This window comes from Eublepharis macularius, chromosome 16, assembly GCF_028583425.1.
Source record: "Eublepharis macularius isolate TG4126 chromosome 16, MPM_Emac_v1.0, whole genome shotgun sequence".
Classification (NCBI taxonomy): Eukaryota; Metazoa; Chordata; class Lepidosauria; order Squamata; family Eublepharidae; genus Eublepharis; species Eublepharis macularius.
The window spans coordinates 47,336,126-47,580,958 of record NC_072805.1 but is presented as its reverse complement, the minus strand read 5'-3'; the positions used below and the strand labels follow the sequence as shown (position 1 = coordinate 47,580,958).

Sequence of the window (244,833 nt, the reverse complement as noted above, 5' to 3'; positions counted from 1 at the left end):
ACCCAAATCTTACTCTTCTATTACACGGCTACCTTAAGGTTGTCAGCCTTAGGGTTGCCAGCCTCCAGGTAGCGGCTGGAGATCTCCTGGAATTACAACCAGTCTCCAGGCCACAGAGATCAGTTCACCTGGAGAAAAGGGCTACTTTGGGGGGTGGACTCTATGGAATTATGCCATGCCAAGGTCCTTTCCCTCCCCAAACCCCACTTTCTCCAGGTTTCTCCAGGTTTCACTCCCCAGATCTCCAGGAATTTCCCAACTTGGAGCTGGCAACCCTAGTCAGCCTCCAGGTGGTAGCTGGAGATCTCCCGGAATTACAATGATCTCCAGGCCACAGAGATCGGTTCCCCTGGAGAAAATGGCTGCTTTGAAGGGAGAACTCCCTGGCATTATACCCCACTGAGGCCCCTCCCCAAACCCCACCCTTTCCAGGCTCCGCACCCCAAATCTCCAGGAATGTCCCAACCTGGGCCTGGCAAGCCTAAAGAAACTGATTACAAGGTCATAAGCAGGGTCACCAAAATATCCTGGAATTACAACCAATCTCCAGACAATTGAGACCAGTTCCTCTGAAGGAAATGGCCACTTTGAATGGTGGCTTCTATGGCATTATATCTCGCTGAGATCCCTCCCCAAACACAGCTGTCTCCAGGCTCTACCCTGGAATCTCCAATGATTTCCCAACCCATCGCTGGCAGCCATAACTGAGAAGTGCTTTGGGCACGGCAAGCCTCCCAATACAATTGCTGCATGTTGTTTATTGAATATTTAAACTTTACAGGCTGTTCCTCTGGAGAGGCGAACTTCACTGAAAGTGAAATGTATATAATAAAGAGAAGGGGAAAAATGAGAAGAACAGCAGCAGCATAAAAAGTTGCTAACTCGTTACCTTGAAACATCTCCAAGCCAGCAGAACCAAAAGCCTTCCGCTGGATTTAGTACAAAAAGACACTTTGAAGTAATAGCTGGATTTGAGTCCAGTGATACCTGAGACACCAACAAGATTTCCGGGGTATGAGCTTTCAAGAGTCGGAGCTGCCTTCTTCAGACATGCGTGGGAATGGAGATTCCTGAACATTTATAACCCAGCCAAAAGGTGAGTGGGGTATTTCAAGGGAGGACATTAGGATGTAAGAGTACAATGTGAAATAATAGCCGGATTTGAGTCCAGGGTCAACTTAGAGACGAACAAGATTTTCAGGGCATAACCTTTTGGAGCTCCGTTCTTCAAAAACTAAAGATAGATACCAGATACAAAATGTATCTGAAAAGTAGGGTTGCCAGCCTCCAGGTAGTGGCTGGAGATCTCCTGGAATTACACCTTGTCTCCAGGGCACAGAGATCAGTTTACCTGGGCTACTTTTGGGGGTGGACTCTATGGAATTTTGCCATGCCAAGGTCCTTTCCCTCCCCAAACCGCACTTCCTCCAGGTTTCTCCAGGTTTCACCCCCCAGATCTCCAGGAATTTCCCAACTTGGAGCTGGCAACCCTACTGAAAAGGTACTCTTGAAAGCTCATACCCTGAAAATCTTGTTTGTCTCTAAGGTGCCACTGGACTTAAATCCTGCTGTTCTCCTGCAAACCAACATGGCAACCGATTTGAAATAGAATCGTAGAATCAAAGGGTTGGAAGGGACTTCTAGGGTCATCTAGTTCAACCCCTTGCACAATGCAAGAAATTCTCAAATACCTCCTCCCCCAATACTGCCTTTTGCAATGTGTGTAGGAGCCACCAATAATATTGATTTGCTGCAAAACCCGTGACACCCTCCGCCAAGCTCCCATTAGTCACACTAGGGTGATCTTGCCCCCACCTGACAGCTCTCCTTCTCCACCTTACAGGGCAACCAAATTCTGCAAACTTTGCTAACATGCATTCACTCATAACATTCCAACATTAACATTTCCAGAGTGTGATGATGTGGGATAAAACTTGTAGCATCGTCAAAACGTTTTAAATGGGATTTTTGAGCTGCAGGTTAAACTGAATACTTTTAAATTGCTTTGGACTGAGCAGTGTGAGACAGGCGTTCGTTTTTGCTCACTATCTCACTATGATCCCTTCACGAACCTAATTTCCTTTGTCAAAAACTGATGGGTACAGATTTACGATGCATCAACTACGGTCCAAGCTCTGCAGAAATATACGTTTTAAGGAAGAGGCAAATAAATTAAAGAGACATCGGTCCAGTGTCTGTTTATCCATTTATCCGGAAGATTTTTTAAAATGCTCACGGTATTTTTACAGCACATAAGAAGCGTCAAGGAGAGGACAGTCTGCTCTTTTGCATGTCCTTTGCTTGATTTATATTCTCTGAGAATCTCCCAACCCCACCTTAAAATCTGACTGTTTTTATATTCCAGCGTTCATTTCAGCAAAGTCTGTGTCAGCCCGCCGAGAACAGCTTGCAAACCTGACCGGAGGAGAGGCAGACCCTAAAGGCTCAGAAACGAAAATGCCAATTAAGCAACCCCCAAGAGCGCTGTGGGATAAAGGTCTTGTAATCTTTAAGTCAATGTCATGATTTTTTTTCCCCTGGAAGTGTGATGTATAATTGATCACCCCGTGGGACTGCCAAATCCTTCTTGTCCCTTCACACATCTGTGCAACACAATAGTACTTGTTACAGGGACTTAATGTCTGGCTTGGTCTACGCAGGCAGCAAGAATGCAGGGGTGGGAGATGGGAAACTGCTGCCCCGCTTCACCTTGCAAGCAGAGATCAATTATTTGTAGCTTCCTGCAAATGAACAAACAATGATAAAACAGGGAAAGGATCTTTTTCTTTTCTATCTTTCTTTTTACAGGGAGGATTTTGTTGGAACTGTGAACTAGTTTCCTAGACCCAGGGCTAAAGCATGTGTAGAGTGCATTTTTCTTAACCAGAACTGTCACTCACTTAATGGGAACAGACTAAAAATGTTCAGTGCTAGAGACCATGCGATGTCACAGTGCTAGAGACCATGCGATGTTGCACAAAACTCGCGCGAGAAAATGCTATCTTCCGCATTTTTTTGCAACGTTCCACGGCGTTCCGACGGAAGGTGAGTAGTATGGAAATGGCCCATAAGCAAACCTGAACTCCATTCATTACCAGGCTTACAGGCTGCTGTATTATTTATAAGCTAAATTTCTTCAGGATGGAGGTTTTTAATTTTTCTTATGTAAATATCTCTATCCAACCTTTCTATCCGTACAAAACCCCTAAGGGACTAAACAATAATAAAATAATTAAAAAGAAAGCTTCAAAACTGAAATAATAATGCAACAGCTAATCCAAGAGGCAGAACTACAGATCAAATACAATTAAATGGACCTAAGATCAGACGACAGGTCATTAATCAATACATGTCAAAGGAGCTGCGGGACCGCAGGACCCTAAAAACCAGCTTGGACCTTTTGGGCCATAGAGCTGGCAACCAGCTTTCTTTATAGCTGGCCAGAGACTGGAAGGGGAGCTTGCCACATCCGAGTTCAGTCTTAGAGCCACAAGTTCTTGCTCATGTTCTCCTTCAGAGGAGTAACTTTGGAGATTCATTTCATTTTACTTGATTTTTTGTCTGCTCTCCCCATGGCAGGTTCAGAGCAGAGTATCAAGCAGGTTAAAACACATTAAAACATACATAAAACACATAAAATCATACAATGTTCATACAATAAAGTTCATACAATAAAGCTCAAGATGGCAGTCCCCAAAATATGCCCTGCCCCATTAACATTCAAGGGGCGGGAGGTGGAGAGAGCAGCCAGGCTGATGGAAAGCTTGGAGGGGGGTCACAATATCTGCCCCCCTGGACAGGAGGCTAATGGGGAGGCACACCTACATCCAGCCTCAACCATGTGCCTGGCGGAACAACTCTGTCTTACAGGACCGATGAAAGGATAATATTTATTTATTTATTTATTTTATCGTATTTGTATTCCACTCTCCCCACAAGCAGGCTCAGGGCGGATAACGGCATTAAAACATTTAAAACATTCCGTATAAAACATTTTAAAGCATCTGGTTGGCCCTGAGTTTCCACAGACAGAGTGTTCCACCAGGTCAGTGCCAGGTCCGAAAAGACCCTTGCTCTGGTCGAGGCCACGGAGCCTCCCGGGAACGGGGATCACCAGCAGATTTTTTCCAGCTGACTGAAGCACCCTCCGGGGCATATATGGTGAGATGTGTGTGTGTGAGTATAATGTGTGTGTGTGTGGCTAGAAAGCTGCCCTGTAGAAAGTCAAACTGCTGGTCCCTCAAGTTCAATCTTGTCCCATCCAACTGGCAGCAGTGGAAGTTTTTTTCCCCAACCCTTACAGCCTGAAATCCTTGGATTCAACCCTTGTGAATGTAAAGCAAGGACTCCACCCCCTAGCCACGGCTCCTCCCCAAATTATACTTCAAAGAGCTGTTTCTCTGGCCCTGTGTCAAGTATTCATCCATCACCAATGAGTAAAGAAAAAGATTTGCCCTATTAGATCCGGTTGTGCCTCATCTAGTTCAGCAAGCAATGGATATGCCGTTCTTCTGATGGATCTCCTAGCCTCTGTTATGCGGAGATAGACACCTGCAGTATACAGAGGTTGCAGTATGTAGGCTAACGAAACTGCAGCCAGCCTCCCCATGCCAGGACCCCCAAGTCAGAGGGCAAGATAGAAGGGAAATTCAAGCCCTTACCCCCTACTGCCTTCCTGCCACTGAGTACATTGATTTGACGATGTGGGCTCTATGAGGGAATTCCTGTCACGCCAGAGCATGTGTTGCGTGGCAGATGTGAGCGGACTTGGCACAGCCCAGTGCATTTGAGACCCAGGCTCTGTTTTCACACACATGGCACGTTAGTTGCATCTGCCAGCCCCAAAAGCAGCTGCCAGGGGGCTGCCTCTTTGCCTCCACGCCACACTCCAGTTGGGATGCTAGGCACCGCAGCTTTGTCAACTACCTGTGGCTATGGCCACAGCGCCTGGCAGCTGGAGACCGGGTTTGTTTCCAAATATGACAGGTGCTTCAGAGCACGTCTTTCCATTTATTTAATTTATTTACTTGTTTGTGTTTCGGTCCCACTTTCCTGATGACGAATACCAGAGCAGATTCTGGTAAATAATTCAGCTGTGCTTCTCAAAGGCCTCCAGCCTGTTTATAGGGACGTGCCTGCTGGGCCACATGAGTGATGGAGGAAGGTCCTTATTCCCGCCGCCCCCCCCCCCCAGATCACCGTGCCCCTTGCTTTCCTATCTGGTAACTTCTTATCTGTTTTACCCATCAGGCTGGGCTGTGTTGGGAGTATTTCTTGCTAGGAAAAGGAGGATACAGTGGCAAATCATTGTTTCTCACGCAAAATTCTCCACATTATGAATGGATTCTGATGGTTTAGTTCAGGGCTTTTTTTCTGGGAAACGAGGTGATGGAACTCAGTGGGTTGCCCTCGGAGAAAATGGTCACATGGCTGGTGGCCTCGCCCCCTGATCTCCAGGCAGAGGGGAGTTGAGATTGCCCTCCGCGCCGCTTGGCCAAGCGGCGTGGAGGGCAATCTAAACTCTCCTCTGTCTGGAGATCAGGGGGCGGGGCCACCAGCCATGTGACCATTTTCAAGAGGTTCCAGAACTCCGTTCCCCCGCATTCCCCCTGAAAAAAAGCCCTGGTTTAGTTAGGTTTGGGTTAAATAAGATGCCAGCCCCTGAGATAAACAAAAATTAAGTTCTTAGGCAAAACAAGCAGGCAGAGCTTGCTGGGCTTTAGAAGGGGGGCAGAAACACCTTGTTGCGTTCGTCTTCTGTTGCCTGCATTGGAGTCGTGTCCTGCTCCCCAGATCCACATACACACCATAAGCTGTACCCATGTGACTCCACGCAAGGGTCACTGCTTGGCTGTGGAGCAGATGGTTGGCACTAGTGTAGGGAACCAGAAGGCAGAATAAGAAGAGGCCAGACAGAAGAGGTTTTGGGAACATTGGCTTAGGCAAGGCCAGAAAAATAAAGCTTGCTTTTGGGCTCCCCCAATTGTTTGTCAGGCAGAGGCTGCTCTTGTCGAAATAACAAGGAGTCTTGCGGTATGTTAGAAGAATGCATTCTTGTGCCATCTGGTTTTGTGAGCATGTCACAATCAATTCCGTGGCCTTTAAAGAACCACAAGACTTTGCTATATTTTGGCTGCAGCAGACAGACACGGCAGCTCCTCTTCTGGAATACTACTTTCCAAACTTCCAAAAGGGAAGAAGGCAATTTGACTTTGGGGTTGCCAACCTCCAGGTGCTGGGTGGAGATTTCCCAGAATTACAAGTGATATCCAGGCCACAAGGAGAAAATTGGCTGCTCTGGAGGGTGAACTCTGTGGCATATGATTGCCATCCTCCAGGTGAATGGAAACTGACAAAGGACGATGTCCACAGAAACGTTGGCACTCACTGTGCTCAAAGCAACTTTACATAATTAAACAATTTTTACAAAGTGCAAATGCCTCTTATTTCTACAATAAATACATAATGCCTCCAAGTACAAATACATGAATAACAGCAGCGCAGTGCAGCAATGGTAACTGCAATACAACTCGGTTCAGGTAAAGTTCTTTTGCTAGTTCAATTAATTTTCCTTCCAGTCATTCCCCAGGTGACATGGACTCTTCCACGTACGTGGAAGAGAATATGCGATTTACTAACCAGGTGGAAAGAGAGATGTGATGGTGATAGTTTTCCGTGGGATGCCAGGTTGTGTTAACTACAGATGGCACGCTCCTGATGAAGGTGGCACGAAATCTGCGTCCGTAGCCGGCCCCAGATTGAGCATGGCGGTTCCCACTCCCCATCCCGGAGTCCATATCACCTGGGGAATGACTGGAAGGAAAATTAATTGAATGAGCAAAAGAACTTTACCTGAACCGAGTTGTATTGCAGTTACCATTGCTGCACTGCGCTGCTGTTATTCATGTATTTGTACTTGGAGGCATTATGTATTTATTGTAGAAATAAGAGGCATTTGCACTTTGTAAAAATTGTTTAATTATGTAAAGTTGCTTTGAGCACAGTGAGTGCCAACGTTTCTGTGGACATCGTCCTTTGTCAGTTTCCATTGTGCAGCAGAAACAGCCATCCGTTTTTATCCTCCAGGTGAAGCCTGGAGATCTCCTGGAATTACAAGGTCTCCAGGCCACAGAGATCAGTTCCACAGGAGAAAGTGGCTGCTTTGGAGGGTGGACTGCATGACATTATACCCCGCTGAGGAACCTCCCCTCCCTTCGCCCTCTTGAGGCTCCGTCCCCCCAAATCTCCAGGAATTTCCCAACCTGCAGCTGGCAATTCTGCTTTGGCTGGAGGCAGGGAGGAGCTGGCCTAGGGAAGAAGAGAAGGGTGCTGTTTAAAGACGCAACAAAGGAAACCCCTTCGAATAAGGGGCAGCGTCCACTGCCACCCTACCTGTCTGCCTGAAGCAGTTCAAATGTCAAAGGAGAACTTGGCCATCCAGCAGAGGGCAATAGAGCTCAGCAACAACGCTGGCAGGGCCTGTCCAGTGGGCCCCCTCTGTGGGCCAGCTCTGTGAGTTTGCCTGTCTAAGGACTGCCTTCCTCTCTGCCACTACGTCTGGCGGCCTCTGTTGTTTCCGTCTGAGCTTGCTGGCTTCTGTCTAGCCAGTTTCCACCAAAGTCCTATGAAATGTTTCACTCCAGTCGAAGACTTTATCCATTTGTGATATGGCAGAACTTTAGAGCTCTCTAAACTACCACAAAGCCACCCCATCTGACGAAGAGAGCTGTGATTCTCGAAAGCTTATGCTACGGTAAAGTTGGTTAGTCTTAAAGGTGCTCCTGGACTCTCTTCGATTTTGCTACTACAGACTAACATGGCTAACTCCTCTGGCTCTAAACTACAACATAGACCCTGCCCTGCAAATCCATCTTGAGATTTATTTGCTTTAAAAACTGATGCCCTGGACCTTCTCTGAGCCTGACAAAGTGCATGTAAAATACACACTCCTTAATGACCATCCACACAAAGCAATAAAAAAGTAAACGGTCATCAAACATAAAAAGCCCAGCAGAGAATTTTTTTTTAAAAAAAAAATCCCCTCTGCAAAGGGCCTACTGGGATAAACATTTGACAGGGCCTTCAGAAAGCAAGCAAGCAAGCAAGCATGTAAGCAAGCAAGCAAGCAAGCAAGCAAGTATGTAAGTAAGCAAGCAAGCAAGTATGTAAGTAAGCAAGTAAGCAAGCAAGCAAGCAAGCAAACCACAGCCTGAAAGGGAAGAAAGTGGCCTGGAAAGAGTCTTTGAGATGGCCAAAACGGTTTTCAGGCCTTCTCAAAAGTGACCGAAGAAGGAAAATGGAATTTATGAAGCGGGTTTGCATAACAGCTTCTTGGAGTCTTGATCGTGAGCATCTGAAGACACTGGAGGAGCAGGCCATTTTTCTCCTACACAGAGATCTGTGGGTACTCTTGTGAAATGAAACTACCCCCCCCCACACACACACCTGCATTTCCCAACAAGAGCAATTCAGGGGAAGGCTAAACATCCCTGAATGTGGTTCAGTTGGACAATGAATGCACATCTGGTCACATTCAAATCCTCTGTCCAGGCCCACTCACAAAGAAAGCTGCAGGCAAGACCTCAGCTTCTGTGTAGGCATGCTGCGTTCGGCCAAAAGCAAGCATTTCACTCCTGGGCAAGCTCTGAGGATGGCCCCCGAGAGTCACACCTATGCCACTCACCCGCAGTTCTGAGCAAGGCGCTGGCTTCGGGGATCAAACTAGAAGTGATGCTGGAAGATCTTTGAAACGGAGAGAGAGCAACTTTGCAGGGCGCTGATTTGGGCTGGGGCTGTGACGGTCACAGCATCACAGGACGCTGAGCCCTTGCTTCCCAGGGAGTTCATGGGTCTCCCGACATCGTGTGAGTAGATGGCTTGTTTCCATTCGGGCACTAGCTCTCTTCCATTCAACTGGAATGATATTCTCAGGATTATTCTCAAGGCCACCCCCCCCCCCGCAAAATTTCACAGAGGGAGGGAGCACCTCCCCATCTGACAAGCAGAGGAGGCATCGGAAGGCATTTGGTGGCAAGGTGTGCCAACATAAGATATGCTATCAATGAAATGCCCTCTGCTGAGCCTCCTGCTTATTTGAAGTGTGGAGCGATCTGTGTGCCAAGCAGGCAAGAATGAGTTCAGGCGAGGGAGGGCACACCTTTCAGAGCCATCATTTGCCCCCTCTGCCTGCTCTGTGAGATCAACGCGTGAGTTATTCCTCCTTCCCCTAAGGGAAGTACTCAATTCCATGATCTTAACCAGAGTGTTTATATTTTTTACTGAATGCAGCCCCTTCTACAGAGCTGTGCGCGCGCTCAGTCTTAGGGCATGCACATGACTGAGAGAGAACCGCTGATCTTGCTTGGCATGGAGGGGCATAGCATTCGTTTTTATCTCCCTGGGGGAGTACAAGTCAAAAGCCTGCCCATGTCTGACCCCTCCATCTACACTGCCAGGGCAAGTATAGCAGTTGCCAGTATTTCCTCTGCCTCCCCCCCCCCCAATGTGCATGCCGGGGTTTGCAACCAAAACATTTTCCTCTGTGCAGAGCACCAGAGAACAAAATAACTCATGCAATCAGACACCACTGCTTATCTAGAATCAAATCAAATCCCTCCTCAGACAGTGGCCAGCAATATTAATGGGAAAGAAAGAGCTATCAGCAGAATCCTGTTCAGTGGCAAGATCTACACAGTTGCTCTGATGGGTAAACCTTCCTGTCAGTTACTTATCTGATGAGTTCCTTTCTCCTTCTCTCATTGACCTTTGCAAACTCTAAGTTAGACAGCGAGGTCTGGGAATAGTCATCACATCTGAAGAGTACCAGATATTATGATTGCAGGTGATCTTCCAGTCCGTCATAGTTGTAATAATAAAGTTGGTTAGTCTTAAAGGTGCTACTGGACTCTTTTTGATAGTTGTAATAATAGCTAGGAATTTGGAAGTTTGAGATTTGGTTGCTTAATTTCTGAATTTCAACCCCCAGCAGGAACCTCTTAAGTTTGTGACGTGATGCCCCACCCATGCGAGGTCACCGCCTTGCCTTGGATCTGTGTGCTTTCACACACATTTATGCTACTGTTGCCAAGTAGGCCCCCTCCCCTGCTTTGAAGCCTGCTATGAACTGTGTTAAAGTTTCCTGCATTACTGTTTCACTGCTGCACAAAGACTGCTTTGCACGTGTGTGTTCTGACACACGTGTCAGTTTCCTGCCTGCGTGTCAATTACCTTGCTGCTGCAATAGACTGTGTAGTTTACTGACCCCATGTTTGGTTAACTGCACAAAGGACTCTTTTCCTGGGCAACCCTGCCCAGACCTGTATCTGGATTTCCCAGTGTGTGTTTGGACTTGCTTACAAGTATGCCCCGTGCCTGCATCGCCATCTGCCACGGACCGTGCCTGTTCCCTGCCTTGGACTGTGTTTTAAAGTGTTGTTTCCCCTGCCTCCATGGAAGCCTGCCTCATATGGGCCCAAGCCGCTGCTAGCAGCCGGGCGCCTGCCGGGGAAACCTCCAGCGAGCCTGGCTAGGCGCTCCCTGGTCAGTTCCCGCCTGGAGCCTCCCGCGGGCCGGTCGCCACGCTTGCCCTCGCTACCGGGCAGCCTGCTATCCAGCCCCAGCTATGCCCAGCCGGCATCCATGTTCTCAGGCACCCAGAAGACCCAGAGGAAGAGACTGCTTTGAGAAGCCATTTCGGCGAAGCGGGCACACCACGTCCGCAGCGAGAGCCCCTCGCCCCGCTCTACATATCTTAGGAGCCGCCCCGGAGACGAACTAAGTGCCGACCATCCCAAGCACTTAGAGAATGCATCTCAAAGAAACCTCCGCATTCCAGAACTGATGACATCAGGACAAGCCCTGTCCGCTGGAACATCCTTTCAGCCCACTTGGATTTCCCCCTCCCTCTTTTGTCCCCTCTTCCTGAGGTGTCACTTATCACGATCTGATTACCAAAGTGGCCCATCCAAGCCATTCAGTAGCCCATTAGACCCTTTGTTTTAATCTGTGAGAACCACCAAGTACAGCACCAGCCCCAGGGTACGTTTTGGGGTATTTAAGCTGGTCTCCCAGACCACTCGGGGCCTCGGCCATTCCCTATCCAGACCTCCTTGCTGTCCGTCTGTGGTCCCAGTGCTGGCATTGGGCCACCCTCGCTGCCGTGTCTCTGCTTCGCTCCAGGATTGTGAGTATTTCCCTTATCATCGTTGGGAACCCGCTAATGCGAACGTCTCTGTATTTCCTACTCTATATTTCTTAGACCCTGTATGTTCTTTGTATGATTGTGCAAGCTAGGCTTACGCCACACTCAATACACGTGTTTGGAACTTATTCATTGTCTGCCTCTTTGTCACTAGAGTGTCTGGGATCGGGACCTCCGTATACATAGGTTATGATCCTCGCTTAATATTAAAGTTACAGACTGCTATAGCTAATTCCCCATTATAATAAAGAGCAGTTCTGGTAACACTACAAAGGTAAAATTATCCCAGAGGCCTTGAAAAGGAAGAAACCCATGAATGGGCAATAATGCATTTGTCAAGCAGGAGACAAAACATTTCAATCAGCAGCCGCCGATGTCAGTAGGAGATGCCGAGATGCCAGGCGGCACTTCTGCATGGCTGGATGTGGAATATTAACACACAGTGCCTCATGCTGTGCTATGGCTCATCTTCCAGGCCACAGAGAGAGAGAGAGAGAGAGAGAGCTCCCTCACAAAATCAGGAATTCTCTTCTGTACAAACTGTGCAATAGGGGACGAGGCAGAGGCTCCATTGGGGAAGGGAGGCTCCAGGCAGGAAAAGGACTGGCAGGGACTCTCGCCTTCTTTGCCTGGCTCCAAACCTGCTGGCTGTGTGAATCAGGGCTAAACTTGAACCCAGACCCACAGCAGAACCAGGATTCCACTGCAAGACTCTGCACATTTCTCCGAGCATGCACAGCCAGTGTCTTTCCTTTAACGTAAGTCACTGCAACCTGACCTGACAGACTCGGATTAGACTGGCCAGATTACTGGGCCCAACGTGACAATTGCCAGGCAGATTTGAGCCTCCGAAGCCTTCCTGACCTCAAAGTGGCAATTGGCATTACCCTGGGCGTATAAGAAAGGGCCACAAGAGCCTCCCACAGGCTCATCCCCTTCTGTCCTCCCTCCGTTCCTGTCTTCATCCCTGGTGTGGCAGGCATATGGTTGGATTCTCAGATCTCTTGCGCTAGTGGAGGTCCTTCTTGCCAGCAGAAGGAGTTCTCCTCTGACCGCTTGCACGAGTCTCTGAAGCTCAGGGAGTCTTTCTTTCTGAGCATGCCCAGTCTTGGATTTACTACCTTGTAGCTTCAATACAAAGGGAACGTTGCCTGGAAGGATCTTCCTCCCCCCTCCCACTTCTACATCCTGCCATCCGCTCCCCCAGAGACATGAAATTCTCTCTCTCTCTCTGTCTGTCCATCTGCCAAGGGTCCTAATCTCTAATCCCATCCTAGTCTGTCCCACCGAAGGGACTCCCCTCCAGCTGATATCTGGCACCCAAAGAGGCACCTTTTCCCCCTTTCTCAGCCCAGGCACAAAGCACTAATTTAATCTGAATAGATTGAAGGGCAGGCATTGAGGAAAGGCGGGAGCCGGGCAGGCTGTCCATATGGCGTGAGTCGGGAAAAACCCAGCTCCTTTGCCATTGCGAGGCCATCCACGGGTGGCCTTCATTGACCTTCAGAACTTGAGCAAGGGGGATTCCGCCCTTTGAGTTCTGCCAGAGCCCTGCACTACCTGCCCCTGGAAGGAAGGAAGGGGAGAGAGAGAGAGGCAGCAACTAGCATTATGAGCTCTTGGAGATGGAGCAGTGGCTGGGGGAGCACTTAAAAGAGGGGATGCTGCAATGAAGGGGTTCTTTTGAGTTGGTTCATTCACTCCCTCGTCCATATGTTAGCTACCTTGGCCTTTTCTTTTGTAGAAGGAATACCAATATGAAACGTAGGATTTATTTAGCAATAGCCCGAGGCATTTGCAGAAAGTCCCAGAGAAGTCCCCACCTGCTCCTGAAGTATATCTCCTTTGACCACTGCGATGTAGAAGGGTGATATCAGGAGGCCCTGCTTAGAAATTGTTGGAAGCAACATCATGTCCTGGTTGGGCTGGCCCTGCCCATGAAGCTGCACGGAGCAGGGGTCACTACGGGTTTGTGGTTTGTGTGGGGGCGGAGGTAGTTGTGAAATTTCTGCATTGCGCAGGGGGTTGGACTCGATGACCCCGGGGGTCCTTTCCAACCCTCTGATTCTATGATTCTTGGTGGGGAGGCAGACTCCAGTCCCATAGAATGCAGTATTGTCTGGGACTAGCAGCTGTTTCTCTCCTGGGCCTCTGGCGGAGACAGGTCTTTCCCAAAACCTGGAGATGCCAGAACCTGGGCCCTTCTTCATGAAAGCAGGGGCTTTCATACCCAGCCATAGCCTCTCCCCAGTGCAGCCTCTGGGGTCTGGCTAGCTGTCAACTAGGCCTGAAACCATTCCCCCCAATCTTGTGCCTGGAGGTGTGCTTCTCCCTGCTTGTCATCGTCTTCTGCCACAAAAATGCCTCCTGCAGGGATGCTCTGGGCCTACTGGGCTTTCCTTAGGGATGTTGCCTTATGTACTATCTGTAGCCCTAGAATGGCTTCTGTTCTGTTTCAGCATCTCTTCAACTCTGTATTGGATCCTTGCTAATGCTGTATCTTTGTAAAACTGTGTTTATTTACCGTGTGGCATTGCTTATGAAATTGTCCTTAATACTGACTGTACTAATCTCACGCTGTGTAATCCGCCTTGAGTCTCAGTGAGAAAGGCGGACTCTAAATGGCATAAATAAAAAATAAATACATACATAAAAGGATGAGAGTGACTATGCTCAAAGAATGGGATTTCTGCACACACACACCTGGTGTATGCTAGAGGAGCCAAGTTTGTCACCCCTCTACCTCAAACGCGGCTCCTTTTTCAACCTGGCAATGCAGGACTACAGCAATTCCAACAGCGGACAGCAGCAAGGCCCCAAGCCAGAAGTCAGGGGTGCATGAGAGGACAGGACCGCTCTCTCTGCCTGGTTTTGACCCACTGATGGGCAGTTAGCCCAGATGCACTCTGAACTTTGTCTTTTTCTCCTCTGCCTACAACAACAATTTTACGCAAAGGAATAAGCGGCAGCTGGGAGAGGTGGGAGATGGCAGGGGCCTGGGCACTTAGCCCCCCTCCCCTCATCCATTTAGGGCCTTTGAGGCTGGTGTTTGGGTTTGAGGAAAGTGGCCGTCCTACTTCATGCATCACTCTCCTACAGCGAGCCGGTAAAGGCCAATCCAGTGTTAAACAAAGAGTTCTTCTTTGTGTAAGTGATGGCTTACCCGCCTCCCCCCACACACCTATATCCCTAGAGAGACCACAGGAGATTCTTTGCTCAGTGTCAGTTTGATCTTCTTTTGCCTTAGAAAAATGCACCCCCCTCCCCCGCAAGGATTCCTCTGGGCTCAGGAAACTTTCAGTAGTTGCTTCCTGGGGGCTTTGAATCTCTGCGTCATTTTGTCTCATCGGTAGGATGAGCCTGGCCAGAGATGCTGACTTTCTAAGGAAAAGGCAGGCTAGTTCCATACCGAATCATAATTTTTGCCCTGCTTCCCAAACAGCTTTTGCAGCCATTTCTCAACCCTGTCACAACAAGGTGTGCTGAATTCATGCGGAGGAGGTTGTGGCGATGACATTTTTAGTCAGGTTGGTGCCAGTCCAGAAATCTGTGTTTTTAATCATTCCACTGAAGCGGGATTGAAATTAGAACCGGGGCTTCGTTTTGGTCTCAGTCCACAACCAGCCAAAGGCATAACAGAGAGCCCCCGGGCATGTGCAAAGAGCCTCCCTCTCTGCATTGTTTATAAGTTGGTATGCAGTTTACTGGACTCAGAGCACTGCTTGCTATGAGGCGTAGGGAAAGGCAAGAAGCAGGAGGGCGGTGGGGGGGTGCTGAGCAGGCTTCAGAGCGAAGCAGCCTTTGAGGTAGAAGAGTTTGTTCAAAAAACGGTCGCAAGTTTCTCCTGGAGGCACTCGTGGCCCCAGGAAGGCTCCACCAGATCCCAGAGAGCAAACAGCTTCCAGGTCTGAACAATGGTAAAGACGAGGTTCTATTGGACCCAAAAGTTGGAATCTCTCATTTTAGCAATGAATAACACTGGGGTGGAATGAGATCATAGGAGGCAAAGGCAAGGAAACAGCACCTTTGCCCTCCTGCCCAACCCAGCCACTTTATCAAAGATATTACTGGGGAGGAAAAGCAAGAAGGTACCAAGAAATAAACTGCCGAGCTAGGGGTGAAGACTAGAAAATGGAGAATTGCTCACTGTTGCCCATGGAAAGGAAGAGCCAAATACGCTCAGATCAGAGGTGGCCAAGTCAGCCCTTCCGGTGACTCAGGGCTTGTAGGACTCAGAAGGAAGCTGACCTCAGGCAAGGAAGAGACGCCTGGAGGGGTCATGGGTTTTTTGTCTGGGAATATCGTGTGGGGAAACTGGGCTTCCCAAGTTGGAAAAATCAGAGATAACAGAGTCCAACGGGGTGTGTTTAAATGAGTTCCATTTGAATGCTGTGCAGCTCCCCGGCATCGCTCAAGTTCATCTCTAATTATCCGCTGAAGCAAGAACAATGCAGTTGCTACCAAGGCAGGCACAAAGGCCCAGGGCTCCTGCTTTGAAGTCCATGCCTGGTAAACAGGCCCCCAGCCAGCTTCCTGGAGAAGCTCAGCACGTTGCAGTTGGCAAGCCCTCCCTTGGCTAGTGGGGCAGGCGCTGGGTGGGTGGCGGGTGCCAGCCTAGAGCGGTTGGGGCAGGCGGCCACAGGCAGTGCAGAGCTGGTGTGGAGGCAGCCTCTCGCCAGAGGTGAGCCATGCAAATTGCTTTTCCTCTTTCTACGAATGTGTGACAGCCGTGCTGCGTAGTGCCGTGATAACGGTAGGAAGGTCTCTCTGCCATCCTTAAAACTTGATCAAACTCTTTCTCTGCTGGCCCCCCTTTTCTTGCTCTGCATCTTCTTCTCCTTGCTGCACACCTCTCTTCTTTCAGCACCTCCAGAGGCTCTTTTGCACCCTTCTTCCAGCCTCCTTCCCCATACCGACACCCACGGCCTGCTACTCTCTGCACTGCCACAGCTCTGCACCCCCGTCTCAAACACCCCGACGTTCAGGTGTCTCTGCAGACTCGTTCCTCTGCTCCCTGTCTCATGTGGCTCCCTGTGGTTTTCCGAAGGAGCAGTCTCTTGCGGTTCTCAGAGGTGGCTCACGTTGGGGTGGGGGTGGGGCCTCTTTCAGTGCCTGGAGACTGAGAGACGGAGCTGTCAGCACAGATCCCAGCAATCCAGAACTCCTTCAGTGTAAAGTGCTTTTCTCAAGTGGCTGCCACATCACTTGGGGAGGGGAAATAAGTGCAAAACAGCCCAGTTATCATAATTGTATCAAATGGGGATTGATAGAGATTTGCTGCTTCTTCAGGGAAATAAAAATGAAAGCATCCAGTGAGGCTCAGCTCTCAGGAACATCCGGGGGCACCACAGGCAAGGGGCCTGGGAAGAGAAAGAAGCCGGCTTTTTGGGGGGGGGGAAGCACCATGTCTGGTGGCAACCCATCATCTTTTCTGCCAGGTGGCCCCAGAAGGCTCACGTCCTTGGGCAGGAGGGGGAGGTTGGCCCTTCACCTGAGCAAAATTCCTGATGGGCCACTGCTGGGCAGCGGGGAGGGGGCTGCTTTCAGTCAGGAGCATGAAGAGACACATCCCAAAGGCTATAGATCCAGAGGAGTTAGCCATGCTAGTCTGTAGTTGCAAAACAGTAGAGTCCAGTAGCACTTTCAAGACTAACCGACTTTATTGTAGCATAAGCTTTCGAGAGCCACAGCTCTCTTCACCAGATGCATGGAGGATATGAAGAAAATGGCCAGAGATATATAGGTGGTGAGGGGAGGGGGGAGTAGATGCAAAAGAGTTGCAAAAATCATGAAAGAGGTGGAGGGCTGCACAATTCAGGCTGGGTGTAGGAGAACACTTCAATCTACCAGAGGAGTTAGCCGTGTTAGTCTGTAGTAGCAAAATAGAAAAGAGTCCAGTAGCACCTTTAAGACTAACCAACTTTACTGTAGCATAAGCTTTCAAGAACCACAGCTCTCTTTGTCAGATGCATGGAGGGTATGAAGAAACTGGTCAGATATATATAGGTGGTAAGGGGAGGGGGGAGTAGATGCAATCAGTAGCTTCTGATAATGGGATCAGTTACTTCTGATAATGAGATAACCATTCAATCCAAGTCTGACTGAGTCAAATTTGCATATAAATTCCAATTCAGCAGCTTCCCGTTGGATTCTGTTTTTTAAAGGTTTCTGTTGAACTATGGTGACCTTTAAATCCTTGATAGAATGTCCTGGTAGATTGAAGTGTTCTCCCACTGGTTTCTGGATGTTGCCATGTTTAATGTCAGATTTGTGTCCATTTATTCTTTTGTGCAGAGGTTGGCTGGTTTGTCCAATATACAGAGCAGATGGCCTTTGTTGGCACATGAGGGCATACATCACGTTGGAGGATGAGCAGCTGTAAGAGCCAGAGATAGTGTAGTTGACACCATTGGGTCCTGTAATCATATTTCCTGGGTAGATATGAGGACAGAATTGGCATCTGGGTCTGTTGCAGGGTCTGGTACCTGTGCTGGCGGATTACATAGTGTGAGGTTAGTACAATCAGTAGCAAGGACAAGGGCAGGCATTTCCATACAGCGTCAAGGACATTTCCATAAACAATGTCATAGGGTAAATGAATACCAGTTTACAAAGACACAGCATTAGCAAGGATCCAATACGGGGTTGAAGAATTGCTGAAACAGAACATAATCAGTTCTAGGACTGACATTAGACAACATGAAAGCACAGGCAGTATATAGGAGTACATATTTAAAGCAACAGATAATATGTAAGGTAACATAATGGTGAAGTCTACGGTCCCTAACTTATTAGCAAAGCATCTGAGACCCCCTCCCTACAATACCGCCCTCCTGTTTGGGTAAAAAGCCTTTTTGAATAATTCGGTTTTGCATTGTTTGTGCTGTTATGTCAGCTTCACAAAAAACAGTGCAGAAGATTCAAAGCACTGATCTTCCTGCAGTCCAGTTGGGCCATCAGACACTCAGTCTCGCACAGGTCAAAGCCAGCCACCTTCACTCATGCTCAGAGGTCACTCGTACCCGCTGAAGACGCCAAAGGCATGATGCCCCAGCAGACCTTAACTCTGAGTCACCTTTAGTAGAGCTTGGCGGAACCGTCGTGTGACGTTCAGGTACATTTCATGAGTCCTGCTCACACTCGACAATCACGTACCTGCCTTTCTGCAGACCCATTCCTTTGTTAGCTGCCTAATGTGGTTCCCTTTCCGGGCCGTGTTTCTCCCAAGGAGCAGTCGCTCGTGGTTCTCAGAGGTGGCTCTCTTTGGGTGGGGGATTCCCTCAGTGCCAGTACCTTCCTGGAAAGCGGCATTTTAAAAGCCCTTTTCAATCGCTGTCGGTGCCTTGTACACGTACGTGGTGAATGTTGCATTCTAGGACTTCCAGCCTCTCCCCTCCTTCCCATTCCAGTGAAGTCTGCCCCCGTCCATGACCTTAGTGCTCAGAAATGCCAGTGCCTAGAAACACCCCCTGCCCCCAGTAACCTGCCATGAGAACAAAGAAGGAGCACCCCTGGTTCAGACCGAGGGGCCTGTGGTTTTACCCCAGTGCTCCCACAAGGCAATCCCCGGGCACAGCTGGTGAGGCCAGTGAGATAACATCTTGCAGGGCAGTTACGTTTCTCTAACATTGCTGTAGTCAATGAAAGCAAGTGCGCTCTTTAATCGGTGGCACGAAAAACCTTCTGTTTTGGGTCTCATTCTGAGGGCGCTCAGGGCACAATCCTGAGCACTGCAAGATGTGTTCGGGGAATACAAGAGTCAGTTTTCTAACCCAGCCAAATCTGGGTTAGTGGAAGAATTTCCTTAGATGAAAAAGCAGAGAGTGGTCTATGAATGAATATTAACCCCATGCAATGAAAGGGCAAACTGACACATTACTTTTGATGAGGTGATGGGAGCCACCCATTCCCCTGCTTACTTGGGGAGGGCATAAGCCATGAGCTCAGGCCTGAGTTCACAGCATTTCAGCGGAAGGCAGTGAAACCCTGCCGTGAGGTCCACATCTGGGGACAAAATATAGAGAGTCAGAGCACAAAAATTGAGTGGGCTTTTTTTTCCAAAATGCAAAAATGGTAGTCGGCTTGGCTGCCTTTCTGGGGTGCTGGTAGCACTGCTCCTTCTACAATAGAGGGCCACCCTATTGCTGTGGCAACAGCAGTTTCCCTCCTTCTCTGAACACCGACGTTCGCCACGCTAGTCGATACAGTGCAAAAATGGGAACGTTTCTCAGCAACATCCTCATACACCAGCCTTTCTGAAATCCCCAGAGATGTCAGAGCAGGGAGTAAAAGATACCTGGGTTGGGAAAGCAGGCTTGGTCAGCAGTGCAAAAGCTCCTTGCAAGGAGTCTAGGTTGGAAGGCCATTAGAACAGCTTGGGAGGTATGGAGCAGAGCTCTGGTCTTTGGCTCTCTTTAGGACAAATACGCCCCTTCGTTTCCTACCATCTGGCCTTTGGCCAGTTGTGTGAACAGATGCACAACTGTGCTTTCATACATGAATTCTGGATACGTGGACTGAATTGTGTGAAATGCTCTGGATTCAAGCAAGGAGAATTTAGTAGGTAGGCGAATCCTTTGAAGAGGCCCCAACATCTTGGGTGCTTTCGTGTGCTGCTGCCTGAGTTTCCTTCCCTTACCAAGCCCAGGGAAGACCACAGCCTGAAGTCCTGATCTGGGTGGAAGTGGATGGCAAGTCAGCAGCACCGGCAGTCTTGGGGCAGATGGGCTGTGGCTGGTAACTTCATCAAAGCTGGCTGGAGGACCCTCTTGACGCATCCTCAGCAAACAGGAGCCATCCTTCATGGCTCTCTAGATGGCAAGGTTTGTCCCTGTAGTAAAGGAATGGGCTTTCAGCACATGAGAATAAGCGGTGCCCACCTGCCAGGGGCATTCCGAAACAGTAGACCCACAGGGGCTGGCTGACGGTGGAGCGAAAAGAACAGCTGGTCCCAGTAGGCTGTTCCCAGTCTTGTTGGAAGCCCTTCCAAGGCCCAGCCTCAGGATGGAATGGCTGGCTCTCTTGCCACCCATCCCAAGCCTTCAGTATACAGTCTCTCCTCTGTGTGTCCTTCCTCCATTTCCCAAAATCTCTGCAAACCTGAGGAAAAGAGGATGATGGGTAAGGGGTGTGCCTTGAAGAGTTCCTGTTGCCATGCATCCAGACCGAGGTTTGTTGGTGGAAGTAGGCAAGAATCAGGCTGCTGTTCCGGGAGCAATTTCCCCCCTTTTTTCCACAAGTGAAGGGAGGGATGGAAATTCAAGAGGAAAGCACTTGGAGAGATGCCCTGGAGAGGTGGCAGGGCTCTGGCGACCTCCATGTGCCCAGAAAGACAAGAGAGATGGAGTCCCTGCATCCAGAGGAGGACGGACAGTGGTCCTTCCCGTGAAAAACCTGGGATGCAAAATTTATCAACCGTCTTTTCCCCTTCATTTTTGACATGAGGAAGAAAATGCGGAGCAGGTTTCCCTCTTCCTGGAACACGGCTGCCAAACCCACCACAGCTCCCGATGCCCCCCCAGCCCTGGCACTTGCTCCAAGCAGACGGGCTGTTTGTGTGTTCGGGCTCTCTTTTCTCCCTCCTCCAAAAATATGTGGCTACAATCAGTTGCTGAGAGGAGCTCAGTCCTCTGGTTTATTCCCTGCCAATTTCTCTAAGAGCGAGAGCTGGCACTGCAGGCGGCTCCGGTGGCAACCAGAAGAAGAAGCCGGGGAGGCTGGATCGCAACGGAGGAAACATGGACCCATGCCATCGACAGAGCAGAGTGTTTGCCAGGCTGCCAGAAGGCAGCATGGGGCCAAAAGGAACATACGAGGCTGAGAAGCTGGCAGCCCACTGCGAAGCAGGTGGCAGCTGAGTTGGCAGAGGTGCCATGGAGGATGGGCGGGCGAGACGCGGCAGCCCAGGCAAAAGAGAGAGAAAGAAAGAGGCAGGGAAGCCGGGAAAGCATGGCAGGTAGCGGACGGCGGAGCTGGAGGAAGGAAAAGGTATTTGCCTTCATTTTTCAAGACAAAAAAACATTTGTGTGTCAGTGTTTGTGTGTCCATCTGTGTGCAACATGCATGGCTGTTTGCCTGTCTGCAGTGTGCAAGCATGCATTTATGCATGGTCCTACTTCTCAAACTGATCCAAATCCGGCTGGGCGTGTGCTGGTCCCCCGGAAGGCGGAACACACAGCTTCTCTTCCTGGGTTTTTTTGCCCCTCTGCTTGTGCCCAGGGACGCTGTGAGGTCTCCAGGCATGTGCTTAACGCCCACCCTTGGCAAGCCTTGGAAGGCTTCAGCTAAATCTGGGCAGAGAGAGAGCCGGATCCCACAGCCCCCCTTCCACAGAGGGCCTGGCTGATGGCGCGGTCCCAGATCTAGAGTCTGCTTCTGCTCTTGTCCCAGACAGGAGCCGAGAGCCTGAGCCGTACATTTTATTTTCTGGCTGTGCAAGCCCCAGACTGGCTTGGCCTCCTGGGCAGAGGTAAAGGATGAGCTAGGATGGGGTTGGCTGGCATTGTCAGGGGCAGAGGAGAGGAGGCAGATGCAGCCCGCGGCACCCCAGCGGCACCCAGGAGGTGTCTATCTGGTCCCTGCCTGGAACGAAAAGCACACCTTTGCGCACAAGAGTGAAGCCGGGGGATATTCCAGAATTCAAAAACGATTTTTTAAAAAATAAAAATAAAATCAAAATCCAGTTTTGATAGATGCTTTTCAAAATAAATCTCTAACCTTAACCCTTTGCTGGTGTATTGTGAGGCAATCTTATTAAATGTCAGTTTGCCAAATCCACTGATGGTTTTATCTCAAATTCTTAAATCCCACTATGAAGGCTAAAAAGACAGATTTCATCAGGAAAACAGAAATGTGGATTCTGCAAGCTCATGTGCGTTACAAGAATTTCCTTGAGAATACCTCTCCTCCTCACATTCATTTTAGCTCTCTTCTTGTGCAAGTCCCCCCAAATGTTTTTGGGGCACCTCAGAGCAGTTTGACTTTGGACAAGTGTCAGAGGAAACCTGCTTGCCCTTGGACGAGAGACCGTCCCACTGAGGCAGCCAGAGAGGGCCAAAGCCAGGAAAGAGAGATGGCAGCTTCAGTGGTGCTCCAAGAGACACTGGAATTTAGGGACAGCAGCTCCCCTGAGAACCAGCCCATGTGAACGGCCTGGAAAATTAATAGGCCTGGTCTGGCACAGGTCCAAGGTCGCCTCCTCCTCTTTGGGGCCATTGCAGTTGGAAACGGTTGCATATGTTTGTATTTTGTAATCCGCCTTGCGACTCAGAGAGAAATACAGACTATAAATACAGTAAAGAAAATATATAGAAGTGTCCAAAGGATATTGGCATTACACCTGAGTTTGAGAACAAAATGTCCTTTTTGGCTCTTCGGAAGCCCTGAAAAGAACTGAACCCATCCAACTGGTGCATTACAAGAGGGGGTGTGTCCAATTCCTCTACGCTCTCAGGTCGCTGCCCACCAGATGCTGGGCCAGAGAAGAATTCCTGCTATACTGGATCTGGGCAAGGACTGGGTGTAGCACCATAGCTCTGGGTGTGTCCAAGGATTTCCAGTTGCTCCATGACTGATATTCCAGGAGGTGGGAACCAATGCCTGACAGTACTGCTTAGCCCTGTGTTTGGACCTCTAACATTCCCCAGGATTTTGCACAAGGCAGAGTGGGAAAACCTCAGCATTTGAGCTAGAACCCAGCCTCAAAAGGCATTCCTAGCTAATCCCTGCCCCCAGCACCAGCCAAACTCTGGATAAAGGGCTGCCTGCAACAATTCAGCACATCTTGCTGCTCCATAACTTTGCCTTTCCATTCATGTTAGCTCCCATTTTCTTTATAAGAATTCTGATGTGTTTCCCATATAGATGTTCTTTTATATGAGCATCCACGTTTTTTTTTTTTTAAAGTAATGCAAGATTTGGGCAATTTCAGCTGCCCCCTTTTCCACCATAGAGTGGTGATGCAGCCAACAAGACAGGTGGAGCAGCCTGAGATAAGGTCAGAAACAGCCCCCGCCCCACAAATTAGTAGCAGAAATTCGCTACACTACCTAGTAGGGAACGAGTAGGCTGATGCAAAGATGGCATAAAACCTGTATGAAGGACTGAGGAAAAAGAGAACAAACAAGACAGGAACAGGGCAATCCTAAGGAGAGCTACTCCGATGGGCTTAGACTGGATTTCAGTGGGCTTAGACTGGAGTAACTGTTTTGAGGATGGCACTGGAAATTGGGGCTAGCCTCTCCTGCTGATACGGGATCTTGTCACCTTCTGAGAAGTTACAGAGGTCTATAAGATAGAAATGGATAGGTGTGGGTTGCAGCAGGTGTACTTCAGAATAAAGGACTTGGGCTAATATTTTCACTCTAGATTTATATTGGCCGTGCACTGATTCTTGGGCCCTGAGAAATATAGCGTTGAGGAGAGGAGTGGGGGTGGAAGGTTTAGGGCTGCTTTTAAAGTTCTCTACACCTTCTTCCAATGAACCACAGTTCCCAGGACAGTTGTGGAGAAGCCATGATAGTAATACCAATATACAGCCGGGTGCATGTATGTGTGTGCGCGCATGGGAACTCTGTAAAGTGGGCCTCACTGCACAGGCAAAGCGATCTGTCAGGGTGTGACGCGTGCACCTTCATCATTGAAGAGAGGTGCTTTTTCGGCTATGCAAATTCCTGACTTCTGGGGCATCAAGCTGAGTTGTGCACACTGGCCAGCAGCCCTCTTTCCAGACCCAGTGGCATTCTGAACATGAGCACAGGTGAGGGTGGCTGGGCTGTGAGGATTCCCTGGCTTTGGCCGTTACAGACGTGAGCCAGGCCAGGCGGTCTAACCTTGGAGGCAGCCCTGCAGAACCCGGCCTTGTCTTGGCCCCCCCTGCCCCATTTGTTTTCACCTCCCCCCTCCCAGCGACGCTCTCCCTTCCCTTTCCATATTTCACAGTTCCTGCTTCCTGCATAAAGCTGGATCTCTCCAGAGACCCCGGCCAGATGTTCTCTGCAGCGCAGCACATTGCTTCGCCTCATGAAATATTCATAGAGCTGGCTGCCTTTCGACATGAAAGCCTCCTGCAGCTTCCCCAGCCACGGAAGCCAGCCCTGGGCCTGCTGCATTCCAATAAAGGGACCTGCCTTCAGAGCCGGGCCCCTGGGAGCAGCCTCTTCCCGGTGCCGCGGCATTGAGAGCTCTTGCCCCTCCTTTCGCCCTTTCCCCTCCTTGGCTCACCTGGCAGGCAGGCTGAGCAAGAGCTAGGAGGCAGCTCTCCTGGCATGTCGGCACATACAGCCAGGCTCTGCCTCTTTGGGGCCCAGGTGGCTCCGTGCTTTGTGCTTAGCATCCAGGGGCTTTATTCCAATCTGAGCTGCTGTGATTGTTCCACGGAAGACGGAGCAGGCCAGGCGTTTGTCAGTGCAGCTTCAGGACTTTGGAATGTCCTCGGTTTGGAGGGAGAAGGACATGCTAATAGGGACTTTTCTAATGCTGCCTCTGACCCGGCACAGCGGTGGGCTCTTCTCTGCTCTCAGGCAATGTCAGGAATCCCCCCTGTTGTTTGGGCAGCATCTCTTTTTCACTCTCTGTTTTGCCCTCTTAGATGGCCCAAAGTCTTGCCAGCACGGTCTGTTGGTAACCTGACTAAGTGATTTTGGAGATCCGCAACTGAAATCAGCTGCTGCAGGCTCTAACTCTGAATGGAGCAGCAGCACTAGGTTGTGTACTTGTGTGTGTGTGTGAACCTCCCCCACCCTGCTAATTTCTCAGCCTGATTCACCCACCGCCTCCAAGTGCTGCTAGGCACTCTGGTGGAAAAGTCAGTATTTTTGCCACTAATATCATTAGGAAGGAGGACAATTCAGACTGGGAAGGGGGCATCCCCACTCCCCTGAGACGCTGTTTCAGTCATGGTTGCCCCCCTTCCATGGCTGTTTTTCATTAAAAATGAAAATCTCTGGAGACTCTCCCAGCATCATCCCTATTGCATGCAGTGAGACTCCCAAATCCTCCACTTTTCAGTTACACTAAACTTACATCCACCTTTTCATTCAAAGAATGATCAAAGTGGCCTACAGTGAACCAGAGTACAGCAGGAATGGGGGCGGGGGGGGATTGCCCCAGAGCCCAACAGGATGGAAGCCCCCCAACATATTGGTTAATCTCACCCAAGGATGCCTCCATTTCACCTTTCACCTCTGACCTTCCCGGAAATCGTTCAAAGAGTCCAATAGGAAACTTGTTTGCCTATCTAATGAATCCGTGTTCATGGTTAGGAATGAGTTTATCATCATTAAATACTGCATACTAAACTGTCTAATGCACGTATGATGTCAATATTCCATGCATTTAAATGAACGATGTTATCTACTGACAGCGGAGTAGGGGGGAGTGCAGAGGGAGAGCCCCATGGCTACGTTTTGCCCAGGAGCCAGGTCCCCCCTTGGCAGCCCTTGTAATTAAACACATCAATAAGATCAGAGGAAAAGTACAAATTTGAAATGTAGGTTAAAAAAAGAAGAAGATGCTTTCAACCTATCAAATGCATCCCATAATAAACAGGAAGTCCACTGGCATATTCTGGAGGCATTGCCTGCCCCTCTGGGGGTTTTTACCTAGTGCTCCTTCTGCCTCCTGCTTTCTTTCCCCCTTGCCATGTGCTGCCCGGAGCCCCCTCTGCCCAAGGGAGCAGCCGACCCTGTGGCCAGCATCAATGGCAGCACAAGCCCCCCCCCCAAGCTGCGTTCCTGCAGTAGGCCAGCCGACCTTGCTCTCCCACCTCGGCCTCCGGAGACCCACCGTCTGTCTCATCAACCATGGTGATTTTGAATGCACAAAGGAATTTTTTAAAAATGGAGCCAGACCTGGGGGAATTGGCCAGCTCTGTGGAACGGCTGGCTAATCAAAACATATGCCACAGAGCTGGGAGGGGCTCCTCAACCCATCGGTGGTGTGACCAGGAAATTAGCATAGCGGCAAGCCTGTGAGCCCGCAGGCAGGCAACCGGGCAAGGATGGAGGCAGTCGACTGGCTGCTTTCCCCTCTAGGCTGGAGGCGGCTTCCAGGGCTCTGCTCCATGAAACATGCCAGGCTGGGGGCACTCAAGGTCAAGTCAGGGTTGCCAGCTTCAGGTTGGGAAATTCCTTGAGATTTGGGGGGAGGGTGGAGCTTAAGGAGGGCAGGGTTTGGGAGGGAAGGGACCTCAGTAGGGTTACAGTGCCATAAACTCTGTCCTCCAAAGAACCCTTCTCTCCAGAAGAATTGATCTCTGTTGCCTGGAGATCAAGAGTAATTCTGGGAGAGCTCCTGAAGGTTGGCAGCCCTAGGTTAAGTGAATGCAAAGCCTGCAAGCTGATCACCTCCAAAATATAAAGTTGTGTGCATGATTGGGGTGGTTTGGGAAGAAGACGTTCTGCACCATCTGTGGCAGAAGCACTGTGGACGCACTTTAACCTTGGGTTTGACTGAAACAATCCCAAGGGGAGCCAGAGATGAGGAAGAGTGTGGACGAAATCCATTGCAAGACTGATGCAAACACATTTGACTGAGAGATTGACTGCTGCATTCTTAAAACCAAACCTTCCTTTCTGAGTCAAGCAGTATCGTTTGCTGTTTCTGGGGGATGGAAATCACAGTTCCACGGGAGGAGAGCTTTGCGCATCATTGGAAGAGTAGTTCAAGGAGCTGTTCTTGACCTTTGATGCCTAGATCAGCTTTGGTGCTGCCTTCTGAAGGGCATATCTGCTCCCTTCTGTGTGTGCCTGTACCCTCAGAGGATGATGCGAAGCTGGGCCTTTGCAGCAGTGGCCCCATAGCTGTGGAAATCAGTGTCCTGAACAGGAATGGTTTGGGTAACTTTCTAGAGAATGGTCAAAACGTTCTAAGTGGGACAGCAGAATCTGAATCCAGTGCGACCTCAGAGACCAAGAAGATTTTCAGGGTGTAAGTTTTTGAGAGTCAGAGCTCCCTTCTTCTGAACCTGGAAAGTGCACGCCCTGAAAACCGTGTTGATCTACCAGGTGCCACTGGACTGTTCTCCTGCAGACCCACGTGGCTACCCACTCAAAATGTCTAAGTGAGAACATCCGTTTGCCCCAACTGAACTCAGGAGAGCAGCTTGTGCAGGCAGGCAGGCTTACACGCACCGACCACTTGCTAGATTGGCAGCCACAGGCATAAATGGGATGTGCCACCAGAGGCCTATCCGAAGACACATCCCAATAAAGAGGCAGCTTATTTGCCCTGCATTGTTTCTGATGAGATTTGCAAGCCAGCCCATTTCTCATGCAGCTAGTGGCAAATTAGCAGCTTGCTTGTGTGTCCAGCGGTTTGGGGTCAGATCTCAGGATCCTGCAAGACTTTGTGCTAGTTACAATATCTCAGGATAAGCACCTGGAAACAGCAGAGTGGGCATACTGTCAGCGTGCCACCTTCTCTCTCATTCTCTCTCTTTCCCCCTCCCAAGCCCTCCTTTTGCATCTGTAAAGGCCAGGATCACGGGAGCGCCTCAGCACGGAGGGAAGAGGACTGTGGCCCTGATTGGCAGAAGGGCTGCCCCACACGGAGGCTGTGGCGTCCTTTCCCACACTGGACAAAGCCAGGAGTGGGTGGCAGGCAGCCTTTGGCTGGGTGCCCCCGTGGGCTGGCTCCCCAAGTCATCCGGATGGTAATAAGCTATGCATGTCGTGTAGAAATATAAACATGTTCTGGAGAACAAATGATGTTAATTTGCTGAGAGGCTCCGAAGCCGCGTATTAGCAAGATGCCTTGAGGGAGGCAGCAGCAGCTGTGCTGGAATTAATGGCAGAGCGCCAAATTAGCTGCGCCATGCATCATAGTCAGAGGGAGAAATACCAGCTGAAAGAGGGAGGGGAAGAGGGGACGGAGGGCACAATCCACCAGGACATTTTCCAAAGCAAGCCCCGTTGGAATGAAGAGGGGTGTGTGGTTTTCACAGAGATGTCGGAGTAGTGAACTTGTGGAACATGCGAGCTCAGCTTGGAATCATCATTGTTCTGGGCCCTGGAGGCGGGAGAGCCTCTCTGTCCAGGCATGTTACGGCTGCTTTGCACACGCACATTCATTACTTGCTTGCTGAATGCTCAAGCTGTCGCTGAATGTGCAAGTGTGTTCCATTGAAAGTCATTGTGTCTGATAGAGTCTGAAAGGAAGGTTCTATTCTGAAGTGCTTTGTTCACACATGCAAGCTCTTCTGTGGCATTACAGCCAACACAGTGATGAGCAGGCTTGTGAGAACCATTCTGAAAACTATAATGCACCAATCTAAACGACGTGTGTTTGATCTGTCCCGCAGGTGCCGGATCATAGAAGCCCTTTATCCATCATGGGACCGTTCCTCCAAGCCACCGGACTCAGGAATATCAAAAGTTTGCTTGTGCTGAATTAAGCCCGTCTAGCTCAATTTCCTCCTGCTAGAAAACCTCCACCAGTTCCCTCTGGAAGCTCGTGAGCTCACGAAGGGGGTGGGCATCTCTGAACACGTGGGCCCTTGATCTTTCCCACCCAAGAAGCCGGCATGCACTTCAAAAGGAGATTCTTAACAAGTCTCTGCAAATCTGACTGTGTAGCCTTCACAGTCTTGACCCACTTCAGTTTCATCTGGTACCAGGATCTCAGAAGTATTGCTGGACCCCTCCAGGGGCATATGGGGAAAAACAGACAAAGGGGATGACTATAGAAGCAGCCAATACAAGCAAGGTCAGCGTTTGGGCCGTTCTTCCAAGACAACGTTGGGATCCGCAGTTCTTGGTTGGAACTCATAAAGGCCTTCAAAGGGGCAGAAGGAATGCTCCTTATAAGGAGCTAGAATTTCTTTTGGGTGGAGAAAACTAGCAGCTGCTTGATGCTGCAGAGGGTGTTTTTCAAACAAGGAAATTCTACATCGCTTGCAAGGGGAGAAGGGCAACAGGAAAGAAATTGTGAGAATTTTACAAAATATTACAGAGCTTCATAACAAAAATCAGCATCCTGAAGTGACATTCATGGAATTAACTCCCAGACATACACATGCCCGCACTCTCATCCTGTACCAGGTTGGCTATAAACTTACCTCAAGGGTAAATCATACCTTTTAGCATTCTGTTTACCATGGGCCAAATACTTGATATACCACATTGTCCATCTCCTCTTAGAAAGCCTGAACAAATGTGTGGATTTGGGCGATGACTCAGGTAGTACTGGGCCATGGTTTGCTACCATGTAGGTTAGGCTGGAAGCCTGTCCTTTGAACCTGGGCCATTTCATGAAGGTCTGAAATGTTCTGAGGAAGTAAAAGTGCTGAAAAGAGACATAAACCACGACAACCAGAGGCTTTCGCCCCTGTACCGTGAGCATAAACTAGAGCCATGCAGACATTATGCTGGGCTGATGCGTCGATATTTTAATGGCTGTCGCAACTGGGAACCTAGATGACATGTTTCTCCAATGGGAGTCAAGCAGGCTGACCTCTTCGGCCACTGGATCTTGCAGAGGAAACTTTACTAAGGGGAGACAAAGGCCTCACGACAATCTTTGGTTCATTAGACATCTCTGGGATCTTACTCCCTAGAAGCAGATAAACCCTTCTAGAGCTGGAGGTGTGTTGTCAGAGCATGAAGAAATCAATGTGTGATGTGCTTCCTCTCTCTCCTCTCCACTCTTCCTCTCTCTGTCTTGGTGTTGCTGTGTCCTTCCAGGAGGTCCCTGAACAGCAAAGATGTATCTTGCGGTGATGGAGGGGCCACCACACCCCTGAGGGATGGTTCTGCAACAGCAGTGTAGCTAGCATCTCTCAAAGCCCCCTCTGGTGGTTTGGGGGCTTCCAACGAAGGCTTAAAGCCAATGCCTCTTACTCAGAGGCAGCTGTTTTCCAGTTTGTGCTATGCTCCTTTAGCCCAGCACTAACACAAATGGATGGCGATTCACAGGATGCCATACCGGCACCACGGTTGCCCTGTCTCCACCCCACATTATGAAGGTGTCTCTCTTGAACTGCACATAACATTTGCTGTCATTTTTAGTGGAGCAAAACCAAATTTGAATGGAAGGTGGAGAGGAGGGGTGGGTTAAGTTCTTAACCATTTTGCGGTACCCAAAGCCTGGATGGCTTCCTTCCATAGCGACAGATTTGCTGAGTGCGATATACTTCCCCCTGCCACTACCAAATAAATGAAAATAAAATAAAGCTGTTGCCCCCAGGCATGCACTCAGTCTCAGCCAATGCCCTTCCGGCAGGAGATCAAACACCCTCTGATGTCTGCGTCCATTCATTTTCGCACAAACTTGAGCAGGAGAATCTTCTGGTGGACTGTGCTCGAAATGTAGGTTTGGAGCCTTTTGTTTGTTTATGAAGGGGTGGGTTAGTCATACATGGGTGTTGCAATTGAGTATGCTGAGCAGGGGGCAGGGGAGATTGTACTTTTGATGGCTTCTAGAAGGTGCCATGGGCCAGGGGCGTTGGTGCTTTGCTGGGCTTCTTTCTGGCGGTCCCTGGCTGGTGCCATGTGCAGGGGCATGCAAGAGCGATTCCAGATGCATGGTGGGAGGAGGGCTCCATGCTTGAATTTCAATTTCATCGTCTCACAATCAGCTTCAGCCTCCTCTTAGTGCCACATTAACGAAGCCTGCTCGTTTGAGTGCATAATTAGCCTGAGCCTTCTACCTCGCTAATTTTGAAGCAGGAGAAGAGAGTGGAAGCAGGAGGGGGGAATGGGCCTCGGAATTTGCATATTAATTTAGCAGAGAGAGGAAAAAATTGTTTACCACTTGCTCCTCAGTGTTGATCACAGAGGACTTAACTCTTTCACGGTGCCATCTGGAGCCATAGCACCAAATGCTGCAAAACACCCCTGGCAGCAGACCCAGGGATACCGGGATATCACATGCAAGCCCAGCCAAGAACCTCGGGACTCTCCAGCCCATAATGGGAGGGCTGCCGCATGACCCACAGCACAAGACCCTGAAAGCTCCTCAAGAGCCATCCCAACAAAGGAGCTCTTGGCTCCAGTGGGCAGGCTTCCTCCCTCAGGCCTCCATTCCTCCCCAACGCACATTCTCAGGTCAAAGAGGGCATTCCATCAAAAGCTGCAAGGTCTCCATCTACGCAGGGAAAACGCCATGGAAGATGAGGAAGGAAACTGAGGATGGGGCAGAGTGGAGGGGTATCAGGTATCCCAGTGGCTGGAGGGAAGCCAAATCAGGGACAAGTCATGCTGCAGAGAAAGTCAGTGGTCACAGACTATGCAGCACCCCAAAACTCAGGACATGACCTGCTCCCACTTCGGGGTTCAAGGCAATTGAAGGAAGGGGGGTGAATGAGGCCTTCTTGGGGGCCCAGCACCCCACTCCTTCTAAAGCTCCAATCCTGACTGATACAGGGGCGGCACTTTTATCTGGACAAGGGGACAGGTGAGAAGGTGGGAGAGGAAAACTTTTTTGGGGGGAAACCAGGAAGGAACAGGTGGGAGTAAAGTCCTGATTATGCACGAAGGTGCTCCCCCTATTACGTTCCAGGCAGCGAGTGTATTATTTGGATAGAACCCTTCCCCGGCCACCTGTCTCAGGACGCCAGGAAATTTGGGCCAAGGCAAGTTAAACAGCCAGTGGCAAAGAACTGGGATTATCCTTTTGGTGTGAGAAGAAGGCTTTTTACACCCAGCTCAATAGCTGTGCTGAACTTGCACGTAACGGAGCTTTCGGGGTCTTTTCATGCTGCTGTACATTTGAAAATGAAATAGGAGAAGCTACAGCCAATTCAGCATCCAGCTGAACCCCACTGCAAGATCGGTTTGTCTGGATAGACACTTCTTGAACCTCTGCAGGAATAGATCGTGTTGAGAAGAGCCCTGAAAACCCAAGATCTAGTACGTTGTCCAAGGTCCTGAACCTCCCAAGCTGCCTTTATTGCAATAGCACTTTCTGCACAGAGGTGGGTGTGTCCATTTTGGGAGGCCCTTTCCTTTCCTTTGAGATAGTAACAGGCTTGATGTAAATGTGATGTTGGTGTGGCAGACGCTCTCCCCTTGGGACTTTACATTCACGTCGCATTTCATACAAACTGGTCTGTTACCCACGCAAAGCAGCTATACCACCCAGAGCCAGAAGAAAGGTGGCCATCCATCTCTGTGCCTCGTTGCACAACATCTTGATTCCGAAGACAGGAAAGAGTTGTCTGGTACCCTTTCATGACTGCCCCACCCCACACGTTCCCAATGACTCCACCAAATGTGCATGGGAAGGCCACCCGGGTGCCAGCAGGAGACCCACAGTTCTGGGTGCTCCATCTTTCAACAAAGCCTTTTATTTCTACCAAAGCTTCAGGCAGTCTTGCTAATTGGTCAGAGCAATAAGCGATGGCTGCCCTGGGCTCTTTTTCCTTCCTTCCCTTATTTGACAGGAGTTGGGTCTGGCAAACGGGCCCAGGAAAAACCAATTAAAGGGATCAAGGGACTGGCACATGTTCCATACCAGAAGAAGATTAAAAGGCTGAGATTCAGTTATTTAAGAAAAATATTCAGGAAGGGAGGGATATAACAGAGGCTGGGAATATTCTGAAAAGTATGGAAAGAGGGGATGGAGAGAACATTCTCATGGTATTTACATTCCGCATTTATTTCATCAAGGAACTCAAGGGGGCACGCGTAGGATTCCTAGGAAGTCTCCTTGCTGCCAGAATTTAAGGAGAAGAGGGAGACAGTCACAAGAATGGAAAGCAAAATAAATGTACAGCAGAGACAGCGGCGACTCTCAGAGGAGAAGTGGCTTCAGGGAGATGACCTAATGGCGGAGGGACACAGCTAGGCCAGGGAGAGGAAAGGGCATCTCTTGGCACACTGTCACAGAGCCTCTTGTGACTGGGACCCACAAAACATCCTGTCTGGTTCGTAACCACTCTGGGTCCTTTTAGCCAGGCCACTTCTATGAAGGGAGAGGTCAGAGATGACCCACCCAGTGTGCATTGCCTCAGAGCAGCCTCCGTTCACGATTTGGGGCCGTCTCTGGCAGACTGTGCCAGGGAGGACGAGGGCAGAGTTGGCGGCACAGCGTGAAGCTTGTTTGAGGGAGCAGTAGGCAGAGAGGGAGTGGAGCAGCTTGCCTCCCAGGCCCCCCGCTGTCTCTTGCTCATCCAAGTGAGCCGAGATGGCTCCCTTTGTTTGGAATCTGTGGGCGTCTCGAACTAGGCTTGGCAATAATTTGTCTGTCTCCTGCAGCTGGCTGTCATTTCACATCTGTGAACCGGTTTCATTTGCACCGTCATTAAAAAAAAAAGTCCAAGGTTTGACAGGTAGTAAAAAGGAAGCTGCAGCCACCCCCACACCCTCTTCTCCTCCCCAGCAAAGCCGAGAGCTGTAAGAGAGCTCAGGCAGGGAGGGAAAGGGGAGGAGGTTTGCAGTGCTGTCGTGGAGGCAGAGCACAGAGGCCCAGAAGGGGCTCAGGGGCTGTTCAGGGGGTTGCTGGAAGGTCGCGCGGTCGAGGCCAAAGTGAGAAGGGCAAGTTGGAGGGGGGGGGGCAGGAGCTGCCACTAGAGGGGGACAGAGAGCCACAACCTCTGCAGAGGATGCTGTCACAGGCTGCCACCCTAGGCACACTTACCCTGGAATAAGTCCTGTTGGGCTCAGGGGGCATTGTTTAATTGTGTGGCCCTGTTGGCTGCCTGCCTCTTCAGAGTTCGCGGTAGGTGACATGCTAGTCCCCCAAGTCCCCAGAAGGACTGAGGCCTGTGGCTGGTTTGCAGAAGGCTCCAAGCTGAAGCCCGGGCCACAGCCCCATGCCAAGAGACCCTGCCCTACCAGAGACACCCTGGAGAGCCACTGCCCGTTAGAGCAGGCCGGACAGGCCTTGATAGGACGATTCAGTAGGAGGCACCTCTGTGGGTTCGTGGGCCCAGGGGCTTCTCCGTATGGCCCCTCTCACAAAGGCATTCAGTTCCTTCTTCGCTTTTAGGAAGAAGGCAAAAGACCCACATTTTAAACAAGACTTTCACTCCCTCACTCACACACATGCACACACATGGCTTTTAGAACCGGGTGATCTTTTAATTTTATCATGTTGTCTTGTGCTATTTTAGCATAAGCCAGTGTTTTTGTTGTGAAATAGGTTTTATATTTATAATACATCTGTTTGTTATGATAGTAAGCCCCCTTTTAGGAGCCATGTTAACTACATAAGAAGAGACACGGCCGATTGGACCCCAAGTCCATCCATTCCAGCTCCCTGTTTCCAGGCCAGAGTAGAGAAAGCCAGCAAGGGGGCATGAAGGAAACAGCCTCCCCAGCAATTGGGATTGAGTGGTAAACTGCCTCTGCACATGGAAGTTCTTCCTGGCCATCACAGCTAAGAGCCATTGGCAGACGCCTCCTCTTCCCTGAATGCATAATCCTCTTTTAAGGCCAGTGGCCCCCAGTGTGTCTTGTGGCTGCGTAGCAGGAAAAGGGCAGGAAAATAAACATTTTAAACAAACAGGGCAATCCCATTCAATGGGAAGCAAATTTTCCATTGAGCAGTTGTGTAGAAGGCGTTTCCGTTGCTGCCGCTTCTCTCCTCCCAACAGCCCTCGAGCATGACAAGCTGCACCTGCCCCAACTCTCTTTTTCCACTGAATTGCAAAGCAGCTGGTATGTGGAGCGGTTTGGGAGCAAGACTAGGGTTCAGGAGGCCTGCGTTCAAACCCCTCCTTTGCCAGGAATCTCTCTGGGTGGCCTTGGACCAGACATTTTCTCTCCGTCTGACCTACCTCACAGGGCTGTTGTGAGGATAAAACCACCTGAACTCCTTGGAGGAAGGGCCAGTTTAAAATGGACCAGAGAGACAGGGAGGGGCAGGGGCAGGGCCCTGCCCTCTCTAGCACCCCTTGTGGCGGGTCCATCCACAGCAGCCTGGCACTGTCTCTTGCTGTATCGTCTCATCATCACCTGCAAAGCTTCTGCTGTGGCTTTGAAATTGGCTCAGAGCGAGAGCGCCGCACTGTGCGGAGGGGCCCGGCCCGCCAAGGGTTAACCAGTGATTACTGCCTTTGTCTCTGCATCAGTGTACATAATGCACTGCTCATTTGCATACTGCAGTGTGCGCTCAATTAAAATGAACTTTTAATTTCTTCTAAGTAAATTACTTCTTCCCAGTACGTGACGCACACAAATGTCAGAATAATGGGGGAGGCTCGATGAGCTGAGAAGACGAGCGGAATGGGACAGAAGCTGCTCTGAGGGAGTCGAGGGAGGGGAAAATCTACACACACACACACACACACACACACACACACACACACACACACACACACACACACACACACACACACACACACAGACTGCCTATGCTGCAGTGTAAAGTTGGGAACCCAAAGGTATGAGCAGCTGAGTCGTGGGGGTGGGCGGGAGCTGAGCCTGTGCAGCCCCCCACCCCCAGGAATGGGCTTCTCTGGCATTCTGCTCTAGCTGAGATTTACAGGGAAATTCTACAGGGTGGTAGAAGCAAGACGTGTTATTGCATGAACATATGTGCCTGCCTCCTGCAGGAATTTCACCCCAAACTCGGGGAATAATTTCAGCATACATTTCTCTGCTCCCCCACAGAAAAAGATCCCTGCCAATCTGAAGGAGCAGCTCTGGGGAGGGAGGGGAGGAGCAGAGAAGGAGAAGAAAGGCAGCGATTACACATTTGTACTGCAGCCTCCTTTGGGGATCAATGAAACCGGGAACATTCCTCTTTCGGGGTGGGGTTCTCCTGCACAAGGAGAATAGGGAAGGCGCTGAAAATGACCAGCTTGGTAGGTAGGAATGCACATGGAAGTTGGAAGGAGGGAATCCAGGCTAGGCCACAGGATTTGCCTCTCCCAAGCAGAACTCAGACCAGAGGCCATGGCCTCTAAGGAACCTGCGAAGTTCGATGCCCTGCCTTTAAGGAGCTGCTGTGGGAGGGGCAGGCCTGGGCTCACCCAATGTCCTGTGGCATGGGGTGGGGCTCTATGGGGCCTGGCCAATTGAGGAGGCCATGCCTTGCCCTTCCCCACTGCCTCAAAAGCCTCCTCCTCAGCTTGCCTGAGCCCGAGAAGGGCAGGAACGAGGCCAGCCTCAACTGCAGGGTCGCCAGCAAGTGTGACTCAGCCAGGGGGGCCTGCTTCCCTACTGAGTTGTATGGTGGGAACAGCCGGCTTGGAGAATGTTCCAGGCACACCTCCCTGGGCTATGGCTCGCCTGGCTCTGCTTTCGTGCGGGGTCTGGGCCCCAAAGGCGCTGGGCCTACCTCAGCCATCAGTGGAGCCTGTACTGTCCCCTTCTGCCTTGGGGTGTTCGGAGGCGAGGCCCCCGGCCCCAGACAGTCTGGTGGCATTTTTCAAATCTGCTCCAGTTGAGCCCCCTGCTGGCATCCAGAACCCTGGCCCCTGTCAGTCATGCTGTGGTGACTTTTGGAGGAGTTCATGGCAGTGCCCAGATGTAGAGCTTCCTTTGAAGGTCGTCCAGCCGCTACAGTTTGTGTGGAATGCTGATGGCCAGCTGTTAACAGGCATGAGAGAATGTGCACCTCTTGCACCTCCTTGGAGATTACCTGCACAGGTATCTGGGCTCAGCTCTAAACGGTCTTGAGGATCTCAGAGAATGTTTCTTCCTGTAAAGCATTTCCTCTCCCCCACAGGACTGAAGATCTTCTAGGGATTCCTGCTGAGAATACCGTCTTATGGGGAGTTCAGGTTATGCAGGGCCTTTTCACTCACAGCCCCAGTACTTGGGAATGTTTTTTCATGGGAGGCCGGCATGGCTCCATCTCTGTTACCCTTCTGAAGACCTGGAAGCTGAGTCTGTTTAGACTCTCTTTTTCCTTCTGCACTGCTGTTTATTGATTTTGCTTCTATTGTATTTTTAATTGTTTTATGATTTGATTGATGTAGTTTTAGCTTGTTCATCATCTTGGAAATTTATATTGAAAGGTGACATATAACCAGGTGAATAAATTCATTCATAAATTAATCAGGGAGCAGCAGTTGCCAGGGACCAGTGACTTGGGAGTGGGATAGTTTCATGAACTGGGCACTGATTTCATTTCAAAGCCCCGTCAGAGTTCCCAGCCTCAGCCATTTCTCATGACATGAAGAAGAGCAGGAGTCAGACGGGTGGCACACACATGAAGGTGCCTTACTCTGAATCAGTCCATCAAGGCCAGAATTGTCTGCTCAGTTGGGCAGTGGCTCTCCAAGGTCTTCTGTGAAGGTTTGTCACATCTCCTACAACCACATCCTTTTAACTGGAGATGCTACTGGAGATGGAACCAGAGAGCCAGTTTGGTGTCGTGGTTAAGAGCGCGGGACTCTAATCTGGAGAGCCGGGTTTGATTCCCCACTCCTCCACTTGAAGCCAGCTGGGTGACCTTGGGTCAGTCACAGCTCCCTCGGAGCTCTCTCAGTCCCACCCACCTCACAAGGTGTTTTGTCGTGGGGATAATAATGGCATACTTTGTAAACCGCTCTGAGCTGGCATTAAATTGTCCTGAAGGGCGGTATGTAAATCAAATGTTGTTGTTGTTGTTGTTATTAGCCTGGGATCTTCCACATGCCAAACAGAGGTTCTTCCACGGAGCCACAGCCACCGCCTTTGCATTAGAACAAGGAGTCCTGAGACTTGCCAGATCACGACATGGAATCAGCAGCAATGCACTAAAACTCTGCCTGTCCACACACCTTTCAAAACAATGTGCAAAGCAGCCTTGTACCTTCCTGAGTTAAAGACCGTCCTCATGGAAGTTACTGAGGAGGGGGCCAAACTTTCCTTGCAAATGATATCTTGCATGCAGAAATTCCCACGTTCAGTCCCTCCATTTCCAGGCAGCAGGTCTGGACTTTTCTCTGCCTGAGATCCTGGAAAACCAGAAAATATTGCATGAGTCAGGCCAGCAAACTCCCTCAGTACAAGGGAGCTACTCCACCCTACAAAGTCGCCCAGGGGCACCCTGGCTATGGATGCCCCCTCTTCTCAGACTCGAACCCTTTCTTCTCCCTGTCCCAAAAGCTCCCTGGAGCCTTACCCTCATTGAGCTAAACCAGAGAGTGAGTTAGTACTTTCCTCCCTCCCCTCACCCAAGCACCACTTTGCCCCTTTCACCCTGACCGGGAGGCAACGTGAGCAGCATGCATGCATGTCTACATGTGATCACGCACGCCAGTGTGTGTGCGCCTTTGTCTACGCAAGTGTGCCCCAGAGTGCTGCAGACATGAAACCAGATGGTGGGCGAGATTACTGGAATTTGATTTCCAGATGAATCGCAAGGCAGGGTGAGCAAAGGGTACTCCAGTTGCATTAGCCATAATCCTCCGGAAGGGAACCTTTCCAAACAGCGATGGCTCTTCAGCCAGCTGGGCGATGCTGTCCTGCGGCGAAAGGAGCCCTTCCGCAGCCAGGGAGGCATTTTTGTGAAGCTGCTCAGCTGGATCCGACAGAACACTAGTGACCCCTCGGACATACGTTTGGCTATAAAATATGGGCCCTGGTGCAGGGAGGAGGTCCACACGGAAGCCTCATTCCTAGATGAACTGGGACAACGAGAAGATAACGGAGTGGCTGTTGTACACGGTGAGTCCACTTGGAGAGACTCCATAAGCGGGAAGAGAGTTGGATGTTTATTGGGGAGTCCTGGGTTCAAATCCCAAGCAAGGTGCCTCTATGCATTAAAGCTGCAAGATGCCTTCCCTTTGGGCCATGGCACCATTTCTTCTGCTGAAGCCACAGCACAGGAGAGTGGCCACTTAAATCCCACCTGCCAGAGACGCGTTTGCAACAGATGGTGCCCTTCTCGAGCAAGGAAGGATCCGTTTGTCAAATGTGGAAGTAACAAATTAAGAACTGACCCATTTTGAGTTAGGGAGGAGGCAGCTCCTGCAGCAGTTTGTGGGAAGTCCCCAAACAGAATGGCTCTGTGATTTCAGACCCACGCACAGCAGCTGCGCAACACCTGACACATTCTGACAAATTTGCTTCATGTGTTGGTTTCCGTTCAAGTTTGGCAGCCTGAGCAGTGACTAGGAGGAGGTCACACAGAGGGTATGGGAGGCCTGCAGGGCAGCAGATAGAACAGTTTTGATGATTAAGATCATAGTGCTGTTAAATACTGACGATGTTGATCCATCAAGTAATAAAACTCTATCTCCTCACATTCAGTTTATTAATCAGGAAGTGAAAATTGTTCTGGATAGTTGCAAGCAAACGAAGGGAATCTTGCTGAGGGAAAGGGTAATTTAAAGTTTGGCATCTGCAGTCAATTCCCAAGGGTGCCACTGGGGAGATTTTCCACCTTCTGGAATTTGCAACACAGCCACGCCATCCCATGCAAACACCCAGCTTCTCTATTTTTTACAATAATCTTATTCTGGTGTCTAGATCTAAGCCCCTAGTTAGCAAATAGAGAAGGGACAAAAGAAGAAAAAAGTTAAAATATGTCATTGTGTATCACAGGCAAAGAGCAAATTTAATCAAAAGATACAAGCAGTCACCATGGACACCAAAGACCCCATTAATGTAGATCTCGGCTTCAGGTCTTGAAGAAGCCGCAGGGGAATTTGGAACTGAAAGAAGAAAGTCTACGCCTCTTGAGCATCGGAAGAAAGGGAAGGAATTGGCAAGAGAAAGCAAAGAGAAGAGGGGAACTGGGAGTCAACCCTGTCCCCCAAAGGCTTGAACTATCAAAAGGGCCCTTGAAAGGGCAGCAAAGAAAGGCAAACGGGATCAGAGGCACTCAAGTGAGGAGGGGATCTTTTAATGCTGCCTTTTTTGTTTGGAAATGCAGGCCTGGCTCAGTGCAAGCAGGAAGAAAACCTGCTGGCTAATGATGGCCACAAAGAAAGAATTCCTTGTCATCTTTAACAAAGCAATACTGGGTAGGGCTCGAAGAGGGTCACGCACACCCTTCCATTCTCTCCAGCAGGCCGCTCCACCCCCTGCTCCGCTAACTGTTCGCTAAAAAGTTACTTTGAGAAGGCCATCTTGTGATGAGCTCTGGACCAAAAGGGAACCCGGCAAGGCCTAGTGGCACAGGATCAGGAAACGGGGCTCCAGACTTAGCAGGGGGACTTTGATGAGTCCTTGCGCAGGTTGAAGAGAACCCAGTTGACACTCGGTACTGGACGGAGGGGGTGCCTCATTTCATTAGGTCTGGGGCTCCAGTCTCCTCTGAGCTCTTCTGCCCTCAACGGGTTCAAAAATAAAGGCAGGGGATCAGCTTGCACCCTGGTCTGATGGACAGGCAAGCCTGCAGTTGACCCAAGGCTCCTGCCTATCTGGGACTGATGCCCAAACAAGTATAGTGGGTAAAAATGGCAGCTTGCGCTGGGCTTCTACTCAGGTGATACCACTGAAAATGCAGTGCCTGCAAACTTCTTCTGAGACTAAACTGCAGCCTATACTGCTGAGCTGAGAGTTCTAAGCTCTCCAGCGTCTGAGGACTGGCCCCAAACCATCCTTTCTTTGGGGTGGGGCCACGGCTCCTTGGTAGAGCATCCATTTTGCATGCAGAAGGTCCCAGATTCAACTCTCAGCATCTCCTGTTAGAAGTCGGGATGCTCAAACACGTCCGGATCACTGCTTGTGAACAGGGAGTGGATTTTTCAATCACTGGTTCAAAGCAGTTGTATTTCTTCCTAACTTTGCAGTACAACGCAAACTATTTTTTGTGCATGCAGACTGATAAAGAGTTCCACTCCCCACCCCTGTCCTTGCTGCATGACTGCCCCACTTGGAAGGCAATTGTTTATTTAAATCAGTCACAAATCATATAAATCAGTCACAAATAAATGCTACATTTTAAGAAAATCCTGCCCTTCAGTGTCCTTCTAAGCATTTTAACTGATCGACACCTTTGAACGTGGTGACTGATGCGCAGATAGCAGGCAACATGAACAAACTCCACGAGAGACCCTGAATGGCTGCTGCCAATCGGGAGACAAGCCTGACTTTGACAGACCCAGTCTAAGGCACTTCATATGGTCACATCTCTTGGTCAGCTTCTGCTTCCCAGGTTGTCTTGGACACTCTATCAATAGTTATTACTAGCCATGTTAGATCAAGATGGGTAGCCATGTTAGTCTGTAGCAGCAGAAAAGAGCAAGAGTCCAGTAGCACCTCTAAGACTAACAAAATTTGCGGTAGGGTATGAGCTTTTGTGTGTCACAGCTCACTTCTTCAGACACAGCTAGAAACTGTTATCTGTAGCTGTATCTGAAGAAGTGAGTTGTGACTCACGAAAGCTCATACCCTACCGCAAATTTTGTTAGTCTTAGAGGTGCTACTGGACTCTTGCTCTTTTCTGCTGCTACAGACAGGCTCAGCTATCCATCATGATCTATCTAGCAGGAGGACTCAGCAGAGACTGCTCTTCCAGGAGAGGGACCCAATCAGGCAGCCAGGGGGGGCAATGCTTGGGGGCAGAGGGAGTCTTAGCGGTCAAGGCCTCCTGAATCATAATAATAATAACATAATAACATTCAATTTATATACTGCCCTTCAGGACAACTTAATGCCCACTCAGAGCAGTTTACAAAGTATGTTCTTATTACTCCACAACAATCACCCTGTGAGGTGGGTGAGGCTGAGAGAGCTCCAGAGAACTGTGACTAACCCAAGGTCATCCAGTTGGCTTCAAGTGGAGGAGTGGGGAATCAAACCCGGCTCTCCAGATTAGAGTCCCGTGCTCTTAACCACTACACCAAACTGGCTCTCATGTGGTGTTCCCCTGAGCATGGGTACCCATCTGCCATGGAGGCATCTGCAAGGCAAGGGGTCCACACACTGCCCCAATGCCCTCCCTGGAGCTAAGCCACCCCCAGCTGGGGGAAGCAGGACTAGTGCACATTTACACCCCATACTCTTGATACCCTTCCTCCTCCAGCTGGCCTTTGTATTGGACCTGGGTGGACTGTTAGTCTTATAGGTGCTACTGGACTCTAGCAGTATGCCTCTGAATACCAGGTGCTAAGGGTGAAGAAAGGAATGACTATCATCACATCTTGTTTGTCTGTTTCCAGGGGCTGATATGTGCTTGAACATAGAGGTATCTGGGAAGACTGAGCATTCTTCCTGCCTGAACTTTACACCAGCAGTTTTCTCCAAAACCCAGATGCAGAAATGGGGCAGAACCTTCCTCATTCTTAAAAACAAAGACAGCAGCATTCTCAGGAATGTCAGTTTTGTGCCAAGCACTTTTGCAGTGTAAAATTATAGAAGAAGTATGGCTCCAAGTAATCCCCAGATGTAGGCAGATCCACCAGGTGTGACTTAGGCATGGTAGGAGCTCCGCCAAGGTATGTCTGAAACACACAGACAAGATCCACAATTATGCAAGCTCTCCTAAAAATATCTAAATCTAAAAATGCCATTAACAATCCATAAGGGCTGGGAACCAAGCCAATTGCTTCATCGTCCCCAACCCTGATCAGACTTATGGTACCTCTAAACAGTTCTGATAACAGACCACCACGCCCGTGAACACTCTTCTCCATAGACTTCAGCACCACTGCTGTATGGACAGCTCCTCATCGGGCAGGCTTTTCTCCGGGGACTTGCTCGGTTTTGTGTGTGACAGCGGCCATGGACTCCTCTCGTGCTATTAGAGCCACGTGGTGAACATGCAGTAGAAAGTGGAGAGAAAAGACACACAACATTACCACCCTTGTAGGGCCTAGTTACGAAGTCCAGAGCATTTTAAAACATAACCCCGTTTCAGTCTCCCATGTGGCCCCTCACTCCATTTTCATGGTCAAGTACACATTTGGCGGATGAAATAGGCTCAGGAGACCAATCAACCCCAGTGGAGAGGGAAAATATATTGGATCTGGATTCATTCATGTGGAATGGCTGAGTAGTAGAATATCTGCTTGGCATGCAGAGAGTCCCAGGTTCAATCTGTGGCATCTCCTTTTAAAAGGACGGGATAGTAGGTGATCGAAAAGACCTCCACTAGAGCCCCAGAAATACTGCAGCCAGCCAGAGAAGACAATGCTGACCTTGATAGACTCCGTGTTCCACAGCTTCATGGATTCATGTGAGCCTGAAGTTCATCCCTCATCCCAAGCCATGAAGATGGTCGGCACCTGTTGAGGGACAACTTTGTACACCTCAGCAGGGCCAAAAGCTACAGCAATATGGGCCCCTAGTTCTCTAAACTCCTATCAATGTTGTTCTCCGGTGATTGAGGGAAGTCAGTGAAGGAGCTGGCAAGGGGCCTTTTCACACTCCCTGCTTTCTGACTTCATCTGGGCTATGTGATGTCGAGCTCCTGGGGCTGCTTGGCCTGGGCAGCCCTTTCACCGCTGCTTCTACCTTGAGCGTTTTCCTGCTGCAGCAAACAAATTCCTGTATGCCCCAAATGCACACACATTTTTTCTGAAATTCCTCCCTCTTATCCTTCTGCTGTGCCCAATTTAGGGAACCATTGACACCTTTTCAGAATGTTTTCCTTGTCTTGAAAATCCAGCCATATGCTGAAAAGAGTGCTTGCCCCTTTAAGAGGATGAATTATTTCTCCCATTTCCTCTCCTCTCCTTGTTTTTCATGCCAGTCTCTCCCCCTGGATACCTTCTGACAATTACCACTTCCCCGGCAGCTGGTGTGTGCTGTTTTGTGTGTGTGTATGTGAGTGTGGGCACATGCTGCTATCTATGCGCAAGAGGTGATTGGAGCCACGCTTTTCCCCCCATTGCTGAAATTTACATTGAACCACAAATTAATTTCATAATTTTTTCCTCTCTAATTATGCCAACATCTGCTGCAAAGACAAGCTGTGCACATGCATTTTAATAGCTTGCTTTCCCTGGGTTCCTTCCCTCTCTCTCTCTCTCTCTCTCTCTCTCTGCTCTGAACTTTCCAATAATTATCACCAAGAGAAGAGCTTTGTCTTTCAGACACAGAAAGAGATAAACCCAAATGAACAAACCTCTGTGTGTGTGTGTGGTGTGAGTGAGTCTGTGTGAGAGAGAGAAAGAGAGAGGGAGTGCACAAGAGTGTCGGAGATGCTCCAAAGGGCCGTGGCCTCCTTCCCCATCCATGGATTCCAAGGAGCATGGGGGGTGGGGCTGATCGTCTGTTATGGAAGGACGATCTCTCTCCTTCCCAGAGTCTCTAGATGGAAGGGGCAGTGGTTCTATGGAGCTCTGGACACTGAATGCAACGGGCTCAGTCAGCAGTGAAAGGAACTTAGCAGCTGGCGTTGCAAAGTCCTGCAACCTATCAATGCATTAAATAAACAGAGGACTAAAGACCTTTCCTTCCCCAAAATTGCCCCCCTGAGACCTGCAGCCTATCAGGGTGGGCAATACTGAGTAGGTGGGATCGAGGAGCTCACTTGATATAAGGCAGCTTCATGGCTTTGTCATTCATTGGCAGTGCCAATGAACGACAAAGCTGTTCATGCTCTGGCTCTGGCTTCATTCTTGCTGGGCCATTTTTTTGTGAAGAAGAAGAAGAAGAAGAAGAAGAAGAAGAAGAAGAAGAAGAAGAAGAAGAAGAAGAGGAACAGCAGCAGCAACAAGGAAAGAAGCGACACCAGCACAACAGCAATGAAACAATGCTGGTGGATCTATCCCTAAGATTCTATAAAAAATCTCCAAATATCTAAAAATAAGCCCATGCATAATTGTCTTTTATATTCAAGACGTTCAAATGCTGATAAGTTTGTAACGTCTTCAATCCCATGAGTTATGGGAAGTGGAATTTTATCTTTCTAATGCTGTAATGCAAGACTTTTAGCAACTGAAAGGGCACGAAGGGTCCATTTCTGTTGACCATAAGTTAGGTTCCATGAGACAGGCAAATAATTTTGAAAGTAAATAAACATCCTCAAAAATAAATAAATACAAAATGAATATGAGTCATGATTTCCTCTCTAAAGGACTGAATAACTGGACAGTTCCAAAACACATGCTTATGAGACACGTTGGGCCAAATTAGACTTGACCTAGTAGAGCCGTCATTAGAATCTCCGGCAGTTTTCCCTCCAAAGGCTAAAGGGACTGGGGAGGTGCCCAGTTTGGACTGGGGCTGTTGCACTGGGAAATCAGGAGTGGACCCCCGCCCATTTTCTCAGCGCAAAAGCCTGCCGCTGCCACCGCCCCCTCCACAAATTACTATTTGTCCCATAGATGAAAGCAGGCAGGTAAAAGCATCCAAGAAAAACGAGTGGCCAGGGACTGCTGGTGTTGCTGCTTGCTTCTACTCTCTCAAGTCCTTTCTTAGGGCCGGATCTTAAGGCTGCATCTCAATTCCGTAGCTGCAGAGAAAAGCACAGCCCTGCACTTCTTTCCCTCTGCTTCAGACCACAGCAGATGTGCCTGCCACCACCACATGCTCTGGACTGACTCCACCAGCCAAAGATCTTTCTTTCATACAGCCCAAAGGGATGGTGTGTCTGAGAAAGGCCTAGTGGGCTCTGGGCTCTGGTCTACCTTTCATCCAGATCTCTTCCAGATCTGTTCTGTGGGTGCTCTGTAGAGTCCTTAAGCAAGCAGGGAAAGCAAAGATCTGGCTGGGCACAGAGGGAAAGGGACTCTGTTCGACGGTAGGTTTGTAGAGGCTGCAGCCAGCCCCAGCCTCAGTCCAGGAGAAGCCTAAGAAGAAAATCTCTGTTCCGTGGGGCAGAAGCTGTCTTTCCACTTGATGGCTTCTGGCAGTAAAGCAATAACCAGTAAAATCAGTAAATAATTGTTTTCAAAGGCTGAGCAAGTCACAGATGAGTGGATAAAAAAAATAAGGTTATAAGCCTCGGAGAAGAGAAATGTCTTCATCTGGAGCCCAAAAGCTAATGGTGGGGGCAGGTGGCAGTCTAGAGGGAGGGCACTCCACAGCCAGGGAGCCACCACCAAGAAAGCCCTGCCGTTTGTCACCACTCCCTTCACTTCTGCAGTCAAGGTGCTTCACATATTTCTTTTATCCCACCCTTTCCCTTTTAAATGGAATTTTACCTTGGGGTGTCTTACAAAGAGAATAAAATAACAACATCAAAAATAACAATTCATTCAATAATAACAAACAGAATGAAAATAGAGTGACACAGACAAACCCACCCACCAGCCTGTCCAGAATTAGCCTGGGAACTGTTAAAAACAGCGACAATAAAATGGACCTCAGAAGCCCCAGTGGCATCTAAACACAGGGTACGAGTTTGGGATCCAATTGCTGCAACCCACCAGGTGGAAAAAGTAGGATGTGTATAAATGCTCCAAGAAGTAGAGAAAAGGCCTTCTGCTCCATGCCCTCCTGCGTTGAGGCCTGGTCCCTGCCTTCTTCCCTCCCCATCCTTCAGCTGGTCTGCCCTTCAGCCAACCCATGCCAAATCTCTCACCTCCCTTACACCAAATTCTTCTAGGCTGGCACTTTTGCAAAGCTGTTGCCCTGTCATTTGGCCAGATCTCCACTAGGGACTACGCTGAGACCATCAAATTTGCTCTCGGCTGTCCCCGAGGCTGGCTCTTGGATTGCTAGCCACACTCTTCCCTCCTGGGGCCCTGCCCGGCGTTGTAGAAGAGCTTGGCCCTGGCACCTCATAGGCTGAATCCATGCCCATTATTAAGAGCCGTGACACCGCCATCCTGCTGCAAAGAAGCATTTACGCTCCCCAGGCTGAGCCTGCTGTTTTACTGTTGCTGTTTCCTTACCAGGTGGAACTACACACAGTAGGATTTAATTAAGATCAGCCAGCTGTTGCCAGAGTTTTCTGATGCCATGCACAGGGGCACGGGCCCTGCTGTTTGTGGGGAGGCATGGACTGCCTCAGAGCATCCATGAGCACTAAGGCCTCGCATGAGAGGGTGCCTGCAATTGCATTATGGGAATGCAATTCATGGGGCGATAGCTAGGCACCCCCGCCCCCCAGTAAGTGATGGTGTGACCTGCACGATTCTGCAAGGTGCATTTGACAAGACTGGCCTTACGCGTCCCTGTGGATCTGTGCAAAAGGCCCTGCCTCAGTTCCACAGTAGTGTAGAGGAAGGCTCGCTCAGTCGTGGCACCACCCCGTGGAGGTCACTCTGTGGGACCGCCTCTTCCCCATATGTGCCCCAGAGGACGCTTCAATCTGGAGAAAAACAGCTATCAATGGTCCCTAGCCCCAGGGAGGCCTGCCTAGCATCGACTAGAGGCAGGGCCTTCTCGGTCCTGGCTCAGTGGTGGGGAAAGGGAGGGTCTTTGGTTTGTGTGGGTTGCCTCTGGCAACTGGTATAGGCTGTGTTTGCAAGATACAGTACTTGATGGCAAGTTCTCATGGGGAAGCATTTCATGACCTCCTTCCAAAAGACACCAGAGTCCTGGTGAGCTAATTCAACCCCCAGTAATTACTTCTCTCCACTCTGCTGCACTCTGTCCTGATGGAATCCAAAGACCGGAATGTCTGTTCAGCAGTTCTTGGAAGCCGGTTGTGGAAAAGGCAGGTCAAGAGCAGGGATCCCGGCAGCCTTGTGCATCCACAGGACGCACAACACACTCACATGCATGACCGCATGTCGAATCGGTGCAATGAGAGGCCTTCTGATGTAGCTGCACCAGACCAGTTCCAGGGGCCAGTCATGCCAGGGGCTGCTTATTTATTCAGAGGACATCTCTGCTGCCTCTCCAGAGACCTGCTTAATAACAACTACAACAACATTCAATTTATATACCGCCCTTCAGGACAACTTAACGCCCACTCTGAGCGGCTTATAAAGCATGTTATTATTATCCCCACAACAATCACCCTGTGAAGTGGGTGGGGCTGAGAGAGCTCCGGAAGAGCTGTGCCTCTTAACCACTACACCCAACTGGCTCTCTGGCTGGTGGCACACCGGCATTAAAAACTGTACAATGAAGTTGTAAGGCAAACAGCATACAGAGAAGCTGGGAAAAGGCTGGCCTGCCCTTTATCTTCCTTCTTTCTTAGCTGCGTTTCAAGTCACAAAGGCAAAGAGAGTTGTCTTTGTATTGTCGAAGGCTTTCATGGCCGGAGAACGCTGGTTGTTGTGGGTTTTCCGGGCTGTATTGCCGTGGTCTTGGCATTGTAGTTCCTGTGACACTGTGACACTGAGAGATCTCTGTCTTTTGGTGCTACACCTCTGAAGATGCCAGCCACAGCTGCTGGCGAAACGTCAGGAACTACAATGCCAAGACCACGGCAATACAGCCTGGAAAACCCACAACAACCAGAGTTGTCTTTGCTTGCAGAGAGCACCCTGTGAGAGAAGAGCTGTGGCCCAACAGCTGCCATCCCGGCCGGGCACCATCTCCCAAAGGCCACAGAGCTGGAGCCCCCCCCATCTCCTCCCCTCCCTTCCCTGCTCTGGAATGCTCCCTAGTAGACCAGAGCCCTTCCCCGTCAGGGCAGCCACGTGAGCTCAGGTGTGCTAGCAGGAGTGGGTTGCTGGCAGCCTTGATATACCGCTGACGGTGCCTGCCTGACTTTGCAGTGAGGAGCAGATGGCAAGCGACAGAAGCTGGTGATGAATAATACACTTCTAATGAGAACAGCTCATTCAGATGCCCAGCTTCCCCGCTCACTCTCCCCTCTTCTCCTCTGTCCATCTGCGCCCTCCTTCCCTCACTCCTTGGGCTTCCCCAAAGAAGCAGCCAGGCCTGGTTGTCAAGAACCCCCCCTCAGCACATCCCCTTCCCCACTCTGTGCTCTGTGCTCACAAGGTCAGAGCCAGAGCACCCCCCCTCCAATCTCAGCCTGTTCCCTTTTTCTTGCTTTCTCCCTTAGGATCTGGCTGGGGGTGGGGGGATCTCTCTGAGAGCCAAAAGGGGCACGCGTCTCATCCCTGCTTGTTGCTTTACTGCTGCCAGTGTGGCACCAGGTGGCACTTGGGAGCTTTTGCAGTGGCTTTCCAGTCTCCAGAGCAGACCTCAGCCAGCTCGGCAGGGCTTTGAGCTGAATGGTCACTGAGAGAGAAGCAGAGACAGACTTTCTTAACCTGCATGAAGTCAGACTTGGTTGGAGGGAGCCCTCGGCCGCAGTCAGCCCCTGGGCTAACCAAAGGGCCTCTCTGCAAGGGGGCTTCCCCATCCCCATCACAGCCCCTGTCAGGAGGAACGGGACTTCCAGGCATGCCTCCTCCTCCTTGGACCGCTCCATTAAGAAATGAAGCGATGCCCCACAGCGTAGTGCTTTGCTGCTGCCTGATGGCTGGCTGGGCCTCAGGGTCGGAGAACTGCACTGCACAGTGGCTGCTGGGACTGCTGCTCTGGCCCTTAAGGGCACCTGCACAAAATGTATGGTTCATTTCTAGGATGGGGTGAGGGCCACAGGCAGCTTTGTAAAGGGCAGAGGAGAGGCCTGTCAGTGGCCGTGAGCCAGGGCAATAACTAGACACAACCTCCACCACCGTTAGGAGACAAAAAGGCTGGGTGCTGCCACGTGTGCCTTGCTTGTGAGCTTCTCAGAAGTATCTGAGAAAAGTCAGGAGCAAGATGCTGGCCCAGTGGGCCTTTGGTTTGATTTGGCACATTCTGGCTGTTGTCCTCTTAAATCAGAATGGCCCTTGATCTTGCAGATGCGGGGAGCGACTGCTACCAATTCCAAGTGATGTAAAAGGGACCAGCTATCTCGCCTCCCAGCCAGGCTACGGAGGGCACGGCAGCCCACTGCAGCAGCGGTGCATACGAGTGTAAGTGCGCTCCCCTTTGGGGCAAGCATGGCACCTCCAGCCTGCCTGCCTTCAGATGTGCAAGTGCAGCTTCCTTGGGGAACATCACAAGCAGCAGGCGAGAGAATTGGGCAATCATCAGGCCTTGGCCCGGCTGGCTCATTAATAGTTGATTCTGCTAAGAGCTTGTCTTAATGACTGTATGTCTTTCTTATAAAGTAAAGCCTGGATGGGAGAGATACATCAAAGGGGGCAATTAAAGACGCTATTTAAGCAGCTCAGCTTAGTAGAGGAAAATCATTTGGGTTGTTAATGGCTGGTGGGAGAAGCGGCAGAGGCCCGAGGGAGGGGTGCTCTCCCAAACACCACTCGCCTTTGGAATCGTGGGGTGGGGACCGGTGGGGACCTCCAGAAGGTGGGGAAACGCCCACATGGATCCTCCATATCAAGGAGTTTGCAGGTGGGAGGGGCCTAGCTGTATGCACGCCCGGGGTCCCACCCTTCATATTGAAGCCGCATGTGATTTTTGCTGGGGAGCCCCCACGTTCCCAGACTTTGCACACTTGTGAGCAATACATCCTGTGCATGATGTGCACTTACCGTGGGTTCTAGCCCCTTAAACAGGGGCCAAATGGATGTGTCGTGGCTGATAACAGGCCTGCCGTTATTGCAAAAGTGTCGTTTTAAAAAGGAGATACTGGCTATTGGGGGCTGAAGACGCCAGGCTTCTGTTTCCTGCCCAAACAGTCAAGGCTCCTCCCCACGTGGCTCTGACGTGCCGGCAGGGGTACCTCTCCACCAACTGGCCTTCTCGTCTGGAAGATCTCAGAGAGGAGATGCTGGGAAAGGCCTTTCCCAATGGATTCCCTGGTAACTGAGGGTGGTGTGAGCCTGTAATCCCAGTGGCCGGGGAGGCCGAGGAGCTCAGATGGCTCGCGTTCAGGAGTTCTGGGCTGCAGTGGGCTATGCCGATTGGGTGTCGACATCAATATGGTGAGCTGCTGGCTGCCCTGGAAGCCAAGGAGGAGTGAACCCACTAGGCGACGGAGCAGGTCAAAGCTCCCGTGCCGATCAGGAGAGGCCTAACTCAGGATAAGGTCGCTGCCAATGTTCGTATATACGTTCGACTCTGGAAAGGAAATTAATTCTGCAAAGCTATAACCTGGACCATGGATTTGGGCAGGCCAATCAAGGGGCATTGCCAGCTCTTAACATCTTCCTTGAGCTTTCTCTTTCTTTCTTAACCTTTGTTACACAAAGCAGTAGGTCACTATTATTCCCATTTCACAGGTGCAAAGCTGAGGCCCAGCCATAGCACTTTGCCCAAGGTTGTTTGCAGCCAATGTACTCTCTGGGCTGCTCATAGCTCCAATTCTCAGCAGGCCAGGGGAGCTTGATTCCCCAAAGGGAGACCAGATAGAAGCCACTTGGAGCTATTTGGACAAAGAAGAAGAGAACAGTGTGAGAATAGCCTCCAGCAGCCCCTGTGGCAGGACGGTGCATCCGGAGACGCCCATGATTCCTCAGGTGGCCCCTGGGCCTGTCCTTCCAAGCCGCGGAAGCCCTGGCTGCATCTGACGTAGGTTCCAACAGCCCCCCCTTGCTTTCGGGCACCCACCTGCCTTCCCCTCAGCCCCTGAAGGATCTCTGTCCCCCCATCCTTCTCCGAAAGTTCTCTTCAAAGAGAAAAGAAGGGTCACCTGGGACTCAGAAACAATAGCAGGGCGGGGGAGAGAGAGAAGGAAACGTGATGAATTGCAGAGCTATTCAGGCACTGAGTAGTAAACTCCATATTTTTAACGCCATTTAAATGCCTGCAAGCAGATTAATAAGGTCTAGGTAATAGCAGAACCAGCCTTATTTATTCTATCTTAAATGCCAGTTTGTCAGGCTGTATTAACATTGATGGTACGGCTTGGATTGAGGACAGCAAGAGCCGGGACGGGCTTTATCTCACACAAACAGGCAGCCAAAGCCCCTTTATCAGGCCTGGTGCTCCTGCCGCAGCTGCCTCTTCAAGGGCTGGAACGCAGCCCCCTCCCCCGCTCTTTTTAATCAGAGGAGGAGAAGTTCCTCGCTTGATCGTTCCATTTTTATCTCTTTTATTTACTCCATTTTAATGTCTTTCAGTGCATATTTTACTCCCATCAAGGCAGCACCATTGATAGCTGACGTTGGACCCCTGCCCCTGCCCCCCCCCGCTCCAAGCTTTTCCTACATTGCAGGCAAAAAGAAAAGGATGAGAAGGAATTAAATTGGGAGGGGTGGGGGGAGAAGAATTTTCTTGTCAACTGCTTTCCCTGCTCAGTTGCTTAGATCTGAAGGCTGGGCCTGTTCTCACCCCCCCACCTTCTCTGATATCTGGAAACTTTCTTCCCAGGAGCAGAGATTCCAGGGGTCTTTGCAAACACCCCTTTGACTGGCAAGCCCCAGGGCCCTTCAGCCGCTTCAAGGCAGAATCAGTGCTGTTCCCCCTGCCCTGCTCAGAACACACCAAGCTGCATCTTCAGAGCCTCCACTTCCAGATCACAATCGAACCAATGCACAGCACCCTTCCTTCCCACCCTGGCCCTTACCCTTCCAGCCTCACCCTCTTCCCCCAGATATGACCTAGGAGTTTGGGGAGGCATTCCAGCCACATACGTTGCTGCACCTCGATGCCCAACCAAGTTCAGCTCATCTCATGGGCGAAACTGCCCAACAGCTAGAAACGCAGTTGGGTGGCTTCCCCTGCACATGGATGCCTCCATCACTGGAGGGGGGGGCAAGGCATGGGTGCAGGAAAGAGTCCTCTCTCAGTACTTACTGGATGGCAACTTGGGGGGGGGGAGCTGGCGGGCCACCTCTTCCCGAGGCTACCCACCAGCCTCTGGGTTCTTACTTTTGAAGTTCTCCAAGCACCTGATTCTTCCTGTCCCCTGGTTTAGGCCAACCTGCACTACGGATTGTTGGTGGAGAGTGCCCTGAAGTCATAGCTGGCGTATGGTGACCCCTGGTGGTGTTTTCATGGCAAGAGATTAACAGAGGTGGTTTGCTATTGCCTGCCTCTGCAACCCTGGTCTTCATTGGAGGTCTCCCATTCAATCACTAACCAAGGCTGACCCTGCTTAGCTTCTGAGATCTGATGAGATCAGGCTCACCTAGGCTATCCAGCTCAGGGTGCTCTCTGGATTTAGTAGCAAAAGTGGATGGGGTTTGTTATCATCCAGGCCCCTTCTGTGAGAGAAGAGAGCTGGCTTTACACGGCCTGCTAAAACCAGCCTTTCAGATGCTGCCCATGGAGATTCCAGGGCCGCTCCCGGCAGTTCTTCCCAATTCTCATCGGAGGCAGGAAGCCTCATCCAGCGTCGCCGCTAGCTTCGCCCATTGCTTCCTGTCCTAAGCTAACGGACGGTGGCTGCCCTTTATCTTCCTGAAACTTCAAGATGGATTTGGGGTGCAGATGATTCTCAGATCTGCCTCTTCTTCCAAGCCTAAGGAGGCTGCCTGGAGCTGCTGACAGGCTCCATGAGAGTGAGCAAGCAGAAGTTTAATCCTAACCAAGACGGAGGTGCCGCTCTCCCACTGTCCAGTTCCACATATTAAAACATCTATTAAAGGGACAGGAGACTTTATTTATGTATGTATGTATTTATATTTATGGCCTGCCTCTCTTCCCAACGGGAACTCAACGCAGTTTACTTCATTCTCCTTTCTTCTGCTTTATGTTCACAATAACCCTGTGAGGTGGGTTTGGCTGAGAGAATGGGACTGGCCCAAGTTCCCCCGGTGAGTTTCCCTGGCAGAGTGGGGATTCGAACCTGGCTCTCCCAGATCCTAACCTGACACTCTAACCACTGCCCCACACTAGCTCTTCCTCCACCCCTGGTCAGCAGGCAGCTTTAGTCCGTTGAGCATTTGGATGATTTGGGAAGTCGTGTCAGCTTGAACTCTTTTGCAACTGCGTGGAAAAGGGAATTATGGAAGGTGTGTGGCACGCCCTCCTCCGTAGGGAGTGGGTCACAAAAGCCTTTTGGGTCACAAAAGCACTTCCCTTTTGCCAGCTGAAGCCAAGCCCAAGCGTGTGCTTGTCTTCACATTAATGTCATCAGGTTGCAGAATTTCCCACAGATTTGGATTCCATGAAATAATCCCGTTTCAGGCACTTTCTGGCCCAAGCTACGTAGTCTACAGCCTCGCGTGTGCCTTTCTTTTTCATACTGCAGCCGTGGGACAGCTCCTTCTCATTCTCCTCCTCCGTCGTCTGCATCCATCTCATTCACCTTCTGACCAGCCTGATGGAGTCCACTTTATGGGAAAGGTCAGGAGCCAGGATTGGTCTCCTCCTGGGCTCGGCAGTGACTCAAGAATTCTCAGAGCAGCAATCAATGTCCCTTCAGGGCATAATTCCTTGCCCCTGTTCTCTCACACAGCCCCTGCAAGGACGGGGAACCTTTTCAGCAGAATAATGATTTTAATGGAGCAGTTACTATACATTTACTTAATGCACAAGAGTGCCGGCAGCAAACACGAAGGGGAGGGGGGCCCTTCACCACCGGGCAGGTCAGAGATGCTAAAAAGCTAAAATCATTTCATTATACAAAATCAATTCCTTGCTCAGGCCTCGGTGCCTGCTATCCCCAAGCCTAAGCAGCTCTCTTCCTAGGTCTTAACCAGGGGTGGGGGTGAGGGAAGAAACCAAAGCATTTTAATTCAGCAGCCATTCGCCTTCCAAACATCAAAGGGCAGAAAAATGGAAATCCTCATTAGCTAATAAAAAGCCTATTGCTTGCTCTCTCTCTTTAATATAATTAGCAGCAGCCAGCGCTTCAATTAAAGCTTTTTCAAACTTCACTCTCTCCACACTTATAAACCAGGCAGCCGCAGAACTGTTTCTGTAACCTTCAGTATTGTGCAAGCCAGCTGGGTAAGACCAGAGACCTGGCTTCTGGTCTCTGTTTTGCCACTGGAGGACCTCGGGATGTTTCCTCTCTCACCTACTGGCCTACTCCACAGGGCTGTTGTGAGAGGGTAGGGCCCACTTTGTATACTGCCCTGAGTTCCTTTCAGAAAAACTGGGATAGAACTTGTAAGAGGATGAAAGCTAGCTGCATATGCAGTGAGAGACACAACCTCTAAGTGCAAAACACGTCAGCATACATGAGCCGTGCTTCTTGCTTACAGGTGATCCCAAAAGACAGCAATCTTGCACAGGTACTGGCTATATTTGATTTTTTATGGCCTAAGGGCCAGGTTGGTTTTGAGACTCAGCGCTGTACAAAGCATAAAAGATGGGGGGCGGGGGGCGGGAGTTCTGTAGCCAGATTGCTAAAGTTACCAACTTTTAGATCAGTCCCTCTAGCTATCCCTTTAATATCTGATTGATCTGCAGAAATTATCAGATGATGCCATGAAAAGCGCAGCTGCCGGTTTCTGCGTATGAAATCTCTGCCTAAAAAGAAGGGCTTTTGCCCCTTGGCCAGTGGACAGCTTTCACCATAGCACCAGAGTGGAAAGAAAAGGGGGCATTCCTAGGGTTGCCAGCTCCACGTTAATGATGATGATGATGATCGATTTATAGACCCCTGTGGCGAAACGGGGCCTCTCCCTTCTTTTTCTTTTCAACTGGTAGACCCCGCTCTGCCTACCCCTCCCTTTTCGCCTCTGGCCAGGCACCTGGAGGGGCTGTCTCCCTTTCCTGTCTCCCGGTAGTTGCTGCCACCACTGTCCCTGTAGGGGGTCCTGGTTAGGCGGGACAGCCTCCTAACCCCCCTTCTCTGCTAGTGGGCCCAAGCGGTTGGGGGACTGTGTGGAACAGAAGAGCTTTCTTCCTTCATAAATTGCAAAACTCATTTATTTAACTTCTAACTATACACAGGCAAATATACAGTGAATGGAAGGAATAATACAACATAAACAGAGACCCCTGCTCTCTCTCCCTCCTGCCCTAATTAGATGTTGTGTAGGGCAGGCCCAATACTGGGTTACCTGGGGTGACATTAGATCTCCCTCTCCCCTCCGAGCCATCCCCCTCCCTCAACTGTCAACCTCCTCCCCAACTGACTCTCTCCCTCTCCAGTCCCATTCTGCTCTGGATCTGGCCCCTCCCCTCTGCAGCCCATTGAAAGTTAACTCCACAAACAAAAGCGTGTTTCTCCACAACCCCCCTTCAGGACAACTTAACACCCACTCAGAGCGGTTTACAAAGTGTGTTGTTATCCTCACAACAATCACCCTGTGAAGTGGGTGGGGCTGAGAGAGCTCCGAGAGAGCTGTGACTGACCGACTCAAGGCCACCCAGGAATCAAACCCGGTTCTCCAGATTAGAGTCCCGTTGCTCTTAAGCACTACACCAAACTGGCTCTCCAGTTTGGGAAATTCCTGGAGCTATAGGAGGCAAAACCTGGGGAAGGCAGTGTTTGGAGAGGGGAGTGACCTCAGCTGGCTATAATGCCATAGAGTCCACACTCCCAAGCAGCCATTTTCTCCAGGGGAAATCTCTGTTATTCTTGAGATCTGGAGGTTGGCAGCCCTAAGTATTCCACAGTCACTGGCCCTGCAGTGGTGGGAAACAAGGGAGAGGTTCCTCCTTGGCTGCCTCATTCCATGCCAAGGCCTGAAAGAGCGCTGGGTGCTGATTTCTCCCAGGGAAACGGCATGAGAATGGAAAGAGTTGCCCCAGCTCCAATGCAAGCCCAGCTCCCCCACCCCCCACCCCCCCACCCCCCGTGGCTGCTTTTGGAAATAGACTGAAGAGCTTGGCAGACCCCATTAGGAATTGCCCGTGCCCACGTGGTCACAACAGAAGCCAGTCACTGTGTGAAAGTGCAACTCGATTGCTGGGCAGCCTCCCTCCTCTCCCGCTGTTAAACGGGGACTGTCACAGTTCCCTCCACAACTGGCATTTCGCTCTGTTGTGCCCAAAGCAGAACTTTCAGTTGCCAGAGTCACAAGCCACAATTCTGCCTTGCAGTTCAGTTGATGCCTTTAGCACAAGAAAGTTACTGAGCTCACTTTTTCATTCGCTGAAACAGGAATTTTGTGGCACCACCAGGACCAGAAAAGTTTTATTCTAGCATAAACTTTTGTGGACTCGAGCCTACTTCTTTTGAGGCATTTATCATTGTGATAATCCTTAAAAGACAAGTTTACTCTAGCATAAAATTTTGGCAGTCTTTAGGGTACCACAAGACTCCTGTACATTTTTGCTGCAACAGACTAAAACTCTGGAATTATTTTCATTAGTTAACTCTGCATTTGTTGCAAAAGAGGGGTTGATATCTGGGGAACATGGTTCATTGGAGGAATCAGGTTGCAACGTGTATTATCAAAGCGACCTCCCGAGGAACAACTGGAGAGTGTAAGCCGAAAGGCACAGGAGGCTGAGAGAGTGAAGAGGCCCACTTTTGGAGCAGTCCTGCTGCCTGTCCCTTTATGATAGGATTGTAGCAGGCCAACCTCCAGGTAGAGGCTAGTGATCTCCTGGAATTACAATTGATCTCCAAATGACAGAGAACAGTTTTCCTGGAGAAAATGGCTGTTTTGGAAGGTGAACCGTATGGCATTATAACGCACTCAGTTCTCCAAATTCCACCCTCCCCAGGCTCTACCCCCCCCCCCCCAAATCTTCAGGAATTGTCCAGCCCTCATCTGGCAACACTACTTGATGAGCAGGTTGGGGTGTGTATGTGCCGTCAAGTTGCAATCGACTTATGGCAACCCCAGCAAGGGGTTTTGAGGCAAGTGAGACGCAGAGGGGGTTTGCCAGTGCCTTCCTCTGCGGAGTCTTCCTTGGTGGTCGCCCATCCAAGTGCTGACCCTGCTTAGCTTCCGAGATCTGACGAATTTGAGCTATAGCATGCCGTCTTACTTCTCATGAGCACATTTGATCCCCAACAATTTCTCCAGGCCATGAAATGCTGGGCTCCTATTAAAGAGCAGGTAGGCAAAGGTCTGTCACGTCGGCCTGTGTCTTTCAGGTCACCGTTTTCTAGGCCTGCTGCAAACTTGTAATGCCCCCTCCCGCCCCCCACCATCTTATGAGTCATGACATTTCTTTTTTATTTCTGGAATGATGTGAGTAGCCCATACTCTGGTCCAGGGCTTCAAGGCTTCTAACCTGCTCCCTGGTGAAAATATACCTCCTCCTGGGCTCTGCTAGTAGTTGAAAAAATATCAATCTATAGTTTGCTAGGATTGCTTTTTTAAATGCAAATTTTCCATGTTTATTTTTAAAATATAATTTAGAAGCCACTTTGAGCTCCATGGGGAAAGCTGAATGTAAATGAAAACATCGTATCAAATTAAGGAGAATCAAAATACCTGAAGGTTTATTTTAAGCATAAATCTTGGGAATTTTTTATTATTATTTTTGGCACGCAGTGGATGTGCCTCCAGGAACAGAACTGAGAGTGAAGAGTGGATGGTTGTGTTGAATTGGGGGGGGGGGGCTGCCTGTGGCACACTGTTCTGGAATGCCAGGCACCAGGGTAGGGTTGCCAGCTCTGGGCTGGGAAATTCCTGGAGATTTTGGGAGTGGAGCCTGTGAGGGCAGAGTTTGGAGAGGGGAGAGACCTCAGTGGTGTACAATGCCACAGAGTCCTCCTTCCCAAACAGTCATTTTCTCCAGGAAAACTGGTCTCTATGGCCTGGAGATCAGCCGTCATTCTGGGAGATCTCCAGCCACCCTTTGGAGGTTGGCAACCCTACACCAAGGGCCTTTGGCCCTCTGTCCCACCTCTCTGCAAGAGCTTTCTCCTCTGCTTAACACCGAGCAAGGAGCACCTTCTGACTGCCCAGTGAAATGCAAGTGCCGGAGACACACATCCCAAATAGGAAATGTTTGCTTAATCTGCTTCCTTGGCAAGGGGGTGGCATGTAAAGATTCCATGGTGCTGATGCAAACCTGGAGACATTCTGAAGGAGGGGAGAGAGCTGGAGAGCATGGGAACAGAGAGGCCCTCCGCAGCTTTTTTTGGGGGGGTCAGCTTTGGTCCCATCCGCAACATGCTGAAGCGCGAGTTGTGCTGGGCATCTGGGCAGGAGGAAGGCTAGGCTGCCAAGGTTAAAGCCGGGCACGGGGGTGTCTCTTTGCTGCTCCAGATTCTATCTTGCCTCAAAAACACCCTGAAGATCACCCAGCCACAATCGTTAGGGTGAGCAGCGTAGCATTGGGATCTGGTCCTGCCGTAAGTTTAGACGCATTCGTGAAATCTATCTGATAAATGGCAGGCAGCTCTTCTGCTGGGACCCCTCGGTCAGCTGCCCATTTACTGGGATCTTTTCCTGTCTCTAAAATGGTGCTTTATTGGGAAATGCGTGCAAATCCATGACAGTGTTGCTTCGCAAATGAAAGCAAATGAGACAGGATGCAAAAGGCAATTTGCCACCCCTGGCCGGGAGGGGAGACGAAGCTTTATTTCACAGTTGTGCACGCTGCAACTTTTCAAAGAAACTGAACTTGCAAGTACGGGGTTCAGGCTGTAGCTGTGTCAGTTGCCAACAACTGTTCTTTATTGAGTGGGGAAGCACATTTAATCAGTAGCGTGGGCTCTTCGCTGCTTCTGAGTCAGAATGAAACCCACCCACCCCACCCCGCTCTTGCTCTCTCTCTCTGTTTCGGTTATGTGAGCCGTAGAGCAACATGTATCCAAGATAACACTTACGCTACAGCAGCCAGTGACACTTTCTCTCGACTGCATCGTTGTGCAAAAGACCTCACAAAGCACCTTGCGTAAACTATTGCAATCCCCAAGTCCCATCTAGTTCAGCATTCTGTATCCCACAGCAGCTAAACAAATGCCTCCAGGAAGTCCACACAGGCCAAAGTCTTTCCATGTTGCCTCCCAGCATCCGGCATTCAAAGGTAAACTGCCTCTGAACATGGAAGTTCCACTAGCTTTCATCCCACTGGGAGCCCTAGAAGACTTTGAGCCCCCTAATCATTAAATGCTTCCCATTTCTAACCTAAATGCGTAGGATCCTTCTCATGATAAAGATGACTTCTTTGCATTATGTATATGGTACCAAAATATGTCCGTTCAGTTCTTTTCCATGTTTCTTTGGGGTTTTCCCCCTTTTCTCCCTTCCCTCTTTTTATCTCAGTTATATACTGTATTTCACAAAAGAATAAAATAAGCACCTCCCTGCTCCAGAGCAGCGCTGGGTGTCAAAATGTGTAAGGAGGGTCCTGAAAGGGGAGGGGGAACCCTCTCCGTGACAGCCGGGGTGGGGGGGGCTGTGATTGCTCCTTTCTATGCCGGGCAGGTTGCCAATTTCACATCCACCCATCCCTTGGGCAGAAACAGTGCTGGGTATTTGTAGCAGTTTCAGGCCACTGCAATCCCAAGTTTCCCCCCTTCAGGTAACTGCAAAAACAACAGACCCCTCCTCTTCAAGATGCTGGCAGTCTAGGGATTAACCCTGACTGCACCAGTAGGGCTGCATGGTTAAACGTGCTTTACTGTGTTCCACTGCAGACAAACATGCTTGGGTCTCATGTGCCATGTCCGGCAGAAGAGGAGGACTGGAAAAAAGCACCGGCTTTGCATGCGTAAGGTCCCAGGTGCTGCTCCTCCTGACACCTTCCGTTAAAAGGTCTTGAGTGATGCGAAAGATCTGGGGTGGAGACCTTGGCGAGCCACTGCCGGCCACAGTCGACGAGACTGACCTCGAGAGAACCAGTGCAGTGGCTGCAGAAGGGGTGTAACACGCCTTGCTGCACAGCTGCTCAAGACGCCGACTGCATCACCTGGAGATTTGGATACAGCAGTAGAGAGCAGAGTGTCACCTGCATATTGATGACGCCCAATGCCAAAACTATGAATGATTTCTCCTAAGGCAGGGGCACCCAGTGTGGTGCCTTGGCACCTGCCAACACCTTTCCTGGGGCTCACCAAGTGTTTTTAGAAAGTGGGTGGGGCTGCTGCCCAGCTGGGCTTCTGATTGGCCACTGGAGCTCTGTTTGGCCATGCAGAAAAAATCACGTTGTTTCGGTTGGTTTTACGCTCTCTCGCTCTCCCCCTGCATTGTATTTTTAAAAAATTATTCTTCTTGCACCCTGCAAGAGCGCTTCCTGTGTGTGCGTGTGTGATTCTGCCTCCTGCAGTGGCCGTTTTGTGGTTGCACCCATCATACTGCCTCAGAATTCCAAAGGTGCCCACAGGGCCAGAAAGGTTGGGGATGCATAGCCAGGGGGATAGGACTGCAGCCCGTGAAACCCCGCAGGACAAATCCCAGACTGGGGATGAGTAGTCTCTGTCAGCAACCCTTTGAGTCCAGTCCGTAAGGAACTATGTAAAGCAGTCCAAAGCACCTCCCCTAACACCTACTTCTGCCTCCAAAGGCTTCAGCAAGATGTCATGGTCCACTGTATCAAAGGTTGCTGAGAAGTCCAACCGGAGCGCCAAAGAGGCATGGCCTTCCTCTACGTTCAGATGGAGGACATCAGCTAAAGCCACCAGCACTGTCTTCGTTCCGTAGTCCAGCCAGAAACCAGGGTGAAAAAGGTCCGGCGCAGATGAGTTATCCCAAAAGGGTTGGAGCTGGTTGCCACTGCGCTCTTCATCGCCTCGACCAGAAAGGGCGAATGAGTGACTGGATATAGTTCATTTTAATTGTGCACGGCTTTGGACAGTTTTGTCATTGAGAAAGCAGGAAATTAATCCACACCCATTCATTAACGATGCCCACTTTTGCTCAGCTGCTTGCCCCTTGGCCAGCTGTGCTACCTGATCCTCCCACTGTGCCGGTATCCGAAAGGCTTTGCTTGACAAACGCCACGAAGCCTTGGTGGTCTGCTCAAGCATGGTCCTGTGGCCCTTGCCAAATGTAGCCCCTTGGACCTCCCACCATGGAAATGGGGCCTGCGACCAACAGCCTCCATCCCACTGGCCCCTCCTTCTTTCTCCTTTTTTACATTTTTATTTTATTTTATTCAATTCATATTCCACTCTCACTGCAAGTGGGATCAGAGCAGATCACAGATGGTAATAAGTAGAATAAAAACAAGGTAGCATCAGTTAAAACATATCAGTCAGCTCAATAAAATCTATATGAGACAGCCGTGCCCACATTGCACATCCACCAAACATTAACACAGATCTGTGGGGCAGGGTGACCAGCTACCAGATGAAAACAGTCTGGGGGGGGCAGCACTTCCCCTCTTGGTAGGAGGCCAGTTTTGGTGGCCCGCCTGCCTCAACCCCCATTAAGGTTGCCAGGCACCCCCTCCCTGGTGGGAGGTGGGATGCCCAGCACTTACCTTCTGGCTTCCCCCTTTGCGCGTGCAGAAAACATGCATGAGATCCCAGCCCGTGCGATGACATCACTTCTGGGAAGTACGTAATCATGCGGGTCACGTGCTGCCCTAGGAGCACTCCCGGGCTCTGCAGCAGCCCAATTTGGGTCAAATCTGGCCCGAATCCGGTCAAATTGGGCCCAAATTGGGCTGCTGCAGCACACAGAAGTGTGCTGCAATGCCTGGGAGTGCACCACACTGCCTGGGAGCACGCACCGGGAGGCATGTTCCCCCCACTAGCCAGGTAAATGGGGGTGGGGGGGTGAAGGGTGGGAGCCGGGGATCCCCTGCCCCTGGCGGGTTACTGGCATCCCTAACCCCCATATGCCTGGCAGAACATCACTGTCTTGCAGGCCCGGCAAAAAGATAATAAATCTGGCTAGGCCCGGATTTCCATGGGCAGAAAGTTCCACCAGGTTGGGGCCAGGACTGAAAAGGCCCAGGCCCTGGTCGAGGCAAGGCGAACCTCCCTAGGGCCAGGGGCCACCAGGAGATGTTTATCTGCCAAACGGAACAGCCTCCGGGAACGTATGGCGACGAGAGGCGGTCCCACAGGTAAGCTGGTCCCCTTGATCTGCCTGGGCCAGTGTTTCCCTGACCATGACCCAGGGAAACGGGAGCCACATCCTCGTCCTGTGGAAAGAAGCCGGCAGCCACTTCCTTCTTGGGCGGGCAGGCCATGCTCTCCCTTCCCCTCCCCGCCTGCCTGTCCAGCCTATTGTTCCCGGGCAGGGAATCTGGCCCGCTGCCTGGGCGCTCTCTCCCGAGTCCCTGCACCTGGAGGCAGATTCTGGGCAGCCAGCCCTGGCCTCGCTTGCCAGGCCCTGCGAACGTTGTCACGGAGTGCGGTAGCACAGCAGAGCTGTCAGGCCAGGAGCAGCAGTGTGGGATCTGCTGAGAGGCACCGCAGGCCGTTTTGGCGCCCATCTGCTGCCTCTCTTCACCCAGCTCCAGCCTTGGCCGTTAGGGGAGCGAGGAAGGCAGCCTCGGAGGAAAGGGCTCACTTGGGTTGGGCACAAGAGGCGAGTCAGAAGCTCAACGCATGGCCCTTCCCCACATGCTTGCCCTCCAGGCTGTGCGCTTCAGGAGCCCGGGTGTCAGTGGCTAAGTTACGAAGGGCCAGGGCCAAACTTGGGACATCGCAAGGACGTAGGCCTTTGTCGGCTAACGGTCCTGCTGCTGACTGCGCTCCTTTTTTAAAGAAAGCAACCTTTTTGTTCTATTATCAGAAAACAAAACTTAGCATTTTATTTATTTACTTATCGTCTGCCTTTCTCCCTGAGATCCAAGACCGATTGCGCAGTACAAGTGAAAATGCAATATAATCGACAGCCAGGACATTCCCTGAGCACAGCGTTGCATAGTGTGCAGAAAGCCAGGAGGGCTGGAGCTTCCCTGACCTCCTCATACCACTCCATAAGGTGCCGGCCACCATGGAGAAAGCACGTGTGTGGGCAGGAGAGGCAGTTTGGTGTCATGGGTAAGGGCGCGGGACTCTAATCTGGAGATCCGGGTTTGATTCCTCACTCCTCCCCTTGAAGCCAGCTGGGTGAACACCCTGCCCCAGACAGTCCTCCTGGCAAGGCTCCTCGCCAGCAGATCCACACTGCAGGGCTGTTGGAACAGAGACCCTGCCGCCGTTCTACCCGGCACCGCTTCGATGCTCCTAATCCCCCTCCCCAGTGAGGGCTGAGTTTAAAAGGGGATTGTTGGCATTTATGCACTTGTGGAATTGTTACAGGGTCACCATCTGAGCTGAGGAAAGAATAACGTGCATCCTCTTGCTTTGGCTGCCCATGGACAGTTTGGACACTTGCACTGCCACAGAGAGCTACTGAGTCCACCCCAGGGCCCTGCCCTCTTCCAGCTGCAGCTGTGTGGCCTGTCCTTGGCATTCAGTCGGAGCAGCTGAGCCGTCTCCCAGCATACACGTCTAACACAATGTTCTGCTTCGGCATGCAAGGTCCAGTGTGGTTAGTGCTTCAAGTCAGGAGTTCCCAAACTTGTTGAGCCTGGTTATTCATAAGACTCTTTTGCTTTGTTTTAACTGACCTTTTGAGATGTGAAACCGGCTTCCGGTCCCAGATACGCCTCAGCATATCTGCATGATTGTCTTTCTGCATAATGTTATAATCCTCTGAGAATATGGAAAGAGTACATAGTTGCTGCTTGGCTGTTAGCTGCTTATCTTGCAGGTGTTTTGCTTTCGATTCCCTGCCCGGCTTGAGAACGTGGCCTTGGAGTTCCAGTCGGAGCCATATCACCCTCCCTGAGAACTGGGATGAGCTCATCCCCCCCCCTTCGCCCTCCTCTCCCAGATCCTGGACCCTTCACACCAAAACCCTAACGGACTCTCTTTCCCAGGGGCGGGAACGTCCCCCTATAATTAACCTCACTGCCCACCTTGCGTCACTTCTGCCAATGCTCCTGTCCGACTATCTTGATACTGGTATATCTCATCAATAAAGTATCTTTAACTCATACCCTGAGGTGGTGCAGTGAAGTGCTCGGGGATTTACTTGACGAGTTGCCACGGGCCAGAGCAGGAATGTGTTTGGCTTTGAGGTTCTTAGTTGTTTCCCCCCCTGTCAGTTCTGTCCAGGGGCATCTGGCCATCGCTTAGGTTGCACAGGGAACTGATGCTATTGTACAAAGAGTGACGCCTCTCTTTCAAAGGAGGGGTCAGAGGGAATTGGTCAGTTTTGTGGATTTTTACTGAGGAGAAGCTCTCCGGGGGTCTGTGCCCATTTTGATCCTGGGGTTTAAAAGGTGCATTGCTGTTCCTGGGAGAAAGACGGAATGATCTTTCTAAGCTCTCCCACTCACAGATTGCTAGTTGATAGGCCTGTTTGGATGCTCTCCCTTTGCCTCTCTAGCTACCCAGAAACTCCAGTATTGCAAAGCCATTGGTTACTGAGCAATTCCCATACCCAACAGCTGTCTGTCTGATGGGCGGAGCTGGGAGATTGGATTGCTGGCACATATTCCATTCCTCTTTGCCCCAACATTATTTTAATATCCACACATTCATGTTTATACAATGGGCTGTCAACAGCATCAGTACGTCCGAGGGGGAATTACCAGATCTGTTTGCGATAGACGCTTCTCCCAAGGAAACCTGGGGAAGCGAGGAGGTGGGATGGGTGGGGTGAAGATTTCCCCCCTTTCTTTGCAAGAGGGGAGGGGTCAGAGAACGAGGGGATTAAATCAAAAAGGGGAACTGCAGTGTAGCAGGTGCAACTTCTGACAGTTTTTGAATAGTTGCCAGCCAGCCTCTGAAATCCTCGGTGCATCTGCTCTCATCAGTTGGACAACAGATGGGCCCCTCTTTTAATATTTTTGGATTCGGTTAGATTTAGGAGCTGATGTGAACTGATTGCAGAGCGCAGGTGTGGACGAGGCAACCGGCTTCCAGGCAGGAAGTGTGTGGGGGGGGGGTCACATCGCGGCAAGGCAAGCAGAGGCCTCGTCTGGGTCTGGGAAAGTGGCAGCAGCAGGGGTGCCAGAGATGGATGGAGGGGGGCGGGCGGGCGGGCGGGCAGGAGGAAACCCAGCGGCTTTGGGGGTTTTCACACGCTGCTTGGGTTTCAGGTTATTTTTAGTGAGTTGTTTTTGTCTGCAAAGCCAGGAGTTTTACTGGTTGGGAGCCAGGCCTGGTCGGCTGGGTTTCGAGGGAACCCAGCTGCAAACCAGGTGCCAAAAAAACTTGAGGTTAAGAAGATGGACTGAGAAAAGCTCTGTGGGCTGTAAGGGACAGCTTGAAGAGAGACAGATGGGCAGATGGAGAGCATTTCTAACTAACAGCAAAATGTGCTCTCGCACATTTTGTGCACACAGAGAGGGAAAGAGAGAGAGAGAGAGACACACACACACACACAAATAGCAAAATTCAGTTGCTGTTATTGGTTGAGATAACCTGCAAACGGAACTGTGAGACTTTGTGTGTGTGTGTGTGTGTGTGTGTGTAAGCTTTGTCATGGAACATTCTAGTGTGGGTCTTGCTGAGAACCAGTCGTGGGATCTTATCCCTGTCTTCTGCCATGCTGGCCAATTTGCCACTGCACAGCCTCATGTATGTTTGTGGTGCGTGTAAGAGTGACAGGCTCCCAGGGCTGCAAACTTAGAAAGCAGAGACTTGCAAGAAAAGGGGAAAGCAGAAGAGGAGGAGGGGGAGAGCACATGTGGCCAATCGGGCCCAGCGCGTCTTTCTCTGCTGCTAGGGAGCGGGTGCAACCTCGCAGTAGCCAAGGGCTTCCAGCAGTACGTCCTTCCCTGGACTCCACAGTCCCTGATATCCAGGAATGAACCTCCTTCCTATTGCTCCCCATTCCAGGGACCTCATGGTTTTTTCTTTTCTTTCCAGCTGCAGGTGGAGGGTCACATAACCTCATTGATGGCTCCACCTGCATAACATAACATCTGGACCTGAAAAGGGAACGTAAACAACAATCTTGCTGATCACTCTCAGGTTCTGCAAGATGTAAGGGGAGGGCAGCTTGACAATGACCAAATCCACCATGGCTTGCTTAGCTCAGTAGCAGAGCCAGTGGGGAGAGGGCAGAGAGTTCCTTCAGGGGGCAGCAAACCGGCTCTCTGCCTTCCTGTGGCCACTGGCCAGATTTGGCCTGGGAGCATGGGTTCCTCTTGGGAGTGCTGGGATGGAGCACAGTTTGGCATAGCAGAAGTCATGAGTTCAGAAGTCCTGGCCAGAGACTGGCACGAACCGAATTATGAACCAAAGTTTGTCACGAACTGCACCGGTTCATGGTTTGCAAAACAGAAGTTTAGGGGAGCTTGCTTCTCACGAACCGTGATGAATTTTAGCCCAGTTCATTTGGATCGTGTTTAGGTTCATCACTGCAGACAGCCTGGCAGTGATCAATCAGTTTCCTAGGCAATTGGGGGGGGGGATGGGATCTCTGCAGACCTTCTGCTGACCCAGAAGTGACATTTTCATTAACTGAATGAACTGGTTCGTGAACCGGGGCAAGTTCATGAAAGTTTGTGGTTTGTGAAACGCAGCGACGCACGGACTGCCATTTTCCCAGTTCGTGCCCATCTCTAGTCCTGGCCTTTCCTGCTGAAGGCTCTCAGGTCTGGGAAGAGATCCCCTGGCATTAGAGTGTCCACTGCTAGGGCAAGATGGACCTGTGGACTGGCACTGCAGAAGACAGCTTCATATGTAGCCTGCAGAAGAAGAAAGCCTACCTCTGGTTCTACACTCATTTACTACAAGCCCCAGGCAGCAGTCAAAACAGTTAATACGGAAGAATAGTGTTTACAGATAGCAAAGATAGCCCTCTATACACTTGTTCTGAAAAGGAGCTCGATTGCGGAGTACCCTTGACCATGCACAAGGGAAAGGAAGAGCCACAAGGGTAACAGGTGAAGGGGACATGGGCTCTCCCCCGCCCCCCGCCCTGTGATAGTCTAGCAAAAGGGTAAAAGGCTTAGCAGCTCCCTCACAAGACCCCTGCCCTGATATCAGCCACTAAGCTCTCCTGGCGGTGAGAAAGCAGGCTGGGGTCAGAGCCGTGCTTAGCGGTTTATTACTCCTGCATGGCTGGCCTAGAGAGGATGGAGTAATCTAGGGGGCAGGCGGGGGCTTCAGGCTCTCTGAGCAATAGGATTAAAGGCAGGCCGAGGCAGCAGCGCTCCAAGATAATGTAAACCCCACAGCCAACATATATGTCTCTCTTTCAGGGGGTCTGAGAGCTTCAGAGACTGGACCTCCGTGTTCCGTTCTCATCCCCCTCCCTGTCTGTGACCTCTGGCCCAACAGAACATAAATCCAGCAGAGGCCTGATGTTAAGAAGAGGACCTGTGCAGAAAGAGGAGAATCCTGGATGGCAGGAAGAGAGGAGAGCTCTTTTGCTCTCCCTGGTCGCCTTCCTCTGGCCATATTCCCAGTCATCCCAGTGCAGGCGTTCTCATGCAGGGTTCGCATGGGTGAAGCTGGAGCAGAGCCATAAGGGTGCCAACATGCTCAGATGGGCACTGAGCAGCACCACCAGGTAAATCTGCTTTGTGCTGCAGGAAGAGAGCCCACCCATGTTTGCTTCATAAATACACACGCACATACATTGATTTGTGTGTCACAGAAGAACTTTTGTATTAGCTGAAACACACAACACTCTTCCGTCAAGTCTGTCCACACATTCAGTTCCTGTCAAGCGGAGTACGTGTAAGTGCAAAGAAAGGGAAGTAATCAAAATGCATCTAATCCCATTCCAGCCCCAAGGCAAGACGCCCCGCCAGCCTTCCTAACCAGGCTTCTTAACCCCCAAATCTTCGTCTATGGAGTTCCCCCAGGAAGCAATGCACGGCATTCCAACCCAAACTTCTTCGGGGGGAGGGGGCGGCTGCTAACTTTTCCTTTGAGCTTTGCAGTCTCCACTCTTGTTCTCTGTGAATTTGGTCTTCAGGCTTTCCTCCAAATGTAACCACCCCTGGACTGATGTAGACCAGTTCAATGGGAGCCATTTAAAATGGACTTGGTTTCAAATTAGCCTGCCAGGGTTGGGCTTTGGGAGCAACTTGAAATTTTAAATGCAGTTTGTCTGGCAGGCTACATTGAAGCAGAAAAGGACAGCGGGGTCTGGAGAAATCTTTTGCCAGTATCCCGTCTCCAGTCAACCAGATGCCTCTAGAAACTCCTCAGAAGTGTCTCTCCAAAAGCTTCCTGTGTTCTTGGCCTAGCACTCTCCCTTGGAATGAGGGAAGTCGTACTGCCCGTGCAGAGGCTGCAGTGTCCTATGTCTGCTACATGGACGAGACAGAAACCGTTACTGGCTGTGAACTGGGTGTTGTGTGGCTTGCAAGAATCGGGGTCACTTCATGTGAATATGCCCCAAGATGAGGAGTGGCACAATTCCTGATGGCCCAGCTCCAACATACCTCAAGATCCCAGGCAGACCCTGGACAGCAACGGCGCCAGTCTGCAGAACGTGTCATGCACCATGATTGCGCACGTTAATGAGCAGCTAATGCATAACTTTGCCCAAAGCACTGTGCAATGCACAAGGATCCATGGCTCATCAGTGGGCAAGGTTACACCAATGTACAGAATGGAAGCTGTCTCAGCCCGGGTGCCCCTGACAATTCTCTGATCTGGTGCAGAAAGCGAGAGCGCTTCAAAAGCGCCCCACTTGTGGAAGGACGCCAGGGCCACAAAGGGCAGGAATCCCACGCTGGAATTTAACCGAAGACTCCGTTTGGTCTGCTGCTTCCTTCCTTCCCCCACCACACTTCTCTCTCTTTCTCTCTCTCTCTCTCTCTCTCTGAAAATTGATAATTAACCTTTTGTCCACGTGGCTGTTGTGTTTATTCGGTTCGAGCGGCTGCAGGGCGCTGATATGGAAATTGCCGTGTGCAGCCAACACCTCATCCCCAACACAATCTGTAGCCGCTCACAGCCGTTGGGCAGAGATAAGCAGGTGCTTATTCACCAGCTTCACAGCAGCCGCCAGGGCCGCAGTACCTGATCACTCCGATCTGGGTGAAAAACTACTCGCAGTTGGGCCAGGCGATAGAGAGGGGTGATAGGCGGGGAGGGGGCGCATCTTAACCCCCGCCAACTGGCTGGCTCTCCTCCTGCGGCTTTTATTTCCTTCCCTCTCTCCTCATCTCATTCTTCTTCTCCTCTTCTGCTCTTACCCCTTCTGTCTTTTTGCTTATCTCCCACTCCATACCTCCCTTTGATTGCGCTTTAAAAAAAAGAAGGGGGGGGGAATAATTTAGTTGGGCGTCTTGTGTCCCTTTTCAGTCTGTTTCTTTCCAGCTTCCTCCCCTCCCCTCCTGCATAAGTCTTGTCTTCAAGAGTGACTTTGAACCACTCAGTTTCCAATGCAAAGCATACTGAGGTGGCCAAGACTTTTGGGAGACGAACTTTGGTCCCTAACATCCAAAGCAGCCTTTCAGTGCTGTGACCCTGAGGAGGGCTGATGGTCCGAGAGGAGGCACGGGGATGGAGAATGCACTCGACTCCTGGGGTGGCTCGCCTCTCCCCACGCTGATCCAGATGCCACTGGCAAGGTCTCAGACAGAGAAGGCACCTGGCCCAATGCCATGCCAGGCAGGCGCTCCATTACTGAGCCGTGGCACCTTGATGGGCAGGGAGTGGATATGTCCCTGCTGGTGGCTCCTATGCTCTATCACAGCAAGAAGGTGGAGCAGGAGGAAGGAAGCATATCTGGGGTCCCAGTTGAATTCAACGGCAATATTTTAATTTATGATGCTGCTTTTACAAGTCCAGAGGAGTTAGTAATGTTAGTCTGTAGTAGCAAAATAGTAAAGAGTACAGTAGCACCTGTAAGACTAACCAACTTTATTGTAGCATAAGCTTTCGAGAGCCACAGCTCTCTTCGTCAGATGCATCGTCAGAAAGCTGTGGTTCTCAAAAGCTGTCGATGCATCTGTCAAAGAGAGCTGTGGGTTCTCGAAAATTGTCAATGTATCTGATGAAGAGAGCTGTGGCTCTCAAAAGCTGTCGATGCATCTGACAAAGAGAGCTGTGGCTCTCAAAAGCTGTCGATGCATCTGACAAAGAGAGCTGTGGCTCTCAAAAGCAGTCGATGCATCTGACAAAGAGAGCTGTGGTTCTCGAAAGTTTATGCTACAATAAAGTTGGTTAGTCTTAAAGGTGCTACTGAACTCTTTACTATTTTGCTTTTACAAGAGTGACATTATACAGACACCACGGCCAACCCTGGGCAGTGTAGGACCACGGGATGCTAATGAAAGCCAGCCAGGCTCCCCACGCTCTCTCCCCCAATGCTACTTCTGACCCTCATACTGGTAGGTTTGCACCGGAGTTACAGTTCCACTGGCATTATCAGGACCTAGCAGGCTTGTGACGCCAGCATCTCCCCAGGCTGCGCCAGCACAAGGGGTCTTGCAGGCCAATCTCAGTCACGTTGGCTCTGAAGTAAGTGTTCAGTGAGGTTGGCTGCATCAGATTGCAGTCTTCGCCGTTATCTGCGTCCTTCACCAGTCAGTGGAGGATGGGACAGCATTTTCCTGTTAGTTTGAACAGCAGTGACAAAATATGCCCGGGGTAAAGATTTCACCCTTCCAGGTACTTAAATACATCTGAGTTTTTTCCCCACTTTAATTAAATGAAAACAGAAAGTAGAACATGTCAACACACAGCATAGCTAAATAATTTGTTTTTGGACTCAGATAATGCAGATCTTTGCATTGTTTTGCAGGCAAACCCATAAGAAGAAAGAAGAAGTATCCTTACAATGTTTTGGGACTTCGTATCCCAAAACACGAAACTTTGGAAACGTCGTGCCCCAAAACCGCTCTGAGTGGGGCACTAATCTGCCTAGAAAAGTGATACATAAGCACTATTATTATTATTTATTATTATTATTATTAATGGAATTAAGGAGTAACAATAGATTTGGATGTTCAAGTAAACTTTATAGGTAAGTAGGTAGGTAGAAATTGTATTGTGTACGGCCAGTCGCCTTTACAAATTAAAACATACTTGGTGGTGGAGAGTGCCCTCAAGTCATAGCTGACTTATGACAACCCCTGGTGGGATTTTCGTGGCAAGAGACTAACAGAGGTGGTTTGCCATTGCCTGCCTCTGTGACCCTGGTCTTCACTGGAGGTCTCCCATCCAATTACTAACCAAGGCTGACCCTGCTTAGCTTCTGAGATCTGATGAGATCAGGTTCACCTGGGCTAGCCAGGTCAAGGCAAAACATACTTACAAGCACAAATTTAAAATTCTGGTATTACATACATCTTTAAAATTTCTCAATTCACAATCAAATCCAAAATTTAGCATTCCGTTCTATTAGATACTTCCTTGGAAACCACACTTGCTCTAATTTTCCTGCTTGGAAGAGCAGTATATAAGCACTATTATTATTGTTGTGGTGGTTGTCGTCATCATCATCATCATTATTAATGGAATTAAGGAGTAACAATAGATTTGAATGTTCAGGTGAACTTTATAGTAACACTAAACTCTCCTTCTTCGTGACCATACAAGCTCCCTAGTCCTGGTAACCGTGGACAAAATTACTACCCCTAGATTCTTTCCCGTGATTTACATCCTGTCCCAGCCCTAATAGGATTATCTTCTTCATTGTCAGGCATCTTCTCGGGAAGGCCCCCCCCCCCATCTCTTCAGTCTTTGGACCTGAATTGTGGAAGAGGATGTGAGAAGTTGTGCAGCTTCTTTGAATCAGCTTGGGGGTTTTCCGTGGTTCTGTTCAGAGCAACGAAAAGTTCTCCTCTTGCTCATAGTGAAACTGGAGAGGCGCGAGGGGGGATCCCCACCCCAAAATAGCCGTCTGGGCATGTGGTGCGGAGAGCTGCGCAATACGGGGAGAGAGTGCCCAGCGTCTCTTGCTGTTGTGCCACTGGTGCATACCAAATGGGCGTCTGCGGGGGGGGGGGGGGAGGTGCCCAGACAGGTGCAGGATTTGCTCACTCGGAAATTCATGTTGAACAAAGGTTTTGCAAGCTGCTGCAGGTGGTGACCCAAACCAGCAGCACAGTGACCCAGCTGCCCAGGTCTGGGGCTGACGGAAAAGTCTCTACAGGCCGGGTGGCACTAGAGAATGGCCACAGGGCAGGCCTTGTGGAGGCATTGTAGAGTAAATGGCTTTGAGGAAGGTCTGGAGACATGCCTAGACGAGGGGCCAGCAATTGCTGCAAGCCATGACAGTCAGAAGTGGGCCTTCCACGCTCTCACGGTATCATGGTTTGAGAGCTAGTCTAGGATCAGAGGGGGCCAGGTTCGAATCCCCACTTGGCCATGGAAGCTTGGGCCAGTCACACACTCTCAGCCTAACTTTCCCTTCCAGGATTGTTACAAGGATAAGATGGAGAACGGTGTAAGCTGCTTTGGGTCCTTTTATGGAGGAAAGAAAATAGTAGAGAGTCCAGTAGCACCTTCAAGACTAACCAACTTGATTGTAGCATAAGCTTTTGAGAGCCGCAGCTCTCTTCGTCAGATGCATGTTGGTTAGTCTTAAAGGTGCAAATGGACTCTTTACTATTTTGCTATTACAGACTCACACAGCTAACTCCTCTGGATCTATGGAGAAAGGTGGGGTATAAATGAAGGAAACAAACACCACTGACTCCAGCGTTAATAATTCCAGAGGAGTTGCTATGTTAGTCTGTCACAACAAAAACAAACCACAGTCTAGCGACAAATTGAAAGGCTAACCAGATTTTATTCCAGCAAAGTTTGTGCCGGAGGGAGAGCAGGATGCAGAGTAGGGCCTTGGCTGATGGTTCAAAGGCAAAAGGAAATGAATGTCAGTTTGGGGCTGGCCATGGGAGATAGGCTGCTGCAGTCCTCCCTCGTGTACCTTCGTCTCTACAAGGACACACAAACTGGCACCAACACGGAGGTGCTTCCAAGGGGGTTTGGTGTTTTGACCTGGGCTTGTGGCAAGACCCTCAGCCCCTAATGGTGCAAACAACTCTGGGCCAAACGAAAGTTCTTTATCCATTGGTCATTTTTCTGTGCCACTTTGTCTTCTGGAGGTCATGATCAAAGCTCCTGCTTAGCTAACCCTCAGCATTTGGATCTGGAAGTGCTAGGCATGGGGAGGGGGGGGAGCTCCTGGCCCCGTTCCTTCATTCTGTGGCAACACTCTCGCCGTGGAGGAGAAAACGGGCTTTTTAGGGGTGCCAGCGAAGCAATCATGAGGAGAAGTTTTATTGTATACAGTTGTTTTAATTTTACTGTAATGTTTTATCTGTTTTAAATTGTATTTTATGTAAACTGGAATGTTGTACTCTGCCCTGAGCCCACCTGGTGGGGAGGGCGGACTAAAAATCTAATCAATAAATAAATCCTAACAAGCGCAACCAAGCACAGTACCCAGCATTGCAAAGGATGCCGGGGTGGGGAATCTCAGGTTGCAACACAACTTCCCTGAATGTTCCAGGCGATCCTTCGGGTGTCGGTGAGGAAGGGGCTCAGGCTGGCCTTTTCCCTTCCAGGCATCCTGCCCACTTCCTCCCCATTCCACCACCCAAGAGCAGGGCTGCATGGGAGCCAGGGTTCATCCTTGGAAAGGAAGAGTGCAAAGGGCCTTCCCACCAGCAGCAAGCAACTACAGTCCACTTCTCCAGTCGTACCTGTCCTGCATTGATTCACGATGACAAAGCAGTCTTCCTCGGGCATCTTCCCCTTTCCAGACTCTAGAAGAGAAGGATGGTGTCCACCCACCCCCCATCCCGGAGGTGCAGAGAGGCTGGAGTTCAACGCCTGATCAGAAACATGGCCCTCCCTTGCCCTCCAGTTGCCAACGTGTGGGGCAACCAGCGCTTGAGCTGCAGTGTCAGTGTGTGGCCGGAGGACAGGAATTCTGCATTTTTCTCCAACTTTGTGTTCCAGGGGTCTTACAGGAAGGCATTCTAGGGACTCTTCTTTCAAACAACCCTCAGGCAATCCTCTCCCCTTCTTCCTCCCCTCTTTAATGGACATCAAAGGCCCTACTCTGCATCTCCTTGCCATTTCAGGTGTGGGATGTGCGGCAGGGCCTCTTTGGTGGTGATCCCACCAAGTACGTGGAATGCCCTCTGTGGAGAAATGTGTTCATTGTCATCAGTGCTGACCTTCAGATGAACAGTAAAGAGGGCTTCAGAACTTTCTTGGGTATTTCTGTGGGCCGACTGGTTTGGGTTTATTTCTCCCTGTGATTTTAACAAATTTGATAGCTGAGGTTTTAATTTGTTAACCATTTCCGTTTCTGTTTTTTTTTTAACAATAACAATAATATGCTGCTTGCTGCTTCTGCAATTTTTTAAAAAAATAGAAAAATGGGATTAAAATATTTGGGGGCAAATTAAAATTGGTGCCTGACGGTGCTCCAGCAGAGTGCTCCTTTAAAATCAGATCTTAACAGGGCAGTGATTCCTGCAGAGGCTCGCCTTCGCCCAGCCTAGACGGAAACGCCCTGAAGCTGAGCCCCGCACAGTCCCTCCCCTCCAGGAGCCCTCGATCGGCACTGCATGCAAGGAGCTGCCATGTCTGTTTGCTTCCATGTTTGGGGAAGTACAAAGGGGAAGTTGTTGGGAAATCAGGCCGGAATGGCTGATAGGGCAGGCGGAGCTGGGCTTGGCCGCGAACACAGATGGTTCCTGTCGGGGGAAGGAGAAGGGTGCAGCTGCCTCCCCGCCTATGCCGCTTGCATTATCACCGCCACGCAGCTGTTTCGCCTTCCCCTCTTGCTATAGGGCACGACCCTCCTTCCATCTCTCACACACGCAGCCCACGCCCTGTGCAAGGGCCGGCATGGGAATTCTGGAGGAGCAAGGCCTACCAACACAGGGCCTCAAACTGCTGCCCAAAATCCAATGGGTGACGTTTGTCTTTCGTGGCACAGAACATGCTCAGCTGCCTTTCTGTTTGTCATGACTTTGAACTCAGAAAACCCAGCAAGTGCCAGAACGTAGTCGACCCTTTCCTGGGGGCGCCAGAAGCAGACAAGGACAGGGTAGAGCCTGCCCCCCTCCATAGGATCCCCCTGCACGATTCCGTCAGAAGAGTCCCAAATGTCATTTGGAGCCTTTTCGCAGCTTTTATGCCTCAGACTTTGGCAGGGCAGCCAGACCGATGCAGACCCGTGCTTGAGGCTCTGGCCCCAGGCTGCAGCAGAGGGCTGGGAAAGGCCAGCACAGAGCACTTAACCCACCACCTCTTTCCCCTGGAAGTTTCAGCCAGCGGCTCTGTTGACACACGCAGGGCTGAGCTGTTGACTCATCCCAAATATCAAACATAATCTCTGGCCAAGGGAAGGGTCTTCCCCAAGGCAGACAGGTGTTAGCCGAAAGGGAGTGGGCCCTGCAAATACCGCACACGGCAGGACTCAAGTGGCATATCCTAGCAGAGCAGGTGGGAGAGGCACCTATTGTCCCAAGGCGGGGGTCCGGTGTGGCTGGTCCAGAGATCAGTGGGAGGCTCCGTTGGCCACATGGACCCTGCCTCAGAGGGGAAACAAGCTAGAAGGAGAGAGAAGGAGGCAAGGAAACACCTGCCACAGGGGGGGGGGAGGAGGTAATACGGGGGCCCGTACATTTCCCCCGGGAGGAGTGTCAGGTATCTAGGGAATAGCTTTTTCCAGCAAGAAAGTGGCAGGAAGAGGAAGAGTTAAAGCTCCCTCCTTTTCCTCCTCGAAGAAGCAATCTTGGCAGCTAAATTTGCAAAAGGAGACAAAGTAATCTGCAACAAACCTGCAACTGGGCTCAGCAGCATGGTATGTGATTCTGGGGGGTCCTTGGAGCTTCCCGGGTTTTTTCTCTCCTTAAAAACCACATGCAAAGGGACCCGACTCTGTTTGGGATCACACTTCGAAGCCAAGGCTTCCCCTACTCTATTTTCACGATCTGAAGTGGCTCCGGGGCACTGCGATTTGCCTGCTTGGGCAAACCTGCAGGTACTGAACGTGAGCGGTCTTACGGGTCTGCTGAATTCACCTGTCTAGATCATCGAGCCTCTGAGTCTGTCTGGCCACTGGATGCTCTAGCCAGAAACTCTCCCCTCTGACGGGCTGCTGCTCTCAGCGCTGGTTCCCAGAAGAGGCCTTGTGCACGTGTGCCCTCTGACTCCCCTTCCACTGAAGCACACTGAAGTGTTGTGTGGATAAAAAGCAAACAACTCTTGTTGTTTTCATACAGAGCTCAACACACACACAGAGGCAATGGCAGGGTGGCTCATTTGCAAGCATTTGTGGCAATGACTGCCAAAGTGCACACGCCGGGGAAGTGAGATGCCGTTTGGAAGCTGGCAAGAGAAGTGTTTGTTTTATTGGCCAAGCAGCTCGGTAAAACTCCTGATTCCCTTGCGGCCCTCAGCCGAGTGATGGTTCCATCCTGGCCCACCCCTGGCGCTGGCGCTGGCACAGAAATCCTGTTATCTCCAAGAGCACCAGTGCAGGCTGGATTGGGCTGGGGAAAGGGAAGTGGATTTGAACAGGGAGGGCAGCCCCTGTGCCACTGATAACAATGCCCTGTTTTTAGCCTGGGAATGTGGAAATGGCTCAGGCAGCCAAGGCCAGGCCACGACCACTGGCTCACTTCCCACTGCACATCTATTCCATTCCATTCCATTCAGAGAAGCCAGTGACCAGCAATGGACAAGGGCTGGGAGTATGTGGAAGGGTCTGACCTGCTGCATTGGATGAAGAGAGCTGTGGTTCTCGAAAGCTGATGCTACAATAAAATGGGTTTATCTTAAAGGTGCTACCGGACTCTCTATTTTGCAACTACAGACTAACACGGCTAACTCCTCTGAACATATAACAAAAGAGGCTTTTCCTTAGACAAGACGTGACAATCACAGCAGATAAAGGTGGCTGCCAGTCCTGGCTTCTTTCCCTTCCTCCGTGGGCCCCAGAACCACTTGTCCACAACCACCGTTCACAGAAAGCTTTGATTCAGGCTTCGAGTCAGTGGCATTCTTGCTTCCTAGATGTACCACCATCAACACAGACGAGAGTCTTTCGAGTAGTTTCCACGAAGAACTTTCCCTGGGTTATGGCCTTTGTGGTTTTCAGGCTGTTCTTTTCCATATCCATGTTGTAATCTTTTTGCTCTGAGTGCATTACTTCTTACCAGGGCTTTTTTCTGGGAAAAGAGGTGGTGGAACTCAGTGGGTTGCCCTTGGAGAAAATGGTCACATGGCTGGCGGCATGGCCCCCATCTCCAGACAGAGGGGAGCTTAGATTGCCCTCCACGCCGCTCAGCAGCGCAGAGGGCAATCTCAACTCCCCTCTGCCTGGAGATCAGGGGGCGGGGCCACCAGCCATGTGACCATTTTCAAGAGGTTCCAGAACTCCGTTCCAACCCGTTCCAGCTGAAAAAAAGCCCTGCTTCTTACAAAACAGCCTAATAGAGGCACACACCTAAATATCGTGTATCCTCTGTGTTTTCAGTACCTGTACCATTTGCTGGGGTGTTCTATTTTGTGGGGCAAAGGGTGTGTGCCCCCCCCCCATTTCCATCTGGCATGCCTCTTCTTTCCTACTCTCTGACGGTGCCTCCTTTCCTTTGGCTCTGCCAGCAGTAGAGTTCATGACTTACGGGCCGGCAAGGCTGATAAAGCAGTCTTCGAGACTGTGCTGTGTCACACACAGCTTTGCCTAGTGAGGCAGGACTGACTGCTATTAATTCATCTTGATTTGTTGCACAGCGACAAGAGGTATTGGAAGCACAATGCCAGCGAATGAAACCCCCATCGTTGAATGGCCTTCTGCAGCCAGTGCCACCCCTGGAATTGCAGAGTCCTGGCAAACTGTCTGCCACTTGGCCAAGCAGGAGGGCAGGAGGGCTGGGGCTGGGGTGGGGGGAGTGGGGGCTCTGCTGCTTATTCCAGTGCCCAACATGCCCCCAGCCTGGCCTGTCAGGCAAGGAGGGGAAGGGACCCACCTTCTCTAGTTAAAAACTGGCAGGAGGCAGTGGGAGGCAGGGACTGGCTCATGCCTTCTCCAATCAAATCAGAGCAGAGACCGTTTAGGATGGGCAAAGACAGAAAACGGTCAGCTGAGCAGGAGAAAGATGGACAGCCGGCCAGTGTGATCTGAAGCTGAGTTTGGCCCTCAGTCCAAATCCCTGCCTGCCCAAGAAGTTACCTGGATCTAGTCCCTCTTTCCCTCTACCTAGCCTACCTCACAGGGTTGTTGTGGGGGTGGAATGCTACTCTCAGACCCTTGGAGAAAGACTGGAATAAAAATGCAATAAATAAAAGTTCAGGGCTTCCAGGAAAGACAGCAGGCAAAGAAGGCTTGTGCGGGGGGGGGGGGTTGATGTTTGGAGAGGGATCAGGCAAAAAAGACTACATAGTTAGTCAGGGGGAAGGGGTGCTGGGACCAACGTGGAAGGAAGCAGATCATACATCACGCAGGCTACAAGAGCACTCGATGCTATCCCATCCCATGCAGAGGGGCTGTGGCTCAGTGGCAAAACATCTGTGTTGCAAGCAGAAGGTCCCATGTTCAATCCCTGGCATATCCGCTTAAAAGAACCAAGCAGGAGCTGCTGTGCAAGACCCCTGCCTGAGACCCTGGAGAGCCACTGCCCGTCTGGGTAGACCAATGGTCTGATTCAGTGTAAAACAGCATCATGTGTTCATGTATAAAAGAATCAACTCCCATGTGCTGCCTCTTGGCTTTTGGCCACCGCAGTTCCTGAAGACATGGAGTCGGCCTCTGCCAAAGAGTCCATGACAAAGCCATCTCCCACCCATCCTTACCCCGACTGGGCTTTTTTTTCTGGGAAGAGAGGTGGTGGAACTCAGTGGGTTGCCAGCACAGGGGGAAACTCTTGGCGGGAGGTGGTGCCCCTGGTACCACATGTGCGCGCGCAAAGGGCACGCATGCTCCCAGGGCCAATGATGTCACTTTGGGTCAGCTGGAACAAGGGGGGAGTTTTTAAAAGTTTAAATCACCCTTGGCAAAAATGGTCACATGGCTGGTGGCCCCGCCCCCTGATCTCCAGACAGAGGGGAGTTTAGATTGCCCTCTGTCTGGAGATCAGGGGGCGGAGCCACCAGCCATGTGTCCATTTTCAAAAGGTTCCTCCACCGCGTCCCAGCTGAAAAAAAGCCCGGCTTACCCCCAATTGGGCTGTACAGCCACCCCCACTGGGGAACTGCAAGAAGAGGGTGGGGGCAGTAACAGGAGGCCTGCTGGGCAAAAAACTTGAGGTGGCTCATGCCACCTGGCCAAGCTGCATACCTACTGCTGGCCAAAGGAAAAGGAGCCAGCGGAGAGCTCCCCTTCCTTCAAGGCAGCCCTCCCTACCTGAGATGCCCCCCCACCATTGACTCTGAACCAGGGCGGGCGCTGAACTTCCTCGTAAAGACCTAAACGGCTCTCCTCTGTGAGACAAACCGCTGTCTCTGGAATTTGGCGGGGGGGGGGATATGGAAAATCAGACGCCTCATCTCCCCCAGCAAACATTCACGCGCACGCACACACCCCGGCTCATTTTTAAATCTGGCCACTTTGTGACTCAGAAGAAAGAGGAAGACAGTCCTGAAAATCCCTGGCAGCAAGCGAACAAGAGAAGCGAGCGGGACAGGCACAGCGAAACAAGAGTCCCTCCGCCCGCCGTGCGCGCGCACTCTCGGGCGCGCTCTTCCCAAGCGCCGGCGAGAGGCGCTTCCCGCCCCGCGGCTGTCACCCAGGCGGATGCAGCTGTGAGCGGCGATAAGTGCGGCGCAAGAGGGAGCGCTCTGGCCCAGCCCGCCGGCTCTTTCCAAGGCCCTTATCTCCCCGGCACATTCCGCCCTGAATTAAAAAGCCGGGCGAGGAGAGCGCTTCTGTTTCCAATGAAATTAAAAGGCAACAACCTGCCCTCTGCTGCCTGGCTCCTGGGATTAGCTGCCAGCAGGATTTAGACGCTGAGATTAGGACAAACACATCCAAGCAAGGGGGAGGGGGCGGCACCCCCTGCATACAAATCGCACATGGGGGCAGCCGGGGAGGGGGGCAACCCAACTGCATTCCTGCAGTTCAGTTGCGCATGCACACCAGTGCGCTGCCCGTTAGCTGTTGTGGTGTAGTGGTTAGAACCAGGCCTGCAGAGGCCCGGGTGTGCGTCCCTCTGCGCCACAACACTTGCTGGGTGACCTTGGCCTGGCCTCTCAACCTGGCTTCCCTCACAGGGTTGTGAGAAAAATTGCAGGAGGAGTCAGCCACGTAGGCTGCCCTGGAGGAAGGGTCGGGCGGAAAGGTGATATCTAAACCAACTCAGCACCTGAGCTGAGGGTCCCCTCACCTCTGGGATGTGTTTTCCTTAGGAGGGCTTAGTCTAGTGTCTTTCTACATGAGACACCTGGGTGTGTGTTTGTCAAGTGTGAGGAGACACAATGTTATCTGGGAAGGATAGTTCAAAAAGACAGAGCCGGGGGAGATCGCTCCTCAGACGATTCGTTAATTTCACCTTTGCCACCCAGAAGGCTCTGTCAATTTCCCCTCTCCAGTCTAAAACTGTGTGGGGTGGCAACCAGGGGGCAGTGAGGAATGGAAATGGGCTGGCGCTGCCTTCCAGAGCTGGGCTTGGACCGGGAGAGGTTCTAATGGGCTGAAGTTTCCTTTTTGGCATTTCACAGCCCCTTCGCACAGCTCCAGCGCAGAGAGTCCTGGACATGGGCACGGGCAAGCGAGTGAATCAGAGACAGTGGCCAGCCCGGAGTATGGAGGCCAGGCTGCTGGTGTGACTTCTGAGAATACTCGAGTGCAAAATGAAAGCACAGAAAATGGAGGCAACCGTGGGGCTGTTGTTTTTGTTATTCACATGAATGTGATGCCAATAAAGGTTGTTGCTGCTGCTCTTTGCACTATTTTCACTCTGGGAGCTTATGGCCAATGTGCTCAACCACTCTTGGGTCCATGCCCATCTACAAGGGCCGCACATGTTTTCTTGTTGCTTCTCTGGCTGGCTGGCATGGCTGGAAATGGGTCATATGGCTGGTTTAAGACCAAGCAGCAATAAGGTTGCCAACTTCCAAGTTCTCCCAAAATTACAGCTGATCTCCAGACTATAGAAAGCAGTTCCTCTGGAAGAAAGGGCAGCTTTGGAGGGCAGACTTTATGACATGCCATCTCGGCTGTGCTTCCTCCGCACACTTTGCATTGAATCCACATTCCTACCCTCCCCCTCAAAAAGTTCTCCTCTGCTACATTCAGCATAAATTCAGTTCCGAAGGCCTACCTTTCAGCAGCTCTCTGTCTCTGCTCACCCTGCCCAAAGAGCATGGAAATGCTTTCCTTTGTGCTAAAATGTGGATGTGTGGGGAGAACGCACACTGGACCCCCCCCCCCCCGGAAGCAGAAGGGATACAAACATCAGAACCGGGTGATGTGGGAGCCCTGGGTGATTTTGACCGTTTTCTGACAGCTGCTTAAATTTCACAACCTCCACCCAGGCCTTAAGAGAGGAAATGGCTTACAGTTCCATTCCCCCACCCAGGGTGGGCTAGATTCATGGCTGACTCCGACCTCAGGCCCCTCTGCAGCGGAGCCCCTGCCACAGATGGTGATAGGGGAAGACACGGAGAGAGTTGCAAAGGGTGATAAATGAAGGCCACTCTCTCTCGATCTCTTTTTAAGACTTACACTTATGAGCCACGGATGCTGCCCGCATGCCCATCAGCTCTTCATTGCGTACTCAGAACTTTCTGATCTCAGCAGACAATTTGGAGCGGGAGTCCTCAAGGGAGGAAGAAACCTTAGCAGGCAATAAAGACTGAGAGGAAAGCAAAAAGAGAAGGAGAGGCCTTGGGGTGGCCCGATCAAGAAGGGCAGCCGCATCCAGCAAGGGCAGGAGCCTCCAGCGGGGCCAGTCCTGAGCGCACGCCTGCCTTCGTGCCCCACCAACACCACGCCCGAGGCCAGCTTCCTCTCTGCAAATGGTCACTGTGCCAGGCAGGCAAGCATTTCCCAAAGCAGAAGAACCTGGACTCCTGCAAGGCGTTCTCTGGCTGAGCCTCGCTAATGACCTGAGAAAGGAAAGGGGGATCCCGATTCTTTACCCCCCTCCCATTGCTTTGGGGCATCTTTTCTAGGGCTACCAAAGTGCAAAGCTGCCGATTTTCCAAGCAGCCGTGGAAGCCACGAAAGGCAGCAACCGGACCACGGTCGCTCTACATGTCGGGTAAACCTTCATCTGCTGATTTCTACGGATTGAGATCTTGTTAAAGGCACAAAAGCAGGCCAGATCAATTGGGGTGAGGGTGGGGGATAAGTTAGCAGCCCTCTACCAATGAATGCCTCTGCACTCTAAGGGGCGAGTCACTGAATCCTCTTCCAGCGGGATTTGAGTCCAGGGGCACCTTAGAAACCAACAAGGATTTTCAGGGCATAGGATTTCGGGAGTCAGAGCGCCCTTCTTCAAATAAAGCTCACTTCTTAAGATATTAATTCTATGTCTGAAGATATAAAATTCTAAAGCTCATATCCTGAAAATCTTGTTGGTCTCTAAAGTGCCTGAAATCCTGCGCTCTACAGCTGACCGACACGGCTACCCACCTGAACCTCTTCCACCCCCACCCCCAAAGTTGCCGAGGAGCATCTCTCTGACTGTGTGGGGCTGCTCTTGGGGAGGGACAATGGCTGGATCCTCCCCTCCCCTCATCTTCAGCCTTCTGCACTGAATATCAGACATCCCATAGAGACAAGGCCCACACCAATATTGTCCCCCTGTTGAATGCAGAAAGTAGGTCACGGCCTCATTGCAGAGTGAAGCGGGGGGGGGGCATTAGCGCCCATGTCAGAGTCTTTGTCAGGCCCCTGTCCGGGCGTGGCTACGCTTGGTGCCCTGCTGCCTGTCGAGGGCTTCAGGTAAGTGGACTCACCCCGCCTTGACTGGGGCATAGCTGCACTTGGTCCCTTGGCATCTTGCTGAGGCTTCAGGTAAGCAGCCTTGCTCTGCCCCAGCTGGGGCGCTGCCACCCAGGGCCCTCTGGCAGCTGGCGGGTGCTTCGGGGAGGCTGCCCTGAGGGTTATTGCTAGCATTAGGTTCCAGGCCAGGGGGGGCATACATCACCCATGCACCCTCTCATCCACTCCATCGCCTTGACTGCCAGCTGCCTCCTCTTCCACTCCCTTCCATATGCAGCCCCCTTGTTGTCGTCATTGCGCGCCACCACACACTCACTTCTCTCTGTATCCACTCCTCAACTCCCTCCCCTTGGCTCCCTACTGAGCCTGCTTATGCGGGGCTTCCTGCTCTGCTCTGCTCTCCACCCTTCCTCTCCTGGGCTGCTTGTTCCTGATCTGGGCCAGCTGGGGAGGCTCCCAGGGGTCTCTCCCCAGCTCCAGCCTCGCCCTTTCCCCTTATTCCCTACTTGGAGGATGAGGCTGGCAGGGCCTTTCCAGGCAAGGTGGCCTGGTAGCCGCCTCTTCAGGGGCATCTGTGCGGCTAGACAGGTCCCCTGGGCAGGTGGCATTTCTGCGTGCCTGATGCCCGGCTTGGAGGCTTCACCCAATGTGTGCCTGGGTGGGGGGGATTTCCTGCCTGTCTACTTGGTTGTTCGGGTGTGTGTTTTGCCCTTTGGTGCCTTGCGCCCGGGGAGAGGTCTGGGGCTTGTCTGGGGCTGTTCCTGGGCCTCCTGGCATCCGCAGGCTGCCTTCTTGCCTGTCAGTGGCTCCCCCAGGCACCGGCGTCCCACTGCTCTCAGCCTGCTGTGGTGGTGGTATGCCTTTCACAGGTGCCGGATGCCGTGGCTGTGGTAAGTCGGGGGGGGGGGGGAGTGGACAGCTCATCCCTGGTCAGTCTTTTAGGAGGTGAAGATGGAATGCCAGCACAGCCAGCGAGCAGGGGCGGGCTCTTAGCAGAGAGGGGCCTCTTAAAACCAGCCCCTTGTCCGCCCAGGCAGGAAGGCGGGGCAACAAGGCTGGCGAAGGAGCAGCACCCACCGAGCAAGTTGCTTGTTTGCTCTGCAGCACTGCTGGCAAAGAGCGTGCGCCTACACACATGACAGCACCCTGTCCCCAATTATGGAGGACCCTCCTGACACACTTCAGAGACCGACAGATGAGTAGGTCTAGGGATCTACTTAGTATTAAAGAGATCCGCATACTGCCAGCAGCGCCTTCAAAAGCCCCAAAGCTCTGCTGAGAGACACCATATGTTTGGCAATCCCACAGGGGAGGGAAAATGAGGCCATCTTCTGCCCCTTTAGGTGTTAGACCTGAGTCAGAAGGCAGCCAGCTAACCCCACACCCCATACTGGGCATAAAAACTGCAGGGAAACTCCTTGCTTGGCAGGAACTGAAATTATTATTATTTTTTCTTAGAAAAGACAGAAGTTTTGTTTAATAACAAAGGGGAAGACCCCCCTCTCCAAAGCTCCCTTCTGTGTGAGGATGATTTGCATATAAGGGGTTAATTTTAATGCATGTGTCGCTGGAGAGATTGGGGAAGAGAGGCTTTCTCTTTAAAAATATCAAAGTGCTCAGGAGAGTGGAGAAGTTGACAGTACATGGACCCGTAATCCCCAGGGCTCAATTCTTGCACACGGAGCTATCAATCATGTGTCTGGGTGACTGACAGAAACTCATTAGATCCTGTTTCCCCCCCACTCTGTCTGCCCACTCACTGCCCTGGAACTTCAGCCCCTCGATGTTGGAGGAATTGGAAGAGAAGGGTGAGGAGGAAGTTGGTTCTCTGCTCCCAGTTTCTTAATATTCCCCCCATCCAAACGCAAATATTGATGGGGCTTAAAAAGCTTTGCATTCCCAAATAAGCCCCAGTTCAGAAAGCCACATGTTCGGGGGACTGCAAGGCAACCTGTGCCATTCCCAGGCCCAAAGCCTGTTTTTAGCACAAAATGAGCCGAAGGGGGTGCCCGCAGGAGAAATGAAGATTAAGAAGGTGGGAGTCGTTGCACTTCAAAAGAAGCCCTGCATCATACCCCTCCACTTTGCTTTCCAAGGTCCAGTCCAGTCTAGTTTCTGGGCCAAGGGCAGGGCCCAGTCAGACCCAGGAAAACCTCAGCCAGGCAGAACAGAGAGAAGTCCCCTCGCTGGGAGGACCATCAATCTCAAGATTGCTTGTAAGCTTGGTTAGAGAAGCCCCTACGGCGGAGCTGCGGTTCAGTGTTTGTATGCAGAAGGTCCCATGGTTCTGGGCCCAGAGCTTTTCAATATTTTAAAAAATGATCTGGACAAAGGTGTGAAGGGATTGTTCATTATATTTGCAGATGCCGCCAAACTGGGAGGAGCAGCAAACACCCTTGAAGACAGAGATAGAATTCAATGAGATCTGAACACGCTGGAAAAGTGGGCAGATTTGAGTAAGATGCGATTTAACATGGATAACTGCCAGGTTCTCTACCTGGGTAACAAAAATGCAAAGCATGCAGACTGGATGAGGGGTACACTTCTGGGTAGTAGTGTGAGTGAACAAGATCTTGGGGTTACGGGTGGATGGGAAGCTACATATGAGCAGCCAGTGTGATGCAACAGCAAAAAAGGCAAATGCAATCTTGTGGTGTATCAACAGAGGCATAAGATCCGAATCACAGGAGGTCATTGTCCCACTATATACCGTGTTGATCAGGCCCCACCTGGAGTATTGTGTGCGATTCTGGAGGCCTCACTTCAAAAAGGATGAGGACAAACTGGAGTGGATACAGAGGGGAGCAACCAGGACGATCAGGGGCCTGGAGACCAAGCCCTGCGAGGAGAGACTGAGGGACCTGGGACTGTTCAGTTTGGAGAAGGGGAGGCCGAGGGGAGACAGGATGGCTCTCCTTAAGTATTTAAAAGGCTGTCACTTAGGGGAGGGGAGGGAGCTGTTCCCCTTAGCAACAGTGGATAGGACTCGCAATAATGGATTTAGACTACAGGAGGGACCAGCTGGACATTAGGAAAAACTTCTTCATGTTAAGAGTAATCCAGCAGTGGAATCGGCTGCCTGGGGGGGGGAGTGGTTTCCCCCTCATTGGCAGCCTTCAAGGAGCAGCTGAACAAATACATGTCAGGGATGCTTTAGGCTCATCCTGCATTGGGCGAGGGGCTGGACTAGATGGTCGGTAAGCCCCCCTCCAACTCTAGGACTCGATGATTTAATCCCCAGCACTTCCCATTTTAAAAAGGTTCAGGCACATGTGACCGATGTGAGACCCTGGGGAACAGCTGCCAGTCAGTACAAACCATACTGATCTCAATAGGCTTGCTCAGAGCAGCTTCGTGTGGTCCTGGACAGCAAGCAGCACATCTGAAGGGACCTTTGAAGGTGCCCTGTACCGGAGCCAAGCCTTCTTGCCCTGACTGCCCTGCTCTGACTGGCAGCTGCTCTCCAGGGAAACTCCTTCCCTCTGGGATCCTGGGACGGAGATGCTGGAGCCAGAGCCAGAGACACCCTGCAGGTGAGGCGTGAGCCGTGGTGTGTTGGAGGGAGGAGTCCCGGAACCGAGGGAGGACAGAGGCTCCCGGCTTTCCCCTGTGAAATCACCAGGGCACCTCCCATCCAGCCCACTGCTGGGTCAGCCATCAGCCTGGGCACTCCTCCGCTGTTTCTGGACGCAGGGTGGCGTGCCCTCTTCCCATCCAGTCATTAACTGAAACGTAGCCTCCGGCCTCGCTCCTTTTCAGAACGAAACACCTGCCTTTGTTTTTGCAAGCATAGCAGGTACACACACTGTTGCTTATTAACGTGGAAGCGTTGCTTGCCATTGATAACCAGTACTTGTGTAGGGAGAGGCTGGTGGCCTTCAGTCTCGCATTGTGTGCTTAAAATATACATGTTCAGAACCAGACATGTACAGGTTCCTCATGTGCAATGGGGAACACCTTAAGCAGACGCCGCAGTATACAGCCATGTGTACCCAGGAGTGCCTTGTGGTGTCTTGCTGCAAGGGGGGAGTTGTTCTCTCCCTCCCCTTAAAGGCTTTGTGAATGTTTTTGTATTTTTAAACTTGATGCCCACAGACACTAGACGCTCTGTAGAGGGAGTCCACCTCCAAGACTTTGCACACCATTTTGATCCTTGGCACCTCCAGCTCTGAAACAAGAATTTTCTGCCACGGGGAGAAGGAAGGAAGCCCACCTGCTTTCTCGAGGCTGGAAGAAGAGTCTCGGTTGGAGGGCTTGCTTACCTTCTGTTGCCTAAGCAAGATTCACTAGAAACATTTTAGGGAAGTGACATCAGAGCTTCTCTGGAGTTATTAAAAGAAGTCATGCAGCCAGCTGCCTTCAGCAGTCAGACCTTTGGCCCGCTGGAGTCCATTCTCACCTGCCTCAACTGGAAGTGACTCTCCAGGACCTGCAGCAAGGGCCCAGCCCCAAGGCCTTCTGCCTGCAAGGGACACTCCCGGGCACGGAGCTCTGCGCTCCCTCCTTTGGCCCAGCTGCTTTGATGGGAAAGAGTCTTGTCTGCTGACTCTGCTTCAGGTAGGCAAGGAAGGAGCCCCCCCCCCCACCTCCCAACCTCCCAGGGCTGCCTGTGAGACCTGGAAACCCCTTCAGTTGTTCCCTGGCTGAAGTTCTTTTCCAACCTCCCTCCGCTTTGGAGCGCTGGAAATCCTTCAGGCAATGCATTAGGGCCCTGTGAAGAACATCTCTCCCCTGTGGTTGATCCACTCTCTCGTCTCCTTCCTTCCCAAGGGGAAAGAAATGCTGGTAAATGCAGAGAAATACTTTGACTGGCAAGATTATATGACTGGAAGATTATTCCTTCAGACTGTTTTTGAGCTTTGCTAACCTCACAAGCCTGAGAGAACTCATACAGACAAAACCACTCCGCGGATAACCGGAGCCCGTTTAGTCCGGCATTCCGTTCCACGCAGTGGTTACCCAGCTGCCCCAGGAAGGTTTGCCAGGAGGGCACAGAGACCAAACCTCCCTATTATGCCCCCTAGCAGGCAGCGTTCAGAAAGTTACTGCCCCTGAACATGGAGGTTCCCTTGTGTCATTGTGCCCAATAGCCATCGATGGACCTCTCGCCTCTCAATGTGTCTAATCCTCTTTTCAACCCAACTCAATCCATGCCCATTGCTACATCCTGTGGCAATGAACCCCGCGGGCCAATTATTCTTTGACTGAAGGAGTCGTTCTTTTTGGCTGGCTTGAACCCTCTGCTCATCGGCTTCACCGGGTGCTCGCAAGCTCTGCTGCTATGGCAAAGGGAGAAAACCTGCTCTCTTCCACTCCTTTACACCAGGCCTACTTTTATAAAGCCCAGGCTAGTTGAGGTTAGCATGGATGGAAGCCCTTATGGTGTTCAGAGCATGGATGCAAAAGGGTGAGCAAGGCCATCCCATTCCCAAAAAGAGACATGGTGGGGCACGCCGGAAAGAGGAGACGAGCCGGCATCACAAACTGCCTTAGCGGTAGCCAGTGGCAGCAAGGAATCCGCCATGCGCAATCAGAGTGGAGTGCCCCATATTACCTTACAATGTCCCCGAGGAGGTTGAGATACACTGATGGCTCATGGATGGCAGCAAGTGATCCGGGCCTCCTCCACAGGGCAGGAGCTTGGCCACTCCTGGATAAAAGCTGTGGTTACGTGCCAGCGGAACAACAGCTGCCCGTCTGGCCTTTCAAATTCCTGCACAGCTCCCAGAACAAAACCAGCGAAGACAGACCTTTATTTCTCCCAGTGGTAAATTACGGTTTCAATCGGCTCAGATTACAGCCCTTGTGCATAAATCAGTGGGGGGAGAGACCTGGGCCGCCTTGGCTTGTATTCAGAGGGTCGTGTGGAGAAACACACCAGCCCATACAGCCACGGCCCTTTCCTCTGCCAAGGAGGCTTCCCTCCCTCCCTCCCCCACAGAGCCAGGCCTTGGCTGGTGATGCCTCCAGACACCCGCGAGGCCAAGAGGAGGCTCCTGCTGGTGTCACATCAGAAGGGGCTTCTCCTGGGCACTTGACAAAGCCCTCTCGTGAGCCTGGGCCCCAGTCGATAGCTGCTGTCAAGGCGGCGGCAGACCTCTGTATCAGCAGGCTAGCAGTGGCGAGCCTGATGGGTTTCTGCTTCGTGCACTGACAGCCCACACAGCCGCCTCCCCCTGTCACGTATCAGAGCAGCACAGACTGGGGGGGGGGGGGGTTATGCCCAAAGACCCCTGGCTCATTGGGGTGCCTCAAGGACTTTTGTTCAAAACCACCCACCCCATCCCACCATGTTTTGTCATCTCTAGGCAGCCTAAAACTGGAGGTCCCTGAGCTGGGCGTTTCTTCTTAGCTTCACTCACGGTTGTTTTCCAGATGTGCTAATAGGTGAGTCTCAGCGCCACCCCTGGATTGGGGGCGGGGTTTGTTGCCCCAGTACTTTTATGTTGTTTAATATGTCAGTCCTAGAATTGCTTGTGCCCCGTTTCAGCATTTCTTCAGCTCTGTATTGGATTTCTGCTGGGTTTTTTTAAATCTTTGCAAATTTGCATATATATATATATACCTATTACATGTTTATTGAAATGTCTTTAATATGGACTGTACTGACTCGTACTGTGTAATCCGCCTGGAGTCTCAGTGAGAAAAGTGGACTATAAATAATGTAAATGAATAAATAGATAGAATGTCGCCCCCAAAGATGGCTGTGCGGCGTCCCGAATGGCAAGCTATGTCTCTCTTTCCCTGACACCCAGGCCATTGCTCCATAGCAGCCTATGGCTGAACTGGCCATGAACCCAGTTAATGACAAAACAGTTTTACATCCTGAAAGGAAACAAGAAAAACACACCCTTCTTTCAAACTGGAATGACTCCTGTTTGTCACATTGGACTTCGTTTGAATTCGCCTGCAGCGAAGGGCTTTGCTACCTTTGGCTTTCCGGTTGTTCTTCCAGCTCCAGCTCCCGTGCCTCCAATAGCAGCCAGTGTTGCAGATGCCCCTCTTCTCCCTGTGACAGACTTTCACCTGCTGATTTCCATGGCTCAAAGTGCGCTTAAAGGCACAGGAGGAGGCCAGGCTGGTGTTTCGATGATCAGCTGACAACCTTCTTGTTTCTTAAGGCTGTTTTGCCACATGAGCAGGGCAAAGAGAATGTTCTATGAAGCACGCCGTTCCTGCCACCTTTCTGGGTTTTGCACACAACCGTGTTAGCTGCTTGAATTCCAGCAAGGAACACATTTGATTGACAGACCTTTTGACTGACATGTACAGCCAGCGTCTTCTATCTAGACCCCGATTCCTGCAAGGTATAACCAGCACATAGGAGCCCAGCGGATTCCTCCTGTCAGCCAGGCCTGAATCAGAAGCGCTATCTTTCTTTGCAAGAAAACACCTGATAACTCCTGAGTGGAGGAGCCATGAATAAGTTATCCATCTCTTTGCAGGGGAAGATAAATGTCATATCAGGCTGAAAGCAAACGGCATTCAGTGGCTGCCTGGACTGCCCTATCAGCTCCCCAAAGGCTGAGGGACACAGGCTGTGCTTGGGCCTCCAGACAAAGGGTTTGTGCCTGCCTTTCAGTGGGTGACGCTCAGGAAATGTCATCTCCCCCTGCAGATGGCAGGCAGACAGCCACTGATCTCCCAGAAGGGGTGGAAACACCATCAAAGGCTAGGGCTGGCGGGCTCCAGAGGAGGGCCCTGATCCTGAAAGCATTCTCCTGTCCCGCACTGGGTTCCCCTTTCATCCCTGGGAGTCGTCTCACGGGACCAGAATTTGAGAGCTCTGAGATTATTCATAGTACTCGCTTCATTCTCTCTTGCTTAGAGAATAGAAATCTTTACCAGCATCTATCTGACCCCTGAACAAAAAGCTTGCACGTGTTCCAGAACATGGATTTCATGCCACATCCAGGCATGGTTTTCCTCTGCACCAGAAGACTTGCTGTTGAAGACAGCATGCCTCTGAGCATGTACTGAGTGCTTTATGCTTACCACTGAGTAATTACCCCCCCCCCAGCCTGCTTGCCTATGACAAAGCCTCCGGTTCGAGGGGAGTGACACTGGACACCCTGTCTCTCTCTTGGTTTGCACAGAAGGCCACAAGAGCAGTCTTTTACTCAGTCCAAGCACTGGAAGCCTCTCCAGTGGCTCTCTAAAACAGCAGCTGAGCCACTGGAGAAACCTTGAGGCAGACAATGAGTTTGAAGAGTTTAATGTGGAAGACCAGAGCCAGAGCTACTGGTGGCGCATGTGCATGCTTGCACACACACGCACATGCACAGGCACACAAAATCAGGGATTGCGTTGATGTTACTGTTTCCTCTTGGCCAACAGGCCTGGCAAGTTTTTGCAACAATTCAAAAACCAGCAGGACCTGTTTACCAGAAGCGAAGGTGGGATTTGTCCCCCCACCCCCGACCACTTGCTTGCTTTCCTATCCCCAGCAGTTGAATACCGTCACCGCCTCTGCATGCCACCGGCTTGGAAAGAAAGGAGAGGAAGGTCTTTCTTCAGGGTCCCTTTGGGCCAGAACTGGGCTGGCCAGAAGCGCCCCCCTCTGGGGCCCTCCTTTCTGCTCAGCCCACCGCCCCAGTAAGCATTTCAGACAAAATGTCTAGCCCCCTCGCGGGAGGAAGCTCGCGGCCCTCTTGAGACCGAGGCGAGGGCAGGGCTGGGGGGCTGCCGCCGAGTTCCGCGGCCGTGGCCGGAGCCCTGCCTGTCCCCGGGCGCCTCGCCTTGAAGGTGCCACTGCCTGGCGCGGCTTGGCCCGGCCCCTGGCGCTGGGCAGAGCGGGCAGGCGCCCCCCGGCTCGGCTGGCACTGCAGCAGGGGTGGAGCGCCCCCTGCCGGGAGCGGCGGGACCCTCGCCGAGCCAGCCCTTCGCCCGCCTCTCGCCCGCGCAGCCGGCACTCGCCTCCGCCGCCGGGCGCTGCATCCCGGGCAGGAGCGCGGCGCGCGGCGCACCCGGAGCCGGAGGAGCCGCGCTCGGAGGCGGGGAGGCGGCCGGGCTGCCGCCGCCTGGCCGGGAGCCGCGGAGGAGCAGCGCCGCCCGCGAAGGCAGCCCGCCTGCCATGCCCGCCGACGGCCCAGCCCCGCCGCCGCCGCCGCCGCCCGGCAGCAGCCGCCCGGAGCCGCAGCCCGGCGCCCGCGGCGGGCTGCCCAGGCACTGAGCGCGCCCAGGGGGAGCCGCCGAGCCGCGCGGCGCGGAGGAGGGACTTGGCAGCCGCGCCCGCCGCCCGCGCCCAGCCCAGCCCAGCCCAGCCGCGCCCGCCGCCCGCCCCACTCGCGGCGCAGCAGAGCGCCCGGCGCCCGAGGGGTCCCGCCCGGGAGGCTGGCTCGGCGGCGCTCGCGGGACGGCGCTGGGCAGAGCTGACGCGCGGAGGCGGCGGCGGCGGCGGCGGCGGCGGCGGCCTCGCCAGATGGCGCCCCGGAGGGCCGAGCGGCGGCGCGGGCGGGGGCCGCAGTAGCGCGCAGGCAGCGGAGGAGGACGCGCCGTCCAGCGAGCCTTCCCGGGACTCGGAGCCGCCGCCGCCGCTCGCTTCAGCCCCGCCGGCCAGGGGCCGCGGCCATGGCCAGTCCGGCGGCAGCGGGGCGTCTGCCCGGGCGGGCACGGGGCGGCGGCGGAGGCAGCCGCCGGTGAAGGGCGAGCGGGCGCCGGCAACGCCGCCAACCAAAGAGCCCCGCCGCAGCCCGGCCGCCCCGCCGCCGGCCCCGGCAGGAAGAAGGCAGCGCCGCACCGCACGGCAGGGCAGGGCAGGGCAGGCAGCGGGCTGCCCGAGGCGCGCCCGTCGCTCGCCCCCGGACTCTCGGCGCCCCGCGAGCCCCTTTGGATTAACTGGTTCCCGTCTGGGTTCCTCGGGACCGCCGGACGTCTGGCCACCCGCCGGGGCTACTCCTGGGACAATTACCTCACCCCGCCACCGACCTCAGGACTGTAAGTTCGCGGCTGCCTTTCTCGTCTTCGGCTGGGGGGGGGGGCGTTGGTCGCTGGCTCTGAAGCCTCGCTAGAAAGGTCCGGAATAGCCCCCCGCCCGCCCCACCCCGCCCGCCGGGGTCTTGTCTGCTTTCTGTCTTTTTGCGCTTTTGCCGAGGGCTGGGCGCCAGAGGCGCGGTCTGTTTCTTGCTGCCCCCGGGGACGGTCGCGGCTGGCCTGGTTCCCTTCAACTTTCCCCGAGGCTCCGGCGTGCTCCTCTGTTCCGAGCGCAACTGTCGGGGCTCTCCTGGATCTTGCCACCTCCAAACAAAGGCGGCGGAGTGTGTGTGTGTGTGTGTGGGGGGGCTTGGAACATGTGGCCAGATGTCTCCTTCTGGAGCGCCGTGCGCTCGGCTGGCGCGTCCTGGCTTGGGCGTTCGCAAGGGGTCTCTGCCGCTAGCTCCTAGGGGGTGGGGTGGGGGTACCAAGGGCGCTTCTCTCTCCCAGCGACCGGCACAGCAGCTTCGGGCGCAGAGGAGAGAGACCCCGAGAGCCGAGGCCAGGGAGGTGGGCGGGCGCAGAGGCGCTCCCAGGCTGGGCAGAAGGAGCCCGATTTGGCCGGGAAGGGGCGCGCCTTCTGCCTCCCCAAGTGGCCCTTGACCTTGGGATGCCAGGCTGGCTTCCCTACTCCTCTATTGCCGACCGATTCCCTCCTCCCCCCCGCTCCACCAGCCCTCCAAGCTGGCAGGGAACATTTCCTGCCCGCGCTCATCTTTGTGGCAATTGTGCGCCCCGAAAAAGGGCAGCGGCTGCGGGCGCGGCAGCCCAGTGCGGGCGAACAAATCAGTCCAAACGCGCCGCTGAAGGGAGACTCTCCGACAAGCCGTCGAGGCTCCCTGGAAACTCGAAGTTACCCAGGCCGTTAGAGGGCGAAGGGCCGCATCCCTTGAAGGAGGCGATGAACCCGGAGTGCCCTTCTGCCCCCAAACCGGGGCGGCCCCAGGCGGAGGTGCCGAGGTTCAGGCCGCCCCGTCCGGGGACTCCTTTGTTCGCTCCATTCTTGCCTTCTTTTGAGACATAGTTTTGATCTCGAACAGCCAAGCACAGCCCGTCAGGGACGAACCGTGTGTGTGTGTGTGGGGGGGGGGGGTTAGGAAAAATTAAAGGGTAGGAGATCGCCTATATCCCGAAGGAAATTAATGCCTCGGACCCGCCGGTTTTCCAGAGGCTGCTTGGATGACATTTAGTTGGGCGGTTTGGCAACTAACTCCTCGCCCTCTTCAGGCTGACAACATTGGGTGAGGAAGGGCGTCCAGCTCTGGAAGCAGACGAGGCTGGGAAGGTGTGGCTGTTGGAGGGAATGAAAGAGGCATTCTAATACTTCAGTTTTCCCCGTGGGAGTTACTCTCTGGGCTGTACCAAACACTGGCTCCAGTAATTCGGGGGCCCAATCCTGGGAGGGGGGGCTCTCTGCACAAGCCTCACCGGGAGGAAAAGGAGCTGCTTGCTGCACTTCATCACTGTGGGGCTTGCTTGGCATGGGACAGCTTCCAGCAGCAGTGCCCTACCTCCGGGCCTGGCCTGCTCCTACTAAGCTCCCGCCAGACCTGCAGCTGCCTTGGGCTTCATGTTTGTGAGGAAGCTGCAGCTTGGACTTGGGTGAGGAGAGGGTGCTCCAGGGAGGCGGCCTGGCAGGAGTGATGAAAACCCAGCCCCCGAATTTGATGTTCAGGGGAGCTTTTCAAACCAGTTCCAAGGAAGAGGTTAACTAATCAGACTCCAGTCTGGGCTGCAGCTGGTTTTGTGAGACTTTTGCATTATTAAATCTGTTCTCGGTTTTGGCCTTGGAGTGCAAAATTGGGTGAGAAGAAGGCAGTGTTTAAAAGAAAAACATTAAAAAAGAAGGCAGTGCCTCTGAGAATGTGCAGAATGTAATGTCTAGGCCTGGCTAGCTCCCAGGCCCGATGTAAGGTTAAGGAAAAGTCTTCCGTGTCATACAGGGTAATTCTTGATGCCTATAAATTTAGAAACCCGCACCCAATGTGTTGCTGAGGGGTCTGGGGAAAAGAGCACTATTATGTCATCCATCTATAGGCCAAGCCCCGGCACTGAAAACCGTAATTAGAACAACTGAGATCTTTGGCTTAAAGGGAAACCTGAATTGCAATCAGAGTTTTCTGTAATGTAATGGTATCTGATGAAGAGAGCTTTGCTGCTCGAAAGCTCATGCTCTGAAAATCTTGTTGGTCTCTAAGATGCCAAATCCTGCTGTACTGTAGCTGACCAATACAGTTGCATGCCTGAAATTCTTTTCTGTAATGTGTCAATCAGTCCTTTATAGACTGCAAGTTATGAATTGCTTCTTCCATGGTTACAGAGGAGTTAGCCGGGTTAGTCTGTAGTTGCAAAATAGTAAACAGTCCAGTAGCACCTTTAAGACTAACCAACTTTACTGTAGCATAAGCTTTTGAGAACCGCAGTTCTGATGATGCATCTGACGAAGAGAGCTGTGGTTCTTGAAAGCTTATGCTATAAGTAAGTTGGTTAGTCTTAAAGGTACTACTGGACTCTTTACTATTCTTCCATAGTCTGTGTCCTTAGCACACAATGACTACTCTGGAGTAGAGGGTTTATAATATTGCAATCCTATGTGGAATTATTCCTGTCTAAGCCCTTTTCAGTCTAAGCCTGTTGGTTTGGAATAAAATAGAGTAACTCTTCATAGAAATTGAACAAACAAACAAACAAATAAAATAGGCTTGCACTGAAAGTGATTTAACTACTTGGGTAAGAGCTGTTTGAGGGGAGAGATTAATAAATCTCTGATTTCAGGCACTTTCAGTGAAATCCTAAGCAGAGTTATCCCAGTGTAAGCCTATTGAAATCAATGCCCTCATTTTCTGGACAGGAGTGGATTTCCTTTCCTACCACCACCACCACCCCACACACACACACGCACATGCACACACACACACACTTGCACGCTAAACAAAATTCTGTATCTTGAAGGCTGTGGGAACTCCCCACCACTGGGAAGTTGCCTTGCCTAACAATGAAGCACAGAGGCCAGAGTTTCCATTTTTGAGCAGCACAGGTCTGTATGCCTTGCTAGGCAGCTGAAGTTCACAAGTCTCTTGGCACGTGCAGAGTCTCGCCGTTCTGGAGAGAATAATAGATTGGAAACGGCCATCCTAAAAGAGCGTTGCTAAGTGGAGATGACTGGTCCTGTTGCCTGAGAGAGGATAAAGGGCTTGTTGGAATGTAACCCCCCCTGAGAATATGAGGGTTTGAATTGCTCTGCATTGCCCCCCAAAATCATACCAAGGTGGGGGTGGCAAATATTAGCACAGCATTTTTGTGCGTGTGTAGCAAAAAGAGTTACTGAGGCTATTGCGTTTTTCGCTAAACTGACTACCAAGGTTGGGGAGGAAATACAGGAAGTCTTAAAAGTGGTTGGAAGAATTCCTGTAAAACCTACGCTTTCGTGTTTTGTTTTTAAGATTCTTTGATGGAAATGTACTGCTCGTTCTCATTTTTACACCTGGGAATAGCTACCTGTGGTTTTTGGCTTGTGCAGTTGTGCTTGTTAAAAATTGTGCGATGATGGCCAGGGAGCACGCTCAGATGCGTGGTCAGGAGCTGGGAACCCTGTGCAAAGGTTTTCTTTCCTGTGCCATTGAGGACATGCATGTCTGGAAGCAGTGGTTCTTGAGAAGCACCCCGCTAGACCCCACGTGCCTGCTGGGATTGTTGGGGAGCGGAGTCCAGGGTAGAGGTGGGCACGGTTTACTCTCAGGCCCCTTCCCCAAACTGAGTGTGTGGGAGGATGCACAGCAGGCACTGAGGGCGATGGAAAGAGAAGAAGGGAGCCAGTTGCTTCCCAGCAGGTATGAGTGGCAGGGTGGCCATTCAGTTCTAGGAGAAATGTGAACATTCTGGTCTGTCAAATGCCTAATTGCAAAATCTTCGTTAATTGTGTTTTCGAAACGGGCCAGGCAGCAGGTAGAGGCCCTGACATGGAAATCCATGGGTGGGAGAAAGTGTGTCACTCACTATAGCTGGGTCATGATCGATAGAGATAATTTTTATCCAACTGTCTATTGCAAGGATCTCAGAGCAGATGTGGTTCTCTCGTCTTGCATTTTGCCCTCCTCACAAATAGGAGACCACAATCCCATGGTGTAGGGGCAGAAAGAAAGGAGGGCAAGGTCACCCAATGAGTTCCATGGCTAAACAGAGGTTGGCCCTGGTTTGATGCGCTAAACACTCCCCGTACCAGCTCTCTAAGGCCACCCTGGCACATAAATCTCTGAAGCTCGCTGGAATCCACGCACTCTCCTCTCTCGCCCCAAAGAGCATCCAGGGCCCTACTTCCATGCTTTTGTGCTTTCCACCCTTATGATGATAAGGAATGCCACCGGGTGTGGTTTGCATATGAAAGCAGATGCTCCAGCATCCCAAGCGAGGAGAGAGGGAACTAGCAAAGATGCTGCTTGTATTGCATCCATCCAGGCTTTGGGGTGAGAGTTGTATGTTTTCTCAATGACATAATGGCTATTTATAACTCTGGCTCTCTGGTTTGCTGGGCTGGGAACTAAATGCAGTGCAGCTGCTGGGGGAAGGGTCTGGCCTGCTGGGTGTGTGCTTTGCAGACCCTTCCAGAGAAACATTCCCAGTGGGCTGGGGGAGAAGGTCAGGACTGGAGCCCTGGCGCTCTTTTTGGTTGGGCTCAGGGGACAATTAGTTTCTTCAGTTGGGTTTCATGCGGCCTGATGCTGGGGAGATCAGAGGCCCAGGGCAAGCTGGAGCCACTTCATGCTAACTCTGTCCTGGGGCATCTGGCTGCGGGGAGGCAGGTAAGAAGGGAGAGAGCAAAGCAGGGAAGCTGAGAGCGGAGCACTCCAGGGCGCCCGTGGAAGGAATGGCATAGAGCTAAACACAAGATGGGGCTCGCCAGGGTGAAGTTTCAGCCCTGTGCCACGATGAAGGAGTAAGACAGGGCTAAATCCTCGGTCGGGGGGCCTTCTTTCCTCTTGCAGCAAGACCAAAAGCAGTCTTGTGGCACTTCCAAGGCAAATGCATTTCCATCGGTTGTGCAGGGAGGGAGGGAGGGGTCCTGTGCATGTGCAAAGAGTTGTTGAGCAAAAATTCCCACCCCTTTGGGGCTAGACGGGGAGGTTTGAATTCCATGGCCCTGATAAGGCTCCTTTTGAGCAGAGGAGAAGTTCCCCGTCCTGCAAAACTTGCCAGGCGTGCGAGGGGAGGTCTTCGCTGTGACTGAGCCGCCTGTGGCTGCAATGGAAGTCTTCCTGGGATCTTTGCTTGCTTGTGCGCATCTGACCTTAGAACACGGATGCACAGGAAGTGGAAGGGCATCAAGGCATTCACACGCACACTCGCACAGGAAGCCCTGAGAAACCGGAGCTCACTGCAATAGGGAGTGCGGCTGGACTATAGCCAGCCATGTGGGGAGCTGAGGACACGAGCGCTGAACTCCTGGTCCCACGTCCCACCAGTTTGAACTCCTGGCCCAGCAGCTGCCTGGCCCTCCCCTTTCCCCAACAGCTGGCTCTCAAGGAAGGACTGTCTCAAGCCATTCCCAGGGCTTTTCTTTATGGAGACTGGGTGTGTGTGGAGCAGGGGGGTGTAAGGACAAAGTGCAGCTTCCAACCCTGGAGGCCAGCTAATTTTCAGAGAGGCGAGAAGGCTGTTCTGACACCCGAGAGCTTTAGACACAATGCATAAAGTGATGGACTGAAAGAAGAACTCTCGGCACTGAGTTCTTCATATCCATTATTGTGTTGTCATGGACACAATGGCCTTGTGAGGTAGGCCAGCATCATTCTGCCCGCCTCATGCATGGGGTGGGGCCATTGAGTGAAAATGGCTCAGCAAAGGCCAACTAGGAGTTTAGGCCAGAAGGCCCTCCCAGAGCCTCGTGCATGATTCTTGAATACCCCATTTGCTTCTTTGTAGTACATATTTAGGAGCTTCTTGGTCATGAGACGATCCCTGTTGTTATTACAATGAGGAAGATCTGGTTTGCCACAAACAGAACAAAGGTGGCGCAGGCCAGAGTTAGTCAACATAAGGCCATCAAAGGACTTCATGGAGTTTTGTAAGCAAAACACCAACAAGCCCCTTCCTGCCAGGAGCTGAGAGTCTTTATTTTGACCATGGAAAGGCAAGAAAGGTAACTGGCAGGGGGGGGGGGGGCGGGGAGAACAGAGTAACAAGTGAACTGGGTGACGAATGAATGAACTAGATGCATGCAAGTGAACCTAGTGCTTGTACAGATAATCCAGATCGCTCAAATAAATGAGCCAAGCTGTGTTGTATAGGGGAAGGAGAACATATTCTGCATCACTCTAAGCCACTTTCACACAGTCATTCCTTCCCAGCTACAGACATCGACTAGACCCCCTAAAAGCTTCCAGGTATGATAATGAGGAACGACAGTCTATCTTCAGTCAAGGTTGTTGTTTTTTTCACAATTTGGAAAGTGTCTGGCAAATATTTTCATGAAAAGAGATGGCTGTGCTTGGTGTGCAAAGTCCATGTTGCTAATTAGCATCGCTTTTGCAATGCCATTAAACTTGCAAGGATTTAGCAACCGAAGGATAAATCAGTGTTAATTTTAGCCTTATGTTGGCTTTTTGCCTGCCAAACTCAAAAAGCTTCCCAAACCAAAGATGGTGCAGGAGCATGATACCATCTTAACGTGTTTTGTCTTTTAAGGCAGGCCATAGAGCCAAAACAAAAAACCAAGACCACGCCAAACAATAGATAGTTCGGATATGTGACTAAAGTCTTGTCTGCAGTCTTCAAAAGGAGGAGTCGGGGGGGGGGAGCTGAACTGGGCTTAAGTTCTGAACAAAACAGGAGCATTCTTAGAGTCCGTCCACATCAGATGCCATGGCACGTGTTCATCAGGAGTAGGGAGATGCAATGTTAGCCGGGAAGCGTAGTTCAAAAAGACACAGCCGGTGGAGATCGCTCCTCAGACGATTTGTTAATTCCACCTTCGCCTCCCTGAAGGCTCTGTCAATTTCAGCTCTCCAGTTTAAAACTGGGTGGGATGGCAACCAGAAGGCAGCGAGGAATGGAGATGGGCTGGAGCTGCCTTCCAGAGCTAGGCTTGGAGCTGGAGAGGTTCTAATGGGCTGAAGTTTCCCTTCTGGCATTTCACAGCCCCTTCATAACCCTCCAGTGTATAACAAAGCCTTTACCCTGCCGCCAGCTCTGTCTTTTTAAACTACCCTTCCCTGCTAACATTGCCTCTTCCGACATGTGATCTTCCTGTGTCAGCTGCCTCAGGTAGAGAGACGCTTATAAGCAAACTGAAATAAATTATGAACACCGGAAAGGTTCCCGTGTGCGATTTCCCGTAATGCATTCCTAGGCTGGACATTTACTCAGAATCGGACCTGAAATGTAAGTGGCCGCTCCGTGATAAGAGAAAGGCACTTTGTGCAGTCGCAGAAGATTTGTCACATGCTATGGAGGCACGCCTTAATTCCGAGTAACGTTTAATATTTCGAGAATAAGTGAATATATCAAAAATTCTCTAGCGGGGCAGTCCCCCACCCTGCCCAAGCGGGGCAGGGTGGGGGACTGGGGAAAGGCCTTCCTTTGCCTGAGAACCAGCGGAGCTGGGGATGCTCTGCCCACCTCTGCCCTGGAGGGCAGACCCGGGAGGGGGACGCAGTTCTCTTAAAAAACAAAGCAGACCTCGCAAGCGTGAAGCCCGTCTGCCTTAGTAATGTGTACCAAACGCTGGTGGTTTAAAGAATTGTTTCCTTTTATGAAGGGTTGGTGTAAGGTCTGGTGATTGTTGCAGGGAATATTCGGGTGGGATTCAACTTCACAGCTGGCTAACAGACAATAACAATTGGCTACCAAGCCCACCCCACCCCAGCCTGTGGACCCCAGGAAGGGAGGCAGCACTCCTAAGGTGGGCAGGGTGCAACAAGGCATGCTGAGAGAAACCAGAGGGAGGCTGAAAGGAGGCAAGTTGGAGGGCGACGTTCTGTTGCATTGGGGAGAGGCTTCCCCCCTCCCAGCGACATACACACAGAACACGCACACACACACACCCCGCCAACCCCCCCCCCCCAGCCTCAGTTTGTCCCTAGAGTTTGCCCAGATTCTGCATCTCCTTTCCCGCCCTCCACTGCAGGCTTCCACCTGAGCTGCCCGCAAGACTCTGCGAGCCCCCGGCGTCCTCTCCACGTGCCAGGCAGCAAGACCAAGCCTGCGCGGCCCACTTCTTACTCCTCCTTTCCATAGTTTGTTGCTGTGTCAGGGAAACAAGAGAGTTGCTGCTAGCTCTTGATGTACAGCACAGGAACTGGATTGCCTGTGGCAGGAGAGAGGGGTGGAGTGGGCAGGCAGTGTGGACCTGACAGTGCTGAGCCCTCCATGGTGAGGGCTCCCTGTAGCTCCAGGGCTTTGCTGGAGTCCCAGGCTCAATAAGGGGCGGGGAAAGACCTTTCTTGGCCCCAGAGCCTGGGGGGCTCCATGGCCCGAGGGTCTCACTTGGTAAAAAGCAACCTTGAGACACCTGGTGTAGCACAGCGGCTGAGCCAGAAATCAGGATGTCCCAAATTCTCACCACAATCATAGACTTACTAGCACCATTTCTGGCTCTACAGATAACCAGGATGAAGAATAGTTTAAAACAACATTAATGTGAAGAGCAGCTAAAACGTCTTTTTTACGGCAGCCTCCAAGTCTAACTCACTCCGACCGCAAAGGCTCTTGGGGCAGGCCCAGGAAGGATCAGTTCCCTAAGGGGGTGTCTATTCATTGTAAACATGATCAGTGCAGCTCAGGGGTCTTGGAAGAGGCTCAGTCCCTGGGAGGAAGCAAGGCCCATGTTCGCTTCCCCTGCCCCATTTTCAGATAAAGCAGCTCAGGCAGCAACAGGTGTGGAGAAAGACCCTTCCTCCACCTGAACCCCTGGCGAGGACACCTTGCCAAGAGAAAGGGGTCAACAGTATGACTAGGGGCAGAGAGCACCTGTGGGCACAGAGCAGCTTCAGCACCTCTGTGGGGTACTGCTTGCAGTTCTCTGGCTGGGCACTTCTGGGGAGGGGTTTGATACTGAGAGATAGGCAGGGAATCCAGGCTCCGAATGAACAGGGGTGGGCCGTGGTGGTACAGCGCCCTGCACCTCCAAGGAGCTGGACCGCTGAAAGATGCTCTGGCACCACCAGGCCCCTGCTTCTAAACGGGCGGCACGTGGTTAGCACGCTGGCCTCTTGGCTCTCCTCTTTGGCCAGCCTGCCGAGGTCTGATCCCAGTGGTGAGAAAGCTGGCTGCCTTACCCAAGTGGTGGAAGGAAAGGCAGTCTGTGCATGCTCAGTGTCCATGCTGCAGGCTGAGCCCTGGCACTGAAGTGAGGACATGGTGCTGAGCTTTTGCTCAAACTTGAGTTCTCGATGGGGACTCTTAAGAAAGTCCCGGAGGAGAGAGCCAGGCAGTCCTTGGGGCAGGGAGATCTGGAGGTTCTTCTACAATCCTTCCTCTGTTTCTAGCATCCCAGCCAACTTCCCATTTTGGGTGTTTTTATGAATAGTTGTCATTTTCACCATTATTCCCTGGAGCCACAAGGCCCAGGTAATCCCTTCGCTTTGAATGCGAGTGGAGATTCAACGTGAAAAGCCGTCTCTTTGAGATACCCTTTTCTGAGCCAACCAGCCCGATGTTTTCCAAAGCCCTCGCTTCTAAGGGAACAAGCCAGTCACCCCATATTGCAGCCCCCGTTCTCCCATTAAGATTTTATAGCTTTTCCACAAAAGATAATAAATAGAGCAACAAACTCCCCGTAACGCTACCACCTACCTGCCCCGCACCCTCTTCCCCAACATAGCCTGTCCACAAGAGAACAAAGTAAGAGCTGCATACACTCAGGCAGCTAAGAGTAGAGATTGGGGACAGGGGTGAGTGAAAATGCCCCTTGCAGCTGCTGTCTTGACAAGCCAGCATGCTGGATGGCTCTGGCTCCCTGCAGTGACACTCCCAGGTCAGATGACTAGTCCATGTTTACTCCCAGTGGTGGAAGTGCAAGATGACATGAACAGGACTGGGTCTAGGTAGATAAGCTCCTAAGGAGCTCCTTTATCAAGTGATGCATGATTAGACTAGCTCCACTGTCGAGATCCCACCTGCTCCAACAGGAAGTGGCCCACCTGCCTTCTCTGCTCCCCATTTCCTAGTAACAGTTGACAAGAAGTGGAGCTGATGGTGTCTACTACATGTCTGAGTCAGGCCAAAGTCACGCAATGCCAGCCCTGACATGTCCACTGGAAAGATAAGGAGCCTTTGAGTCCAGTAGCAGCTTTAAGACGAACCAACTTTTTTGTAGCATAAGCTTTTGAGGGCCACAGCTCTCTTCATCAGATGCAGCTGACAAAGAGAGCTGTGGCTCTCTAAAGCTTATGCTACAATAAAGTTGGTTAGTCTTAAAGCTGCTACTGGACTCTTTACCATTTTGCTACTACAGACTGACATGGCTAACTCCTCTGGATCTATGACCTTCAAACTCGGGTTTGCCCATTTGTGGAATACAGCATGCTGGGTTTTAATTAGCAAATTAGTGCGCAGTAGAACATAAGAAGAACAAACTCCAGTGTTTAACTCAAGAAAAAATACTTTACTACATATTAGGATAAAGGGTACATTGGTGAGAAAATAAAGAATAGCTAACTAACTGGCTAACTAACTGATAGTCAGACTAGAACTCAAAACAATCCATACTAAGACTGCATAAAGGCTAAAGACTGAACTGAAACTGAACAAAGAGCAATAAACATTTAGTTGCTAGTTAACTGCCCCCCAATAAAATGGTTGCCCAATAGTAAGTCTCTTCATTAAGCATAAAGACTCCCCTTTCTATGATGGGAACCTTAACTCGACAGCTAAGTGGTCCTATGCAAACTAGTTGACTAACTAAATAAACAGATCAACCATTTAACACTTTCATGACTGAACATAGGACACTTGCTAAAATCCCAACACAATGGTTGCCAAGAAGGGAGGGGCGCAACAAGAAGAGAGTCCAAATGCTCAGCTCAGTTCAAGTTCTGCCGGGTTGTGGAAAAGGAGGCTTGGAAAGCAGTTTGAACTTCATGTTCTTGGAGATTCTCAGGTTCTCAAGGCCTGCACTGTGGGTGGCTGATCTGGAACAAACATTTCTGCACCCGTCTTTCTTTTGTGAAGCACTCCTCTCACGAAGCAGATTTGAGTCTTGCAGTTTGCTTGCCCAGAAAACTGTGACAAAACTCCCACTTGCCGGTTTATTTGTTTAGCGTATGTATAGCCTGCCTTTCCCACAGACTCAGGGCAGATTGCAGAAAGGGAATGTAATCATACGGTGCAATGATCAATGACGGAGGACTACAAAATTGAATGGCAGTGTAAACTGTAAACTTCCCAGGCGGCTGGCATGGTGCAAGAAGAGCCAAATGAGGGTTTCCTAAGATACGAGGCAACGCATCCCCATAGGAAAGGGCCTTTTGGTGGCCTCAGTGTCTCTTACCAGTCTTGTGAAACCTCGGGGCAGAGTACAGGGGGTTGGGTTGAGGACATGTCATTGGGCCCAGCCCTTGCCCTCCTGGGCACGCTGCTTGTGTGGGCATTTTCTGCCATCTAGTAGTTATGATCCCGATAAAGCTTCTGGTATTTGGCTGCTCTCCGAGATCCCCCCCCCCCGGTTGGCACACATTTTGCATCTTCTATGCCTGAAGGTAGACGTCGGGTGCCTGAAATCTCACATGCACGTTCTCTGCTATAGGGGACTCTGTTATTTCATGGGCTTCTAAAGTTACACACAAAAGGTGCACCCACCATTGCTTTTGAAGCACAGCTGAAAAGCACAAAAGAGCTGCGTGCAAAAAAAAAACGTAGCTTGAGAAAAAAGAGACCCCTTTTGCTGATGCTGTTTGAGATGTTCCAGCTATGTGCGCTCTCTCTCTCTCTCTCTCTCAATCTCTCTCCCCCTCCCTCTCTCTCACCCCCACCTCCCCCAGTACTGACTCCAAATGCTCCATCTGCTTGCTTGGAACATTTCCCACAACTGGGATGCATGCAAGAAAAGAAGGATTAGGGGAATCTAGTTCCATGGAGCCAACAGCGAGAGGGGTCACTCTGCTGCCGCCGCACCAGCTCTGCATGCCTGTTAGGGCTCACTCGAAGGGGCATGCCAAATCCCTCTCCCCTGGTTCTCCCCACAGGCACACCCTGCCTAGGAGGGAGGCCTTCTGGCTGTGAATTTTTACAAAAACCTTCTTCAGTCTGTTGCTTCCAGGTGATGCAGGGCAATGCGAACAAGGGGGCTGTTGATCCTTGAAGAGCAGGGGGGCTCCCCCACTTGGTCCCCCATGCAAAAATATCTAGTGCTTTTTGTGGGGCATTTTTTGTGGGGCCCATTGAGCAAGAAGGGTTTTTACAGAGCAAAGCTGGGTCAAAGTATTTCAAATCATCAATGCAAACAAAGGGATATGGGTACTTCTGTGATTTCTTTTTCTTAGACTAAAAAATCCCCAAATCCATAAATGCAGGAAATGCAGTTCAAAGTGGAAGACTAGTGTGGGAGAAGGACTTTTAATCAGTTCCCCACATGCTGTTTTCCACTGAAAATTCCCACACTTGCACACAACCCCCTCCCTTTAATCCTGCGCGGGAAATGATACGGAGAAGTGGTTGGCCTGATGGACTGGTTGGCTGCTGTGTGGAGCAGGATGCTGGACCAAACAGACCACTGGCCTTAGGCAACAGGGGCTCTGCTGATGTTTGGGCGTCCTTACATTCAGTCATCTCTGGGCAGGGAGCTCTCAAACCTCTCCGCAAGATTTCGATTCACACTCTTTTTCATTTAGTTTTCTGTGCTACCCACTCCCTGCAGGGCCAAAGTAGTAACAACATTTTTTAAAAATTCACAACACAGAAGTTTTTAAAACAAACTCTTGGAAAGGAACACTGCTGATGATACCCGAGCAGTGATGTTTACCTGGGTGGAAACAGCTTGCAATGTTTCCAGCAAGAAACTCCCTCTTGGGAAGTTGCAAAGGTAGAACTGCAAAATTAGAGCGTGGCTACCACAAACGTCTCCCCACAAGTTTCTCTTGCTGCTTGGAAGGTAGCAGGCTGTGCACGCCGATCACAGGTTTCCTGACAGAATACGGGGAAGGGGAACGTTCCACACATTCTAGTGTCGCTCCCCACTGCCCATCAAAGACTAGCGCACCACATTATAATAGCTGGGTGGATGAGCTTTCCCACATACGTTTTGGGCTTTTTTCAAGTGCTGTGTTGGGAGCAGTGAAAACTGGGGAAACCTGATCAGCCGGCAATGAAGGGGTGACAAAGAGGAAGTGCGCATGGTGCGCCAGATGTTTCTGGGACTTAAAAAGAGCATCTGGGTGCAGGACACACTCTTGACACTTGCACTTGAGAAGTCCCAGTGGTGCGACATTGGAGCGAGGCCGTGGCCATATTGCAGCGTAATTCCCAGGTAATCCACAAAGCCAAACGGTGAACTTAAACCCTGTAACTGGCTGGGCCCCCCGTTTCTCACAGTGCTCGTTGCTGGAGGCGGTAGAAGGGAAGTCCTGGATATTTTCAAAGGTGGGGAGGGGGAGAGAGGGGGCTCCTGAGGTTCCCTTATCCCCAGTTTCTCCACTGAGTTCTCTCACTAAGAGCGGAGAAAGGAGCGGCAATCTGCCGGATGGCTACAAGCCATCACCACCTTAATCCTTCGTTAGCTGGGCATATTTCAGATCTGTGCCAACAGCGAATTGGTGTGCGTATGGTGGGGGGTGGGGGCTCTCTCGCTTTCACAACGCTTTCCCTTATTCCCCCGCCATCCTTGCTTCTGCCTGTGTGTAATTAACAGAGTAATTAAAAACAGGATGAGTTAATTGGTATTCATTTATGTGGCAGATGTTTTTAATTGAGATACGAAACAATTTACCTGTTTATATAAACAATAGTGAACGAAGGCTTGTAAAACAGACTTTTTTTCTTCCAAGCGGTGCAGGATCTGGGCAGGCGCCTTGCTTCTTCTCATCCAACCGGAGGCAGGGTTGATTGACAGGATGCAGAAGGGGGTAGGGGATTCCTGCCAGGGCTTTGGGGGATTGCGCCAAAGAACGTGGAGCCTCTTCAGATGTTCCAGAGCATGCTGGTGTCTTCTGTGTCCCTGCAAGCAATTCTGAGGACAGGCTTCGGTTGCATAGCACTGCCGAGCTTCCCTTTTCACACCACTTCGCAAAGCCTTTCTGGAGCCATCAGGCCAACTGTAGGGGTCCTGCTTCCCAAATGGTGTGGGCTTTTTTCAAGTCTTGTAGGGTTGCCTTCTCCTGCAACTGCTTCTGAGAAGTGGTTTTTGCACCAAAAGGAACCCCCTTCTTAAGACAACAGTCATGGAACCTGAACACTTTTCATACCACAGCTAGATTTGTGGGGGTTTTAAAAAACGTGACCCCCAACAGTGATAAACATTTTTGTGTGTCGGCAGCGCATGCTTTGCAGAGTGCCCATGGTGGGGGATGCGCACAGGCAGGCCTGTGCCAGAATCAAAGGGCTGAAATCTGGAAAAGGGGCAGAAGAAATGTTGCCATGTTTGGGACATTTACATCACTTCCAAGGCAACGTCACAGCACCACCTTTCTTACAGCAAATTGTTTAGTGCGCTTTTGAACTTACAATGATTGGGGCATGTGTGTCTGTGAAAGGCAACGTGGTTGCATTACCACACTTCTGCTGTGTAAACTTGAGCAGTAGAGCTTGAGGATCTCACGTGCACCAGGGAGCAAATTACAGCATTGTATTAATGTGGGGAGTTCTATGTAAGTGCAAAACCAGAATGTGGATTTTTTTTTTAAGGTTCTATCAGGCAAAGCGAGAGGAAGGATTATTTGCTAGCCGTAAGATGTTCTGGAGGGGAACCGCCTGTAGGCATGGGAGCTGGAAGGCAGAGACCAAAGGGCCAGGTGGCCATCGGACTGTCTCGTGTTGATTTGAAAAGATCCACCTCAGCCTTCTGCTTTCTGGGTTGCTCCAGGTCTGTTCATCAGGAGGTTGCCAGTCCTTGCCAAGTGTGCAGTGGGACATGGAGTCAGGAGACCTCTTTAAAGGCTTGGATGCTTCCCAGGATCCTGAACTGGCAGCATCCCTCATTCGATGCGCTCCTCTCTCCAACTTTATTCCTCCTGCCGCAGGGCTTGTCTCTTGCACACCTTTCTTGTCACAGGCAGGTTCTTGGCTCCTGCTGGAAAGGGGTGCCACACGCATCACTTTCCTGGAGTCATGGCCCACAGCAGATAAGACATGTGATAGTGAAACATTTGGCAAATGCAGGAAAGAGGCTTTGGCAGGCTGCCGGCAGAGACCAGATGGCTGGAAGCCCAGCTGCGGGGAGAGCCGGCTGGTCTCAGGTGTGCTGGGTCCTTGAACAGTCCCAGGAAGACTTGGCATCGCACGCTAATGAATATCGAAGAGGGGGCAAGGAGAGGCATGTCTCTCCTCCTTAACACAGCGATTTTCCATCTCAGCAGGTACTGAATCACTCCTGTCAAGCCAAGTGCCAACATCAGGGTGTTGAGCATCTCCTAATAGCTCTGGAGGCTTAGAATTCCCCGTGGAAGGAAAGAAAGAAAGAAGGAAGGAAGGAAGAGAAGGGAACGGTGTGCGCTGTCCCTTTTCTTTCTCATGTCTTAGCAGCATGCACGTTTATCACACCCTGCACAAAGCTCAAGAGGAAGACTTTTGCTTCCCTGCTTGCAAAATCCTACCTGTCGGTTGAAATCCTCCTCCGGCCGGCCGTGAGCTCCGCAGGCGGCCTTGGGTCAGCCACTCCTCTCAGCCCAGCTCCCCAGCTATATTGTGGGATAATGATAACACTGGCTTGTTAACTTCTCTGCGTGGGGCACTCCTCTGTCTAGAAGAGTGGGATATAAGCGCAGGGATTACTGTTATTTTGCTGGGATGGGAAGGGATTGAGACGAGAGGTCCAGTGGGTGCTTTCAGGTGCTGCATTTATTCGGAGGGCATCAGTGCCAGAAAGACCTATAAGAAGTGTGCAGCAGCCATTTTTAGTTCAGGGTCGATGATCTACTGTTTTTATTACACAATTAGCAGTTTGGAAAATATAGAACTCTGGAAATACAGAATTTCCGCAACAATTCCAAGTCAAAGGCAGAGAAGGGAATAGGGTGAAAACCCTTCTTGGTACAGCGTGGAGGACCTATAGCCCACAGTGTTGGTCTGTCACCGTCTTCCTCTGGGCAGGAGGCTGCTTGGTGGTGTTTGGTCAAATCTTTCCATCCGTGCATCCATCCGGCATTCGCAGGGCACCTCTGAAAATATTGGCCAAGGATGGAAAGGCCACCTGCTCTGTGGCAGGTAGACCTGTGCTCTTGTTATCACAGCACTGTAGGCGCCTTGTCTCTCTCTGCATGTTCTTGGGCTGCCAGCGTCACGGCGTGGCTGGGTGTTCCCCTGGAATTACAGCCGATCTCCAGACTGCATTTCCGGGAGATTTGGAGGTGGGGTCTGAGGAGGGTGCGGTTTGGGGAGGAAGGAACCTCAACTGGGTCTACTCTCCAAAGCTGCCACTTTCTCCAGGTCCGGTTGCCAACCTCCAAGTGGGTCCTGGCGATCTCTCAGAATCATAATTTATTGATTGGTTTGATTTATACCCCGCCCTCCCCATGTATGGGCTCAGGGCAGCTCACAGCATCCATAAAATACAATAAATTAATCATAAAACTATAAAATCAGTAGCAATCTTAAACAGTCATTAAAATAGTCCAGGTGCCCTATACATAGACTACTTAGATAAACCATCGGGAGTCCGCATATAGGCCATAACACATGGGCATAACACATGGCCGAGGGCAGTCCCAGAAAAGTTGGTGGTCTTAGGTGGAGGGAGGGGGAGACACCCACTGGTCCTCAGCCATAGGCCCAGCAGAACATCTCCGTTTTACAGGCCCTGTGGAACTGCAACAGGTTCCACAGGGCCCGGATCTCCAGCGAGAGAGCGTTCTACCAGGCTGGGGCCAGGGCAGAAAAGGCCCTGGCCCTGGTCAAGGCCCGAGAGATGTCCTTCGGGACGGGGACCACCAGGAGTTGCTTGTCTGCAGATTGCAACGCCCCGCAAGGGACGTAATGGGAGAGGCAGTCCCACAAGTATGCTGATCTCCAGGTAACAGAGATCAGCTACTCTGGAGAAAACAGCTGCTTTGGAGGGTGGAGTGTATGTCCTTATACTTCCCCGAAGTCCCTCTCATCCCTAAACCCCACCTTCCCAGGGTCCATCCTCAAATCTCCAAGAATTTCCCAATCAGGAGCCGGCAACCCAGTCTCCAGGAGAACTGGTCTCTGTAGTCTAGATAGCAGTTATAATTCTGGGATATCGCCAGTCCTCACCTGGAGGTTGGCAACCCTAGCCTGTATCTGTGTCTGAGGCTCTTCCCCAAAGTCCTCTGCTACATCTTCCTAACTGTGGTTGGCTTTATAGTTGGGAGGAGGAGGAAGGTGGAGGAGGAAGGCCCAACTCCTTGAGTCACATATGCCACTCCTGGCTGTAACCCTGAGGGGACGGGGGGGGGGGGTGCTGGAAGCGCCCACCTTCCTTGCCATCCTTCTTCTTTGGGGACAAGGGTGGGCATGGCTGATGCACCCCAGTTGTCAAAGATGCATCAAAAGAAGAGCAACGTAGCCTGATGGGCGGCAGGCAGGTCAGCTACCAAACCTCTGCGCCTGCGGGAGGTGGATGGAAAGCATCTGGGCAAGCCCCCTGGAGGTCAAATGCCCCAAACTGGGTTTTGCCCTGCTGGTGTGTGGGGCAGCAAATGGGTTCTCCATGGGAGGGGTCAAAGGAGGCGGGCTGCACGCCTTTGCCCACCCCCCCTCCAGCGCGTGGGTCTTTCCCACATGCTCAGGGCCTGCAGTTCATCCTCGGTTTGCCGCTGGCGCTGAGCTCCTTGCCTAACATGATCCAGATGGAGCAGCTCTGTCCCTGGTGAGCTGATGGCGCAGTTGTGCTCGGCCCTACTGGCACCGGCAGCTGAAGAGCAGGAATGTGCAGCCTTGATTTGGAAGGAGGCAGATCAGCTCCGCCGCCGGCATCTGGATTTCATTTGGAGAGCATGAAAGGGTGCTGGGATTTCATGCAGCCGCCTGCTTAACCCTTGCTCGCCCTCCCCTCCCAGTGAGAGGTGTGTGAAAGAGGGGGCTTGGGGAGGAAAAAGCTGCACCTTTCTTTCCTGCCTATGCGGCTATTACCCCGGCTATCTGGCCCCACTGCCGGGCTGACCCATGGCAATAGGTTTGCTGCCTCAGCTACTGCACTAAGAGAGCCCCACCCTCAACCCCTACCAATGCCACAGAGCAGCCTGGGATGCCATTCTCAGATTGTGCCTGGCTGCTACGACGGCACCCTTGAGAACAGCCCTACCAGCCGTCGAGCGGCTAGGGCATATGGCCGGTCTGACTGGCCCAGGTACCAGCCAGCCCTCTGCCCATTATTGCACATTCTTGCAGGGTTTTTAAAAAACTATTTTAACAAACAATGATGTGGGAGAGGGCAGAATGAGGGATTCCGCTTTGCTGAAGTTAGCATGATGAAGTGGTAAAGATCTGAGCAGAGTGATTAGCATGCAGGCGGGGGGGGGGATACCTCTTTGGAATGCTTTCTGGCAAGTAGAAAACTAGTGCCTCAGGGAGGAAACCAGGCTACAAACCTGTGCCCTCAATTTTTACTTGCAGAGAGGTTTTTTTAGGTAGCAGAACACTCAAAAATAGCATCGCAACTTTTAGTGAAGGGGCCCTCTCCACTCTACCTCTTCAGTTTTTTGGTCGTGTCAATCATGGCAAAACAGTATTTTAATTGCATCACCGATTCATGTGTCCAAGTCTTTTGAAATATTTGCTTCATGCTCAGCTGAGGCCCAGGAAGGTTCCTGACAGCATGAACGTGGTCAGCTAGTGAAAGACTTTCTCCTGGTAAAACGACTGTGTGGTTGCATCACTGAGAGCACAGTTACTGGCAGATCCACAACACCCAGTTTGGCCTTAAGAAGCGGATGGCTTAGGTTGTGAAGAAAGGCGCGCATCTGTCAGGGGTGACCCACATGGCAGGTCCTGCCACCTCCCTCTGCCAGAATGTGGAGGTGCTTTGCCCTTCAGGAGACCCATTGCCCCAGGTGGCCATCCGGCCTCCCTTCTGACCAAGGCTGGAGCCAGAAAGCAGCCCAGATGCCTGCTGCAGAGCAAGTCAAGGGCTTGCTCTCCCAGTGGGACTGGGAAGGACGAGGCCAAGAGCTCCAAAGAGCAGCATTTGGCTGGAGCTCCCCCTGGGAGGTGCTGGGTGCAGATGGGCAGGCCTCCAGGCCCAGCAAAGGAGCAAAAGATCAAACCTTTCATTTTTAGACTCTGGCTTCACAGTCTGTGCTGTGCAGCCCCTAATGGAAACCAGATGGCGGGAAGCAGACACGGCTCTCAGCAGTTGGGACAAATAATTTCCCTCCCTCCCCCCAACACCCTTTCCCACCCCAAGAAAATGCATTCATTCCCGCTGCCTTTTGAGTCGTCATAGCAAAGAATCGCTGCTGCTTTTCTAACTCCCGCCTGAACAAAGGAGGCGTAAGCAACCCTATTCCCACACTCGGGCTCCATGATGTCAACACCCCCCTCCCCCTCCCCAAGGCCCAGCCATGACTGCTGGCCTCCCATGGGCTGTGCAGAGACTGGTGGGGATGTCTGGGGCCAGGACGGGACATTGGGGGAGCTGGCCCTCCGCACCCACTATGGCCAGTCTTCTGCGATGAACATCAATGCAGAATGCGGCTCTTTCTCCAGTGGCAAATCTTCCACATGGCCCATGACACGCTGCTAACACATGGTTTCCTGTCATCAGGCATGATGCGTGCATAGGGTTGCCAGCTCCATGTTGGGAGATTCCTGGAGATTTGGGGGCAGGGCCTTGGGAAGGGCAAGGTTTGAGAAGGGGAGGAACCTCAGCTGGGTATAATACCACAGAGTCCATCCGCCAAAGTGGCCATGTTCTCCAGGGGAGCGGATCTCTCTCATCTGGAGATCAGTTGTAATTCCAGGAGATCTCCAGGTCTCAGCTGGAGGTTGGCAATGCAGGCATCAAACCTGTGCAAGCATAGAAAAGTCACATCATTTCATACCAGGCACAGACCGCAACATCCAGAGAGAGTGTCACAAACTTCTAGCCCTAAGGCAGGCTTTAAGGTGCGTGGCCAATGCCGCTTCCAAAACAAGGAGAGAGATTTCGAACGACAAGGAAGGCCTCAACCTGCTGTGTGTTTGTGTGCTGGCTGTGTGGCCCTTCCGAGACATGCATGTTGCCTCCTTTTTCCTGCTGATATATTTCAGGATTGCACACAAACAGGGCTCTTGATATGATGTAAAGAATCTCTCTGAGCCTGTGCAAATGCTAAATTGTTGGGGCTGGCTGGCCTGGAGCAACAGAAAGGCCATGCCACCAAGAGAAAGTGAACGGAGGAAGGCACGTAGAAAATGCAGAAATACAGGGCTGGAGGGGACTCCAAGGGTCATCTAGACCAACCCTGTGCACAATGCAAGAAATTCACAGCTACCTCCCCCAATCTCCTTCCCCAGTAGCCCCTGTTCTATGCCTAGAGGAAGGCAAAAAAACCCTTCAGGCCTGGAAAAAAATCCTTCCTGGCCTCAACGTGGCGATTGGCATACTCTGGGCATCCAAAAAAGGCCAGGAGCGCCAAGTGCCAGCTCATCCCTTCATGCCCTCCCTCTCCCGATCTGTGTATGTCCCTGAGTCACAGAATCATCATAGCTGTCAGAGGGCCATCCTGCCTCTTCTTAAATACCTCCAAGGAAGGAGAGCCCACCACCTCCCGAGGAACCACTCTGTCAGGAAGTTCTCCCGAATGTTTAGTTGAAAATTCTGGTCTTGTTCAGACCCCCTGGAACAACAGAAAACAACTCCACTCCCCCCTCTATGGGCCAGCCCTTCAAATACCTAAGGAGTGCCGGCATGTCAGTCGCATTTCCACCATCTGTCATGGCACTGAAGGGACCCTCCGGTGCCATTTTGACGAGTGCTTGCAAGCACTTGCGTCCTGGGAGAGGCCTCATATAGACACCCATTGGCCACACCCTGCATGCAGTCAGGGGAGGGGGAGGTTCTCCTGTCCCTCTCGCTTAGCAGTCTTCTCTTCCAACTCACGCCCGGTTCTGTAAACTCACCGGGGCCCGAGAAGTCGCTGCCTCTAGGCCTCCGCTCCCGAGCGATGCCCTGGTCCCTACTACCCAGCAGCCGTGATGCAGGGCAGTCCCCTCTTGGCAGCCCCCCAGGTGCGCAGGCGCTTGCAGGCACTCCAGATCTGCTGCCTCCCCGCAATCCTGCAAGGATGACAGTTCTCGGGACATGCCAGGGCTTCTGCTGGTTCCCATCTGCTGTGTGAAGCCCTCAGCTGCTGCTTGGCCCTGCGCTGTCATTCAGGACTGTATTTATAAATAAAGCAGGAAGTACCGGGGGGGGGGGACAGGTCCTCGTCCCACACTATGCCAGGCTCTGTTCTCAGGCACTGATGGTTGCAGGAATGCTGTCATCAGCCCAAGCGATGCGTAGCATTTCACATGATGCTTCTCACCCCTCAACACTTCCAAAAACAGCTCAGGATAGGGGAAGCGGCTCCAAAAATTTATTGGAGACAATCAGTCTTGAAAGCACCAGGATCTGAGCCCCAGAAGGGCTTCTGGGATCTGAGGCTTGCCAATACACTGGCAGGCACTCAAGAACATCGGTGGTGACTGCACTTTGCTCTGACGCATGTGAGGATGCACGGAGCGCAGGTCCATTGCAGAGTCACCTGAGCAACCCACAAAGGGTTTTGAGGCAGACGAGGACATGTGGCAAATGCGAGTCTCTGCAGCTCTCCAGTAAATTAGAAACGAAACAGTGGGTCTCTTGCTCTCCGTGCAGCGCTGCAGGGGGCACCTCTTCTAGGTCGGGGGAGGCCCTTCCCCACCAAAAAACCAGTTTGTTGCACTGTGGGGAGACTCCAGTGGAAAGAGGACAGTTGCTGAGTGCAAAGCCCATGAGACCCTTTTGCCGAAGAGCCATTGGCTGCGAAGGGCATTCAGCCTGGAGTTTCCCAAGCCGCCTCGGGCGTCCATCTACCACCCGTGGTGACTGCAGAAATCAAAGCACATCAAGAAGGAAACTGAGGCTGGAATGCTTGCTCAGTTTCACCACATCCCCATCAGACTGCCCCAGAACCAGCACAGACTTCCCTCCTGGCCCCTGGGTCCCTTCGTCGCTTCTGCTTGACCCCAGACTTTCCTGTATGAATGCAGCCCGTTCTTGTCTCCCAGCTCTGCACCCTTGGGCATGTCTGATTCATTCGTGTCCGGTGCATTTTCTCACTGGTGTCAACAGTCTTGGTGGTCACTGTGGGAGCATCTCCAGAATCCTGCAGAAGCTAGAGACACGTCAGGCCACTTTCTGTTGGGACCTGAGCAGCGGACATGGGGAATGCCTGCGGGTTGGTGCCTGTGGGCGAGCTGGCTTAGGACTTATCTCAGTGCCAAATCTTGCATTTCCAGTCCAGAAGGAAGGGGACCTTAAATGACAGACAAGGGGGAGCTTCCCTGACATGTCACCTTGTTCAGCAGACAGATACCAGCACCACATAGCTTTGCCCTTCCAGTCCAGCTTACTCTCTCTAAACAAGATTCCGGCTGCTCGTCCCTCCGGTACCTTCAGAGTTAGGGACAGAAACAAAATGAATGTGGCTCTCCCAGCTGTTTGGGGATTTATTTGAAGTAGCTGCAGGGAGCTGGAATTTTTTATCAGGGGCAGTGGGGTTTTTATCCCATCTTCTCAGACTGTTTCTCCAGATGAAATGGTCCCCCTGAAGCTGCTGTTAAGTCTTCAGTGGGAAAAATACCTGTGCAGCCCGAGGGGTAGGTCGACCCTCCTTCTGAATCAAATATTTGAAAGCACGGCCAGAGGTGGGGCTGGGAGGATGCTGAAATCTGAAGCCCCTCTTTCCAATGAAGTTGGTGCGGCATTTAGAATTCTGAGAGCTGGTCTGTCCTTGAATTCTAGTGTTGAGAGGCCACAGTGGGAGCGTCTTTGAAGAAGCTTCCATTAGGGAGCAAAAGAGCAAATGACAAAGGCGCCGTTCACATCAGCCCTTGCAACCCAGGAGAAGGACAAAGGCCGTCCTTAAGAGCCAATTGCCACACCTGTGGCTTTGACTGTGGCTTACTGGAATGCGCAAGCCCAACTCTGAGCGTGCACTCTGGAAGCAAACCTGTACCCATCTAGAGCAGAAGCGGGACGGCAGGAGTAAGAATACAGACGACCCAGTGGGTCTGTTGCCACCACATGATATTCTTGCCCGTCTCCTGTTCATTCCAACAGAATCTGCAGAGAGCATTTCTCTAAAACCCTGGGGTGTTCAAAGCATCATAAACACAGACTCTGCGGACAAGAATTTGTTGGTGTTGTTATTCAGTCCAAAGAAGAGGTGAAAGTCGTATATGATACAAAGGACCTTTGACACGTACTTCTTCAAACGTAAATCTTGGGGCAGGGTGCTTTCAAGATGGTACCTGTGCATATCTGAACGCATGAAGCATGGGCGTGATGAAGCACGTATCTGAGCACATGCATATCCTGCAGGGAACGAAGTGGCACTGGGGGAGGGTCCCTGTTGAGCTTACAGCTGAAGGTAAAGCCGGGTCTGTTGCTGCATAATGAAAAGCTTCCACTCGCCTGGCTTTCTGCAAACTGCGCTGAATTATTCAGGAGGGCTCTCTCTACCCAGGTTACAGGACCGTGTCATAAGAAACAGCTCAGACTGATGCCTCGGTAGGGAAGGGGACGAAACGCTACACTATTGGGTACTGCCTGCTGATGTAAATATGCGCCTGCTAGGGAGTTTCCACGCTGCTAAACATGCTATGGAAATTAGTTATGTTTTGTTTCATCTCTGCTTGGCTTTATGCTTGTTTAAAATTTTTCTGCAGCCATTCCCTATTGTGCGTTTCCCTGAATGTCCTAACTGTTGTTTGTTATTGTACTTTGCTCGGTGTATATCCTAACTGTCCATTATATCGTATTTTCACTTGCACTGTGTAATCTGCTTTGGCTCTCAGTGAGAAAGGCATAACAACAGCAACAACAACCTAAACGCAGCACTTTTCCAAGGGAAGATTTCCTGGCCATGCTCACAGGGACTCCAGGGTGACTTGGCATCGATCCCGGCTGAACTGTGGCATGGCACTGGGTGGGCTGGTTCCAGAGCTAAGCCCTGGTGCCAGAGTGGCCAAGGTGCTTTGGCCTGGACTTAGAGCCAGAGTGGCCAAGGGACAGAGGGTCAGGCAGGCACCTTGGGCACTTGAGCCCAGATCCCCACTCTGTGCTTGTTGGGTCACCTGGGGCCAGTTCCTCTCTCTTCCTCGCAGGGCCCGTGTGAGGATAAAAGAGAGGAGGGGAGATCTGTCCTGACGGAGCTCTTTGGAGGAATGGTGTGTGTGTGGGGGGGGGTGCACTAGATAGACAGGCAAAGACTGGCTGAGGGGAGATGGCATTCCCCCGCCACTCGCCCGGAGAGGACAGGCCTGCTTTGGAGCCAAAGGGACAGGGAGAAGCCAAGAAAGGTGGGGAGTCTCCTCTCCCTCTCCTTGGCCTCAGCCCGAGCTGCTTCGTGAGCTGATTTATAACCAGCAAAGCTCGTGTTTGTTGGCCCAAACTCAGCCGCATGCTGGGAATGGCGAGGAGGGACGGCAGCCCCGGGACAGAGCCTCCCCTGCTGGCCCCCTGCCGCAGCATTCTCTACCGAAGGGCTCTCAGAAGCTCACACCCTGGAAATCTGGTTGGTCTTTAAGGTGCAACTGGGTGGACCCGGATCTTGCTCTTCTGCTGCAAACCCACACCACACACCTGAAACTCTCCACCATGTGCAGTTCTTCCTTGCAAAGCAGGCAGCCCCTGAGAGCTCCGCTTGGAATCCTGGGTGGCAGCGTGTGTTCTTCGCACAAGGCCTGGGCCTGCCCGGTGAGCCTTCCTGCCCCACTCCCTGCACTCCAGAATCCCGGCCGTTTCCCCTATATTAATGGCTAAATGAAATGGAGCACTTGGTTGCCTCTGCAGTAGGCGTCACTCATTGCCAAACAATGAGTGGGCAATAGCAAGGGCGGGACTAGGGCTGCCAACTCCAAATTGGGACATTCATGGAGTTTGGAGGGTGGAATTTGGGGAAGGGAAGGAGCTCACAGGGAATATGATTCCATAAAATCAACCCTCCAAAGGTGCCGTTTCCTCCAGAGGAACTGATCTCTGTAGTCTGGAGGTCAGTTGTAATTCTAAAAGAACTCCAGACCCTACCTGGAGGATGGCAACCCTAAAGGGGACAGTCTTACGATACTTTCGTGCTAAGGACATCTTTTTTTAGTGTGTCTTCAAGTAAATTAAAATAGTTGCATGAGTAATTGCTAGGGTTTCCCCTGGACCATGCTGGGAGAAGCGCTCTATAAACACTATAGGATGGTAATAGTGGTGTGTGTGTGCGAGTGAGTGAGTGAGTGAATGAGTGAGTGAGTGTGCGAGTGAGTGAGCGAGCGAGCGTGCGAGTAAGTGTGCGAGTGAGTGAGTGAGTGTGTGAGAGAGAGAGTTTTCACTCTGTTGTGAAAGAGTGTGGAAATGGGAGGGAGGGTGCTGGGCGCAGTTTTTAAACCACTCACAACTGAGGTCCATCAGAAAACACTGTGGCCTTCCACCAGGACCCTCAGCATCTTCCGTGCCATTGCAAAGGATCCTGGGAAACTCCTCTTGGGCTGTTCAGTGCAGGGGCAACTTTTCTTCCCGTTCCGTTGCACAGGATGTAGCATGTGGTCAGGGATCCAGTATTTCTGTCACAGGGAGATGTTGGCTTTGGACATGCCGAGGACAAAGACTTGCCAGTATTTCTAGATCTGCCCATCGTTTACCGTGCTCAGTTCAAAGTATTAGTTATTACATACAAAGCTCTTCACAATTTTAGTCCGGCATACCTACAGGACCGCCTCCCTCCCTATGTCCCTCCACGGCAGCTTCGCTCATCTGAACATGGTCTCCTGCAGGTACCAGGCTGCACACAGGTGAAATCAGCAGCAGCCCGTACACGGGCTTTCTCTGTGGTGGCCCCTACCCTGTGGAATGACCTGCCTGAGGAAGTCAGAAGAGCCCCTACTCTCCTGGCTTTCCTTAAACAATGCAAAATCGAACTATTCAAAAAGGCTTTTTACTCAAATGGGAGGACTGTATTGTAGGGAAGGGGTCTCAGATGATCCGCTAATGAGGTAGGGACCACAGACTTCATCACCATTTTTGCCTCATATATTATCTGCTGCTTTAAATATGTACTCCTATGTACAACCATCGCTCCATGCTGTCTAATGTTAGTCCTAGAACTGATTATGTTTTGCTTCAGTATCTCTACTATGTCTTGGATCCTTGCTAATGCTGTGTCTTTAAACTTGTATATGGCCGTTTCCACACACGTTAAATAATCCACTTTCAATACGCTTTAGTGCACATTTGTAACTGATTTTCCATGTGTGGAACAAAAAATCCACTTCTAAAGGATAACTAAAGTGCATTGAAAGTGCATTATTCAATGTGTGTGGAAACGGCCTATGTTTTCCTTATGGTATTGTACTGAAATGTACGTACTTGATACTGATTGTATTAACCTCATACTGTGTGATCCACCTTGAGTCTCAGTGAGAAAGGCAGACTATAAATGACATAAATTATAGCAGGGATAGCCGAGACCAAAAAAAAAAAAAAAAGGACAGTGCACCCCCCTACCTTCTGCCCAGGACGCACAAGACCAAAATGTGGAAGCTGTCAGTGAAAAGTAGGCGAGCTGTGCATTTCTGTTGTATTCACCTGGGATATGATCAGGGCTCGGTGCATGACCCCATCAGCAGCGCTGGCGGTCAGACCTGCAATACGGATAGAGGAATCCGCGCATTCTGCATGTGCACCCGCTGCCTGGAGCAAAGTCTCCAAAGTCAACAGAACAGCTCTTGTGCACTCCTTTGAAGCAGTGTTTCCGTGCCTTGAGAAGGCTTTTCAGGCACCCTGACCTCAGCTCCCAGCAGGATTCAGGCACACGGTTTCCATAACAGAGAGTCTGCTCAATGAGATCTTAAGCTCAGCACCAGCTTACGTTTGTTCCACAGACCCCAATAACATCTCTTTTTGGCGGAGGCCGTGGCTTTATTTAGCCCGGGCAGCATTCTGCCTCCCCAACCCCCTTGCAAGGTTCAATTAATCATGCAACAGTTGCAGTGGATTAGGAATGGGCCATAGATTGGAGCTGATAGCAGCCCCGTCTGCTCAAAAGCTCTGCCCATCATCCGACGGCAGTGTCACCTCGAGGAGACGCTGGCTGACCCCAAGCAGGGGCGGCAAAAGGGAGGCTTGCCTTCTTTGGTTTTCATCTGGGCCTTGGCATGGCCCTGCAGCCGCGGAGCTCTTTGACGGATGGCCACAGCTGCTGGTGCACTTGCGCCGAGCCATCAACCTCAAGTGCATCCTCTTTAACGGAGGGGAGAAAGAGCTGGACTTGGTGGCCTGGGAACTCGGTGGCAGGTGCTTTCGCTTAGAATGGGCAGCTGTCAGCGGAGGCTCACTTGTCCCACCCCCATCCCATCCCTTTGACTGATCACTGCGGAGTCACAATCACCACCCCCCATACAACGTTAGGGACAGTCAGAACAGCAGTAATAGGCATAATGTTAATGTGGGGGGGGGCAGGCTGCATAACTCGGGACTCCGCTGGGAATTGCTTTCTTCTCAGGCTCTGCTCTCGTGTGAATGGCAGCATTCGCTCTGCTGTGAGAGATGAAAGGGGAAAGCCTGTGGGAGAGGGGCGCCCCCTTCCTATGCGACCACAGGGCCTGGATCGTAGCAGACTTCCTTGCTGGGCAGAAACTTGCTGACTTTCTCCCACCACCTTTGGGGCCCCACGTCTTTGCAAGGCCTTACCCCCACCTGAATCCTCCAGCCAGGCCGTGCGTAGCTCTCGACTTGGAGACCTGCGTCCAGGGCTGGTTCCTTGGGGGCGGGGGGAGGAGGGGGCTGTGACTCAAACACGACATGCTCGACTTGCACGCCGCAGGTAGATGCCCAGCAGCCTCTCTGTTTGAAGGAGCCAATGCAGAGAAAGATCTGGATTGATTTGCATGACATCTCCACTGCTGGAATGTGGGCTGAGCATGGCATTGGGGGGCTGAAAGAGCAATCCCTCGGCTACTGGAACCCCGCCTTGTCCTACTCTGCAGTTCTGGCCTGTTGAGCCTTTCTTACACGCTTCCATCCCAAGGCACTACTTCCCCTTTCCAGGCGACATTGTAGCTCTCCTCACCTCTTTCCCCCCGTCTCTTTCTCCACTTCACAGGTAAGAGAGACAAAAAAAGCAGCAAGAATGCCTGACTCGCCGGCCGATGTGAAGACACAGTCCCGATCGACGCCACCAAATATGCCGCCGCCGTCACCAGCTGCCACACAGGGAGCGACTCGGCACCCCACCTTCACGCCAAACCCCAGTGAGTAGCCAGGCCAACCAGATAGCCCCTCCCCCCGGCCCGTCTTGCGTGGTAGGACAAGCTTTCTGGATGAAAGAAGGAGCATCTTTCTGCTTCCTCTTGTGCTGCCGTTTCTAAGAGGAGCCATTTACCACTTCTTCGGACTCGTGCTAGAAGCACAGCCGTGGGATTCTCGGGCAGCTAAGTGGGCTCTCGTCCGTGAAATCTTGTGCTGCAAGACAATGTAGTTCATCCTTAAGGCGCTGCCAAGTCTCCTCCTTGTTAAGAGGCAGGCAGTAGCTCAGTCCCACCAGACTGCAATTCCCAGTGCAGGGCTGGCCCTGTTCACTCAGCTTCATATGAGGTAGTTGGGCAACACCAAAGTGAGCTGGAATGTATGGAGCAAGCAGAACTGCTGCCTGCCTTGAGAACTGCCTGGCTTGCTTCAAGGAAAGGAGGCAGAGGAAATGGGAGCACTCTCTGGTGTTGCCTGATATTGCAGGAGGGACCCAGGCGCATTTGTCTGGGGCCGTTCAGGAGGAAGGCCCTTGCAGGCCTGACCCAGCCATTTTAAAGACAAACTAGGTAGTCACCACGAGCGTCAGGCTTGAAGGAGCACCAGCATGCCCCAAACCCACCATTTGGCCCTGCCTGCCCTGCTTGCTTAGCACAGTCCTGCTACGCAATTTGCTCCCAGAACTTTGGCCCACTGAAAAGTGGCTTCATTTCCCCTGTACTTTGCAAGGGCCTGGGCAGCAGTCAGGCACCCTGGGCTAAGGCTGTTTATCTGCATGTCTGAAAAGCAAGATGGGTGTAGAACACTGCACAGGTCCCAGGTCAGGTCAGTGTTCCCAGCTTTCTCTCTGGGCTTGGCTCATCAGTTCTCAAGCATAACGATTCTGGCTTTCTGCAGCTAGTCTCCAAGCTGCTTCCAATGCCGGGGTGGGCGGGCTTGGATTTTGTCCACCTCCACTCTGGTCGCTTCTCGCCTCGTGCAGCTTCTCCTTGCAAGCTCATGGCAGTGCCATCTGGCTCTGGGCTCGGAGTGCCAGGAAAGCGGCTGCTGGGAAGAGCCTACATTTTGGGATGCCAGCCTCCATGCTGTTGAGGAGCGAGGGTGGAATTTGCCGTTAGAAAGTGAAGAAGGGAATGCAAAGGGAGAGGGAGAAGTTAGCTCAGGGATGGCCAACATGGACCTTTGTGGACAGCGAATCCAGCAGCACTTAGGATGAAATGCTGAAAAGAGATGCCAGAATTATTAAACATGCAGGGCTCTGCTATGGGTATTCAACACATTACTGCTTTCCATGAGTCCTGGCATTGTACATCAGTTCATCAGCGTGAGCCCCTGATTTAAATTATCTGGTGATGACCTAACAGAAGGAGCTCAGGTGCAGAGTTCTGTCTTCCCCATTTATCCTCACAACAACCTTGTGAGGAGGGCTAGGTTGACAGTCATGGCTCAGCAGGGATTGGACTCTGGGTCTTTCCATTCATAGGCTAACCACTGCACTAATCACATAGTCTAACCAGTATAGGAAAATTGGGCCCTAGAGCATTTCTTTAGCAATGCTCCAGAGGAGTTAGCCGTGTTAGTCTGTCATTGCAAAGTCGTAAAGAGTCCAGTAGCACCTTTAAGACTAACCAACTTTATTGTGGCCTAAGCTTTCGAGAACCACAGCTCTCTTCGTCAGATGCATGCAGAAAGCTTAGGCCACAATAAAGTTGGTTAGTCTTAAAGATGCTACTGGACTCTTTACTTCTTAGCAATGCGGAGTCCTTCTGGGCTGCTTCTGGCTTCCAGCTGGCGCATGATTCATTTCACAGAAGTCTCCTGTGGGATTTACCTGTAACCACTCATCCCAGAAGGAAAGCATTCCAGAGCATTTGTTTAGGCTCTTCCCCTGCAAAAACGTCTCTCTCCCCACCCACCCCCCGCTCTGCATCTGATCTGCACCACAATCTGTTGCCAGAAAAAACAATTTGACTTGAATGGTTTTTTCCCAGACATTCTGCTCACACGATTCAGCTTTTCCAAAGGGAAAAAGAGGAATTGCTGGTTGGGGAAGAGGGGAGAGGAGATGAATGTGAAAAAAACAAGGGGCTCTGGACTGCAATAGCTGAAGTGGGCAGTGCGCACCCACAATTCCACCCCCACCCTTCATTCCCACCTCCCCCCCAATCCGTTCCCTGGGAATCTGCCGCAAATCCCAAATTGTGCCTGGTCTCTTTTGTGAAGGGTCACTACGTCCTCGTAATTTTTTGGCTTCCGTAAGTGGCAGATGCTGGATTCTGTGCCAGATTCTTGCATTGTGCAATTGCGGCGCAGATGGAACACAGCCCTGGCTCTGGTGCAAGCCCACACAACTGGTGCCCTGCCATGGATTGTGGCCTGCCAGCTGCTTGCCCTGCAGTCAAAGGGCAAGCCGCAAAGAGGGCCATTTCCTCTGAGCTGAGTTTGGTTGGGTGGGTCCTGAGCTGTGCTTGGCCTCATCTGACCGAGTGGTCCTTTCTTCTATAAGCACACCAGGGATTCCGGAAGAGGCGGCTCAATAAACGGGCCTCCCTTCTCTCGACCGAGAACCCTGTGCTTTGGTCATTTCCACTGCCTTCTGCTCTCAGCCCTGGCCAAAATGTGGCTCCTCCTGAGCCACCTCTTTGGAGGATATCAGCCCTACAATTTCACCCATCTATGGGGAGGCTCGCATGCTTAATTGCACACCAGCAAACACGTGTCGAATACAGCTGACCTGCAGGGTTTGTGCTGCGGGGTGTAAATGCAACCCCCGTGGCAGGATGGGAGGCTGTGCGTTGCAGTCCCTGCCCAGATACAAGTCTTCCCTTTCTTTGTCGATGAGAGAGACACAGCAGCAGATGGGCACTGCAGCCACAAGCGCTGGAACGTCTGTTGCTAGAATAGCAGGCTCCAAAATTCCTTTAGCCTTCAGCTGCAGGCCACGGAGCCCAAGGAGAAACTACCAGATTCTTTCTTACAAGTAGAAAGATAAAAATATGACACACACACACCGCCTCTCCTCCAAGTTGCATTGGCCTTCTAACAGCAAACCTCTTCATCTTGTAAGATCAAGAAAAGGAATCCCTCCCCCTCCCTCTTGATTGGACGTTGAGGGGGCTCCCCCACCCCCGATTCTGAGTGGCCGGTCTAAGTCAGCACCGGCCCTGCTTTCCGAACCAGATGTCTGTTCCCTAATTAGAAATCGGATTCTGCTCGCCTGTGATCTGATGGGCTTTGTTTTTAATCCTTCTCTGCGGCAGATGTGTCGGCTCCTTAAGTCATATTGTGCTTGGCGTAAAGGGTTACCCCTGCCTTCCCCTCTTAAAAAGAAAAAAACCCCAAGCATTACTGCAATGCCCAGCACCAGGCAGAGCCCCCAGTGATGCTGCATATGCATTTAAAACGCTTAAAGGTTTGGGAAGGGAGAAGGGTAGGAAGCAATGCCTTCTGCACGTAATTTGAGTGGATATTAGCAGGAAGCTGCTGTGGGGCCCTTACTGAGGGTTCTGCTGCGATCGACTGCATAAACTTAGGGGCTTCAATAACCATCTAGCATATTTCACGTAGCATATTGTACATAGCATATTGGACATAGCATGTTGCCCATAGCATATTACCCATAGCATATTGCACATAGCATATTTCACTTAGCATTTTTCACATGGCATAGTGCCAATAGCATGTTGCCCATAGCATATTGCACATAGCGTGTTTCACATAGCATACTCCTCATAGCATATTGCACTTGGCATTAAAGGTTTGTCTTTATTGGGATCCTAAACCAGGCAACTCAGTGCTGATGCCCCATGTAACAATACCCAACCAGATGGTAGCTTTTGAAAGCACGTAGAGGTGCAGGGAAAGAGGCTGAAGGCTGAGCTCCTGCTCAGAGATAGCATCCCAGGAAGAACCACACAGGTTCCGTCACTGTGCCAGGCAGATGAGCTCAGTTGGGTGACAGGAGCCTAGCAGGAAGCAGAGAACTGTGAAAACCATATGTTGCTAGGCAGGTTTCATATCTGGAACCTGTTCTCCTGCTCCTCCCTTCCAGAACAGGCCCCCATTTGGTACAAAGCAGCCAATACTGCAGCCATATGACAGACAGACAAAGAGGTGCATCAGAAAGGCAACAAATGCAGCCTGTGTGTTCAATGGGCCAAATATGAGCCAGAGTTGTGAGCCAGATTCAGCCCAAAGGCTGCCAGTTGCTGTCCGTTGGTGATTACATTTACAACAAACTGTGCTAATTCTGCAACTTGCAAAGCATTTACCTCGGAGCAGCTTCCTTGAACCTGCAGTCCAGTGCATGGGTCTGCTCTAGAGGGAATTGCTTTAGGGCTGCCTGACCCCAACTCCTTCTGTGGACACTGCACAGCCACACCAAGGCAGGGCACCCTAAATATGCAGTGCCCTTGCATTTTGCCCATGAAATCCAAGCCCTGTCTAGGCTGGACCTGCCTCCCTCCCCAAGCAGCAGCAGCAGCAGCAGCAACCCCCTGTTGGCTGCTTGAAGAGGGCAGCCACCCTCACCCCACTCAGGGTCTTGGGAAAGGGGCTTCCCTGCCTCTGGCCTCTCCTGATAGCGTATGTTTTATTTTGCTTGCAGATCGTGACGCTGGGCCGCCGATGTTTCTGCCCCGCGGCCGTTTTCATGGCTGCTTGAAATGGTCCATGGTGTGTCTCTGTAAGTAAGATGAAACGGCACCCGCCAGCGAGAGGCGCAGAGCCAGAGGAAGTGGGGAGGGGGAACCACAAGGCAAGGGGAGGCAGGTGGTGTTGCCAATTGGGTGCAGCCCCTTTGTCCACTGGGGGTCCCAGGTAGCCGAAGCCACAACAAACTTAGGCCAGTTTATTTTATTTTAGCCCTTCCGCCAGCCCTTTAATTCCAGCCAAGCTGACAATTTCCCCTTCCCTCACAGAAACTGCAGACATACTGGTGCTTTTGTTCCCTGAGTATGTGGAATGTTTATGAACATCCCATGTCATGGCACCAGCTGGTGCTGAAGCTTCTCCACCAGGCACACAATGCAGCATGGCTGTCTTAAAGCTAAGTTTTATTCTAGTGGGGCAGACCCTGGCGCCAATTAAGCCCTGCATGGAACAATATCCAACAACCTGTTTCCTTTTTATGCATTGTGTGATGCCTAGCCCCTAGCCCCTTCCAGGCTAGCCCACAGCCCTCCCCAACCTCAGAGACAGGCTTCGTGGTAGGTGGCGATGTGGGAGGGGAAAGCGTGGGAGTGGGCGGGCGGGCCTGCAGGGCCCCTTTGCTGGAGGGGAGGCAGGCAAGGCAGCCAGCAGAGAGGGGCGCTCTGAAGGGTTCCTAGGCAAACGTCCAGGGAGGCAGAAGTAGGACTAACCAAGCTTTTGGTCACCTCTGCCCTCCAGCCTTCAGCTGCTTTGCTCAGTGAATATCCGAGTTAGTGATGATATTGTATTTTCACTCACTGTGTAATCCAGCTTGGATCTCAGTGAGAAAAGCAGACAAATAAATAAATAAATAAATAAATAAATAAATAAATAAATAAATAAATAAATAAATAAATAAATAAAACCAAACAACCAACCAAACAAATAAATAATGTGAGGCAGCAAAAAGTCTTCCTCCCTATGGCTTCCATTTGAAATGCCTTTGCAAACCAAGAACCAAGCCTGAGTATACTTTGCACTTCAACTCACAGTCCAAGGTTCTGCACCAAGATGACTTCTGAAAAGCGAAGCCCTTTGCCAAGAGTGTGGAGAGGGGCAAAGAGCCAGCCATCCAGACTCCGGGTTCCTACTCTCTTGCTCACACATGCACCGAAGCTTTTGCAGGCCTCTCTCTGCACAATAACTTCTGCATGCGTGCAGCTCATTTTCAGAATCAGGACCCCGGTCTGCATCCTCTCAAGTGTAAACAGCACAGCCCCAAAAGTTCCCTCAACAAACCCCCGCCCACCCCCGCCCCCCAAGCTCCCTCTCTCCCTCTCAGCTTCGGAGCCTCCACGGACGCAGCCTCCATCCACAACGCGCTGGAGTCAGAGACATGTGTGGAGTTTAACTTAGTAACGCACCTGTCACTGGAATAAAAGCAGTTGTGGCTGGACGGTTATTTTCGGCACCTCTTTAGTGAGCGGTAGCTTTCGCCCTGCCGAAGAGCAAGCAGGAGCCCCGTGAAAGCGGCAAACGCCACGGCTACGGCTTCCCCAGGAGGTGTCAGGGCAGTGAGACAGGTTAGTGACCGCTGGACGCAGGCACAGACTGCCTGGCATCTGCTGGGGCCTGCCTCGAAGCTTGGGTTCGAGGAAGGGCACAGGGATTTGGGGGCTCTCTGCCGAGCAGAGGAAGGGCTTGGTGGAGCTCTCAGCGTCTCAGCTACTGAAAGGGGGACTGCTGCAGCACCCGAGGAAAAGGCTGTGCAGGATTTGGTGCGCTTTCAAAAACCCGCAAAAGCCATTGGTCTAAAATGGGCTGGCACAAAAGCAACCTGCGCCTGCATGGTGGGGGGGGGTGCAACAGTGCCTCTGTCAGTCCACACCCTCAAGGCTGCTATTGTAGGGGGCAAGACAGTGTTTTCCATTTGTTTCCTTTCTGCTTCAGGGTGGGAATGGGCAAAAGACTGGCAGTGGCAGAAATCCTCGGAGAGACAATTCATCGTGAAACCTTAATTTAGGACACTGAGGGCCAAGCTACAAGTGACGAATGACACTTGAACGGCAAGTGGATTGAGTGGAGGGCAAGGGAACAGGGAGAAATACACTTGCCATTCAAGTGTCATTTGTCACTTGTAGTTTGGCCCTGAGAAGCGCAAAAGTATCAAACTTGATTCCCCCACCTCTTTCAGTGCAAATGAATTCACCCTCCTGCCCTACTCTGTGACTGTCTTTGATAGGCAACAGTCTTCCCAGAGGAAGAATCCCCGTTTTATACACGTGGCTTTAGGGTTGCCTCCTTTGGGTGGGCATGATGAAATCCCCCCAGGACTGGCTGCGCCATTGCACCTGTCAATTGGTTTAAATGCACACATGCTTAAAATTACTCCTCTTCATGCAGAGAAGCGGAGAAAATCCAGCTGGATGGAAAACCAAAGCCCCCAGACCAGCTAAGACCGGCCCTGCTGACCTTCGCCCGGCTCATGCATCCCTTCACATTTTCCTCCTTGGCTTTCTCTCATTGGTTTGCCAATGAAGTTTAGCCTGCTTTGAGAAACCTTGGGATTTCGTTGGCTCTAAAAATGTGGCGGTGCCGCCAGCATTCGTATACGATGTTCCCATCCCCTAAAGGAGTTACTACTTTTTTGCAACCAGTTCTTGACCGTTAAATTGCCTGGGTGGTCTGCTACAACCTCTCCGCAGGGCCGGATCTCCTTTGTTTTGCAAGGTCCTACAAAAAAAAAAGGTCCTCCAGGGCATCTGCAGTCTTTCCCAGCTTGGTGTGGGGCGAACTTTTCTCTGCTGGAGCGTATTCCTCCTGCATTCTGGCAGCTGTGCGGGCGTGGGCAGGTGCTCGGAGGCAAAGCGAAGGGACTCCACGAAGGTCTGAGCTTCCTTTTCACTGGAAGTTACAGCCTTTGGGGGCGGGAAAACAGCTTACATAGAATAAGGGCTTTTTTCCAGCTGGAACGTGGTGGAACGGAGTTCCGGAACCTCTTGAAAATGGTCACATGGCTGGTGGCCCCGCCCCCTGATCTCCAGGCAGAGGGGAGTTGAGATTGCCCTCTGTGCCGCTTGGCGGCACAGAGGGCAATCTCAACTCCCCTCTGTCTGGAGATCAGGGGGCGGGGCCACCAGCCATGTGACCATTTTCTCCGAGGGCAACCCACTGAGTTCCACCACCTCTTTTGCCAGAAAAAAAGCCCTGCATAGAATCACAATAAGACCTGGGAATAGAATCTTGTTCTCTTGGGGATAAGGGTTACATGTCTGGATCTGTGGGGCTGAAGATACTCCATGCCCGCATTACCATCATCACCCAGCTGAAGCTCAGAACCAGTTTCCTGCAGCGCTGAAACAAAATGGTGGTGCTTCCAAGGAGAGGAGACGGCACAGGGAAGGGACGGGAACGCCCGTCACTCCAGGGTTCCAATCCAAGGCAACATGGAATTCTGCAGGTTCGAGGCTTCCATAGGTCAAGCCTTCCACACCTGGCAGAGAATTCCAGTCCAGTCCTTGGGATCTCTAGCTGAAAAGATCACAGATAATAGGGCTGGGAAGAAGCTCCTTGCCATTCCATTCCGAGTGGCCAATTCTGGACCAAGGGTCTTACGGCAGCCCCAGCACTCCTCTAGAGAGACAGGCAGACAGTCAACAGCTGGGTGGGCTTGCCTATTGATCGAGCCTTTCAGAGACCCGACAGAACTATTGATTCATCAGCCCCAATGAGCGCTCCCCCGCCCCCATTCGTGATACTTTCCGCTTGATAACACAATTGTGTGTTCCGCAGTCTGGCTTGGGAAATGTTGCAGCGTTTGTGGCTTCTTCTTGTGGCGGAGTAGCAAACTGGGCTGCTTACAGGATGGGAGCCAGAGCAAATGTCCGTCAGACCGGGACCAAGAGCTATGCTGGGATGGGAGCCGGGGGAAGAGCCAGATTTTGAGAGCTTTATTCGCCAAGCTGCCTTAAGCCTCACTGACGCCCGTGTCCCTTTCCCCACTGCAGTAATGAATGGAAGCAGCCATTCTCCGACAGCTATCAATGGAGCCCCTTCGACTCCCAACGGCTTCAGCAATGGCCCCGCAACGTCCTCCACGGCCTCCCTGTCCAACCACCAGCTCCCTCCTGCCTGCGGAGCACGCCAGCTCAGCAAACTGAAACGCTTCCTCACTACCTTGCAGCAGTTTGGGAACGACATCTCTCCGGAAATTGGGGAGCGCGTCCGCACCCTCGTGCTGGGCCTTGTGGTGAGTTTTCCAGGAATCCAAAAACAAATGAGCCCCTGAGCAAGAAAAAAGCTTGGGGGGCGGGGCGGGGGGCTTGCCAAGGCAAACAGGGCTTCCAGGGGAAACAGCTGCGGCTTGGTGACTTTTGCACCATGCAAAACTTCACCCAGTTGGCCTTCGCAGTGGTAACCAGCCCTTTTCCAAGGGGCAAAAGTGGCCCGATGTTGTTCCTTCCCTCCTCCTTTTGAGAAAGGACAGAAAGTGCCCCTAGGCCACCGGGTGAACTGAAGGCGGATTTGAACCCACCACTCCCAGCTCTTGGCCTGACAGGCTGCCTCTCTGACTTCTACCCTTCAGGCTGGTGTCAGAGGCCCAGGAGGAACCGGGCTGGCAGGTTTCCTTTCTGAAAGTTGGCAGGAAAAGTTGGCCACGCTGGTGCCCAAAGTTCTTTTATTATTACAAACCAAGTCCTGACACATTTTGAGTAGGGGGTAGAGTCCATTGTTATCTCTGCACAGCCAAGGGCCAGCTATGACAGTTGCTGAGGGCCAAAAGCAAGTATGACATTGGGAGATCAGTGGATGGGCTGGCTGGGCATTTTTTAAAATGAAAATAGCAGCCACGTGGGGCCCCAGTTCACGTGTGTGTGGGGGGTTAACCTATCTCCACCTTTGCAGTTTCACTGGTAGAAACCAAACCTTCCCTGCATCTTTGCTGATGTTAGCCCTGGAAGGGGAAAAAGACAGGCCGAGAGAGAGCCTGTCTTGTTCCCCTCTTTCCAGAGGTAGCAATACCCTTAGAGGAAGGTCTGTTTTGAATGGCAAGAAAGGGTGGCAAGGGTTAAACCAATTTTGACCCTCATTGTGCCCCTTCTCTAAATCAAGGGTGCTATTTCGCTTTTTTAAAAATGCAGAGTTCTGTGCATCTCCTGAGATAATGGGGAAATGAGCTGGGAGGAGGAGAAAGGGACGACTCTTCTTTGCAAATGCCCCCACCCTGTTTCTTTTCCCCAGGTTTCCAGCAAACATAAGGGAGTTGGACTTGAAAGCAAAAAATTAAAATTGCCAGGGGAGGGCCAACATCTGGGTGCAATAGCACCTTTAAAGATCGACTAGATTTCCCAGGCATGAGCTTTCGAGGGTCAGAGCTCCCTCCTAGAAGAATTGGTGTGTGTGTGGGGGGGGGGATGTTAACCAGTCCCTCTCACCTGCTTGCTCTTTCTGTCCTGGGGATGCCCCAACTCCAGCTCTTGAATCAGCAGTACAAGGGAAATGCTAGACTGGGAACTCCCTAATTCCCTGAGGATGGCTAGTGCTTTCCACTGGGATATTTAAACTTCAGAACAATGCTCCGTTCTTCCTGGTGAGCAAGTTGCTTCCCATACATTATCTTGATGTTATCCATTCAACAACCAATAAGGCAAGCCAATGTCAACCAGGTTTTGAACACAGATCTCTAGAGAAAAAAGAGCTTTGTTCTCAACATGCATGCCTCTGGTGGTGGCCAGCTATCCTATGAGGATTCCACAGCTGTAACTGGGTTCTTCCCCAGGCATACAGTGCCTTGGTTAGGGCTGTTTTGTACAGCAAGGTTTGTGAAGGGGAGTGGATTTCTCTTGCGCCTTCAGGCATCTTTTGGGAGGGATGGCTACCATGCATGCAACATGTGAAGAGGGGGAGAGGTCATGTACCTTTCATCTCCGGGGGTGGTGGTGGACAGAATTCCAAGAGTGGCAGCTGCTCTTTCCCCATGTTGCATCAGGACACAACTGGCCCACCCCTGGCAAGACCTCCCTTTGCTATGTTGCTGTTAAAAGTGTGAGACCCCCCCCCCCCGCACCCAACCACCCCAGCTGTGAGCACACATGCACGACAGCTCTGGGGATAAACACCACGTTGGTTTCATCTCCAGCACTGCTGATCCTTATCTGTTTCTCCCTTGCAGAATTCGACGCTGACCATTGAAGAGTTCCACTCCAAGCTGCAGGAGGCCACTAACTTCCCACTGCGTCCCTTCGTCATCCCCTTCTTAAAGGTAGCTCTCTTACCAGACTTCTGCTTGGCCTGGCGCAGAGCTGGCTCACTTCTGTCCTGGCTTTCGGGGAGGTCTTTGCACAGCCATTCTATGCTTGCAAGACCCCTTTTCTATGCCAAGGCTGGCAGCCTAATCTCTCAGTGAGCTCAAGTGTGTACATTTACAGTCTTGGAGCAAAGTGCTTTTGGCAAATCCAGTGGGTGCCCCCTCAGCCCCCAGCACTGATCATCCACAAAGGGCTGATTCTCTGAGCTGAACTTCATCAGACGAATTACACCTGTAGAGCAGGTGATTGCACTTACACGTGTTTCCCCCATTACTTGCCTGTTCACTCACACCTTTCAGTCACATGGCAGTTGATGCCATGAAGGGACTGGCACAGGTTTCCTCCCTGTTCCTCCGAGATGAGGGATGGTATCCCATGATGCACCTTCTCTTTGGGCATGCTCAAATCTTCTTCGGTAGTACAGGGCAAATTCGGTAAAATTCGGCCATTATTTCCGATGGGAAATGTGATTCAGGGCTTTCCGGGGGCCTGGGGGGGCATTTTTGGACTGAATTTCACCATATTTGCTGGGGATCTACTTCTAACTGTTCCTCTAATGACACCCCCCCCCCCCCCAAGTTTCATGAAGGTGCCTCCAGCCACCTCCAATCTCCATTGTTCCCTGTGGGGAAAGCTATGGGGGCTATCCAAGGGGATAACTCATGGCTCAAGCAGCACACATTCAGGGAGGAGGGATGGGGGGGGGCCAAGGGTGCAGCCCTTGGAAGAAAAAAGCCCTCTGCACATGGCTTGAGAAGCCAGATGCAGCACAATCCATTGAATAAAGTCCGGCCGCTCTGTGTTCCCTCCCTTCCCCTCTGCTTCGGCGCTTCCTGGCGGAGGTTTCGGGGCAGGCTGCCCATCTGGCGCCGTCCTGCCAGTCTGCTAAGTGTGAGAGAAATTCAGGGCTGTTTCCAGCCAGAAAGGGGCTCTTTGACAAACCTCCCCTTCTCCTCCATGGCTGTTCTGTTCCCGGCACCCTGCAGCCAGCTGTTTCCACCCAGGGCTCCAGATGCTTCTCATTACACTAACTGCAACCAGGCGGCCCCCGGCGTGCCTTTCCCAGAGACATTATTTATTTCTTTTTATTATTTTTCTTTCTTGAGATGTGGGGGGAGGTGAGAGAAAGAGGAGAGGGGGCGGAGGGGATGTTTTCTGCCCTGGATTCCACAGCGGTACATTTCATCAACTCATGCTCCAACATGCTCAACAGATGGGGATTTGGCTGGCCATCAGCTGCCTAAATAGGAAACCAGGCCTGGCTGACAGCAAAAGCTCCGCTCGGCGGCTTAATCGTTTCTGCTTCTGTGGATGCTCTTCTCGGGGTCGAAGCTTCGTGAGAAACTCATGGGGGGGGAGCTGTGGCGAGGGAGCTTATTTACAAACACTTTCCGCCGCACACAGGCAAGAGCATTTGAGATGGGAATGGCTTTGTGTGAGGACTAGGCTGTTACGGATCCGCTGGAACTGAGCGGCAGGATTCCTTGGCCAGCGGATAAGGCTACAAACACAGGCCATTATTTTTCTGGAGTAATGATAGCAGCCTCCCCAAGGCCTAATCCAGTTTCAGCAGCTGGCTAGCTGCATGATTTATTTTGATTTCTCTATTTACTTGGAGTCATTTTTATCGCTCAGGACGGCAAAGATGAGTTTCACCGCCTCTGCTGTCCCTTCACAGCAACAAGAACTATTGTTAGGGAGGTAGGGCTGAGAGACAGAATGACTGGTTGCTACATGAGACACCTCAGCGCGTGTTGGTCAAGTGTAGGAAGATGCAATGTTAGCTGGGAAGTGTAGTTTTAAAAGACAGAGCAGGTGGAGATTGCTCCTCAAAGGGTTTGTCAATTTCATCTTCGCCACCCCCAAAGGCTCTGTCAATCTCACCTCTCCAATCTAAAACTGTGTGGGATGGCAGAGGGCAGTGAGCAATAGATATGGGCTGGAGCTGCTTTCCAGAGCCTTGGACACGGAGAGGTTATAATGGGCTGAAGTTTCCCTTCTGGCATGTCACAGCCCCTTCACACAGCTCCAGTGTAGAGCAAAGCCTTTGCCCTGCCGCCAGCTCTGCCTTTTTAAACTACCCTTCCCAGCTAACATTGCATCTCCTGACATGTGTTCTTCACATGTCAGATATCTCATGTAGAGAGACTCTCGGTGTCATGGCAAGCAGGCCTCAGAACCCTCCTCGCAGGAGAGAAGGCCAGCGCTTCTGTCTCCTGGTTCTAAATGGCAGGCAGTCCTGCAAAAGTCCATACTGTGCAAGGGAGATATAAAACTGACCAGGTTGCACACATTCCCACTTGTGCGTCCTATGTGCTGTCAAATCTTATGGCAACCCTGTGAATGAAAGACCTCCAAAACATCCTAGCATTAACAGACTTAACATAGTCAATTTCAGTCCTAGGAGAAACTCGCTTCTTTCTCTTTTTCAAAGGCTTACATGAGTGTATGTGCAGATATGCTCTCCCTTCCTTTGGAGTATTACATTTTAATTTAGTAACTGTCTTAAAGGAGACTTTAAATTTGCTCCAGGCACAGGGCTAGGGAAGGAATACTACATGTTGCCCCATTATCCACCGGACCAGGTCAGAAACTTTTAACCAGTGGTCCGTTTTGCTCACTGACGCATTGGTGCACTGAACCGAGAGTGAGAAACATTCGGTGTGGCCAGCGCATATGAAGGCCGGACCTTGCTTTGAAAAGGTGCCGTGCAGGTGGGTGCATCTCCTTCTCCGCCTCTTGTTCCTAGGCCAATTTGCCCTTGTTGCAGCGGGAGCTCCTTCACTGTGCCCGTATGGCCAAGCAGACGCCGGCTCAGTACCTGGCACAGCACGAGCAGCTGCTCCTGGATGCCAACGCCTCCTCGCCCATCGACTCCTCGGAACTGCTGCTGGAGGTCAACGAAAGCGGGAAGAGGAGGACGCCAGACAGGTGCCCACTTCAGTGCTGCGGAGGAGCGGGGGGCGGGGGCAGCGTGCTGGGCTGGCAGGACTTGTTCATGGAGATCTCGTCTCGCCATCAGCACTCTCAGGACTCTGCTATGGCTTAACCACACGATACATTTTTCTTGAGTGCGTCCCCAGGTGGGATTAGCAGACCTGTTCTGGGCATCTGCGCCTCCCTGGCATGCACAAGTCCAGTTCAGATTGGGACCACAGCGCGCGGTAAAGAATTATTAAGCCTCCCCCTATTGCCCCTTTCCTGAGGGTTGTGTGTAGCCTACCAGTGTGGGCAGAACCCCCAGCTGGGCAAATGGTGTCCCCACCAGGGCTGTTTCAGATTGGGAGAAGCACACAAGAGGGAGGCACAAGCACCCCTTCCCTGCAGGCTGTGGCCATGACCCAAATCAGGCCGGTGCACTCCTGGGAGGCACAGTAGTAAAGAGTCCAGGAGCACCTTTAAGACTAACCAACTTTATTGTAGCGTAAGCTTTCAAGAACCACAGCTCTCTTCCTCAGATGCATCTGACAAAGAGAGCTGTGGTTCTCGAAAGCTTACGCTACAATAAAGTTGGTTAGTCTTAAAGGAGCTACTGGACTTTTTACTATTTTGCGACTACAGACTAACACGGTTAACTCCTCTGGGAGGCACAGACACCCAGGACACATCTGCCAGCCCAACTGGAGGATGCACCCGGGAAAATGCACACTAGGGGTAGAGGGGCATTTTGTGGCACAGCTCCAGGACCGGCACTGCTCTGACGCCGTAGTCAATTGCCTGCCTAAAAGACAGGCCGGCTCTGCTTCCCACGCTGTTCTCTTTGATAAAGCAATCCAGGAGATTGTATTTGCAGAAACAAAAAAGAAACCAAGATCCTTAGTTGAGCCATCAGGCTAAGGGAAGAAAGGAGGGCTGGTTTCACGCAACCTCCGCTTGCAGGCGGCCAAAGATTTCCCTGCGCCTCCTGTGCAGGCTGCCTTTTGTCCTGTACACACCCTGAGCAGGCAGCTACTGCCAATGAAGCAGAAGGGCCCCTGAGTCAGCATTCGGACCTGATGGTGTTTCGCATTGCCTTTTTATGTTTGCCTCGAAAAAGTATCTCTGGCTGTTGTGGACTGCTGCCGAACATCGCTGCTTCCCTTCGTCTCAGGAGTGAGCTAGGCTGCATGCTAAGGGAAGGCGGCCAGCCCTGGAGAATCTGTGTCACATTTCCCCCTTTTTATGGAACAGGACCAAAGAGAATGGCTTGGAGCGGGACCCTCTGCACCCAGAACACCTCAGCAAAAGGCCCTGCACCATGAGCCCTGCCCAGCGCTACAGTCCCAGCAACGGGCTCGGCCCTCAGCCCAACGGGCTGCCCCACCCTACTCCGCCTCCTCCCCAGCACTACCGCCTCGAAGACATGGCCATAGCACACCACTACCGGGACACCTATCGGCACCCCGACCCTCGGGAGCTTCGGGAACGCCACCGGCAAGCTGGTGAGTGGGCTCAAGGGGCGGGCGAACGCAAAGGATGCAGACCTCCACCGACATAGACCGCTGGTCCATCGAGGGCAGCCCTGGTTCCTCTTTCCAAGGGCCCTGCAGTGGAGGTCGTTTTCCTTTCACCTGCTCCCAGATGCTTGTAACTGGAATGCCACTGGGACTGAACCTGGCACCTTCGGCGTCCAAAGCTGGGGCTTGAGATTTGAGCCACAGCCTCACCCCGAGAACACGAGACATGGGAAGGGGTCTTTTTTAAACTGAGTGGTGGTAGGGGGCGCAGTTGTAAAGGTATGTGTTATTGGGCGGGGGGCAGTGGCCACAGAGAAAAGCAGGCCGAGGCTTTCCACCCAGGGTGTGTTCTCTGCAGGATGAGCCGATAGGAGGTATGGCATTTCAAACTCCACATTTGGATCAAACATAAAGCCTTTTAGACGAGAAACAGGCCACACTTCTTTCCCCAAACGCAGAATGAGGAGGGGCTCATGGTGGTTCTTCTGACGAACTGGGCCTTTGGTCCGCAAACACATCTGCCCCAATAAATGCATCTGTTTTAAGGTTCCACAGGACTCTTTGACGCTTTGGCTGAAAGAGAAGATCAATTACCCTTCTGGAATTTGCTAGTGGGATTTCATTTAATTATGCCACCTATAGTCCGCCTTTCTCGCTGAGACTCGAGGCGGATGACACAGTGTGAGATTAGTACACTCAGTATCAAGGACATTTCCATACAGCGTCGAGGACGTTTCCATAAAAAATGCCATAGGGTAAATAAATACACTCATCAGAGAGTTTGACTTTAGTAAACTGGTTTTTGCAGAGTTTTAATTTTGTTTTTAATATAGTTTGACCAGAGGAATCAGTAGGACAAAAGAAATTCCCCTTTGGGTGTGTTTGATGACTCTCTCAATTCACTTTCAACTCTTTTGTAACCTGCTATTCAGCCTTAGTTGTTTGACCATGTGGGTTTTGATAGATGGGTTAATCAGCTCATTGATTACACTGCCCCAATATAAGCTAGTGTTAGAAGAAAAAGTCAGTTTGACGCCGTCGTGATGTCTAACAGAATTCCAAAAGCGATGCGCAGTTTTGGAATGTTTTCTTTGAGATGAGACATCTAGCGAGCTATTTACTGAGAAGCCACGCTGTGCACATTTCATTCCCGAGAACCTTAGCAAAGACAGGTTCCCCCCCGCAATCCTGCTCTTATATTCAGCTGCTCCCACCGTCTCTCAAAAGTCCGATGCCAATGCAAGGGATATACTGTGGCCTTCTGACAAAATGTTTCCCCCCCCCCCTTAGCTGTGCATAGTTCTCGGCAAGAGGAAGTGATCGACCACAGGCTGACGGACAGAGAATGGGCTGAGGAGTGGAAGCACCTCAACAATGTACGTATCAAACCCTGTTGTGCCTTTTGGAGGCCGAGGAAGCCTATTGCTAGCTGGGATCAGGGAGAGGGACATCTGAACTGGCCATGTGCCAGTCAGGGAAGAATGCCCGTACCATGAGGGCGCTCTTATTGCCACCTGTTGCTCAGAGGGGGTATCCATCTAATCTTATTTCCTTCCTGGAAAGGGAGTTCCATTCACTTCCCGTCTTGGCTGGAAAACTGGGTGGTAGGGAATCACAGCTGGCCACGGTAGAAAAAACATTGTGCTTAAGAGGATAGTAAAAAAAAAGAGCCCCACGGCACAGAGTGGTAAGTGGCAGTACTGCAGCCCAAGCTCTGCTCACGACCTGAGTTCGATCCTGGCGGTAGCTGGGTTCAGGCAGCCGGCTCAAGGTTGACTCAGCCTTCCATCCTTCCAAGGTCGGTAAAATGTGTACCCAGTTTCCTGGGGGTAAAGTGTAGATGACTGGGGAAGGCCACGGCAAACCACCCCATAAAAAGTCTGCCAAGAAAATGTCGTGATGCGACGTCCCCCCATGGGTCAGTAATGATTCGGTGCTTGCACAGGGGACTACCTTAACCTTTTACCTTAGGATAGAAAGAATCTTTTCAAGTTTAGATAATCTCTACACAGATTCCATGTGCTGAGAATCTCGTCAGCATTTTGTCTGTCTCTCTCACACACACACAGCATCACAATTTGGCCACCACATTGAAAGTACAATCAAAGCTACTGGGATGGGAGGTGAGAGAGACGGGAGAAACACTCACATTGACTTTTATTTCTCACTGGTCTTCAGCCCAACCCTGTGAGGTAGGCCATTCTTACACATGGGGAATGGAGGCTGGCACTGGCCAGAGCTGTCAGAGGGTGAGGTTTAGAGTGACCCATAATCCCCGGCTACCCAAGATCTTATGGTGGCTTCTCCCCAGCAGCTGCTGAATTGCATTATGGACATGGTGGAGAAAACGCGCCGGTCACTTACCGTGCTGCGCCGCTGCCAGGAGGCAGACCGCGAGGAGCTCAACCACTGGATCCGCCGTTACAGTGACGTGGAGGACATGAAGAAGGGGTCCAGCCCTGCTACCCGCCCTCACAACAGCTCCGTGAACACAGAGACACCCCCTCTAGGTACAGGGGCAAGGGGGAGGCGGGGCTTGCACAGCGTGGAACGAGGTGGCAGCAGGAGGCCCGTGGCCAGGGGCAGGTGGGGCTGGCTCCTCGCTAGGCTTGCCATACTCCAGGTGGTGGCTGGAGACCTCCCAGAGTTACAGTTGATCTCCAGGCCTTAGAGATCCGTTCCCCTGGAGAAACGGACAGCTTTGCAGGGTGGACTCTGTGGCATTATACCCTGCTGAGGCCTCTCCCCCCCCCAAACCCTACCTCCTCCAGGCTCCACCCCCCAAATCTCCAGGAATTTCCCAACCTGGACCTGGTACGACTGAAGGTCTCAACCCAGTGGTGAGCCCACTTTCCAATCCACTGGGAGACGTGGGTGAAGGAGGGGGTGCTTCAGGTCCAGTCTTTGCTCTTCCCAAAGTTAGATCCTCCGCCCCCCTCCTCCACAAATGGGCCCTTCCTTTCCCTGTGGGCCCCCAGCTCTTCACAGAGGTCTTGGGCGCCTTGTCTGGGCCTTTCTTGTGTCTAGGAGGCAGGTAACTGCGTGCCAAAGCGCCAGGGGGCCCCTTGCCGCTCATTGCAAAGGGTTCTTCCAAGCTCTGTTGCAGTTGCCTGATGGGTCTGGGTGTCTCTTTCCTCCCCCTGTCTCCTTCCAGATGCTCACCGTGAGTTTGGGTCCAGGCCAACCCTCTCTGGTTACATGCCTGAAGAAATCTGGAGGAAAGCTGGTGAGTTTGGATGGGAAGAGGGGAAGGCTTTTTTTCTTTCCTTGACCTCCAGTGGTCCGTGGCTGGGGCTGGACATGAGCAATGCAGGGCGTTGCTGAATCCATACTAATCTGAGCAGCCAAGTACTGCCGCCTCCGGCAGAGCATCTTGCCAACGTAGGCTGCCTCCAAGTTATCGTGCCACACAAAGGTCTTGAATGATGCGCAGTGCTGGCTCCCTCTGGTTCTCATGTCCTGCTGCGTGTTCAGGTTACCTCTGAATGTTGTGTGCAGCAGATAAAATGTTATCTTTTAGATTGGAGGTGGGTGCAGAATTCCAGTCTCTGCATAGCTTCAGAGTTTTCTGCGTGGCCTTGGCCTAACCTGCTTTGCAGGGGTGTTGTAAGGATAAGCTTCTTGGGCTGGGGAGATGGCAAAAAATGGCAATGATTGGCTGCCAACCAGACTGTCCAGGGAGGATTTAACTTCTGTTCTTAGAAAGCAAGGGGGTCTGAGAAATCCTGAGAGCAGTAGAGGGAAGTGGGGTTCCTTGATGCTAGCCAGGCCTTCCCAGTTAGGAAACAGGTTGGGGCTTCCGCCTGTGGACAGGGGTCGAAATGAACCTGCGTGTGGGTAGCCTTGCTCTTGACCGGATGTGTTTGCCTACAGTAGTGGCTGCTCACTGCAGCTGTGCGCCAGTCCTCAGCTCGCATCCCCTGCATGAGGTGCGCCTTTCCCTGTGCTCTTCCTTTCAGAAGAAGCCGTGAATGAGGTGAAGCGGCAGGCTGTCTCTGAGCTCCAGAAGGCCGTGTCCGACGCAGAGCGGAAAGCCCACGAGCTGATCACTACGGAGCGGGCCAAGATGGAGCGGGCCCTGGCCGAGGCCAAGCGCCAGGCCTCTGAGGACGCGCTGACCATTATTAACCAGCAGGAGGACTCCAGTGAGGTAGTGACACCCTCTCCCAAAACCTGGAGATTGGCACCAGAGTAGTGGGCAGGAAACAGTAGTGACTCGGAGGGATCTTGCTGGCCCCTCCCGTTCCGTAACTGAGAGCATTCTGGACCCAAGCCCCTTGCGAGTGCCGCCAAGGGAGAGCCTGTCCTTGCGGCCCTGGCGGAGACGTTCTTTCCATCCACGCTGACCTGTGTGCTTTCGCCTTCTCCTGCAGAGCTGTTGGAACTGTGGCCGCAAGGCGAGCGAGACCTGCAGCGGATGCAACACGGCGCGCTACTGCGGCTCCTTCTGCCAACACAAAGATTGGGAGAAACACCACCACGTCTGTGGGCAGACTCTGCAAGGCCTCCAAGGCCCAACAGGGGCAGCCTCTTCGGGCGGGGCAGGGCTGGGCGTGGCATCAGCTCAGCCAGACACGGCGGCTGCAAGTACCTCCGTCACCAGCGTGGCCGTGGCAGGGAGCCCCAGTGACAGCGGCTCAGCCACTGCCTCGCGTTCTGGCACACCGGCAACGCCAGCTCCTCTGGACACAGCATCCCGCTAAGCAGGCAGAAAGGAAAGGAAACAGAGACACTTACCACCAACTGCTGCTAATGTTTCTCTCCAAATGAAAAAAACTGCATTCAATGCAAATCCTCAGCTACCTGACACGTATTTGACCTCCAAAACGACCTCTCTCTCTCACACAAAATCCTCACGAATTCTCAAACCTGGGCTTTAAGTGGAGTTAAGGCGATTAGCAACCTTCTCCGTTCACTCGTCGGTTTTGCTTTGAATTATTATTCTAATTCTTACCGATATGATTTGGGGGAATTTCTGATATTTTTTTTGGATGAGGAGTTTATCTGCAAGCATCTCGACTCATGGTGGGAGGGGGAGAAAAGGAAAACACAAAGAGTAGTCCTGTCTCCCTTCTTCTGGAGATGCGTGTGGGGAAGTGAAGACGTGAACCCCCTTCTGTGAAAGGAGAAGGGGAGAAGGCAGGAAAAAATAAACAGGATTTCAGTTACAAGAAGCAAGATTTTTCTTTTTTGTAAAAAAATAAAGAAATAAAAATAAACAATAAAAACATCAACCTCTTTGGCTTTAAGTAAAACAGAAAAGAGAAGAATCCAAAAAGAACACAACAAAACCAAGTGATGGAAGCTGACCTATAAACTACCTTGCTAGCTAGCCAAGAAGATACCAGTTTCACCTCTGCTCCAAAGGAAATCCAAAAACCGAGAAAAAAAAATCCAAACTTTTTTTCCACTGCCAAAGTTTCTTTTTTTGTTTGGTTGGTTCCTTCTTTCTCTTTCTCCTCATTTTTGGGGGCTTTTATTTATTTATGTCTTTAGCAAACCGAGGAATAACGCATTGCAGGTCCGGCCGATTGGCGGCTTTCTGTGGATGGCAACGCTGGTGGAATTCAACTCCTTGCGTTCTTGGATGGGGTGGGGGGCCATTGGGGTGCTGGACCTTCGCTGTTCTGATGTATCCTCAAAGGAGGACAGACTGCATCTGTGGGATCGAAAGAATTGTTTCGTAGAATAAAGCAAAAACACAAAAAAAAAATCCACCACTTTTGTGTGTGTGCGCGAGCGCGTGTTTGTGTGTGTGAGGCAGAAGTGACTCTCTGAGCTCCCCCCCTTGGTGGATTATAAATCTGTTGCATTTTTTCTCTCTCAAGGAGCATTAAAAAAAGAAATTAAGCGGCCACCTACACACCTGCCCTGCCTGTTCCAGAGAGAGCGCTCTTTCAGAAAAACCTGTGATTCTCTTCTGCCTGTTCTCGGCTGTTTTTCCGAACAGGAGCAGAAAGTAACTGTGCCCGGCTTCTCTGCCTGGCATTCTCTGCCACTACCTCTCTCTGCTTTCCATAACCTACCAAACCCTGGGCAGTTTCTTGTGCGTGCCATCCTGACTTCTTCCAAACAGCCACAAGACTCAAAAGAAACATTTCACGCCCCCTTCTCCTCTGAAGACTGTTTTGAAGGCCTGTAGATACCCCTGGCTCTCCTGTCGTGTCTTTCCAATGTCTCCTGGCAAAATATCTCCGTAAGGTTCTTTTCTTTCCCCCCTCTCCCTTTGGTTTTGGGGTTTGGTGTTTCCCTTTTGTCTTCCATTCCCATCAGGTTTTGCAATTGTTTCTGGGAGGAAACCAACAGATGCTTGTCCTTAGAGAAGAAGGAGGAGACAGCGGTGTTGATTTGTCGCGTTATCATGCATCCTTGTACAAAACACTGAGGACGGGTGTGCAATATGGGGAAGGGGCCCGGCAGCAGGGAGGGGGCAACCGAACAGACTGCCCAGCCAGGGGCTCAGGGCCTTGATATTGTACCTTTAATGTGAATGTATATAGTACTTGCAGAGGTCCAAAAATGACGACGATGATAATAAAAAGAGACGTTTGCCAAATAATAATATTAACAAAACAAGATAAGCCACTGATGTGTGGGAAGGTTAGGAAACAGGCTTTCAAGGTGCTTGCGAGGAGGTACCATTTCCTGGCATCCCAAGAACTTCATGCTTGGTTTGGCTTTTCCTTTCTTTTGAAGAAGAAAGCATGGACAGTTCCATCACTGGGGCAGCTTGCCAGCGGGCACTGCGGCGCTGTTGGGTTTCTCATTCCTTTCTCTCCCTCCCCCTCCTGCTCTTTTCATCCTCGATGTCCAGTTCAGTGTTGCCTCGTGAAAAAGAGGCATTTGTGGCAGGCGCGGGGTCGGCGGCTTCCTTTCTGGGTTCCATCTTATTTTCCCCACATCGGAGGCCTCACAGCCATGGACAAGATGCCCTTCCTTGGTTTGATGTTCACCAAAATGGAAGTGGGTCCGTTCTTGGCCTGGGCCCAAGTTGGGTGGCCTGCCCACAGACAGAGGGATGTTGTTGTTAAGTGGTTGTTTGTTCAAGGTGGGCTCTGTGGTGGAGCGTCCTGAAGGCAGACTGTTTGTCCAGGGCCTGCCATCTCTTGAGATGTGCAGTGTGGTTTCCATCCTGCAGCCCTTGCTGAGCTTTCTCATCCAGCAGGCAAAGAAGGCTGGGAGAGGGAGGGAAGTCCAAGAATGGGGTTTACACCGATGCCCCTTCCACTGGTCAGTTCCCACACCAGAAGCCATAAGGGCTGGATCCTGTACCGTAAAAGTCGAGGGAAGTTTGCTGTTGATCTCAAGAAGGGAAGGAGCAATCTCCCAAGAGCTGTCCTGGGTGAGGCGAAGGAAAGGGTTGGGCCTCTGGCCTCCATATCGGTTTTCCAGTAGCATCCCTTCTAGGGCAGCCATGCCTTCAGCAGCATCACAGTAGAGTGGAACTGGAAGTTGCAAGGAAGGGATGTGTTTAATTGACAGCAGAAAGTTCTGTTTCTGCCGCTCCACAGGCCAAGTAACTTTCCTGGATTGCAGGTTTGGTGGCATTCTGAACAGAAAACTTGCCAACTTTGGGAGGGGGGGAGGGAGGAGAGGTCTCCCAGAATTCCAACTGATTTCCAGACTACAGAGATCAGTTCCCCTGGAGGAAATGGCAGCTTTGGAGGATGGATTCTATAGCATTATACCCGTGGGGGTATTATATGGCATTAGACCCTCTCCTCCCCAAACCCTGCCTTCCCCGAGCTTTTCCACCAAACCTCCAGGAATTTCCCAACCCGGAGTTGGCAACCCTATCAGAGGTGCTGGAGCTGGCGCATTGCATGCTGGTCCTGAGTTCTGGTTTTGGTGTCTCCATTTAAAAGGAGGCTGGGGGGGGGGCTCTGCCAGTGATCTCGGCGAATGGTCAGTCAGAGGAACAAACAGCGCTTTACTTTGCCCAAGGCAGGCTCTGGTGTTGGCAGACAGGGTCTTCTTGAGCACCGGTGCGTGCCCGATAGGCTGGCTGTCAAGACTCTCCCGGCCCCTCCTGTGCCTTCCCTTTGGCGCTCTGTTGCCATTCTTCCTGTCCCAATGAAGTGGCACAAGATGGGCATCCGTGTCCTGGAACCAGCCTGTAAAACACCCTCCATGGGAAATGTTTTACAGAGAAAGGCCTCCGCACCTCCCGCAGGCTGACATGATGACACTGACCTTTGCATTTTACCGAGGCTCCGTGCAGGGGTGAGAGAGGAACGAGCCGGCAGTCGGGTTGCTGCCTGTGCCAGAGCAGCTGGGCCTCCTTCCGTCACCAAACCAGGCTGGAGCCCTTGCTAGGAATTTGCCTAGCGAAAGGATCTGAGTTGTTTGCCGTCATCTTTCCGGGACTGGAGCTGCACCCCCTGGCATCTGTTTCTTTCCTCCCTTGCAGCCTCGTTTGTGATTGAAAGCACGGAGGAGGGAGAGGCTGCAGGGGCTGTTCCCCTCCTCAGCACTGGCCCACCCAGTCGCTGTGTGGCTGCACATCTGCCCGCCAGTGGCTCAGAAGGGAAGACCTGATCCACGGAGCCTGGCTGAGGTTAGGCTTTTTGGAAACAAACAGAAGGCGAAACGGACCCGAATTTTCCTTGAGACTGAGAGTCCTGGTTGTTTATCACACAATATATGTATATGGCTTTTTTAAAAAAATGTTTCTTGCAAAGAGGTAATATATAAATGGAGTGCGTCAGATGCAATGAACGACAGGTCTGCCCCACTCATCTCTGTTTGGTTAGCTAGCTAAATTGTCTCTCATGCTTTGATTGTATCCCTCGTTTCTTTCCCTTTGGCCATTGTTCATCTGCTCTGCTCCGAGACCTTGTGGCACTACCTCCAACAGGCTGAGAAACCATAGATAGACAGAAATCGGCAAGGAATTAATTATGTACCAAGAAGGAATTGGATGGACTTGCATTCAAACCCAAACCAAAAGCTATAGGAGGGAAGCTGGGAGGAGCTGCTTCTGTTGGAACCTCAAATGGCTATCCCAAATCTGACAGCTTTAAAGAATAGTATTTCAGTGTCCCTCCAAGTAATGCCTATCCTATATTAGCTTCCAAGATGACAACAGGACACAAGCAAAAAAAAGCAAGAGGCAGCCGTAAAAGAAGGGGTAGTATGGGGCCCTGATCCTCCATGGATAAAACCAATGGAATTTTTTCTGTTATTGATAAGGACTTTGTTTACATTGTTCAGCGAGGACTTTCTTACGTTGTTAACTGTTAACTGAGGAATGGCTTTCTCACATGTTTTGCTGTAACATGATCTTTGCCAAGCCACAGTAAGCGAGGCCTTCTTCGTGGACATCTCAACTTTCAGAATCGGTTTGGATCCTGCCCTCTGCCACACCACCTAAAAAGGTGCCATTCCCTCTAGAACTGAGTGCAGCATGTTGGGTTTGCCAATACCCTGTGCAGTGCAGATGCTGAGGGCTTGAGATTCATTTGTTCCAAGGAAAGTGGGCAAGAAACGCGATTTGTGCTACGGCTTTTTGACGCATAAACTGCAGCAGCTTCTGTGTATCCTCTGTGAAGCTCAGGCAGTGGCACGCTTCCTATTAAGAGTGGAAATAAGGCAGAGATTCTCAAACAACTGCGATGGAACCCATGGGGACATGGTGGGCACAAGACATTTGACCAGGCATTTGATGAGACATTATGCACAAAGCAGAATAAAAGAGACTGTGTCTGTCATGCTGCCCATTTGCAATTCTCCCTGCAAATGAAACTCCTGGCCAATGAAAAGAGTCTCTCTACATGAGACATCTGATATGTGAAGAACACATGTTGGTAGAGGCAATAGTAGCCAGGAAGGGTAGATTAAAAAGACAGAGCTGGCGGCAGGGCAAAGGCTTTGTTCTATACTGGAGCTGTGTGAAGGGGCTGTGAAATGCCAGAAGGGAAACTTCAGCCCATTATAACCTCTTCAGGTCCAAGCCCGGCTCTGGAAGGCAGCTCCAGCCCATTTTCATTCCTCGCTGTCCTCTGGTTGCCATCCCACACAGTTTTAGACTGGAGAGGGGAAATTGACAGAGCCTTCTGGGAAGTGAAGATGAAATTGACAAACCCTCTTAGGAGTGATCTCCACAGGCTCTGTCTTTTTAAACTACGCTTCCTGGCTAACATTGTGTCTCCCTACACTTGACCAACATGCGCCGAGGTGTTTCTTGTAGAGAGACTCAAAAAACATCAGGAAGAAAGGTTCTAACCTGGCCCCTCACCTGCTGCATAGGGCATTACTCAGGTTGGGGAACTTTGAGAAGTGCCCTCCACGCAGTAGGGCCCGTCGACCACCTGAGCACTCCGCGACCTTCTTTTCCTGTGTGTGCAGACCAAGTTTAAGGATCCCAGAGCGGAAGTTATTTTGGATGACTTTAAGATGGAGCCCCTGATTGTGTGAATGTGGTGGATAGAAAGAGGCAAGAACTGAGGAGGGCCAGCTCCTACATGTGGTGACCATCTCCAGGAGCTGTCGGGAGACGGTTCTTGATCCTTGGCATGGATACTGTGCAGGCTTTGTCTCTGACACAGCACCCCAACCGCTTGTTTGCCCGGAAGCAGGAACCCTGAGCCCACAAACCCCAGGGGTCCTCAGGTCCTTTCACAACCCTTGCCAACCAGGCTGCAGTGCTCAAGGAGAAATGCGCCTTCTCACCTTCTATTAAGAGTAGGTTCATCTTTGACATTCTGCTCCTCAGTGATTTAGAGTGCAATCCTAAGAACAGCTACCTAAGTCTAAGCCCTTTGTCTTCAATTGGCTTAGGCTTCAGTAACTCCGGCTAGGATTGCGCTGTTAATTCCTTTGTCATTACCCCAGCAAAACAACACGCAGCTGTTCCAGCTGAAACAGTATCTCTTGCACTCCTTCGGGCTTGGGTGTAGGCAATGACTAGGGAAAAGCACAGCGTTTTCTGTTGCCAGGCTCCCCATTACTTGAACCCGCATAAATGTTCCTGAGCTCAGATCTGCAGCCAAGGCAGAAAAGCTCATCACAGGTGAGGGCTGAAGAAGAGAGATGAGCAGTGGCAAGTGACTCCATCACTTGGCAAGTGAGCCAACCAGATCTGTGGCGAGGCAGAGATCCGAGAATCAGGGAAGAAGTGCCAGGTGGTGGTCTGAGTGGGGCCTGGGTGTGATGCAGCGATTCCCAGTGAAGTTCTCACCAGGGGCTGCAACACGCAGGAAATGATGTCTGGGAAGAGGCAGGCTAGCGGAGACTGGGGGGGGGCTGGGCTTCCTGAGCCAATGTGCTTCCGGCACCCCACTTCTTCTGCCTGGGCATAGCTGCCTTGCTGACAGTGCATAGCAGGGAACAAAGCAGGACCCTTTCTGTGGGAGGGGTCTGTGCACACTGGGCCCTGAGGTTTAGGAAAGCTCCTGCCTACACTGCTGTTTGTTGATAACGGGAGAGGTTGGGATGTCTGCTGCAGCTCCTCCCTTCCCTCCCTATAGCTCTGCTTCTTTGGGAAAGAGGCATGAAAGATTATGCCTGGGGGAGGGGGTTTTGGAGAAGGCAGGTGGGTGGCCCAACCCTTGTTCTAAGCTCAGGTTTTGCCCCCTTTTAGCAAACAAGTTGAAATGGTTTCTTTCACGGGATGTCTTCCCTGGAGTCTCTGGGAGTGCACAACAATGATGCTGAGAACCTGATTTACTCAGATCTCAGTTCCACTGAGTTTAGTGGGACCTGTTCCCAAATCGATGTGCGTGAAGCTGCAGCCTTAGAGCTGCCCAGTCTCCAAAGCGCTGCTCTAGAATATTGTTTAATGCCACACCAAGTAGCAGAAGAGACGCTTTAAAGCAGAAATTGTAAAGAGAGCTGTTGCATCTGACAAAGAGAGCTGTGGTTCTCAAAAGCTTATGCTACAAATGAGTTGGTTATTCCTAAAGGTGCTCCTGGACTGTTTACTATTTTGCAACTACAGACTAACACGGCTATAACCCCTCTGGATCTTTTAAGCAGAAAGGTCAACAGACGTCCTTTCCCCTGTGTTGCTTGAAAAAAAGTCTTCTGTTATCGGCTTTGTCATTTCAGTTTCATTCTGGTCTTTCTCCTCAACCAAGTTCTGTCCCTTCATTGTGCTTGACTAGTTCTTAACTAGAGTTGCTAGCTGAATTAACTGTGGAGTGTAAAACTGCCACGTGTCCACAACGGATACAGGCAAGAGCAAATGCACACAACTATTGTCGGACAGGTCGTCCTTTTCCATGGCTTTGGGCATGCCACGTCAGTTCTGCGGATGTCTCATCATAAGGCCTTTGATGTGGCTCGGCGTTTCAGGCTTTTGAAAAATGGGTTGAGTCACACCATCTCGTTCATCCAGAGCTGGGCTTGGGTAATTCATAGGATGCTAGTAATGCCTCAAAATCCATGGACTGGTTTGGCTCGCCATGCAGGGAATTGATCAGCCCTCTGAATTCTGTCTCTAGAAGCCGCTAGTCCAGTTTGAACACTGGGAAGGGCAGGCTGACCCTTGAACTAACTGGGAAGGTTCCTCGTGGGCTGGATTGCTGCTCTGCAGGGCTCCTGGCAGCCAGGGGCAAGAGGAGCCAAGCACCCCTGCTGCATTGCTGGTCTTGCTGGCCGGGGCTGCAGCAACAAAGTCAAAGGGGTAGGTCCACCCACTGTCGCCATTCATTGCTACAGTCCGGGTCTAAACCAACCGTTCATTGCAGGGACCGCTTGATTCGACTTGCTCCAGGGTTGTTCTAACCTCCCAGCCTTCTCCTGCAGAGTGTCGGGCTAAGATGGCAAACCCTCTCGGGCTGATTTCTGTTTGGACAGTGTTTGTTCCCTCACTTCTCTCTCTTCCTCGTCTCTCCTTACAAAACGTGGAAGCCCTATTGCTTGGGAAGGAGCCTGTATTTCCCACCTCCTGTTTCTTCCCTGCCTGCTCCGATTCCCTGTCCCCTTCATCCATGGGTCCAGGAAGGTCACCCAGCTGCCGTCTCTCCTTTCCCAGTGTTACCAGTTTCTTAGAGCCAAGCTACAAGGGACGCCTGACACAGGTTGGACACTTGTCAGCTTCCCTCAAGTTTTGATGGGAAATGTAGGTGTCCTGGTTGTACAGCTTGGCTCTCCATTACAGCTGCAGGACCAGGATGTGCCTACATTTCCCATCAAAACTTGAGGGAAGCTGACAAGTGTCCAACCTGGGTCAGGCGTCACTTGTAGCTCGGCTCTTAGACAGACCGGGGCTCCTCTTGAAACAGTGCACCAAGCTTCCCTTCTGTGCAGTGGTTCCTGCCTCCAGTGCTTCGTTTCCCATTGATTCAAGAGAAGCCCTTCTGTCTATGATGGACTGGCATCTGGTGGGAAGGACCTGCCAAGAGGATGGAATGGGGGGGGGGGCGGCAAAGATTCCCAGGACCACCATAGCTTGTGTGATGATGAAGCAGAGAAGGAGCCAGTTGTGTATCAGTCTTTTGAGTGATGAGGCTCTGTGGGGTAAGACTCTGGAAGGCAGATCCCTGGTGGAGACAGGTGCTCTTCCCAAGTTGGGTTTCCGTGCACCATGAGACACGGGTGCGTCATTCTCAGCAGATGCGGCTCTGCGTCTCTTGCAGGGGAAATCCTTTCAGCCGGGACTTGAAACAAAGATGCCTAGAGGGGCCTGTGGCTGTAAATGCGACGGCCATCTTGCTTTAAAAGACATTCTGCCGAACCTCATCGGATGGGCAAATTCTAGCATCCGTTCCAGCCTCAAATGTCTGTTCTCTCGGGATGAGACAAAAGAAATCAAAAACAGCCTCAGGATTGGGGGTGGAGAGTCCACATTCTTTCAAAACCAACCAACAGCCTCTCTTGTGGACGTGACCTAATTGAAGCAATTCTCGGGGGATTCAAAGTGCCCCTTCCTCAGCTTTTGGGGGGCCTTGAGGCCGGCTCTGTTCCCAGTGGGAAAGGAGGCTGCACCTGGGTGGGAGACGGCCTGCTCGAGGGCCTGCCCTTGTTTTTGAGCGGCTCTGCTCAAAGCCTCCAAAGCCACCGGCAGCCAAAGCCCCAGGCGGAGGAGCGTGCTGTTCTCAGGGTTTGGGGAGGTGGGCTACGCTTAGGACTGTGCAATACTTGAATCGGAGGGGGGGGATTGAAGAGGAAAGCAAGAAGGACGGTGCTTGTACAGACTGGCGTGTGTGTGTTTGCAAAGATGTTTTACAGAGAGGAGAATAACAGAAATTTAAACAAAAAGAACCCTAACCCGCCTCCCCCGAACTCATTCCCCTGGTGTTTGTGGGTTTCTGTGGCCATTCCAGGAAAATGGCGATGTGGTAGGAGGGTTGTTTTCCCCCCTTCGGTTTTCTTTTGGCATGCTGCCCCTTCTCCCTCGCTGTTTCCGGCTTTCTCTAAATGTACTGTATGTTTGACCTGTGAAAGATGTAAACATTATGATTCAGGTTACGTCTGTTCTTAACTCTGTATCTGTGTAATAAAGAAAATTTAATATCACCCAGCAGGATTCCTTTCTTTGGCTTACTTTTCCTTCTGCCATGCCCATCTGTTTGCATAAACACAAGAATGATGGCACTTTGGGGGGCTCGTTTGACACCCAGCTGCCTAGAAGACCAGCAGAACATGGGAAGAAGCCGCAGCTCAGGGCGGGGAGGGAGCCGCTGCTTTCCACCCAGCACGTTCTGGGTTCATGTCCTGCCATTTCCAGTTGAAAGGGTCACAGGTGGTACAGGAATGTCTGTCCTCTCTCTGAAATGCCTTGGAGCTGCTGCTAGTCAGAGATAGGCAAGGTTAAGCTTGGTGGAACAAGGGCTGGCCTGGTGCAGCTGTGTCTGAGAGCATGCATCGGGAAGGGCCACAGCTTGGGGGTGGAACACCTGCTTGGTTGGCACACAGAAGACTGCAGGTGCAATCTCCTGTTGAAGAGGAGTCCTTACCTTTGGCAACAGCTGCCAGTTCGAGCCAGCAATGCTGAGCTAGATCACCCAGGGGTCTGACTCAGCCGATGGAAGCTCCGTATGCCAACAAAGGGCCTCATGTTTCCCAAGAGAAACTGCAGACCGCAGGAGGCCCTGCTCTGTCATTTTTCAGCACCTAAAGATGTAGTTGCCTTTGTTTCGTTATTAAAATGTTCGTTTCTTGATTTCCTTACGGAAGGCCTTTCTTCAAGGCCATCACAAAAGGAGTGAGTGAAGAGAATGAATTCCCTGGTTCAAATCTGTCCGCTGTCACAAACTCACTAGGTAGCAGGATTCGAGTCCCGTGGCACTGTAGAGACCAACAGGATTTTCAGAGCGCAAGCTTTCGAGAGTTAGAGCTCCTTTCTTCAAACATGGTATCTGAAGAAGGGAGCTCTAACTCCCGAAAGCTCATACCCTGAAAATCTTGCTGGTCTCTAAGGTGTCCCTGGACCCAAATCTTGCTGTTCTACTGCAGACCAACATGGCTACCCAACTAAAACTATTCTCAGCAAGCCTCTCTCTTCTGCCTCCTGTTGGTAATAGGGAAATGTTGTTACTGGCCAGCCTTTCAGAGCTGTTGTAAGGATTATGATGAGAAAATGTGTTTTAAGCACTTTGAACTCGATGCATGCTAAATATTTTCTATTTATGGATTGACCTTAAGAGAGCTATGAAATTACCAAGCTACTTACTACCACAGAGCACAATAATAATAACAACTACATTTTATTTATATACCGCCCTTCAGGGTGACTTAACACCCACACAGAGCGGTTTACAAAGTATGTTATTATTATCCCCACAACAACAATCCCCCTGTGAGGTGGGTGGGGCTGAGAGAGCTCTGAGAGAGCTGTGACTGACCCCAAGTCACCCAGCTGGCTTCAAGCGGAGGAGTGGAGAATCAAACCTGGCTCTCCAGATTAAAGTCCTGCCTGCCACTCTTAACCATGACACCAAACTGGCTCTGCTGAGCAAAGGATGGACCTTCCTTCTGGGGTGGATTGTGTCCTCAGAAATGGCTATTCTAGCATGAGGAGGGGGGCATTTCTCTACCTTTGTGCCCCCACCCCTACCCTTCATGATCCTCTGACCTGCAGACTTGTATGTAAGCCCCCCCCCCATCACTGACTCTAGGGGAGAGTTCCATCAACGCTGCACTTATAAAACCCTCTTCTAGACAGCTTAGTGCCCCACTCAGAGCAGTGAACAAAGTCAGTGTGGTCATTATCCCTGCAGCACAGCTGGGGAGCTGAGGCTGAGAGGAGCGGCTGACCCAAGGCCACCCGCTGAACTCACGGCAGTTATGAGATCTGAACCAGCAGAGGGCTGATTCACAACTCATAACCACGTTGCTACAGCAGCTCTCCTAGTGCATTATTATCCACAAAATACAACTTGGGAGCTGGGCTGAGAGGAGAAGCTTGCCCAAGGTCAGTTTGGTGTCGTGGTTAAGAGTGGCGGGACTCTAACCTGGAGAACTGGGTTTGATTCCCCACTCCTCTGCTTGAAGCCAGCTGGGTGACCTTGGGTCAGTCACAGCTCTCTCAGCTCTACCCACCTCACAGGCAGATTGTCGTGAGGATAATAATAGCACACTTTATAAACCGCTCTGACTGGGCGTTAAGTTGTCTCAAAGGGTGGTATATAAATTGAATGTTGTTGTTGTTATCTATTGAGTTCATGGCAGTAGTGCGATTTGAACCAGTAGAGTGCCGATTCGCAACCCCACCATTTAAGCACTATGCTACAGTAGCTCTTAAAAAGCATATGGAGTATCTGCCCCACCTTCTCCGAGCCCCTTAAATGCTCACCTAAGCCCTAGATGGAGGGCCTTTGGGGCATCTCTGTCGGGCAGGTGTGATGACGGTAGCAGCTGTTTCATGGCTGGTATTAAGTACAATGGCTATTTATATTTTTCAGATATGTGAAGCTAATATGTTTTGAGACCCGAGGATGGTAACTTCTTTGATCTCCTTCATAAAACCATAATTTTTAAAAGCTATGCCCAGGGCATAAATATTGGAAATATATTATTTAGATAATTAAATCCACTTTGAGCCTGCATGAATGGAAGGGGAGATATAAATGTTTTAATTGCTAAATAAATGGACTGGAGTCGGGACTGGAGTTCAGAACGGCATAGAAGAGAGCTTCTCCAGTGGAGAGCTTGCTTGGCAGTTGTTTCCACTGGAAGTATTATGGAAGGAAAATCGGACAGAACAGAATGAAGAAGGAGTGGCAGAATACGGCCTGATATAAAGGAGGGCTGGGGAGAATGCAGAAGGGGGAATGACTGATAAAAGTTTGGTGTAGTGATTAAGAGAGGCAGGACTCTAATCTGGAGAGCCAGGTTTGATGCCTCACTCCACTTGAAGCCAGCTGGGTGACCTTGGGTAAGTCACAGCTCTCTCAGAGCTCTCTCATCCCCACCCACCTCACAGGGTGTTTTGTTGTGGGGATAATAATGGCATGCTTTGTAAACCGCTCTGAGTGGGTGTTAAGTCATCCTGAAGGGCGGTATATAAATCGAATGTTATTAATATTATTATATTATAAAAGGGAGGAGCTGTGGGCAGATCTGTGATAGATGCCCTGCTTCACAGTGCAGAAGGTCCCCGGGTTCTAAGGGTCTGGAGATCTTCTGGAACTTCAAATGATGATCTCCAGGTGACAGAGATCAGTTCTCCTAGAGAAAACGGCTGCTTGGGAATCTGCCTTGTGCCTGTTGGTTGCTTGGATTTCTGCTGAGAATGTGGGATGAAGGGGCCTTTGTCTAATTCTGCAAGGCGCTGTGCATTTTCTTACAGGAGTTCTGAATGTAGATTGTTCACCCCACCTGTTAACGGGATCCTGAGCACGCACACTTGCTTTGGAAACATAACACATCTTGGGGAAATCGTGGCAGTCTATCAAGAATGAAAAAGCAAACAGCATACCACTATGGTTTCTAGCCTCCAGGTGGTGGCTGGGGATCTCCCAGAATTACAACTGGTTACCAGGTGACAAAGATCAGTTCCCCTGGAGCAAATGGCTGCTTTGGAGGGTGCGCTCTATGGTATTATACCCCATTGAGGCCCCTCACCTCCCCAAACTCCACCCTCTCTAGGCTCCCCCCCCCAATCTCCAGGAATTTCCCAACCTGGACCTGGTACGACTGAAATTATCCTCCCCCTGGTCTTAAAAATCCTGAAAGAAGGGGGTCCAAGGAAATCAGAGAATCACCTGTTTCAGTGGTTCCTTTTGGCTATTTGGCAATATTATAAATGGAGACTTTACATTTGTTGAGAAAAGGTGGTTGAAAGTGATGTGCCTGCATTTGGCCTCCAGGTTCAGGGCAGACATTCTGCCAACGTGGGCTTTGATAGGATGTCAGGACAGAACATGGCTCCCCACTGCAACAGTTTGTACTCCTTCAGTGTGAGTGTGCATGCATGTGCGTGCGCATGCACGCGCACCTTACCCCTTGGGCCACTGGTCATGGGAGTTCATTGTTAGGGAATGCCAACAGCCAGATATGTAGGGGGAATGCCATCATACAATGAAGCCGGAAAGGCGCTCTGTACATGCTCCAGGCACATTCTTCTTACGTACATATTCCAGGAAAATAATTCCAAAGGAGGAGCCATGTTGGTCTGTTGCAGCAAAAATAAACAGGAGTCTTGGGGCACCTTCCCCTGAAGATGTTTTTATTCTAGCAGATACTTTCAGCAATTAGAGAAAGATGAAGTGAATCCTCATGCATTCATTTAATATACAGAAGTCCACAGAAGTTTTCTCTAGAATAAAAAATGGCTAATTTTTGACTTGTCCCAAGATGCCTGTTTATGTCCCAAGGACAGCCCCAAATACTCAAAATAAGTCTGACTCCAGCTAAGGCAAAATTGTTGCAGATGCGTGAAGACGCGCTGCAGTGTTGCCTTTGGGTGGACAACGGTCCCCATCAGGGCAGAAGCAAGGACGGGACTGCTGTTGGGAGATTCTCTGCAGGACCTGGGGCGCAGCGCTGCTGTTCAGAACATGGACATGACACCACCTGCCATCCGATTCATATTTACTCCAAAGTAAGACCTCCCTTCTCCATGGGTCTTACATCCAAGAAAGAGTGCTTGAATTGCAACCAGACTATAACTTACCTATGAGCAAATCACATTGAATCCAGTTGCTTCTAAGGTTGCTTTGTAAGAAAGGCAGAAAGGACCAAGAGGGTGGCTGACGGGAAGATGGGCAGCGAAGGGTCCTGTGTGCCAGACGCAGCTCTGGGGAGCGGAGCAGAAGCAGGGAACAACAGCCCCTTTTGTTTTTCTTTCCTCGAGTGTGGCACCTCTACTTGCACCTTTAATATCTGCAGGACGAGTGGGAAGGCGCAAGCGCCCTTCGCTGCCCCTCCATGCCAGGAAAAACTTCACCACTTCACTTCTGACTGCCATACAGGGACCAGCGAGAGCAGCTGGCTGCAGTGGAAGCCCCCCCCCCACTTTTGAGGGGTGAGTGGATGTCTAGCTTTATCCCCTGAACGTCAGGATTCAGCCATGCCCCAGAGGCTTTGCATTTCCTCAGCTGGAGGCACATCAGCTGAGCAGATGGGGCGCTGGATCTGCCCCCCTCTTGCTAGAAAGGCCAAAGTACAAGTTGTTGGGACAACCCACCTAAAAGCTCCAGCAGGGCTGGAACTGCCTGCCTTGGGCTCCTTCTCTTCTGGCCCAGCACCCGCCCCTGGGAGAGGGCAACTCTGCCCCTGATTGGCTACTGACATATCAAATAGAGCCCCTGCAGGCGAGCTCACCTGTTGCTTCCTCCAGGCGGTTCCAGGCTTCTTCCCCTAGTTGGGAGGGAAGAAGTTGGATTGCTGGTGAAGAGGGGGCGTGAGCTGCGATGTTTGGACTGGGGGCCAGGTAAGGTTTGTTTGGCTTGTGTGAGTCTTTTGTGTGAGTCTTGGCTTGTGTGAGTCTTCAGCTTTTCTGAAATCAAATCCACCCTCCCCACACACCCCAGTATGCACACACACTTTTCTTGCAAATGGGAACACTGTTCGGGGAAGGCTTCTTCCTCCCCTCCTCTGTGTTGTTTCAGACCACATTTCTTTCTTTCTCAAGAGCATTTGCTAGCGCCGCGTCCACTGGCTTGGGCTCAAGGGGGTCTTAACTTAGGAATGGATGAAGTTAGGCTTTCTGAATTCAAGACTGTTAAATATTGCAGACTGTTGAATGAGCCCGAAACAAACTCTTCGACTTCCAAGATTCTTGACTGTGCTAATACACTGCTGTTATTTTGCACTTTGAAAAAATGGCAGCAAATGCTCTTAAAAGAATAGGGGTGGAGTGGGGGGGGGGTGTTGTTGCAATTTTCCCTTGGATATAGTCCAGCGTGGCCCTTGTATGTCCCTCCCCAGCAGGGGCATTCCCTTGCTTGCTTACTTAATTTATACCCTGCTTTTCTCCTAACGGGGACACAGAGAGGCTCATACTGTTCTCCTTTTCTCCGTTTTATCCTCACAACAACCCAGCGAGGAAGGTTAAGCTGAGCGGGTGTGACTGGCCCAAGGTCACCCAGCAGCCTTCTGTGGCAGAGCAGGGACTTCAGCTGGGGTTCGGATTCCGATCCTCGTCCGACGTTCTCACCTTGGCTTGGCTTCTAGTTCGTTTGTTATCTTTTGATCTGCTTGCTGACAGTCGGCCTTTCTTCATGAGACTCAAAGCAGATTACAAAATGAGAAAAGAGCTAGAATAAAGAAAATGCTGTAAGATACACCTCCAGCAATGCCTTTGTAGAGACAACGGGGCATTTTTAGAGAGCTTTGGTCAGCCAGGAAACACCAGGCTGCCTCCCTCATGTGCGGCTTGGCTTGTAGGAAACACATGCGCTCCCTGCATATGCCTCTGTGGCATTTTCTCTTTGGGTGAAAACAGCCAAGAGTCCAGTAGCAACTGCAAGACTAACCAACTTTATTGTCGCCTAAGCTTTCGAGAGCCACCGCTCTCTTCGTCAGCTGCAACTTTATTGTAGCATAACCTTTCAAGAACCACAGTTGCATCTGACGAAGAGAGCGGTGGCTCTCGAAAGCTTAGGCGACAATAAAGTTGGTTAGTCTTGCAGTTGCTACTGGACTCTTGGCTATTTTGCTGCTGTCTGCAGACTAACACGGCTCACTCCTCGGGATCTCTTTGGGTGTGGCTCCCACTAATTAGAATGACGGGGGGGGGGGGCGGTAGCCCTGAACTGACAAGATGGACTTATGGGATTTTCTATCTTTGTGAGTCTATAAAGTTGCATTTTTTTGTGTGTGTGCTTGTCAGGTCGCCTAGTTTCTTGGGATGAAAACTCTAAAGCTCTTCCTATCTGAGCCAAGGTCAGGCACAGAACACATGAAGCAGCTTCAAAAACCCCCTCTGAGCATGAAGCACCTTTGCTTCCCTGCTGGAGCAGCCAGAAGCATAGCGGGATTAGCAGGCGTAATTTCCCCACTCCACTTGAGATCCAACCCTACTTTATAGAATTCAGAGGATGTCCCTTTGCTGCCCCTCTCATGCCCCCATTTACGTCTCAGGGGCTTCTCTTTCTCTGGCTCCCTGCTGGTTCTCGTCCCTGACCTCTGGTGTTTATTCTCCCCAAGTGCTCATTTCCCTGAGGCCGGATCCTGGTGGCATGACCCGCCGCCGCTAGCCTCAGCAGAATCCCCTTGGGATGTGACGGGAATCGCTGCTTGGCAGAAGCATCTGGAGGAGGAGACAGAGCTGAGTCCACTGGAAGGAGATAGCGCAGAACTTCTGGAAGCGGAGGACCCCGTAAGTCTGTCCCCGTCTGGCCAGAGTGTGGCACTGGAGGGCTTGTCAGACCAGAGCGGCCCTCCCTGACCCTGGGTCGGTGGGCTCGAAAAGGTTGGCTGGGGAGCAACTTTAAATTGTAGCAGCAATTGAATTTGAAATGGGAGGGGCTGGCTTTCTGGGGAGCAGAGGTGCCTGTGTGCCAATGAACCCCCCCCCAACCCACACTTAAATCCACCCCAGTCCCACTTAGGGAGCTTGAAGCCAGCCAAAGACATTTTGCTGCTGAAGCGGCTGAACTGCAAAATCCCTAAAAACTCTTGCTGTAAGGTCGATTGTGTGCATGAGATGAGCCCGCGTGCCTCCAGGAGGGCCGTGTCAAGCAGTGAAGAAGTTGCCTTCCCTCTCCTCAAAATTACTTGCACGGATCCTTATAGAATGACTGGTGCACCCACCCACCCACCCACCCGGTATTGACTGGCAACATTAGCAACGATCTTTGACATCTCGCTTGAGAGACCTGGAAGGGCTGCCTGGAACTTCTTCTCTTAAGAGTCCAGCCATGCCAGGACCCAGGGGGTGGCTGTGGAGGCAGGCCCATCGCTGTGCTGTCGAGCTCGGCTGTGTCTGATTTTGCATCTCATGACGCCCAGGAGCTGGAGGCCATCAAGGCCAAGATTCGAGAGATGGAAGAGGAGGAGGAGGAGAGAGTCCAAGGCTTGCAGACAGAGGCAAAGCACTTCCTCATGGGCCCAGGGTTGCAGGCAGGTACGGATCTTAATGCAATGCCAGTGCCCTTGTGTAGGGTTGCCAGCTCCAGCTTGGGAAATTCCTGGAGATTTGGGCGTGGAGTTTGGGGAGGGAGTTCAGCAGAGATCTGATACATTAGAGGTGGTTCTCTGAGGCAGCCAGTTTCTGCAGGGGAATTCTGTTATCTGAAGATCAGTCGTAGTTAGGGGAACTCGGTCTCTGCTTTTATAGGGGACCTCCCACCCCCTCCTGTTGCCCAGTGCAGCAATGGGGGAAATTTAGGTGAGGAAGTGATGCGGTGGTGTTTGGAAAGGGACGTGTCGACTGCTTGCCTTCGACCAGGAATAGCATTTCCAGGCCCTGCCAGCTCTTGTTTCCAGCTGCTGCTGCTCCTGTTCCAAAGGGATTTTCAGGAATGCTGAGCAGTGTCTCCAGATGTTGTAGCTTGTTCCGCATGTAGGAAAACATCACACTGCTTCCGGCCAGCTTTCCAAGAGCCAAGATCAATGCCTCAAGGGCGGCGAGGGAGAAAGCCCCTTGACTCTGGGGCTTGCTTTGAACCGCTCTGGGTTGCATTCCTGCACAGCCATGAAAGGAAGCGCTGGAGTCTTGGTCAAAGGCATGAACTGTGAGAAATGTTCAGTGCTCAGCTCAGCTACCAGACCGAAGTCTTAAGCAAGCCACAGCACCCCGGTTTCCATCTCCTGTAAAATGGGGGTAATGGCCTATGTCATTTAATAGGAGTCAGTGGGGTATATTTTATTTCTTAGCTAAATAGCGATGCCCCATGCTTTCCCCATCATACAGGGTCCAAGTTGGGTTGTGGGAAAATCACGTTAAAACTGTAGGCAATAATCGGCCATAGTGGTCAAGGGTGTCTGCAGGCAAGGGCATGAAACGCACATGGCAGGATCAGACCCAAGGAGCCGTCTAGTCCTGCCCTTTGTTTCTAACCGTGGCCAGCCAGATACTTCGCAGAAGCCTACAGGAAGGGCTTGATGGCAGCCAAGTCTTCTTTCCCACGGCTGCTTCCTAAGCACCTTTTCCTGGAGAATCTCTGGGGGCTGAACTTGGGACGCACACCTGCCCACAAGCCAAACAGGTGCTCTGCCTCTGAGCATCGGGGTGCTTCACTCTGCGGCAATCCTTTGGTTTGTTCTGGGAGTTCGGTGAAGCTGTGACACTCACATTCTTTCCAGTGAGATCTCAGCTCCTTTTAAAAGAGTTTCTAGCCCTCGTTGGATGCACTAAGGCAAACTCTACAGATGTGTCTATTATAGCACTGTTGTGCATCTGGAGAGGAGATGAGTCTATTGTCTATTGTCTGGACTTGGTCTGAAGTCTCACACCTGCTGGGATCCCAAGACTCCAGGGCAAAAGAATGCACATGTTCCTTACCAGCTGTGGATGTCAGGTACTAAAATAGTTAGGAAATGGTTCTGATCAAAGGCTCGTCAGAATTTGAGGGAGGTAGTCCCCCCGCCCTGTGGAGGGCAAGTGAGGAAGCATGAGGGAGAGAAGCAGACAGACTTGGCCACCAGAGGTTGCAAGATCTCTCCTGGAGAATCGGATGCGGAGTAGCAGATTTGCCACCATGTAGGGGTGCCTCTCTGTTTTTCTACCTGTGGTTTATGAGTCAGGGCTTTTTTTCTGGGAAAAGAGGTGGTGGAACTCAGTGGGTTGCCAGCATAGGGGGCAACTCTTGGTGGGAAGTAGTGCCCCTGGTACCACATGCGTGTGCGCAAAGTGTGCGCACGCTCCCAGGACCGCACAATGACGTAACTTTGGGTCCGCTGGAACAAGGGGGGGGGGAGTTTTTTAAAATTTAAATCACCCTCAGCAAAAATGGTCACATGGCTGGTGGCCCTTCCCCCTGATCTCCAGACGCGGAGGGCAATCTAAACCCCCCTCTGTCTGGAGATCAGGGGGCGGGGCCACCAGCCATGTGACCTTTTTCAAGTGGTTCCGGAACTCCTTTCCTTCGCGTTCCAGCTGAAAAAAAGCCCTGGCTTTACTTATATATATATATATTTAATCAAATGTATCTTTCAGTATGCAATCCACCTTGAGTCTCAGTGAGAAAGGTGGGCTATACACACACACAAAAAATAAACCTCCATGTTATCTCCTCCAAAGGGATTTAGTCCAAGGAAATGCTGCCCCTGGAACTGGCCGCTTGGAGAAGCTGAGATTGTGTAGCAATGTTTTATACATACACATAGAAAGAGAGGGGAGAGAAGCCACTTTGCATATAAAATTTTGATTATGCCGTCAGAGAAGGGTGTTTGTGCCCCTTTGTGCAGGTCTTCCTTTCCCTTGCATGACAGAGGAAAAAGCAGAAGTTGACCAACGCTCCATCTACGTGGGAAATGTAAGTGAGGTGGGGCTGGACTTAAGCCAGAACTGGGTTTGCTTGCTTGGGTTCCGCCCTGGATTGTGCAGGGTAATGATTTCCTCTGAGCACATGCAGAGCTCCCCGCCCCCAGCTACTGTGTAACCCTACTGCCCTGGCTTCCACCTATTCTGGATCCAAAACCATATCCAGCACAAACCAAAGCGCTTGCTGTTCTTTTTAATGAAATTGTCTCCATAAGAAAAGTTGGCTTTCAGCAATGAGAAGGCAGCGAGAAGAAGTGTTGCGTATTTTGACATGTTCTCACGAGGAGAGCGTTTCTCAAGGGGTCTCTGTTATCTTGGTTGTTTGTGGCTCAGTTCTGTGTAACTTGTGTGGCCTTCACAGGTGGATTACGGTGGAACTGCGGAAGAGCTGGAGTCCCATTTCAACAGCTGTGGGGAGATCAACCGAGTCACCATCCTTTGTGATAAGTTCTCTGGCCACCCGAAGGGGTGAGTGAAGGGCTCTAGACTGCGGCTTGAACAGGGGGAGCCTTGTTGGACCAGGGAGCGTGGCAGTCATCCAGGGCTGGGAGAGAGAGCCCAAAGCCACAGATTCTGCTTTGACCACGTGCATGGTTTTGGGATGTTTCCCAAGAGGACCTACCAGGGCTTGGACAGAGGCTCTGCTGTGCTTTGAATTGTTGCTCTGCAGGTAAACCTCGCGGGCTCTGCCTCTTGGATTCTTCAGTGAAAGGCACGGGGCCTTTGCCAGGGGAAGGAAGCCCCACATCCTCTGGGGATAGCACAGCCTGGGTTCCTTTGAACAGGTCTGACACCCCTACCGGCTGCCAGCCCAGGTTTCCAAAGGCCAAGCTGCCAATATGGGCTGTGTTCTCACACTGAAAATGTAGTTTAGCATGACCCTCTCCTGCACTGCTACCCACCCTGACTGAGTTCATGAAAAGGTTAAGGAGCAAGTATTCAATATGGCACGATCGATAACCCAAGAGCATCCTTTCCTAAACAGGCCTTGGGACAAAATCTTGGAGGGGTTCCAAAGGAGGCTGAGAACAGGTCAAAGGTGTCAGGCGGCCACTCCTGTGCCGGACCCCCTTCCTGTTTTGAATGACTGACACAGTCTGTATGGAGAGCAAGATCCAAGGTAGGAGCTTTTGAGAATCAAAGCCCCCTTTGTCAGACTCGAAAGCTCATACCTTGGAAATCTGGTTGGTCTTTAAGGTGCTACTGGACCCGGATCTTGCTCTTCGACTGCAGACCGGCATCGGCGACCCTCCTGAAGCAGACTGCACTGACTCTTGTGGGAGTTTCTGCCTTTCCTCTCTTTATTAGTCCAACCAATTAGTGATTGAAGGGGGCGGTGCCATGTCGGCCTCCCACCTTTGGGGTGGGGAAGGTTCTCCCCACCACTGCACCTTGTTAATTTGTTTTATTATTTGTATATTGATTTTAGTTTTTGTTTTTATCATTTTTAACTGTTCACCGCCCAGAGCCCCTGGGGATGGGCGGTATATAAATTGAATAAATAAATAAATAAATAAATACCGGGCCATGGTTTCCTTTTCCAGGCCCCTTCTTTTCAGCCCAGGCTTGGGAAACAATTCTCTGCATTCAGCTTGGCTCACCTAAGGAAATGTGATGGTTTTTCCCGTTGCAGATATGCCTACATTGAGTTTGCGGACAAGAGGTCTGTGCAGGCAGCCGCGGCACTGGACGAGAGCACTTTCCGAGGGAGACTCATCAAGGTAGGGGATGAGGGGATGAGAGGACTGGGCAGGGCTCAGTGGAAGACCCTTTGCTTGGCATGCAGCAGCTCCCAGGTTCAATCGCCGGCAACTTCAGACCGAGCAGGAGGTGATGTGAAAGTCCTCTACCCCGCCAGCCTGAGTAGACAAGACTGACCTTAGCGAACAAGAGGTCGGATTCAGTACAAAGCAGCTTCACGAGTCTTCGTGCGTGATGATGCAACTCAAGCATTGGACCCAGGTCTTGCTCCCTTTTTTTGGCACGTGTCTGCTACTTGGGGCACATCCAACACCACAGATTTGATTGAGTTTAATCACCACTCCATCTTCCCAGGGAACCCTGAGAGCTGTGGCCCTGCAAGAGGGCAAGCATGCTATGCAGGCTCCCACAGGCTTCTAGGCACCTTTGCCAAATTACAGTTCCCAGGGTTTGTAACGGATTGTTTCATCTGTGCCTCATTAGGGCTTCCAGACCATTCAGTTTTGAGATTTATATTCCAATTCTGAACAGCTCGGAAGAGTGTATATAATAATAATGGTAATGTTTGATTTCTATACCACCCTTCAGGACAACTTAACACCCACTCAGAGCGGTTTACAAAGCCTGTTATTATCTCCCCAACAATCACCCTGTGAGGTGGGTGGGGCTGAGAGAGCTCCTAGAAGCTGTGACTGCCCCAAGGTCACCCAGCTGGCTTCAAGTGGAGGAGTGGGGAATCAAACCCGGCTCTCCTAATTAGAGTCCTGCTGCTCTTAACCACTACACCAAACTGGCTCTAATGAGACCGAAAAACAGAGATCTCTCTTTGAAGAACTTGTTCCTCAGCACAAATAATTTGTATGGGTTCTCCTTGTTTTAACTCTTTCTGTCAAGGCACACAGAGACTTCTTTTAGAGTTTAATGTTCATTCTTTATTGAAATAATCTTTAATTATGCAGGATACTAAAATATAAAGGATTATTAAAGTAAAACCTGTAAGTAATGAACAAGTACATGCAACAAGGATTAACTCTCCTAATGTCTCTTAAGTAAATCTTCAGATTGATTTAAAATAAATTTACTATACAAATAGATTTCTGACCTAGATCTTCAAGAGATTCCTTTTGTCAAATGCTAATCTCCTATCTGGGTTGGCATCTTTTATACAAATTAGCATGTGCTATAAATAGAAACATCTGTAATCTTTCACACGTGACTACAATCTAAAAATAAGATCGGTCCGATTCTTCAGATGTTCATTTCTGCGACATTCTACCTAGCCAAAAAGCGATGCCATGTTGCAGGTGCAAGTTAACCTGCACAAAGCAATTCAAGGTGACAGGAAAGTTACGGGAGTAGATCGTCATCGGTCCATTCTAGCAATTAAAGAACAATTTGAGAGGCAGTTGTTGTGAGGATAATAATGACACACTTTGTAAACCGCTCTGAATGGGCAATAAGTTGTCCTGAAGGGTGGTATATAAATCGAATGTTGTTGTTGCTGCTGTTGTTGGTTATACTTTTAGTTGGTTATCAATGATAAAGGAATATCTGTGTGGTTATATAACTAGTTGACAACTTGCATTAAAGTTCATACACAGTTCAACTAGAATACACGTGCATAACTCAAGTATTTTTGGATCTAATCCATATTCCTGCTATAGGTTCTTGAGGGAACAACCGTAACAGATCAATTAATGTAAAACCGATATAAATTCGTAGCTCAGAAAACATGACTCAAGCCTGTTCCAAACTGGCCTTATGTCATGCAGAGCCAGAATAGTGCACCCCGCAATTTCACCACTTTATAGCTAAAAATGCCTTCAGAGTGGTTTTACGCTACAAGATAAAATAGCAAACAAAATCCAATAAAGCCATGCCATTGAAGCTAGAGAATGTTCCTCTCCAACAATCTCACATGTTCTCAAACGCTCAGTGGAAAGAGGTAGACAGGTGACACCCACCCCACCAACTTGGGGCAGGGAGTTCCACAGGGCCTTGTCCTGCCTCTACCACCACCACCCTCAGGTGTAAGCCATGTTGGAGGCTTTGCCAGCCTGATTCTTCCTTGGCCTTGTTTTGCCCAGGTGCTTCCAAAGAGGACCAACATGCCGGGAATCAGCACCACGGACCGTGGAGGTTCTCGGGGCCGTTTCCACAGCCGAGGGGTTCTGCCTCACCGGGCTGGCTTCTGCAGAGGACCACGTTCAAGGCCACATGGGGGAAGGGTGTACAGGTGAGTGGCCTTGAACAGGAGATGCAATGCCAAAGAGGCTTGGCTTCATCCTTCCCCCTTTTCTGGAAAATCCAGAAATGGTTGGTGGCTGAGAGATGTATTCCAATATGTAAAGTTTTAGCTAAACAAACAAATTGTAGACGTGTATCCATGATTACTCTCCTAAAAAAATTTTTAGACCATTTCTGCCGTGCTCCCTCCCCCATTACTACATCATTTGTAAGTCAACTAGAAGTCAATTTTCTTTTCTCTTCCTTCCTGGAAGATGGATAGCACTTTTGAGATATACCCTATTGCTTTAAGAGAGAAACTAGAAGCAGGGCATGTCTATATGGAGCCCGGAAGGGCTCTGGTCTGTGTCAGGTAGCAGCTTAGGGTGACCTAATTCAAGAGATGCTGAGCTATCTGAGAGGGCCCAGAGAGAGAACCTAATAGCCCGCTCCTCACTCAGTAGACCAGGTTTGCTCCCAATGCTCCCGTGATTTTCTCACTTGCAGTCTCTTTCCCTCCACTTGTTCTATGGAAGAGAACATGTTTGAGAAGACAATCGCTCCTGTTGTGCAAAATCAGCTTTCCCCATTGGAACAGCGTCAGCCACCTTTGAAATATCATTTGAATCTCCTGAAATCCGTGGCAGGCATGCAACAGAAAATACAAACGAAAGGCAATGCAGGAGCCATCTTCGCAGAGGGAGATTTTTGAAACACCCGTGCTAACAGCTCTAACTGGATGGCACTGCCTGGTGATCAGAGGGCTTAAGATTTGGGCTTGGGGTCCCGACAAACCTTCACTTTGGATCTGTGGCCATCCCTTCTTCCACACTGTTAGGTGAAGGTCACACTTAACATGGGGCTGTTCTGGGGTCACCTGCGGTGTTGGGGGGGGGGCATGCGCTGCTCTACTGTCATCTTGAGGAACTTTAGGATGGCAGTATGGAGAACGAAAGTGCCACAGCAAGTGCATTCCACTTCTGGCTTCTGCTGCTGTCAGGCTGAGTTAGCATCACCTGGGCCTTTGCCTGGCCAGCAGGCTCTGTAGTGCACAGGCAGGAAAGAAACCGGACACCTTGACAGTGCCCATGGGCAGTGGCTTTTGTGTCTCAACAGGGGCCAAAATGAGCAGTGACTTGACCCTGAAGGAGGCAGCTGCCCAAGAGCAGCCACCACCTGAGAATGCCTCACCGGTTCTGAATATTCCTGGCAGCCAGAGCATTGCCTGAATTGCAAGTTTTGTGTTGTTCTTTCGATCAAGGCACTTTCAGATCGTCACGCCCCTGGTTAGCTGAACACCACTTTCCCCTCCCACGTGTTCAGCCAGATCAAACAGCCTGGGCTGTACCTTGGCATTTGCAGCTATTGATTCTGCAATGTATTTATTGGCGTTATTTATAGTCTGCCTTTTCCGCTGGGACTCAAGGCAGATTACACAGAATAATTCAATACAATCAACAGGACTGGAGCATCCAATAGATAATGCAATAGGATTTGGCTGGTAGAGATCTGGATCCAAGCAGAAATCTGAAAACAGATGAAGCAAAGCATTAAGTATTCACAAGATTAAACAATGTAAAAATTACATACTAGGAAACTACTTACAGCAACAGCTAGTGCAAACTATACACAGTGCTATAGTCTACAGTCCCTAACCCTTTACACCAAGCTTCTTTCTGAACCATTTTTTGACCGTGTAGCCCTATTTCCTGTGCAAAATCCCTCTTGAATGATTGTTCTGCACAGTTTGCTTAAAGTCAGGAAGGTGGAAGCCTCCTTGGCCTCATCAGGCAGGCCGTTCCATGAGGTGGGGGCCTCAACAGAGAACGCAGGTGTGCCGGCAGCTGTTGATTTTGCCCATTTGTAGTTTGACCCCCAAGGCTCTTGAATGAGTCATCAAGGGTCAGCTGAACCCCACTGAAAGTGAGGAAGACCATGCCATTCCAGGCCTCTGCCTTCCCCACCAGCTTTATTGCCTCTGTCTTTCCAGAGTTTAGCTTCAATTCATTCACTCTTAGCCATTTAATTACAGCAGCCAGGCAGTGATTCAGGACCTCTACCACATCGCCCGATTTGGATAAGAACAGATAGAGCTGAGTACCATCAGCATACTGAAAACAGCCAGCCCCAAAACGACAAACGATGGGGATAGAAGTGCACCACGGGATAGGTCCCGTGCTGATAACTGGTCTCCAGCGGCAATCCATTGAGTCCAGTTGGTTAAGGAACCATTTGAAACGATGCAAGGCACATCCTCTCATGCCTACTTCTGCCTCCCTGTGGCTCAACAAGACGGCATTGGCCGCTGTATCAAAGGCAACAGATAAACCCACTAGGAGCAATAAAGAGGCACCGTCTTGTCTGCGTTCAGATGGAGATCATCAGCTAAAGCCAGCAGAGCAGTCTATGTCCCTTAGCCGGTGTGAAACCAGACTGAAAAGGGCTCAGAGCAAATGAGTTGTCCAAGAAGATCTAGAGTTGGTCTGCCACAGCTCTTTTGATCACTTTGTCCAGAAAGGGCAGATTAGATATAGGCCAATAATTGGCCGCATCAGATTTCTGTAGAGATTTTTTTCCCAGTAGTGGGTACTGCCTCTGTGAGTGGCCAGGGAGATAATGATTGATCTATAGTAGATACTAAGCCCATGTTGACGTGGTCCTTACATGATTTTAGCAGCCAGGATGGGCAAGGATCCAGGGCACAAGTAGCGTCCTTCATGGATTCCAGGATCTTGTCAACGTGCATTGGGGAAACTGGGTCAAAATGGTACATAAGTAGACCGGGCCGTGTATGTTTCTTCTGGTGATCCTGTGCTAATATCAGTGTTTAGATAAGAGCATATTCTTGATATTTTATCAGTGAAAACCTTTGCAAAAGTAGTTAATTGTCTGTTCTTGAGACAATCTGGGTGAACTGTGGTGAGAATTAGGGATTACTGCTCGCCTTAGAAACGAGGTCTAGAACATCGAATCTCCCACTTTCTGACCGCTCCGTGACTGAGATGTTGCTAGGCATGGCTTGCATGGGCAAGCATTCCTAAGAACTTGAACCTTGCTTATCTGGGGTGGGTGGAAGCGGGGTGGAGAAACCTATGACATTACAGGATGCTCTAGTCTGTGCTAGATAACTGAACTATTCAAAAAGGCTTTTTTATTCAGAGAGGAGGGCTGCATTGTTGGGATGGGGGTCTCAGATGCTTCTCTAATGAGTTAGGGACCATAGACTTCACCACTATGTTGCCTCGTATGTGCTCCTATGTGCTACCTGTGATTCAAGTATGATCCTACTGGGTAGTTCTAGGCTGTCTAATGTCAGTCCTAGAATTGCTTATGCTCTATTTCAGCATTCCTTCAACTCTGTAACGGATTTGTGCTAATGCCGTCTTTGTAAACTTGTATTGATTTACCCTCTGGCGTTGTTTATGGAAATGTCCTTGATGTACTAATCTCACACTATGTAATCCACCTTGAGTCTCAGTGAGAAAGGCGGACTATAAATGACAAATAAATAAATGTAGAGCCAACATTGTCTTGAATACAGCGTGGCATAGGGCACTGCAAACTGTGCGCTCTGGGAAGTTACTAGGTGGGTAACTTTGCAGAGCCCACTGCAAAGATGAAAATGCATGTTTACTTTTTGATAGCCTCCTTCTTGTGGGTTTTCTTCTTCTCCAGGGGACGTGGAAGGATAGTACCTTGGTATACACCCTACTAGACGACAGAACAAGATGACCCAGGAGCTGCTAGAGGAGGGAACTCAGAAGGGAAGGAGGGAGTAAAATCTTGAGAACTGACCTAAGTAAAGACTATTTTAATTCATTGTTGGGGGGAATTTGTGGTGCAGCTGGTGTGCTGATCTCCTACAAGAGGATCTTTGCTCCTTGGACTGCAGTAAAGAGGATGGGCCACTTTAACAGAGAAGCCCTACGGGTGGTCATGGTTCTTGGTGGATTGCCTGGTGGGTGCAGAAAGGACTTTTCTGACTCTTCTTTGCAAAGATGCCACATCTTGGGGCGGGGGGGGGGGGATCTGTTTGAATTCTCTTGATGGTGGAGGGAGAAGCAAGCTCTGCCAGGGCCTGGATCCCCCACCCTGTGATCCAGGCACGCTGTACATGATGGCTTTTCAATTACAGCATCTCTGCTGGGATCCAGTCGGCCCAGGCAACATGTGCTGGGTTGTGGCCATTATGGAGTGCTTGAGACGTGGGGAAAACTGTCTTCTTGTCAGAGTTTATAAGACCGAACCCCTTCTGGGATGTGATTGCCTTGAATGATGTCTACTCTGTCATCTTTGGGAAAAGAAACAGATGCTGAGCATTTTTAGGGGTGAAAATACCTTGGGTCCTCTTTGCTGTTCCCAATAGTGTAAAAGGGCATGGGCATGCTGTGAACTGTCAGCCCCTTTAACTGTCCTAGCCCTTGTTGGAGGAGGGTGCTTTTGTTCAAAAAATACAGGGGGAGACCCCCTAGCCCTGTCATAGGAGGGGGGGGTCTCAGGTTTTCTCAGTCCAAGCTAAGAGAGTTAAATTGGGAAAGCCGGATGATGTTTATAGCATAGAGGTCCTAAGAAGCTGTCCTCAGCCCTGCTCCTCTTGTGCAATACATTGTGAAATACGTTGTGCAATACATTTTAATACATGCCTGCATCTCATGGAGCCCGGTTCTGTAGAAGGCTGTTCCCCCTTTTGCCGTTACATAGTGGTGTGTCTCTGGTCTGGGATGAGCTTGAGCTTCTTGCCTCTCCTTTTTTTAAAGCTTCACCTGCTGAAGTCTCAATCTTAACATTTTTATCTTGGTCATATCTGCAGCCTGGGAAGGGCTGTGAAAGTCCAAGGAATAAAGGGCTTTTATGGGTTAGGTGGCGCGAGCAGAGCAGAAGGTGGGAAAAGGAGAGGCACAGAGGGGAAAATCTTATCCCATTCTCTTTCTGCATGCCCGATTGTTGGTCCTGTCATACCTCCCCCCCCCCCCGCCTGCCCATTTTCTTAAAAAAAGCCTCAAGTGAAATGGGAGTTTTTAATTTGTTAAATTTTTGTTCCGATCTTCCATCAACCCAAACTTGACAGAATGGTTAATGCAAAAGCAACTTGATGCATCCTTATCAGGGAAACTGGCTAGGTTCAAAAAAATAGTATCTTGAAATCCATTAATGTCTTGTAAGAGGAGGGGAAATGCCCTCCTTGCCCTGTCTTGTGAACTGCACTGATTCTGATCATTTTAGCTTTCTTCCACTTTTTCTTCTTCCTTCCATTGAACTGAAAAGAAACGTCTGTCGAATTCTAATCTCTTCAGGACTCTTTCGCTCAACCACTAGGATTGCGGGGCGTGGGGTGCTGGGTGATGGCTTCGAGTGCAGGGTGAAAAACGGCTTTTCTGGCAAGCTAAAAGATGTAATTTTATCCATAGGTCATTGGGGGAAAAAATAAAGGCTGGGATTTCCCAGTGCAAACCCCATGGAAACAAACGAACAGGAACCACTGTTGATTTCAATGGGGCCTGTGCAGGAGAAAATTCCAGAGGACAGGGCCCTTGATGAGTGGAAAGAGGTTCAAACAGAGTGGAGAGTTTTAAGTATTTGTATTCTGTGCCTCTCTGAACAGAGAATACAGTTTCTGTGAAAGCTGTCGATGTACAATGTTAATATTTTTTACAAAATAAATTATTCTGCTGCTTAAACAAAACCCACAATGAAAACGCTGTCTGCTGGTCTGTTTTTCTCTACCTAAGTCTACCTGCTTCACAAACTGCTTAATACAAGCCTCCAGGAACAGCAGAATTGTTAGCTGTAGCATCTGCCAGACTGTTCCTCTTTAGAATACACAAAGAATATGTAAATAGAGGGCAAAAATGTTTGAGTGACAGTAACACCCAAGGCCAATTCTAACGTGTAGCGAAGTGAACCAAAATGGAGATCTGGTTTCTCTATTAAAAACCCCTTAATACTGTACTTTCAAAGACTGAGCTTACATTTTGCAACGGTTTCCATACGTGGACAAACAGCACACATGCATTCATATGAAGATGTGTGGGTATGCACATCTACAAAGGCTTCTGTTTACATAAGTGTGCAAACCTCCTGGTATATGGAAGACCAGCTGGTAGAGGGGGATAAGAACATGGGGAATGCCATCCAGGTGGGAGTTTGAAAAGATCTGTGACCAGGACAGGTCTCCCCCTACCAAGGGTCCATTTCCTCTTACTCTTGTTACCTACCTCCACACATTGGTGTTTTGGGGGATGAATGAACGAACTGCTGCTACTGCAATGCAAATAAATTGTCTGATTATTCCAATTTATTTATAGCCCCACTTTCCCTTTCTAAGCCTACTCCAGGGCTCTGTCGATTTTCATTGAGAGCCTAAACCTCTGGGCATGCAGTATTCATTTCCTTCCGAGTCCCGTTCACATCGGAAAGGAAGTCTGTTGTCTTGAGTACAACTGGTAACGCAATATATAAATTCTACAGGCTAACTTGAAAGTGTGTTGCCATGTAGAAAAGCTGTCTCCCTTGAGCATGAATCTGGTCACTCTGCCATTCTGGGTTCCAATAAGTTTATTTTTACACATCAGGGCTTGAGAAAGCAGAATATAACACAACCACCAAACAATTCTGTACAAGGGCCGATCTTCCGGGGTAGAAGGATGAGAAGATGCAGGCGCTTCAACAAACCTGGACCATCATGGATGTCACCATGTTGTCAAAGGCCCTTGAAAGGAGGATAGGCAGTGTTAAAGAAGCAGGAACTTAGATGAAACAAGGAAAGACCCTCCATCATCAACCTCAGCAAAAAGTGGCATTTCTGCAGCCAATGTAGACATGTACTCGGTTCTGCAGGAAGGTTTGGCAGTACAGAGGCTCAGACACGCATAGCAAAATGGAGGCCATCACGTGCCCCATGCACTGCCTGACAGCACCCTGATTTGGCTGGCATGTTTCTATAGAACACGTGTGTCATAGTGAGGACTGCTGGGGCTCTTAGCACAGCCAGATGTGGCCCATGAGATCAGCAGAGGTTTATGTTGCTGAATCCCCCTAGAATAAACCCAACAGGGCCAACAACGAAGACTTTGTCAGCTGCAAGAGACCAAGGAAGTGCCAGATAGGCGGGTGCTCCTGTCCCCCTTGCTCACCTGGACTGGATTTGATCCCCGGGGTTATAAAAGGGGTTGCAGATGACATCTGTGTAGGAATTATGCAACTTTCTGAACATCTAAAAGGGAAACAGGTTTGGTGTTACAGTTATGTAGGAACCTCTTAGCCATCAAAGTCCTGATCGAAAAGGCTTTACGCTGCCCCAGGACTACCACCACTTACACTCCGGATTTCATTGTCCCGAAGTGCTGTGTTGGAAGAATCCACCACCATAACGAACTTTACTTTGGAGTTGGTCACATAGCCATATCTGCTCAGCTGGTCAAGAAATACATCCGCAGCCCATTGTAGGAAACGAAACATTTTTAATACCTTTGCTTGCCCAAGGGAAACTGGCTTAAGAGTAGACAGAGGGGGGGGCATATCTCTCCCTCCCCCTTTCTCCAGGCCCACATTCAGTTAAAGTATGTCAGTGCCTGTTGATATTAATCCCAGGCCTTCAGTAAAATCCAAGCTTTTTAACTAGCTGGTAGAATAAGCAGCACAACAGCAGCTCTGACGCTCCTGGAACAGTTAGGTGCTGACTGGACCACTGCTTAACCCCAGGCAAAATGCAACAGGATACAGAATTTTAGAACGAGAGAGCGCAGCTGAAAAAGGCGGGGCTGCAACACAATTATGAGTGATGGTCTTGCTACCTTGAAGTAAATCGTTAAAACTGTTAGCTCCTACAGCATGAGTTAAGACTATCGAAAAAGGATCCTCCTGCCCACATGGGACAGGCATGTAGGATACACTTTGTAATCTTCTGTTGGGTACAGCAAACCCAGGTAGAGTTCTCTCTGGTCCACAAGAGCCTTCCCCATGGCTGAGATTTTTTCATCCACAACATCAAGAGAGGTGTGCACTGTGTAATGGAACTTGAGTTCATTTTCTGTTGGGGTGCTCTTAATGTAGAGGGGATAATTCTATAGAAAGAAATGAGAAAACACTGAATTGACAGGCCATCTGGTTCTTGCCCCTCCAACCTAAAACAACAGGATGCCTTTGAGATAAAGTTTTTTAAAGTTAGCTACATCTCAGACGAATCTCGATACAGAATCTCACAAGAGATATTTATGCAATCTGAAAATATTTTCAAATCTAGCAAATTTTTGGTTTAAATTTCCCTGTTTGAAAACACTCATTTATTTAAAACATCTTTATACCACCTTCCTCCAACTTAAAGAGGTTTACGCAGTAAAATAATCTCAGGCCCTGGTTAAAGTCCTAAATTATCTGCATTACAGAGATATGCTTTCATCTAGGGTAGCCGTAAGGCAAAGATGAGACTGCAAACCTCTATTTCTAAGTGCTCCTATCTAATCCTGTCCCAACCAGCTTGGCAATTTTCTAGAGGCAAATCATATATTAACCAGCTCCTCTGCTTTAATTTATATTCTTTTCCTCCTTAGAGCTCTTGCTACCCACCCCAAGCCTTTGTTGAAATGCTGGGCAGAAAGCAAACTAAACAAGGACCTCTAGCTGTGCCAGGCGGCCTTACGCCTTTAGCCAAGAGAACTAAATGAAGCCTCCATGTGCAGAGGCAGTCTAGCAATCTCTGATGTTGGAGGGCCGATTCTTTTCCTCCTTAGAACTGTTGCTACCTACCCCAAGCTTTTGTGAAAGCAAGACGGAAATCAGACCAAACAAGGGCTTTTGGCTGGACTAGGCAGCCTTCTGGCTTCCGTCTTGAGAGCTAAGTGGAGCCTCCATGTTCAGAGGCAGTCAAGACCACAATATCAAGGCCCTGCCTGTAGGCTTCCGGGAGCCGTCTGGCTGACCGCTGGTGGCCCCTGGCCCCAGCAGAGCTCCTCTTTCCCTTTCCCTGTCTCTCCCTCTCTCCCGCCCCCCCCCGTGGCCCCCCGGCCCCCTCCCCTCCTGGAGGTCCCCGCCCCCACCTCCTTGGCGATTACCGCGATGCACACCGCCATCTTGGATCCTGGCGGGCTCTTCCGGTAAGCTACCTTCAGCCCTATTGAGGGCACGTGATGAAACGGGACGACTCACGTGATGCAGAGCCGCTGTCTCTGTTCCTACAGAGATAGGAGCGGAGAGAAGAGTGAGGCACTTCCTGTTTCCATTCGGACGCCGCCATATGAGGGGCCGGGATCGACACCACGAAACGCGGAAGGGGAGAAACGGAAGGTTTTTCTGTTCACACCCCCTAGCCTCTTTTCCTGCTTCTCTTCTCCATATGGTGCTCCGTGTGGTCTCTTTGCATAGACTGCCCCGCACGTACGAATGAGAACCGGAAGTTCCTGCTGCTGCAGCTCTGTGGGGCCCTTTTCCTTTCTTCCTCTTCCTCTCCTTCCCCTCCAGTCGTTGGTCTCGTGCCTGGCCTGGCACGGTTGTCATGGCGACGGGGCGCTGGCTGCCGTTGCTCCTGGGCCTGTGCGGCCTAGTCTGGGGACCGAGCCTGGCGGGGGCCGTCAACGCCACTCGGGGGCCCCCCAACCTGGTCTTGCTGCTGATGGACGACGTGAGGCCATGGGGAAGGAGCGGAAGGGAGGGGCTCGGGGGTGGGAGACGGAGCCTGGGGGAATACTGTGCGATTGCCAACCTCCAGGTGGTGGCTAGCAGTCTCCTGGAATTACAGTTCATCTCCAGGCCACAGAGATCAATAGCCCTGGAGAAAATGGCTGCTTTGGAGGCGGCCTCTAGGGCATTAATACCCTGCTGAGGTCCTTCCCCTCCCCGAACCACACCTTCTCCAGTCTCCACACCCCAAATCTCCAGGAATTTCCCAACCTGGAGCTGGCAACCCTGGAAAGACTTCCCTCGCTGCAGCTGGCACTCAGGCAGGGGTAGACTGCCTCTGAAGATGGATGGTCCATTTGTCCGTCTTGGAAGGGAGTATGGATTGGCCTGTCCCGTCCCCCACTTTTAAAACTACCTGAGCTAAAGGCTGACACCGTGGCAGTGAGTTCCACCAGTCAATAATAGCACAATGCATGAAGGACTTCTTTGGTGTGTCCCCAGCTTGGGACAGAGCAGCCTCATGCCTCTTTACATACTAATGTGAGGCATGAGGCGGCTGATGTGGCAAAGTGGCTGCAAGAATGATCAGCTGTGCATTCGGGTGCAAGCCAGGAGCCCTCCGGCAAGCTGCTCTCTCTCAGCCTCAGCTCCACCCGCACCCCCAACCGAAATATGAGGGTAAGGGTGTTGTAAGGATGCACGCCGATAACCTGCGTGAAGGGCTTTGAAAGCTTAACATCTGAAACTGCCATATACTCAGAACAGAAGAAAAGCCCTGCTGGAGGAGACCAGGCCAACAGACTGGTTTACCTTTGCTGCCTTCCTGCATTGGCATTCAGAGGTTTACTGCCTTGGAACATAGAGGTTCTGTTTTGTAATCCTGGCCACTGATGGACCTCTATTCCGTGAACGTGCCTAATCCTCTTTTAAAGCCATTGGAACGACTGGGCATCATTTAGGGTTGCCAGCTCCAAGTTGGGAAATTCCTGGAGATCTGGGGGGTGAATCCTGGAGAAAGTGGGGTTTGGGGAGGGAAAGGACCTTGGCATGGCAAAATTCCATAGAGTCCACCCCAAAAGTAGCCTTTTTCTCCAGGGGAACTGATCTCTGTGGCCTGGAGACCAGTTGTAATTCTGGGAGAACTCCAGCCACTACCTGGAGGCTGGCAACCCTAGCATCGTTATGCCATGTGTCAGTGGATTCCACAATTTCATTATTCATGGAGTGAGTTAGACTGGTGGTCCATCTAGTCCAGCGTCCTGCTTTACACAATTACCAACCAGTTACCCCAGCGGGCCAACAAACAGGTCACAGTGGCCAAGGCCTGCCTTCTGGTGTTTACTTCTGCCACTGGCATTCCGAGGTTTACTGTCTCAGGATGTGAAGGTTTCTTTTAGTCACCCTGGATAATGGCTACTGATCGCCTCTCCTCCGTGAATGCTGTTAACCCCGTTTGAAAGCCATCTATATTTGTGGCCATCGCTGCTTCCCCGGTAGTGAGCTCCGTCATTTGCAATTTGAGTGAATCAGTCCATTGGCCCATCTCGCCTTGTGTGGTCTATGCACCAGCTGTCTAGGGTCTTTTGCAGAACCTGCAACCTCAGATCCTTTAGCTGGGGATGACAGCAACTGATACTGGGACCTTCTGTGTACAAAGCAGGGGCTCCACCCCTACGCCACTGAACAAACGAAGGTACCCTATACTGCGTCAGATTCTTGGTCTGCGTAGACCAGCATTGGCGGCAGTTCTCCCCCACAGCTGAGACCTGGGATCTTTTAACTAGCTGTGCCACGGACTGGACCTGGGACCTTCTGCGTGCAAAAGCGATGCCCCACCGCTGGTGTCTGCCTCTCACAGAGGATCAGAGGACTAGTCCATCCCACACTGCAGCCAGGCTGCTCAACTGCAGCGAAACACTTCCTTGTAAAAAAGCCTCCTGTTTTTGGAGAACCTGTATAGTGCCGCAGCGAATCTGGATGTAGTCTCGAAAAGCTTCAGCTGAGACCAGTTCAGCAACATCCTTCCTTATCTTAAAATGCTTCACTCCTGCAGAGAGGGACTCAGGGTGCCTCACGACAAAAGCCACACTAAACAAACAATACAGTACTATACAGTGACCCTAAAAATCAGTCACATCTGTCCGGTGACAGTATCAGATATTCACAAACAGGTATCATAGTAGAGTGTATGATACAGCACTTTCCTGAGTGGGAAACGAATCCCATTCTTTTTGATGGGAGAAAGTAACGGGGCAAATTTGGAAAGACCGTTGGGGTGGGGAATAAAACTGCTTCCTGGCCACTTCCAGTGATCCAGCCGGCGAGAATCTAGCCCACTCCTGTCTGTCTCATCTCGTAGTTATGCTAGCATGTGATGGAAAGTTGGGATTCGACTCTTCTGCAAGAGAGACCATTGAGTGTACGTGGTGCTTCGCAGAGGGGCACAGAAAAAAGGCAGGCCCTTGCACCCAGGAGCTAGCAATCTGCATTTGGCATCTTGGAACCCAGGGCTGGTTTCGCCGGCGTCCTCCTCAATTGACAGTCAGATTGCAGCTGTGTGAAGAAACTGCCTTCCTTGAAAAGTATTGTGTATGTGGTGATGTCAAGTGGCATGAAAGCACTGTGTAGTTTTAGTTGTGGTTGCTGAGTTCCATGTGTTAGTCCGTTGAGATTGACCTCAACCGCATCTGTGAACTTGGAGTGGGTGGAAACTGCTAGTGACAGGGGTTGTTTCCAAGCTTTGGTAACAGGGTGTGCTACTTTTCTTGTGATCTGGAGAGGAATTGCCGGGGAGAAGTGCCTGTCCCCTGTGGAAGAGGCTTCAGGTCCAGTGTGGTGGGGAAGATGTTTTTCTTCAGAAACGGGGATGTCTTCTAATCCTCTCCTGTATGTTGGTGACATTCTCTGCGTATTCCTGCTAAAGGAAGGAAGATTCTCTGTGTTGGATGCCATTTTGTGCAGGCACAAGGCTTAGCAATGCAGAGTCACTGCCAGTATCTGGGTCTGGCTGAGGCCTTGGTCTATTCATGGGCACTTTTGGCAATTGTGATTCATCAGCCGTTTTAGGCAAATTATTCCGCTGCCCAGCTAACCCAGACTGTTAGAAAAATGATTCCTAATGTGTCTCTTGAATTTCCTGTTTTTTAGTTTCAGGCCATTACTTCTTGCACCCCCATTTTTAGTTGCCTGAAATTGTTGCTGTAATTTTTTTAAAAAGAGCTCCCGTTGATATAAGCATTTTCTATACTACAAAAAGGTTCTCTGTGTTTTTTCTTGTGCTTTTTTATTATGTTCCGTGTAGAGGTGTCAGAAAAAGTTGAGGCGGAGTCAGGGTCAAGAATGGTTTAGCTGCAGGTGCCAGTTAGGACAAGCCAGGCATGGTGCCATTTCCCAAACAGTTGGACGTTCCCTTGACTTTGCTCTGCTATGGGTGGATTCACACAACTGCCACAAAATGACTGGCGTACTACACGCAGTGCGTAATTTGCCTTTAGAATTAATTTGCTCAGGATGGTGTGATCGCCGCCGCATAAGTTAGTTTCAGAAAGGATTAGAAGAATTTGTCCTTTCAGCTAGAAAGGGAACTTCTGTGCTCTAAAGCAAGGGTGTCTCTGATCAGCAGATGTTGCAGACAAGCAGCGGGGGTGTTGGGTGCCTCCGTCTGGACCTGCCTTCTGTAGGCTTCTCGTGGTGCAGAGTGGAGTAGTTGGACCTTTGGACCCAGCGTGGCAGAGCATTCTGGATGGTAGCTGCGGAAGACATGGTCTCCTGCATGTTCCTGCTGCAGTGGGTTTGATCAGCGGGCTGCAGTCAGCCTGCCTCCTGCTGGTACTGGATTCCCCAGCGACCGATGTCGTTATTTTGCTGGGGGTGGCTGAGTTATGTTTTTAACAAGGATCTTCCTTCCCCTTCTAGAGTCCCTCCCCCTTAAGCGGCATTGCCTTCCTGCCCGTGGTGTTGTCAGTAGTTTCTTAAGCCTGGAACTCTGGAAGTACTTTGGGGATGTGCTTAGCTGCTGCTTTTGAGGAGTCCCACAGCAAAGCTTTTAAGCAGCCAAATGAGAAAAAATGTCTGCCTATTTTGAAGACTGCACTGTATGTCAATCACACTACAAACTGATGACTCACCTTTTATTTCTCACACCTGTGGCTTCTTCCTGCAGATGGGATGGGGTGACTTAGGTGTGTTTGGGCATCCTTCCAAAGAAACCCCAAATTTAGACCAGATGGCTTCCGAAGGGGTGCTTTTCCCAAGCTTCTACGCTGCCAATCCTCTCTGTTCTCCGTGTGAGTAAACTCCGCCCCTTTAAGGAGGGTTGTGCTTGGTTTGAATTCCACCTTTGTCGTAGAGTCCTCGTCTCCTTTGTTAACACCAGGGTTATGGAATGCTTTGCAAATTAGATACGCCGTCCAAAGCAGTAGCTGCTCAAGACTTTAGGACCAGAGAGACACGTTTCCTGGCATCATGGCTGAAACGTGGCAGAGTGTCCAGATGGAGCGTGGAGAAGGGTGTGCTTGTCACTACAGTTTTGCAGCCAAGCTCTCCTCCATCCACAGGCACTATCAGTTCTTTTAGGCCAGTTGGGGAGCCAGCAGAGTGAAATACACGTCAGGACTGCGAGGACACAATGGGCTGAAACAGTGACAGTAGAGCGGGCCAGAAGTATTCTTTAAAAAGCAAATCAGCTGTATTCGTATATACATGAACCTTCCTCCTTTTTTCTTTCACAGCCAGGGCAGCGCTCTTAACAGGTCGCCTCCCTATCCGGAATGGCTTCTATACCACGAACGCCCATGCCAGAAATGGTACGTGCTTCTTTTCCTACAAGTGACCCTTTAGTTTTGGCTCCCTGGCTCCCATATTGGCTGGGCTCTTGCTCCAAGCTCCTTCTAAGCATCATTTTCTAGGCTGCAGTACCAAGCATGCTGCCTACTCAGACACAAGTCTTACTAAAATCAGTGAAAGCTGCTTCTAAGCGAAGCCTTCAGAACTGAGGTTGTGCAAACAGATTGGCCGGGTGTGTTGGCCCAGTTCGCAGGGACAAGTGTGAGGCTTTTTACTTCCCACACGTGCAGAAAGAGAATGTCTCCAAATGTTCATGCTATAGTACAAATACCAATACTAAGGTTGTTAATTTGTTTTTGCGCCTTTGGATAGAAGTTGTTTTCTTGGCTGGGTTAATTAACATTCAGCAAGAGGGTTGGGGGAAAGAGTTGCGTGTTAATAATATAGGTTAACAATCTGTTTGAAATCCAGCCTCATAGAAATATGTTCTTTCCTCTAAGCCAGGCAAGGGCATCTGTAGGGCACCACCAAGCTGTCCGCAAAGATAGCTCTTCTTCAGCACTCCTGTTGGGAGGTGCCAGCTTGAGCCAATTGGAGGCCAATCTGGTTGGTGTTCGTGTCGTTTGTTCCAAAATGGCAGATGCTGCAGGAGACCATATGTTTTCGGGCATGCATTTGCAGCTACGGATTGAAGCACACTGTGCCTTGGCAAGCGTGGGTGTTCATCTCTTAGCTGACAGTGGAGGGCTTCTTGTATATTAGAAGCACAAGAGAACTACAGAAGAATGCACCCAGCATTTTAAACCAGCTGGTGGTCTTTTTGACAGTGGTTTTCAGCCTCCCCAGACCCAGCATTTGCTTATCTGCTTATGGTTATCTCATTATCAGTACTTGTGGTTCAGCCCGTTTGGTCTACCAAAGCCAGGATATTGATGGGGCCAAGTTGGCTTTAAGCCGTATGCTCTAAACTGCCCTGTGTTGTGGGTTATTTGCCTCCTTGGGATAAAAGACCTGGAGCTCCTGTGAACATAAGCAGACATCACTCTCCTTCTCTGACGTTGTTTGTACATTTATTTTTATTTATTTTAATTACGTTATTGATAGTCAGCCCTTCTCACGGAGACTCAAGGCAGATTACACAGTGTGAGTCAGTACAGTCAATTTCAAAGACATATCAATAAACAATGTTATAGTGTTTATAAATGCAAATTTGCATAGATTTAAAAATAACAAGAATCCAGTACAGAGTTGAAGAAATACTAAAACAAAGCATACACAATTCTAAGACTGACATATTAAACAACATAGAAACTATCCAGTAGAATCATACTTACAGCAACAGACAGTACACAGTAGATGAGTCTATAGTCCCAGTCCCTTTACAGATACAACTTACGATACAGCCCTCCTATCTGAATAAAAAGCCCTCTTGAATAATTCAGTTTTGCCTGGTTTGCAGAAAGCCAGGGGAGTGGAGCTTTCCTGACCTCTTCATGTAGGCTGGTCCATAGGGTAGGGGCCACCCCAGAGAATGCGTTTGTAGGGCAGCTGTTGATTTTGCCTATGTGCAAAGGAGCGCCTGCAGAAGGCCCTGTTCAGATGAGAGAAACTGCCATGGTGGAACATAGGGAGAGAGGCTGACCTGTACATAAGGTGGGCCAAGGCCGTGAAGCCAATACCTTGAACTGAGCCCAGTAGCTCATAGGTAGCCAGTGGAGTGACTGCAGAATTGGAGTGGTATACGTGGTCCTCCTGGCTCCCAAGAATAACTGATCTGCAGCATTCTGCACCAACTGGAGTCCCCAAGATAACTTAGAGGGGAGACCTATGTACAGTGTATTACAGTAGTCAAGTCTCGACGTTAGCATGGCATGGATCCAGGTGGCTAGATCAGCTGTGTTGAGGTAGGGGGCCATCTTCCAGCCTAGGCAGAGTATGTATAAAGCAGTTTTTTGCAGCTCACTTAACTTGTTTTTCTAGCAGTAGTCCTACATCCCATATAATCCCTAGGCTCTTAAATGAGTCTGCAAGGGTCAGATGAACTCCATTGAAAGTGGGGAGCACAATGTCCTTCCAAGATCCCTGCCTTCCCAACCAGCATCACTTCCATTGTTTCTGGGTTCAGTTTCAGTTTGTTTGCTTTCAGCTTTTTGACTACTGTCAGGCAGTGACCCAAAATCTCTACTGCATCCCGCGGTGATTTGGATAATGAGATGTAGAGCTGGCTGTCATTTACATATTGATGGCATCCAATTCTGTAGCTATGATTGATTTTCCCTAAAGGGTTTCTTTCATAGAGGTTGAATAACACAGGGGATGAGATTGTGCTCCGTGGAACCCTGCAAGATGATTCCCACCCTTGCCTTAGAGAGCCAGTGTGATCCGGTAGTCAGACTGAGGCCCAGTTCCCAGCTAAGCCACATAGTTACGGCGCAACCCCAGGCCAGTCACAGACTCTCCAGCTTCCGTAATATTCTTCCCAGAGGACGATACGAGGATTAAGGTGGGCCAGGGAGGGGGTGGGGGTGGGACCACGTATGCCACTCTGAACGCTTTGGAGGAAGGACAAGGATGTAATAAAACTGGCCCTGGGGAAACAGAAATTACTTTGAAACAAATTTATTAAAATCCATAGGCTGTTTTATTGCTCCTTCTCTGATTTTAGCAGAAAACGTCTTTTGGCTCACCCCATTTCCGACTCTCTTTGTCCCCCTCCCACTATATTCCAAGAGTCGCGTTTGAGGTCATTCTTCTACCAGCCAAAGCAGGGCACAGCTCTCCTCTGCTTACTTGTGGTAGAGCTGGAGGGCAAATTTGCAACCCAGGAAAGTGAGTTCGCAGGATAGGGTTATGCTGTCTCTCTTTGCTTTCTTCTTATTGGCGATTGTCCTCTTTTTAAGGTGTTGTGAATGAATGAGGCCGGCTTGCTAACAGAAGAAAATGTTGTGCATGAACTGAATGTAACCTTATAGGCAGTTTCCTTAAAATGCATTCTGATGTTTGTTGGTGCATTGTGGCCTGTATCCCCACTGCTCCGTCCACCCTTCATCCGTCTCCCACGCTTCTAATCTGCAGCTCCAAAATACCGTCCACATTTTGAAATCCCTTCAGACTGGCCCAGCGTAGAGTCCAGCCAGTCTCTGTTACCGCTAAGAACTTCTTTCTCCTGCTTATTAACCTGACTGAAGCGTTCTTGTCTTAATGCAGCCTATACACCCCAGGAAATAGTTGGGGGCATCCCAGAGTCTGAACTGCTCCTTCCAGAACTGCTGAGGAAAGCGGGCTACGTCAACAAGATCATTGGCAAGTGGTAAAGTTCGTTTCGACTCCCTCCTCTGTGTGGTTTCCTTGATATATGGAGCAATCTGAGTCTGAGCAGGTGGGATCAGCCTGTGGCCCCTGTCCTCAGAGCACCAGGCAGGGTATCTCCCCAGCCACCTGCTGTGATTAATTTCAGAGCGGAGTACTGCCGTATATATATATATAGAGAGAGAGAGTGCTAGCTTAGACGCAGTATGTTGCACTTATTTCCATCGCAAATTACAAAGCCGCACCGTCGGAGTGTGTCACGGCCGCCTGGAAATCTTTTATCTTTGGCCTCAGCTGCATGCTGGTCTCTGCAGGTGTGGCACTTGTCTCCCAAACTGGAAGCTTCTCCTTTTTAGATTCTGCTTAAACAGCAGGCTGCTTTGGGTGGCCACAGAGTTTCATTCCCTCCCCCAAAGCAAATGGACTGATGCTGGAGTCGTGCCGAAGAGCCAGAGCATAATCTAGGTGAGCAGAGGGCAAACGGAGAGCTTGTGAACAAATATTGACCCGCAATCTTCCCGTGCCGTATCCTACAAGCTCCTTTAAAAGAGCTACGAGTTGGATCATTGAAATTGATGGCAGACCTCCACGGTGCTGGCGCAGGTGTTAACAAAGGAAATTGCAAGGCCCTGGAAAACAGGTCTTTTATATAAATCATGGTTGTTAAGAAAAGGCTGGTGGCAGCTGCAAAAAGAAGTGTGATTTTTGAGCCGATGCAGAAGAAAAAGGAAGAAAGAGCCAATGCAGAGATGTCCATGTCTCTTCCTGTTGATCTCCTGTCTGTACCAAACTATTTGGATTTGCTGCTGATAGGGAAATTTCAGCGATTCGTAACTGGGGCCCCAAGAGGGCGTGGTGGTGGGGTCATTCCACTGGAATTTTCCCCATGTGCAGGGCCCTTAGCGAGGCCCTGCCTTCTGTCCTTGACATTGCATCTCCCTCCTAAATTCTTCTTGGCACCCACCTATAAAAAACTCCTGACCCTGATGAGTGCCTGAGGATTCTGAATTGCTGTATCCGGGCACATTAGGAATTGGCATGAAGAAACAATGCCAGTTATTTTGGTGGCCATTTAGTGTAATACTGAGCACGAATAGCTTCACCTTTGATTTGGATAGCGGAATCCAAAGGCCGGGGCGGCATAGCAGAGAGCAGGTTTGGCTTCAAACCCTCACTCAGGGGATGACAGGCTGACCTTGAGTCAGTTACTTTTCCTCTCAAAGTTGTTCAGAGACTAAAAGGTGGGGCTCCTTAGAAGACGGGCAGAATAAAAATGTAATAGATAAATAAGACCAAATTCCAGATGGGTGGTGCCCTAAAGGCTAGGTGATAGGATGTGGCAGAAGTTTTTGTGGATTGGATCCCGATTCCTGGTCCCTCAACATTGGTCTTTCCGGTGCCGCAGGACTCCTTTTTGTTTTGGGGGAACAGCGAAAAGAGAGTCGATGTGTTTGACAGGGTTTGCACACAAGCGAGCCAATGTTCACGCACGATCCAGTTGTTTGTCACCAGAAACTCAGGCCCAGGAGGGACGTGAGCTCACCCAGAGCTGTGAATTATTTATTGCCACAAATCCAGCCGGCAGCCTCCCTCCGATAGAACCAGATCAGTGGACTGCAGGCAATGGGATGCAGCTGAGTGCTAATAAATGTAAATTCATACACCTGGGGAAAGGGAAGCAACAGCGCAGATACAGATAAGTTCCAGGGAGCGATCTGGCAAGCAGCAAGCCCTGAACAGCCTCAGCGGTGGAGCGAAAAGCTAATTAAGTCAGAGCTTGAAGCACAGTTCCATGTATGATCTGGGGTGGCTCCTGATTGGCTAGACCCCTGGCCCAGCACATCAGCCTGTTTCTAGGGCCAGATGCTGCCACCTTAGGGTGACAGGAAGCCGAGGGTGTTCTACCTGTGTATCTCTGGCTACAGCAGTAGCCTGGGTGGGGCATGCACCAAGGTGTTCTCAGGACTGTGTGTGCCCTTCTATGCTGAGCCCATCCAAATTCAGCGCTGCAAAAACTGATTTCCATGACTTGCAAATCATGCGCTTCAGGTGTAATTCTGGAAGTCTCACAGGGCATTATCTTTTTCTCAAGTTTTGAGCTGCGTCCCGTTTTGAGCTGCTGGGTGTTGTCCGGGGAGAGGTGGGCAAGTGAGGAGCCTTTGCAGGGTGGAGAGGGTCAAGCAGGCCAGATGGGCAGACAGGAGGAGGGGCTGAATGTCACACTTGGGTTTGAACCAAGCTTCTGAATCTTTGGCTGCAAGTCTTCAGTAGTTCAGGACTCACCTTTGGGTAGCTTCTTTCAGAGGCCATTCTTTTGTCACCCTTTTCACGCAGGGCTGATAAGGTAATTGATCCTTTCTGGATACCCAACAGGTCTTCTGTTCTTTATTTTCTAGGCATCTTGGCCACAGACCCGAGTTCCATCCCTTGAAGCATGGATTTGATGAGTGGTTTGGATCCCCGAACTGCCACTTTGGGCCTTACGATAATAAAGCTGCTCCAAATATCCCCGTTTACAGGGATGGGGAGATGATTGGCAGGTACCTGCTTTTCAGTGATGAAAGGACCTTCTTGGCTTTGCTTCCTTCCTGGTTTTGCTGGTTGCTTAGACGCAGTGCTGCAAGCAAAGGTCTCTGACTTGTTCCTGCTGCCCTTTCTTCCAGTGGAGCGTGAAATGCTTGTGTTTCCCTTCCTTTCCCGCAAAAAGCCAGGAAGCTTTGGCTTCTGGATTAGGTAACACTGCAGGGCCTTTCCAGAAACTCCACCACCCTTCAGCACTTGCTGAGACATACCAGGCCCCCAAGGTGAACTGATGTAGGCAGTGGCACCCGCCAAAGTGCACACTCAAGGGGCTTGCAGCCCCTGCCAAAGTGCTGCCACGTGCAGTACATGATACTTGAGAACACCATTAGCAACAACGAGTTTGCAAAGTTAATCACTGGAAGTTAGGAAAAGGCCCAATCCCAGTTTGCTGCCTCCTGTAACTTTGGCTAATTTTACTCTTAAGATCCCTTCTGAGGGGCAGTTCATAATTTCCTTTTTCCTACGCAGAGATCGAATTCAACTCCATTATAAACATGAGAGGCCCTTAGAAACACCTCTGATGGGTGTCAGCATGGGAGGAAGAGAGTTTCTTGTTGGGAAAGCCACTGTGGTGTAGTGGATGAAGTGTCAGAATGGGATGTGGCAGGCCTGAGTTCGGATCCCCTCCCTGCCGCGGAAGCTTCTTGGGTGCCCTTGGGCCAGCCACGTGCCTTTAGCCCCACCTACCTCACAGGGCTGCCTTAAGGGAAAAGGGAAAGAGGGCACTGCGCCTGCCATCTTTAGCCCTTACCAGGCAGTCATCATAAAGCATGGAATGCGGCTTTCCTAGGCCTGGGCACATTTGGTAGGAAGAAACTCTGTGTGTGTTTCACGCTCGAAGCTTGATACAGAAAAAGGGAAACTGGATGGCTTTGAGCAAAGATCATGGGGCCCACGACTCTTGTGTCTGTGCCCTTTCTGCTTTTTGCTGCTTTCCCGGGGAGCCAAATTCCGGTATACTAGAGTGAAAGTAATTGCCCAATATTGAAAACTTGTGGAATGTTTTTTGTGGTTGTGTTTGTCTTTTAGGTATTATGAAGATTTTAAAATAGATCATAAGACGGGGGAAGCAAACCTGACTCAAATCTACTTGCAGGTAGTATTTCGCCTTTAAAACCTCCCTGGCCCTTCCTGCAGCTTCTTGTATACACGAGGCATGGGTGGCCGCCTCTCAGTCAGTCCTCTTGTCATTTACAGGAAGCCCTTGATTTCATTAACGCACAGCAAGCCAGCCAACAGCCATTCTTTCTGTACTGGGCAATCGATGCCACTCATGCGCCTGTGTATGCCTCCAGGGAATTCTTGGGCACCAGCCAGCGAGGACTGTGAGTCGCTTTTTGAGCTGAAGATCCCCCCTGTAGTGCCAGAAGAAAAACAGAGCAGGGGTGATTGGCCTGAAATGATGCAGGTCGCTGGTTAAAGTGTGTGTGCGAGAGAGATCAGCACTGAACTGCAGTGAACGCTTGAAGAGGATTCAGCCTGGGTGGAATGTCTCTCTTACCCTCTGAAAGAAAAGATCTGATGGCAGGAATGAACAGGGTTGCCAAGAGGCCTGAAAATAATGTCCTGTCCCTTTAATAGAGAGCCAGTTTGGTGTAGTGGTTAAGAGCGCGGGACTCTAATCTGGAGAGCTGGGTTTGATTCCCCACTCCTCCACTTGAAGCCAGCTGGGTGACCGTGGGTCAGTCACAGCTTCTAGGAGTTCTCTCAGCCCCATCCTCCTCACAGGGTGTTTTGTTGTGGGGATAATAATAACACACTTTGCAAACCGCTCTGAGTGGGCATTAAGTTGTCCTGAAGGGCGGTATATAAATCGAATGTTGTTGTTGTTGTTGTTAATAGAGACCCAGTGTGTGGAGATGGGCAGGAAAAGCTTTTCATAGCGTGGTGAAAAACATCACCTAGAAAATAACATATTAAGCCTCTGTTTTTTTCCTGGTCAGTTGGCAACCCTTTCTTCTGTATCTTTTCACTGGGGTTAAGGATCTGTTGGTAGGAGTTAAGTTGAGCCAGGCTCATCTGAATTTAGCCAACTGATAAAGAAAAGGGTGCCTTTGAGCCAGTGCAGGGATCCTGTCCTTCACCAGTTTTTTCTGTGCTGTATTTCTTACAGATTTGTTAACAAATGTTTAAAAACATTGCCAGCATAAGGCTGCCGATCAAAATATGAGAAGGTTACTTGCTATGAAGCAACAACCATGTTAACAGATTTTTTTTAAAAAAAATAATCAGCTTCTGGGTTGTTACCAAACGAAGGAATCTGATAACGTTCCTAAATGATTTTAGATGGAGGGAAACGACAAGAAGTGGGATCAGGCTGGTAACAACGAAAAATACTGCAAAATAGCCCGGTGGCTTGACTGTTCGCGCGGGAGTCTTTCCCCTTCCTCTTTGCCTGGGCCTGCCGATACAAAGTGTTCCCCTGCTAGGACCATTTCACCTGTTGCCCTTAGCCCTTCCCCGACGCTTTCAGCCTTTTTCCACTGACGAAAACGGGGACGACCTTGTGTCAAGTGCAGATGACCCAACTGGAGTGCTATGAATAATGAGGGGGTACTTGCCAAAGCGGAAAGGCCCAGCCTCATTGGACCCTGGCTTTTAAAAGGCCCATAGGATAGAGGAGGGACGTGGCCGGAGGAAGAGGTGCAGCGTCTCGGCGGCGCAGTGTCTCCTCTGGGGAAAGAGCTGCTTTTGCTGCTGGAGTTGTCGCTTATGAGCACACCCCCTGAAAGTGTGTGTCGCGAAGGAGCTGATACCTTTACGAGCACGTATACCTTGAAAGGGCCCAGGGGCACAAAGCGCTCTCCCTGCATCTCTTGACCTCCTTGCACTTCCTGTCCTTGCCTCTCAGATACGGTGATGCTGTGCGAGAGATCGACAGCAGTGTTGGGAGGATACTGAACCGCCTCCAAAAGCTGGGCATCAGTGAGAACACCTTTGTGTTTTTCACCTCTGACAACGGAGCGGCGCTTATTTCTGCTCCTAAACAAGGTCAGTCCTCCTGGATCCGCTCAGGGCTAGTGAGTTGGAGGCTTCAGCCGATGTGCAGTATAGATGCCTGCATTCGGGGATGGTTAAAGGCATTGTTTATTCCTAAGCACTAAAAGAGAAAAAAAAATACCCTACTGGCCTCCCTGTGGTCAGGTTGGCAACTTTGGCTTGGAGAGTTCCTAAAGTTTGGGGCGTGGCGCCTGTGGAGGGGAGGGAGCTCCTTGGGGGTGTGATGCCGTAAAGGAAGCCCTCTGAAGCTGCCCTTTCCTGCAGAGAAACTGCTCTTTGTAGCCTGGAGCAGCGGGAATTCTGGGGAAACCCCAGGCCCCACCTGGAGATTGGCAACCCTGTCTAGCACACATGAGCCTCCACATCTGTGATTTATCCTTGGTACATCTCAATAAATGTGTAGTGTTTCAAAATCACTAAACTTTTCTGAAAAACTACCATGATGAGAATTCTTTTTTGGCTTTATTTTGCTTCCTTCAGGCACAGTTTGCTTGCCTCTTAGGTTTTGTTCACAAGCTCCCCCCCACCCCTCCCCAAAGCCTCAGGGCCAGGAAACTGAGGAGCTGGCAGAACACAGGCAGGAGAGGAATGTACAAGCTCTCAGGCTGGTGAAGTCTCTGCCTCTCTTTGTGCCCATGGGCATGTCCCATCTTTCTGGCTGGCACCTTCAGTTGCGAGGCCAGGGCTCCTGCAAGCCACGGGCTGCCTCAGGCCTCCTGTTTCTCCTTCGCTGAGGAAATTGCATGGCACTGCTAAACCTCTTGTATTCAAGTACCATTTCATGATGATATAAATCCATGAAACTTGACAATTTTTAAAGTTCTTGCAAAAGTAGTTTGGATGCTGGTTGATTCACCGCGGTCTGGGAAGGGAGGCCTAGCTGCCATTTGGAGGAGGGCAAGGAGCTGTTCCAGTTGGCAGCAGAGGGTAGGACCCGAAGCAACGGGCTTAAATTACATGCAGAAAGGTACCGGCTGGATATTAGGAAGAACTTTTTCACTGTCGGAGTAGTTCAGAAGTGGAATCAGCTGCCTAGGGAGGTGGTGAGCTCCCCCTCACTGGCAGTTTTCAAGAAGAGGCTGGGTGAATATTTGTCAGAGATGCTTTAGGCTGATCCTGCACTGAGCAGCGGGTTGGATTAGAAGGTCTGTATGGCCCCTGCCAACTCTGTGATTCTATCTTATCCCCATCTCCTCCTGCCTTCAGTGCACTAGTGTTTCTTGGCCTCCTTCTGCAGTGCTCTGCCCTCCATAACGGTTGGGGTTGACAGGACGGATGAGTCAGTCAAGTCTCATAGGACAGTCACTTTGTAGACTTTCGGGGGACAGCAGTAAGGGAGAGATGCTCAGTGAACCCAGAAACTGAAAGCCATCTTAAATGTCTAATGTCATGATGACACACCAGTGACATCACGCCAGGATCTCAGATCTCTGTACAAAGGGTGGAAATGTGCTCTGTAATTTTTAGCAGCTGACTTGCTTTTAAAAGCTTCTTTATTTTGTTCAGCTACTAATTACCTGACTTTGTCATGACTCTTTTTCTCTAGGAGGTAGCAACGGCCCCTTTCTGTGCGGCAAAGAAACGACCTTTGAAGGTGGCATGAGGGAGCCCGCCATCGCCTGGTGGCCGGGGCACATTCCCCCTGGGCAGGTGAGAGCCTGGGATCGGGTGCCTTCCTTCCAGTCCGCTCCGAATGTTACTGCGCCTTGTGTGGGCCACACCCCTGGTATATTCTGACTAGAGAATGGACTTGCTGGTCTCCCTGATACAGATGGGCCCACAGGAATATATTATTGCCATGTTGAAATTGTGTACATGTGATCAACTTTTTAAAGGAGGGATTTAAATGGGGCTGGGGGGGGGGTCACCTCTTTCCGCTCCCCCTTTTCTCACAATTCTGTGTTAGTTAACCATGAACTCCAGTGAAGTAGCCTGCCCCGTGGCTCCAATCAACCATTCCCCTCTTTGCCAAGGCGACCAAAGCAGGGCAGGGAACCCTAAAATAGAGTCCTTCTGTGTATGTAGCAGTTGGTCTCTTGGGAGAAGGGCTGGAAGTGACGGGAAAAGATCCTGCTGCTGCTCCAGCTGTTTCAACCAAGGCCACAAAACTACCCCCCCTAAAAGTTTCTCCACTTTCTTGTAAAGGCACGTTTGCTGGAGATTGCCCTGCCCACCGAGGCAACCTTGCCAGCCTGCCACTGGCCTTTCCTAGAGAAAGGGCTTCCTCTCAAGAGATGGGAGTTTTCTGTAAAGTTCAGCCTGTTTCCCTTCCCTGCCCCCCACCTAGGTAGTCCACCAGCCATTGGTGAGGGGGTGTTACAGATCAGTCCTGGCCCCCACCTTCAAAAGCAGCCACAGCAAAAAACAACAATCCACCAGATAGGGACGTGTGACCCACAGAAGGGTCTTGACCCCTGGGTTAAAAACTATGGCTTTAGTTACATGCTGCGTGCTTTTAAATTATTGTGCCCTACATCGGTGGTGACGCAGCTTGCTTTGGGGGCACTGAGGCTCTCCTTTGGAACTGAACCAGTTGAACCAGACACTTTGCATGCTCTGAGGGAAGGAGCTCTCTGTACCGGACCAGGGCTGCTTCCCCCGCTGGCATGCAGAGGAGAGCGATGATTCCGAGCTCTGAAATAACCAGCAGGCAGCCATCCTCAGGTGGCAATACCATTGTCCCAGTCCTCATTAACAGCAAACGCAGCCGAGTCTGCAGGAGGCAGGCTTCTTGGTAAGTAATGGGTGTTTTCTAGCCTTTGAGGATGTCTTCATTCCAGGGAGAAGGGACTGTTCACAGACTGGACGCTTTATAAATCCTTTGTGCTCACAGACAAAGAAAACGTTTAGTTTCTAATTTACATCTCCTTTCAGGGTTTTTAATTAAATCGGGAAGAAGGCATTGTAGAAATGACAGGCTGGCGTAAAGGGAGGCTGCCAGTTAGGGAGGGGCCTAGCATATCAAGTGGAGGGGTGGTTTGCTTTGTCATTTCTAACAAGTGTTGCACGCAATCGCACAAGGGGGCTGCTTTAAAACATTGAGCTTGACTCTTTTGGTCTCTGTTAAGACTCTTCCCAGGGAATTCTTGGCAAGCGAGGGCGAAGTGGCTGGCCTTTTGGTGGAGCTTGAAAACAATACTGACATACTTGTAATTGCCATGCCAAATGAGAAATTTCAAGAGGGCTCACCGTTTTGGTAGGCTCCACAGATATACCAAGCCTCTCTGGCTATTTATTTTGTTTGTCATTTGTAGTCCGCCTTTCTCACTGAGACTCAAGGCAAATTACACAGTGTGAGATTAGTAGTCAGTATCAACGACATTTCCATAAACACTGCCACAGGGTAAGTCAATACAAGTACACAAAGACATAGCATTGGCAGGAATCAGATACAACATAGGTGAGGTCTGTGGTTCCTGACTCACTAGTGGATCATTTCTCTGATCCTGTGACAGATGCTGTGATCGGGCCTGTAGAGCCTGCTACTTACAGTCCACAGAAGCTTTGGCTAGAATAAAAACATGATCAAAAAGAGTCCAGTAGCACCTTTAAGACTAACCAATTTTATTATAGCATAAGCTTTCGAGAATCAAGTTCTCTTCATCAGATGCCTGATCAAAACTGGGCAGATACAGAAGAGGAGGGGGAAAGAGAGAGAAGGGGGCATAAATCACAAGAAGACAGAATGCAATTAGCATAGAGGCAATCAAAACATTCCTTTGCTTGGAAATGTAAACATCTCCTTTTGGTGTGCAGTCAGTTTGTAGCAGTGAAGGTATCCAATTCCTATGTAGTATAAGCCTTCGGTAACCACAGCTCTCCCTGCCTGTTGCATCTGACAAAGAGAACTGTGGTCCCCGAAAGCCCACACCAGGCGTCACTGGGCTCCCCCCAGATCACGCCTCTGTAAAGAGAATCTGTTACCTGTGGTAATGTGATAACCATTCATAGTCTCTATTCAGTCCCCGCTTGACAGAGCTTGACAGAGCTTGACACTGGCAGGGAGAGCTGTGGTTACTGAAGGCTTATACTACATAGGAATTGGATACCTTCACTGCTACAAACTGACTGCACACCAAAAGGAGATGTTTACATTTCCAAGCAAAGGAATGTTTTGATTGCCTCTATGCTAATTTTAATTCTGTCTTCTTGTGATTTATGCCCCCTTCTCTCTCTTTCCCCCTCCTCTTCTGTATCTGCCCAGTTTTGATCAGGCATCTGATGAAGAGAACTTGATTCTCGAAAGCTTATGCTATAATAAAATTGGTTAGTCTTAAAGGTGCTACTGGACTCTTTTTGATTTTGCTACTACAGACTAACACGGCTAACTCCTCTGAATAAAAACATGTTACTCTTTAAGGTGCCACAATATTCCTGTTTATTTTTTTTAACTTAACATCTCTGACCTGTTATCTGTTGTGTGGGATTGTGGCGGCAGCCCACTTTCCCAGTGAAGTTGGAACTGTGGAGACTGACAGCTCTTTCCTCTTTGCTTCCTTGCACCCAAGACCTCTGTGCTCTGAAGCCCCCCACTGTTCCTGAGGCAGGTGAGAGGGAAGGGGCTACTCTGGGTTCCTGCCCAGGTCAGCCTTGCTTTTGTTTCCGGCACATGCATGATTCCTGTGGTGCTTTCCTGTTACTCTCTCGCTCTCTTTTACGAGGCCGTTGCCAAGATGCTGGGCTCTCCTCTTTCTCCCCCCCCTATTCAGAGGTCTTAGCTGCATCTCTGTCGAGTCACATGGTTCAGTCCCTGCTCTGTGGTGAGTCAGTGCCTAGTTGAAGTCGCTTACAGCCAGTCTGCACGATTGACTCTGGGAGCACCAGGGGATCGGTAGGCGTTTAATGGCTGTTTCCCCCCTCTCTGGAGAGAGGCGCAGATTCCTCCAAGTTAACGCTGTCCTTTGCCATCGCGGGTGCTGCGTTCACCACTCCCCGCCCCCTCCCCGCCGGCTGCCTTTTCTGCTTCACCTGAAACAAACGGTTTGCTCCTGTTACTCATCTCGAAGACCCTTCCTGCCTGTTTCCCGCCCCCCCCCCCGCTATTTCTGTGGCAGCAGAGCAATCCAGCACGCAACTAGGCCTTCGGCTCGCTGCGATCAGTCGGCTGTGGTTCCACTCTGTTGGCTTGTGACCTTTGTCTTTATCTCATTTCTGTAGAAAAGAATGACTTCTGAGCAAGTATTTTGTCATAAGAGATTGACAGAAAGCACACACACCTCGCACACCTCTAGAGCTGTGTGTTCTCTGCATCAGAGAAAGCCCGATTTATACAACATGTTTATTCAGATTGCAGATTTTGTGGGGGGGGGGCAGTTGCTTGTGTGAGGGATTTAGAATGGTTTGGCAACTACCAGGCTGGTAAGGAGTCAAAACAGAAGTGGATGTGTGGCTTTGGAATCACAAGGCAGGAGCAGTCTTGCCCTCTGGTAGCTACAGAAAACTTTGGGCAGGACAGCGATAGGATCATTGTGCTTTTCAAAGAGGCTGGACATTAACCTGCTGAGGTCCTCAGGAGTCTAGAGTGTGCGCTCTGACGGAGATACATGGGGGCATGTGCAGGATATTCTGCTAGGCCAACGGGAAAGGAAGTGTTTGGACAAAAAGAATAAAGGCAATTATACAGCAGGATTGATTGGAGAACTGAATAGGTGCGAGTGTGTGGATCTCTCTTTTGGGTCACTCCTGCATTGGCATTTTCTGAACCACAGGTGTTCTGATTCCCTTTCCTATGGCAGTTTGGGGTATCGGGCATAGTCAGACACCCTTTCTGGAGTTCTTCTCCCCCCCCCCATCCCCCTCCGCACATTTGGCTGACTTCATAAGCAGAAAACAAAGTTTCAGCCTTTTTCCTGCTGGGCTACATCTGCTTTCTGGAAGGATCCAACGGGCAGGAATTGGTATTCTGCACTTCTTTGAATTCTCCTTTCTCTCTCTACCCCCTCCTTCCCCCCCCCCCAAATCTTCCCACTTCCCTGGTTCTGCTCCCTGAAGGAGAAAAGAACATATCAACCCAAAGACAGCATTGCAACCTTTTCTCCACTATCTCCCACAGGGCACAAATTGAAATTGAATTAGACAGGGATATCAGGTCTGCTTGCTGTGATAAATGTAAAAGGATTTTATTTAAAAACACCCTGACATTTGTTCACCCAGTTTCAAATATTTAGCTTTCCTCCTTTCCATTCCTGGCGGGGGCAACTTTATTAATTGTCGCCTTTGATTCAGAGTTAGAGCTTGAAAGCGCTGATAACGCCAGCACTGGCTATTTCTTCTCGCAACGTGGCCCAAAGCAAAAAGGATTTCATTTTCTTAAAGACGTTCTGTGTACGCTGAGAGTTTATAAAAATAAAAAAAACCCTCTTCTTAACGTGCGTAATACCGGCTGTTCCTTGCTGATATGAGGAATATCTGATCTTGCTCTTCTGTTTTTCATTATTTATTTTTCACTAGTCTGTTACTCTCTGGAATATTTTTTTTTGTTTTGTTATGGGAATGGCAAGTAGAATGAAAGAAAGCTGTCGACATAGAAAATACTAAATTCTGCCCCCCCTCCCCCCCTCCCCGGTCTCCTCTGAAAATACTTCAAAGTTTATATAAATAGTAACCTCCCCTCCCCTGGTTCTCCTCTTCAATATGGTGCTGCAGATAAATCCAAGTGGCTGTAGCACTGATGATTAATTTCTTGGAGAAGTTTTCTCTCCTTTGTACAGAGAATGTCATATGAGGCCAGGGACGTAATGGGCCATCTACCCTGGGCTCTGTTTCATAATGAGGGGCAGGTCCAGGAAGTCATTGGCAGCCCCCCCACCCCCAGACTGGCCCTGTACCTTGCAAGCATCAGAATGTATCCACCTGATGTGAAACCCGACCCACAGCCCTTTCTCTGCTCCCCACCCCATCTCTGCAGCATGACTTGGAGTGTTTTGGCGCTGGTGTGCTATCCACAGGAGAAATTTCACTCCCTGGCATCTTCATCCCACAATTCTCCAGTCCCATTGCTGCTGTGAAGCATTTTTGGGAAGGGCTCTTCTTCACCATCTCCCTCTTTTCCTCCACCTCTCTTGGAGAAGCTCAGCGGATAGACCAGGCAGCAGCATCCCATACTTTTTAGAACTCACTGTGTTGCTGCCACCACCTCCTCTTCAGATGCAGAGAGTTGGTAAAAAGCCCCAAATGCTGCGTAGAAGACGCAGAGGTAGCAGGAGCAGGTTCCGTCTCCTCAAGAAGCACAAGGGGTTGATGTGCCTGATCTGGCTGAGAAAAGGCAGACGTGAGCTTGTCAGTGGACTCTGCTGGGAACAGAATCTGGAGCCAAAGCCTTAAGTGCTTGTCTTGAATGGTGACGGGCCTATCAATAAGGCCTCGTTGGGAGCAGAAGCTCCCTTGGCTCAAGGGCTGGGCTTGGGTCTCGCCAGCACTCCTTCTGTCTTGTCAATTGCAGGTGAATCATCAGCTGGCAAACGTGATGGATCTCTTCACCACCAGCCTTGCACTGGCAGGACTGCAGCCTCCCAGTGACAGGCAGATCGACGGCATCGACCTTTTACCTGTCATCCTGCAAGGCAAGTTAATTGACAGGTGAGTTATGAACACAGCATTCATCGCCCCCCACCCCTCTCCTCTGCTCATTGGTGTGGAGCAGGAACAACTGGCTATTTTTAGAGCTTCTTGTTTTAGGAACTAGTCGTGTTTGGGGGAGGATTAAGTAGCTGAGATGCAGAACTTGGTGCATTCTGTTTCTAGCTCAGCATGTCAAATAGGTGGTTTTGCAGCTTTGTGGGGACAGTGATTGGGCTGGCTTGTTTGCAGAAATACAATTCCCAGGCTCCTTCAGTGGGAGCTGTGACAATTAAGCAGGCTTGAAGCACATGAGCACTTGTGCCCTGGGAATGGCAGCATGTTGCCGGAGGACAGGGTTTGGGATAATGGTGCGGGGAATGGCTCAATAGTGAAAGGCATGGCTTGCACGCAGAAGTCCCCCGGAATCGTAGCTCAACTGGCTGGTGCTGCCTGTGTCTACACGAGGCCCGGAGGGCCAGCAGGTGGCAGCACTGAGCCTACATGGACCAGTTGTCTGACTCCATGTCCGTCGTCTTCGCATGTTCATCACATGTAAGGTTTTTTCCTTCTGTTGGGGAGATGGCAGAACAACCCAGTGGGCAAGGCAGCTCTTCCTTGCAGCAGAGCCCTTCCACTGCAGTTTGGGGGCCTTGGTCCACCTGCTGCTACTTCATACAGGAAATGAGGCAGAGCCATGGGGAGGCTGCGAGTCCAAGATCCCAGTACTGTGGTACCAAAACTTTACTCTCCAGTCATCCTGCGAACAATAGTCACAAAGTAGTCGGATCTTTGCCAGCAGTGCAGTTGTTGAGATCTTCTCTCAGAGCTGGAGGATTTACCATATTCTGTTTTGCCTTTATAATTTAATAATTCTTCTTGATAGATGTGGTTTGCGGGGAGTGGCCTGGGGCCTATGCATGAGAGTCCCTGGTTAGATTTTATTTCAGGCATTGATCCTAGTGGCTGCTGTATTTCCCTGCCCATCAAATGGGTTTTTATTCTATTTCTTCTTAGTGTGTTGCCCACACGTATGGGTTTCCTTCTGTTGGGCTTCTGGGTTGGGTGTTTTAAAATAAAGCTTAATATTAGGGAAATGTACTTATAGACACACCCCAAACAATTTTGATGCAGTGTGTGACAACAAAGGGGGGGGTACATGGAATAACTGGAACGGGAATAACTGGAATTTGAAACAAGTGCCCGTCTCCTGCTTGAGGAAATCAGCAGGAGAGAAATGGGATCTCCAGGATCCAGCCACACATTACAAGTTAGATCCGTGATTAGGTCTCCTGACAACATATTACGGAGGGGTTTGTTTATTTAACTAAAATTCAGTTTTGTGTGTGTGTGTGTGTGTGGGCGGGGGGGGGGTTGCATCAGTTTCTTCAAAGCAGCAGGAGGAGAGCCTTTGAACTCTTCTCCTCCCTCCCAGTGCTTTTTCCCCTTCAGATTCCTTCTCCCTCCCAGGTGGCTCTCAGCCCCACGGGGGGGGGGGGGGAATACTGCACTTCTTCCCACATGGGAGTAGGAGTAGAGATTTTGATTGGGGTTGCTGTGAAGGAACTGGTGCATGCACACACGCTGCTGCCTTCACGTCGATCCGGATTCCCAGTCGCAGATTTCCTGTGTCGCCTGTCATTTGGCTCTCCTGCTGAAGTGCAGACTTCCCCTGAAGCACATCGGCTCTGCTCCTGCTGCTCCGTGAGCCTTCCTTTCATTAGCACCCAATTTGCACTGCTTGTGCTGAGAACATCAGGGAACCTGGTGGGCACGGATAAGGAAACCCTCTTGCCTCCTGTGCACACAAGCCTGTAGGCTGAAGCTCTTGTCTTTCTGCATTTTGGAAAGCCGGGTGTGCTTGGGGGGAGGGGGGAGTAACTGGCCAGTTAGCCCAGCATCCCCCGTTCTGTGGCCAGCTTGCCTGTACTCAGAGGTAAACTCTCTCACAGCCTGGGCTGCTGAAGATCCGGGCCTCCTGTATCCTTTGCATCTCCGTTGCACAGGTGCCCCGCTTTTTGGAGTATTTCAAGTCATCAGGCTCTGTGGGAAATTATACGGTCTGGTAGTTCAAGGATTAACAGTCCCCGGCAAGATGACTTGCATAACATTTCATTCTTGCTCACGCAAAGCGGGCTCTCTCGCCTTGATGGACGCTTTAAAAAATGCTAATTGAAAACCTTGCAGCGGAGGCTATTAGAAGGCAGCCTGGTCTTGACTGATAGCCGAGTTGCCAGCCGGTCTCCCTGGAAGTGTTTGTTTCCCTTATCGGTGTGGCTGCCAAAAAAGCCGCTTGTTTGGACACCGTTGCATTTCTCATGCGACTGTACATCTCTCTCTCCCCCTTCTCCCCCCTTCTCTCAATCAGGCCAATATTTTATTACCGTGGCAACGAGATGATGGCCGTTCGGATTGGGCTTTACAAGGCCCATTACTGGACCTGGAGTAATTCCTGGGAGCAGTTCAGCCAGGTAATCGAAAGCCCTCCCCTCCCTCCCTCCCTCCCTCCCTTCAGCACCCTCCCGGTCTCCTGCTTGTGGCAACGCACCCACCTCTCCCCATGAGAGACATTCCAGCCCTCAAAATGATCTTCAGATCATTTAAACTCGAGCCACAGCAAAAGGTGGGGCGGGGCGGGGCGGGGCGGGGCAGCCCGCCTTTGGCCCCACTGCTCGACTGAGCCCACTCCTCCTGTTTGCGCCGACTGTTGGGGGCGTGTCCTTGGGATGCAGCTCATGCATGCACACGTGTCTGCAGGATCGATGGAAACGTGGCAGCCAGGACCGAGAGTGGCACCAGCGGCTTCAGTCTGACAGGGGAATTGGGGGCGGGGGGAGCCGGAGGCTCAGAGGGCCAGTTGGAGAAGTCTGGTACGTCCAGGGGGGGGGGTTGTACAGGGTGCTGAGAAGTGAAGAGGACGTCCTCAGCGCTGCGGTCGGTTGTGGACTAGGAGGTGGGTTGGAAGGGACGGTCTTCCTGTGCCGCTGCACCGTCCATGCTGGGGACCTTCAAACTACAGGAAGGTCCTTTTGGCATCTGCAGAAGAGCCTGCAGAGCTGGAGTGTGGGTCAGTCAGTGTAAAGGAGGCCTGCTGAGCTTCTCGACTGTCTTGTGTGAATGGACAGCGTGAGCTGCTCTTCTGTGGCTGCAGAAGGCAGGGGAAAGTCTCTTTTGAGGAAAAGCTGCCTTTCAAGCAAGCCCCGCTAAGCCCCCAAGGAGTGCCGGGGCCCTCCAGATCTCAGTTGGAATGCTGCTGGTGCCTGTGCTGATGGGCAGTGGTCCCCCAGGTCTCGGGCAGGGCTTGTTTTGACCCTGCTGTCTGAATTTCGTGGACAACGCTTGTGCTGTCCCAGAGAACGATCGGGCAAGCCGTTCTCAGATGTGCGAGACAGTGCATGTCTTCATCCAGTGGAGAGAAACAGAACCCGGTGTCTGGTCTAGTGACTAGGAATATAAAGGGTATAATATATAAATGTGAATCATTTTCTAATTCAGCGTGGCCCACATAGAAGGAGCCAGCCTCGATGCCCTGAGCCCCAGCCACGGATCGAATCTCAGCACAAGTGACGCTTCCTCCCGTGCCCCCAAGGCTGGACACCCTGCACTTGTTGACGTATCCTCCAGGGCCCTCAACAGCAATTCTGGGAAGCCTACAGTAGGCAAAATAATAATCACAGGAATGGCTTCCCCACCCTCCTGGCAGAACCAGAAGCCCACTTCACTCGGAAAGGTATAATCAGCCTTCCAAACTCCTGGTATTACCACTTGCGCAATGCACAAGCGTTTAGAGCTTTAGTTAAGAACAGAGAAGACTCAAAGAAGGAAGGAAGGATATAAAGAACAGCTTTGCTCCTCCAGGAACACAGCATTTGTTTTGTGTTGAATCAGACTTACTAAGCACCAGGTATAGTGCTGTGCTGCCCAGAGGCAAGAGGATATAGACATAGACAAGCTGGAACGTGTCCAGAGGAGGGCAGCGAAGATGGGGAGGGGTCTGGAGGCCAAGTCCTGTGAGGAAAGGTTGAAGGAGCTCGGAATGTTTAGCCTGGAGAGGAGACGACTGAGAGGTGATACGATAACCCTCTTCAAGTACTTGAAGGGCTGTCATGTAGAGGATGGTGCGGATTTGTTTTCTGCTGCCCCAGAAGACTGGAGCGGAATCAACGGGTGAAATTAAGTTTTCGGCTAAAGATTAGGAAGAACTTCCTGACAGTTGGAGCAGTCCCTCAGTGGAACAGGCTTCCTCAGGAGGTGGTGGGCTCTCCTTCTTTGGAGGTTTTTAAGCAGAGGCTAGATGGCCATCTGACAGCAATGCTGATTCTGTGAACCTGGGCAGATCATGAGACGGAGGGCAGGAAGGGTTACGTCAGGGCTTGGTTCTTGTGGCCCTTTCTTACATGCTCAGGGTAAGGCTGGTTGCCATCTTGGAGTCAGGCAGCAGTCTTCCCCAGGCCAGTTTGGCTAGGGATCCTGATGGAGTTTTGTCACCTTCTGAGTATGTAGTAGGGGGTCACTGTGTGGCGGGAGGCGGGGAGGTATCTGGAAATTTCCTGCATTTTGCAGGGGGTTGGATTAGATGACCCTAGAGGTCCCTTCCAACCCTGTGATTCTACTGTATGATTCTGTGATCATGAGCAGTGCTCTGTGCCGGCACACACGGGCCCCACCACCCGTGTCCCCCCACTGCACCAGGAGGGGCTGCCTGCTGTCCGTCCAGCTGGACCTTGTATGCTTTGCTGCGTTCTGGGCAAAGTCCCAGCTGCTCTCCTGAATGTTCTTGATTCTTCCAAGTCTGAGTCTGCCTGACGTCAAGAGGGGTTAGAGACCCCTGGGAGCTCCTGCTCCCCGCTTCCAGTGCAAGGCCGCTCATCCAAACCACGAACTACAGAGGATAGTTTTAGTGATGCGCGTATCCCCACATGCATCCTCTAGTTGTCTGGGATCTCGCATGTCAGCAGGAAGCAGGAAGAGGTCACAGATCAGGTGTGGCTGAGGGAGTGCCCCTCCGGGCTCTGCTGGGCGTTGCAGGGAGATGCGTCCGAGGCGAGGGCAGCCTGGTCCGTCCTGGCGGGGGGCCTCAGGCGGTGGCTCCCTCGGCTGCTCCCCCATCTCCCCTTTCACTTAAGCCTTTTCCTTTTATTTTTTTTGCCCCCATCCTCCACCCAGTCAGCATCCTGCCTTCAGTGGTCCTTGTTGTGTCGCTGTGATGACGGGATTCTGCATTTGTGAATCTAGTGTTGAAACTCCTCCTGCCAGCACCTTCTCACCCCTCCTGTCGGACTGTTTTCTCCTTCCCTCCTGCATGGTCCACTTATGCCCTGGGGCCCTCCTCTTCCCCAGTGCACAGGAGAAAAGGGAGTTCTTGTGGTCTTAAGCGGACACCCCCCCCACCCCAGTTTCCGCTCCACACAGTCAATCCTAATGCAGAGATGAGAAGTCTGATAGCGTGCCTTGTTCTGTGCTGCTTGAAGCGTCTGTCATTCTGCCTGCCTCTTACACAGACACACACACACACACACACACACACACACCCTCCATCTGACCTGAGCCTTCTGCTTAGGTGCCTGCCTGGGTGGGGAGCGGTGCTCATGGGGGCTGGTTGCTCATTTCCAAGGTTACCCTCCTGTGAATGGTGGCAGTCGTGCAATTAAGGAATGTTTATTCCTTTCTAAGTCTTTGTTTAACTGCTGGTTGATAAAAGTCAGCAATTACACTGTACATCAGAAGGATGATTAAAAATTCATTTGCTTTCCTGCCGCTGGTGTCGTATGTGGTTGATGCGGGTAAAATTGGAGCACAGAATTAGTGGACAGAACAGTCATTAACAGCATGCAGAGGGTGGTAGGGTTGAAATTTATTCAATTCTTCTTCTGATATTCAGACATTAATTACAACCCTGGCTATTTGTTTTTTTTAAAAAATAATAATGAGGATGCTGAATATTGTTACACTTTCGATTGCAGATACTAGAAACGTTCCCAAGGTTTAATTGCTACACCGTCTCCTTTTTGCTGCCTCCGGTTTTCTTATCGATATTATTGATATTGGGGTTGGGAATTAAGGAAGCCAGAGTGACTTTGTGCAGGTTTCGTGGCAGAACTGGGGCTTTAATGCATACATTTTAAGTGACATTGGAAATTCCAGCCGTCAGCAGAACAGGCATTGAATTGCCATCCACTGGAGCTTCAGCTAATGAGAGGAGATTTTGTCATGGGTAATTGTTGGGCTTCCTCGGTGGCTTGTAATCTGCCGATTTTATTCTGATGTCTGGCTGTACTAGGCCCCAGGGAACACAAGCTTTGCTGCTCAACTTAGCTTCCTTGCAGCCATAACGGGTGCTCCAAAGCATTCACCTGGGGGGCCTGTATGCCTCCAAGTCAAAGCTCTGGTGGTAATCTGAGCTCATCTCTTGCCTAGTCTTTAATGAGGTTCAACCTGCCCTGAATGGGCTGAGGTTGGTCAGGTTTGTCTAAACAGCAACTGGAGTTTTAATTAAAAACAGTTGTTTGTGGGCAGGGCCAGTGGGTCTCTCTTTCTGCTTGCCCATTGATGAATGAATCGTTTTCCTGCAGACCCCAAACGCTATTCATTTATTTATTACATTTCTAGACCGCCCTCCCCATCTGACGGGCTCAGGGTGTTGTGGTGATGGTAGTGAGAGAGAACATCCAGGGACTCGGTGGCTGTCCCATGTGGGCCAGTTTTCCTCTTGGCAATGCCAGGGCTGCATGGATCCTCCAGTCCAGGCAGCCATGTTGGAGGTGTGCCCTGGCCCCTCGTTTGCCCGTCTCTGCGCTTCGGGCTCGTGATTTAGGGTTCTCCATCCTTGGCATCATTCCAGTTACTCTTCTTGGCCCGTGAGATCCCCTCCCCTGCTTTTGAATTCACCCTTGACTGTTTTAAGCACTCATGGTTCAAAGTTGTGAGAAAAGCAGCAACTGTGGCAAAATACAGATTGCCTTAAATTAAACTCCTGTGATATTAGCCCATCCTTGGTGGTTTCCCTCAGTCTCCAACGAAGAATAGAACTATCTAGAAATAGGGAGAAAATTGGCCTGCTTTCCCCCCTTTCCCAAGTTCATGTTCTCTGATTCGAACTCTCCTATTGCTTACCAAAATCTGTTTGCTGACTAGAGCCCCTTGCCGTGACCTCTCGCTTCGTTGTGAATACTGGTGTTGTTTAGCGACTGCCTGTTTTCAAAAATGCCAAAGGAAGAAATAGAAGCCCGCTCAACAGGAAACCCACATGGCGAAAGAACACTGGGCTGCCCATGTCCTTTTGTAGCCATCGGTCTCCTGGAATGGTGGCAGGAGGAATATTTACTTAGCTGCTATGGGGCGCAGGCTGTAAAAAAGCCATGTGATTTACAACAGGTTCTTGTCTGTGTGACTTCAAATTGTAATAACCAGGAGTTGATAAAGTGGGGGGAAATGCTGGTAAATAGTCGTGCGATGTTCCTTTTTCAGAGACGTATTGACAGTCTGGGCCAAAATAGTATATGAAATACTCAAAGCAGGCCTCGCACAGGATCAATTGTTGGAGATGTCGGGGGTATGGGAGGAGGCTCTTTCAGGGTTTTAAAAAGATGGAAGGGCCATTGATGACGCAGACAGATCAGCCTTAGCAGAGCCGGAGCCCTCTTCCGTCTCTTACCTGGTGCTCTTGGAAAGAGGCACAGCTGGGGGCTGATGCGGTTGGTGCTTGGCTCACTTTCCCGTCAGAGACGTGCAGCGAAACCGACACATGCTCCATCCTCATGCATGACAAGCTCTCTGTGTGGGAGACCTGTCATTTCTGAAGCCGACTGGTACAGTTGCTGGGCAGCGGAGGGCAGCCCCCTCTTCCCTGTGAAAGCGCTTCCCTCCTGCCTCTGTCTCTCCCGTGTCCAGCCGGGGCCTGCTCTGGAGAAGGCCCTTGTGCTGCTGCTTGCCCAGGGGAGGGTGGAGGAGGCAGGGGCAAGTGCCAAGGCATGTTCTCTCTCCTCCTCGTGCTGTCCTCATAGTCACAAGAGACCAGGGGGTGAAAGACCCCCATTTCCTTTCCCCCCTCCAAACCTGGGGGCCAGTCTTTCATGGAGAATGGCTGCCGCTTGTGCCAGGGCCCTGACGGCGGACTCGGAAAGAAGACGTATTTTTCAAATCCCTGGGGTTGGCTAGATGGCGTATTAGCTGATAACTTCAGCCAGTCTCTGTTGCTGTCAGCTTCATGTCTTGTTAGCTTGCAGTGGTTTTTTTAAAAAAAAGAATCATAAAGGCCACGCACGGTGTATTTTTAAAAGGTTTCGTGTCTGTGTTTACACCAAGACACCTATTGTTTTAACCTGAAAATGCCAGAGGGTTTTTTTTTTTTAAAAATCCTGCAGCCATCTCTGATTGTCCCTCTGGTGGATGTGAAGAGATCGATCGATGGCACCTTTTCTTCTAGAGGTTGTGGAGGGGCGGGGGGGGGGAGGATGTTGTGTGAAGTCAAGTAGAACCTCACCAATAATGGCATGTGATTGTAGTCCTCGGAGTGTGTGGGCCAGCCATTGATCGCTCCTGCCTGAGAGCTGATGGAGCCTTTCTGATTGGCCCCTCTCCTCTGGTCCTTTCCAGACGCTTCACATGCGAGAGGAGGCTTTTTTTCAACCGGGCCGAAGTACTGAGCGTCAAGAAGGAATACAGGGGGGAGGGGGGGAGGCTGCTTGCTTTGCATCCTACTTCCAGAGGCCTTGGCTCTGCCTGACTGTAGATCACCTCCCTGCCCGCGCAGTGATTGTCGCTCACAAGCCCAAAGGGCTGCCGTGTCGGGGATTCCTGGCTCGAGCATCCGGCTTTTCTGCTTTCTAGTCGCTCTGTCCTTTCGTTGCACTCCATTCAGTGTGGGGGAGAGGACGGGGGTCCCTGCGGCCAGGGCAGAGACCATCATCATCCACAGTTGCTTATCAGGTCAGAACCATCTAGGACAGTGCCCAGATGATTGATCGCCAAAGGCCGTTTGTTAACACACACTGTAGTTCCGCTGCTTGGCGGATAGCCCAGCTTACAACTGCCTGCTGTTTTGCCTCATGTTTGTATTGACTGAGCATCTGTGGCCTGTTTGCTTTGGAAATTGATGCACGGGAAGGGCACCCATCAAGCACCGGTGGCCAAGGTCAGGGCTGTGGCAAAGTGGGCTTCTCAGGGCTGAGGGCAGCAGTGGCACCACCAACTCCTGAAGAAGTCCAGAGGCATGCTTTCTACTGGAGACTCACGGCATCACCTTCTTGATTGAGAGATGCTCGCTGTGGCAAAGTTTGGGAAATCCAGCACGGAGTTTAAAATAAGCTGTTAAAAACAGGTTGCTGTTCAGCTGTCACTCGGAGGGAGCAGCACCTGTAATTTGGCTTGATGCTTCCTGGCAATGGAGAAGCAAACTCTCAGTGTCTGAAACCTAGAGCCAAAGGAGTTGGCCATGTTAGTCTGTAGTTGCAAAATATTAAAGAGTCCAGTAGCACCTTTAAAGACTAACCAGCTTTATGGCAGCACTAGCAACAAAGCCCGTTGTGTGTGTGTGGGGGGGAAATACAACAGACTCTAGAAAGGAGAGGGCGGGCATTCCCTCCTCCTCTGTCACTGATCCCGGCTGGATGAAAGCAGGGCAGGGGGGTGGGCATGGCCACCTCTTCTGTGCCTGATCCTGGCCAAGTGAAGGGGAGTGGGCATTACCACCTGCTCTGCACCTGATCCCAGCTGGGTGAAGAGGGAGCGGGCATTGTCACCTGCTCCGCTCCTGATCCCAGCTGGGTGAAGGGGTGGGCATTGCCACCTGATCCCGGCCTGGGCTTCCTGCCGTGGCGTGCTCTATGGAGGTCCGGCTGCCTCATCTGGGCTTCCCTCCACAGCAGTGCTCTCTGGTAGTGCACCAGGGTAGGAAGTGAGTTGTCTTGAATATGCTTAGCCTTTTATATTGTAGCATTAAGCTTTCGAGAACCACAGCTTTCTTTGTCAGATGCATCTGACAATGCCACAATAAAGTTGGTTAGTCTTCAAGGTGCTACTGGACTCTTTACTATTTTGAAACCTAGAGGAGATGCTTTGTCCTCTCCCGGGCAGGACCAACAGACCAGTCCTCATTTGGTGTAACGTGGCAACCGCCGTTGCCCATGTTTGGCTTCCCTGGTCAATGATTTAGCCAGTTTCATCCTACTAGCAAGGTGACGTGTGTGATCCACTGCACCTACACAGGTGTGAGATGTCCGGTCCCACTTGTTAATCTGAAATGGCACCCACTACCTATTTTTTTTTACGGGCCTTAAAGCAAATCGGAATCCCTGCCATCATAACTGCATTGAAAAGGTGGTAAAATCCACTCTCTTGTTACTTGCGGCAGCCAAGCTGTTTTCAGAAGCAAGACACCGCAGCTGACTCCACTGTGCTTGGCGGGACAGTGCCTGGTTACCTGAAGGCAGTTTTTACCCATTGTGGATGATCCAGTCACTTCCTAGTTGCAAGGTAAACACCAAGCAGTGTGGAAGTCAGTGCTGAGCAAGTAAACCAAAACATTTGCATGAGAGAAATGCTGTACTAATTAGTGGGCTCTTACTTAAATAGCCTTTTTGATTGGCATCCAAATTACAGCCCGTATGTTATGCTTTGGCTTTGACTAGCTGTTGTCTTTTTATGGCTACCCCCTTTCTGAAATCCTCTTTGCTGACTTGCAAACCTTGCTGCTCGCAGCCAGGAAGGTTAAAAAGGTCAAGCACCTGGGTGACCCTTTAAAAGCTGCACCTTATCAAACCTCTCTCTGGCTCCTTCTCTCTTTTTATTTTTCCAGCCACTGATTCGGGAATCTGTAGCTCTGTGAAGGTAAATGGGATTTCATGGGCTTCTAACCTTTCTTGCTTTATTGAAAAGCAGAATATTAACTGCTCCACTGACCAGCCTGTCCATTAAAGACACACAGGATATTTTTAGAAAATTGTTTGCCAATCAAATCCCCTTTCAGCCTCGTGCTCATTCTATGTGCAAACAGCCCAGCTGCGCCCCTCCCCTCCCCCCACCGTAGACGAAAAGTGATGCGCTGCGCTAGCCTGAGCAGCCTGTGGAGCTTGGTAAACAGGAGGATGGCTTCTAGTCCAGAAGCCCGGGCTGGCTGGCAACATGGTAGAAGGCCCTGCATAGCCCAAGTGTAGCTGCAGCACCCTCTGTTACCACTGCTAGAATTTCCAGAAAAAAACGGGTTATTTTGCAACTTTACCTCCTCAAATGATGATGATGATAATGATAAACAACTTTCACATGCAAGTTGTTATCTAATTCTAATATTCCAAGATATTTATAATTTTCATTGTTTGATAATGATTTCATGGTGACATTAGGAAATCATTATCAAACAATGAAAATTATATTTTGGAATATTAGAATTAGTTAACATCCTGCTTGTGAAAATAAAAGAACTGACTCAGAATATATCAAGAGAGTACAAAAAATTCTGAAGTCAACATTAAATGGTGGAAATACAATCAAGGCCATAAATATATGGGCGATTCCAGTGATCAGATATCCAGCTGGAATAATAGATAGGACACAAAGCGATTTAGAAAAATTGGATCGAAAAACACGAAAACTAATGTACATGCATCACTCTTTACACCCAAAAAGTGATGTTGACAGGCTCTATTTACCACGAGAAATTGGTGGAAGAGGACTGTTGCAAGTATCAGGTAGTGGAAGAAGAAAAGAAAGGCCTGAATGATTACATCAGTAGAAGTTCAGAAAAATTACTTCAGGCTGTGAAAACAGAGAACATATTAAAAACAACCGAAACAAAGGCTGAATACAAGAAGAAACAGTTTGAGAATAGATTAAATGGCTGGAAGAACAAACCCTTACATGGGTAACATCTAAAAAATATTGAAGGAAAAAGTGACAACATCCTAACTTAGGCATGGTTGAAGATGGGTACAATCAAGAAAGAAACTGAAGGTCTGATCTTCACAGCACAAGAACAAACATTGCAAACAAATGTTATGAAAGCCGAAAATCAGTTAAAATCCAAAATGTCGACTTTGCCAGGAAAAAGATGAAACTGTGACCCGCCTTATCTCTGAATATAGTAAAATTGCACAGATGGACTACAAAGCTAGACATGACAGGGTCGCAAAGCTGATTCATTGGTCATTGTGTAAAAAGTATAACTTGCCAGTATCAAAGAATTGATGGTAACGTTGGGTGGAAAAGGTGTTAGAAAATGAACAAGTCAAGATCTTACGGGAATTCTGAATTCAATCTGATCGGTACCTTGAACATAATACACCAGACATAACAGTCGTGGAAAATCGAAAAGTCTGGATAATCGACACTGCAATTTCTGGGGATGTCAGAGTCAAAGAAAAAGGACAAGAAAACATGATGAAATATAGAGATCTGGCAATAGAAACCACCCGACTATGGAAGAAGAATGCAACAGTAGTCCCCATTGTCATCGGGGCACTTGGAACCATCTCGAAAAACTTTGTAATTCATATGGAAAAACAGCTTTCTGACATAACACCTACAGAACTGCAAAATGGACGGCACTACTTGGAACAGCGTACATATTATGCCAATACCTGGTTGATACTTAGGTCTCTGGTGGAAACTTGTATCAGCTTAGCAAGGCCAATCAATAATAACATGACCTCTGCTTCTTGTTGATCATGTTTTGGATAATTCGAATAACAACAACAATCGATTTATATACCGCCCTTCAGGGCAACTTTAACACCCTCTCAGAACAGTTTACAAAGTACGTTGTTATTATCTCCACAACAATTACCCTGTGAAGTGGGCGGGGCTGAGAGAGTTCTGGAAGAGCTGTGACTGACCCAAGGTCACCCAGCTGGCTTCAGTGGAGAAGTGGGGAATCAAACCTGGCTGTCCAGATTAGAGTCCCGCCGCTCTTAACCACGACACCAAACTGGCCCTCCAGTCTTTAGGCAGAAATGCAAGGGGGAGAAAGAGGGCAGAGGCCAAGGCAGGAGAAGACAACAGGGGTCTCTCTCTAGCAGGAAGAGGAGAGAAGATACATTTTGGTGATGGGGAGGCAAGCAGGCCTGTTTGACCGGAGGCACCTCACTGCTTGATCCATTGCTGTATTCTTTTAAACGCTTCTCAGCAGAGGATTTGAAGGTTCTCTGTACAGAACAGGTCTGATGTTTCCAGACCTGATCCAATTGTTTCTAACCTGGTAACTGAACCAGGTTAGTGCAATAATGCCAGTATTTACTGCCATTCCAATGTATAAGGAAGCAACGTGTGCAGCTAGAAACTGCCAAGATATATGGAATCCTCCTGTGCGGGTTTAGAAGAAACAGTCCCTCGATCCAAGGAGATCCTTGCCCGAAAGCTGCTCTTCTGTCTGGAAAATTAGCAGGTGCTGATGGATGCTTCCAGCTTTTCAGGATCTGGCCTTTCTAGGCTTTGTGGAATTTGCTTCCATCTTCACAAGGGTGTTCCCAGCCAATCAGACCTGGTGAATGAAACTCGCCTCCAAACTGCAGTCGAGGTAGCTAACTGGCAGACCTTTTCATGTGCAGAAGTGCAGTGATTAAATGGCCTCTGCTCTTTGTCATGAATGTTTTATAAGGATGAGATTTGATGTTTTTTTAAATCATGCAGATCGAGAACTGACTGTCTCTCAGCATTGCCTCCAACAGTGTTGTGATGTGCCAGGATGAACATTTGTGTGTTTAACAGAAGGCTGCAACTTCCTTGAAAGTTCCTTGATGCAGTTGCTGTGCTGCAGCTACACAGGTCTGGTCTGGGTCTGTTCCGTGCCTGGGTGGAAGACCTCCTGCCCCGCCCCGTGCCACCTGGAGACTGTTGGAGGAAAGGCAGGGGCAGAAATATAATTAATATTAGGAAGCACAAGCTGGGAGACCCACGAGGAACCGTGGGAGATGGAACAATGTGGACATCCCTTAAAATTTCCCCCACCAGGATTCTCTAAGCCCTCAGGGCTGGTTTCTCTAGCTCCTCCCCCCCCCTTCCCATTTTTCTCCAACCAGTTCTCAGTTGCTCACGTTATTCTGTCTATTCCAAAGCACTTTCAGCCCCCACCTTTGCTTGCTTCCCCAGGGAGACGCTTCCCTGTTGTGCTGTCATCGTTACTGACCTTTGCTAATGATTTTCCTCTCCCCAATGCAGGGCATTGATTTTTGCCCCGGGCAGAATGTTTCCAGAGTAACTACCCACACCCAGGAAGAACATACCAAGCTTCCGCTGCTGTTCCACTTGGGAAGGGACCCTGGAGAAAAGTACCCAATAAGGTGAGGAAGGTGCATTGTTAGAAATGGTTCTGGAGGTGAGTACCAGTTTCATAAGAGAGTTGACTGCAGAGTCCGTTTTAACTGGCTTGGCCTTCATCAACAGGAGCGAATGCAAGAGCTTAAACATTGCAAAGCCAAGTCTGGTAAACAGCGTAGATGCTCTGAATAAACAAGGGTTCTGGGAAGCTAAGAAGAGAAGTGGGGGAAAGCATGCAGTCCTGGAAAAGCTGTAGAGGTACCCTCAAGCCAAATAACCTGAACTGGCTTTTCATGGCTGCAGAGGGGTGCGTTTTTGTCTCGACGCCAAGGAGAGGCGGTTGCTTCACCTAAGGGCTTTCGTTGCCCTTAAGGGGGGCAGAGTGGGAGGCAGGTCCGGCCTCGGAACATAACCCACGAGGAAGTTCTGTGCGGGCCCCAAGGGGCGCTGAACAAGAACAGGGCAGTGGATGGGATCCCTTGACACCCAGCACAAGAGGCCCATCTAAAGGCCTCCTTTTGGTTTCTGAGGCTTCTCCAGAGGTTTCCAGTATTCTTTCAGGTTTATCTTGGTAAGTCATAAGGGACAGAAACTTTCTTTAAAAGAGAGAAAGATGACATTGACCATATGCTGGGCTTGTGCATACTTGTACATTGCAATTTTGCAGTGCAGTATCCTCTCATCTGGTTTTTTATGGGGGTACAGAACTGGGTCTGTTTGTTTCCAGCCCTGGCACATGGGATCCATGCTGAGGAGCTCTCACTCCTCAGGGTGTCCCCAGCCTGGTTTCTAATTGTCCCTTTTGAAAAGCACATTTTCTGGTTTGAGCCGCATTCCAGCATTCCATCTGCAGTAATTTCTCATCTGTTTCCCTTGCTTTCTGAATGCACACAAGCTGTTGCCTTGATTGAATTTTATGGTAAGATTATGACACAATTATGGAAAACAGCAATGGTTTAATATGCAGGCCTTAATAAAAAGCACCCCCCCCCTTAAAATAATAAACTAAATGAAAGTTCATTTGTGAAGCTTGGTGTTTATACCCCCTCACATCTCCGGTCATTGGAAGCCTCCTGGAAAGTAGGACTCCTCTTCTTTGTGGTAATTAAATTATCCTCATTTGCAGGGATGTTACTAGTGTGGCGGGTGCGGATTTTGATTTAACTTAATTATCCCCCTTGGCAGCCTGCCGCCTGTTGGGAGTCCCCCACATTAGTGCTCCTCAGAGGGAGAGGGAGCGTTTTCTTGCCCACAGATAATTTAACTCGGAGATGGGTCCCAGCAAGAGCCTGGATTGCCCGCCAGCACGGGAATGAAGAGAGGCTTGGCCGTGGTGCTGCCCACCGAACACGGAGAGGGCCTTCTCTGCCTTCTTGCCTGCCTTCGACTGAGGCCGGGTCTTCCCTCTTGATACCTTGTGAGAGGAACGACAAGATGCTGCTCCGGAGAGAAGGGACAGGGCAGCGCCTGAGGGTGGCTGGTGGCATCCAGACCAAGCTTACCTTCTGGGCCTTGAGAAACCAGCAGACGGTTGCCTGGAGTTGCCCTAGGAAGGCACTGAATGGCACCAGCCTTTGGGGTCTGTTGGAAGTGTCTTGGGTGAGAATTCTTGTGTTGGCTTCCTGTCAGGGGCAGCTGAACTTGCTGCGGATCAGGGGAGCGTAAAAGCAAGATTGGCGATTGCCCTGAGGAGGATGTGGTTGTTGCCAAATATATTGGAGCCTGCTCTGGTGGAATCTTGTGGCTGTGGGAGCCGGGAATCCTTGGGAGGTTTTCCAGGGCAGAGGACTGAACTAGACTTGGAACCCCCCATGGTGTAATTGGGGGCAGGGGGAGCTTTGCCTGTTTGGTGTGCAGTTCCTGGCATCTCCCCTTAAAGCAAGATTTTGAGAGCGTGACTGGCAAAGATCCGGGAGCGCCACTGCTGGTCGGTGTCCTCAGCGCTGGGCTTGATGCGTCTAGAGTCTGGCTCATAAGGCAGCTGCATGTGTGAAAGAAGCTTCCTTGCACGGAGGAAGAGTGTTTGCACTGACATGGAGGCACCCTCATGCGTTTGCCTAAAGATAATTTTAGCTGCATGGCTAAGTGGAATCACTGAAGCTTGTCTGGCCTCCCCCCAGTTTGTTCTCTCCTGGTATCCTGTGGCTGCTTTTTTCCCTGCAGTCAAGATTGCTTTCCAAAGGGGTATGGTACAGGAATCGGGTCTGCCACTTCTCTGGAGACTCATCAGCGCTGACTCCTTCCATGCTTTGAAATACATAATCAATACCGTGCGAGGCTGCCTTTTCCTGCACAGGACGGAAGGCAGAGGCTTTGGCACGTCTAGGCTGCTTCTGTTTCCTCTGGGAGGGAAGTCCGACTCCAAGTCTATCCTTCAGAGTTGGCTGGCACCACAGCTAAACCACGTCCCAAAGCACTCTCCTGGGACCTGGCCCTGATCTTTTGCAGCATCATTGGATTCTGTTCCTAGGGTCTTCTGAAGGGTGCAGGAGTAGAATTCAGAACCCCGTCTGACAAATGAAGCTTGGCAGTCTTCTGTACTGCTTCAATGCTGTTGAGTGCAGGGGTGAGCATTTGGCAGGTCCCTTGCCAGATCTGGCGGCCAAAGGTGACCCCAGCTCTCTGCCCCGTGCCAGCAACTGGCAGAAACAGCCCCAGGCACTTCCCAGGGTATCACAGCTTCTGACGTGGAGACTACGGGAAGGTCATGGCGCTAGAGCTTACCAAATCGCCTTCTCTGTTGACTCTGACTGGTGAGACGAAGTCTTTGTGAATCAGCCAGGAGCGGCAGTGTGGCCACAAGAGCTCTGCATCCCAGTTCTGGCCTCCTTGGTCGCACAGAGTCCCAAAGAGAAGCCTGACTGTTTTCCAGTGGCTGCTGTCTTTTCACTTGTAGCACAAGATCCAAAAGGCTTCCTGTTTCCTGCCCTGAAGGCAGCACCAGTTGCTTTAGCACCCCTGGGACAAGATGCAGAGATAGCCTCCCCTGCCCTGGGGCTGCCTGCTTTTGCCCTCCACCCAGGAGAACAGCTTGCTTGTGAAGTCTTCCCCGAGGGACTGAGTGAGCCATGTCCTGTGCTCTGCAGGCTAGCCTCCTCTGGACTGGACTCCGCTGGAGTAGGGCCAGCAGCTGGGCCAGCTAGGCTCAGGAGCACAGAACTGCGGCAAGTCTATGCCTGGAGCTGGCCACTCGGAGCCAGGGCCTGCAGCTGCGTAGCCTCCCACTAAATGGGCAGCCGTCTGGCCCAGCTGCCCCTGCTGGCGGGTGTGGAGGCTCCTGGGGCTGGGCAGTGGCCAGGAGGACTCTGCGAGGAATCCTCACTCCGTGTTCTGCTCCGGACCTCCAGGGAGGTGGCGCGCAGACGGCCGGGCTCTTCGCCTTCTCTGTGCCGCCTCATCCTGGCTCCTGTGCTGGGTGGGAGAGGGTCTCGGGGGGCTGTGGGCCCAGGTTTGTGTCCTGCCTGGCAGAGGCCTGGTGGTTAACTCGGGGGCTAGTGGCAGGGGCTCACTTGCCGGCTGTGGCAGGGCAGCCTCTGGTGTTGCTGGAGCACGGTCAGCAGGTGCCTCTGCAGCCGCAGGCCTTCCCTGATCCGCTGCTCCTTCTGGTCCCCCTGCCCTGGTCCCCCAGGCTCTCCCTCTGAGCCCCGCCCCCCGGGTCAGAGGGGCTCATGACAGGCCAGGTGCCAGGCTCTGTCGACATCGCAAGCAGTGACCAATGGTAAATGAGCGCACACCTTTATCGCTGACCCAAACTTGAACCGCTGTGAATCTGAAGGTTTGGTGGGAGGAGCGATTTCTCCACGCAGACCCCTCCCCCATTAGGAGGCCCTGCCTTGGCTGCTTTGCCTTGCCCTGACTTGGGGGCCCAACATGGCAGCCGCAGGCCGGGCAACCCTTTGCCAACGGGAAGAATGGCAAAAACTGGCTTCGCAGTCCTTTGGATGCGCAGTGGATGTTGGCAAGAGAGAGGAGCTGTTTTACATCTTGGCGCCTCACCACTTGAGTCTGACAACCACGAGTATCTCGGCGAGCCCAGGAAAGGAACGCTAAGGGTCCAAAGATTAAGGCCATAATCACTGGGGAACGAAGGCAATATATTAGCGCCTGGCCCTCCCTCCCAGCACCAAGCTGGCTTTCTCTGCAGGCCATGGTGGGGTTAACAATAGAGCGAGTGACATACGGATTTGCTTGGAGTGGGAGGGCGAGGAGAACAGATTGCAGCAACACAATTACACTAAATGAACTAAACACCCGCCACACCTGTGCCTGGGACCTGGCGCCTCCAATCCATCCCTGATTGGCTCTCCCGGGACTTCCTGGAGGTAAAGTGTCAATTAGTGTAATGACCCTGGCCTCTGTCCACTCTGCTCCTTCATCCCGAGCGTGGAATAATTCCGCACACACAGGGGGAATCTCTCCGAGCAAACTCCTCGCAACGCCACCTGCTCACCCTGGCGCTCTCTTCCCTCTCATTCTTCCACTGCAATTCCCATTTTCCCTTTGGCAGGCTTGAAGAGACGGAATACAAATCTGGGGCAGCCGGAGGGCAGTGCAGGCTGCTGGCTTCCTTAGACAATGGCGGGCAAAACACCTGTGCACGGATTGCATGAGCCTGGCATGGAAATGGTTGCCGGTCCTGGCAGTCCATTCCCGCCCCTTTCCCGTGCCTGCCCGAGAGGAGCAGGCGGGACTCCTCAGCAGGCAGCCTTTTCCACTGCCAAGCAAGTCCACTCTCCGACAGCACCTGCCGTCGTCGCCCCTGGGGCGGACACCCGAAGAGGTCCCTGATTGCTTCCGATGGCCAACAGGGAGGGCTGCAGGAGGTGCTGAGAGAGCGTTTTGCTGCTGATGCTGCTGGTGTTCTAAGCTTTGGGTGCTGGGGAGCCATTTGCCTGTTTCAGGAGGACAACCTTGAACCGAACCTGAACCCCCCGGCGTTTGCTGCGTGACCTTCTCTACGAGCCTTGGGCTTGCAGGTAGCCCGAAGGAACGTCTCCAGGCACGCTCAGCCTGTTCCAGGGAGGCTCCAGTCTTGGCGGTGGAGCATGATCAGTGCTACTCTTCCAGGGTTGGCTGGAAGAGTGCCGTAGGCAGCAACGTACTTTACTAGGGTATTGTGAGGATATAAACAAGACAAATCCACATTTCAACCAGGGCTTGAAATGTAGGTTGCCTTGTTTATTCATTCATTCATTCATTCATTCATTCATTCATTCATTCATTCATTCAATTTATATACCGCCCATCCCCAGGGGCTGTGGGCGGTGAACAGTTAAAATCGATAAAAACAAAAACTAAAATCAATATACAAATAATAAAACAAATTAACAAGGTGCAGTGGTGGGGAGAACCCTCCCCCACCCCAAAGGTGGGAGGCCGACATGGCACCGCCCCCTTCAATCACCAAACGCCTGGCGGAACAGCTCTGTCTTACAGGCCCGGCGGAACGATAATATGTCCCGCTGGGTCCGGGTTTCCATTGACAGAGCGTTCCACCAGGCTGGGGCCAGGACTGAAAAGGCCCTGGCCCTGGTTGAAGCGAGGCGGGCTTCCTTCTATCCTCACAATAACCTAGTAAAGTAAGTTGCTGCCTACGGCACTCTTCCAGCCAACCCCGAATCTTTCCCCCTGCATGTTAGAAAGCTGCTGGTGTGGCTGGGGTTGGGAGATGTGGTTTTGAGGATACTAATGGGCAGAATCGAAAGTACCTGCTGCCACACTTTCTCCTCTTGACTGCAGTCACCAAGGCGGCAGCTATGCATTAAAAGAAGGAAGGGGAAATGTAGCACCAAGGAGTGCACAGCCAAGCATCATGGGTACCCAGAAACTCAAGCAGTGCGTTCTGGGCGCCAGGTTCATCCGTGTTTGTGTGTGTAGCAGGAGGGCAGTTTGATTTTGTGGCCTTGGCCTCAAAAACAGCTTAACCCCTGGCCGCACAGTGGATGGTGAATGGACCTGTGAACTTAGTTGCAACAGCAGTCTGGAGTGTGGATGGAAGGCAGAATGCTGGACTCGATTGGCTGTTGGCAGTTCTGCTCGGGTGAGAAATGGAACTGGGGATAAATCCAGCCACCGGGCTTAAGGGGCACTTTGCTTTTTTCTGCAGCACCAGGTCACGTGAAGCACAGTGTCCTGGGTCATGAAAAACACTCCCTGCTCTCCGCCATGACCATGGAGAACTTAACCTCAGTTGTTCCCGCCGTTCCCCAGGAGTGTCCTGGGCAGATCTAGCCTAGCTCTTGGGCATCTTGCAAAGATGAAGAGGTTCCTCGTTACCGAATGTTCCACACTTGGCATTAATGAACAATTCGTATATGACCGGGAAGGTTGTGGATGGCTACCAACAGTGCTGTGGGTGGCTGTGAAAGCACCTAATAAAGTGATCCACCGTTTAGCAAGGCATCTACTGTGTAGGTGTTCGGAGTATATGATCATTTTGTACAGAGCTTAGTATCCTGCTTTAGGTGATGCGTACTAATAAATTTCACTAGCATTGGAACTTTTAGCTAAAGGCTGGAAAAATCCAAGGTTCTTGGTGAGCTAACTTTAGCCAAGGATTCTGAAAATGGGCCTCCAGCACTGACACCTAATGCTATTTCTGTCTCTCTGGGCACGTCCTGACCTCTACAGAAGGCCCTAGCATGAACATGCGAAACCAGTTTTGATCAGCCCTTCAGTGTCTCAGTCTTCCCATCTGTGATACGGGCGTAATGCCAACTCATCTTACTAGGTTGTTAAAGGAGGATAGAGACAATGTACATGAAGCGCATGGAGCCTCTACAGGGTTGCATATAAATGCTTATTATTAAGGGGTTTTGAAATCCGTGCGTAAAGCCTGGAATAAGTAGGAAGCAGTGGGACCCTTTAAGAGTCCATTGCAGTGCTCCGGCCGTTTCTCATGACAGCTTCTCTGCACTTCTCCAGCATGCAGCAGGTTAGGTGAAAAACAAGCCCTGTTGGCGAGGCTCGTCTCCTCCTCCCAAACAACATCCTTCCACTTTGCTCGGAGCCCCACGCGCCATCAGGCTCCACCATCAGGCTAGCGTACACACATGCTCTCCTTCTCTGTCCCTGGAAGGCTGCCAAGGAGAGAGGGTATTTATAGGACTTCCTGGAAACTGCTGGCACGTCCTGAGGCTTCAAATGTGATTGATTCTGGAAGCGAGCTTGAGGCCCGGGGCCAGTGTCCGGCTTGGACCGTGAGCGGAGGGGTCTGGGGTCAGGCCTGAGCCGTCAGTATTTCCATTTTATCTCCAAAAGCAATTTGCTGTTCTTTGTTTCCTAAGTGGCTCTTAATATGATGGACAAAATGAGATCACTGGTATTAATCCTCCATTTAAGAAGTACTTGAAGTAATACCGCAGTGAAAGGGAACATTAAGCCACTTAAACAAATACCTGCTGAAGTTCTAATCCTGATAAGAGTCCAGGGTGGATTGTTAGGGAGTTGGTGGCAGGAGTGGGTGGGGCAGTTTCCAGCTCCTCCTCAACTTGCACGGGAAAGAGTCAAACTCGAGTTCTGTTTTATGGAGCAGTTTTGCGGTCACTAGCTTGGCCTCGACGAAGACTTGCTCTCACAGATTAATATGCAGATGGATGTCAGCCGAGGTTCCTATTTGCAGCGTCTGTTGCGGTGTTGAGCACAGGTTGCCTCATGCTCAAAACTTTTATTTTCCTCCCCAAACCACCATATGGCAAGTCACAATCCATACCCACTGAAAAGTTCAAGAGGTCTGCTTAGTTCCCGTCCCCCTGCTTGGTGCAACTCCAGCAGGCAATAAACAGGTACGGGACTTGACCTCCTCCCCCAAAGTCATTGCAGTGTTTTGTGTATTTCTGATTCCACCCCCCCCCCCCCGCCTCGAGCTATTTGGCAATAGGGTGCGATTAAAAATGCTACCTCAGTAAGTAAATAAAATGCACTCTGGAGACGATGGTGTCTTCAGTGTTTGTTCATAGCCATGCTTTGCTCCCTTGCGGTTGGTATGATTGGCAGTGGTGACAGTACAGAGTCCATGGACCTTCCGTGCTGGCAGGCCTTGCTCCGTGGCATGTCATCCACAGACGGTACCAGCATTTGCTTCTTGCCCAAGGCAGATGGTGCATCCCAGCCAGTGTGGACCAGGGTGGTCACTGCCTTAGCACTCTACTCCTACCCTCTCTTCAGCATCCAGACCCGAATGCCACCAGAGTATTAAGCACAGCCTTGCATGCTCAAACCACTCCCAAGGTGGTAGGTACGCCGTTTGGAATGTGTAAAACTCCACCGCAGCCGCCGTGACTTACAAAACTGCTGTGCAGCTCATAACACAGCACCCTTTGTCATACAGCCAGTGGTGTTCTGTACAGGTGGGGAATGGATGGAAAACGTCAGTCTTTGCAACTATTGCTCTGTGTGGCAGCAGAATTATTTGTATCCCCTTACGGTACCCCGTCCACCCAGGCAGACGTGCTCCTGCATTGACGTCTCTGTAATTGCTGCACTTTGTTTTTCTTCCCTTCCAGTTTTTCTAGCAACGAGTACCAAACTGTCATGGAAAGAATCTCTCCAGTCGTCCAACAGCACAAGGAGACGTTGCTTCCTGGGCAGCCTCAGCTGAACGTTTGCGACAGGGCAGTCATGGTAAGGGATTAAAATGTAATGCAGCCGTAAAATCCTTGGACGCCAGTGCCTTTTGTGGAGCTTAAACGTCTCCCTTTCTGTTAGAAAAAGGAAAGTGTTCTCCTTCCTTTTGATGGGAGTTGAGGCTGCTCTACAGAATGCCTAGAAATGTGTTATCTGAGGTGTGCAGAGGTGCTAAAAGTCCAGGGTGAAGCACACGGTAACGGGCTTGGGAAATCTCTGCCCGCCGCCTGGAGGCTCCCTCCTCCTCCGTTTATCACAGCATCTCCACTGGCGCTTCTCCAGTGCCAGCTGGAGGGGGAGGGGCACCCTGGCCGTTTCTGGGCAATGGGCCCATGGCTGCCAGCTCCCCATGCGGAAGGTCCCGGCTTCAGTCCCTGGGATCTCCTACCGGAAGGATGTCAGACTGCGGGACAGGAGAGCCCCTTCCAGTCAGCGGAGACAAGCGTGGGCCAGGTGGGCCAGCGGTCTGGCAGCCTCAGGAAGCCTCTGGTGTTCAGCTCTCCTCCAGAGAAAGAGAGTCAGGAAAAGGCTCAGCTGGTTGGCACACTGATTGACGGTGCAATCCTGAGCAGAGCTACCTTCTAAAGCCAATGGTCCGTGGGCTTAGAAGGGAGTGACTCTGCTTAGGCTGGACTGTTAAGAGACCAGCAGAGACGGGGGCGGGGTGCTGGCGCAGAGCCAGAACGCAGACACAATTTCCCGGGTTCAGTCTCCAGCATTTCCACTTAAACTGGATTTCGGTCAGCAGGTGCTGGTAAAAAGCCTGTTCTGTTCCCGGGACCCTGGAGAGGCACTGCCAGTCTTAAGCATGAAGCTGGAGAGGTCAGAGCTGTGACTCGGCAGAAGGCAGCTTCCTGTGCGCGTGCTTTTTTAGAGTGTTCCTGTGTTAACTTTCAGTCTGCCTTTACACATCAACTGCACACCTCTGGCAAAAGTGTGTTTTGGTGTCCCTTTTGGAAGAAGGCTCGCACAGCCATGCGCATCTGAGCATCATTGCTTGGGCCTTTGAAACGAGCTCCTTACCCAGGCATGATGAAGGTGTCAGGAGCCACTCCTTGCTTGGTATAGGATCGGGGCCTGGCAGTGCAAAGATGTGGCGATGTGAGGAGTCCCCTTTTGCCAGGAATGCACCTCAGGCTTGTATTCCTGCCTCTCAGAATTCCCCCTGAATCTTCTGTGGTCGTTACGTACTTAGCAAAGGAAAGACCTGAGCTCCGTACTGTATAGTTGTGTTAACAGCGGTGAGATTTGAACATTCAGAAAGTTAGGACCATTTGGGGTAACAGAGAGGTCTATTTAAATGAGGAAATGCTGGTCCAGATCCTTTTGCAGAGCACAGATTTTGGCTGGTCGATATTGTGTTGTTAATTCAACTTTGGGCCAGTTGGGCAGAAGGCGGTTTAATTCCACTGTCCTTCCTCCGTGCAGCCTGCACGTGTTCCCTTCTGTAGAATGCCAAGCCCTTCAATGTGAAGGCAAAGAACCCTCAAAAGAAACTGAAAGTACACGCAGCCAACTAGCCAGTACTCGTCTCATGCATGGAGATGGTGGAACTTGGTGCAACAGAAATGTGAGAAAGAATGTGACACGTTTCCAGGAAGAGGCCAGAGCCTGTGTGGCTGGATGGCAGAGCTATTTAGCATGGAGCAGTCACTAGTAAAACAGGAGTAGTAGCCCCGTTACTTTGGGAGTTTGCACAGAATGTTTTTTGCAGCAAATGGCACTTAGGAGTCAAAATTTGTTTTTGAAAAGCGCCACGATGCAAGCCTAGGTCTTCTGTCTGTGGCACTGGAGTGTGTGTTGAGGGTTTGAAATCTGGCCCCTGTTGACAATCCCGGTCATTCTAATTCTGACCTTCCTGGCCAAGGCAGTTTAGGCAGATAAAGCTTCCCTTGGGCTCCCGCACAACACCCCCCCCCCGCACCACTCCCACCCTCCTCTCCGTGGCCTTTTGGAAGCCAAACTCTGGTTTGGGAAGCCCTGCCATTTGTCCCTTGGGTTGTCTGAACCCGCCGGTGCCCCTCGCTCTCATCACTGGACCGCCAGTGCCACCTAGCGCGAGCAGTGCGGAATGCAAAGCCGCGGCCACTTAACAAGCCCTCTTTCCCTGCAGGGCTCTCATGCTAAAGGCAGCGGATATAAATAGCACAAACTGGGAGTGGACGGGGCGAGAATGACCTTTAATGACGGACGGCAGGGTTCTCCTGTGGATGAGGGGGCGGGATTTGCTTGGCTGCTCTTTTGAGGTGGAGATTGATGTTGTGCCGCAAGTGCACACTCGCTAGGTGCTGCACAGAATTTTAAAGCGATGCAGTCCCCGACCAAGAGGCTTTCCAGGCTGCATTAGAAGTACAACAGAAGGAAAGGGGGAGGTGGGGGGCCAGATTGGCTCATGAACGGTGGAGAATGGAGGGAGGGGAATGTGTGAAGTCTCGTTGCTGCATCTCAGAAAGCTCGAAGAGTGTCGAAAAGGGGGAGCCCAAAGAGCGACGGGCTTGGAGCACCTTCCCTGTGAAGCCAGGCTGAAGCACTTTTTTTTTGTTTCTAGTTTAGGACAGAAAGGCAACTGAGAGGTGACACGACAGAAGTCCACAAAATTATGTGGAAAAACCTAGAACGAAACTGTTTGCCCCTCTCGTAATAATAGAAATCTCTGAAACTTGGCTGGTTCAAGACAGATGGGAGCAAGTGCTCCTTCATTCAGTGGGGCAGTCAGCTTGTGGAACTCACTGCCACTCTTAGGTTCTTACCACAGCAACAGACCAGCAGAGGCTAGTAGGAGAGAGTATTCTTTATGGGGAGCGAACACATTTCTGCAGTATGCTGTGTCCCTGCTCTCTGCCGGATGCCTGGGTTTGTCCACACTAGCTGGACTTGGGGCGGGGGGGGGGGGGTGACTGCTCACAGTCAGCTTGCACCTGTTTTCTGCAGAGATGAAGTCGTGTGGCTTTCTGCATTTCTCCAGACTGAGAGGGCCGGGGTGTTGTCTGAAAGGGAGGGTGTGGTTGCTCAGCACGGGTGGCAGCGAGAGACAGAGAGGGCAGTGGGCGCCAAGGTCCTCAGCGAATTCAAGGTGAAGCTGGGTCCTTTAAGGAAAGGCACCTTGCTGAAGCCTCTGTTGTGACCCACTGGCATCCCCGCGCTTCCTGTGGGGCCACCTTAGTTAAAGGCACCTGACTGGGAGGGCATCACTTATCCTCTGGGCCCCGCTGAGCCCTCCTTTTGTGGCGAGTGTCAGACAGCCCTTCTTTCTCCCTGACATTGATTCTCCTCTACAAGACTCAAACTAGGGCAAGAGAATTCCTGCAAACCATGGAGGCACGTGGGCTCAGTTCCCCCGTTTCGATGTCGCCATGTAAATGCCTTCTAATCCATCACTTGGCGAGCTAATCCATCAAACTGCTCATTAAAACACAAATGTTCTTATCTGTCTCACCCTCGGCCTTCAGAGAGGGCTGCCTTCTCCTGAGCTCTTTGGGTAATCTCTGCAAATATGTCTGTGCAAAATAATTATAGAGCCTTTCAAAGGCTCGGACCGGCTCTTTCTTCCTGTCAGCCGCACAAAGGTTTGCTCACTTATCATGATGCCCAGAGGAGGAATTCAGACAACCCAAGGAGGATGGCCGGGGGGGGGGGGCAGGCAGGCAGGCAGGCTGATGCACAACCCTGTTGCCAAGAAGGCAGGGCTACCCGGGATGTTGGCATGGGAATTTGGACACTCGGCTCGAGGTGCCTCTTCTAGCAAAAATATGTAATGAAACTGAAAGGGGACGAGGCTTTAAATTCTGTCATAACTGAGGGCAGTGCTGGGGAGGAGTTTGGACACACAGCCTCCCTCCAGAGCCTTGTGTCTTTATAGAAGGCTCCCAAGCCATACTGGAGAATGCGAGTTTCCACATCTTCACCTCCTTTGCAAGCCACACCCAGTGTCTGTGGCTTTCCGCTTCTGTTCTCCATTGTCTTCACGATGCCCTGTATTCATAATGTGTACACACAGAAATGGAACACATGTGTGCACCATAGAGTGGTAGGTCTCCTGATCGTGTGTCCAGAGCTGCATCAGGCCCCAAGAGTCTGAACCCTACTGGGTTTTGTCCAGGGGGTGGAGGGGGGCAAGGAATCAAGTGGCAGCTACCCACAAGGACACCGTTACGTTATGGAGAGGGCTTTGCAAAGCTGAGTGGAAGTTCCCTTCGAGGCACCAGGAATGCCAAGTTCTGCCACCCCCCGCCTGCCTCTAGGAGCTTTGGTGAGGAAGGCCATCTCCCCCTGGGTTATGACAACCCATAACGGTGGCAACTAATCAGTAATATTGGGAAGGTCAGCTTTTTATTGGCGGGTGTGTGTGGGGGGGGGTGTAGTTTCTGGAGAAGTATCTGTCATCCTGGCTCAGGACTTTATTACCGAACTGGCACCAAGCTGCAGTTCCAGGAAGCATCTCTTTGTTTCAAGCAGACCTGGTACTAAGCAGATCCCAGCATTAAGGGGGGGGGCTTTCTCATTCCTGAGTGGGCTCCTTTTCTGTAATCCGCCTTGCGTCACAACAAGAAAGGCGGACTATAAATGAAGTGAATAAATACATTTCCGTTGTCCGAGAACTCCTTTGCAAGCTGGCTGGCTGCCACTTGGAGGGTACACAGTCCTCCCCCCAGTGCCCTCCCCTGCATGGTGAAGCGCTTGGGACTGACCTTGTTTTCTCTTTCTTTTGCAACAGAATTGGGCCCCTCCAGGCTGTGAGAAGCTAGGCAAGTGCTTGGAGCCTCCTCGCTCTGACCCAAAGAAGTGCTTCTGGCCCCACTGATCTTCTCCCCATCTGCGCGCTCGGCCTGCTGGAAAGCTGCCACTTCCTGGTTGCCGGAGACGTGGTGGTTGCTGCTGATCTTTCCCATCAGGCAGGACAGCCAGAGGGGCTGTCTTGTGTCTCCTTTCTCAGGGTTTATAACAATGATTTGGGGGCTTGTAAATAAAGCCTCTCAGCCTTTGAAGAGAAGCTCCATAGCCCTTCCCAGTCTGATGAAGTAGAACCCCCTTGTGCTCACACTGCCGGTATTAAGCGGTGCCCACCCGTGCACAGCATTACTCAAAGAGTGTTTGGAAGCTTCCAGGAGCAAAGACTTCCTCTTGCTGTAGGCAGTGCCCGTGGCTCAGTCATGGAGGACAGCTGTTAGCTGAGACTGGGCAACTGGAAACTCCGTGTCCAGCGTCAGTAGCCCCCTGAAGCGCCTGTCGCTGGTGGGCAAGAGCAGGCCAGGGCAGTTGCCTTCGTGCTCTGCTTGTGGGCTTCCGGGGGACAGCAGACTGTGGAAAGGATGCTCTTTTGCTGGCTGGATCCTTGATCTGACCCGGCCAGGCTTTCGGGGGGTTCTTGTGCTGTGCAAACAGCTGCGGCTGTGACAGGCCTTCCTTCCAGGACTTGGGTTCCAATTATGCTTGTTTATGGAGTGTCAAAGGTTTATACGAAGGATCTTTTGCTGGAGAAAAAAAAGCCTGTGATTGTGGTTCATGAAATTTCTATACCTTTGTTAAAATGCCTACTTTCAGGAAATACCTGTGCCAAGTTTGTAACTTTTAACAATTGTGTAATTATTAGGAAAGAAGGCTAATACAATAGTTGATTGTTATGGGCTGTGTTTGTTTTCCTGGCTTGTTTGCGGAGTGGGACAGTGGAAGAGAACGTTTTAAACCTAAATTCAAAAGTGCCGAATTTTAACACCAGAGAAGCGGAGAAAAGCCAGGAGCCAAAGGTGCTGCTGTGATGCGAGTCCGGCCATCAGGCGTGGCTCCAAAGGTCCTGGCCGAAGCTGGGCTGGCTTCCAAATGTGTCTGATGGAGAGAAGCCTCGCTGGACTGCTGCCAGGTATTTTCCAGGGCAGGCACTGCAATTAAGAACCTGTGCATTCATGGTGTGTCTTCGGACAAGCCACCCACACACTGCACAAGACGTTATTGTTACTGTTATTAATCCACCTTTCTCACTGAGATCCAAGGCAGAAATAATCAACAGCTGAGCACGGTACAATAAAGACCTGCAGTCAGGACATACAGTGAGAGAGAGTCAGTAGGGCATGGTGGCAGAAAACAAGCATAAAGCTGAAGTGCAGAGATGAAATCTTTCTAAACCAACCATGGCATGTTTGCGTGTGTGTGATGTGCTGTCAAGCTGTTTCCGACTTAGGGCGACCCTGTGGATGAAAGACCTCCAGAGCATCCTGCCATTAACAGACTTGCTCATGTTGCAAACTGAAGGACGTGGCTTCCTTTATGAGGCCCAGCCATCTCGATTTGGGTCTTTTTTCCTAGCATTATTGTCTTTTCCAGTCAGTCTTCTCATGATGGTGACATGTTTAGAAACAGGGAAACTCCCTCATAGGCACATGTCTACAGCAGCAGACAGTACCCAATAGAGTAGCACATTGTTCCTGTCCTTACCAATGCATCTTCCTGAGCTATTTCTTATGACCCAGCCCTGTAATCTGGGTGGAAAGACCCCCTGAATAATTCAGTGTTGCATAGTTTGCGGAAGGCCAGGAGAGCGGAAGCTTTCCTGACTTCCTCAGGCAAACCATTCCACGCGGTGGGGGCTACCACAAAGAATGCCACGTGCAGGCAACTGCTACTTTGCCCAACTGTCAGGCATTATCTGCAGAAGGCCCAGTCCAGATGAGCGAAGCTGTTGTGGAAGAACATAGGGGAGAGGAGGCCACACAGGTATGAGGGGCCAAGGCCATTAAGCACTCCGAATGTGATGGTCATGTCCTTGAATTGAGCCCAGTAGCTGATGGGAAGCCAGCGGAGTGGCTGCAGAACGGGAGTAATATGCACGCTCCATCCAGCTCCTGAGGGTAAACGAGCTGCATCACTGCACCAGCTGGGATCTCTGAGTCAGCTTCGAGGGGAGACCTCTGTGGAGCGTGTTACAGTAGTCTAGTCTTGATGTTACTGTGCCATGAATCCAGGTGGCCAGATCAGCCGCGTCAAGGTAGTCATCTTCCAGGCTAGTCTGAGTTGTGACTTGCCTACCTCTCAGGGTTGTGATGAAAACAAATATAATGAAGATGGTAAAGAAACTTTGCAAATCATCTGAGCTCACTTGCTTTATTCTGTGAAAAAGGAAAGGTTGGGGTTGTCCAAAGAGCTGATGGGGCAACAGTGTTGTTGCTAGGAAAATTGCACAGCAGCCTCTGCTGGTGCTAATGGCAGGTCAGCAGTTGGGGAAACGCGGGGAGGGGGGGATTGCCTTTGAGAACCCCCCAAGTCTTCGCGGGAAGGGCAGAGCAACAGTGACCTTTCTTTGCCTGTGCCTTGCCTAATGGAGAATTTCCAAGGAAATGCAAATCCGGTCAGAAGGGTGACCTTGCAGTGCCTCTCAGCTCTGTCATGATCCATTTTTTGTTTTATTTTTTTAATGATTCACATCACTGGCAGCTGGGACAGGAAAATGGTTGCCTGAAGTGACTGCATCAAGGAACTTGCTACTTTTAAGCGCTTGCCAGCCAGCGAGCTACTTATCCCCCCTCTCCACCCCCCCCCCCAAGGTCATAAAAGCGGAGCCCCTGTTGTTCTTAAACCCTTCGAGCTTGCATAGTGCACAGTAAGATTAGCTGGTCCCAACAAAGTCATGTTATCTGTGTACAGATGTTCTTTCACCCCACCCTTTATCAAAGCACCACAATGCATGCTTCTCTCCGCCCTCAATTTATGTCCCGGGCTCCAAAGTACACGCAGGTCACTGCAGGAATGGAACCGTTTCATAAGTGAGCCCGGAAGTCAAGGAGTCGAGCGCACCAGTCTCCTCCTCCTCCTCCCTGTGATTCATTCCCTTCTGCTTCATTTCCCCAGCGGTCTTCGCCTGCCCACTTGGGAATCCCCCGAACAGGCACACCCGCGCCTTGCGCGCCCTCTGCGCGCGTGCGCAGCTCGCGCCTGTCTCCGCCTCCTCCCCCGCCTTTCTGCCTTCCGTCTCGCGGGTCCCGGCCCAGCGGCCACGCATGCGTGCTGCGCCAGGGGCACCATGAGCGCGGAGCAGCTGGGGCTGGTGCGGGAGCGCATTCGGGGATTCCCGGACTTCCCCGCGCCGGGGGTCCTGTTTCGGTAAGCTCCGGGAAGAGGGCGCCTCTGTGCGTGTGCAGAGGGCGAGAGGCCTTGGCGGCTCTGGCAAGCATCAGCTTCCAGAATGGGGAGCGGCGTTCTGGAATGGCAACGGATCTCCAAACGAAAGAGCTCAGTTCCCCGGCTGGCGATGGGCAGTTGCAGAGGACGGCTTTGTGGCGCCGCCGCCTGCCTGTCGAACTCCTCCCCTCCCCAAACTTTATGCGCCCATGATTTCCTCTCCCCCCCCCCCCGCCCAATTATCCAGGAATTTCCCAAGCCAGAATTGGCACCCCTACAGGACGCAGAGGCGCGCGTTGCGGGTGCCCGAGCTTGCCTTTCAGCGGCCGCGCTGTGAATTAGGGGAGGGGGGCGGAGTGGTGTTCGAGCTTCGGTGGAAGTCGGAGCGGGTGGCAGATTGTACTTCGTGCCTGCTCATAGCTGCTCTCTTCTCGATGATGCTTTTGCAGCCTTCATGCCAGTTTCTCGGTGTGAAACAGGCTCTGGGGCTCGGCGTCTGAATCAGGCGCATCTGGGGAGAGCGTGGGTCCAAAGGCTCAAGGTACAAAGAGCAGGTGGCAGAGGTGTAGTGCTGCCCCTCCCCTCTTTCCTCCGTGTCGAAGTTACTCTGTGGCTGAAAATGGGTGTCCCCACGTTCTCTCTAACATTTACAACAACCCTGTAAGGTAGACCAGCACTGTTTCCCCCATAGTGCAGAAGAAAGGTTGGGGATGGCTTGGTTCAGCATCTGTTTATTTATTTCAGATTTGTATTCCGCCCTCCCCGTGAGCGGGCTCAGGGTGGATAACATATTAAAAATACAATTAAAAAATTCATGTACATTAAAAACAACACATTTAAAACAGGATGGTGGACAGCCTTCACAGGGAGGGCTAAGATTTATACACCCCTTTTTTCAGGCTGGCGGAGGCTCAGCCTCAGCCATATGCCTGGCGGAACAACTCTGTCTTGCAGGCCTGGCGGAAGGATAGTAGGTCCTGCTGGCCCCTGATTTCAGCAGACAAGAGCGTTCCACCAGGGGGGAGCCAAGACCAAAAAGGCCTTGGCTGTAGTCGAGGCTAGGGGGGCCTTCTTGGGGCCAGGGACCACCAACAGCTGTTTATCCCGATCGGAATGTCCTCCGGGGAATATATGGGGAGAGACGGTCCCGTAGATACGCTGGTCCCAGTCCACACAGGGCCTTATAGGTCAATACCAGAACCTTGAATCTGATCCGGTACTCCACTGGCAACCAATGCAGCTTGCGTAAGAACGGTGTTATATGCGCCTTATTTGGCACTCTTGTAATAACATGCGCTGCTGCATTTTGTACCAGCTGTAATCTCCGGGTCAGGCTCAAGGGCAGCCCCACATAGAGTGAGTTACAGTAATCTAGCCTAGAGATGACCGTTGCTTGGATCACTGTAGTTAAGTCACGGGTTGACAGGTAAGGGACAAGTTGCCTGGTCTGCCGCAGATGGAAAAAAGAGGACCTGACAACCGCTGTGACCTGTGCCTCCATTTTAAGGGAGGCATCCAAGATCACCCCCAGGCTCTTAACCTTCAGAACTGGCACTAGCGGTGCCCCGTCGAGGGCTGGGAGCCGGAGTCCTGAACCTAATCCCCCGTGGCTCAAGTACAGGACCTCCGTCTTTGTCGGGTTCAGTTTCAGCCGACTCCGCCTCAACCAACCAGTCACGGCTGCAAATGCAAGTTCCAGGACATCTGGGGCTGAGCCGGGCCGGCCGTCCATCATCAGATACAACTGGGTGTCATCTGCATATTGATGACACCCAAGTCCGAAACTTCGCACCAACTGGGCAAGGGGGCGCATATAGATGTTAAACAATAATGGGGAGAGTATCGCTCCCTGTGGGACCCCGCACACCAAAGGGTGGCGGGATGACAACAAGCGTGCAAGGAAAGTGAGATTTGAACCCAGGACTTCCTGTTTTGCATCCTCTCAGGCGTTACACTGAATGGTGTTTCTTGGAACGCACAGCCCTTTCTTCTTTTAGCAGCCCTATGCCTTTCGTGGAAACTCGCAGAGGATGGTCAGGATCCCTTAGCTGGGGGGGTGGGAGGGAGAGCTGTGAACACTACCAGTAGCTCCGTGGAGGGAAGGTGGGAGCATCGATACTAACCTGCTCAGCGAACATAGCTTTCCTCGGCATGATTCTATGTATGGAATTTTCCCCATAAGAGCAGCAAACATTACTAACAAGTCCAGTAGCACCTTTAAGACTAATCAGCTTTATTGTAGCATAAGCTTTCGAGAGCCACAGCTGTCTCCCTTCGTCGGATGCTCTTGACTATTTTGCAGCTACAGACTAACACGGCTAACTCCTCTGGCGCGGCAAACATTACTGCAATTCTCCTGTACAGAAATGGGTTTGCAGCAAGGGGCGGGGGGCCCCTCTGCTTGCGGAGGCTTCCAGACCTCAGGAACTCCTTTCCGTGGGGGTCTCTCTCTCCTCTAGAGATATCAGCCCACTGCTGAAGGACCCAGAAGCATTCAAGGCTGCAATTGATCTCCTGGAAGCTCACGTGAAGGACAAGCATGCCCAGGTGGATTTCATTGCAGGTGAGTTGGGAGGCAGCCCGCGCAGGAGAGGGGCAGAAATGTTGGAGCAAGCCTGGAAAAAATGAAAATCTACGCAGGAGCGTTGCTGGAGAAACACACATGACGTTCTTTCTGGTCTTAAGGTTGGGACTGAATTTCTTTTAAAAATGTACAGGCGGGGCTCTCTAGCCCCCCTGGGAATGTGGCAGCCAGGCCTGCAACCCCTTCTGCCTAATCCCAGGGAGGTGGGAGCTGGTTGCAGCTCCTCTGTGCATGTTCAGGGGCATTCTCTTCATTGTAAAGACTGATATCCCAAGGATGAGACTGGGCCCTGAAGTCAGACTGGAGCTCCTGGTGCAACAAACCGCCTTGAGCAGATTTCTGGCGAGGCGACACATCCATGTTCTAAACATGGGAAAACCAGCTCTGTCTTGAGTTACAGAATTTGAAGTCCGTTACCATCAATTGCTGGTGTTGCAAATGGTCTCTGTGCTTATTTTGGTGACATTTGAATATGCAATAATGTCCCATGCTGGACTTCTTGCTTTCCATCCACAATTTATTTCCTACGCAGCCATGTATGTGTACGTATGTGTACACGCCCATACCTGGAGGCTGAGAATCCACCCCTTTCATCTGCTGAACTAGGGTCTATTCCCTGAAGCGCTGTGCCCCCCATTAAGAGTTTACGGGACTGCGAAGCCCCCATTTGTGCGTTGCTGTAGCAGATTTGCATGGAATAATTTTGTAGTGCTTATTTAAGACCAGTCCTGAACAGCTGCACATACTACAGATGAGGTGTCAAATCTGGTTGGGGGTGCTGTGCTACTTCAGATTGGCTTACCTGGCTGAGTATTCCATCTGCAAAACTTCCCCCATCTAGAAGAGTGCTAGCCCAGCCTCCTTCCTTACAGAGCGGGTTTTTTCTTTCCTGTGGGGGAGCGTTCCCCACCTGCAGTCTGAAGCTGTTGGCCACTTTCCCTGCTGTTTGGGAGAGGGAGGAAGAGGTCTCTACCATGCTGCTGCCCTGTGGTGACCGCCAGATATCTGATGGCAGCTACCAGTTAACAGAGCACGGGCATGGCAACATGTGCTTCTTCTTAACTCCACTTCTGCTTTTCGCAGGTCTGGATTCCCGAGGCTTCCTCTTTGGGCCCATTCTGGCTCAGCGATTGGGAGTTGGGTTTGTGCTGATCCGTAAAAAGGGGAAGCTCCCGGGCCGTACGGAATCCGTCTCCTACACTCTCGAATATGGCAAGGTAATGAATTCAGTTGTCAGGCTGCAGCAGAGTTCAGGGGCGGGGTCTGGCCTAGTTCCAGGAGAGGCTGCCCCCATACCCGGCTCCAGCAATAGGTTGGCCACGCTTGTACCTCTGGGAATGCAGAGCCGGGCTAGTGGACGTGGCCCCTCTCAGCCAGTCTCTCTCACATGCCCGTGGAGTACCATTAAACAAGGCTTGTTTTCCATCCTGCAGGCAGAGCTCGAAGTTCAGAGCGACGCAGTGGAGCCGGGCCAGAAAGTGATCTTAATTGACGACTTACTCGCCACAGGAGGTGAGACCAGCTTAGAGAATGGCCAGGCAGCAGAGTAAGAATGAGCGCGCTCCCAGGAGAGCTGTGCCCACCCAGTGCCTTTGTGACTCCACGGCTGTATCTTGCTTAGGAGCCTGCACCACCTCGAGAGGTCTGGCTTCCTTTAATTTCCGATAGCCGGCTCTGGCCTTCTTGGAGGAAAATATTGCAAGTGTGTGGGCAGCACACCCAAATTCCCCAGGAAGAGTGAACAAGCTGAACAGCACAGATCAAGCAACAGCCCCGTCCTTTGCTTCTTGTTAGTCTCCCTTTCTGGGGCTTCTCTGCTTTCACCAGGCGCTGCCCACATTTTCAAGCTCCAAATGGGAGTAAAGGTGCCAAGCAATAAGATTTTTATTCTTCAATGTATTTTCTCATGCCCCCAAATTCTGCACAGCCGATCTGGCCCCAGAGCCCGGTCAGTAAGAGCAGGAGCTGCCTGCCTCCCTCGGATGTTTTTCCGGCATTGCGGCTGCCTGAGCCACCCTCTCTTCTTTTGCCCAGGAACAATGCGAGCAGCCTGCGAACTGATGTCCAAGCTGGAAGCTGAGATCCTGGACTGCGTAGTGCTCATAGAGTTAAAATTCCTCAAAGGCGCAGAAGTGCTCAAGCCGTTCCCTCTGTATTCGGTGTTGCAGTATGACTGAAGCGCAAGGAGGCGGCCGTCCGAGAGCCACAGCTGCCTGCATCACTTCAGGGGGCTCTCTTGTCCTGCTCTCTGGGGGAAGAAGTTGCAAGTATCTGTCTCGCTCAAGCAGGCCTTCCCTTTGCTTTTATGCACACACACTCTTTGTGGGTACACTTCAAGAAAGCGATCTTTGATCTCAATGAGTTGGTAGCTAGCTGGGCTGAGCTTTGTTGACTCTCATAGCAGCTGGACATAGGGGGTTCAGTTGTAGGGGCAGATGCCAGGTTTTTTTGTGACCAAAGCAACCTTGGAATTATATGGCGCTTTTAGTCAGGGGGAGATAATCAGTCCTGCCAGCTCCTAGGAAGTCAGTTGGCCATTCCTTGCAGTTTAGAGTAGGCGGGGGAGGGGGGGAGCCTGCTGTGTTTTCGATTTAAGTGCCCTGCTGAGAGAGACCGCCATTTATTTTTTTACAATTTAAGCGTTTCCCTTAATTACACTATGCCCCCTCTCTGACAGTGTGTGGGTTCCTCATTTGGGCACCATTAGCTCCAGTAAAGGGAGATGTCCGATTTCATAAAGGGGGGGGGGGTGATGGTTGCCCCTGCCCAGGCGTTATATGGCGACGGCTGCATTTGGCTACTGGGAGATCACACCCTGGCCTTGCAGGGAACGTGTCTGCTCCCCTGCCGGCACCAGCATCTCAGTGGGGAAGAGCCGGAGTAAGGGGGAGCCATCTTCAAAATGGGAGATCCAGTGACTCCTTTAGCATCAGCAATGCCATCTTTGAATGCCGAGGGTTTAATTCATCTCCCCCCCCCCCCAACCTCCATTTGCAGTGGGCCCTCCGTAGCTGCTGTTGCCTGCAGCAATTACAGGCACTCCCTGTCTTGGCCCATCCACACTGACCATGGAAGCCTAAACAACTTGCTTTTCTAACTTGTCTCTTACATGGGTATTGTCCCATCTACCTGAGAAGCATCCAGTTCCCGCTGCAAACTAGCTGGTTTGCAGGGGCATGCCAAAAGGAAGACAAATGTTTCATCTGTACCAATGTATGTATGCTCCCCCCCCCCTACTGCTTTGCAGTTAAAATACATTATAGACTTTTAATGCAGCTGTTTTGTCTTTTCTTTTTTGCTTCCTGGGGTTGTGGGACCAAGGCCTGAAAAATCAACCACAGGGGAGGGATAGAAGGAGGTTTATTGAAAAAGAAGCTTCCTAATGTGATGTTTGTACAACTCACCTCTGGCTGCGCATTAAAGGGGTGGCGTGCTGGAATGAACAGAGAGGGAGGGGCCCTGGAGCCCTTCAGTGCCCCTCTTCGAAAGGCAGAGGATTGAGCTGTTAATTCCTAACTAGGTTTAAAACACACCCCACATTCACCTGAAGGTTTAAATTCCAGCATTTGCTGAAACAAAATCTCAGGTAAGCCACAGGAGACAGCATGGTGGATGTGAGCTCGTGGCCATCCCAAAAGAATACCTCCCCCCTCCGACCCATAAAAGCCTTGTGTGCAAGCTCTGGTTCCAGCAATGGCAAGACAGGTAGCCCGAAAGCAGAAGGGGAATGAGCTGAATACTATATACAGACTGATGATCTTTGCTTGAGTTAAAGGTAAAAGAGAAGTAAGAACTAGCCTAGTAGAGCTGTCTCCAGGACAAAAGAGTCATTCTCGCTCTTGCCACTCAATTCAAGTTTAATAAAGTCCAAAAATGCAGAACCAGGTGGAGGAGAAAAGTATCTTTTCACTCTTTTTAACTAGTGAACATTTTAAAAACAGAGAGACTGGCTTCCAGCTCTGCTACCAGAAAGAGCAGTCCTACTTGTCTCCAAAGACGCGGTCAATGGAAACTCTTGCGTCATGAAAAGGAGGGTTCTGCGGTCCTGCTCCAAGTTTGCCGTTCAACCCGAACAAGGAAAAACTTGCGAGAGAGTGAAGTTTGGCACTTGAAAGTGACTGTGATCCCTTCCTTTCTGTAGCTGAGGAATATGGCAAGTTCAAGGAGTGCCTTCCCTGGAATTTGAAACACAGAAGCTGGAACCAGATTTGGGGGGGGGGGGAGGATTAAGCTCTACGAATTCAAGCAACACTTGTATTGTAGGTGGATTGGACCGAGAAAGCCAAAGCCCCCTGCAAAATCTCTGGAAAAGTCTCTGCCGAAGCAGAATTCTCGGTAAGGCTGCCTGGGTCCTCTCACAAGCTCCCCTGGCCAGCAGTGCAGACTCGGATCTTCTCTTCTTCCTTGGTCCGGGCGACCAGGCGCTCCATGACAATGTTGAGGTCCAGACTTTTGTCCAGCTTGATGTAGGTCTCGTTCCGAATGGGCAGGACGTTCACCCAGTCCGGCAGCAGCTCTGAGAAGAGGCGAAGGTGCTTTTCCATCTCTCCTGGAAGGACAACAAAAGATTCCCGCTTGAGTGTCTGCATTACCCAACCTGAGAGCAGCCTGTTCTGCTTGGCTCAAGCAGGCACTAGGGATCCTACAGCTCCGCAAGCTAAGGCGGTCTTTGATGGCTTCCCATGGGTGTGGGGCTGGACGTTTATCTGCAGCAAGTCACTCCAGAGAGAGATGGTGGGGGGCAGCTTCTCTGGCCGAGAAGCAGCTTGGCATGAAGAGCTTCCCGCTTTGGGAAAATTCAGCAGCAAGGGAAGTGTGGTGCTTTTTATTATAAAGGGGAGAAGAAGAGAGGAACAGGGTGGGGCTACTCTTTGGAAAAGCTGCAAGAATCCAGGCTGTTACCAGAGTGGGACCGTCTCCCCTTTCCTGGCGGGTGTTTTGTCTGATAAAGGAGCAGCACCCCGCCCTCTCTCCACCCTGCCAGGCCCCTCCCCCTCCTTACCAGGCACCAGCAGGCCTCGGTAGCTCTCAGTCATCAGCTGGCACACCACCTCCATCGTCAATGCCTGCTTCTTCTCAGCAACAAAGATGTTGCGCAGCACCCGTGCCATCTCGGGCAGCCGCGCCAGCCTGTTCAGCCGCTGCTCCTGCAGAGGGTCTCTCGTCATCAAGGCCTGCAGCTTCTGAGCTTCCTTGGCTCTGACCTGGGAAGGGACCGGCCAGTAGGTAATGTGAGAGGGCAGAAGCCCGGCCTCTCGTCAGTCCCCTTCCCTGCTGCTGAAGTGGGCAGCTCCCCACAAGATGCTGTCAGGCAGCCTTTGCCCCTCCCCCCTGGAGGCCATGCAGGGGGAGTTTAAAAGTCCTCCTTTGCAACGGGAATGCCCATATGCCGCAGGGGAGATGCGGGCAGGTTCCAGGACGCAGGCCAGATCAGCCCGCCTTGCCTCAGCGGTGCCCCCCACAAGGTAGTGCTGAGCAAGCTCCCGTTCCAAGGAAGTCTATGGGTGGCCTCCTCTTTCTGGAGCCCCCTAAAAAGTGCGCATGGGGAGCTCAGGCTTCTTGGGACAGCTGCAGCCCGCTGCACCCCTCCCCATTTGTGCAGTCAGACTGCTGCCCTCTTCAGCACCCCTGAGGCCAGGCAAGCCACTCACCCGCTCCAACAGGGACTGAGACACTCCTTTTAGGCTGCTAGGGGTGGCGGCTGGAGAAGGCGGGGCAGGCCTCGGCGTCTCAGGCACAGAGGGGCTGGCTTCGGCTGTCCTCAGGGCCAGATTGGCCAATGCTTTCTCCATCTGTTGGCATAGGAATGGACCCTCAACACAAGCAGAGAGGATCCTTGCGCTGCCTCCCCCTCTTGGCTGTCATTCTATTCAGCATCCAGTTGCCAGAGGCAGAGTCACAAGCAGCCAACGTAGTGCTGCGCAGCTTCTCTGTAATGCCCTATTACGGTGGCAGAGACCTGGAGCAGGGTAGGCTGCCAATCAACCCTCTCCCAGCCCGCTCCTTAGTCCCAACACCTAAATACCAGTTCCCCTCAAGAGGAAGCGTTGCCGTGGACTGGCACCAGAGCCCAGCTGAGGCAGCTCTGCAGACGTGACCAGAAAGGGCTTCCATGTCTTGGAGCAAGGCGAAGGGAGACTGCAAGAGAGCCGAGCAGCCTCACCTTTGGGGTCAGCATGGTGCGCGCCTTCGCCAACACTTCTTGGGCTGTGGTGAGCTTATCCACCTGTGGGGGCTGCGGCAGCTCAGCTGGCACAATGTCGGGCACTTCATCGACCTTGAAGCGAGGGTGCCACCTGGCCAGCTGGTCATCCGGGACCACCACTGGAGGGTTGAGAGACGCCAGGAAAGCCTGTAAGGCAGACGCAGGATATTGGCACCAGGGCCCCGTTCGTTGCTTACCCCCACCTCGCAGCAGCAAGGAAGGGCTAATTCCAAACACTTCCAGCTGCAGAGCAGGTCCCAGCAAGGCAGAAGCACTCGCCTTGTGATGCTCCTTGACAACATGAACCAGGTTCCGGTTGAACACTTTCTGGCGTTGCAGCTGACATGATGCCGACAACTTCTCGCCTGAAACCAAGAGGAGGGATTCTTTTCTTACTCCACAGTGACTGCCATGGGATCCAGCCGTGCTCCAAGCCTCGTGGAGCAGAGTCCGGTGCACTGTTCACAAGCTCAACGAAGCCCACCCTCCCAACAACCTCTTTGGGGGCTCCGCAATGACGGATGTGGCCGGACGCACCTTCTCCCACCACAGGTTCAATGGTAAGCTGGTAGTCGCACCGCTTTAGGCCTCCGCTGCTGAAGGTGGGGATGTTCTTCTCTTGGCGCAAAGTGTAGGCAGCTGGGTACACTGCCTTGATCTGCCCCACGTTCTGTTCCTCGAACTGCCTGAAGTGACCAAGAGCAGAAGGAAGAAGCTACAGCACTGCATTAAAAAGGAAGAGGCAGCCAGAAATAAGCGCTGGAGGCCAAGCAGACAGGACTCAAAGCTCCACGGGATGCAGGTCTATCTACCTGAAAGTTTTAGGAGGGGGCCACTGCTGGCCCCAGGAAGTGCTTAAGCAGGTGTTAGCTAACTCCTGGCCCAGCAGGACAACCAGAAGTAGACTGCCTCTGAAGATGGAGGCTCTGAGAGGGGCTCTCCACTAACAGCTACCCAGGGCAAAGGAGCCAGGAATTAAACGAGACAGGGAAGGTTAAGCGGCAAGACAGCAACTGCCCCAAGGTCACCCACTGATCTTCATGCTGAATAGGAATTTCAACGCAGGAATTTCTCCCCCTGCCCTTGGCCTGGCCCCACTCGGGAGCCCGACTGCAACCAAGCCAGTCCTCGTTTGTGTACACGAGATGCTTACTTGCGCATCATGTCCTGGACGCCCTGCTTGACTTTGGCGAAGGTCACGGTCTCCAAGCGGTTGAAAAGCATCCCGACAATGGTGTCCATGCTGCGGAACATCTCGGCCAGCACCCTGTACTTGTAGGGCAGCGTGAGCCCGGGGGGGACATCCCGCGCAAGGGCGTGGAATCGCTGGTAGGCGGGCATTTTCTCACTGGGAAAAGCACAAGCGGGGATAAGAAGAACGGGGTTGGGGGTTCAGTGAAGATGTGCGAACATTGGCAGGAAGTTTCTGCTGCAAATCTGCAGTTTAGAGTAATGTATTCCATGCTCTGTAAAAGCCTTATTTTAAAACTATTACAATATAACCAGCACAATCAACATGCACATATAAATATGCATTCACAGTCACTCTCCACGAGATGTGGCCCTCTTAGAGCAGCAGCATGCAAAGCCAGGTCTGCTGGGGGAGCTCCTAGCCCTGACAGTTAACGGGTGTTCACCTAGGAAACCCGTAAGCCAGCCCGCCATTTCACCAGCCAGGTAAGTTCTCCATGGAGAACCTTCACGCTTGTTTTCTCACCTGTCCTCTGCTGCTGGCACTGGATCCTGCACAGCCAGCTGGAGTCGAGAGTGTTTTTCCTCTTCCTCCTTGGCTGTTTTCCTGGCACACACCTTGGATTCCAACAGCCGGGCCTGTTGCAACCTGTTCTTTAGGTCTCCTTTGGCTTCCGCAGTGCTGGCCGGCAGTTGGCCTTTCCGGGTCAGCGTCTGGATCTTCTCCAGCCGGCATCTCAGCTGTGCCAGCTTCTCTCTGGCCAAATCCTGTGAGGGTAAAAGAGATATGGAAGGTAGCAATGCCGCTTCAGTTATGCACATTATGCCTTCTTTGTATCCATGCAGGTGCTTGCTATGCGCAGACAACTAACTGGGCCCCATTCTAGAAAACCAGGAAAAATGCAGCCCAAAAGGAGAGGCAACCCTTTGCTCTCGAAGGCCGCACCAAGCCCATCTCCACTGAGCTGGAGAAGCCCAAACCCCAAGCCTGGAAGAATTCTAGGACCAGCCTTCCTAGGCCTTGTCGTTCCCCGTTCATGCTTTCGAAACATTCTTTTCCCATTCTTGGTACGGAAGGAGGTGTGCTACAGGTGCTACTTCACTCCAGTTTAATAGCCTTTCAGTGTTGTGTTTCCCCCCACCCACATCTTGCAGTGTTTAACTCATTATTTGTGTTGGAATTCTTTTACTGGATGCAATTTGCATAGGAGGAGGAACGTAATTTTTTGGAGCTTTGCCACATACTCCAAGATTTTTTTTAAAATAAACGGCAGCCTTTGGCAAAAGATTCCTCTACCATTTCCTGTTTGCTTGAGACACAGCGAACTACTGGTAAAGGGGACCCCTCCCAGAGGCCTCCCCCCACACTGCCCTCTCTTTTATGGGGGGGGGAGGTCTCCAAGGGCCAGGCATTCTTTTTTACGTTGCTTTAGGAGTTATTGGAGCTAAGCAAACTCTGGTGTTGGTTTCAAGGAACGCTGTGGCACTGCCAGCATGTTTAGGTATAGCACCCAAACCCTGCCGGCATGGGCAAGAGGGCTTCCCGCATTAGTGCCATTTACCTTCTCTTCCGGCATGGCAGGGCCAAGCTGTGCCCCCGTTTCCTGCTGCTGGCCTGGGGAGAGGATCACGTTCACCAGATTCTTGGCCTTCTTGTCCAGGCGGGAGGGGGCGGGGGAAGAGGGCCCAGGGACCTGCAAGGGAAGACCTGCCGCCTTCAGTTTGCACACCTCGCTGGGCTGGTCTGCAGGGCCCAGGCCTGGCTTGTCAGGGGAGGGTCTGGACATATTCACAGAGGAGGGAGGAGGGGAAGGGTTTATCCAAAGCTAGTAATTCCAGTATGTCAGAAGACCCTTCATATTCAGGGGCAGTCTACCTGGAGGGAAATTTTCGAGAGACCTGTAGCTGGCCAGGACTGATCCTGGGGCTACTCCTTCCAGGTCACTGTCCTCAGGAGCCCTATCCACGTGATGGGGGTTACCAACCCCCAGGTGGTGGCTGGAGATCTCCCGGAATTATAACTTATCTCCAGGCGTCCGAGATCCACTGCCCTGGAGAAAATGGCCACCCTGGAAGGTGGAGTCTATGGTATTATACCTTTCTGAGCTCCCCTCCCAACCCCAAAACCTCCAGGAATGTGGCAACCCTACCACATGAAGAAGGGAGCCGGGTTCAAATCCCCCGTGAGGCAGCCCGCCTCGGGCCAGCTGCTCGCTCTCATCTCGGCCTACCGCGCAGGGGTGTTGTGAGAAAACGGGGCGCCTTCCTGAGCTCCTAGGGGAGAGAGAGCTCGCCGGGAACCAACATTTACGCTGGTTTCCGCCTGGCTTTCCAGGGGAGCCCCGCCGCACCTACCGCCTCCGGGGGCATCTCCAGCTTCTTCCTGGCCGCCCCCTTCTGCCCACGCCGCGCCGGGCGAAGAGCCGAAGGCGCCCGCTCCGCCTCCAGCCCCGAAGCCGACCGGCGCCTCTTCCTGCTGCCGGGGGTGGCCGGGCCCTGCGTGCAGCCGGGCCCGGTGGGCGTGCGCGGAGAAGCCAGCCAGGCCGGCAGCGGCGCCTCGGGCTCGGGGCTGGGCCTGGCGGCCTCCTGGGCCTCCGCCGGGGCGCCCTGGACTTTCCTGCGCTTGGCGCCCGGCAGCCCCTTCTTGCTGTGGCCGAAGAAGTCGGTCACCCGCAGCTGCGCCATGGCGGCCCCGGAGCGCCCACGAGGCGCCGCTTCGGCCCGGGGGACTTCAAAGGCGGCCGCGGCCCGGCGGCGTTCCATCCGGCGCAGGAGGGATCCGATTTTTCGCGGGAGCCGCTCAAGCTCCGCCCCCGCGGGAAGAGAGACGGCGCGCCGCGCCGCTCTTAAAGGCGCCGCGCCCTCGAGCCTACGCGGGAGCCCTCGGCGGGAGACCGGGGTCTCCTGAGGACAGCCTGCCAGCGCGATGCGTCTGCAGGGGCCAGGCCAGGGTTGGAGGGGAGGTGGTCTCGAGGCAGGGTTGCCAACGTCAGGTTGGGAGTGCCTGGAGATTTGGAGGCGGGGTTTGGAGAGGGGAGGGACCACAACACGGTCTAGCGCCATACGGTCCAAAGCAGCCATTTTCTGCAGGGCAACTTACTTTTTTAGTCTGGCGATTAGTTGTAATTCTGGGACTTCCCCGGGCCCCACTAGGAGGTTAAAGGAAAAGAGGGACAGCTACTGTCAGCACAAGGCAGCCTTTATTCATGCAGCCTTAAAAACGTATTTTGCTAATGTACCTTTTGAGAATCTCACACTTTTCATGAATGTTTGATAAAAGTATAGTTCATGTATATTGTTCAGAGACATAGTTAAAATTGGTACTTTATTCAAAATTGTTATTAGTTGGGCTGTCATTGGGTTTTATGTTTCTATAATAGCACCTGGAAGTTGGCAACCTTAGAGGGGCTGAAGGGAGCATGGAACCTGCACTCACCACCCCACCCCAGAGTGGACCATTGCTGACCTGGGGGGGGGGGGGAGGTCTTTGCTGACTTCAGGACAGACTCTTTCTCCTCCTGCCAGGGCTGCTGAAGCCTCTATGTTTATTAGCCCTCCTGGGGAACTGCTTGGTGGCTGTGTGAAACAGATGCTGCACTAGATGGACAGTTTGCCTGATTCACCTCTTCTCATGTTCTTATGGCAAGTGACTCCCCCCCACCCCCGCCAAGAGACTAGTCAGTGCCTGCAACCCCTTTCTAAAAGCTCGAAAACACTTGACAAGAGTCCTGCAAGGTGGGCCTGTATTAGCCCCATATTGCAGCTGGAAGGATGAAGCAAAGCATCTTGCCCAAGGAAAGTTGTCGCAGGAACAGGTCTGAGATCGATGCCTGTTGAAATTCTGACAGACGCTCTTACTGAACCTGACTCTTGGCCAGAAGACAGGCAGGTCTTAAAGACCTGCAAAAGTAAAGTGGTAGGGGCTATAGACTCTACTGCTATGCACTGGGTGTTGCTGTAAGTATGACCCTACTGGATAATATATATGCTGCTGAAGAGGCCAGTCTTAGAAATGTTTATGCCCTGTTTAAGCATTTCTTCAACTCTGTATTAGATTCTTGCTAGTTTAAAGCTTTGTAAATTTGCAACTTATATATCTTATTACATTGTTTATTGAAACGTCCTTGAAACTGCCAATATGGATTCACACTGTGTGATATGGCTTGAATCTCTGTGAGAAAGGCAAACAATAAATAAGCGATCCAACCATGGTCCTCCTATACTACAGCGTGTTTTCTTAGCCACTGGGCTACCATGTTTGCTGTAGGCAAATAGGAGAGAGGGGGAACTGTTCTGCTATACTTTACGCCTGGTTTCCACTTGGCCGTTGTGCAGCGGCACCACGCCAGTAGCAGGCCTGCCCCTGGACTCTGAAGCAAGCAGGCCAGAATTGCCCAGGGAAGAATCTTCAAGCCTGAGGTTATAATGAATCCACTGGAATTCATTTCTGAGATCGATGCCTATCGAAATCCTCCTGACAGACGCTCTCATTGAACCTGACTCTTGGCCAGCAGACAGGCCAATGCACGCAAAGGTGATTTCTCCTGCTGACAGGATTAACTTTTGCTGCTTGCATTGGAATTGCGGAGGCAAGTTTGGAAGGAGCCCAGTTCATCAAAGAGCCGGCCTTTCTGGCTGTCCCATCCGAGAGACGCTTGGCACATAGCTGCTGCTGTACATGCTACTTGCAGATTTGTGACTCAAGCAAGTGGCCATGGAGGGTGGGGGGACACAGCTTGTTTGCACGGAGTGGGGAGCCTTTGAAAGACATCTTTCTGGGGCAACATGCAACTCACCCCACACTTGCACCCTGGATGCATAGTGCAGAAACGTTTCATAAATCCTGCTTCCCATAGTAGTTAATCAGTTGCCTCCATGAAATCCCTACAAAGGCAATACACACACAGCCCATTACTTTGCCACAGCCTCACTGTTATTCAGTGGTGCATCACCTCTGAACATGAAGTTCCATTTAGCTTTCAACAGATCTAAAAATGTGTTTAGTCCTTTTTAAAGCCAATGGCTACCACTGCATCTTGTAGCACTCAGTTCCATAAAGTAATTCTACACCGTGTGAAACTCTTCTGTCTGTCCAAATCCTTTGCCCGTCATCTTAACGGAGTGCCCCTGAGTTCTAGGGTTATGTGGTGTAGTGGTTAGAGTGTCATACTAGGCTCTGGGAAACAGAGGCTCAAATCCCACTCTTCCCTGGAAGCTCGCTGGGTGACCTTGGGGCACTCACCTATTTTCAGCCTAACGTACCTCACAGGGTTGTTGTGAGGATAAAAGGGAGGAGACGGGAACTGTGTAAGCTGATTTGGGCCCCTCTGTTGTTTTTCTTGCTGGGTAATTTACTTTGCAAGCTCCTGTTTATTTTTGTCTCCGACACTGGAAGGCTCCATGAGCACCGATCCTGCTGTATAAATAATTAATAGTCATGATAATTAATTGCCGCATATTCCAGGTTGGCAATGCATGCGCCGAGAGGTCATTATTCATTACATGGCTAATGCATCATATCGAAAGCAGCTTCAAGGAGGCAGCTCAGGAGCCATATAGGGGTAGGCAGTTTGTCATCTGTGCAAAAGCTCTCCCCTTAAGGCAAAACCCCCTCTTGTTCTGTCATTTCAAAAGGAAGTATGAGAGTCGCAAAGAGAACTGTGGGGTGTTTGGGAATCTGTTCTGGTCCTGCTGTAGCTGCAGTTATTTTCTGTACAAAGAAAAAGCTGAGTTGACTCTCGAAATAAGCAATCCAGGGAGACAATTGAGTGATGTTTTGGTGTATTCAGGATGGAAGAAGCCCTCTTGCCAAGGAATGTGAAGCATTTCCAAAGCTTCCTGTTTCCTGTTAAGTCCATAGATCTCAAACTGTGGGTGGGCCTATCTTGGGGAACAGAGTGGGGGGGGGGGGGTTCTAGTGAGGAATAGACACTGCCTTCGTCCCCCTGCCCCAAGACCTGGATGATCTGAATATCATTTTGCTGAAGCCCTATTCATGAATTACAGCGGATGCACATAAATCTGCCTACGGTGTATTCTTGCTTGTTCTTGGTATGCGCTGAGTAATTCTCACGTTGCAGTCAACACGTGTACAACTGAACGTGAGATACAAACACCCACATTTATCCAGTGACTGATACCTGGTTTCAATTGCACAGACAACACCGGCTGGCTCTTTCTTACAAACAGATACATGGGGCCGCTGTAATGTGTGAACAGGGCGAGAGCGAGGATCTGACTTATTTCTCCTGTCCCACCACCCAACCGAGCTTCTATGGTGGGCTCTCAAGAGTCTCTGAGGAGGGGGTTGGGGTACCCTGCGTCAATCCTAACACATGTGTTGGATCAGTACGTCAGTCAGTCCATGCAGGGAGCACCAGGCTATAGTCCTAGGACAGCGAGAACACAAGAGCCCTGCTAGATCAGACCAAAGGTCCATCTACCTCAGTATTGTTTCTCAAAGTGGCCAACTAGTCCTACCTCCTGGTAGGACTAGGAAGTCCTACCAGCAGGAGATGTTGGCCAAAGTTGCTCACTCCCCTGCATAACTGAAATTCACAGGAGCACTGCCTCTGAACATGGAGGTTCCATTTAGACACCATGGCTAATGGCCATACATATACCTCGCCTCCATGCATTCGTATCCATCCAACTTTAAGGACTTCTCAAGCAGCAGTCACCGGGAAATCCTGTGGCTGTGAGTTCCATGAACGCGCAAAGATCGCTGCGTATTCATCCACAAAGCAGGCTATTAGTGCGCGTCTGAAGGTAAAGTTTTAAAGCGGGATCGAGTTCTGAAGACAAAGCAGCTGCGGAGCGCCGTCCGAAGGCAACCAACTCGCGCGCCCCGCCCATCGCCGGCTGCAGCACTCTGCACGCGCGCAGAGGTTCCCTCGCCTCCCCAAGCGGCGCGCAGCGTCTCCCTGGAGGCCGAGGCGGGCGGCCGTTGTCGTGGGGCTGGGGCGGCGCTAGGTGGTGCTGCCTGCTCGGGGAAGCGCCCGGCCGGGGCT

At 51.1% G+C, this 244,833-nt stretch overlaps 6 protein-coding genes across 13 annotated transcripts; 4 read left to right on the top strand and 2 right to left on the bottom strand.

Moving 5' to 3' along the window:
* Window positions 1–92,758: 92,758 nt before the first annotated feature.
* Window positions 92,759–150,265, top strand: CBFA2T3 (CBFA2/RUNX1 partner transcriptional co-repressor 3). Of its 6 annotated transcripts, none has more exons than XM_055000303.1 (12): window positions 92,759–93,296; window positions 121,754–121,901; window positions 126,503–126,580; window positions 130,533–130,774; window positions 132,698–132,787; window positions 135,583–135,764; window positions 137,004–137,254; window positions 138,560–138,645; window positions 139,584–139,779; window positions 140,424–140,495; window positions 141,232–141,419; window positions 141,643–150,265. In XM_055000303.1, exons 2-12 carry the CDS (start codon window positions 121,781–121,783, stop codon window positions 141,970–141,972), a joined length of 1,836 nt encoding a protein of 611 aa, XP_054856278.1. In that variant the 5' UTR covers window positions 92,759–93,296; window positions 121,754–121,780; the 3' UTR covers window positions 141,973–150,265. The 6 variants fall into 6 exon arrangements, with proteins under 6 accessions (XP_054856278.1, XP_054856276.1, XP_054856277.1 ...); XM_055000301.1 differs by having other exon boundaries at window positions 141,229–141,419; XM_055000302.1 differs by having other exon boundaries at window positions 139,581–139,779.
* A 6,803-nt stretch (window positions 150,266–157,068) lies between these two features.
* On the top strand, window positions 157,069–169,728 carry PABPN1L (PABPN1 like, cytoplasmic). The gene is made up of 8 exons (XM_055000826.1): window positions 157,069–157,088; window positions 158,807–158,978; window positions 159,611–159,725; window positions 162,011–162,078; window positions 162,448–162,554; window positions 163,720–163,807; window positions 165,875–166,023; window positions 169,689–169,728. The coding sequence occupies exons 1-8, from the start codon at window positions 157,069–157,071 to the stop codon at window positions 169,726–169,728; spliced, it is 759 nt and encodes a 252-aa protein (XP_054856801.1).
* Window positions 169,729–172,550: 2,822 nt separating this feature from the next.
* On the bottom strand, window positions 172,551–175,155 carry TRAPPC2L (trafficking protein particle complex subunit 2L). 2 transcript variants are annotated; one of them, XM_055000766.1, is made up of 5 exons: window positions 175,064–175,155; window positions 173,904–174,076; window positions 173,331–173,418; window positions 173,147–173,226; window positions 172,551–172,722 (listed from the first exon to the last, which is right to left on the bottom strand). In XM_055000766.1, exons 1-5 carry the CDS (start codon window positions 175,079–175,081, stop codon window positions 172,677–172,679), a joined length of 405 nt encoding a protein of 134 aa, XP_054856741.1. In that variant the 5' UTR covers window positions 175,082–175,155; the 3' UTR covers window positions 172,551–172,676. The 2 variants fall into 2 exon arrangements, with proteins under 2 accessions (XP_054856741.1, XP_054856740.1); XM_055000765.1 differs by having other exon boundaries at window positions 175,049–175,153.
* Window positions 175,156–175,435: 280 nt separating this feature from the next.
* GALNS (galactosamine (N-acetyl)-6-sulfatase) lies at window positions 175,436–225,355 on the top strand. Of its 2 annotated transcripts, XM_055000761.1 has the most exons (14): window positions 175,436–175,629; window positions 179,791–179,914; window positions 180,359–180,433; window positions 183,621–183,723; window positions 186,119–186,262; window positions 187,335–187,401; window positions 187,503–187,630; window positions 189,157–189,296; window positions 190,852–190,955; window positions 196,747–196,883; window positions 199,231–199,333; window positions 211,011–211,132; window positions 219,614–219,731; window positions 224,449–225,355. In XM_055000761.1, exons 1-14 carry the CDS (start codon window positions 175,504–175,506, stop codon window positions 224,533–224,535), a joined length of 1,578 nt encoding a protein of 525 aa, XP_054856736.1. In that variant the 5' UTR covers window positions 175,436–175,503; the 3' UTR covers window positions 224,536–225,355. The 2 variants fall into 2 exon arrangements, with proteins under 2 accessions (XP_054856736.1, XP_054856737.1); XM_055000762.1 differs by lacking the exon at window positions 179,791–179,914.
* A 2,342-nt stretch (window positions 225,356–227,697) lies between these two features.
* APRT (adenine phosphoribosyltransferase) lies at window positions 227,698–233,698 on the top strand. Its single transcript, XM_055000764.1, has 5 exons — window positions 227,698–227,825; window positions 230,303–230,406; window positions 231,511–231,644; window positions 231,861–231,939; window positions 232,462–233,698. The coding sequence occupies exons 1-5, from the start codon at window positions 227,746–227,748 to the stop codon at window positions 232,602–232,604; spliced, it is 540 nt and encodes a 179-aa protein (XP_054856739.1). The 5' UTR covers window positions 227,698–227,745; the 3' UTR covers window positions 232,605–233,698.
* Window positions 233,699–234,266: 568 nt separating this feature from the next.
* Window positions 234,267–240,886, bottom strand: CDT1 (chromatin licensing and DNA replication factor 1). Its single transcript, XM_055000277.1, has 10 exons — window positions 240,179–240,886; window positions 239,386–239,517; window positions 238,350–238,591; window positions 237,786–237,980; window positions 237,170–237,318; window positions 236,912–236,997; window positions 236,591–236,779; window positions 236,079–236,219; window positions 235,430–235,631; window positions 234,267–234,976 (listed from the first exon to the last, which is right to left on the bottom strand). The coding sequence occupies exons 1-10, from the start codon at window positions 240,884–240,886 to the stop codon at window positions 234,783–234,785; spliced, it is 2,238 nt and encodes a 745-aa protein (XP_054856252.1). The 3' UTR covers window positions 234,267–234,782.
* Between the last annotated feature and the right edge of the window lie 3,947 nt (window positions 240,887–244,833).

What these genes read in the sequence shown, in the direction of transcription:
- TRAPPC2L (XM_055000765.1), bottom strand. Translation starts at nt 175,081, where the DNA reads ATGGCGGTGTGCATCGCGGTAATCGCCAAGGAG. An exon ending in GGGACAATGAAATCCGGAGT is followed by an intron (nt 173,227 to 173,330) that starts GTAAGTGGTGGT and finishes TTTCCCTTTTAG; the next exon opens with ATGTTCAGAAAGTTGCATAA. An exon ending in GGGGATCAAATCCAGTCCAG is followed by an intron (nt 172,723 to 173,146) that starts GTGAGCAAGGGG and finishes CCTCCTTTCAAG; the next exon opens with GGCCTTTGACAACATGGTGA.
- CBFA2T3 (XM_055000300.1), top strand. Translation starts at nt 121,781, where the DNA reads ATGCCTGACTCGCCGGCCGATGTGAAGACACAGTCCCGATCGACGCCA. An exon ending in CACCTTCACGCCAAACCCCA is followed by an intron (nt 121,902 to 126,502) that starts GTGAGTAGCCAG and finishes TTTTGCTTGCAG; the next exon opens with ATCGTGACGCTGGGCCGCCG. An exon ending in AGCAGGAGGACTCCAGTGAG is followed by an intron (nt 141,420 to 141,642) that starts GTAGTGACACCC and finishes CTTCTCCTGCAG; the next exon opens with AGCTGTTGGAACTGTGGCCG.
- PABPN1L (XM_055000826.1), top strand. Translation starts at nt 157,069, where the DNA reads ATGTTTGGACTGGGGGCCAG. An exon ending in TTCTGGAAGCGGAGGACCCC is followed by an intron (nt 158,979 to 159,610) that starts GTAAGTCTGTCC and finishes CATGACGCCCAG; the next exon opens with GAGCTGGAGGCCATCAAGGC. An exon ending in GCTCCATCTACGTGGGAAAT is followed by an intron (nt 162,079 to 162,447) that starts GTAAGTGAGGTG and finishes TGGCCTTCACAG; the next exon opens with GTGGATTACGGTGGAACTGC.
- APRT (XM_055000764.1), top strand. Translation starts at nt 227,746, where the DNA reads ATGAGCGCGGAGCAGCTGGGGCTGGTGCGGGAGCGCATTCGGGGATTC. An exon ending in GCGCCGGGGGTCCTGTTTCG is followed by an intron (nt 227,826 to 230,302) that starts GTAAGCTCCGGG and finishes TCTCTCCTCTAG; the next exon opens with AGATATCAGCCCACTGCTGA. An exon ending in CGACTTACTCGCCACAGGAG is followed by an intron (nt 231,940 to 232,461) that starts GTGAGACCAGCT and finishes TCTTTTGCCCAG; the next exon opens with GAACAATGCGAGCAGCCTGC.
- CDT1 (XM_055000277.1), bottom strand. Translation starts at nt 240,886, where the DNA reads ATGGCGCTAGACCGTGTTGTGGTCCCTCCCCTCTCCAAACCCCGCCTC. An exon ending in TGGAGATGCCCCCGGAGGCG is followed by an intron (nt 239,518 to 240,178) that starts GTAGGTGCGGCG and finishes CTTCCCTTGCAG; the next exon opens with GTCCCTGGGCCCTCTTCCCC. An exon ending in TTGTCAAGGAGCATCACAAG is followed by an intron (nt 236,780 to 236,911) that starts GCGAGTGCTTCT and finishes TCTGCCTTACAG; the next exon opens with GCTTTCCTGGCGTCTCTCAA.
- GALNS (XM_055000761.1), top strand. Translation starts at nt 175,504, where the DNA reads ATGGCGACGGGGCGCTGGCTGCCGTTGCTCCTGGGCCTGTGCGGCCTA. An exon ending in GATGGGGAGATGATTGGCAG is followed by an intron (nt 186,263 to 187,334) that starts GTACCTGCTTTT and finishes TTTGTCTTTTAG; the next exon opens with GTATTATGAAGATTTTAAAA. An exon ending in GGAGAAAAGTACCCAATAAG is followed by an intron (nt 211,133 to 219,613) that starts GTGAGGAAGGTG and finishes CTTCCCTTCCAG; the next exon opens with TTTTTCTAGCAACGAGTACC.